This window comes from Balaenoptera musculus, chromosome 7 (genome assembly GCF_009873245.2).
Source record: "Balaenoptera musculus isolate JJ_BM4_2016_0621 chromosome 7, mBalMus1.pri.v3, whole genome shotgun sequence".
Lineage (NCBI taxonomy): Eukaryota > Metazoa > Chordata > Mammalia > Artiodactyla > Balaenopteridae > Balaenoptera > Balaenoptera musculus.
Window position 1 is genome coordinate 102,395,205 of NC_045791.1, and position 288,358 is coordinate 102,683,562.

The 288,358-nt window shown below is 37.2% G+C and overlaps 1 protein-coding gene across 2 annotated transcripts; it reads right to left on the reverse strand.

The window, feature by feature from the left end:
- Window positions 1-18,920: 18,920 nt before the first annotated feature.
- LOC118897683 (SPHK1 interactor, AKAP domain containing) lies at window positions 18,921-170,920 on the reverse strand. Of its 2 annotated transcripts, XM_036856907.1 has the most exons (12): window positions 170,513-170,920; window positions 135,031-135,136; window positions 114,442-114,549; window positions 55,548-55,607; window positions 53,432-53,566; window positions 49,296-49,551; window positions 43,554-47,322; window positions 33,926-34,111; window positions 32,007-32,093; window positions 29,787-29,839; window positions 29,515-29,699; window positions 18,921-20,794 (listed from the first exon to the last, which is right to left on the reverse strand). In XM_036856907.1, the coding sequence occupies exons 1-12, from the start codon at window positions 170,542-170,544 to the stop codon at window positions 20,651-20,653; spliced, it is 5,121 nt and encodes a 1,706-aa protein (XP_036712802.1). In that variant the 5' UTR covers window positions 170,545-170,920; the 3' UTR covers window positions 18,921-20,650. The 2 variants fall into 2 exon arrangements, with proteins under 2 accessions (XP_036712802.1, XP_036712803.1); XM_036856908.1 differs by lacking the exon at window positions 32,007-32,093.
- Between the last annotated feature and the right edge of the window lie 117,438 nt (window positions 170,921-288,358).

Genomic DNA, 288,358 nt, shown 5'->3' on the forward strand with positions numbered 1-288,358 from the left:
TTTGGTTTCCTATCTCTGCCTTGAGCCCAATAACTGGCAAATAGTAAGGACATACTAAATATTCAGAGAGGGACTTCCCTGACGGTCCAGTGGTTAAGACTTCGCCTTCCAATGCAGGGGGTGCAGGTTCGATCCCTGATTGGGGAGGCAAGATCCTATGTGCCTTGCGGCCAAAACAGCACAACATGAAAAACAGAAGCAATATTGTAACAAATTCAACAAAGACTTTAAAAATTGTTTGGAGAACTCACATACCACGTGTTCTTTGTTCTTCGATGTGTGTAGTGGGTCGAATCCTTCTTTCTGGGCAGGTGTTTCTCAGCTCATTAGCTCTGCAGGTCTATAGCTCCACATACTTGTGACTTCTGGGTTGTAGGAGCAGAGCTGGGACACCCACATCTGCAGCCATGAGAGCTTTGTAATTCCAACCACAATGATAGCATCAGTAAAGAGAAGCTCCTCTGACACCACAGAGTACCACTGACCCTCACCTCTTCAGACCCAATAAAAAAGCAAAAGGACCTTTCAGAGAGTACCCAGTTAAAAAGTCAGTTTGCAAATAACCTGGCCAAGTTCTGTGGAGAATCACTAATGCAGTTCCCTAGTCAGATAAATACCACTGGCCAGCGCTCTCCCGAGCAGGTCCCAGATCTGCATAGCTCTGAAGAATGGAGGCTTACCTGGGAAAGGGAAGATAGCCCTGAGGTCAGGGCCTCTCTAGAATCTTACCAGTGACCTGCACGCTTCTGCAGGTCTCAAACCCAGCTGTGTGAGGTGTCATTTAATAGTATGTTTTCACTTCAAGATGAACTCTTTTTCCTTTGAAACTACCCATCCTATATGGAAATGCTGGTGCTGTAGATGTTTGTATACTCAACCGAGTATCTGTTATCAAACACATTTTTCCTAAGCCTACATTAATAATTTCCAATATAAAAAAGCATTCTTCTTTGAGTTCAGAATTTCATTAATTGAGGGCATTTTGAGAGGGTAATTTCAAAATGTATTTTTCAGTATTTAAAGTGTATTCTAATTCTAAATGTAGCGTATTGATGCTGAATTATTATTTCCAGGGATGCTGGATGAGCACCACATGTGGTATTGCGGGGGTAAATTAAAGCACTATTGTTCTAGGAAGATTTGTTTCGTGAATTATGTTTTCACCAGTGATTATTAATAAATATGTCTGAACTGGTTAGAGTGGGAATATAGGAGAAAATTATATTCATATTTTGGCATTTGTGTCCTCTCTAAACAATAAAACTTTTTGATCAATTATGCTTACCACTTTGCATTAAAAAGAATCAGAGAATTACCTACTTTGAAGATATGGAAGGATTATCTTTTCCGTTGGTTATTAAATAAGAAAAAAAATTATTAGTTAATTATCCCAAGTCTGTTTGTGTCAACTTTGGAATGGTGTGACCAAGTAAGTCACTGCTCCCAGCCTGGTGCATCAGTTTTCTAAAAATGGAGTGAAGAGAAGAAAGAGAACTTACATTTCCAATTGCTTTGAATTCTTATGCAATAGTGTTGTTGATTTTCTGAGCAACTCTTGTCCAAATATTCCAGATCGTCTGTCATCACAATCCTAATTGGATAAAGCTGTGATTGGGATTCAGATATATTTTTAAGTTATTCGTAATAAGGGAAGGAAAAAATAAAGATATTTAAATTTGTTATTAAATATCTAATATGTGGCAAGTAATTTGTAAAGGTTGTTGCTTTTAGTCTTCACAGACTCCCTGGAATTTATGAAGCTAAGTAACTGGCCCAAAACGACTCTGCTAGTAATGACAGAACAGGGATTTGAACACAAAAAGGCCTGCTTAAAAATCTTGTACACTTTCCATTATACCATACTATCTCCATTAGTTAAGAATTACCCCTCATTTTGAAATTTTATATATATGGCCTCTAGAAGCTAAAAAAGGATTCAGATAGATAGATATAGATATAGAAATAGAGATATCTCAAAAACCTCAGTGTTAATAGTAATTGCTCAAATTCCACTGCATTTTTTAAAATCTTATATAGAGCTTGCATTTATTATTTATTTATTTATTGGCCACACTGTGCAGCATGCGGGATCTTATCTCCCCAACCAGGGATCGAACCTGCACCCCTGCAGTGGAAGCACGAAGTCTTAACGGCTGGACCGCCCTGGAAGTCCCTCCACTGCATTTTTAATCTTCATTTGAATCCTGAATGACCTCCATTTAAAAGTTATCCTAGGAGTCTTGCGGCAAGATGGGGGAAGAGTAAGACGCGGAGATCACCTTCCTTCCCACAGATACAGTAGAAATACATCTACACGTGGAACTGCTCCTACAGAACACCCACTGAACGCTGGCAGAAGACGTCAGACCTCCCAAAAGGCAAGAAAATCCCCACGTACCTGGGTAGGGCAAAAGAAAAAAGAAATAACAGAGACAAAAGAATAGGGACGGGACCTGCCCCAGTGGGAGGGAGCTGTGAAGGAGGAAAGGTTTCCACACACTAGGAGCCCCTTCGCGGGCGGAGACTGCGGGTGGCAGAGGGGGGAAGCTTCGGAGCCGCGGAGGAGAGCACAGCCACAGGGGTGCGGAGGGCAAAGCGGAGAGATTCCCGCACGGAGGAGCGGTGCCGACCAGCACTCACCAGCCCGAGAGGCTTGTCTGCTCCCCCGCCGGGGCGGGCGGGGCTGGGAGCTGAGGCTCAGCTTCGGTTGGATCCCAGGGAGAGGACTGGGGTTGGCGGCGTGAACACAGCCTGAAGGGGCTAGTGCACCACAGCTAGCCGGGAGGGAGTCCGGGAAAAAGTCTGCAGCTGCCGAACAGGCAAGAGACTTTTTCTTGCCTCTTTGTTTCCTGGTGCGCGAGGAGAGGGGATTCAGAGCGCTGCCTAAACGAGCTCCAGAGACGGGCGCGAGCTGCGGCTAACAGCGCGGACCCCAGAGGCGGGCGTGAGACGCTGGGGCTGCTGCTGCCGCCACCAAGAAGCCTGTGTGCGAGCACAGGTCACTCTCCACACCGCCCCTCCCGGGAGCCTGTGCAGCCCGCCACGGCCAGGGTCCCCTGATCCAGGGACAACTTCCCCGGGAGGACGCACTGCGCGCCTCAGGCTGGTGCAACGTCACGACGCCTCTGACGCCGCAGGCTCGCCCCGCCTCCTCCGTACCGCTCCCTCCCCCGGCCTGGGTGAGCCAGAGCCCCCGAAGCAGCTGCTCCTTTAACCCCGTCCTGTCTGAGCGAAGAACAGACGCCCTCAGGCGACCTACACACAGAGGCGGGGCCAAATCCAAGGCTGAAACCCTGGGAGCTGTGCGAACAAAGAAGAGAAAGGGAAATCTCTCCCAGCAGCCTCAGGAGCAGCGGATTAAAGCTCCACAAACAACTTGATGTGCCTGCATCTGTTGAATACCTGAATAGACAATGAATCATCCCAAATTCAGGAGGTGGACTTTGGGAGCAGGATATATTAATTTTTCCCCTTTTCCTTTTTTTGTGAGTGTATATGTGTATGCTTCTGGGTGAGATTTTGTCTGTATAGCTTTGCTTCCACCATTTGTCCTAGGGTTCGGTCTGTCCGTTTTTTCTTTTTTTTTTTTTTTACTTAAAAAAATTTTTTTTCTTAATAAATTTTTTCTTAATAATTTTTTCCTTATTTTTTATTCTAAAAAATTAAAAAAAATTTTTTTCTTAATAATTTTTTCTTAATTATTATTTTAAAAAATTAAAAAAAATATTTTCTTAATAAATTTTTTCTTAATAATTTTTTTCTTATTTTTTATTATAATAGCTTTATTTTATCCTCTTTCTTTCTCTCTTTCTATTTTTTCTCCCTTTTATTCTGAGCTGTGTGGATGAAAGGCTCTTGGTGCTCCAGCCAGGCATCAGGGCTGTGCCTCTGAGGTGGGAGAGCCAACTTCAGGACACTGGTCCACAAGAGACCTCCTAGCTCCATGTAATACCAAATGGCGAAAATCTCTCAGAGATCTCCATCTCAACATCAAGACCCAGCTTCACTCAATGACCAGCAAGCTACAGTGCTGGACACCCTATGCCAAACAACTAGCAAGACAGGAACACAACCCCATCCATTAGCAGAGAGTCTGCCTAAAATCATAATAAGGCCACAGAAACCCCAAAACACACCACCAGACATGGACCTGCCCACCAGAAAGACAAGATCCAGCCTCATCCACCAGAACACAGGCACTAGTCCCCTCCACCAGGAAGCCTACACAACCCACTGAACCAACCTTAGCCACTGGGGACAGATACCAAAAACAACGGGAACTACGAACCTGCAGCCTGTGAAAAGGAGACCCCAAACACAGTAAGGTAAGCAAAATGAGAAGACAGAAAAACACACAGCAGATGAAGGAGCAGGGTCAAAACACACCAGACCTAACAAATGAAGAGGAAATAGTCTACCTGAAAAAGAATTCAGAATAATGATAGTAAGGATGATCCAAAATCTTGGAAATAGAATAGACAAAATGCAAGAAACATTTAACAAGGAGAAGAACTAAAGAGGAACCAAGCAACGATGAAAAACACAATAAATGAAATTAAAAATACTCTAGATGAGATCAATAGCAGAATAACTGAGGCAGAAGAACGGGTAAGTGCCCTGGAAGATAAAATAGTGGAAATAACTACTGCAGAGCAGATTAAGAAAAAAGAATGAAAAGAACTGAGGACAGTCTCAGAGACCTCTGGGACAACATTAAACGCACCAACATTCGAATTATAGGGGTTCCAGAAGAAGAAGAGAAAAAGAAAGGGACTGAGAAAATATTTGAAGAGATTATAGTTGAAAACTTCCCTAATATGGGAAAGGAACTAGTTAATCAAGTCCTGGAAGCACAGAGAGTCCCATACAGGATAAACCCAAGGAGAAACACGCCAAGGCACATATTAATCAAACTGTCAAAAATTAAATATAAGGAAAACATATTAAAGGCAGCAAGGGAAAAAAAACAAATAACACACAAGGGAATCCCCATAAGGTTAACATCTGATCTTTCAGCAGAAACTCTGCAAGCCAGAAGGGAGTGGCAGGATATACTTAAAGTGATGAAGGAGAAAAACCTACAACCAAGATTACTCTACCCAGCAAGGATCTCATTCAGATGTGATGGAGAAATTAAAACCTTTACAGACAAGCAAAAGCTGAGAGAGTGCAGCACCACCAAACCAGCTTTACAACAAATGCTAAAGGAACTTCTCTAGGCAAGAAACACAAGAGAAGGAAAACACCTACAATAACAAACCCAAAACATTTAAGAAAATGGGAATAGGAACATACATATCGATAATTACCTTGAATGTAAATGGATTAAATGCTCCCACCAAAAGACACAGGCTGGCTGAATGGATACAAAAACAAGACCCATATATATGCTGTCTACAAGAGACCCACTTCAGACCTAGAGACACATACAGACTGAAAGTGAGGGGATGGAAAAAGATATTCCATGCAAATGGAAATCAAAAGAAAGCTGGAGTAGCAATTCTCATATCAGACAAAATAGACTTTAAAATAAAGACTATTACAAGAGACAAAGAAGGACACTATATAATGATCAAGGGATCGATCCAAGAGGAAGGTATAACAATTGTAAATATTTATGCACCCAACATAGGAGCACCTCAATAGATAAGGCAAATACTAACAGCCATAAAAGGGGAAACCGACAGCAACACAATCATAGTAGGGGACTTTAACACCCCACTTTCACCAATGGACAGATCATCCAAAATGAAAATAAATAAGGAAACACAAGCTTTAAATGATACATTAAACAAGATGGACTTAATTGATATTTATAGGACATTCCACCCAAAAACAACAGAATACACATTTTTCTCAAGTGCTCATGGAACATTCTCCAGGATAGATCATATCTTGGGTCACAAATCAAGCCTTGGTAAATTTAAGAAAATTGAAATAGTATCAAGTATCTTTTCCGACAACAACGCTATGAGACTAGATATCAATTACAGGAAAAGATGTGTAAAAAATACAAACACATGGAGGCTACACAATACACTACTTAATAACGAAGTGATCACTGAAGAAATCAAAGGGGACATCAAAAAATACCTAGAAACAAATGACAATGGAGATACGACGTCCCAAAACCTATGGGACGCAGCAAAAGCAGTGCTAAGAGGGAAGTTTATAGCAATACAAGCCTACCTCAAGAAACAGGAAACATCTCGAATAAACAACCTAACCTTGCACCTAAAGCAATTAGAGAAAGAAGAACAAAAAAACCCCAAAGCCAGCAGAAGGAAAGAAATTATAAAGATCAGGTCAGAAATAAATGAAAAAGAAATGAAGGAAACAATAGCAAAAATCAATGAAACTAAAAGCTGGTTCTTTGAGAAGATAAACAAATTGATAAACCATTAGCCAGACTCATCAAGAGAAAAAGGGAGAAGACTCAGATCAATAGAATTAGAAATGAAAAAGGAGAAGTAACCACTGACACTGCAGAAATACAAAAGATCATGAGAGATTACTACAAGCAACTCTATGCCAATAAAATGGACAACCTGGAAGAAATGGACAGATTCTTAGAAATGCACAAACTGCCGAGACTGAACCAGGAAGAAATAGAAAATATGAACAGACCAATCACAAGCACTGAAATTGAAACTGTGATTAAAAACCTTCCAACAAACAAAAGCCCAGGACCAGATGGCTTCACAGGTGAATTCTATCAAACATTTAGAGAAGAGCTAACACCTATCCTTCTCAAACTCTTCCAAAATATTGCAGAGGGAGGAACACTCCCAAACTCATTCTACGAGGCCACCATCACCCTGATACCAAAACCAGACAAGATGTCACAAAGAAAGAAAACTACAGGCCAATATCACTGATGAACATAGATGCAAAAATCCTCAACAAAATACTAGCAAACAGAATCCAACAGCACATTAAAAGGATCATACACCATGATCAAGTGGGGTTTATCCCAGGAATGCAAGGATTCTTCAATATACGCAAATCAATCAATGTGATACACCATATTAACAAATTGAAGGAGAAAAACCATATGATCATCTCAATAGATGCAGAGAAAGCTTTCGACAAAATTCAACACCCATTTATGATAAAAGCCCTGCAGAAAGTAGGCATAAAGGGAACTTTCCTCAACATAATAAAGGCCATATATGACAAACCCACAGCCAACATTGTCCTCAATGGTGAAAAACTGAAACCATTTCCACTAAGATCAGGAACAAGACAAGGTTGCCCAGTCTCACCACTATTATTCAACATAGTTTTGGAAGTGTTAGCCACAGCAATCAGAGAAGACAAAGAAATAAAAGGAATCCAAATCGGAAAAGAAGTAAAGCTGTCACTATTTGCAGATGACATGATACTATACATAGAGAATCCTAAAGATGCTACCAGAAAACTCCTAGAGCTAATCAATGAATTTGGTAAAGTAGCAGGATACAAAATTAATGCACAGAAATCTCTTGCATTTCTATACACTAATGACGAAAAATCTGAAAGTGAAATTAAGAAAACACTCCCGTTTACCATTGCAACAAAAAGAATAAAATATCTAGGAATAAACCTACCTAAGGAGACAAAAGACCTGTATGCAGAAAATTATAAGACACTGATGAAAGAAATTAAAGATGATACAAATAGATGGAGAGATATACCATGTTCCTGGATTGGAAGAATCAACATTGTGAAAATGACTCTACTACCCAAAGCAATCTACAGATTCAATGCAATCCCTATCAAACTACCACTGGCATTTTTCACAGAACTAGAACAAAAAATTTCACAATTTGTATGGAAACACAAAAGACCCCGAATAGCCAAAGCAATCTTGAGAACGAAAAATGGAGCTGGAGGAATCAGGCTCCCTGACTTCAGACTATATTACAAAGCTTCAGTAATCAAGACAGTTTGGTACTGGCACAAAAACAGAAATATAGATCAATGGAACAGGATAGAAAGCCCAGAGATAAACCCACACACATATTGTCACCTTATCTTTGATAAAGGAGGCAAGCATATACAGTGGAGAAAAGACAGCCTCTTCAATAAGTGGTGCTGGGAAAATTGGACAGGTACATGTAAAAGTATGAAATTAGAACACTCCCTAAACCATGCACAAAAATAAACTCAAAATGGATTAAAGACCTAAGTGTAAGGGCAGACACTATCAAACTCTTAGAGGAAAACATAGGCAGAACACTCTATGACATACATCACAGCAAGATTCTTTTTGACCCAGCTCCCAGAGAAATGGAAATAAGAACACAAATAAACAAATGGGACCTAATGAAACTTAAAAGCTTTTGCACAGCAAAGGAAACCATAAACAAGACCAAAAGACAACCATCAGAATGGGAGAAAATGTTTGCAAATGAAGCAACTGACAAAGGATTAATCTCCAAGATTTACAAGCAGCTCATGCAGCTCAATAACAAAAAAACCAACAACCCAATCCAAAAATGGGCAGAAGACCTAAATAGACATTTCTCCAAAGAAGATATACAGATGGCCTACAGACACATGAAAGAATGCTCAACATCATTAATCATTAGAGAAATGCAAATCAAAACTACAATGAGATATCATCTCACACCGGTCAGGACGGCCATCATCAAAAAATCTAGAAACAATAAATGCTGGAGAGGGTGTGGAGGAAAGGGAACACTCTTGCACTGTTGGTGGGAATGTAAATTGATACAGCCACTATGGAGAACAGTATGGAGGTTCCTTAAAAAACTACAAATAGAACTACCATACGACCCAGCAATCCCACTACTGGGCATATACCCTGAGAAAACCATAGGTCAAAAAGAATCATGTACCAAAATGTTCATTGCAGCTCTATTTACAATAGCCAGGACATGGAAGCAACCTAAATGTCCATCGACAGATGAATGGATAAAGAAGATGTGGCACATATATACAATGGAATATTACTCAGCCATAAAAAGAAATGAAATGGAGGTATTTGTAATGAGGTGGATGGAATTAGAGTCTGTCATACAGAGTGAAGTAAGTCAGAAAGAGAAAAACAAATACAGTATGCTAACACATATATACGGAATCTAAGGAAAAAAAAAAAAAGGCCATGAAGAACCTAGTGGCAAGACGGGAATAAAGACACAGACCTACTAGAGAATGGACTTGAGGATATGGGGAGGGGGTGGGGTGAGATGTGACAGGGTGAGAGAGTGGCATGGACATATATACACTACCAAATGTAAAATAGATAGCTAGTGGGAAGCAGCTGCATAGCACAGGGAGATCAGCTTGGTGCTCTGTGACCACCTAGAGGGGTGGGATACGGAGGGTGGGAGGGAGGGAGACGAAGAGGGAAGAGATATGGGAACATATGTATATGTATAACTGATTCACTTTGTTATAAAGCAGAAACTAACACACCATTGTAAAGCAATTATACTCAAATAAAGATGTTAAAAAAAAAAAGTTATCCTAATTATTTCTGGGAGTCCCTGGAAGTGCTTCTTGCCAGCTGAATTTACTCATGGTGTTTTGTTCTGGACTGCCTTGGATATGTCCTTGAACTTGAGGGGAACCATCTACTCTGCAAATCTGCCTACTTGGTACCAATTAGTGAGGACAGGTCACAGGTTGGTTTCCCAGAGCTTCCAAAGCTGCGAGGCCTGATGATGACAAATAGCCTTCTGCTTATATCCCCACGCCTCCCATAGTTCCCTGTGAAAACAGTTCCTTCAACTTTAATCTGCAGACTCGCCCTCCACAGGCTTAGACATCTGATCGTGGGGCTTAGTGTGCGGACAGATATCATACTACTCTCTGTTCTCTTTCTCAGTCCAACTCATAAACCTCTTATTTCTTGCAGATCATCTTTACTGAAATCAGAGTACTGCTGAGAGGACTACTGCATCAGGTACTGTCGAACATGCCCCAATTTCTCCAGTACATGTATATCTAATATATTATAGAGGAAAGGTTCAAACATGTTTGATTTTGGCAGCTTCTTGTTTAAAGAATACATTTGGAATGTTCAATTATGAGTTTTAATCTTCCCAACTCCCACTCAATATTCCTATCCAGCTTTACGCATGTTATGTAACTTTTTTCTGTTAAAATTTTAGCGTCTCCATCATCTGGAAACTTGTTAAAATGTAAAATTCTGGTCCTCACCCTAGGCCTACTGAATCAGAATCTGCATTCCTGTTGAAAATCCCACCATTTAAGAAGGTACCAGATGAGTTGTAGGTGTCTTAAAGTTTGAGAATTCTGACCTCTCTTAGTCTACCATCCCCTGAATTTATGATTTAGGTAATGGTGAGCTGGGTAGTTTGAACAAAACCACCACTGAAATAAATAAAAAGAACTGGATAAGATACAAAGTGAACTTAAGGCAGTCTGGACTGAAAGACTTAGAAGTCTGACAGAGCAAGAAACAAATGCTTAGTGAACAAGCTAGAAAAATGGAAAAATAAAAACAAATAAGCCCATTTATCCTGATACATCTAGAGTAGTTAGACCTTAATAGTCAATCAACCCTTGATTAACTCTCTAGGCTCAGTTGTATTTCAACCCCTAAGTCAACCACTGGTTCCGATGAAATATAAAGCAGTGATTGGTTTAGCCTAGGTCATATGCCAACCCCTGGAGGCTGGGCAGGTATTAGTTTCCCTTTAAACAAGCAGATACAAGGATGGAAATTGGGAGTCAGTGGCATGGGAAAAATAGATGCTAGAAGATCCACTATCAAGAATCCATGATGGGAGAATGTATGTTCCAAACAGAGAAAACAGCTGGTGTAAGGTTCTCTAAGACCATGGATCACTTGTGGAGTAAAGGAAAGGAACTGTTATGGCTGGAGTAAGTAGTGTTTGAAAATCTGTGCCCACAAAACCACAGGAACCAGACCATAGCTGTATCACACTGAAGGATGATTACATAACTGATTCATTATCAACTTTCTTTCAAAATAAAACAGAAACCTGTATTTTCATGGAGCTGAGATATGAGACTTGGAAAATATAGGGAATAGGAGAGTATAAATGCAGAAATATTACATAAAAATTTCATTAAAAAAACACTTATGCTCTCCAAAATCTTAGCAACTGTACTTCAAGCTAAAGTTGACTACCCTCAATTATGGGTTCTATTCATGGACCCATGGACTTGACACTTGAAAGCTTCCCCTGAGAATCACCTGTCAAAGTATAATTTGCCCAGCTGAAAACTAGATTTATAAATACTTTAGCCTGTTTTAACTCTGTCTCAGCAGACTTATATGTCATTTTCAAGCAGGCATCAATTTGTGTGAGCTTTGCGAAACAAAATCAAGGATTCAGGAATTACATTGACACTGTACCTTGGATAGCGCCTTGCTGCTTACAAAGCATGTTTGCGAGTGTTGTCAAATTGAATATTTACAACAACCTTGTAATGAATGTATATTGATGCTCATTTTATAGACAAATAAACTGAGGCTCAGAAAGGTTAGTGATTTTCCCAAATATACACAGATGATCAGTGGCAAATGAGTCTCAAGGCTAGACTCCCTTATTCCAAATCCAGCACTCCGTTGGCTGTTGCCCTTTCCTATCATGAATAAAGCAGGCATTACCAGAAGCTTGTCACTTATTAAAGTATGACTTGAATCACAGAATCCATATCTTGCTTTAAGTAACTGGAATTTCAGCAATAATTTGCCTCTAATCAGAATACTAGGATAATAGAAAATACAAGTAACCTACTTTCAGAACAAATGCACATAAAACACCACCTTGCTTCAATGGATCCTACGTCTTAGTTGTACATTCAAGACCTTCCAAATTTTGGCTCCAACCACTTCCAAATCATAAGTACTCCATTCACCCATCTCTGTGTCCTATATTTTCTTGGCTTTGAGACCGCATCCCATTGCGTACTCTCTTCCTTTTGCTTAAAATTATTTTCCCAACACCACTTCCATTTCTGCTTTTCCAAATCTGATCTGGGATTTAAGGCACAGGCCACATGGAACCTCAAAGTCATTATTCTCCAGCTGAACCCTCAAGCTATCTCACTGTAACTCTATGCCTATCCAATGCTATCTCTCTTTCTCAAAATGTGTGTGTGAGTGTGGTGATAGAAAGGCAGATGGGAGCATCAAAGTTCTCTGAAGTTGTATTAGTCAGCTTGGGCTGTTGTACCAGAATACCATAGCCTGTGGGGCTTAAACAACAAATATTTGTTTCTCACAATTCTGGAGGCTGAAAGTCTGATATCAAGGCACCAGTAGGTCTGATGTCTGGTGAGAGGTGCTCCCTGGTTGGCAGATGGCCATCTTCTTGTTATATCTTCACATGGTTGAGTGCAGAGAGAGAGATTCTCTCTCTCATGTCTCCGTTATAAAGACACTAATCCCATTCATGAAGGATTCATCCTCACGACCCAATTAGCTACCAAAGGCCCTGCTTCCAAGTACCATCACATTGGGGATTTAGGCTTCAACACATGAATTTTGGGAGGACAAATATTCAGTCTGTAGCATTTTGCCTCTAGCGTCCCCAAATTTATGTCCTTTTCTCATGAAAAAGATACCCATTCCATCCCAATAGACTCAGAAGTCTTAACTCATTTCAGCATCAACTTTGAAGTCAAAAGACTAATATCTCATCTAAATATCATCTAAATCAGATATGAATGAGACTTGAGGTAAGATTCATCCTGAGGCATAATTCCTCTCCAGCTGTGAACCTGTGAAACCAGACAAGTTGTATGGTTCTAAAACACAATGTTGGGACCTGTATAGTATAGACCTTTCTGTTCCAAAAGGTAGAAATAAAAAAGAAGGAAGGCGTGATGGGTCCCAAGCAAGGTCAACACCTAACAAGGCAAACTCCATGATATATTAAGGCTCAAGAATGGTCCTCTTTGGCTTGATGCTCTGCCTTCTGGACCCACTGGATCATGTAACCTGGGCAGTCACACAGGCCTCACACTTAGAAAGGACTTGCACTTGGTTTAAGGCTCTGCTCTTGCAATCTTGAAATTTTTAACGATTTTTGAACAAGGGGCCCTACATTTTCATTTTGCACTGAGGCTTGCATATTATGTAGCTCGTCCTGCTTCTTTGGTTTTAATTATCCCAACAAGTTGGTGGAAGGGAGGGAGAAGGAAAGGAACAGTCATCTCCTACTTAACTGGCCAATTTTGAAATCCTGTCTCTAGAGATGAGAAGAATTGTTCTCTAGAAATGAGAAGAACGTGGCTTCAGAGCTGTATTCCTGAAGCCACTTCAGCTACCCCGCTTTGCTCTTGGCTGCATGACTGATGGGTCATCAGCCTGTGCTTTTTACCATGTCCCCCTTGTGGGGAGGGTATTTTTCCTTCCCTTTCCTTGAAATCACGGGAGGGGGCAGCAAGATTAACCAAGATCACCCTGTAAGGAAGGGATTCTGATTTACTTACTTTGGATTGGCTGCCTGTTTGGAAAGCTGACTAGATGATTTTACCCTAAGCACATCTGAGTGAAGAAGAAAATTCCAGAAAAGGCTCAGCTTAGATGAGAGAGGAAAAGGAACAGCCTCAGTGCAGATAAGACTCTTACTGTTCAGCGTGATGAGTTCGCCTAAGTTTATTGCAGACATAGTGGTAGGTGACTGTGCTTGAGCTGTTTTGATGGTGCCCTTCCCATGGGGTTGTCTATTGGGTAAGAGGTATTGGGAACCAGGAGCAAGAGGCTTGGATGGGGGCCGGGAAGAGAGAGAGAGAGAGAGAGAGACCACATGGGGGAAGGCCACTGGCTTCAGGGAGAAAAGGTAAAGCTGAAATTATAGTTGTGTCTTCTATTCAGAGGCATATTCACAGTGACCCCACAGGGCTCTCCAAAACACTCACACATGTATCCCATGGGGACAGGAGATGTTTGCGTTCCTGCCCCAAAAAGGATATTATCAATAGGGTGATATTAACTAGAGAAACAATCATAGTCAACAGAGAGTTGCAGTTGAACTTCCAGACAAAGAGAGAAACATTTACCCTGCTTCCTTTCCATCCCCCAGTGCCCAGCATTGGCAAAGACAGAACCAGAAAAAGTAGGGGAGGAAGAACAAAAAAAATAGCAGACACTGTCCCTTTTCTAAATTCAAGCTCCTCAGGCCAAAGCCTAGCTGGTGCTTAGCAGAAGGGAATAAGAGCTTTAAATCACACACAAGAGCCAGGCTACAAATTGGATTAGAGTGGCTGGAGATTTTAGTAATGAGAGAGAACAGAAACTGTGGGATCTGCCCTAGATTCGTAATAGGATGGCAAAAAGATATTTGACAAAACACAGTTGGCCTAGTTGTTGAAGAAACTTAAAAATGCATCATGTTTTTGTTTGCCTCATGTAATTCAGATTGTTTAATAAACCATTTACATTGGCAAGTTGGCTCCCAGAAGCAGCCAGGGAAATGCTTTCCTGTTCAATTTTTCTTGGGAGCTGGAGAAAGATAGAGAGAGAGAGACAGAGAGAGAGAGAGAGAGAAAGAGAACCCTCTATACAATTGCTTCCCTTCGGTTTGGGCAGTTTAGGTCCCAAATCTAGCCTTGAACTGATAAGGATTCTAATAAGGGAAGGCTGGCCCCAATGGGCTTAGTCCAGCTTGCATTCATCCAAGCCCTGGGATAGAATGTGGAGGAACATGAATTCCTGCGTATAATCAGGTAACAAGGAGAGGGGTGCTGCTGAATAGGCCACCAAAACTCTCCACTACATTGGGGCCACCATATGTGATGATCATCTGCTTCCATTTGGCGATGACCCCGGTTGCCCTGGGCAGTGTGGACCAATTTCCTTTGGGCTGCTCCATGCCAAGGATCTCCTCCATTCCTCACAGTCAGTGGAAGTTGCTCATGCCCAGATAAGGAAAGGACAGGTGTCACTTCCAGCATGTAATTGGTGACCAATAGGACTGTATGCTGCGGTCACTTAGTCATCCTTACCCTTCTCCCCATGGCCTGCCTTAAGAGAGATTCCTCTAACTCCCAGACCCATCATGAGTCAGCCTTGGCATCTGTTTCTTTGAAAACACTCTTATTTATTTTTTTCTTTTTTCTTGCCATCTTCCGGAGTCAAGCTCTAAAAACAGAATTAAAAATTCATCTCCCAGTGTGTCTCTGTGATGTTCATTCTTCCCATGCTGAAAATTTGGCTGGCACACAATTCCTCTGGGCTCCATTGAACAATTCTGCTCTTTAGTTCACTAACTTTTATTTTGAGCAGATGAATGGTATGGCATTATTGGTTGAGAATGTTTAATATAACATTTTAAAAATGCTTCTGAAAGCATTGTGAGAGAAGCCAAATACTTTTTTTTTCTTTTTGGTGATTTAAGAAGAAAATTTTATTGCCATTTTAAACTTTTGGAAAACATCTTATAACCTGGTATTTTTCCAGATTGAGGACATCTTTACATTTTGCGGTTAAATGATGTCTTTACCTGGAGGAAGCTTGTGTGAATGATCTAGAAGTACAGTCTCCTTGCATGGGGTACTCTAAATAGTTAACCCAGATTCTTGAATAGTCATCAACTCCACTTTCCCAGCCTTAACTTCTGTCAATGTCAAGTAAGTAACACGGAGTTTTGTTCATTTGTTCTCTCTTTATTTGGGGGGCATAATGGTAGCTGAGAAAATATATGATTGAACCAGTAAAGGATGACTTGTGGTTTGTGACTCTGCTGCTTTTTCCCTCTACCTTGTCTATCTTTTGACCTTTCTCACTTCTCATGCCTCCAGTTTATGCCAATTTAAAACCTTGCAGCAGAAGTTGAGTGCAGGCTCTGGAGTTAATCTGACTGGGATGAATCCTGCTCTACCCGTTTCTAGTTCTGTGACATTCAACAAGCTACTTCTTCTTGCCATGTTCCAGATTCTTCAATAACGAAATGATAATAACAATACCTACTTCATAGGGCTGTTGAGGAGCTTAAATAAGTTAATATATGTAGAGCACTTAACGTGTGTCTGGCACATGGAGCAAATGCTCAGTAAATTTTAGTTGCTATTTTTCTTATTATCCTTTGCTACCTTGATTAGGTCCCCTCACACCTCTGAATCTCAATTTTCTCACCTGCAAAATTAGGGCCATAATTTTTTTCCATGCTCAAATGATTTACATGGACCTGAACAAGAAACAGAGAGGGAGTAGTCATTAGTAAAATGTTGGAGAATTAACACCGGGGAGCTTAATGCCAAGGCTGCCCTCTGTTTCGAGAATCGTAAGTTGAGGCTCAGACTTCAGTCAGATGCTAGTGGATGTCTATCCTCCAACTCAAGGGCTTACCCAGACCTCCAATGTTGAGTCTGGAAAATTTATTTCCTCCCAAGGATAAATTCATTTATTTTTAAATGTTATTTATTTAGTCAGGGAGTTCTGAGGATGACGGTATTGCCCTTGACATTCTAAAAGACGAGGCTCCATGCCTCAGGCAACGGTGTGCTCAGGAGTCATCCGCCCATGGGCTCCTGAAGGGCAAGTAAATACAACATGTCGGGGGGAGGGGGTTGGGGGGGAGCATCAAGAGTTGGAGACAGGTCAGAAAACGTCAGGGTGGAATGTATTGAGATCTTCGTTGAAAGTGGAAAAATACATAGTCTGAGAAACATGGGGGTGAGAGGAAAAACTGCCCAAAGAATAGGGATATATTGGCTCCCGTCAGACTTCTGCTCTTTTTTAAAAAAAATTTTTATTTAAAAAATTTTTGTTGAAATAGAGTTGATTTACAATGTTGTGTTAGATTCAGGCATACAGCAAAGTGATTCAGTTATACATATATATGTATATATATATATTCTTGTTAATTCTTTTTAATTTTTTAAATTTAATTTTATTTAAAAAAATTTTTTTTGGCTGTGCCGCCCGGCTTGTGAGATTTTAGTTCCCCAACCAGGGATCGAACCCGGACCCTCAGCAGTGAGAACGCAGAGTCCTAACCACTGGACCTCCAGGGAATTCCCTATATATTCTTTTCAGATTCTTTTCCATTATAGGTTATTGCAAGGTAGTTCCCTGTGCTATACAGTAGATCCTTGTTGGTCATCTATTTTATATATGGTAGTGGTATATGTTAATCCCAAACTCCTAATTTATCTCTCCTCCCCTCCCACCACCATGCTATCCCCTTTGGTAACCATAAGTTTGTTTTCTGTGTCTGCGAGTCTATTTCTGTTTTGTAAATAATTCTGCTCTTTGGAGTAAAGTTAACTCTTCAACCCTGTTCTCACCGTCGCCCACTAGAGGCATTTGTCAACGTTGTGATGGTGACAGGCTAGCTGAGTCTCTCTCAGTTGCTGAAGTGTAGACAACAGCTGACTTTGTCACAACCCCCTTACTTAGTACAAAAATTACGTGTTCATATTGATCAGTGAATAAATAAATGGTGAGGGAACATTTCAAGTGATAATATTGAACTTCTTTAAAAACTTGCAAATTTACCTAAAGAGGAACTGGGAACCTCTGGGGTTAGGCATGATCTAAACGGATACTTTCCATCACTCTTTAACTCCCACTCTGCTTTTTAATTATGTTTTCCTGGCACTTTTCACTGATGTTATATGCTCAATTAAATTTATTTTATATACTTTTTAAAAAAAATTTTTTTCTTTTTTTAAAATTTTTGGCTGCTTTGGGTCTTTGTTGCTGTGCGCCGGCTTTCTCTAGTTGCGGCGAGCGGGAGCTACTCTTTGTTGCGGTGCACGGGCTTCTCATTGTGGTGGCTTCTCTTGTTGCAGAGCACTGGCTCTAGGGTGCACGGGCTTCAGTAGCTGTGGTGCGTGGGCTTCAGTAGTTGTGGCATGAGGGCTCAGTAGTTGTGGCTCACAGGCTCTAGAGCACAGGCTCAGTAGTTGTGGTGCACAGGCTTAGTTGCTCCGCAGCATGTGGGATCTTCCCGGACCAGGGATCGAACCCATGTCCCCTGCATTGGCAGGGGGATTCTTAACCACTGTGCCACCAGGGAAGTCCCAATATATACTGTATTTTTATTATGGCTTGTCATCTGTAATCCTTGCTAGAATGGAAATTCTAAAATGCCAAGGAACTAGTCTTTCTCTGTTGCATTTCCTTGTGTCATGTCCAGTCCCAAATAAATGTTTGTGGAATGAACATCTATCAGAATGCTTCCCACTAGCTATCTATTTTACATTTGGTAGTGTATATATGTCCATGCCACTGTCTCACTTCGTGCCAGCTTACCCTTCCCCCTCCCCATGTCCTCAAGTCCATTCTCTGTGTCTGTGTCTTTATTCCTGTCCTGCCCCTAGGTTCTTAAGAACCTTTTTTTTTTTTTTAGATTCCATATATATGTGTTAGCATACGGTATTTGTTTTTCTCCTTCTGACTTACTTCACTCTTTCTGACAGACTCTAGGTCCATCCACCTCAGTACAAATAACTCAATTTAATTTCTTTTTATGGCTGAGTAATATCCCATTGTATATATGTGCCACATCTTCTTTATCCATTCATCTGTCGACGGACACTTAGGTTGCTTCCATGTCCTGGCTATTGTAAATAGTGCTGCAGTGAACATTGTGGTACATGACTCTTTTTGAATTATGGTTTTCTCAAGGTATATGCCCTGTAGTGGGATTTCTGGGTCGTATGGTAGTTCTATTTTTACTTTTTAAAGGAACCTCCATACGGTTCTCCATAGTGGCTGTATCAATTTACATTCTCACCAACAGTGCAAGAGGGTTCCCTTTTCTCCACACCCTCTCCAGCATTTATTGTTTCTAGATTTTTTGATGATGGCCATTCAAAGAATATTTTCTTATTCAAAAATTGAAAGTGGAACTGTAACACTTGTCTAAGGGATAAATCTACCTTCACCCAATTACACTGTGACTATTTTTTTCTATGAGGCGCTTAAGCTCTTGGAGAAAAAATGATCAACCATTTGACAACAAAAATTTATTGATTAGTTTGCAACATTAGGTACAACAAATATAATTTCATCACATGATTACAATTCAGTATTTGTGCTTTGTAGGATAAGTAAACATTCAGTTGAACACAACAAAAATCTACACACAATATTCTGGGGTTGTGTAAAAAATAAACATATCCTTTTCCATTTAGTACCATGAAGAACTTTCAGTTTGAGATGGTGGATAAATGTTAAAATTTGACATTTGTTTAATGTGTCAAATTAAACATACAACCTAAATTTGGACTATTTTTAATAATAAATGCCTAAACAGTCCTGGAAAGGATTCCTGGGGTGGGTGGTATGGAGGAAGTAGAGCTTCCAATGAAGCTTTCTTGACATTTCAAGAAATGTCAATTTCTTGTCAATGTGGATGACACACAAGGCCAGCACTGATGGTGTGGGGTCTTGTTCACATTTAAAATTACTTCACAAGCTTAAAAATAGTGTAAGAGCATAGTATCTCAGGAAATCTTTAATAAACACTTTCTTTGATCAAGAAAATAAAAGCCAGTCTAGCTCATTCAGTTGAAGGGAAAGAAGACTTACTGGGGAGAAGTTAGATACCTTTATTTTTCAAAAGAGTAAATCCCTGTTTTTAAAATACTTAAATGTGATAATATTTTATTTTTCTCAAATTAAATGCTAGTATCCTTAAATCAGGAAGTTTATGATCCTAACTGGTTATGTCAAATCCTGCATCCATCATTATAAATGTCATAAGACTAACAAGTCTGCCATATGGGTACTCTTATAATGAAACCACAGAGCTCAAGAGTCAATATACGACTTAAGACAATAATCTCTTCATATTTTATGAACCTCTAAGGCTAACTCAATATATTATTTAAGATAACAATCTCTTCATAATTTACAATAAAAATAAAATGAAAGTTTATATTTTATATAATTTAATATACAAGCAGATTTTATCTCAAAAGATGCTCTTTTGTAAGAAAGCTTCTTCCTTTTGGGTAAGAGTTCTGTAATCATTTTACTCATGTAATATATAGAAGGAAACAAAACAATCTTTGATCTTTCTCTCTCTCAGCTGAACACCAATAGTTTTCTGATTAGCTAGGAACCCAGATATTGTTGGGAGATGTGGAATATTTATCAGTGGGCTGTAGTGGATAAATGAAATCACCTGGTAGAGGACATTGATATACTCTTGTATTTCTGTTAATAACCACTGATAACGGTCTGAAACTGGAAAGCTTTTATATCAAAGTTTTGGAAATGTCTTGCCCATATCTTAAGTATTTACCTGGGCTGACAGACCCCTTAATCTGCTCAAAAAAGTAAAATAAACATTACAGCAGAGTTTATAAAATGATTTTGACCAGTGACTTTGTTTCCAGTTGATTCACATAATTGGAGACATTACATAACATTTTATATTATTAAAAATATGTAAGTGCAACTTTCCTGGAGTTTGGGCCTAGTTATAAGTTTTTCATTTGGCCCATTAACATTCTGTTTTTTCCAGCCATTCTAATACAAGCTCCTTTGAACTCACCCACCGGTTGTATTGATTTGTATAGACTGATATTTTGCTTTTCCTCAGATTTATTCTATGTGCAGCAGACTTGAACAGCAGATTTTTTCATAGCTCTGCTAATGTGATGTGATGTTTTGAGAAAGTTTAGCGCAAACCACTGTAATCTAAGCTGGAATGAAGGAAAGGGGTACTCTAAAGGCATCGCTGCCTTATCCCAGTTCCAAGAGCCAGTCAAAGAGACTCGGGGTCCCATCCTTCTGTTCCTCATGCATTTTGCAGTACTGAACAACTGCATGAAAGATATCTCCCACTTTCCAGGACTTCTGATGAACCAGCTGCATGACATCTAGAAACTAAAGTAAAGCACAGGGTTAGGCTCACATATCACAGAGGGTCCTCAAAGTTATCTCGTTCAACCACTCTTCCAAAGCCAATGGCTCTCCAGGTTATTTTTTAATATCTCTAGTGACAGCAGACTATATTCTAAGACAGTCTATTTTCTTTTTAGACAGTTCAGATTATTAGCGAGTTCTTTCAATTGAACTGAAATGTTCCTCACAGCAGTTGCCACACTTCGATTTTGGGAGACTACATGGAACTCTTCTTTCAACAGTCTATCTTTTAGATATTTGAAGAGTTTCTTCAGATCTGCTTTTCTCTGGGCTGGACTCTCTCTAACAGGCCTGTATAGCATGGTTCCTGGTCCCTTCTATCTGTGTCACAAATAATTTCTCATTGGATGTGTACATTTATGCCAAATAAATTGTGTTACACTTTTGGGTAGGGTTATTTGCTGGTTCCTCATTCCATCTTGAGAATTTCCCTCCCTCTTCATCAAGTTTTGAGAGACACTGGCTTTCCATTGGAACAGGAAAAGGAAAGATTGAGGAAACATCCTAGTTTCGTCACCTGGTTAATGGTATCAGCTTCAGTTGGCCACAACGTAGAAAGTTTATGACTACAGGTGAATTGTGGGTTGGAGCACTGGAAGGTGGGAAAAGCATTATAGATGGTTCCCTTTGTGAAACCGTGGGATGAAGTCTAGAATGAAGGCTTCTCAAACTCCTTAGTCAGATACGTATAAAGAAAAGTAATGATTATAAGAGCCAAAACCTGCAGGAAGTATTTACTTTAATGCATGTAATCTCATTTAATTCTGTCAACAACCCTGTAAAGCAGGAATTTAAAGATGAAAAATTGTGGGTTTGTGAGATGAAAAGTTGGCAGTAGGATGCATGGTCTTCTAACACTCCAGCCCAAAGCTCTTTCTACTATTGCACCCTATGCATTTTGGTCGTAGGAGAATAAGCCATTGATATTTATTTGGAACACTGGGAGAAAGGATAAGCTGGGAATCTGGTATCGTTTAATGAGGAAGAAAACCCTATTTGTTAAAAAAGATCAGGGCTGTGGTTTAGTTACTATTTCTTTAATGTTTCCTTCTAGAATTTCTTTCCTCTGCTCATTTCGCATTTGTTCAGACTTTCAAGATCAGCCAGAAAATGGAATGCTAATTTTTTTCTGGTCTTTTCCTCCCCCCTCTTCAGTTTGAATTTGCTAATTCATTTCAATTGCTGAGAAGTTGTCTTATAGAGAGCTACTATTAAATTATGTTTCTTCTCCCAGTTGTGATGGCACCAACTACTGCACAGTTACAGAAATCAGTGCTTTATTGTACTCACTCGCCTTGTGTTGTCTTAATCAGAATAAAGCAATTTTCTAGGCTGGAAAATAAAATGCTTAACTTTTAATACATGGAAACATAAACATCATCTAAAAGATGATGTAAAAAGGGAGACCAATGGGAAGCCGATGGCAACAGTATTACAGATAGTAAATCTCCCAGGAAAGGACATCATCTTAGCCACCTCTTTATATCTAGTGCTTGCACCTAATAGGGACTTAATAAATATTTGCAGAATGACAAAAGGAATGAACAACCAAATGTGAGTCAAATGCATCAAATGCATTCAAAATGATCAAGAAGACTATTTGAAATATGGAGTAACATCCAGAATCCTTGAAGATGAACCTTGTCTAAATATTCATTCTTGAGTTTTATATAATGTATTTGCACATATATAGTTAAAAATTAGCATGCACATCTTGGGGCTTCTTACTCAATAATTTTCTACTGATAGGATGCTCCAAAAAAATGATTGGGGTGCCATGGATCTAGGCAAATGCTGGGCAGAGCCTAGACTGGTGCAATGGTAGTGGGCAAGGAGGAGAGTCAAAGCTGTTCATAGGGCAGGTGTCTCATCACACTGTGCCTGGGAGTGGGTATGTATATTGTGGGGGTAAGGTGCCTAGGACCTTTCTTCATTGGTCACTGTAACAGCCATGGAAGGTTACTGCCAATCAGCTCCATCAGTCTCAGTGATAGAATTTCAGAGACTATTAGTTGTCTGGTTTCCCTCATAATTCTGCCTAGCTTTCTGTCTGTTAGATCTGAAATTTTAGAGAGCTTAATCCTTTAGGTTAAGGCTTTGCTCAAAACACAAATACCCTCAGAAAGGGGAACGTTACAGGTGGCTACTAGTAATTTACAGAGATGCGTTAAAAATAATTTTGTGAGCTGTTACTTGTTTCTTGGTGTGTATAAAAGATCCCAGGCATGTTTTCTATTGGACAAAGTGGTAAAAACATAAGGCCTCAGGGAAAGGGGGGAGAAAGGCTAGGATGTCTTTGCATGATTTGGTTAATCAACTTTTCCAGCTCTTACTGGAAGTCTAGAAATTAGGTGCTCCTAGTGGAGAAGACTTGAACATCAAGGTTCTGAGGTCTCACTGAGAGAGGCTCATAATTCATTGACTTCAAGATTTCCCTCCAGGGTCATCAGTGGTCTTAGGCCAGACTCATCCCTTGAAGGTATTTGCTCTTCCTTAACATGTCTTATAAAGAAGCAGTCAATATAAAGTACACAGAAATATAAACTTAGCCTTAGCACTTTTCTTTTTTCTTTCTATACACACTGGTTCACTGGGCCACCATCTTATTCCCAACTTTTATCTCTCAGGTATTGCTCTGAGAAAGAGTCAAAATTCTAGAGCCAATGCCAACATTGGTTAAACCTTTCCCAGAAGGCTGTCTGCTTCAGACCTTTCTGGAAGCCCAAGAGTAGCCACTTTCCATCTATTTGGGGCTTGGTGAAGCAGGGTCTCCCACTGTGGTGATGACCATAAGATGTTGTTGACTGGCCAAAGTTGTCAAAGTGCCCCATCACCTAGGCCACTCTGTCAGTAGTTTGTCGAATGGTCACACGCTAGAATCTGTCTCATGATTTCTAAATCCAGGCCAATATCCCAATAAAGCAACTTTTAAAAATGATCTGGCCCCACTAAATATAGCATGCTTTTAGGCCGTGATGACTTCATCTCAGACATCGAGACCTTGAACCATCTGTGGGGCTGATGAGCAGGGAAGGTCTTACACTTTCTTTTCTTCCTTCATTTAAAAAACATTCTAGACAAAAATGAAGCTAAGATTGTGAAGAAACCAGAAAAGGACATTTCCTCCTTATTACTACAGCCGTGAAAAACTGCATTCTATTTAGCAGCTGGTTCTAGATCTTTCACTGTGTCTGTCCATGTTTTTGACTTGGGAATTTCATAATCAGCTTTAGTGTGTCAGAGATCTGAGTTTTTCTTTCCAATGCACTGACATATAAAAATCAAAAATTTTCATTTCCTGCTATTTCACAATCAATAATTATTAGGTTCCCTTCCTATGCATCATAGTTGGCATTTCCTTGAACAAATGTTTCGCCTTAGGTAACTAGAAGAATTTCTATCCTGTGATGGTATATCATTGGTAGACTCGTTTGAAGAAAAGTATCACATGGTAGATGCCTTGTATATTCTCAGGTGCATTTACTAAATTAGATTAATTGTTTACCAAATCATATGGTGGAATCTATGGGAGTTGTTGCAAGTCGTATGGGTTTTTGAAAACATTCAACTTAGATTTCTGAAAGCAGATACCTTCTTTTGCACCAAGGTGAATTCCATTTCATTATGCACAAGTGAGCTGGTTTTTATATTGCTCCTGCAATTATGGCCTGTAGAGTCGTGATTCTCAGCCTTGGTTGTACCCTAGAACCCCCAGGGACCTCGAGAAAACCCCAAAGCCTGGGTTTCATGCCAAGAGGAGAGTCTGATTTAATTGGCTCATGCACTGGGGTCTAGGAAAGCTCCCCAGGTGATTCTAGCACACACTGAATTTGAGAACAATGACAAAATATTCAGTTCAAGGCAGACAATTTCTTACGTTCACAAATGAAGAGACAATGTCTGTTACAGACTGAATGTTTGTGTCACCCCCTTCCCCACTCCCATTCATACATGGAAGCCCTAAGACAAAAATATGATGGCATTAAGAGGTGGGGCCTTTGGGAAATAATTAGATTTAGATAAGGTCATGGGGATGGGGCTCCCATGGTGGGATTTATGCCGTTATAAGAAGAGGAAGAGATGCCAGAGCTCTCTCTCTGCTACATGAGGACACAGAGAGGAGGAAGCCTGTCACCAGGAAATGCATCTGCTGGCACCTTGATCTCAGACTTCCTAGCCTTCAGAACTGTGAGAAATAAATGTCTGCTGTTCAAGCCACTCTCCATGGTGTTTTGTTAGAGCAGCCTGAACTGACTAAGACAGTATCTAATTCTTCCTTATTTTTCCTTCCTTTGTCATATATTTTTTTCAAAACTGAGACTTAAAGTGTAGTATTTTGGGGAAAGTTAGGTTAACAGTAAATGCCATCAACATTTTCTCTCTCATTCTCTTCCCACTGCTTTGCATGTGGAAAAGAATAAGAAATTAAAGGCGAGACGACTCCTCTTCTGACTCCCACTTTCTTAGGAAGGTAAGTTTACATCTGTTTCCTCTTTGCACATTCTGTTCTATGCACTGCCTTCAAGAAAAGGAAGTAATTCTCAAAATGAGCTTAACGATGAGAAAGGCACCTGATGTATTGCGAAGTCAGTCATCAGCCCATTCTAGCTCACAGAAGCTCATTGAATTTAAACAGAAGTAAAAGAGCTAGAGAAAATAATGCTTTGGCTTCAAAAAAGCAGAACAATTAGCTAATTGATATCTATTTTTAAAAACAATTGCTCTCATGATCCCCCCCCCATCCCTGCTTTGAATTAAGTAGATTAAATTTGATTGATGTCAAGGTCATTGTGAATTAAATTCACAAACTGTTTTAGATTTTCCGGTGTTGGAATTCTCAGCAATCTTTCCTCTGGAATTTAGCATACTTTAAAGCCACCTCAAATTCTGCCACTCCTTCAAGATATTTCTTATGGAAGGGAGTCTCAAATTTTGGATTTCATTAGCATCACTGTACTTGAGCAAAGTTGTTAAAAATGCATATCTCTGGGCCCCACTCTTAGAAAGTGAGTTCCAAGAAGGGGTCTAGGAATATGAATTGTAAATAAGTGTCCCAGGTGATTCTGTGCATTTGGCTCATGGTCACAGGGTGAGAAGTACTGTTTCAGTGTGCTTGTCATTTTCCTCGTCCAGAATAAGCTCCCATCACTTTCACATTTGGTCTTTACAACCTGAGCCTCTTGGTTTACGTTCTCCCTACCTTGGGTCCTTCCTAGACTGGAATGTGAACTCCAAAAGGGTAGGATATTTTGTCTCTTTTGTTCCCTGTGTCCCCAGAGTCTAGAACAGTGGCTGGCATGTTGTACATATTCGATAAACTTTTCATGAATGTTCCGAATGTACGACATTCAAGTGGACTTGGAATTTTAATGATTAGACGGAACACTAAAAAAGAAAGCTTGAAAAGGTGTCATTTATCGGAGAGGAGTGACAGTACATTGGGCACCCAGAATGTTTGGAATTTGCCTTTTGAATAGAAATAAGGCTGGAGGTAGTTAGAAGCTGACATTAGGTGCCCTTCAACTCCAAGGCCAAGTTCACAGGCAGTGGTGGGAAGGATGAGCTGCTTCAGTATTCATTCATGACATCCTTTGCCATTTTAGCTCATGCTTGAGACCACCATCAAGGGAGATGTGTTGGCTAAATTAATTTATCCAAAAAATTCAGAATTTACACAAATAGGGACTCAGGGTATGTATCTGTGAATGGTGTTTCATACTCTAGTGACAGTGGGGGAATGTCATTGCTGAACTTAACAGAGACATTTCTTTAATCTTCTCCAAGCCGATGAGGAGCTAATGAGACACTGCTGCTCTCAAGTGACACAGCCTCCTCGGTAGGAAGCCACAATCTCTCTTCCACACCACTTGAAAATGGCGACTTAACTTCCTGGCTAATTTAAAAACAATCAGAATGAGGTCTTCAAATGCGTTATCGATAAAAGAAAGGATGTCAAAATTTTGCATAAGGGTTTGCTTTATTTCACCAGTTAGATCATAGAACTGGGCACAGGCAGTGCCCTTTTATGGAGAAGCCACTATGTGGAGAGAACCCTAACTGACTCGGAAAAAAACTGTTAGAAGATTCAGTCCATAAAATTACATTACTTGGAAATAACCTCCTTGAACTGATGCTAAATAGGAGTGAAACATCATTAATGTTTATCTTGATAACACTAGTGGAACATTTATATTCTCAGAAAAATAGCTATGAGCAAGGCAGTCATCCTCTATGAGAACTGAAAATCAGTGGGGATAAATAAATATCGTGTCAAAGCATCATGCACATAATTAAGGTGTTAATGACATATTCCTTGTCCTTTCATCTAAGGGGAATTTATGAGACATATATTCACATAGGGTGTTACATTGTTTCTTCAAAATGGTGGATTGTATAAAAATCTACTCCATTAAGAGACCATCTGAAAATGCACCAGGTAATGCTTTTATTCAGGGAGAGGCTCGAGATAAATTTGGAAACCAAACTGCCTTTCATTTTTCCAGGAAACTGAGAATGCACTCTGGCTGAGAATGTTCTTATTCTCCTCCCCATGGCAGGGGGTCTTGGGACTGTGTATGGCAGGAGGGAGGGGTCAAAAGTGAAGTGCTCTTTCACTGCATCCTTTGCACTAGGCAGGCTGGATGGTAAGGTGGAAGGAGAATTTATTAAATAGCAAACCACTCATCACCTTGCAAATAAAGGTATGCCAAGCATAGGATCGTATCTAGATTCAGAGAGTGTAGAACTGTAGGCAGTTCTAGGCCTGAAGAGAAATATGAATTACTGGCTGGAGAGAGAGGCTAAGTGGAAGAGGGCATGGAAAATAAACTAGGTCTCCTCGATTTTTTCAGTAACCAATTCCATTGGCTGGGGATGTAGACATAGATACGCTGTTCTAATTACCATGTGCCTGAGCAAAAGGTAGAGGACCTTTAATTTCAGGCTGTTGGATTCTGGCAGTGAGGGTTAAAATGCAGTTACACATTTTAAAAAGTCTAGATTGTAACTCAGAGGCAATCTAACTTGAGAGAGACACACTACTGACAGGTATCTGTGGAGAAAGTGGGTTTCTACCACTAGGCTCAAATATCACTATCTGAGGACTCTCTCATGGACTAGCCTCTGAGTACTGAGTTGCTCATCAGTAAAAAAGGGACAATAATATCCATTCTGCTCTTTTCACAGCGTTGTTGAGAAACAAGTATAATGAGTATGTGGAAGTGACTATAAGACATTAAAAAATGCACAGTGGCAGTGATAGGCAGTATGCTAAAGCAGCTTCCAAGATTTTCTGCCCTAATCCTCAGTACCATGAATACGATGAGATAGTTATGCCCTTATTATGTTATCTTAAATGGCAAAAGGGATTCTTCAGTTAATTTTAAGTCAATCAAAAGGGAGGCTATCTGGTGAACCTAATCTAATCCAATGAACCCATTAAAAGCAGAGTTTTCTCTGGCTAGTGGCAGAAGAAGTAAGAGAGACTGACAGCATGAGAACATGAAGGGACTGTGTGACAAGAAATTGGGCAGCTTCTAGAAGCTGAGAGTGGACCTCAGCCAATAGTCAGCAAGGAAATGGAGACTTCAGTCCTACAACCACAAGGAACTCAGTTAAGACAACAACCCTAACAAGCTCGGAAGCTCATTTCTTTCTACAGTTTCCAGATAAGTGCCTAGCCAGGCTGACATGTTGATTTCTGCCTTGTAAGTCCCTCAGTAGAGAGCATGGAATTCACCCAAACTTCTGATGACAGAGCTGGGTATTGTTGTTTTAAGTTAGTAAATTTGTGACAGTTTGTTACACAGAAATAGAAAACCAATATAGTAACATTATTATTAATTTGAATTTTTAAAAAAACATACTTTTAAATTATGGAAAATTGAGCTTGAAGACATTGGTAGATGGGTTCTTGCTTTAATCTTAATAACTGAGATTCTACAACAGTAAGTGGTTGGTCTTAGAGAAAGGGAGTTAGAGCGAGAGTTGCTATTAATTTAGATGTTGGCTAGGGATCTATTTCTTAGCTTTATATTTCTAGGTGGAGAATAATAATGAGAAAGCCCATCCAATGCAAATCTGTCCCATAGGGAATTAAAAATGCCTTCTCTTTGATGCCATGCCATAGTTTAATTATCAGGGTGGCCTCACATTGCTGACTATTGGCTGAGGTCCACTCTCAGCTTCTAGAAGCTGCCCAATTTCTTGTCATGCTGTCCCTTCATGCTCTCATGGTGTCAGTCTCTCTTACTTCTGCCACTAGCCAGAGAAAACTCTCTGCTTTTAATGGGTTCATTGGATTAGATTAGGTTCACCAGATAGCCTCCCTTTTGATTGACTCAAAATTAACTGAAGAATCCCTTTTGCCTTTCCTTTTATTTAAATGAATGTTACAAAGAGGTTGGTTCCAGAGTGAGGAAACACACACAAAAATAAGACTCTTAGAAAAATATCCCGTATCCTCAATTTACTTTCTCATCATCAACAACTAGCTAAGACAAACTGATGGTCAAAGAATTATCATGATTATATTTATGCAGGTGGAAGGTTTCAAAGTTCTAATCACAATTTTAAGGTGAAAAGTCAAGGAAAAAATTTAAATGGGTTAACTGGGCATTTACTGAGTTTTAAGCAGGGATAAAACACAAAGCCTTATGATATACAAACAGGGAATACGGTACCTTTTCGATTCTGTTTTCTTGAGATTTCTTAAAGTAGATAGTGGAGATCCCGAGTTCAGAGGCAGCTATCCACTGCAGAGTGGCTCGAAGCTCAGTGTCAGGACATTCTGGCTCCAGGTCAAAGTTGATCACCAGCAGGCTCCCCTGGCGGCTGGCTGTTCCCACTGGCATTCCAGAGGCACGTTCTGAATACAGACACAACTGCCTTACTACACTTTCCATACGAAGATCACAGGCAAATTGTGTCTCAAAATTATGGGAACGTCGCTTACCCTCTATGTTTTCTGACTGTCCTTTAAGAATCTCGTTTTCTTCTACTAATTCACTTTGGGAGAAAACAACAGTATATGGTTGGTAATGTTTAGGAAGAGCAAGCTGTAAATGCTAGATGAGGTGATGGGTCTTATTGATCTAAAAGCTTCTGAAGTTTCATATATTTATTGTTTTTGTGGAATAAACTAAACAAATACCAGGGAAATACCAACGTGGCTATTACGTAGGACTACTGGGTCTGCAATGAATAACACCACCCCTAAAATAAAGGCTAGATAAACTGCATGGTTTTAGTTGGGATAATTGGTGTGGGAGACTCTGAGAGATGCAACCTTTTCTTCTTCTCAACCTCTCTTCCATAAATCTTCACAGGTTTGAACAGTCAAGGAAGGATTTTGTAGGTAACTAGATCAGATTTGAGGACTTATCCTTCTTCTATATTTGCTTGTCATTTACAGGACCATATATTTCCATCTTGAGACAATGATATTTTTCTATACTATGATAGCAACATAAACTTGCATTTTCATTTAGGAAAATATTTTTCTACCTATACTTGGTTCTTTGACCTGAAATAAGGGAAAAGACAATCACAAACTTTAGAACTTAAGAAGGGTGACAAAATATCTCAATTAGTTGAAAATTTTCTTTTTCTTTCTTTTTACTGGGAAGATGTAGTAGGCTGGGGGTGGTTTAGAACTAGATACTCATAATGGAAGTGAGGATTTCATTAAATATAGTCATGTTCAACATCTGAAGCGCTTTCACATAGTGAGTACTTATTAGGGAGACTTGTAAATAGTGAGTGGGAGGACTCAGTTAATGCTTTTAAAATAAGAGTATATGACCCAACAGCTGAAAGGAAGTGACCATCTTGGGAAGCCCATGGTTGTTCTGTATTTTTGTCTTGTCTAGAAATTAAACTGCAGGTGCTCTTAAAAATGTGTCTCTATGCGAGAGGATTCTCCCTTATATTCTCTGTTATTGCTGAGATCTGGCTAATTCCATTGTATTCCTGATGTCGAGAGAAAGTGTAATTGTTCTTTCATGAACACCTAATTATTTGTAGAAGAATGGCCAATTTCCCAAGGGTCTAGATTTTCTGCTAGATCTCTATCCAAGTGACATAAGTGAAATGACATATGGTACATACAATTTCTACTACTATGGAGCTGCAGGACGCTGATATGGGTAGAGGTGGTCTTGGTTTTCTCTATCTGTAGTCTGTGGGGTCCTAGGCTCATACTGGGGAGAAAGATGGACAAAATACCTAAACAAATGTTTCCTGTAGGAGAAAAATAAATTTACCCCAAAGTGTTTTTGTTTGTTTTGCCTCCTTTAAAAAGCAAAACAAACCCAAGATAATGTTTATGTTCATCTCTACCTGTGAATGATGGCTGTGTGGAACAATAAAGAATGCACTGCAACCTTTAATCATTGAGAAATATTCCCGCAGGCAGGATACCTGATTAAATAGTGAAATAAAAATGAATTAGCTATAGATAATAATTGAAAAAATAGATCAGGGGGCAACTTTAGTCCTATACTTCATTTTCATTTTTCTGAAATTTCAGAAATCTCCAAATAATAAGTCATAATGGTCAAAAATAAGTTTCAATTCATTTAATTTTCCAGGACAATCACAAACTCTAGATATAGTCCTGACCTCATGTTGCCCTCGCTTTGTGCACCATATTTTATGACACACATATTGTACTTTTTTCCCTTGGTCTTTTAGAAGGTCCTCATATTGTGGGGAGCAGATATAAAAATGACACCTTCCACCATGGTGCCATTTGGTATTAGACTCATTAGTGGCAATAATCCCAGGTGTCTACAAGTAAAGGAAAAGCCATTCACAATAATCTATTGAACAATAGTCTTTGCTGGTTGGCATAGTACAATTTAAATGGATTTTTGTTTCTCTGTGTCCAACTAGGTAAAATGACATATATGTCTGATTATATGGATAAGCTTTATCCAAAACGATTATATTATAGGGGGCAGATTTGAAATCCAGAAAGCAGGTGGTGGGAAGGGTGAGGCTACGGCAGGCCTGAGTTCTTACTCCAGTGACATGAAACCATGCATGTCTGGGAACCTCAGCAGGACAGACATGATGAAACCAGTGGTCAGGAACAACCTGAATGATCAAAATGGATTGCCAGATGGAATCGGAGTAGTGGTCTCACAATCACTGCATCTCAGTGGCTACTTACTTAATCATGGGAGAAGATGGCATGCTTTCCTGATAAATGTCCAGGTCCATAATGCCAAGACTGCTAGTGGCACTACTGTTGCCATTGCTGACAAAGCAAAAGTTTACATATTAATGCCAGTCTCCACCACCTGGCCACACTGCTGACACTGATGTTCTACCGTTCTAAGAGGTTCTTCCTTTGGTCCCCAGAAGAATACTGCTTAGTGTCTAGGACTCCTAAATTGATGTTTATTTTCGACCAAATCAGGGGAAAACACAACAAAAGACATTTTTGGCTCAAGCCAATCATCATCATCATCGTCATCAATGTTTCATAATTTCTGCAGCGGTCATACCTGGTGGATCACACCTAGTGGGTGACAATCGGCATGACTCCTTTCTTCCCCATCCTAGTGACAGTAAGGATGTTTATCCATCAGCAAGAGACTCCTTGGCTATACCTCCAGAGACTAAGATACTTCTGAGAATGCTGGCTGAGGGGGAAGATATGGGAACGCTTATCTGCCTACTTCTTGGCTTTTGACAGAAACCAGCGATGCATGTTCTCTTTTCCCTTTGCCATTCAGGGGATTTTTGTCAGGGATATTCCATAGGATATGCACTTGTCTCATTTTTTTCCTGAGGGACTACAGAATTTACAAGTACAAAGTTGGGCAATGCCAAAGTTTTATAACTCCTTTATCTTAAAATCTTTGAGAAGGAACAACACCTGATACTTTGTGTGTTGTAGAGAAGGAGGGATCACATATTGCAACATTTTTGTAGGATGCACAATCAACATATGGTCTAGTTACTAGCCTGGAATTTGTTTACTGAAACACAGAAGAGTTGAGCCCATTTTAGGTTCTGTCTGTACTTGCAAAATGGAATGCATCCAATTTCACCAAACTCACTATATTTCCTCATACCTTCTCTATTTTCCAGCGACGTCTCTTCCAAGTAAGGTTTTCAAAGGGTGAGTGCTGGGGTATCGTGTAATGGGACAGTCTTCCCTCAGGATTTCCATGAATAAGCAACTAAATCCCCTCATTTCAAATTCCTGTCTTGGTTTTCGTGTGGGGTACTGAATGTATTCACTGATTGAAATCTGATGACTCAAACATTGCTCTGGAGGTACTTAACTGTATAAACTTATGCTAAGTCCAGAGATTCAAATTCTCTTTGCTTTTTATCTCTATAGGATAACATTTCCCATCAGTTTTTGAAATTTTAGATAAATCATTTAACATGGTGAAATTTTCCTAAGTCTAAACAGACTGAACCGTCAGAAGTAAAATTTTCAAGGAGCCATACAGCCAGATGCATCGGAAGCCCATTTTCCAATTGGCCTTTCTGGAAAGTCTGTGGACTTGTTGGCCCATATCCAATAAGATTTTGGGTAGAAACGTGAAGATTCTTTTCATTCTCACTTCACAAAGGACTAGTTTTTAGTTTATGTCTCCTGATTGGCTCAGGTCCTCCCAAATCTGACCTCTCTTTAGCACCTCTCTAGCTTTTCTAGAGCAACAATATGGAGGGCAGGCAGAGAAAGGGGAGGAACAGTCTGGCCAAACAACACAGCACAGTGTGGAAACGCCTCATGTAAACCCAGCCTGTCTTGCATCTGAAATACAAATGAACCAGAAAGAAAGTATCAAACACACCAGGTGGAATAGCTGCTCTTATTTAAAAACTCACAGTTGTCATCATCGAATGCACTAGCTGGAGCTTGCAGAGAAGGGAACACACATGACTCTCAAGCTTGGCCAAGCTAATTGAAACCATAACTGGATATTAAGATAGCTCTCAGCACAAATTATGACGGGCAGTCTTTCCTTTTTGCGCTATTAGGGACCCTTGGCAGAGAATGACTAAAATGCATTTCTGGAATCTGTGTTGAGACCTGTTTCCCTGGTAAGTCATTTAAAGAGCAGGTACCTCATGGATCGCTCGCTGAGCTGCAGGAAGCTGCTGGTGTCATCTGGGTTGTCTTCCTCATTGACGAGCTGGGACCAGCTGTCTGTGCTCTCTCCACTGCTGCCGGGAGGGTTGGAGAACTCATCGGGGGCTCTGCCTTCTGTTGAGACTTCAGCCTCTGGTACATCTCTGGCATCAATGCTGTCGCTGTAGACCGTAAGATATTACTAAGAGTGCAGGCACAAGACTGACCTTTTCAGGGGAAAAGGTCAAAGTCAGAAGGGCAAAGATGGATAGCTGTTCAGTGGCTGATGAAATTGTTTGCATAATTTAAAAAATCAACTTGGAATTAATGAATACTTTCAATGAAAGCATTCTAGGGATTTTAAACATATAAAAGAAATCGGTAATCTATAAAACGGTTGAATGTGTAGCATGCGTTGATCAGTACACTGCATGCTCTGTTGAGCATGGATCTCCGCCATAGTGAGCAGAATGTCCTAGGACATAGATGGAATCTTCCTTTTAGGCTAATCCTCTGCTGATGCCCTAGGTCCCATTTTGCCTTTTCAGGATTACTCTCTACCAGCTTTCTTATTTCTTCATTTGATCTCTTTCTACTGACTCCCTCCGTTCATTTAAAAAACATGTTGAAGCAACCCGGCCTGCATACATAAGAATTATTGAAGGGCAGTGGTGTTTAAAATAAAGATACCCAGAGCATCCTTCCCCGGAGATTACGATTCAGGGCTTCTGCAGGAAGGCCCAGAAACCTGTATTTTAAACAACCACCCCGGGTGATTCTAAAGCAAGTTGTATGTGGACCATGCGGGGAGAACAACACCCAGCCCAGTTTTGGTGGTTTACCAAACCACTTTGCCATAAATGCCTCTATACATATTTTGCACTTGCAGCCACCTTTTTATTTATTTTTTACCCCATCCTCTCCCTCTGAAACCTCTGATTTATATCAGCATCACTTTTCTGGATGAGCACCTTTTTATATCAAGCATTTAACCCTTGATCTGACAAGCTTTTTTCTTTGAAACCTTTCCTCGTTGGCTTCCCATGAATTTCTGCCTTTCTGGACACTCCATGCCTAGAAACTGATTCTCTCTTTGTCCTTTAAACATAGTATAGCCAGCTCTGATTGATTCACTGCCCTCCTTTCCAGTCTGTCCCTAAGCAGTCTCATCTATTCTGCCTGTGAAAATAGCTTCCAAATCTGAGCTCCAGGCAGGGTCCCTCTTCCTGATTCTGGGGCTCTTTTCCTCAGTTGGTATTCTGAACATCTCCAGTCTGTCTCACTAACATCTCAGGATCAATCTATATAAAACAAATTCTAATTGCCCTCCCATCCTCTTTCTGTATTTCTTATTTCATTGACTTTTCTGAGTGTCTGGGCTTAAAATCTTGCAGAAAATTTCTGATTTCTCCTTGACCTTTACATTCAATCATTTGTTATGTTTTTCAGTTCCATCTCTAAAGTATCTCTCACATACTTATCTCTGTCTCTGTGCTCAGGTAGTTATGTTAATTTAGGTCTTCCTAAATCTCTAGAATTTAGATTTGGAAGGAACCTCACAGATTTCCTGTAGATTAGGATGCCAAAGCCCAGTGAGGTGGAATGATTTACCTTAAGTTACAACAAGAGTTGGTACCAGACATCGGATCTCAAGTTTTGAGACTCCTGGGCACTGAACCTTGACTTCTTGCCTGGACTATATTGTGTCGGCCTCCTAACAGTTCAGCCGCGACTATTCTTCCTCTTTCAAAACCTTCTTCACACATAAGCCAGGTTAATGTTAATTAATGTTCTCCAGGCATATCTTTGGCCTTTCTTGTCAAAAACCTTCAAGAACTTCCTAAAGCTAAACTCTTTCCTTCACGGTCTTCCCTTGCCTCTCCAGTTTTATCTGTCTGACTCTAGTTCATTACTGGGCAAAACCAGACTCTCTGCTGCTCCTCAGATGTGCCGTAAACTTCCTGCCTCTTGATCTTTGCCCCGTTGCTTCCTCTGACCAAATGCTGGAGACCAGGGTGCTTTGAGCACTGTTCCTGCAGTCCAGTGTTGTAGCTTCCACTTCTACCCCGTGTCGTCTGTTCAACTTGGACAAGTTAATAAAACTTTCCAAGAAAAATAAGAACACTAACCTCATAATGGTTTTTGGAAGAAATAAGCTAGAAAATAAAATCATTAATGCATTTATCTTAGTGCTTGCTATGTAAGTATATATTATTCTTTATTAGTAAATTATATAATTCATTAAGAATCATTAGTCTAATAACATTCTTTCCTGATCCTTGTTTCTTACCATTCCTTAGCCAAGATGCTCTCACCTCCCCGAAGTCATCCTTAATCTCCCTCCCTAAGGCCATCTCTCTCTTGAATGATCAAAGCAATTTGACTGTTTTTCTTTCTTTTCGGTAGCACTTGATGCTTCTTAGTTTGCAGTCTAGTGTATATACCATATATTATTAAGAGCTTTTATACTTTTTTATGTATTTGGGGTAGAGCTGTGAACACATTAAATATTTTTTAGATGAATATGTTATTGTTAAAATTGCCTAGCTTCATAAGTAGAACCATATTCAAATTTAGATAGCCCTACCTGTTAAGTCTTATGTGGAAAGATCTGAGAAAGATCTTTCTTGCAAGCTAACGGCATTCTGAATAACTACCGTATTGAGGTGTGGCAGTTTCTATCACACTCTACTGCTAACACTTGGTGAAAGCAGGTTTTTAATAAGCTTGACTTTCCATTTGTTTGCCTGGCACAGTGACACACACACACACACAAACACACACAAGTGCTCTGGATTAGAGATCAGACCATTTCTTTTCTCACAGAGCAGTTTGCATTCATTCTCTGTGCCCCAATTCCCTACTGCACACTGCACCTGTAGTGAGGTTTGCACCACAGGAGAGGAACCTCAAAATTATCATGCCTGGACACATCTGCCTCTCTTTTTCTCCAGGGAGAGAAGGGAGAGAGAGAGAGAGAGACGATGGAGGAGAGAGCACTTTGCTCTAGATTATAAACACATTCAAATCTTTTCTGCGGAGAGGAGGAGATGTCACTACCCTGGAACTTAATTAAATAGCTCCAGGGAAATGAATCACTGTATCTCTTTAGAAGTCTCTATCTTCAGGGTTAGTATTTGATCAACCTTCAGTCCAGGTGCCAGTGCTCTTTGCTCAGGAAGCCAAATGTACAGAAATGTGAACAGATTCATGGAAAATTTTCCCCATAGGCTCATCAAAAACAAATAGCATAAAAAAAAAACCAAAACAAAAAAACTAATAGCATAAAAAGAAGGACATTAATGTTTGCAAACAAAAAGCAAGAGTGTATTTCTCAGTTGACGATGAAAAATATGGTAAGTCGGTGAGTGGAGACTGGAATGCTTTCCTTGGCCCTTGTGCACTGGCTGTAGAGAGTAATGGCAGCTGCCGGTCCGCACTGAGAGCTGTCCTCAGGTTGGGAATTGCCTTGTCAGGGTTATACCCTCTCCCAGTGAGCACCCCAATGACCAGCTGACACAGAGATACAAAAGCCCACCCTTGCCTCAATTTGCACTAAACATGACAGACCATCCCAGCTTCAGGGTTTCCTATAGGATGCGCTGTGCCCTCAGGTGCAAACATATTTGGGGGGGACCATCTCCCTCTGTCCACTCTTGTCTTTCCTTCCTCCTTACCCATGTATGTACACTTTTCTCTGGCGAGCACTCCTTCACAAATTATATATATTTGCCTGAACTCTCCTTCTCGAGGTTTGTTCCCAGGAAATACAACTTAAGACACTTGATCACTTTTATGCAAAACACTTGATTGGTTACAGAAAGATCTACATAATTTTCCTCAATCTTAGAATTAGTACTGTTATCCTTTCTCCAAAATGGTTGTACTTTTTACATATTTGTTAAAATGAGTTCTAGTATAGAGTGTAGAGTTTCAAATGCATAATTTTTGGGGTGTGATTAAATATCCCCCTGATATGTGAATGAATTACATAGGTAATATCACACCAAATCTTGTCCCTAAGATTCCTTCTCAAAGCATCTGTACAGGTGCGGTTTTGACGTGTGGCTGTTTGTAGTGTGATCTGTTGCTAACATTTGGTGAAAAGAGATCTTTAATAAGCTTGATTTTTCTTTCAAAAATGTTGAGATTTTTCTAAATTGAGCAGGTAGAAAGGGGAAGAATGGATGTAGCCAAAGGAACATTCACTGAATTTAACTAAATTCAAATGAAAGATAAGTTAGTTCACTGATGACAAATAGAAACAATATACATATTCCCCAAAGTGGAAATGAGGCAAGTACTCAGCACAAAGGGGAGGGCTCCTAAACCATTTGTTTACTTGGTTAAAAAATAATTTCCTGGACTAATTCCTTACTGAATTAGGACCTTATGTTATTAAAAAAATTCATTATAGGGTATTTCTTACTAAATCAGAAGTTAAATCTCAGTGATTGACGTTAAACATCCAGCTTAAAAATGAATCTGTCAGTATATTTTATTTTATCTCAATTTCCCACTCTATTTACAGTAAATCTCATATCCCATGTCACATAACTAGGGATTCAGAATGAATAGTGATTATATCTAAAACACTAGTTTCCATTTTCTTTTGAGAGAAATTTATAGGTTTGTTCATCTTTCCCACACTGAACCAGGAGGAAACAGAAAATATAAACAGACCAATCACAAGCACTGAATTTGAGACTGTGATTAAAAATCTTCTAACAAACAAAAGCCCAGGACCAGATGGCTTCACAGGCGAATTCTATCAAACATTTAGAGAAGAGCTAACACCTATCCTTCTCAAATTCTTCCAAAATACAGCAGAGGGAGGAACACTCCCAAACTCATTCTACGAGGCCACCATCACCCTGAATCCAAAACCAGACAAAGATGTCACAAAGAAAGAAAACTACAGGCCAATATCACTGATGAACATAGATACAAAAATCCTCACCAAAATCCTAGCAAACAGAATCCAACAGCACATTAAAAGGATCATACACCATGATCAAGTGGGGTTTATCCCAGGAATGCAAGGATTCTTCAATATACGAATATCAGTCAATGTGATAAACCATATTAACAAACTGAAGGATAAAAACCATATGATCATCTCAATAGATGCAGAAAAGCTTTCGACAAAATTCAACACCCATTTATGATAAAAACCCTCCAGAAAGCAGGCATAGAGGGAACTTACCTCAACATAATAAAGGCCATATATGAAAAACCCACAGCCAACATCGTTTTCAGTGGTGAAAAACTGAAACCATTTCCACTAAGATCAGGAACAAGACAAAGTTGTCCACTCTCACCACTATTATTCAACATAGTTTTGGAAGTTTTAGCCACAGCAATCAGAGAAGAAAAAGAAATAAAAGGAATCCAAATCGGAAAAGAAGAAGTAAAGCTGTCCCTATTTGCAGATGACATGATACTATACATAGAGAATCCTAAAGATGCTACCAGAAAAGTACCAGAGCTAATCAATGAACTTGGTAAAGCAGCAGGATACAAAATTAATGCACAGAAATTGCACAGAAAAATCTGTGCATTTTCTGTGCAGAAATGCACAGAAAAATCTGAAAGAGAAATTAAGGAAACACTCCCATTTACCATTGTAACAGAAAGAATAAAATACCTAGGAATAAACCTACCTAAGGAGACAGAAGACCTGTATGCAGAAAACTATAAGACACTGATGAAAGAAATTAAAGCTGATACAAACAGATGGAGAGATATACCATGTTGTTGGATTGGAAGAATTAATATTGTGAAAATGACTATAATACCCAAAGCAATCAACAGATACAATGCAATCCCTATCAAACTACCAATGGCATTTTTCACAGAACTAGAACAAAAAATTTCACAATTTGTATGGAAACACAAAAGACCCCGAATAGCCAAAGCAATCTTGAGAAAGAAAAATGGAGCTGGAGGAATCAGGCTCCCTGACTTCAGACTATACTACAAAGCTGCAGTAATCAAGACAGTAGAGTGCTGGCACAAAAACAGAAATATAGATCAATGGAACAGGATAGAAAGCCCAGAGATAAACCCACGCACATATGGTCACCTTACTTTTGATAAAGGAGGCAAGAATATACAATGGAGAAAAGACAACCTTTTCAATAAGTGGTGCTGGGAAAATTGGACCGCTACATGTAAAAGAATGAAATTAGAACACTCCCTAACACTATACACAAAAATAAACTCAAAATGGATTAAAGACCTAAATGTAAGGCCAGACACTATCAAACTCTTAGAGGAAAACATAGGCAGAACACTCCATGACATAAATCACAGCAAGATCCTTTTGACCCACCTCCTAGAACAATGGATTTTATTGTCTTTCTTTAAAGACTATTGGACTCGTTCTAGGTTAAATTAGCTTCAGTTCAGCCTGATTTTTCAATGCTTCTCTTCAAGTTTTGTTAGGGCAAGTTTAGATCAGTTTTTATTTTTCAGGGATAGTTTAGCCCTAATTCTATCGTATGATTTCTTTCAGGGTCTCTGCTAAATCCTGCATATGTTTAACATGGTTTCTCCACTGTGGCTGGTTGGAACTAAACTTTTCCTAGTCCTGTGTGAGCGTGTGGCATTGTTTAGCTTACAGCTTTCTAGCTTCATGGGGTTTCACCTAACATGCATGGCTTAGGGTTCAGTAACAGACTCGAGGGGATCCCTCTACAGACTTCTGGAGTTCTTTCTCTGAGAGTGCCCTCCAATCTCTGAAGTTTCAACTGAGTGACCATTGAGTTCTGCTCAAATTTGTCCTCTTTGTACTTCTGTCTGAAAAGGGAATCCAGGCAGAAAGTTGGACTATTATAAAGCTCACCATGTTTGTTTTCCTTATCTCAGAATGCTGCTTGTTGTGAAATGTCTGACAACAGTTGTTTCATATATTTTGTCCACTTTTCTAGTTATTTACAGAGGGAGAACAAGTTCAGCTTCAGTTACTCCATCATGGGTGGAAACAGTAGTCCTTTCACATTTATCTTTTATAGTTTTCTCTGCAGGTATGCCATTCAAGTTTTGATTCCAATAATCTAATTTTAAATAATTATGTTTATATCTAGCAATGTTTAATTTCAATGATTATACTTATCTCTTGTAGTAATTAACTGACTTTTAACTCTACCTCATTCTATTTTGATTGCAGTTTTTCCCACTCCTGTTTTGTATACCTTAATTTTTCAAATATTTAAAATATGTTATATTCTGTATCTGAGCATCCCCACGTCTGCAATCTTTGCTAGCGATAACTTTACTTTGATATTTGTGAGTCTTGCTTATAGTGCCTTGATTCCTGTGTATCTTGAAATTTGAAGTTCTGAGCCCATATTTGATAGGCATTATCTATCGAAATCCTTTGAGACTTGGGATTAAATATCAAGAGATTTATTTTTGCCTCTGCTAAGGTCTCACAGTGTTGTTAACCTAAGATTGCTTTAAGGTAATTTACCAGTTTGTGGTTTCCTACATCACACAGATGGTGCAAATTAGAACCCCAAACATGCATTAAGGCAAGCTGTGTTTATAAATTCTCAGGGGAATTTCTCTTCTACGCTGAGCTCTACTCACAAAGATATGTTTTCTTATCATGTCCTTTTTCTGGTGGGTGGACTAGTTTCTAGCTAGAACACCATAATGCTAGAGACACAAGTCCTTCAATTCAATTCTTCATTTCGCCGGCACCCTTTCTCTCTTCCTTTAGGTCTCGTCTCAAATGCCAACATCCTGTCTTAAGTGGCCACTTCCCCCAAAAGGTAACTCTCTACCACATTACTCTTTTTATTCTCCTCTCATCACACTCTACATCACACACGTTTTCCAAAGGGTTTTTCCATGCATCTTGTCTGTCTCTCGCACTGGTGTGTAGGAGCCATGGAAACAGACACTAAATCTCTATTTTCTTCTGTGCTTGCAGCCCCAAGGGCAGTGTGTATCACAGGTGAGCATGCAAATATTTGTTGGATGAATAATTATTTTTCTTGAAGCAAATATAAATGAATACACGACATAAAATATATTTCTAAAAAAATTACGTTAGGTCAGTGAGTGCAACAACATGTGAATGCTCAAAATTCTCAGTTTGGTGTTTATACCTTGTGGTCTCAAATTATCAAAAAGTTAGGTAATTGCTTTTCAAAAATCTCAGAGAAGGTGGCTGAATTAAGAACACATCGCTGCTCACCAGTAGGATAATATTTTCCCCCAAATCAAGAACTGGGTTATCCTAAGTCACCCTTAAGCTCTTTATAATTGATATAATTTGGTACCTGGACAAATGTGCTAGCCTAAAATACAATAGGTATTTCTATTTGGGCCTGCCATGATGAATTCTGAATTCTGTTTCAAATAACAAAAAAATAAAAAAGTAAGAATGTGATTTTTATTTCATCATGTTGACATTTTATGAAGTTTTTAGTAAGAATTATGAAAATGTCCCTCAGAGAATAGCCTAAAAATATCTTCAGGACATGACACCTCCCCACTTCCAAACAATCAAGAGTGCCTGTATCATTTCCCTCCCTCTTGTGTATAAGAGGGTAGGAAGTCTTTCACAGGGAATTGAGCTCCATGTTTAGCTATTTTGACATGTCAAATCCCCTGATAACAACTCTGAGATTAGAAAATGTGATCTAAATGGAACTAATTTCCCCTTTTGCAAATCCTGAGAATTCTCTAGTTTTAATAAAATTCTCACACTGTTCATAACAGGTTTCTCTTGGGAAAAAGATCTCCTGGAATAAAGGCAACCATATACCTTAACCCCCAAACAACAACAACCATAAAGTAAACATTTATTGAGTGTTTGTAATGGCCTAGGCACTGAGGTAAGGGCTTGTGTACATTTCTTTATTTAAACCTTAAGAATCTTCTTATGATGTAATTATTACTATTATTCCCCCTCACAACAGGTGAGTAAACTGAGGCAGAGATAAGTAAAATTGCTTAGAGTGATGGTTTCAAGGTTATTTAGTGGAGATCATGTTCCATAACAATTCTTTATATTGCTCCACAAAGAAAAATATACTCAATACTTAGTCCTTATGTTTTGGAAAAGATTCAGCTCTCAAATTTCTAAGGCTGGTGATGTTGTTTTGCACTTATGCTACCATGGTATACCATGCATCTAAAGGGCCAGCACTGTGGGACATGGTGTCCTTGCAAAAGACCTTTAGAATAAGACGAAAAAGAAAAACTTGAGAGACCCTGGAGAAAAATGATACCAAAATATTTAATGTCAGATTCCAATATTAAAATATATTTACATTTAACTGTTTTCAAATGCACAAGTTGATGTAATTTTCTTCTTTTGCTTGAAAACTGCTATGAATTAATTTCAGAAGTTAGCATTCTATGGGAGATTAATTGTAATGGGGAGAATGATACCTCATTTCTTCTGTTATATATATAAATCGAATTTGTTTTAGAGATTTAAAAAAAAAGTTCCATCTTTCTAAGTGCATAGTAACCCAGGGAGGTCAATCACTATCTCAGAAATTCAGTTCTTGTGTCAGTAAGTCCCTAAGATTTAGAATAAATACTAATTAAGATGCAAACTCCAGTCCCATGCACCCTATCTCGTCTAAAAGGTCATTGACTCACCTAGGGTTTTGGCAGGAACTCACAGTAGTGTCTCCACCCCTCGCCACATGTGGGACCTTTTCTTCTTTCAAGCACTCTTCTGCTTCCTCTAGGGGGCTGCGTTTGGAAAGGACGTGTTCAGGTTCTCCAACACATTCTTCCCTCTGATCTGTTTCGATCTGAATTAAAGGCACTTCCCTTGAGCAAAGTGATTGCCTGGTGTGGCTTAGAAGGACAGCATCCTGGCACGAGGACTTTTCCTTTCTAGAATCTAAACTGTTGTGGTTTGCAAGAGGCGCAGCTTTGCTTGGAGACGACATTGGGGGATGTTTGTTTTCAGTAATGGAGTTTTTCCTTGGGTAATCAACAGACTCCTGAACAAGCCGAGCTGGCCCACTTTGCACTCTGCTCGAAGCCAATCTGCTCGCACTCTCCTCCACCTGCAAGGAAGAGCCACCGGAAGCAGGCTCAGCATCAGCTGCCCGGGCGTCGTCCACTATAATTTTGTTCTTCCGCATGAGGGCTTCGATTGAGTTTGCCCACGTCTCGTGAATTAACATGTTTGTGATCTGGTCGGCCCCACCTCTCCGATACAAGCAAGAGTCAGATTTGCAGAGACCCGACGAGGAAGCGCTACCGACCTGCTGCACGCTGAGGAAATCTTGCTGGCTGTTTTGAGCAAAGCCATCTAAGGAGTTGGCTTTGATGGGCACATTCACCATCAGCCTGGCGCCCAGGGATCTGCTGTTGGGCATGGATGACTGTCTGTAACACACCGGGGATCGCAGAGAAGGCGACAGCAAGCCAGTCGTCCAGTCCTGGCTGCTTCGTCCGGAGGAGGCGCCGTCTTTGCTCTCTCGTTCAATGTCCCTCAACATGTACCTGTAGAACTCCTCGGTGATGCTTTCGGTGCTGGATTGCTTTGAGGAACAGCTTGGCCTCACACTGAGGTGGTCATTTTTCCGGCAGGCCTGTTGCATAGCTGAGTTCAGAATACTGCTGGCATTCTTGCCTGCGTAGTAATCCAGCAGTAACTCAAACCCTCTTCCTTCATTTTCCATCTGGTTCACCATGAACCTGGAAAACTCATCCGTGATGCTCTCACAGCTCGACTGCTTGGACACGGAGCTGGCCCTGCTAGCTGGCTGGCTTAGGGTACTGGCTAAACCCAGGCTATTCACATACGCCCTGGCGTTGGGGTCCTCCTCTGGAATGCTCTCACAGCTGGAGGCCTTCAGCCGGCTCCACCTGTCTCCACTGAGTAACCGACTCCGAGGGTAGCTCTGGGCTTGCCAGACACCGTCCACCATACAGAACTCTGTGAGGTTCATGATCTTGGCCGCCACTTCGTCTGCAAAATTATTTACAGAATCTGGGACGTCCTCAAGGTTCATCGACTCGTCCACAACCCTGTTCATCAGCTTCTCTTTAAGCTCCGGGTGCTCATCTGTTTTCCTCTTGATCTCGCTGAGTCGCGGTGGCTTGTGTTTCCTCACAGGGGCCCCACCGGCCTGGCTCTCTTTCTTCCTCTTCAAGGGTCGGCAGGATACGTTGGGGGTAACCAGAAACTCATTCCCTCTTTTCCATGCACAGAACCAGGGTTGTTTTCCTTTGGAGTTGTCAAGGCAAATCGCTGCTATTTCAGTTGCCATGGAAACAATGGTCTCTGCTAATTCTTCTGCAAAGTCTGCAATGCAGTATATGTCTGGGTGTTTTGCCGGTAGCGTGGATTGAGCAGGAAGCAGCAAATCATTCCCTAACAAAGACAGGTTAGCTTGAACTTCATTGTTTAGAGGTGAGGCACAATTGTACTTTTCTTGAGCATTTGGATTGATGCTGTCCTCAGCGTCCTGGGAACTGATGTACTTGCCAACGGTTGGTGTCATTTCTTCCTCTGAAGGGGCTCTGCATTCACTCTCATTGTGACTGGATTGTTGATGAGGGTTTTTTGTATCCTCTCCCACCATTCCTTTCAGATATATTTCCTTGGGGGCTGTTTTAACAGACACTCTGGGAATACAGGACAATTCAGATTGCAGTGGGGGGTTCTGGGAGAGGCCGGGCTTCTCTGGGCCCTTGCTATCTTGCTTTGCATGCTCATCGTCTACAAGATCATTGATAACAAGGCTGGTGCTATGCAGGTTGCTAAGAGGATGGCTGCTGGAGTAGTCAGTGGCTTTTGTCCATGCTTGACAAGTGGCCTGATTAGTTGGCTGGAAGTCTAGTTCGGTTTCCCTCCATCTGATGGTCTCCTTAGAAAGGATGGTGGGATGTTCACCAAGCTGTACAAGGTGGCTTATCTTCTTGAAAGTGAAGCATATCACACTGAAGAGCAGCTGATTTGTACTTTCCATTAAGGTGTCCAGGGTTTCAGATGAGTGCCTGCCATCGTTGGGGTCGATTATTTTATTTTTCTGGTGAACTTCATCAATGGAATGCTTCAGGATAACATTGGACAGGGTCTGTGCCAGTTCATTCCCAAGGACATTTTCTGAGCACAGGGTCTGAGGCTTTGAAACAGTTTCTACGATTCTCCTATTCATTGATTCCATGAGGTCTCCAATGCTGCTGTAGGCATTAGGTCTCGTTAAGACCAGAGTGGCCTCCTTGAGCAATGCCTCTGCAATGACTTCATTCCCCAGCTCCATGCTCTTCCCGGTCACTGAACCACAAAGTGGGGGCACTGCTGCAGAAACCTCAGCTGCAGACAAGAAGCCACTTGAAGCCACAGGGCACTTCACCTCTCCTGTTTCACCCACGCCACAGACAGCAACAGCACTTGCCACCTGAGTCATGCCACACAGAGCAGATGGAAAGGAATATTTGCTGATGGAGTGTTCCTTGAATACTTGAGATGACTGAGCTTGCACTGCTTCATTTCCTCCCAGTGGATGGTTTGAAACCAGGGATTCTTGCTCCATTTTGAATCTTTCTGTGGCCTGTGGACTGGAAATGGTTCCAATCACAGTGGCTGCACAGGCTAATGCTACTTCTAGAGCACTCTGGGGGTGTTTGCTGGAGTTCTCTCCAGAGAGGATGCCTGAAGTTTCAAGTGAGGCTTCTGTCTTGGGCCACGAGGAGATACCTGGCTCAGGGCCAGCATCGCTGCCTTCTGGACTCTCAACAATGACAATTTGGGGGAGCTCATTCCATGACCGAGGGACCCCGATATCTTCTGTGGAGCAACCACTGGCGAGCAGCGCACTTCCTACAGAAACACTGACTGCAGATTCCTGGGGTAGGGTAGGCTGAGACTGAGATAATCGAATAAATGCATCTTGCAGCACAGATTCTGCTAAATTCGTAGCATACTCGCCGGTTGTGGCTTCTCCATCTTTTATGGGAAGAATGGAGTTTGTGCCATCTTCATGGTCTCCTGGGTCTAAACTGATGTCATGCTCAGAGAAAGTACCACATGCAGAATGTCCATCTCTCTTAACCATCCCTGAGAAATAAGCATTGCCTGGAATACATAGTGCCTGTGATTTTCCCTCTTGACCTTTAAAATTTTCTGAATAATAATAACTTGTGGTTGGCTTATCATTCCCCACAACTTCACCTTTCCACTCTGATGGCTTGGTTGAGGGATCTAGACTCTGCAAACCTGTATCTTCTGCCACTTTTCCCAGAGATCCTTCTGTTTTAATCAACAGTGTATGATATTTGCTAACATATTTATCTTCCAAAGCATAAAGTAACTTTTCCTTTTTGTAATTCCATTCCTCCTGAGTGGCTTCCTTTGGCTTTTTATTTTCCAAAACATTGTCTGAGACATTTATATTTTCATAACCTAGTGAAGAGAAAATGAGGGCCATGATTACTTTTTATTTATTTATTTATTTTCTTTTTTAAGACTTCATTTTTTTAAGAGCAGTTTTAGGTTAAAATTGAGACAATATACAGAGATTTCTCATATATCCCCTGCCTCCACATGTGTATAGATTTCTCTATTATGAACTTCTGCCGTAAGAGTGGTACATTTGTTACAATTGAAAAACCCATAATAACACATCGTAATCACCCAGAGTCCACACTTACCTTAGGGTTCATTCTTGGTGTTGTACATTCTATGGGTTTAGACATGTGTAATGGCATATATCCGTCACTATGGTATTGTACTAGTTTCACTGGCCAAAAAATCCTCTGCGCTCCACCTATTCAGCCCTTCAACTACCATCTGCACCCTTGCCAAACTCCTGGCAACCACCGATCTTTTTTACTGTATCCATAGTTTTGCTTTTTCTGGAATACAGGCTTTTCAGGTTGGCTTATTTCATTTACTAATATGCATTTAATTTTCCTTCCTATCTTTTCATGAATAGCTTGTTTCTTTTAAGTGCTGTATAATATACCCGCTATTACATTTTAGGTAGCAGGTTTCCACGAGTCTAAAATAACATTTAATTCCTAAAGATGCCTTAAAGAATCAGGTATCTTTTTTTTTTTTTAATAGCATTTTGAATGTTTCTTTAAGAAAAATGAATCCGAGAAGTCTTTTGAGTTTCATTGTGGACTGCCGCTCAACAAAATGGCTTTCAATGCGGGGTACGAATGCAAGTGCTAGCTAGAGTGCGGGAGGGCATTTGGGAGCTGAGGGCTGGTCACCATGTTTCAGGGAGAAAGTAACACAGACAATTGTGTCTTGAAGCTTCCCAGTGGGTACAGGAGGAGAAGGGAGGATGTTCAGGTCACCTAAATCATGGCCTTGTTGAAAGAGTTATCCTGAAGTTGGCACAGGATTTGCCCCAAGGACAGTGGTGACAGCATCTGGGGTATCCCTTCCTCTGTGGGGAAGAGTAACCCATTGTTCACTGAGCTACAGACGTAGATGTAGAGAACGGACCTGTGGACACGGAGGGGAAGGGGAGGGTAGGACGAATTGAGAGATTAGGATTGACATATATACACAACCATGTGTAAAATAGATAGCTAGTGGGAACATGCTATAAAGCACAGGAAGCTCAGCTCGGTGCTCTGTGATGAGCTAGATGGGTGGGATGGGGTGGGTGGGATGGGGTGGGTGGAAGGGAGGTCCAAGAGGGAGGGGATATATGTATACATATAGCTGAGTCACTTCATCGTACCGCAGAAACCGACACAACATTGTAAAGCAATTATACTCCAATTAAAAAAAAAAGAATGAATAAATGAAAGCTAAGCACTTTCCTGGGTTATTTCCCTCTGTCCTGACAACAATAATAGTTAAATATAATAAATATGTATGGTTAAATAATATATACAACAAACATATATGGTTAAATATAATAAATATAATAGTGCTAGGAGCACTGCTATACTCCCAAATTGTGGACAAGGAAACTGGGGCTCAAAAAGACTGGATAACTGGCCCCAGGTTTCACAGCCTCAAAGAGGCAGTGCTAGGACTCAGGTCAATCTAACTCAGTTTCAACTAACACATGGCTTTAATGGAAAACTTAGGGACGTTAACTTTCCTCCAAGTGAGAGTCTCCATCTCTTGGCAGGCAGGAGGATTTTATTTTAAAACACATAGATTTCTTTCTGCATCCCTAAGGCATCTTTAGGGAGAATGGGGCCATCTAACCATTAAATCTGTTAAAGTGCCTCCGTCAGCATCCCCACTAGTGTTTTCTTATTCTCTCTCCCTCTTTAAACTCCTTAAGTGAAGATTGTGATGTGTCAGCCAAACTGATGTGGCCTGAAACTTTTCTGAAATTTAACCCAGACATTTTGATAGGGTGACTAATTTCAGGATGCACATTGGTTTTGTTGGAAAGTCCTCACCGTTCCTGCATTCTTCCACCTCACTTTCCTCCTCCAAGTGCTCGGATGCGGTGAGAAAGTCTTCTTCAATTGAAGACAAGGAACAATTTGTGTCATCCTCCACTTTTAAGACGTTTGTTCCCAGGTGGAGCTGCCGCTCCTGCACCAGTTCCAGACCAATCAAAAATTTGTTGATTTCAAAGATGATGCAGTTGGTACTGTTTGGTCTGTTCCCTCTTGCACACTGGACCAAGCAGATATCTGACAACCAAGGACACTAAAAGCAGAGAGACAAAAAGGCATTTGTTAAAAGAGAAAATATAAAACCATTCCCTCTGACCTTTCTTCTTCTATCAATCCCTCCTGTTAGAAGGAATGGGGACCTTTAAAATATTTGGAATATTTTCTGAGCTTTTATTGATGAACTGCTTGAAAACAATTCAAGTGGTGCTTGGGAACACAGGGTACCCAGGAAAAAGTTTGACTTAGTGGAAAATAGACTAATTATATCACATATTTTTGTTCTCTCCTGTTGAAGCAAAAATTGCCCTGGGCAACATTTACCAGGCACTGAAGACCTTATTCAAAGTTATTAAAATAGGAGAGAGAGGCCAGAACTGAGTTGGACCACAACTCCACTGAAACAAAAGGCAATTGGGTTTTTAAGAGCTGGCATGGGAGGATTGACATCCTTCTGTGTTCGGTAAGGAAAAGTAAACTTTCTTGTATCTTCATGGCTGGAAGTAGTCTTGCAAATTGGAGCAAAGTACCTGCAGAAGTTAGGCTCCCACCTTTCCACAGAGACAAGGACACTAGCTTCGCTGATGGTTACATTTCAAAGAGATGGGTCCTAGGTCCTTCAGAAAGACATTCTTGGGTTGTAAAACTGGCAAAAGGCTTTTAAAACAATTTACATCTCAATGGGGCAGAGAAACAATTTATAATGATAAGTTTTCTAAAGTAAATGTTCTGAGAAAAGGGAGGTTTAGGGCCTGGAGTCAGGAGGAAGGCTGTCTAAAGTTTAATCAAGCTGAGGGGAAAGTTAAGGCTGTCTTGGACACCCCTCTTGATTAAGTTGAATCCCACGTTCTCAGATCAATATCTTTTTCTGCCTTGGTGATATTCAGTACAACCTCTGCCAGTATTTCAGACGGATAGCGAGTATTTTCTCAATTACAGTTAAACTTTATAATTTGTATTGTTCATTTGAAGAAGTAGTCAAAATGAGATTTAAAGAAATCCCCTGGAAGTGAACGAATTCTGTCTAAAGGATGGGCATATGGGGACAGCAGTGAAGGAGGTCAAGTCATTGGCTGGTGTCCCACCGAGACCTGTTAATTCTGTTCAGTTCCAGGGTTACAGACCATCTCCCTATTCTCTGCTACACATTTTCACTATTCATAGTATTATTCATTAGAATAGCAGTAAAAAAAAGTTTCAATTGCCCACGCACAGATTACTAGTAAATCACAGACATATCTTGTGCGTTGGGGTTTTCATTTTTGTAAGAGGAACAATATGCTGATTTATAGTAATTTTTAAGAGAAAATTATTTGAATGGAAACAACAGTTAGTGGACAAAGGGAAGAAAAATAAACTTATCTCAAATGGAATTCAAAATGTCTGGGAATACTTTATGTCTAAATGGGATTATTTAAAACATGCTGACTGTGCTTGGAGTTACTGAGGTCTCATCCTAGTTAACTTGACATTTTAGAATCCTTGAGTCTGAATGTATGTGTGTGTGTGAGTGGTGAGGATGTGTAGATGCAGAGGAACACATACACATAGACCTTTATATTGTATCTCTGGACGTAGTATATCTTTTTCTGACATAAATACATTTATCAATCTCTTTGATTGCATATTATAATTAGAGTAATTCTAGGACAGATGATTATAAAATGAAAAATTCAGTAATTCTCTAAGGGTCCAGGGATCCCTAGAGGGCTCAGAAATAGAATTTATCTCTGTGCTTATGTGATTAGGTCTGTTCTCAAGGAAGGTGGTCCATAATCTTGCTTTTCAAAGTGTGGGTTGTGTACTAGCAGCCTCAGCATTACATGGGAGCTTGTTAAAAATGTATAATCTCAGACTCCACCCCAGACCTACTAAATCAGAATCTGCATTTTCAAGGAATCTTTTGGTGATTCCAACATGCATTAACATTTGAGAAGTATTTGTCTATACCTTTTATGAAATTCACAAAGGATCTGTGGTCCCCCAAATGGTGAGGACCCACTGCTATAGAGTCATGAGAGCTGGCTTGATTAATTTTCTTTCCACTGAATTCAAACATAATATACTAAAGTGAAATTTGATAGATACTTTCTGAGTGCCTATTATATGCAAGGTGTGCTGGGAGGTACAAATATGAATCAAATAATTACTCTAGGGGATGGGGCATAACATACTCCCAGTAGATCAGACACGAACAAAAATAAAGTTGGACCCTAAGAAGCTGTCAGATTTGCAGGTCAAAATGATTGCATATTGTCATTTCATATCATTTAGACTAAATATAAATAACGAAGTGAAATGGGGTAGAAATCAAAAGAAATGTTAGCAAAGCAATATGAGCAGTTAAGTAATACTTCAAGACAGACTTAGGGAAAGGTTGTTATTAAACATTCAATGTTACACCGCTGTGGTACCCTTAGGAAGAAAATGTATTTTCTTTACAATCTTCTTGAAAGTAAATAAACATCCTGAGAGTCTTAGGTAAATGATAGCAAACAACAGAGCCTGTAAAATAATGGCAGATATTATTATATAATTTTTATGATAGTCTCCTAGGTGTTTGCATATCTTATTACCTTTAATGCAAACAATTTTCTGTGAAGTGACTGGTGCTACTGCTCTGTTACAGATGAGAAATCAGAAGCACAGAAAGGCTCACCGATTCTTTCAAAGTCACAGAAATATAACGTGGAAGAGCCAGCAATGCAATCCAGGTCTGCTGGACTCCAATTCCTGTGTTCTTTCCAACTCTTCTCATGGAGAGTTTAATTAGAAATCCTTACTAACGGGCCTGGTGCAGAAACCACTCTTAAAACTAAGCTTTGAAAATTGCTTTTGGTCACCATGGTTTTGCCTAGTATAAAGAGAGGGTACTTAGAGATGTTTCTGTATTCTCTTTTCAAACAATTCATTTTCTCACTAAGGAAATGTGTTATTAGATTGACCGGGAAGAATTTTGTTCTAGGCTTGATGAGCAAATTGTTAACAGGCTGTGTGTAGATTTTCATTAAGTATCTGGAGTACAGCAAGAAATAGTGGGTGGACCTCTGAATTTTTTGATATTTTGAAGGATTAAAGAATAAAAGAAGATTTTAAAACATTCCAGCAAAACTAAAACACAAGGAAGAGCAATTTAGAGGAAAACAAATGCTCACTATTTTAAACTGTAGCTATCACTATCAACATATCTTATTTGAGAAAATTCGTGATCTTTTATACAGTATGTCTTTAGAAATCTTTTATGTGTTTTTCTGTAAATTGGTTAAACAATTTAAAATTTTAAAGTTTTCTTCAGTGTTATAATAATATATCTAATAATAATGAACATTAGTAGATTGAATGATAATAATAGTATTTTAAATTCTACTTTATTTTTGGTAATATTCTTTTATTCTGGGAACTTCATTTTTGGGCCTAGGAAACTCCATTTCCATCTTTCAGGCTGCTATCCTATATTTATTAGCTTGGCTGGTTTGATATATCCTAAGAAATAAATAGTATCCAGAAAGAAGAAATTGTGCAATTCTAGGACCACAAGGTATGAATTAGAATTTTGCTATTGTTCCTGAAACAGAAGACAATTCTGTTTTTGATTATCCAGTAGATTTGTAGAAAACCAAGCTAACCAACCAATGCCTAGTGTGTCTGCTTTAGTTTAAGTGCAACTCAGAACCATAAACTTGAGAAGATAACATATGTCAGGAGTTGATGTAAGGGAAACTCTGTCAAGCTATGAGGGGCAATAATTAAGAGAAATACAAGTAAAGCCTATTCTTGAATACAAGGACATTTTTGATTCTTATGCTATGGGAGTCTACGTATAGCATCTATTTGGGCCTTGTACTGATTTGTGTCAAGGGCTGACCACAGACAACTTACTACTAGTGAATAGGTTAGCAAGAGCTTATATTTCTTACCTGTGAAACTTCAAAATCTGCCTGGAGATTTCCAGATGTTAACCCACTTAGGAGGACAATTTCATTTTCTTTTGGCTTTTGGACATTCATGGAGCTTATAAATTTTGGAAGATCTGGTGAGACATTGCCCAATTTCTGTAGAAAAAGAATCTTTATTAGCTTAGATGTTTTTATTTTCACTTCCAAAATACTACCCCAAAATTATTTTACTTGCAAAAATAATATACTCAGTAACAATTCATAATATAGATTACTTAATCTATTAAGATTATTACTAGAAGAGATTGTATAAAATTGAAGCATAAGGTTTAGATGGGAATAGAAAATTTCCTAACATAAAGATTTAAACATTTTTACTTCTAAGTTTTCCAAAGTAAACACTTAATGATTATTGTGACACCACAGTTATACATGATAGTTTGGGAACTTTTTCCTTTTAAATCCTTGAATAAGAAACCCATTAACTAATAACCATGTGTTCTAATAAAGCCAATAATAATATTAATAATAAAATAATTACTAACATTGATTTTTCTGTATGTACTGATTACAAGGCACCATATTAAGGACTGTACATATGTTACATTACTATCTTCAATCACTGCAACACCCCTATATGGATTAGGTACCACTATTACTTTCCTTTCACACATAAGTAGCCTGAGATCCAGAGAAGATGAGATGAGTTCCCTGAACACCTTTATGTAGCTTAATCAGTTTATGTATACCCTTAGGCATAGCAGAAGGTGGTCTCAAATCACACCTAAGATCGTTAAATACAATGTTCTTTTTTTTTCTTTTTGCTTTAGTCTTTTATTGTGGTAGACATATATACTTAATTTTCTTTTACATATCAAACAAAAGAATATCAAAACCTGAGAACACAAGCAGGCAATACTAAGAGATTCATACACAGCACAGATTAATTAGAAATACACATCTACATATGCATTTTATAGATTCTAAAAATGTGATTTTCATAATATTACCACATTTCCATTTCACATATATTTAAAAATTAATATCTGTCATCTATTTGCATATTTATGTACTGTAATAGCTGTCCCAAAGATCACTGCTGAAACAGTTTTGTTTCCATGAAGATCACGTTAATCAGAGAAATGAGTAGGAAAAAAATGCTGTTAAGTTATAATGTGTCTTTTCTATGTCATAAAGTTTGATGGAAACACAGTTCTTAAGATGGCAATTGCTTTGGTCCTTCCTGCTCTCTCTTTGATGTACTCTGCACCATAAGTCCATCAAATGAAATTATATGTACAATTTCTTTTGAAGATCTCTCCAGTACTACACAGATGAGTGATATTTTGGAGCTCAGTGGAAGTCAATAATAAATAATCTGTATGGGCAATTGAGCTGGAGAAGCTTCAGGTGCAGCATCGTCAAGAAAAGAACATTGCGGGAGTAACTGAGTAACTTCAGGTCTACCATACTGTGATAATCAAGCGGCAAATGGTGTGCTATTATGCGTTAAAGAGTGTTACACCAAATAGTGAAATCAAATCATCTTCAACTTTGGGAATGAATCCTTCCCACTGTATCCATAGGCTCTAGTTCCGAAGGATTGAGTGGACCTTCAAGTTTTTGCATGTTGTCAAGGATTTACATCAGGATCTTACAGCCTTGGATGAGCTTGGAATATTTAGCTGCTGCAGAGTGCAAAAAGTTTGAGTCCCAGATGAGTGTAGGGCTAGGAAACTGAGGTTAGATATAAAACATTTGATGAAAGCAGCAGGAAGGAGCAAACCAGAGGGAAGAGCTAGCTGGTATCAAGCGGGTTTTGCAAAAACCTTGGAAAAGTCACCACAGACTGAGTGTTTGAGAGTGGAGAAGGGGAGAGTAGAAAAGCCACTCCTAGGCACTGGCGGGCAGGAGAAAGCGCCTGTCTGCTGGGGAAAGCAAGTTTCACAAATATAAGGAGGGCAAACTGTGTAGGAAAGTGGCAGAAAAGGGCTCAGGGAGATGGGCTGTGATGAAACCACCTAATTAAAGAGTCTCCTACAAAGTGAGCATCATTTACGTGGAGTCACGTTAGTTCTCTCGTCAGTACAGCCAGTCGTTGAAGTGAGTTCCCAGAGAGCCCAGCTCCCAGTGCTACCTGCTGCAGGTGCTCTGTACTGCATGCGTCCTTGTTCACATCCAGGTTCACAAAGCACACCTGGGAAAGAGGGCAAATAGTGTCAATTAAGTGAAAATCATGACAGTCATTTTTGAAGAAAGCAGGAATTAGTTTGGGGCAAATGATTAGAGAGTCGTACATATTTTGTACAGTTGATCTGGCCTAGAAACATCCATCTTACCTTTGGGCGTGCGCACCCAATTCCTACTCGTAGTTCCAACTGATCCCACCAAATGCCCTCCGTCTTTCATGGCCCGACAAACAAAACAAAGCCCCTTTGTATAGAACCAGTGTAACAGTCCCAAGAAAATCTTCAGGTTTATAAAGTGTTGTCAAATCTCATGAAATAGGAAAAAGACTTGTAATACTCTCAACCTCTGTTCATAATTGCAACAAACACTTCTTGCTATTTCCCTCTTTCCTCTTATTTCCTGCTCCCTTTCTCCACCCACTTTTCATATCATGTACAATCAATGGATTTCTCTGTCTCATTGTTTTAGTTAATTTTAAGGTATTTCATCTTGTTGTAGTGTTTGCCTCTTCTGTAGTTATCTTAAACAAGTGTCTGAATAAGTAAGAGTATGAAAACAATAGCTACAAGATTAAATAATAATTCAGAGCAACAGTAAAAGAATTGTACAATTTAAACATATCACATAGATTAAACAAACCACCATGGACATTCAGATGGGAATGGTGAGAAGAAAATTTTAAGAAAACTTGCAAAGAGACAAGATACATTATTGAGAGATGAATAGGATTTTGGTGGGTAAGGAAAGAGGCTGATGTCCCTGGGAGGTCAGTTAGTATGAGTAATATTTGGAAGTAGGAAAGTGCAATGCACTGTAAAGAAGCAGGGAGAGAGTCTGGTTGCAGCAAAGTCCTGGAGAAAGAAAAGTGTTAGAAATAAGGTCTTGGAAGGTTCATGTTAAATGAGGTCATGCAAATGAGGTTTTACAATACTTTACTAAAAATCATTCAAAGGTTTTTATTCCTAACATGCCGATTTGATGATACAAAACTGGATGAGAACATTAATTATCTGGGTATTTAGTCAGACGTTTGGACTTAAGTAGATGCCTGCAAGGATATGGGGACTTCTGATCTCAGTTAGTCGTTTGAGGTCATGGTTTCTTATAGTCCATTCTTTTTCTTTTTGAGGGAAAAAGAACCATAATTGAAAGATTTTGGGAAAGGCCTTAAAAACTAAAATAGTTATTTATTGCTGAAGTGTAAAGATCACTACTGTCTTCATCCCAAGTACTGGGAGATTTCTTCAAGTTTCCTGGGCTCAAAATATCTTTGCAGTGCATCCTACAGTATTTGCTTCTTAAGAGTAACTCGATGGGCATTTGGGGCAAGGAAGGGCATGAAATGCCACCCTCACTCTCATTCAGAGGTTCTCTTCTTTTGGGTTAATAAGATGGGTAAACAGGGAGGATTCAGGCCTGAGTCCTTTTGCAGACAATGCAAATGGAAGCATAAATAGTAGGTGATGCTTGGAAGGGGTTCATGCTCTAGAGGAGTTTGAGAATATTCATATAATGATAGTTACTTTGCCCTTGGAAAATTGGTTCAATATCCGTTAGTACTCAGGGACTTTTCTTTACATGCACTTGGGATGGCAGTTATTGAATTGATTAGACAATTTTCCATTCACCTTAAAGAAAGGTGCATTACCTGCTCCCTGGGCATCACAAAGCTCTATTATCTTATTTCCCAGTGGGAGAGGGCAAAGCAGAGAGACCAAAGAAAAGCATCTATAATAACCATTTATCTGCCCTCCAATATTGTCTTTAGTTTCTGAAGATGAACAATTTTTTCATTAATTTTCTGCTACAATGTGAAACTCTACCTATATTTGGAGGAAACCCTCCATATTTGCTAGCTGGGCCAAGACCAAAACAAAGCAAAACATAAACCAACCACTTGCTTATATTTAGTCCATATATATTTCTGCATCTCGGTGGTAGGGGAGGTTTTTAGGGCCTGATGTAAATCCAATTTTAGGAGATGTTCCTTTTGAAAAAGAATGATGAAATTCAAAATTCTAAATTAGATGTGAAAGTGAATATTTATTTATTTAGAAGGAGAAAAGAAAACACAAAAAAATCTCAAATTTAAAAAGACTGACAATAGAAAGCCCAGAGATAAACCCACATACATATGGTCACCTTATCTTTGATAAAGGAGGCAAGAATATACAATGGAGAAAAGACAGCCCTTCAATAAGTGGTGCTGGGAAAACTGGACAGCTACATGTAAAAGAATGAAATTAGAACACTCCCTAACACCATACACAAAAATAAACTCAAAATGGATTAAAGACCTAAATGTAAGGTCAGACACTATCAAACTCTTAGAGGAAAACATAGGCAGAACACTCTATAACATAAATCACAGCAAGATCCTTTTTGACCCACCTCCTAAAGCAATGGAAATAAAAACAAAAATAAACAAATGGGACCTAATGAAACTTAAAAGCTTCTGCACAGCAAAGGAAACCATAAACAAGATGAAAAGACAACCCTCAGAATGGGAGAAAATATTTGCCAATGAAGCAACTGACAAAGGATTAAACTCCAAAATTTACAAGCAGCTCATGCAGCTCAATATCAAAAAAAAAAAAAAAAAAACCCAATCCAAAAATGGGCAGAAGACCTAAAGAGACATTTCTCCAAAGAAGATATACAGATTGGCAACAAACACATGAAAGAATGCTCAACATCATTAATCATTAGAGAAATGCAAATCAAAACTACAATGTGATATCATCTCACACTGGTCAGAATGGCCATCATCAAAAAATCTACAAACAATAAATGCTGGAGAGGGTGTGGAGAAAAGGGAGCCCTCATACGCTGTTGGTGGGAATGTAAATTGATACAGCCACTATGGAGAACAGGATGCAGGTTCCTTAAAAAACTAAAAATAGAACTACCATACAACCCAGCAATCCCACTACTGGGCATATACCCTGAGAAAACCATAATTCAAAAAGAGTCAGGTACCCAATGTTCATTGCAGCTCCATTTACAATAGCCAGGACATGGAAGCAACCTAAGTGTCCATCGACAGATGAATGGATAAAGAAGATGTGGCACATATATACAATGGAATATTACTCAGCCATAAAAAGGAATGAAATTGAGTTATCTGTAGTTAGGTGGATGGACCTAGAGTCTGTCATAAAGAGTGAAGTAAGTCAGAAAGAGAAAAACAAATACCGTATGCTAACACATATATATGGAATCTAAAAAAAAAAAAAAGAAGAGTGGTCATGAAGAACCTGGGGGCAAGACGGGAATAAAGATGTAGACCTACTAGAAAATGGACTTGAGGACACAGGGAGGGGGAAGGGCAAGCTGGGACAAAGTGAGAGAGTGGTAGTGTATATATGGACCTATATACACTACCAAACGTAGAATAGATAGCTAGTGGGAAGCAGTCGCATAGCACAGGGAGATCAGCTCAGTGCTTTGTGACCACCTAGAGGGGTGGGATAGGGAGGGTGGGAGGGAGGGAGACGCAAGAGCGAAGAGATATGGGGATATATGTATATGTATAACAGATTCACTTCATTATAAAGCAGAAACTAACACACCATTGTAAAGCAATTATACTCCAATAGAAACGTTAAAAAAAATTGTAAAGCTACTATACTCCAATAAAAATTTAATTAAAAAAGAAAAATAAAAAAATAAAAAGACTGACAAATGCCACAAACATGAGAACTTTCAGAAAAATGATATTTTAATTAATAAGCTGCCCGGTGCACCTCCATGATACTTTTTCTCTACATTTTTGGTTCCATACTCTGATCATCTCTTCATATAAAAGCAGTTTTATGACATCATTTTCTCTAAAGAGAATAGAAAGATAATTCAGTCTTTAATACTGTTGATTAAATTTTTTCAACTTCACAAACTTTTATTGATAATATACATTTTCCAGGTGTTGTCAAATTTAGTGAGAAACCACTACATAATTTCTTTCATATATGGCTTGTTATATATTCATTAATTTTAATACCATTACAAGTTTGTGCTCTACAAACATAAAAATTTGGATAAATTCTCTTTTGTTTGATTCCAATTAATAAAGAAAGAAAAAGTTCATGGTTCATTTATAACTTTCAATGCTGTATTATCCAATTTCCCACCAGGAAAGGACTTCTGTGTTTTCTAGGCACCAAAGAGAACCCAATCTTGTATTTATAATTTTACATGTTTGGTGACTGGAAGAGTTCTCCACAGACTAGCTTCTGGCACATAAAACCTTGTTTTCCCTTCACTATTTTATGTTTCTGGTATTGGGGATGGTAGGACAGCTCATATTGTGAAACCGTCTCTGATCTAAAATCTTCATGCCGCAATGTCTGGCTGAGTCCATGATGGGAGCATTCAGGAAGCCATTCCTACATGTGGATGGCTAGCAGTCACTTAACTATACATGAAAGTGATCTCAAGCAACATAAATATGTCTCCTGTAAACACTAATCTACTCAATTCCCCTTAAGCTAGACCGCACACGTCTGTCGTCACTCTTTTGACCCTCCACATGAGAAGAGATAAGATGTAGTGAGAGTCTGAATGGAAAGACACAATTGCAGTTAAAATGTCTTCACTTTGAAAATCACACAAACATACAACCATGTGAGTACCTGGGAGTGGGTTCTATGCAACCAAGGAGCCCTGAATTTTAAGCTTTGATGGTTTTACAGTAAGTGCCCTTCATGGTGAAATGGTCTCTGTGGTGAGAATGCTCTTAGCTTGTGCTCACTCTCTATGACCGTGGGCTGTTTACTCGAGATTTAGCCATCTTCCGTTGCTGAACTCCAAGTGGAGAGTATAAGACAAGACTCTGTCCAGAAGGGCTGGGGAATGGTGGGTATGGGGTAGCGGTTGTGTAGGTTGATGAGGGCACTAAGCGCCCTACATCTCTGAGGTTTATGGCTTGGTGTCAGGTGTTGAGAAGACAAACAGGTATTTTTCTTGCTCTCAGGGAGTTATGGTCTGCTGAAGGCAGAACACATCCCTAAAACGATGAACATGAAGTGCTAGAGAAGTGACAGGCCTGTGTGATGGTGAAGGAAGTTGGGAAAAGGGGACCCATCACAAATGGCATCTCAGAGAAGCTGGATTTGAAGTAAGCTTGGAAGATAGGCAGGACACATTTAAAAGCAGAAGAGGGAAAATGACACAAACAGTGCGTGGATGCTTTTTCCCCGATCAGCACCTGCTGAGTAACGGTAAGAGGCTCTGTTTTAAGCACAAGCTGAGGAGAGGGAGAAGACAGAGGCTGTGGAGTCCAAGGCAAGAGACGCTTCCTTGAGAAACTCCAGGGTGAGATCAAAGTGGGTGGACAAAATGCCTTTCTTTCTGCACAATAAAAGACTCTGGTAATAATAGCAGACTTTTAAAAGAGTCAAATGAAAGAGGAAGTCATAATTTTGTGATACAGTTCCTGTGCAGTAAGAATTGAGGGAGACCTATGGGTTAGAGTTAGGTATTTCCTTTATTACAAATGAGGCCGCCACTTCCATGTTATTACAGGAGGATATAAGGAAACTTGGTAATGGGAAGTTAAAATTTCTAGAGGCTTAGGATGAGTGTTATGTGTGATTAAAATATTAAAGCCTGGGAGACTATTCATTACGGTTTAATGGGCTGAGTATTGAAAGGGGTCCCTCAGGGTCTGGAAAGAGCACTGCGGGCAGGGAGGTTGAGGCTGTATGTCTGAGACATCAGCCAATTAGGAATAAGACGTAATTACTCTGCGTTGACTCTTTGTCTCAATCTGGAGTGATGTTATTGAGTTATCTGTAAAATGCCTGAATGTGCAAATCCAAATACGTCAAATGATACAGGGAAAGATTTTTTTTTTAAAGTAGGCATGTTTGCTTAATTACCTTTGTTTTTAAACACAGTTCATTTCCTTCAGCCTTGACTAGATTATTAGCTCATGAGGGCAGGTCCTGGTCATTACTGTATTCTTAGTGCTTAGCATAGCTTGGCATTTGATAGATGCTCAATAAATCCTTGTTGATAAATGTACATGCATGAATGAAGGGAAAGCACTGTCACAGGTGATAGGTGTAATAATTGTTATTTTAAATAAATATTTTCCTTATTTATTACATAGTTTTCTTCCAACAAGTATGCAAGGGATTAAATAGAGAAGTTATCGGAGAATTGACTGGGCTAATATTAATCCAGCTATTGATATTGTTTAAAGTGCTTAGATTGGCTTCTTTATCCCATGAATAAGGATTTGCTAAAAAAATAGAAATAGGCAAAAAGTTGAGAACCATAATTGGTAATAAATGCACATAAAAGATATTAACGTTTTTCTTGGACTGAAAGCTCCTTTCCCTTCATATAAAATACATTCCACTCTGTGTCTGCACACGCCCTTGTTCAGAGCATCTGCAAACATATTCAGCCGTAGCAGATGAAAACACAACATCATCACTGAGAGAACACAAATATCTCTTTTCCTGCCTAAAGGCTAATTTTGTGGTTGTCCATAACTTTTAAATTCAAAGCCTCTCTTCTGTCATTATTATGGTTTTAAAATGAAATGTTATAGGAATAAGAATCACTGAGAAAATGATGCCACTTTATGATTTTGACTTTTAAATAATCTAATAAAATATTCTTCAAAGGTAACCTTAAATAGTTAACCTTTTAATGTTTGTAGGCAATACATTGTTTTCTCTGTTTAGTTTTTATAGATTCTTTAGTCAAGCAATCTCAATTGTTTATTTTACCTATAAGTCTAGTTTCATAAATGGAGGAACACGTAGACCTGTTTAAAAATAAAATTTTACTATGACGGTTTATTAGATAGTGATATAAGATATATTTTGGTAAAAAACTACTATGAGAAAGAGGTTAACCTTAAACCCTATTAAAATAAGAAAAAATAATTTTAAGTGGATTGTAATTCATAACAACTTTTGTAAGTTAATTGTATTTAATAGTTTTATTTCAATACAAATTAAGTCAAACGAAAACAATACTAATACGTAACGTAAAAAATTCATGTTTGACTCTTTGAATTGACCCACAGAAAAAGAACTGGTGATGATTGTCAGGCTCAAACTTATATTGTATGTGGACAGTTTTATTTTATCATGTGTTCATTTCAGTCAACATTTTGGATTGTTCAGATAGTCAAATGCAACAGTCGAGAAATGCCATTGCATAACGCACTCACTAAAGGCAAATCCTGTGAAAAAGGATATATGACAATGGAGTTTTAGCCCAGGATGTGGGACCTTTGATTTTCTTTCCCGGGTATGTTTTCATCTCTCCTGAATTCAGCTGAAATCTATTAAGGAAATCATTCTTATGGAGATCCTGCTTAGAAAATGTTAAAAAACATGATGTCAAATTGCCTTTGGCATCTAGGCATTTGAATGTTTACAATGACCAAACATATACTTATGCGTTATCTTAGAAGAAACACAATTCCTTATTTCTGCAGCTTCTAACAATGCAGCCATCTGGCCATGTGGCAATGATAAGATTTCTTAATTTGGTGGTATTAAAATGCTGATCCACAAACCTTTCGAAGTAAAAATTGCTTCCTTTCTTCCCCCAACCAAAAGTCTTCAGCTAGATTCAGGATCCAGGACCAAAAGCATCTTTTAAAGAATATGGCTTTTTCCCTATTAGTACTTTAGGCTGACGATAACTAAAATGGCAATTTGTACATCAATGTTGTTATGTCACAGAGCTGTCAGACATTTTGGAACACACGACTATTTGGAATGATACTGCATTGGTATCCAGTTATTATTGCTTTGAAATGATTGAAGCAATCACACAAAATGACATACGAAGTTTTATTTACACTTGAGACAGTCAAACCTTTCTGCTTTTTTCATTGTCAATATTTTTAAAAAATAACTTTGAAATGCTGTTTGGGGGTAGCTATTCAAACAGTTTGTAATAAGAGACACAGGAAAAGGCATAGAGATTTCTGAACAGTGACAGATATTTTAACTAGCCATACATCAAGCCAATTTTATTGCTAACCTAAAAAATAAATTAAAAATAAGGATGCTACTCAAGATTAATTGTTTATTTTCCCACAATTCTTGTTGTTTTAAAAGACATTTCTTTTGGAGCAAGAGGATAAACTTATATGCAATATCTGATATACATTTACCAGGTAAAGAACACATGGTATTTATTTTAAATTTCCATTTTAAAGATACTCTTTATTGAGATATAATTCATATACCATATGACTTACCCATTTAAAGTGTATGCTTCTTTGTTTTTTAAAAAAATTTATTTATTTATTTTTGGCTGTGTTGGGTCTTCGTTGCTGCACACGGGCTTTCTCTAGTTGTGGCGAGCGGGGGCTACTCTTCGTTGCAGTGTGCAGGCTTCTCATTGCAGTGGCTTCTCTTGCTGTGGAGCATGTGCTCTAGGCCCACGGGCTTCAGTAGTTGTGGCACGGGGGCTCCAGTAGTTGTGGCTCATGGGCTCTAGAGCACAGACTCAGTAGTTGTGGCGCACAGGCTTAGTTGCTCCTCGGCATGTGGGATCTTCCCAGACCAGGGATTGAACCTGTGTCCCCTGCATTGGCAGGTGGATTCTTAACCACTGTGCCACCAGGGAAGTCTCACTTCTATAGTTTTTAATATATTCACAGAGTTGTGCAACCATCACCACAAAAAATTTTAGAATATTTTTATCATCCACAAAAGAAAATGTATTATTAGCAGTCAATCTCTATTTCTCCCCAAATACCCTCTCTCTAGCCCTAGACGACCACTCATCTACTTTCTATTTCTATATATTTGCCTATTTTGGACATTTAGTGTAACAAGCATCATGTGTTTTAGAAGCAAAATATATATTTTTTGGTGACTGATCAACATAATGTTTTTAAAGTCCATTCATGTCATAGTATGTAAAAATAGTTTGTTTTTTATTGTTGAATAATATTCCATTGTGTGTATATATACCTATATATACATATATATATTGCATTTTATTTATTAATTTATCAGTTTATGGATATTTGGGTTGTTTCCAAGGAAATATTAATTTTTCACAATCTCCCCTGGTAACTGAGGATTTGGGAATCATAAGATAAGACGATTTTTGACTGTAATTTTTTCATCTCTCATCTTGGCGATGAGAGCTTTCTCCTGTCACGTCTTCCTAATAAAAAGGGGTGATCTTAAGGAAAAATGATGCCCAAAGATGGTGGGGGCAGGGATGAGTCAAATTTCCCTTAGAACAAGGTTTATTTGGAAGTTTTATCTTTTTTGTATGTCAAATTGAAAGGAAAAAGAATACATTAGACTTGGCTCCATCTTACTTACTTCTTCGCTCACAGATTATTAATACATAAAGAGCTGAGATACATTCCTAAACTCTCAAGAGTCATGCCCTGGGATAATGCAGGCAAAGAAGAGTCAAATGCTGATCAACTATCAAGTAGATGAATTATTATAGACATCTCGGTTGATGGTGGGGTATCTTCTACTCATCAGCACACTTCTGTTTTCTTTCTGATCAAGATGATTTCTCAAGTCTTCGCTTTGCCTACTGTAATTAAGCCAAGTTTCAGAGAGTCACACAGCAATCACTAGCATGTTTAATAGGGAAAATCTTTTTTTTCTGGGGTACATGGAGCATGTGTCGGGGAGGGGAGTAGTCAGAGGATTTATGTCTTCTGATAGATGAACAGCACCTCAGGAGGTGGTAGATGAGATATGTTTGCTGATCCTAAAACATGTCTAGAACATGAAATTCTTACCTGTTATCAAGTTAAATATGACGGTTCTACACATCTCACTCTTCAAAATTCGTTGTGCTCAAACAGCTGTTTTTTTGTTTAATAAGTTCTTACCACTCTCTTGGATGCCTTCAGTTCAAAAGGTTAACTCTACTTAATCTGGATAAGCATCCTCTAGCAAAAGAATGATTGAGGGAGCAGGGCAGTCCCTGAATCATGGAAGCCAGGAATAACCCAGATCCTCAAAGTCTATGAACAGCCATAATAAAAGAACTAACAACAAAGAACTGAAGAAATAAGTAAGCTATGCAGCAGAGAGCCACCTAATTTTCAAAGCTTTCAAAATAATCCTGTTTTCATGTAGAGGACACAGTCATTGTTCAGAATATTAAAATTTTATAGGTTTCACCAAATAGCAATGGAGGAAATCCCAGACACAGTAAATGGGACAATATGCTTCCCATATCTGGCTGGACCATTCTCTCATCTTTGAGGCACAGTAGTGCAGAAATGACAGGAGGATGTGCTCTGCCTACAGACAAGCTTAGCTTCAAATCCTGGCTTCACCCCTTACCAGTTTGTAGTCTTAATAAACCATGGAAAAAATGGGGATAATAAAATATATCTGCTTTGCAGAATTTCTGTGAAGATTAGATGAAATACAAAATAAACAATTTTGGAGCAAACTGGATGACACTTTATTGCTTTCTGTGTTATAGTCTGTAAGGGTGAACTATTTGAAATTGTTGCTCTTTAATTTTTTTCATACAAAAAAATTTCATATGGTCTAACCTAAATAACCTAAATAATTTGAGGTAGAATATTTATAAAAAACAGCTATTTATGAGTGTAAAGCAATTAAAATTTTGTTCCTTGCATGTAGCTACTTCCTCTGCTACCCAAATCTTATTTACTTGGTATAAATATTTGTTTTAGTTCAATTATGTAAACATTATTTATTGATGAAAAACATTAAATTATTTTTTCTAAACCTTTATTTCTTATGTTTGGAACCAAATACATACAAGTACAGTGTGTTATCTTATTTTTCAGGGCTATAAAACATTTAATTAAGAAATGCCTTCATTCTTGTTCCCAGAGGTGTTTATGACTTAATTCATCTAAATACCTACAACTGTTATGGATGATGTTGTTATCATGTGTCATAAAACCAGTAGATGATTGCAACAGACATGAAATAGGGAACCATTTCATGAATATGAAAGTAAAAAAAATTATAATTTACAGCAGAAATGTAGACATGTTAAAAACATGAACCACTGCTTAATCATCATCACTTATTTAGTTCCTTAATAAGAATAGTGCCGTTTGGGAGAACTTATAGATCTGGAGAGAAAAAAACAGCCTCTATTCTTAGAAATAAAGATCTTTAATGAGAATGAGTAAACACAAACTTTTACACATACAGATCAACCATTTGAAGCCAATGCATGATTTCAATTTCTCAGTACAGCATATAAAAGGATACATGGGTTAGCTTTATTTTAAAACATTTAAAAAGTCAGTTGAGAATGTGCTTTTCATCAGTATTGAAGCATTAATCAGTTAATTGACAAAAATCTTCCTCCAGGCATGATGAGACAGTTCACCTTTGACTATGGCATTAGGATGAAATGCTATAGATTTGAACTGCATATTGAAATATTGCATGGTTTTAAATTTTGTAGAATTTTATGTTTTAACTCTTCAACTAAACTTCCATAAAATTATTTCTCATTTTTCACCTTTAAAGTAATAAAGTTACCTTTTTCCTCTTCTTAAAGTCATACATATTTGCACAAAGGAAATGTAAAAAGTGTAGAAATTGATGTTTGTAGTCTTAGTAGCTCAATTATTTTAGAGTAGATGAAAGGCAATTTAAACACTTAAAATCACTGGGAATAAATGATAGTGAACCTAATTTTAAAATGCAAATAATTAAACCAAACTAATAAATAACTCCAAACTTTACCTCTCCAAGATATTTCAGGGATACTTGAGCAAACACTTATACCTCTTCAGTAATTGAGATGCTGCAATTCCACTGGCATACGTAAAATGTATGAAAAACAAAAACTCAATAGCAACTGCTAAACTTACATCCTGACTGACGCTACACAGGGAAGTGAAGTGACAATTTAGATAATTTAGTCCTCAAATCAAGCTGCTAATGGGACAATGGTACTTTTTCTTCTTTTGAAAAGAGCTGTCTGGATTGACCATCTACATTGATGAAAGGCATCAGAAAGTGGTTTTCAGTTCTATTTCATTGGGTCTCTAAGAACCACTTTATTTGGCCTGCTCTGTATCTACATATGAAGTCATTAGGTCCAGGCACGTATCTGAATTACCGCTCCCAATAGCTTGGATTCCTGGAGCCCTTCAGAGACTCATTAATGTAAAATGTTCTAACAGACAGGCAAGTGCTTAGATGTAATTTGCTTTTCAAATAAATGACCATTAAAGTCAAGCCTTTGAAAACTGGAATTCTGAAGTCTGTCATTTCCACACAATGAATAATTAGATAGTCAGATAAAGCAATTAGAAACAAACAAAAAATTTGAGAGAGAATACCTATTGTTCTGAAAAAGATAAAAACTAGTCTTTCACATTTGTTTCCTTTGACAATGATTCTGATTAATTACAAAAATATCCATGTTTCAAATAGACTTTCTGCCTGATGAACACTGTTTTTCGTTTGTTTTTGTCTCTTTTGGTAAAACTGACATATATCCTGATTTCTGGCTCAGTTTCCAATTTGCTTCCTAGAACTTTTTTCATTTAAGGCAATGGCTTCTGGAAAAATGGCCTTTGTAATGAGGTGTTCAAGTTAGCTCTGGCTATTAACAAGATTTGGCAAATCTCTGCACTTAAGCTTTGATTATGGGATCAAGTGTTTGAAATAGGTGACTCAGAAGCTCTTCAAACACTTTATATCCTCTAACCACTCCAGAAATCATTGACAGCAACAGAGCAGGAAAGTGTTTTTTGTTTTGTTTTGTTTTGTTTTTAAGCTTCATATTTCAATGTTTCTGACTTCAATCATGGAGAATTAAAAAAAATATATCATTATAGTTTCCTGTCTGAGATCCCAGATGTCAGCTTTCAATTGAAGGATACTATGAATTGCTTACTTTTACCCTTTGGAAAGCCTCAAAAAGAGCCCCCTCTCTGTGCAAGAGGAGCTAGCACCATCTGGGCAAGGACAGCTTGAGCCTTGACTTTTGTTCCTTTGTAATGTGCAAACCTCATCATTATACCATGTCTGTTGCCAGCTAACATTTTCCCACTTGAAAGGAAAGCAGAATAGAGCATAAAAATATTCTTGGGCTTCAAATTGGTCTTGTCAAATGAATTTTTATTTTACTAGGAGTAAATAAATAAAAATTGGAATTCTAAGTTGAAAAATCATTTCACTGAAAAATCTGAAGACATTGTTCTGATGTCTTCTATCAATCGCTTCCAACATTGCTGTTGAACAGTGTTATGATGTTCTGATTCTTTATCCTGCTAGTGTGGCTTATTTATCTTATTAGAAGACATGATAATCCTCTTTGTTCCTGGTATTCTAAAACTTCATGATGTTAAGACTGGGTGTGGATCTTTTTTCCCCCTGGCATTAGCCTATTCTCTGAACTCCCTTAAGCAAAATACTCAAGTCTTTCAGATCTGAGAAACTGTCTTATGTTCTGATTATTCTGTCTCCTCTACTTTCTGTGTTTTCACTCTACCACTTCCATTAGTTGAATACTGGATTTCTTGGATTGATCTTCAGATTTTTTTATTTCCTCTTTTTTTTTTTTTTTGCATTTCTGTTCTCCTTTCTGGAAGATTCCCTTGAATTTATCTTCCAACACTTCTATATTGAATTTTAAAATTTTAACTCTCACAATTTAAATCTCCAATCTTCCTCTCTTTTTATCATTGCTTAAAAGAAAAAGTCTTTTTCTTGTTTTGCCCTGTTTTTCTTATTTGATGATAAACATTCTAGGTGTTTACTTATTTATTTATGGAGGGATTACCTTTGTTCTTACACCTTTGTTTATTTCTTTTGAGTCCTGCTTGTCTATTTTATTGCTCTTTCATGTTAGAAGCTTTTAAAAAACTCTGTCCTCTGTTGTACATTTTATACTTAAGAGTGATGAACTAAAACACTGATTGGAAACCCCTGAGTGCTGCTTGTTAATTAGTGGATTTCTCTGTAGGTTGATTGGATGGGGCCAATCATATCTTTGGAAGACCTGCTTACTATCAGAATGTTTAGGTTTTTGTCTTGCAATCCATCTATTTCTCCAAAGAGGAATTCTTCAATTTATTGCTTGGGGTGTGGGTGTTACAGTTCTGGTTTCCTATATTCTTGCACCTTGGTAGCACAAGGGGTTGGAAGGAGTGTCATATCACCTAATGTATGGACTTTTACTTAAACCCAGTTTTCAATACTGTGATTTTCCCTTGTATTTCTCTGGAGCCTTGTTTATTGTCACTATGGAATAAACATTCAGTTCCATCAATTTATTGAAAGCCTATTGGCTGAGTACCTACTACGTTAGGTACTGAGAGTGTGATGAACAAAATCCTCTTGCTGAGATGGAAGGGATGGTGGTCTCTTGTATAGGACCAGAGAGGGAGTTCAGAGTTCTAACTCTTCTTTACACAGACTGTCAATGAACATTCTTATTTTCAGCCCCTCTGCCTACTTGTCTCTACCATGTTTATTACCTAATTTCTAATAGCTAAATTATTTCCCTGACTTTAAAATGAGAATTGACTTGGTGTTCTCCTCTGAAGTCTTGGTGTTCAGCATTCTTAGTTCTCCTACAGTCAATTTGGTTTTTATTTTCTGAAAACTTGGCATATCTCACCTATCGTTCCATTCTCTGTCCTTTTGGCTTTATACTTCTTTTATTCTACTTTCATTTAAGTGTGGTTTTAGGAGGGAGATAAATCCATGTATTTAATCATCTATGTTTAATGGAAGCATTCCAGACACCTTTTTCCATCAAAGACAAAATTTCTCCAGAACTGAATTTTGGTGCCAGCTATTAAAACTAATAAAATTTTCTTCAATTATTGCATTGAGGTGATTGCTTTGGCAGCAATGGGGAGAAAGAAATACAAAGGAAATCACTGGATACAGGCAGTAAAAGTGGCCAAGGTAACAGAATGGAAGGGAGTAAAGAGGCGTTTCAGAGACAGCCTGGAGAAAATGATGACTACATGGCTGTGAGTGAGGGAGAAGTGGCAAAAAAAGTTCCTATTGACTTTTTGTTTTTACCCTGAGTTATTTGGATAATAATAATGCCTTTCAGATAAAATACATAAGAGGTTAAAGAACAAGGTGTTTTCTTTGGAGGAGAGGTAGATGATAAAGAGGAAAATTCAGGAAAATTGTAAGAGGTGGACATTGCAATGGATTGAGAAGTGGTTAGGAGAAAGTAGTAGCAGGTATAGAATGATATATTGAGAAATTTAGCAATAAATCACTTAATTATAAACTGTTATGATTGGTAAATTTAGAGATTATCTCATTTAGTTGTTGTCAACTGGAAAAGGGAAAGGAGGGGAGGAGAAGGAAGCTCTAGGGAGCTTCATGAAATATGCATGTTTAGTTCCAGGCTGACCTCTTCACTGGGTTTTAGGCATAGTATTTTGAAAAAGGTCCCAGTTGATTTTGATGTGTACTTGGAGTTAAAAGCCATTTATAGATAAGCAAATGGAGGTTCAGAAATGTTAAATATTTCATCCAAAGTTCTTTGAGTATAGTGAGAATTAGATCTGGTAATTAACATATTGGAGTTTCAACTACCCTGTTCCAGGTGGGATAAAAAGTTATTGTACAAAAAAATGACTTGCCAGGATTGTGGAGTAAAGGGAAGGGTAGAAGAGGATTTAATAGAAAGGAAATGGAAACCCAATTTTTTCCTAGAGTGATCAAGTCAATGGGGAGGGTGATATGGAGAAGAAGAGAAGGAGAGGATAAATGGTAGAGTACCTGGAGTAACAGGAAATGACCATACTAAAACTAAATGGTAAACAAGGCAAAAATGATAGTTTGACTATGAAATGTCAAATAATAGCGCTATCTATTGGTTCCTGGGATTTTCTATTTCACACTGGGGAAGGTTCATTCTTTGTCACTATTCTCTTACACCTGGAGGGGAAGCATCAAGGAAATAGGGTGGCTGGTAGGGGAGACTTCAATAACTTACTGTTCTTTCTGATGGCAGCTTGGAGGCTCTTTCTTTCCTTGTATCTACCGTGAGTGTAGAGAAGATTAACAGTGGTGACAGCGGAATCTCAAGTGAGACTTCCAGCTCAGAGGCTGGAACCGGGGCACCTTTCCTCAGCGGGTGCTATATGCATACTGATGACAGTGATGTCGGGACTCCCAGTGGTGGGAGCTGAGGCTGCCGCCTGAAATCTATTGCTCCCTTGCAAGCTCTACTCTATGGCAAACCTCTGTCTCCTGCAAACACCAACAGTACTATTTAAGGGCTTAAGCACAATTCTTGGAGATTCCATGACCTTAAATTGCTACTCCAGTTCTTTTGGGTACATTGCTATGTGTCTTCAACAGCCCAGAGACCCCGGGTGTGAGAAACAGCCAATGCGAGTTTGATGAAATAGTTCTGATGCTGCCCTCTGGATGGAGTCTTATTTGTTTTGCATACTTGATCTCCACATTCAATCTTGAAGGGTAGGATGAAGGTAGGAAATGGGACTACATTTATTTCTTCTTATCTTTTGGACCTCTTAAGAACTACCTCCTCAAAGTGAATTTTCCTGATCATCCTGTTCTTGTCTCTTATGGCACCATGTAATTCTCCTTTATAGAGGTTATCACAATTTGCACAAGCTTTAATTCTTTCCTGTCTTTTTTCCCAACCAGAAGATAGATTCACAAAGAGTGGGACTGCTGTCTGTCAGTGTGTATCCTGCATCTATCAAAGTGCATGGCACAGCAGATGTCCAGTAAACAGCTGCTAAATAAATGAAGAACACCAAGTCCAATTTGACTGGGAACTATGTTATAATGAATCTTGGCATAATCTGGTGGGACCTGCTTTCCTTAGGCACTGAAATAGCAATTCTCATTCTTTCTGACTTAAAAGCTTCTTAAAATGTTTCTTTTTCACTTTAAATATGAACAAGAGAATAAAGTAAATAAGCAAAAAATAATATCTCTAATCTTCAGGAGGTATTATATTGATATATAAGGACGGGCCAGAGGAAATCATATTTCCACAGGGAGTAAACACAGTACATAAAAACTGGCTTATGAAGTATTGGCAAGTATACTTTTTTTTTAAAATTTTATTTATTTTTATTTATTTATTTTTGGCTGTATTGGCTCTTCGTTGTTGCACGAGGGCTTTCTCTAGTTGCGGCGAGCGGGGGCCACTCTTCATCGCGGTGCGCGGGCCTCTCACTATCGCGGCGTCTCTTGTTGCGGAGCACAGGCTCCACACGTGCAGGCTCAGCAGTTGTGGCTCACGGGCCTAGTTGCTCCGCGGCATGTGGGATCTTCCCAGACCAGGGCTCGAACCCGTGTCCCCTGCATTGGCAGGCAGATTCTCAACCACTGCGCCACCAGGGAAGCCCAGCAATATACTTTTAAGTCAATCATCAGGCAACTTTGATGTATGAGTACGCAGAATTACCTTCACACTCCCTGTGGCTTGCACTAGATAAACCTCTTTTACTTTAAATGGCTGCATGTGTGTATGTTCAGGAATATTTTAAGGTGGGTTGTTCTAGCAGTATTCCTGAGAGTATCTTAGATGGTCCCCATGGTTAGGAAAGAAATAAAATTATAAGTAATCAGTGCTCAAAGGCACATCTGACTTGTTCAGTGGACTAAGGAAGTTGCATCAAACATCTGCATTTGACAACGTAAGCATATAGTCTCAAATACCACTGCACAGTTAGGAAGGCAGGCATGACTGAAAGTAGAAATTGACTTGACTTGATGTTCTACCTCTTTCTTTAAAATTATCTTATATACCATACGTGCAGAAAATGTTCTGATGTTCTTTACAAGTATTCTAAATTATCTTTAAAGAGCATTTTATTGAAAAAATGTGTTAAAAATTGTGCCATAGGTAATGAATATTAAAGAAGCCTTCTTATTCATATAACTCCTATTATTCACTCAAAATACCTTGACATGTATCAATGAATGTACAGTACTTTTATTGAGCTAGTAAGCAAAAAATTCTCTAATGCAAAGCAAAATTCAAGCAAGGCTGTCCCATTCAAACTAATTCCTTTCCCAGCGTTCTCCATTTCTACATGCTTATTTGAAGTTCAAACTTATGCGTTGTTTCATTCTTGAGAAAACATTTGAGTGCCTATGAAAGTAATAACTGTGAAATCAAAACTACAAAGAAGAGTCCACGGCTTCAGAGGGTGTGTGTCGGACAATATTGAACAGATAGAGGAGGAAGGGGAAGGCTTCCTGAGGAGGTGAAGTTTGAATGAGGATCTGAAAGCATTAGAGGTGAGGTGAGGGCATAGATGGAGGATGAGGGGAAAGACAGTAAGTTAGGAGAGGATTCTGGGCAGGGAACAAGTAACATACACCAAGGCTTTATAACTAGAGGGAGCATAGTGCATTTAAGAAGTTGTAAGGAGAGTGGTGGGAACGTAGGGAGTGAGCAGATGAATGGTAGACTCTGAAGCCAGAAGAATGAGAACGTTTCAGAGAATGCTGGACTTTGGAGGGAATTTTAAAGACCTTGTCTTTATCTTGAATGCAATGGAACGCTGGTGAAGAGAAAGACCCCCAGATAAGGAGAGACATAATTATGTCTTAGTCAGTTTGGTCAGCTGTAACAAAAACTATAAACTAGATGGCTTATAAACAGTAGAAATTTATTGCAATCTCAGCGGCTGGAAATGTGAGATCAGGGCGCCGTAATGGTCAGATTCCGGTAAGAACCCTCTTCCAGGTGGGAGACAGCTAACTTCTCATTGTAACCTCACAAGGCAGAGAGCAGAGCAGAGGAAGCCAACAAATGCATGAAAAAATCCTCACCAGCACTAATTATTAGAGAAATGCAAATCAAAACTACAATGAGCTATCACCTCACACTGGTCAGAATGGCCATCATCACAAAATCTACAAACAATAAATGCTGGAGAGGGTGTGGAGAAAAGGGAACCCTCTTGCACTGTTGGTGGGAATGTAAATTGATACAGCCACTGTGGAGAACAGTATGGAGGTTCCTTAAAAAACTAAAAATAGAACTACCATGTGATCCAGCAATCCCACTACTGGGCATATACCCGGAGAAAACCATAATTCAAAAGGACACATGCACCCCAGTGTTCATTGCAGCTCTATTTACAATAGCCTGGACAAGGAAACAACCTAAATGTCCATCAACAGATGAATGGATAAAGAAGATGTGGTACATATATACAATGGAATACTACTCAGCCATAAAAAAGAAAGAGATTGGGTCATTTGTAGAGACGTGGATGGACCTAGAGACTGTCATACAGTGAAGTAAGTCAGAAAGAGAAAAACAAATATCGTATATTAACGCATATATGTGGAATCTGAAAAAATTGGTGTAGATGATCATATGTACAAAGCAGAAATAGAAACACAGATATAGAGAATAAATTTATGGATACCAAGGGGGGAAAGGGGAAGGTGGGATGAATTGGGAGATTAGGATTGACGTATAAACACTACTGATGCTATGTATAAAATAGATAACTAATGAGAACCTACTGTATAGCACAGGGAACTCTATTCAATGCTCTGTAGTGACCTAAATGGGAAGGAAATCCACAAAAGAGGGGGTATATGTATACGTATAGCTGATTCACTTTGCCGTACAGTAGAAACTAACACAACTATACTCCAATAAAAATTAAAAAAAAAAAAAGACTCTCATAAGGGCACTAATCCCATTCAGGAAGTCTTCACTCTTATGACCTTATCAAACCCTAATCACCTCCCAAAGGCCCCGTCTCCTGATGCCATCACACTGTGGTGGTAGGATTCCAACATATGAATTTTAGAAGGACACATTTAGTCTATAACATCATGTTTCTGTTTTGGAAAGACCACTATGTGGGCAGTTTCTTCTCCCTGAACTCTATGCCTCTCCCTAATTTTAATCTCAGATTAAAAATTGGTTTCATTTAATCTCGTTCCTTGTATATCTGAAGAGTTGCAGATATAGGTCTACATGTCTGTTTTGTTCCTGCTGCCATTGCTTGATTCAGAACCTCATTCTCTATAACCAGGAGCAAAAGACTTTAATTAACATCCCCAACTCTAGCTCCCTCAATTTTAGCCCACTCTGTGTCCTGCTCCTCCCAGACTAAGAAACTTCCATTTTCCTTAATATCTAGAGAAATCTTAGTAAGTGGTATAAGTCATTATACCATGCCCTAAGTGCTTATACATACATCATTATACATGCATTGTTACATTTTGCATCCTTTAATCTTCACTTATATTATACCATTATACGTGCATTATATCATTATGCCATTTAATCCTCACCTCTCCCAGACAAGGTAGGTACTATCATTTCACTGCACTCTGCTTGTCAACCTTGCTCTCTAAGCTCCAGCCAAATGAGACCAATGGTGTTTGCTGAATATGCCCAGGGTTTTTTTTTTTTCTCTGCACCTATGCTTACACCTTTAGCACTGCTGGGGTGGGGAGCTGTTACCTCTGCTGTGCTCTCTACCCCCTCATCAGAACATCCAGTCAGACTTGAACTAATGTGCTACCTTCTTCAATACCTTTACGTGCAGATTTTCTGAAGTGCTGTGCTCCCCTTAGCATTTGTTCTTAAGAACTGCTATATAGCATTAGAATATTCATGTGAATAAATAAAGGGGTTTCTTTTAATAGTTTATCAATTCCCTATTAGAAGGGTCTGCTTATTTACTTTCTTTTTATAATTCTTAAATTTATGTATGGTAAAATTTACACACAGTAAGGTTCACTTTTTTGGGTGTACATGTCTATGCAGTTTTATACATACATAGAGTCTTGTAACCACTACAAGATATAGAACACTGTAGACACCCCAAAGAATTCCCTTTTCTTTCATAAGCAGACCCTCTCCCCGTCCTTAATCACGGCAATCACTGACCTGTTGTCTGTACCTATAGTTTTGCCTTTTCGAAAATGCCATGTAAGTGGGATTGTATAGTATATAACCATTTAAGACTAGGTTCTTTCACTCAGCTAGCTGCATTTGAGGTTTATCCACGTTGTGTGTATTTATTGTTTGTTCCTCTTTATTGCTATGTAGTATTCCATTGTTTGGATGTATCACAGTGTATCTATTCACCTGTTTAGTCACTGACTACAGGTTTTTGTATGAACATAAGTTTTGATTCCACTTGGGCAAATACCTATGAATGGGATTACTTGGTTGTCTGGTAAGTGTATGTTTAACTTCTAAGAAGAGGCAAAACTGTTTTCCAGAGTGACTATAACAGATTTCAGTCCTTGCTTATTCACTTCTGCAGTTATTTTAATGTGACTGTGAAAAAATGATCTTCTCCAAGCATTTTCTAAACTGATTTATACAAGTGACAAGACTGAACTACCGTCATGGTGTTGCAAAAGAAACTGCACGTGCTGGCTAAATATTCCAGCCAGTGAGTGCAAAGGCTGAGAGAGAAAAGAAAATTTTTTTCTTGTGAAAAATAGAATTTGAAACATGGGTTCATTATTTGCTACTTTATCCTTCAATTCTTGCTGTTAGATGAGATGAAACTTAAAATACAGCAAAGGACATTCATTCAGGTGCTACTATATGGATTGGGTGGTAAATTTTATCTTATAGAAACTGAGCAGGAACCACCCACCCCCTTGTCCCCTGCATCCTGTGTGTAGAAAACCTTTAGCCTTTTAGGACTTCCCAGAGTTCCAAAGAGCAAACTTAATCAGAAAAGTGAGAAAATGCAGCAACAAAGGAAAACAGTCAAGCAAGACAAAATAATAATAGTTTAGTCATAAAACAAAGTCAAGGACCTTTAGTTCCTCCTCAAGGTCTATAGGTAATTTTCTGAGCATATCCTCGAGTTGTTTTGCAGATACTGAAACCCCACCAGGTGGAAGAAGTTAAATGCATGCTGACCACAAGCCTACTGATGTCAATGCTCTATACCACATTAACACACTGAAGAATAAAAATCATATGATCATCTCAAAAGATGTGGAAGAAGCTTTTGACATTATTTAATATCTACTTATGATAAAAACTCTCAACAAAGTGGATATAGAGGGAACATACCTCAACATAATAAAGACCATATATGGCAAACACACAGCCAACATTATATTCATTGATGAAAACATTGATGAAAACAATGATGAAAAAAGCTGAAAGTACTTCCTTTAGGATCGGGAATGAGACAAGGATGTCCACTCTCACCACTTTAATTCAACATAGTGTGAGACACTGGGATAAACTGCTCCCGTCCAAGGTTTCTGTTTTCCTTTTTGATGATAAAAATAGTCCTTAGGAAGAAGGTTAATTAAATTTCTGCAGAGCTTCAAACATTGATACTTAGACATAAATTAATTAGGAAAAGAGTTTTTTAAGCAATTTATACAGGTGTCCAGCTGAGACCTACAGAGCTAATGCGGTAGCAGATACTTTCATTATGCATCTTCTCACACAGACATTTGGTCCTCATAAAAATCCTACAAAGAAGAGGCTATTATGACTCCCACGTGAGGAATCTGAGACCCAGAAAAGTTAAGTAACTTGTACAGAGTCACAGAGCTGCTGAGTGATAGTCGGGATTCATTCCCAAGCAGTCTGTCTCAGAGGTCTGTGCCCTGCTATGCTTTTTAGCACAGTATTTACTGTATGCTATATTATATATTATATAATATAGTATGTTACATATGCTGTGTTACATACTATATTATATATATAATATATATTTTACTATGTTGTTTTTAAAAGATGATGAATTGTATAGACTGTCAGGGGTTCTAATCTGATTAAGAATTGGATACATTTTAAGCACTTCATTCTAGTAGTCTAAGGTGGTCTTTTTTTTTTTAAACCATGGCTTAGTGATTGGAATGTGATATTTACTTCCAGGTCTTTAATATATTTGTGATTGAAGCCATGATGGTTGTTGAGAATTTTTCTCTTCGAGAGGCATCTCATGTCAACCTCAGTTGTGATTTGGTTAAATCCACAAAGAGCTTGAAGTAGGAACCAAGATGGATGGCAGCACTTGGGAAAGGTGTTCCACAGGGAGAGGGTGACAGTTCTCAGGAACTGCTCTGAGTTTGATGGGTGATTGAGGAAGGACCAGGGGAAGAAGAGACATTACCAAGAGCAGCCCATGAGGGGGGAAACAGTGGCCTCATCTCTAAGAGTGGAGCACAGGTTGAAGCTTGTGACAGAGGCTCCATAAACCACGCTGGGTTTGGGACCAACCTTGGACAACCTTTGGGGCATCTTGAAGTTCTCCATTTTCATGGGTGTGCTTCAAATATGATATATGTGGATATTCTTTTCTTAGTGTTAAACTTTCTCCATAACAACATAATAATAGGCGATAATAGCAGCATGCATGACAGACTCTACTGCTTCCAGGGATGTGCACCTAGGGACAGCAAGACCCTGGATAAGAGCTTAAGTCAATTAGCTTTATTATTGTGTTATTATTATTTATTAATATTATTATTTCTAGGTGGAGTCTCAATTTTACGCTTGACCTGGTAAACAGAAGTTTACAATATGTGGTTCAAACAAGGATTTTTGCTTGGCGATAGCTGTGATATTTGGGTCAAGGTATTTACACTCTGAATATCCAAGGCATGAATTTTTTGGAAAAGAGTATTAGCTGTGGCTTCTACAAAAAAGAAAAAGAAAAGAAAAAAAATATTTTCCTTGAAAAACTAATGGATCTCATAGTGACCAAATCTAGACTCTGGCCTTATTAGCCCTGGTATAATGAATGTCACCCAATTCCTTTCACACGTTGCAAACTGGCACTTTCACTCCAGAATTAGACAATATAGCCTGGAAATGTGCTTAGTGTGCATTGGTAATATTTTAAGTGAAATCAAGGTAACATGAAACAATTGAGTGACTTCTCATAAAAACTCTGGATTTTCAAACTCTAGAGAAACTCTGGGACAAAAGCTTTCATTTCCATATGACAGTCTCCCCCAGATCCTTTTAAGTGTGGCAAGTCTTCCATCACTTCCTACTGTATCCTGAACAGTGAGGTAGCATGGTAAACGCCATGTCATTGGTTTTTGCATGGTAATTTTTTTAAGAGTAGAGAAATTTATCTCTGTACCCATGTCTTTATTAAAAGTGGGGAAATAAAAATGCCAAGACTGTGAGTTTTAAGAAAAATGGTAGAGAGCCCATTTCTTTGTGAAAGTTAGTGCTATATCCATGTTTGATATGCAGAGTATATCTGTGTTTAAAAGAAACAAAACAAAATCATAAAATAATGTTATGAAACATCCATCATAAAGAACTACACAGGTATAAAAAAAAGATGCATGATGAAACAATTGGTGATCTGTTAAAACGGACTGAAATTTTAAAAACATGTGTTTTGGATGTGAGTAAAATAACTGATGCTTCTGTGGAATTAGTTATGCATTAGGGAAAATAACTTGTCTGGGCAATTGATTTTTACAGATGACAGGTTTATTAAATAGTCTACTGAGTATAGCAGAAATCATGTGTTCTGAACAGAAACAAGTTTTACAAACAAAAGTCTAGCTGGAAATAATGTTGCTTGGCATGCTGAAGGACTGCTATTTTACTATATAATTTACATGGAAAAAGTTATTTGTGGCATCTGCTCAAAGCACAGGTTGATTTCTATCTATCTATCTATCTGTCTGTCTATCTATCTGTCTATGTAGTACCAACCAGTTAATTCTATTTGTTCTCGGTATTGATAATTTTGATTTTACGGAGGACTTTTGGATATAGTGCTCCTGATGGCATAATACCAGGAAATGAGCTACTTTACTGAGAGAAGTTGAACAGCTTATTGTAGACTAGTCAAAACTGGTGAGACATTAGAAAACTAACATACCGGGTGGTAACCTTTTTCAAGAATGTAGAATTTTAGTTCATGTAGTACATTATGAACTAGTTTTTGTTTGTCTGTTTTGGTTAAAAAGTTAACACTAGACGACGTTATGAACATTGCAATTAACTCCATCAACTCAATAAGCTCCCATTGCTTGAGTCAAGATGAGATTTCTGGATGAACTGGACATGCAGTACTACACGGTTTTGATGGCTTCATATGACAAAGTGCTGAGGAGAAGTTTAACTGTTCAAAACATTGACTTATTCATGGGTTCATGACTGCGTTAAAGATTTGGCCATTTAAGTTGGCAGTACAACTCTTCCAATCACTGGATGGCTATCAAAATGCATGATTTCACTGCTCCAGTAATCCTGAAAGTAGGTATTTGCAGATGCCATTTGGGAAGGAGTAACCTGGCCCACTTTTATATGCTAAAATCAGTTCCCCAAATGAAGCGGAACCACATTCTTCACACCATGGTTTTGAAGGCTGATGTTTAAAAAGATTTCTCTGGTTGATGTTAAACTGCAAGTAAATTTAATTAATTTTGTTCAATTTCTCTTTCTTAATATTTCCAATTGTGAAGGAAGAATTGGATATTACTGAAATACAGAATCATAAAATCATAAGTACTGGAATCTAAAAATGATGACTTTGGGACACAGTAATTCTATCTTTCCAAGATGGAATTACCTAAAATATAGGAAGCACAGGTGTATCCAGCCTTGGCAGTACCTGTGTTTAGGAGCAGTTGTTTTCCATTATGGAAAGCAATAAAAGTAAATATCATACCCAGCTAGAGGAACCATGACTGAACTTGGTCTTGCACATTGTAAACTGAAATGTAAAACCTGCCATTGACATCTTGTGTAGAAGGAAAAGTTTCAGATTTTTAGTTTCAGATCAAGTTCTAGTAACTTAAAATATAAAAATGTAGTAATGGGATGTTTCTATTTTTAGAGTATATAGTTAAAAATTTTTGACTTTAAAGTTATTTTCAGTATCAATCATGTTTGTATTATGTTAAGTATTTTTCTCTCCGTTCAGTAAAAATGAATGGCAGATGATTCTATTTCTGGCAGATGCTGGCTTTCCTCCTGGTGTGTGTCACTCATTTACATCACCTGCCTCACCGCTGTAGGCATGTGAGTTTGTGTTTCCTGATACAGATGTTAATTAAAGCACGAAATCATGAAGAGAAAGAGTATGCAGAACAAGAAGAAAGGAGGGACCAACAGAGAACTCATTAAAGTGCTCACATAGGGGCAGAGTAAGAGAACTGGGTCGCCTGAGAACCAGGAAAATATGGGGCTACAGAGTTTGACAGAAGACACTGTTGGCAGAGGTGATCTGCCATGAGCCCTGAGCATCCTTGTATGCACCTGCTGGCTACACCAAAAATGCAAGGCCCTGAATGCTCTTTCCCAGGGCCATTTCACAGCCTTGTGTTTGTAGAAAGCAATCTCAAAAGATTAAGTAATGTCCCCGTTCCCCACCGACAAAGAGCAAGCTTGCTTGCGGCTCACTATAAAATCAGTGGATTCTCCACGCTCAGCATACCTTGGTTGTGATGCAAACTCACTGTGTGCATGGCATATACCTGGGACCCACCTGTGTCGTCCCTGTGGTTCTTGGGAGACAAGAAAAACTGACACAAACATACTGACTCTGGCTACTGCTGTGCTGTGAGTAATAAAGTACTTTTTCTCTGACCCAGAAATCTCATGTTTTTTCTAAGCATTCATTTAACAGTAACAGTCAGCTTGAAAGTAGGACAAAATCTCAGCTCTTTCACAGTCTTTACAGACACTCATTCAAAAAAGGAGGTACCAGCATTGCCAAGAGTTCAAGAAAGGTAAATACTGAAAAGGGTCTATTGGTCCTTGATAAACTTGGTAAAGAACAGTATCCATGGAGTGCTGAGGGCTGAAGAGATGAGTCTAAACTATTTCAAAAAGTTTGGCTATAAATGGGAGTACAGAGGGTAACTGCCAAAAGAAGAAATAGGATCAAAGGAGAATTCTAATTTCTGGCAGTGATTTTTCAGTTATTTCATTTTGCCCCCCTCCCCTAATTTTGTTTGTGATTCCTGTTAAGACTGTTGATACGGTTGTGCAAGTGTGCCCTGTAGTATAACTCCAAGGAGTACTATTTACTTTCTAGCTACAATGCAATTGTAGGGTTATTATAATAGCTCTCTGGAGAGAGGCAGTATATTGATTTGAAGAAAGAATGCTCTTTGGATCTGTGGCAAAGCTGCCTCAGGGGACACTCAGGAGGAATCTGCCCCTGAGTAAACCAACCCCAGTCTATAGAGATGACTTCCTTACTTGCACTCAAAATTCTCACTGTGAGTCAGCTAAGTACCAGGAATAGTACTGGGTGACGATACATGGGTGTAGAAGGTACAGTTGCAGACCTCAAAGTTCCAGAAGCCTTTCAGGGAGAGATAGATGCTGACTAAGACGAGACATGAATAATGAAGAGCTATTAGCCACCAAAGTAGGGGAGGGAGGGTTTGGAGAAGTGTGAATAGTTTGTGTAAAGACTTTGAGTCAGAATGATACATGTAGGAGGGGCTCAGGAGCGGAGGGGTGAAGCTTCAAATAGCATCCTTTATCCCAGGAGGCCCCTGCTGCTTAGGTTGGAAGGGCGTAATTCACAGCAGAACTTAAATATGCCTTTAGAGGCTAAGAACAAAACAAAAACCTGTAGTAGTAGCAGAAAGAAGGAAAGAAGTATGCTTAACTTTTTTTTTTCTAGTAATTAGGCAATTAAATAAAAGCCAGAGAAGCTCCAAGTAGTTCTTTTTCATTTATCTCATGTTTTCCCTTGCATTTTGTCCCCAATTGATTTTCCAATGAAATATGGTTTATCCTACAGCTGAAATATGCCTGTGTCCAGAAACTTCAAAGACTGTGATTCCAATGCTCACAGCTGACCTTGTCATCATCCAGAGGTCGCATCCTTTTTGCACCTTCCATTCTTGTCTCTCTCCCGTGGGTCTCACCTTGACACAAGCTAATTCATTTTCTAGAAAATGATAACTTGTGTCTCTTGGAAGTTTATCCTCTTTTAAAAAGGTTATCCAATTACCCTCTGTCCCCTTAAAACCACAGTCAACCTGTATGAATCTGCCCATGTAAAGTTCCCCCTCACCTTCCAGAGAAAATGCCTTCCAGGCCAGCTGGTGCCACCCTGAGTCCCACATTGTGTGGAGGCAGTAGACTCAGATCCCAGGGCTGTGATGAGCACACCATTTCTAGTTTCTAGGTTGCACATTGCTCCGACAGAGACAGATCACACTCATTTCTGCACCCTTGCAAAAGAGAGCATGTTCCTCGGCTAGTAGAGCTGTCTGGAGCAACAGGACGATCCATTCTTCCATGATGAATTCTCATTATAACGCAAACCGACCGGAGAAGATAATCTCTTAAAATTCACCCCTTGTTTTTAGCACCCATTTAAACAAAGCCAGGAAATCGAAGGGATAATATTTCAGAGACTGTAAGTGTGTTCTTGATATACTATCCTGCCTATTAAACACCTTTCATTTCTTTATTCATCTGTCCTGCTTCATTGAGCTTACTCCTTATTGTAAACATATCCATGATTGCCCTTCTTCACCTAATTTGAAAATTCAGGTCCATGGATGTGATTTCAAAAGCACAAACCACAGAATGTGTGCTGAAAGACCCCACAACCATGGCCTCAGGGCTGAAGGTTCTTCTGCTTCTCTCTTTCAGCATAGGAGTTAAAAAACTAAGAAATGGGGGGAGCATTTGCCTTTTATATTTGTGCACTACCGAGGCTCAATTATTTGAATCCCGTTGACTCTATGATACCTGCGGAAATATTGATGGACCTTCCCAATCACAGTAAAAATGGATCTGTTCTTAAAATCGCAATGAAATAAACTTGATAGAAGCTAAATATCCAGCTTACAAAGCTAAACGTAGTTTACAAAATATAAAATTCTATACAACTGCACATGTGGAGCTAGAAATCTGGGAAAGGGAAGGTACTTCATTACATATGCTCCAATTAAGTCATCTTGTCTTAGTGTTGATAGGCCTTCCTGGGGACTGAACCAGCCATGAGACAGACAGGAAGACGTCAGAGAGACAGATCATCATTCCGTCATCTGTCATGTAACTAAGGGCCTCTGGTTTAGAGCTGTAAGTGAATTTGATTCCAATCAGGGCTCCAGGCCTTCAAATTAACACTTAGACATTTATTCTTGTCTCTGTTTTGTATACTGGGAGACAGGTAAGATTTCATTTGAAAAAAGGGTTTTGCTGCTTAAAAACTGACACTGAAACAGGGCACATTCAAAGGCTGTATTTGAATTATTTACAAATATACGTGCTTAAGCACTGAAATTGCAGAATGAGTTATTAAATATATAAGGAGACAGAAATCTGCATTTCTCTTTGGGACCAAACAAATTTTAATAGTGTTAACTAAAGCAGGTTAGAATAGACTGGCACTAATATTTTGAGCACCTTAAAATTTTAAGTTCAGAGGTTGTTGAGTTATCTTTAGAAGATGTATGTTATTGTTTAAAGTTTCAAAGATTTTTCTCTCACTTGTGGCATTTTATATTTTATTCCTTTGTATTTTAATAATACTAAGAGTATCATTTTTGATGAAAATCAAATGCCAGATAATTAGGAAGTGATTGAGTTCTGGTTTTAAAATTATGGAACTAATACCTATCCTTCTCAAACTCTTCCAAAATATAGCAGAGGAGGAACACTCCCAAACTCATTCTATGAGGCCACCATCACCCTGATACCAAAACCAGACAAAGATGTCACAAAGAAAGAAAACTACAGGCCAATATCACTGATGAACATAGATGCAAAAATCCTCAACAAAATACTAGCAAACAGAATCCAACAGCACATTAAAAGGGTCATACACCATGATCAAGTGGGGTTTATCCCAGGAATGCAAGGATTCCTCAATATACAAATACCAGTCAATGTGATAAACCATATTAAAAAATTGAAGGAGAAAAACCATATGATCATCTCAATAGATGCAGAAAAAGCTTTCCACAAAATTGAACACCTATTTATGAAAAAAACCCTCTATAAAGTAGGCAAAGAGAGAAATTACCTCAACATAATAAAGGCCATATATACCTCAACATAATAAAGGCCATATATGACAAACCCACAGCCAAACCCACATCATCCTCAATGGTGAAAAATTGAAACCATTTCCTCTAAGATCAGGAGCAAGACAGGGTTGTCCACTCTCACCACTATTATTCAACATAGTTTTGGAAGTGTTAGCCACAGCAATCAGAGAAGAAAAAGAGATAAAAGTAATCCAAATCAGAAAAGAAGAAGTAAAGCTGTCACTGTTTGCAGATGACATGATACTATACATAGAGAATCCTAAAGATGCTACCAGAAAACTACTAGAGCTAATCAATGAATTTGGTAAAGTAGCAGGATACAAAATTAATGCACAGAAATCTCTTGCATTCCTATACACTAATGATGAAAAAACTGAAAGAGAAATTAAGGAAACACTCCCATTTACCATTGCAACAAAAAGAGTAAAATACCTAGTAATAAACCTACCTAAGGAGACAAAAGACCTGTATGCAGAAAACTATAAGACACTGATGAAAGAAATTAAAGATGATACCAACAGATGGAGAGATATACCATGTTCTTGGATTGGAAGAATCAACATTGTGAAAATGACTATACTACCCAAAGCAATCAACAGATTCAATGCAATCCCTATCAAACTACCAATGGCATTTTTCACAGAACTAGAACAAAAAATTTCACAATTTGTATGTAAATACAAAAGACCCTGAGTAGCCAAAGCAATCTTGAGAAAGAAAAACGGAGCTGCAGGAATCAGGCTCCTGGACTTCAGACTATACTACAAAGCTACAGTCAACAAGACTACTGTATGGTACTGGCACAAAAAACAGAAATATAGATCAATGCAACAGGATAGAAAACCCAGAGATAAACCCACGCACATATGGTCACCTGATTTTTGATAAAAGAGGCAAGAATGTATAATGGAGAAACGGCAGTCTCTTCAATAAGTGGTGCTGGGAAAACTGGACAGCTACATGTAAAAGAATGAAATTAGAACACTCCCTAACAGCATACACAAAAATAAACTCAAAATGGATTAAAGACCTAAATGTAAGGTCAGACACTATAAAACTCTTAGAGGAAAACATAGGCAGAACACTCTATGACATACATCACAGCAAGATTCTTTTTGACCCAACACCTAGAGAAATGGAAATAAAAACAAAAATAAACAAATGGGACCTAATGAAACTTAAAAGCTTTTGCACAACACAGGAAACCATAAGCAAGACAAAAAGACAACCTTCAGAATGGGAGAAAATATTTGCCAATGAAGCAACTGACAAAGGATTAATCTCCAAAATTTACAAGCAGCCCATGCAGCTCAATATCAAAAAAAACAAACAACCCAATCCAAAAATGGGCAGAAAACCTAAACAGACATTTCTCCAAAGAAGATATACAGGTTGCCAACAAACACATGAAAGGCTGCTCAACATCACTAATCATTAGAGAAATGCAAATTAGAACTACAATGAGGTATCACCTCACACCAGTCAGAATGGCCATCATCAAAAAATCGACAAACAATAAATGCTGGAGAGGGTGTGGAGAAAAGGGTACCTTCTTCCACTGTTGGTGGGCATGTAAGTTGATACAGCCACTATGGAGAACAGTTTGGAGTTTCCTTAAAAAACTAAAAATAGAACTACCATACGACCCAGCAATCCCACTACTGGGCATATACCCTGAGAAAACCATAATTCAAAAAGAGTCATGGACCCCAATGTTCATTGCAGCACTATTTACAATAGCCAGGACATGGAAGCAACCTAAGTGTCCATCGACAGATGAATAGATAAAGAAGTTGTGGCACATATATACAGTGGAATATTAGCCATGAAAAGAAATGAAATTGAGTTATTTGTCGTGAGGTGGATGGACCTAGAATCTGTCATACAGAGTGAAGTAAGTCAGAAAGAAAAACAAATACAAATATGCTAACACATATATACGGAATCTAAAAAGAAAAAAAAAAAGGTTCTGAAGAACCTAGGGGCAGGACAGGAATAAATGCACAGATGTAGAGAATGGACTTGAGGACACAGGGAGGGAGAAGTGTAAGCTGGGACGAAGTGAGAGAGTGGGAAGGACATATATACGCTGTCAAATGTAAAATAGATAGCTAGTGGGAAGCAGCTGCATAGCACAGGGAGATCAGCTCGGTGCTTTGTGACCACCTAGAGGGGTGGGATAGGGAGGGTGGGAGGGAGGGAGATGCAAGAGGGAGGAGATATGGGGATATATGTATATGTATAGCTGATTCACATTGTCATAAAGCAGAAACTAACACACCATTGTAAAGCAATTATACTCCAATAAAGATGTTTTAAAAAAAAATCATGGGACTCCTATAGTCCTTTCTTTCAAAAATATACTAGGATCTTTCTTTAATATAAATATTAAACCTGGTTTATGATTATATGTATTTACTCTTGGTCATATTTCTGCACTTGACTAGAATTCTCTTTCCTGCCTTCTTTGTTCAGTTAAAGTTTTCTTGTCATGCTATAACTTAAAGACAAAATCACATTTTCTCAGAAATCTACTTTGGGTGTATAGTTATTTCCATCACCTTCTCTGACCAGAAATAACTCTTGCCTATCCTGTGATCCCACCTTCCTTCATCTATATTTTTAGTGCTAAGTTATCACACTGAAGTAGAGTTGAGAAAATCTAAACTTTCCCCCAACTCTGTGGGGTGCCTGGTAGACATGACTTATCTAGCTTTATTTAATTTATTTTTAAAATGTTTTAATTTATTTTCTATAGGTAATATGGTCATTATAATAAATGAAACAAAAAAATAGTAAGAGATATGTAAAGGTAAAACTGATCATTTCTACCGTCTCTCACCTCTTCCTCCAATACCCACCAGTGTGGTAATCAATTTTAATAGCTTAATGTATGTCCTTCTACATTTCTGCAAGCAAATCTATATCTATATATCTACATGTCTAAAGGTTCAGATCTCTCTCCACCTCTATCTCTACATCATCTTTATCTATCAATATGTATATGTATGTACATACAGATATAAGGATTTTGTTTTGCAACAATAGAATTTAACTATAAATAACATGCTTTCTCTCATGGACGCCCATATATCTAACTTTATATATATATTTTCTAGTGTTGCATACACACTCTAGAGTTTTCAATAAATGCGATCATAATACATGTTGGGTTTTCCATCGGCAACATGTAAAGTGTATTTTTGTGGGGAGGTAATATGCTGAGACAAAATGCAATCTCTATTATATTCTTTTCCTTTCTACTGAATTTACCCTACTCCTTTCACTGTCATTTCCGTGTAAAATCCCTATTCTTTGGTCTTAGGATGAGAACTTGGCATATAACATATATTCCTGTGTGTGTGTGTGTGTATTTATATAAGGGGGATTTGGACCTTGCTTTATAAAAATGAGATCATATTATAGACCTTTCTTTGCATTTGACTTTTCTCATTCAACAATACATTTTGGTAATCACTCCCAGTATAGTGATAAAGCCCCAGCTCATTCTTCAGAATGACTGCATTCTAGCCTGTGAGCCTGGGTAGCATAATTTATGCAACCATTTTCTCATTAATTTTCTTCCAGGGAATTTTCTTCCAGGTTTGTTGGTTTGTTTCTTTCTCTTGTTGCCACTATGAAGAAATTCCATATTAAAGATTCTCATTTTCAGTTACTTTTATGGGTTCAATACAAAAAATGGGATTTTTGGGTCGAACAGCACATATGTAATTTAAATTTGAACAAATGTTTTGGTTTACTATTTAAACGGGTTAGAACAATTTAAATATCCATCGGCAATATGTGAGATCATCCCTTTCCTTGCATCCATATCAGTAATATAGGTATATTGCTCTTTTAAACTTTTGCTTTTATCATTAAGTATCATAAATTGGAACATGCTTCCTCAGTGAAGTGCATGGTCTCCCCTGTTCTTTTTTTTTTTTCCTTTACAGTCTGCTTTTTAATGGAAGAATTCAGTTCACATACACTTAGTTTGCCATTTCATCTTTTATTAATCTTTCCAGTCGCTTGGTGAATCATTTCAATCTGTAGATTCAGGTCTTTTTAAAAGTCAGGTAAAGATTTCTCATTTGATTATTTAATTATTGTTTTCCTTTCATGTTCTTTTTTCTCCTTCAGAAGCTTCTGTCATTCTCATGTTAGATTTCCTAGGTCTTTTGTATGCTTTTATCTTCTAAAATTAATGGTTTGAGACATTTCTTTTGCTTTATCTCCTAGACTACAAATTTGAATCTCTATAGTGGCTGTCTTCCATTCAACCTAACTCTTGACTGTTTAGCTATAAAATGATGGTTTTCAATTTTAAGAATTCATTTTTGTGTTGTCAGTAGGTTTCTTTAAGTGCTCTATACCTGAAGCCCAAGCCAGTCTAGAAACCCCAACATCTGCCCCCGTCAAGAGAGGCAGCTCTGTTGGAGTGAGAGTTGGGTGAGAAAGTTACATGGTACTCCTTAAACTACCTCCTTCTAGGAATATTCTGAATTTTATTCATCGTTAGATTGTCAGCCCCTTGCATTATACCTAGTATATAGAAAGTACCTTATTGACATGTATTAAATTTATTTAAAACAATTTCCTAATGTTTAATTACCATAACCATCAGAGTTCTTGTTTATAAACAACTGAAATGGATTTTGGCTAACATGAACAGAAAAATATTTATTGCATGGATATTAGTAACTCATAGAACCAGAAGGAAGAAGTTCTAATGAATCAAGCCCGGAAAACAGACAGGAGCCACAGGAAGCTAAATGGCTGGATCCACTCCATGGGACGACTGATTAGGTGCTACTGCCATTGTCACATCGGTAGCTGTGACTTGTACTATTGCCACTCAATACTGAGTGTCACCAGCACAGAATGAGTTCTGAACTGCCGCCACCTCGTGTCCCAGTTGCGACCAGGAATGTGATTGCCTAAGCTTCAGTCAGATGCCTGTGCATTCGCTGGAGAGTGAGTACCTATCTGTCCTTTTCACCTTCTAAAGGAATTGAACACAATAGATTCCCTAAATATAGGAAGAAATTTCATATGCTAAGCTGCCAAAGACACTCCAATAGCAGTGTGATAGTTAATTTTATGTGTCAGCTTGACTGAACCATGAGAGCTAGTTAAATTTTATTTCTGGATGTGTCTGTGAGGGTGTTTCCGGAAGGGATTAGCAACTTTCAAGTATACGATACAGTATTGTTAACTATGTTCACCATGATGTATATTAGATCTCCAGAATTTATTCATCTTATATCTGGAAGTTGGTACCCTTTGACCATCTTCACCCACCTCCTCCACCTCCCCACCTCTAGGAACTACAAGTCTATTCTCTGTTTCTATAAGTTTTTTTTTTTTTTTTTTTAGATTCTACGAATAAGTGAGATCACACAGTATTTACCCTTTCTGTCTGTCTTATTTCACTGAGCATAATTCCCTCAAGTTTTATCTATGTTGCTGCAGATGGAAGGATTTCCTTGTTTTTGTATGGCTTAATAATGTTCTATTTTATGTACACACACATACACAAACACACAACATACGTTTTCTTTATCGATTTACCTATTGATGGACACGTAGGTTGTTTCCATGTCTTGGTTGTTGTAAATAGTGCTGCAGTGGACCTGGGGGTCACATATTCTTCAAGATACTAATTTCGTTTCCTTTGGATATATATATATGCCATGCGTGGAATTGTTGGACATATGGTAGTTCTATTTTTAATTTTTTTTAGGAAACACCATACTATTTTCATAATGATTGTCCCAATTTACATTCCCACCAATAGTGCACAAGGTTTCCCTTTCTTCACATCCTTGCCAGCCCTTGCTATTTGTTGTCTTTTTGCTGATAGCCATTCTGACAGGTGTGTCGTGGTATCTCATTGTGGTACTGATTTGCATTTCCCCGATGATATGTGATATTGAGCACCATTTTGTGTATCTGATGGCCATTTGTATGTCATCTTTTGAGAACTTTCTATTCAAGTCCTTTGTCCATTTTTAAATCAGATTATTTACTTTTCTGCTGTTGAATTGTATGAGTTCCTCATAAATTTTGCATGTTAACCTCCCATCCGTTACATGATTTGCAAATATTTTCTTCTATTCCATAGAATCCCTCTTCATTTTGTTGATCATTTCTTTTGCTGTGCAGAAGCTTTTATAGTTTGATGTAGTTCTACATATTTATCTTTGCTTTTGTTGCTTGTGTTTCTGGTGTCATATCCAAAAAGTCATTGCCAAGACCAATTGTCAAGGAGCTTTTTCCCTACGTTTTCTCGTAGTAGTTTTACAGTTTCAGGTCTTATGTCTAAACCTTTAATCCACTTGGAGTTAATTTTTGCGAGTAGTGTAAGATAGGAGTTTAATTTCATTTTTTTTGGCATGTGGATATCCAGTTTTCCCAACACCATTTATTAAAGAGATTGTCTTTTTCCCATTGTATATTCTTGACTCCTTTGTCAAATATTAATTGACCATATACATGTGGGTTTATTTCTGGATTTTCCTTTCTGTTTCATTAGTTTATGTGTCTGTTTTTGTGCCAATACCATACTGTTTTGAATACTATAACTTTTTAGTATAGTTTGAAATCAGGAAGTATGACACCTTCAGCTTTGTTTTTTCTCAAGATTGCTTTGGAAATTAGGGGGCTTTTGTGGTTTAATACAGATTTTAGGACTTTTTTTTTCTATTTCTGTGAAAACTTCTATTGAGATTTTGATAAGAACTGCATTGAATCTATAGATGGTTTTGGGTGGTATGAACATTTTAACTATACTAATTCTAATGGCATACAAATACCAATGGCATATCTTTCCATTTATTTGTGTCTTCTTCAATTTTGTTCATTAACATCTTACATTTTTCAGTGTATAGATCTTTGACCTCCTTGGTTAAATTTATTTTTAAGTGTTTTGTTGTTTTTGATGCTATTTTGAATGGGGTTGTTTTCTTTTTCATACAGTTCATTTTTAGTGTATAAAAGTAAAACTAAATTTTGTATGTTGACTTTGTATTCCACAACTTTACTGAATTTGTTTATTAGTTCTAACAGTTTTCTTGGTGGAGTCTTTAGGGTTTTATATATATATAAGTCGTCTGCAAACAGACAAATTTCCTTCTTGCTTTCTGATTTGGATGACTTTTATTTCTTTTCCTTGCCTGATTGTTTTGGCTTGGACTTCCATTACTATGTTGGATAGGAGTAGTACGAGTAGGTGCCCCTGTCTTGTTTCTGATCTTAGAGGAAAATCTTTCACTGTTAAGTGTGATGTTAGTTGTGGGCTTGTCATATATGGCCTTTATTACATTGATTTATGTTTCTTCTATATGCAATTTGTTGAGAATTTTAATCATGAAAAAATGTTGAATGTGCCAAATGCTTTTTCTGCATCTATTGAGATGATCATTTAATTTTTAAAAATGTGATGTATCACAATTATTGATTTGTGTATGTTGACACATCCTTGCATCCCAGGGATGAATTCCACTTGATCATGGTGTATATGTTTTCAGTGTGCTGTTGAATTTTGTTTTCCAGTATTTTTTTTGAGAATTTTTGCATCTATATTCATCAGGGAATTTGTTTGTAGTTTTCTTTCCTTATAGTGTCATTATCTGGCTTATAGTGTCATTATCTGGCTTTCTTATAGTGTCATTATCTGGCTTTCTTTTCTTATAGTGTCATTATCTGGCATTATCATTCAGGAATGATCCCTTTTCTTTGATTTTTTGGTACGGTTTGAGAAGGATTGACATTAATTTTTTAAATATTTAGTAGAATTCACTAGTACAAACATCTGTTCCTGGTCTTTTCTGTGTTGAGAAGTTTTTGATTTCTGATTCAATCTCCTTACTCATTATTGATCAGATTGATCTGTTCAGTCTTGGTAGGTTGTATATTTCTAGGTTGTATGTATGTATCCTTTTTTTCTAGGTTGTCCAATTTGTTGACATATAAATTTTCATAGTGGTCTCGTAATTCTTTGTATTTCTGTGATAACAGTTGTAATGTTTCCTCTTTCATTTCTAATTTTATTTATTTGGGTCCTCTCTTTTTTTTCTTGGTTAGTCTTGCTAAATGTTTGCTAATTTCGTTTATCTTTTCAAAGAAATAACTCTTAGTTTTGTTCATCTTTTTTACTGCTTTCTTATACTCTATCTCATTTGTTTCTGCTCTAATCTTTATTATTTCCTTCCTTCTGCTAACTTTAGGCTTAGTTTGTTTTTCTTTTTCTAATTCCTTGAGGTGTAATGTTAGGTTGTTTATTTGAGATCTTTCTTTTTTCTTGATGTATTCATTTATAGCTATACACTTTCCTCTTAGAATTGCGTCTGCTGTATCCCATAAATTTTGGCATGGTGTTTTTCCATTTTTGTTTGTTTCAATATATTTTTTATTTCTCTTTTGAATTTTTCCTTGATCCATTGGTTGTTCAGGAGTGTGTTATTTAATTTCCATGTATTTGTGATTTTTCCAGTTTTCCTCTTTTATTTATTTCTAGTTTCATACCACTGTGGTCGGAAAAGATACTTGATATAATTTCTATCTTCTTGAACTTGTTGCAGTTTGTTTCATAGCTTAACATATGGTCTATCTTAGAAAATATTTCATGTGCACTTGTGAAGAATGTGTCCTGCTGCTTTTGGATGTAGTGTCCTATATATGTCTCTGTATATGTCTATTAGGTCCATTTGTCCTATGGTGTTGTTCATATCCATTGTTTCTTTATTGATTCTCTGTCTAAATGATCTATTGTATTGCTGTTTATTTCTCCTTTTAATTCTATTAGTATTTGCTTTATATACTTAGGTTCCCTAATGTTGGGTGCATAAATATTTACAATTGTCATATCTTCTTGATGAATTAATTCCTTGATTATTACTAGCTTGTCTCTTGTGACCATTTTTAACTTAAATATTCTTTTGTTTGATATAAGTGTAGCTACCTCTTCTTTCCTTTGTTTATCATTTGTTTGGAATATCTTTTTCCATTCCTTCACTCTCAGTCTATGTGTGTCCTGAAAGCTAAAACAAATCTCTTGTAGGCAGCATGTTATTAGCCATCAGTGTTTTTTAAATACTTGAATTCAAGAAGGTGGAAACCATGGCAGATTAATTCTATGCATACCAGACTAAACTTATCGAGAAGCTACTTTTGCATGATATGATACTGCATTTTCCAGAGGTAGTCACACCAATGTATACACCACATGCTTTTTTATGATGTAACACTAACACTGCTTCATTAATAAGTGGCATTGGTTTTCCTTCCCCTTTTATCTGAGGCCTGTGTCTACAGTACCCATGCTGGAAAGGCCACTTGGGGAGGCCACATAGAAATAAAAAGAGACACACAACAAGGCCCAGCTGTTTGAGATCCCAGTTGTTTGAATTTTTCCAGTTCAGATATCAGACGTGAATGAACAAGCCTTTGGATGATTCCAGCCTCTAGCCTCTGGCTAACTTATCTGATGCTCAGTGGAGCCAGCCTTCCAGTCTTCCAACTGAGACCCAGACAGTATAGGGCAGAAGAAAGCCACTCTCCTTCCCCCACACCGCTCAGTGCCCACAGAATGTATGAAAGGTTGTTTGATGCTACTATGGTTTGGGGTGATTTGTTGTGCATCCATACTAACTAGGACAGATGTTTGGAAAACCATATACTTTCAGAGATGGAAAAGAACTCTGAGAATATCTGGTCAAAGCAGTTTATTTTATAGATGATAAAATTTGCTCAGAGAGTCAGAATAATTGACCCATCATCTAACAGCTCATTAATGGAAGAGCAATGGTCTTTCCCTCCTTGTGATGTGAGGAGAGCAGGGAAAACTTACATGGGTTATTTATTTATTTATTTTATTTTATTTATTTATTTTTTTAAATTAATTATTTATTTTTATTTATTTATTTATGGCTGTGCTGGGTCTTCGTTTCTGTGTGAGGGCTTTCTCTAGTTGCAGCAAGCGGGGGCCACTCCTCATCACGGTGCGCGGGCCTCTCACTATCGCAGCCTCTCTTGTTGCGGAGCACAGGCTCCAGGCGCGCAGGCTCAGCAATTGTGGCTCACGGGCCCAATTGCTCCGCGGCATGTGGGATCCTCCCAGACCAGGGCTCGAACCCGTGTCCCCTGCACTGGCAGGCAGACTCCCAACCACTGTGCCACCAGGGAAACCCTATTTATTTTATTTTTATTGGAGTATAGTTGTTTTACAATGTTCTGTTAATTTCTACTGTACAGCAAGAGTTATTGGATTTGGTAAGCCTTCTCTCTGAATGAATGTTGGTTCATATACAGTAAGTAAGTTCCAGATACAGTAAGTCCCCTATGTACGAACCTTCAAGTTGTGAACTTTCAAAGATGCAAACGTGAGTTCACATGTCCAATCACATAAGGCATGAGTGAAATTGCAGCTTGCCCTCCGTCTCTTATTGCTGATGATCTTCAGCTCTACCATCTCCCACCTCCTCTCCCTCCTCCAGTCAGTAACTCTTCTTGCCTGTTCACGCCATGCCAGCCCCTGTATGCCAGCTGTTGTACTGTACTACAGTCCATTGCAAGGTACTGTACTGTAAGATTAAAATTGTTTCTTTTTTGTGTTTGTTTGTGTTTTTATGTATTATTTGTGTGAAAAGTATTATCAACTTATTACAGTACAGTACTATATAGCCGATTGTGTTAGTTGGGCACCTAGGCTAACTTTGTTGGACTTACCTACAAACAAATTGGACTTATGAATAAACTCTCAGAATGGAACTCATTCATATGTAGGGGACTTACTGTACTCAGGGTGGGTAAGGCAGGACCAATGAGCTCTGAGTTCTCCAAAAGTTAACACATGCCTTATAATATACTAGGCAGAGCCAGTCTAGAAGTGATGATTGCATATGTGTGAGTGAGTGTGTGGTGTTAGGTGGAGGGTAGGGGGATGTAGGAAGTTTTCCAACTCTGATTCAGCCAGATGTATGACTACTGAGAGAGCATATCTAGGAAATTTAGGTGAGTAGTCTTGAAAAACCATATTATTAATGTACTGCTTAACATGCAGAAAGAACATATGCCATAATGCTCTACAAATTAAATCAACTTATCAATAATTACATAATTTCTGGTGCACTGTGAACTCTTAAACTATTGCCACATGGCCACTTCACTTTATCAGTTAAGAGACAAACTTACTGCTCTCAGGACGACATGGACTAAAGGTTTACATGCTTCAGCCACTCTGAGAGTGATTTTGATATATGTTACTTTAGCAGGTACTCCTACCATCATTTAAAATCTTTTTTTTTTTTTTTTGCATAAAATTAATACCTTTGAATCTGAAGTTAACAGTGATGTGGTGTCATGGGAAAGACCAGAGGACCATTTCCAATGACCTATAGTTAATTTAGGAGAGAACAGCTCTATGAAATAGTAGAGACAATGTTAAGAAAACTAAGGAAAAAATCAAGGCAGACGTCTTGTTCAGTTTGCAAAGATGACGATACAGGTGGGCAAAGATAAACTTCTGGAGATTAACCTTAAGGCTGAAATTTCCATAATGTGCCCCTGTGATCTTAAGCCAAGCAACTGTCTGCACTGAGGCAGGTGGTATTTTTTTTTTTTTTTAATTTGAATTTTCCGTGTGTTACAACTATTTACATAGCATTTACACTGTATTTATTTCTTTATTTATTATTTATGGCTGTGTTTGGTCTTCGTTTCTGTGCGAGGGCTTTCTCTAGTTGCGGCGAGTGGGGGCCACTCTTCATCGCGGTGCTCGGGCCTCTCACTATCGCGGCCCCTCCCGTTGAGAACACAGGCTACAGACGCGCAGGCTCAGTAATTGTGGCTCACGGGCCCAGTTGCTCGGCGGCACGTGGGATCCTCCCAGACCAGGGCTCGAACCCGTGTCCCCCACATTGGCAGGCAGACTCTCAACCACTGCGCCACCAGGGAAGCCCCAGGTGGTATTTTTTGACCATTTGAAAAGAGGTGTTAGCAATGCAAAAATTACTGTAAATACATGCTGTGATTAAGAAGTGTATTTAAATGTAAAAAATGTTCTATAATGGGGTAATTGATATAATCTCAGATCCATTATCTATATTCTATGTTAATGCCCATGAGAAGTTAATCTTGAGCTATTGAAGTCTTCAGAAGTACCCCCTATAGTATATGACTTTGCCTTCATTTTATTTGAGCCTGCCTGCCTGCCTTATTTCCTTTCTCCCTCCCTCTCTCCCTCCCTCCCCCCTCCCTTCCTTCCTTCTTTCCAGCCCTCCTTCTTTCCTTCCTTCTCTTTCTCTCTTCCTCTTCCTTTCGACAAGTATTCCTGCCAATCAGTTTCTGTTCAGCATGATATAACAAATGTTATCATAAAAAATGAGACCATTCTATTCCAAAGCCAAGAAAATTTTGGATCCAGGAGGGCAGAGACTATGTCTATCTCAGTCACCACTGTGGTTCCAGGGAGTAGCACAATGCTCATTAAGGTAGGAAGAACATAATTATGGAAGTAAGTTCAAATTACAGAATATTATCACTAAAATGGATCTCAAAGATGAAAAGGTTTCTATAACACCTGCATTTTTTCTCTTATGCCATGGATGTAGTAACCTTTTAGTACATTGTCTTTTGGTATACACAAATATGTCTGGTTTTCAAATTAATAATGACTTAGGTAGGGCTCAGGTGTGTATGTGTATGCCCCTGCTAACTTACTTCATGAAATCTGAGGCCCAGAAATAGGGAAATGTATCCTCTGATCACACCCTCTTTGAATTACCAAGGACTTGTTTTCCTTTTCTAAAGAGCTGACAAGTGTTTGTTCTTTTTCCTGAATTGCCCAGCACACATCAAATATTTCTCAAAGACCATGACCATGGCTTTTGTGACTTCTGGTAGGTTGTGATTAACAGGCTACAGTAAAATGGGATGGCAAATTAATGTTTACAGAACTAAAAATACAATTAGTAATTACAGCTTTGAGAAAAACAAAAGCTAGATTTATGCAGGAAGCAATAGTGCTCTCCTAAAAGATGCCAGATTACTCTTCAGAGGGAAAAGAAAAGGCAATATTTCTGTCTAATTCTCAAATGTCAGTCAGGAGAAAATGCTATGAAACATGTAATTTCTTAGGGCACTTTGAGTAGTTAAATTGGAAGCCACTAAGAGGTAAAGCACAAAAAGGCTATACTAAAGTGAAACAAGAATAAGCGAGTTTGTGGGAAACAGTCATGAAAATGTCATTTTGATAAAAATTTCAAAACATTTCATGGTTTTAAGTACTGGGAAGCAGAGAGCAATGAATTAAAGTCTTGATGGTGAAAAGTAATATCCTTCAAATACTTGACGTATAACAGACCTGAGAGACTCCTCAGATAGAACAGAAATGGTCTTGTTTTTATCCATACTAAACCAATAATGCAAAGAAGCAGTATTTATCTTTCAAAAGTCTTTGCTGCATTTACTCACCTCTTCTGTGGTGGTGGGGAAGCAGCCATAAACAATACATAAAAGAATGGACGTGACTGTGTCCCAATACAATTATTTACAAAAACAGACAGTGGGCCAGATTTGGCTTGAGGACTGTATTTTGTCAATTGCTTCTCTAGAAAATTAAGGATATGAAATCATAAGACTTTACTTTCCCTGTTAATTGTTGCTTGGCAAATGTAATTGGAAGACCTGATTTCAGGCAATAACTCCATCACTTTATGTTCCTGGACAAACATTCAACCTTTCAACGCTCATGCACATCTCTTTACTTATAATACCTACTCTGGCTATTTAATAGGGTTTCTGTAAAAACTCAGTGAAATATTATTATTTGCCCATTTCATCTTGCATGGGCAGCGTGTATTATTAATGGCTTCCTGGCATTGATAATTAGTATTAAAAATAAAAAAAATTTAAACAAGAGATGACGTTAATAATAGTAGGACTACAAATAAGAAGGCAAGTAAATGTCTGCACAGCTGATTTCAAAGGGGCTTAAAGCCTGCATGAATTTTTCCCATAACCATCAACACACTAAGAAAACATCAGTCTTTGACCTACGGGGGTGGGATAGGGAGGATGGGAGGGAGGCTCAAGAGGGAGGGGATATGGGGACATGTGTATGCATATGGCTGATTCGCTTTGTTGTGCAACAGAAACTAACAGTATTGTGAAGCAATTATACTCCAATAAAGGTCTATTAAAAAAATAAATAAATAAAATAAAATAAAATAAAAAAAGAAAACATCAGTCTGTTAGTATCACATTTTAAAAATATTCATACATAAATATTATTTATTATAAGCTACTCATGTATTTTTGGTTTTGTTTTCAAACAAATGATGTGATGTAAATTTTCATGTACCACAGGAATTCATATTTTTGTGTCATCTGAAAGGTCTTGTGGGGCTTCATTTTAGGCAGTTTCTAAAATGTTCACCATTGATTAGTTGTGAAAAGTGCTTTCATAAACTAAAAACCCAAGTGGACTTTGCCTAAGCAAATCAATTCTCCCTTCAGTTTCCAGGCACATGAACAGGGCTCAAGTCCAATTCTTTGCTTTCCCACTTTCGAATAACTTCTCTTTAGATCAAAGAGATCTCTGCCCATATGAAGAGTGAGAAAGGGTTGTGATGGATAGAGGGAAGAGGGCATCTTTAAGACAAACTTACTGAAGGAAAAAAAAAATAGTCAGTAAAATTGAGTTGTCATAAGAATAGCTCAAAGCCTGTGACACTGATTGATGAATTCCCTTTGCAGTTACTAATGTAAACCAAATATACACCCCTAGTTCTTTGCCTCTTAAGAAATTCAGACAGAATGTGCTTTCACAGACTAAAACATTAGAACAACAACACTCTGCTGAGTTAACAGAACACCACACTGAAGGTCAGTGTAAAAAAATAAAGGTAGGAAAATTATGCTGCTTTCACTAATCAAGCAAAATATCACTTTCTTCCAATACTGGACTGTCAAGGACAATGAATAAGCATTTGAAAAGAGGCTTCAAAATTGGAAGGAACCTTTGAGGTCACATAGGCCAAGTCACTTAGAATTTGTTGTGATAACTAAAGTATGGCCCTTAATTTTAATATCAGTTTTTTTAGCCTGCACCAGCCTCATATTATTAATGTTATTAGATGAAAATTGCAGTGACCAGAGAATTTTCTTTGATACAGATATATCTATCCATGAATTTCTGGTTGAAAATACACAAAATTCTGGTGATTTCAAGGATACATGACTAAATTCTCTTGTAGGTTGATAATATAATTTATTGGAACAAATGAGTGACATAAATAGACAATTGGGTTTGTTATGCAGTTAGTACTAGAGAGAATGACTCAGTTTTAGCTATTTGACATTTATCATTCTTTGCCAGACCTCATTTAATGTCTAAGTAGCTTCCAGCCAACAACTATATTGTGAAACAATTCATGCAGTATCAAGGGGAACATTTTGCAGTCTATTTTGTGGGCTGATGATGAAACTATATTCCTTAAAGTTGAAAAATCAATGCTATTTAACAAGTTTTTAATGGCTAGCTTGACATTGAGTGACATCTGTTTAATGTTTTCAGAATAAAATCAACAAAAGCATCTCTTGAAGTTGGACTCCATAGATTATAAAGAAACTCCTATTTCTCCCTGAGGAAAATCTTGGCTCTCTCCCCAAACATTCACTTGTCAACTTTATATAAAAATGAGATGCTCTTCCTTAGGGACATTAGATGCCTGAACTTTTGTGAAGAATGTCAGCTCTACCCTCAACAAGGCTGAATGTTAAAGAATATAAAACAACCTTTAATTGGTGACAGGAAACACCTGACTCTAGTTATAAACCCTGCCTGGGTCACAAATTCAAACACCTCCAAGGGCCAGGCAGGTAACATAGAAATGGTAGTGAGTTCCAGGTCTGGGATAACAGTGTGAAGAGCTCTGTGGACCAACTCCCCAGTGAAGGAAGCAAAGCTGGAAAAAAACCTATAAAAACAAATGTTTTAATTCTCTAGAAACTGTCCTAAGAACATACAGAAAATGAAATATTTTTAAGAAAATCTACTAAAACTCAGAACAGAGAGAGAGTCTGTGGCATTTACACCACACCCCACTTTCTCCTTTCCCCTGTCTCTCCTTCCCCAGTTCAACTTGATAGAGGCTCTGTTTGGGTCTCCTCTCCCCTCAGCTCCCAAACAAGGGTTACTGTATCTCACTGAGAGTCAGAAACTGCCAGCATTTCTCATCCCCTCCAACTCCAAATAGAAGAGGTTAAATTCCCGGTGAGTGAAACCAAGAAGTTGGGGTGCTTATTTCCACTACCTGGGCCCTGCCCAGGTGCTACTCAGATGTAGCAGGCTGAGAACACTAGGTCCATGAACACCCTCACTCTAGCTTCTTGTAGAGTAGAGGTTCTAACTGGGAGAGGAAAGCCAAGAACATCAGAGACTACTGCCTCACCCAGTGCCCTGAGTGGCCACTTAGAGAGTCTGCCCAGGAGGAGGGGTAGTCTATAAGAAAAGAGAGCTCAGAAGCTTTCCCCCAAAGAACTGAGATGATTTAAGACAGTTTCTGGGGAAGTTCAAGCCTAAGGGCATCCTCAAAAAAATAGCTTCTATTAATTAAGAGCAACAAGTTAAACCTTAAGTCAGCTAGTTTACTAGAGAGATATCTAAGAACCCTCATGGGGTCAGAACAAAATTCAGAACTGATTTCAGAAACTATACCTGCTCAAATTTAATTGCATCAGACTGCTGAGCAATTTATACTCCTGGGCATTTTTAGAAGCAATAGAGTAATCAACTGGCAAACAGTGGAGTCTGAAAGGCAAGAAAGTAATGCCAAATTAAACAGGCAGGCAGCTTAAAAGAAAGATCAGAGAAAGACACAGTCAAAGAGAGACCTGCTAGGACGAGTGTCGTCCTAGGTGACTGTGCAGAGGCCCAAGGCTGTGAATCTCTAAGGAGTGACACCAAAGTCTTCACGCTATGAGAAGGAAATAAACTTCACTAAGTCAATCCAGTCAAATAAAAAAATAAAAAAAAATTGAAAAAAATAACAACAAAATAAGCCCAGGAGAGTGGGGGTGGAATCAGTATCCAGAGTTTCTATGACACATTGTTTAAAATGTCCAGTTTTCTGAGCTTTTTAAGATGCAGAGAATTTTTGCGCATATTTTTATATACCTCAGAGATTCTGGTAGGTAGTTTGCACATCATAAGACCCAATAAATGCCAGCTCGAGCAGTTAAGTGTAGGCACTGCCACTTGAGGTGACCAAAGGCTATGTTGCTTTGGTTGATGCTACAGACATACCAAACTTTAATGACATTTATACCTATGAATGATATAACTAGCTATATCTTAGATATAATCTGACAATATCTTATATACAAAATGTGATAAAGCTAAGGATCTTGGAACTTTCCAATAACTTAGTGTCTTCAGCATAGCTTAGTAATAAAAATCTTTTATGCTTCAAATAAAATAATCCTACAATAAAGAAATAGTACATTTTATTCCTTTGTAATAAAATTATTATATTTTCTGTGAGGGTATCTATCAGAATATTGAAAAAGTGCTGTACTCACTGTGCTAGGAGCTGGTGGATTTGGGCTTTAGACCTGGCCTTGCTACTAATTTAATCTGTGGCCTTAAGCAATCTTCCTCCTCATTGCTATTTTGTTTTCTCACCTGAAAAGTGAATGGAGTGAGCAATATATCTTCTCAGGTTTATTCCAGTTCTTGGGTTCTGCAATTTCACCAATGGAACTTTAGTCACTTAGTTTGGCAGAACAGGAGAACTCTAGTACATTCTGTTTGTTTAACCTGTGATGTAAATACACTCACCGAGAGCTATTTTATTTTGTTGCTACCACTAGGCTCTGTCAAATCCACGTTGTGATTGTGTTCACAGTGTCAAACAGTACCAATGTCAAAGTGCTTCTTCATTGGCCTGTCATTTAGCATAGAACTTTAAAAACTGGGATAACAGTGGTGAATCATATTCATATTCCCTTGGAATTCATCTTCAATTCAATTAAAAACTAGAGTCGTGGTCTTGAATTAGATACTGAATTGACTCAGCAGTCCCTGGAGGAATTATACGACGTGGAGGGTGGTAGTAGGGGACTGGTAATGTAATTATTTGTACCACTGGAATCTTAAAGTAAGTCTAGGAATTTGATGCTACAAAGGAATTCAGGAGAAAAAGATACCAAGATATCAGTGGCCTTTTAAGGTTGCTAAGGACTTCTTTGTTTTTTTTGATTTTTGCTTTCTGTGTTTGCTTTAGATTTTTGCACATTAAATATTTAGAAGAAATACGTGGGGCATTAAAAAATAAAATAGTGACAGTGGGGCTGAAAAGGCACAGCCAGAACTGAAAAATAAAAGCAACTTTTGATAACCAATTAGAGATGAAGCGTGAGGGAGAAAAATAAGATGAGTGCGATCCTGAGGATTATAGCTTGGGAAAATGTGTAGATTACAAAACCATCAATAGAAATTTTGGGAGGAGGAACATATCTTTGGATATATACCCAAGTTATGTTGACTATGGGTTATTTTTGAGATTTTCAGGTGGGTGTATCTAACAGGCACTTAGAAATAAGTCTGTGGTCCTGAGATGGTGGCCATTGGTATACAGATGTGGCTGAAGCCGTGAGGTAAGGATGAATGGTCCAGTGAGAGCTGTGAGCAAGACAGGACAGGCTTTTGCAAAGACCTTTGGGAAGAGCCACATTTAAGTGCAAGGTTGTGGGGAGCAGAAGTCCAGGAATAAGACAAAGAAGAAATGATCCTAGAGGTAAGGAAATAATTAAAGAGAGAATGATGTTCTTGAAGCCATGGAAAAAATAGCCAGTCTTCAGAAGCTGGGTGGGGTATATGTTTAGTTAGTTCTTAGCTCAAAGCTAAGGAAGATAAGCAGTGACAACATGTGAGTGGATTTGCTGTCACAGATAAGAGCAATTTCAGCAGAAAGGTAAGATAGCCAGATAGTAGCCAGATAGTAGAGACAATACACTTTTCGTTAGTTTTTAAGTCTGGTGGTCAAGAGAAGGAGGAACATAGGGCGAGTGGTTTCACAGGGAGATAGGGTCAAAGGAAGTGTTTTGCTTGTTTTAATATTTGCTTTTTAAAGAGGATTCGGAGTAACATAAGTATTTATAAGGAAGGAGGAGAAGTATATATGTAAATATATGTGTACATGTAAGAATGCTGTGGTGAAGAGTACTTTCATTAAGAATGATGACATTTGTTCTCTTTTAAGACAAAGCAATTTTGAAGGAATACAATATTGAAGTAATTGACAAACTAGCCGTCAGTTCCAAGTGAAGTCAGTAATGCAGGAAATTACAGTAAGTCCCCCAGGAATTAATCTGAAAGAAATAATGCAATATTTTTTCCCAAATTGTCCTGAATAAGTAATGATTAAAGATTGATAAAAAAGTTAAAATAACTGTTTTGTATAAACACAGATTGACTGACAAGTCTGTAAGAATTTTTGAGGCAGCAGGCTGGTTCCAGGGCAGCCTGGGGTACAGAAACAGAATGGGCAAAAGGACATAGGTGTTTGAAGAATGGCAAGTATTCTAATGAACCCAGGGAAAGGGTGGTGAGGGGAAGTGAGGGCTGACTGAGAGGCAAATTTGGGAAGGGCAGATGGTGGAGGATATTGAACTGGATGTTTGGGTGCAAATGTACTTACAGGATTGATTTTTAACTTTTGGACCATTCTTTCTTTGTTAGGTCTTCATGAAGTCAATTGCTTACTTACCAGAACAACATTTCAACAGAAATATATATATATATATATATATATATATATATATATATATATAATATATATAATGTGTATATAGTGTATATATGTAATGTATATTTATATATATAATATATTTCAATAGAATACACATTATATATTTATATACACATATAAATAAATTGGTATAATTCATGTCCACTGTCCTTTATATTCCAGGTTAGGTAAGACTGTATTTTCTAAATCATCCTCTGAGAATAAGGCCACAGAGGGTGGTATTGTCTACTTGTGGAGAGTGGTAACATTTTGGACAAGCTAATTCAGGTAATGAGAAAGGAAGTTCTAGTAATGTACTTGGTCCTGGACTCATACAATTTTTGAGCTGTAAAGCACTTGAGAGATTGTTTAGTGACAGAGATCCTAACTTCAAATGCAAAAGAAGTTAGCAGGTAACAAGAATGAGGCCAGGTGGACACAAGATGAAATGACAGATGTCAGAAACGAGTCCCACCAGCTGATTCCATCTGATACAGGTGGTCTGTTTTGAAAGAAAATTTTATTGCTGGCCAACATTTAGAATTCAGATTTCATGTAGAAAACTAGATTTCTGACTTATTTTGAAATATTAGAAGATCTTCAACCCAAGACCTGTATTAGCATTTGGAATCAAGGTGAATCGACATGCCTGCTCTTTTTAGCTTGTGGGGAAAAGTGTGGAAGGAAATAACCAGTGTCAAGAGTAGATCCATTAACTAGTAGAGTTAGGGAGCTTTTCTTTCTTATTGCTTTCAAATGTTCTGTTATGAAATGGCATTATATTTGATCAAAGAAAGAAAATAAGTTATAAGTAAAAATAATACATCTCAGTCTAAAAATTGGTCGCCTGGGATGTCCAAGTGGTACTGAATTCTGTTTGGTGGTAGAAGCAAGAGCCATAAATTAATTGATCTTGACCTACAGGCAGGTGTCCTGAACCGGCTTTGACTGTCTCATGAACCTTTCACTTTCAGTCCTTCCTCCGAGTGCACATGGCCTTTGATGAGAGCTACAGGAGGACTGGGATCTTTGGGGGGAAGCAGAGGCTCTTTCCTTTCCATGTCTGTGCAAGAGTGAGGTGGCAGCTCAGTTTGAAACACATGAATAGGAGGTAACTTAGGGGAAACTAGAGATTAAAATTTCAGAAACTTGAGAGTCGCAGTTGCAACTGGGTGTGATACTGCCCATTGCCCACCTTCCCCAGCCAGGGGAAGTTGGTGATACCTGGAGACATTTTTGGTTGTTACAATGGGAGAGTAGGTGCTACTGGCATCTAGTGCGTAGAGGCCAGGGATGTTGTTAAATAGCCTATGATGAACAGAAAAGCCCCTGCAACGAAGAATTATCCATCTTAATACGGTGATGGTGCTGAAGGTTGAGAGACCCTCCCTAGAAGAATTCATCCCTGGGTACTTAGCAAAACTACCCTACTCACTGCTGACTTAGACTGTCTGCTTAACTGATTGTATACTATTAAAGCAAGCCTGAGGCATAACTTAGCAATGAGCAAAGTTTCCTTCACTCGTTTCAGCCAATTCAGATGCTTCTGGCAAGTACATTGAATGACTCCAATTAAATTCCACCAACATCACAGGTGCTATGGACCAGCTGACATGCCATGTACTGTCTGGAATATACAGTGAGGGCTGTCTCTGGCCTTAAAAAGAGTGTAATAGCCAAGGATGCAAGGGCAGGAATTCTGCTTGTAGCACTTTCTCATTTCCTAATAAAGGCCCAGGGTGAGCTTGTCTCATTGTTATAAGAGAGAGAAATAGTACTCCAGAGGCTTGGAACTGAAAACAGACATCCTATGGTGGCCATTAGCCAGGCCCACTTCTGTATTTCTTCCTCTTATTTATTTATTTATTTGTTTTTAAACTTCAGTCTCTAAGTTGTGAAAAAAGAAAATTAACGCTATTACTTCTAACTAGTTTTCCTGGGACTTTGGAAAAATGGATTAAGAAAGACAAGTTAAACCAAACAAATAATTCTGCTAAAAAGATATCTAAATTATGTAGTCAATATCCTTGAAGCTTAAAGGTATTTTAATGAGAAACACTGTTTATTGCTGTTGGTTTTTCTTGACTGATTGGCTTTCAACTCAAAGGAAATTTGCTGTAATTGCAGAAATTGTATGGAAATTGAAACTCAAACCAAATCTGAGCTATTATAATAATGCATTCTTCTGTCAAAACGAATTTTTAAAAATTTAAGAAATGGTCTGAACACCCAGGTTTAAAATTACGCTCAGGTTTATTCATCTGTCTGTATTTTTAGTGGCAAAAATACCACTAAAATACTTTATTATGTACTTGAAACTCGGCTTACACGCTTCACAAATAATCTGTTGCTTCTGGGGGGACCCTGAAAGATAGAGATCCCTGTATGTGCACTTATCAGAACACCCCAGCGCTCAGATATAAGCTCCTTTCTTCATCCACACATTCTTCCTGGTGTGACTGATCTTCTCTACTTTCTGACGGTCACCCTGAAGACCCTCAAATCTCTTCTCTCCCTGATCTTGCCAAAAATTCCCACTTGTAATCCAACTACCAAGCTGGATTTCCACTTGGATGACTAAGAGACACCCAGCACCATCCCCTTCCTCCTACCTCCAACCAGTTCCCCCCTCCGTCAGTCTTCCCCATCACAGTAAATGAAACTTCCATCCACCTAGGAGCTTATGCCAAAATCGTAGGAGTTATCCTTGACTTATCTTTCCTTCATTCAATCCATTAACATGTCCTGTGTTTGTTTTTTTTTAACATCCTTATTGGAGTATAATTGCTTTCCAATGTTGTGTTAGTTTCTGTTGAATAACAAAGTGAATCAGCTATACATATACATATATCCCCATATCCCCACCCTCTTGCGTCTCCCTCCCACCCTCCTTATCCCACCCCTCTAGGTGGTCACAAAGCAAGGAGCTGATCTCCCTGTGCTATGTAGCTGCTTCCCACTAGCTATCTATTTTACATTTGGTGGTGTATATATGTCCATGCCACTCTCTCACTTCATCCCAGCTTACCCTTCCCCCTCCCCATGTCCTCAAGTTCATTCTCTATGTCTGTGTCTTTATTCCTGTCCTGCCCCTAGGTTCATTAGAACCGCTTTTTTTTTTTTTCAGATTCCGTATATATGTGTTAGCATACGGTATTTGTTTTTCTCTTTCTGACTTACTTCACTCTGTATGACAGACTCTAGGTCCATCCACCTCGCTACAAATAACTCTATTTTGTTTCTTTTTATGGCTGAGTAATATTCCATTGTATACATGTGCAACATCTTCTTTATCCATTCATCTATTGATGGACACTTAGGTTGCTTCCATGACCTGGCTATTGTAAATAGAGCTGCAATGAACATTGTGGTACTTGACTTTTTTTGAATTATGGTTTTCTCTGGGTATATGCCCAGTATTGGGATTGCTGGGTCGTATGGTAGTTCTATTTTTAGTTTTTTAAGGAACCTCCATCCTGTTCTCCATAGTGGCTGTATCAATTTACATTCCCACCAACAGTGCAAGAAGGTTCCCTTTTCTCCACACCCTCTCCAGCATTTATGGTTTCTAGATTTTTTGATGATGGCCATTCTGACTGGTGTGAGGTGATACCTCATTGTAGTTTTGATTTGCATTTCTCTGATGATTAGTGATGTTGAGCATCCTTTCATATGCCTCTTGACAATCTGTATATCTTCTTTGGAGAAATGTCTATTTAGGTCTACTGCCCATTTTTGTATTGGGATTTTGTATTTTTGATATTGAGCTGCATGAGCCACTTGTATATTTTGGAGATTAATCCTTTGTCAGTTGCTTTGTTTGCAAATATTTTCTCCCATTCTGAGGGTTGTCTTCGTCTTGTTTATGGTTCCCTTTGCTGTGCAAAAGCTTTTAAATTTCATTAGGTCCCATTTGTTTATTTTTGTTTTTATTTCCATTTTTCTAGGAGGTGGGTCAAAAAGGATCTTGCTGTGATTTATGTCATAGAGTGTTCTGCTTATGTTTTCCTCTAAGAACATGTCCTGTTTAATATACAGTATGTACAGTTTTGAAGCATACTTTAAATTAATAATTACATTGTGAGCTTTTATTTCTATTATGAATTATTGGAAGTCTCAATCCACTTATTTAATGCTTAGATATGCATTGTCATTCCTTGAGGCAGTAAACAAAGTCAATGATCTTAATTTTTATTATGTAACATTTTACCTACAACTAATAAGATAGAATTTGGACTCAATTTTCAATCAAAATAAACTTATAAAAAGTTTCTCTTTAATAGTTTCAGGATCTAAGACATTGATAAATGTTATGGACTAGGTCTAAGTCCTACCTCCAAATTACTACTGTATTATTTGGCCACACACTTTAGGTTCAGCACTCAAATTATTTATCAAAAGCTCCTTCTCAGTTTTATTGATCACTTTTCTAGGTTTTGGTTTCTTACATATGACTTTTGTGGACATAGAGCCACCTAGTTTCTTTGGTGGCAGACTCTTTTCTCTACCATCCCTCTGTGTCATGCTTCCCAATAAAGTGTCCTTTCTAATTTATTGGCTTCTAGAAGCTTGGGAAGGTTCAGTGGAACTCTCATTTGACTGAGACTCAAAAGTTTTCTCTGGGACTCTTGGATTTTTAAAAAGTGTCCGGAGCTACTGCCCAGGGTGAGGTGAGGCCACATGGACCAGCTCTACTGCCCCAGTGCAGACTTGCTTTGTCTGGTTTATCTAGAACTTCTGTTTTGTTCAGTCTGGCTGACTCTGCCACCATTGTTTGATTTTTCACTTTTATGCAGGCAGCATTTAGCTTCTCCTTGAAAATCGTTGAATAAATATTTAAAGAATATTGCTTAGATATACATTGTAATTCCTTGAGGCAGTAAACAAAGTAAATGAACTGAATTAGTAGCCTAAACAAGGGTTTCTGGAACTCTGGGCTCAACCTGAGTTTAAAATATTTACATTTCACACTAAAGTATGTAGGGATAAAGGGGTATCATGTCATTCTCAAAAGTTTTAGAAAAGAATCATATATGTATGTTTACACACAGATGTATCAATAAATGCATGCACAAAGGAGAGGGTAAAGCTAATGCAGTAAAATTTTAGCATTTAGGGAATCTGGGAATTCTTTGCCCTCTTCATGCAATTTTTCTGTAAGTCTAAAGAATTAAAAAATAAGTTCAAAAGTTGATTTTTTTAGAAAAAAAAGACATTAAAAGTTGTTTGAAAACTTGGCAAATATCTGTAATAGACAATGTAAATGTCTTTTCACAGTTCTATAATTATATATTTCCTTAATCATGTAAATCTAGATTTTTCCATAGACCAACTTATCAAGTGGGGTGTTTGTCTCTTCTTTAACTTTTCTATTAAGTTTCAGAATAGACTAGGTCCAGACATATTTGGAGAAATAATATAAAATAAAAAGCAGTCATTCAAGATATTTTGTCATTGTTGCCACTGGGTTGCATTCGCATCAGAGACTCACTGAACAGCTGTCAAGTATCTTCGTAGTTTTACAATATCATGTACGGAATGTTGAAGGCTGCTTGAGAATCTGATTCATTTATTTACAAATTTATGGCAAATGTAACACATTTTCAAATGCCATGATTCATCGATTAAAATGCATTCTAGAGGCTATAATCTACTTGCGGGGTGATGATAGCCAAAAGTCTTAAAATGATCAGTAAGGAAAAAGTGTGACTGTAACTATGAATAGCAACTATACCCCAATTAAAAAGAAAAAAGAAAACTATATGTTCAATTTCTCTTGTAAATATAAGTCTATTCAAATTAAAAAAAAAAAAAAGAAAGAATGTGAATTGTCAAGGTAATTTTAATGAAGCATTAAACCAAAAGATGGTTCTTAAAATATAAAAAATTAAATTCTAGTAAAGAGCAATAGGGCCTTAAAAAGTAATTAAATTAGTTTTTAATTTAAAAAAGTCAAGGGTCCTGAAAAGTCCAAATCCTACCACTCATGTTAAGGACCTCTACTAAGACAATGCTTCTGCTGTTGTGTTTGAACATTGGCTTCCAATTTCATTATCCTCCTCCACATTTCCCTTTTAAATAATTAGGTTAAAAAAAGAACGCGGTGAAGGTTGGTATATGATTTTTTTCTCAGAATGGCAAATCAGAAATAAAATAAAATTGTATAGTTTGATTGGAGAACTCTATTTACAAAAACAAAACCACAGTTTTCATATTTGATATCTTTTGAAAAAAATTTAAGGGTAAATTTCAGGGGCCTTCTGAGTCAGACTTCATGTTTGGCTGGCCTATAGTATTTCTTTTTTAAACATTTTATTATTTTTAAAAAATTTTTATAGGAGTATAGTTGATTAAAAATGTTGTGTTAGTTTCTGCTGTACAGCAAAGTGAATCAGTTCTGCATATACATATATCCACTCTTTTTTTAGATTCTTTTCTCATATAGGTCATTACAGAGTGCCCATTTCTGACAGCTTCAAACTGCTCTTCACTAAGACACCTCATTTTACCTGTGAAATGAAAGCAGTTCTCTATTGAGATAATGACCAAAACTTACTTTGAAGCTTGTTTGATGCTTGAGAACAAACAGCTGTACTGACCCATGCCCGTAACACCCTGAAGGGTTTCTATGCCTGAGATTGTCCCTCAATAAAAATTCTAAATGAACATCTTCAATTCAGAAAACATTGGTCCTCGGAGGCACTTAGTTCTAAGAAACTGCAAATCCAGATACTTGGAGTTCAGTATGATGGATACCAAGCCAATCAAAATTGGATATAAAAAAGTTGGCTACTAAGTTTGATCAGGAAGAAATGAGTTAAAGAAGCAACAATGAACATAGGGTGGGGTACCCCAGAGTTATGAATAGAGTATAAAGCAATAAAATATGGGACAGCTTTGCTACAGGTTCCTCAGAATCTGTTGTGATTATTTGTTAATAGATTCAGATTTGGGATTATTTCATTAGACTGATTTTTTAAATTAAACTTTAATGAAGATATTATTTTAAAATACAGTTCTATTAATTTAAATTACAACTTCATTGTTATCCTTTTGTGGGTAATTTGTTTTGAAAAGGAATTAAGTACTTTTTCCCTGACCATCTTAGTGACTCCTTCCTTGTGTATGGCTGTTTTGATCAAGAGATCCTTGTCCTGTCAAGCATTGCTGTAGATCAACTCTATTTTCCTCTAGATAATAGCTTCCCCTCAGCAATGTCCAGCTCTGGATTCTGTTTCTTCTCCTCACCCCAGAAATCTGTGCCAAGTAAGAAAGAGACAAACGGACTCATAAACTAAGAAAAAGTAACTACAAGATACTTTTTGAGAGATTAGGGTTCATTTTTCATAGGGATTCTGAAATTTTTTTAAAGTTGAGAGTCATGGACAATTTTTAACATTTGTATCAGTTTCATTTATTACAAACTCTTGCAGGAAAACTAACCTTCCAGTATGCCTTTTATTTGTGTTGAGATTTTTCCCCTTTGGGGACGTATAGAAAGAAGCATAAAGGCAGTACGAATCAGCTAGCTCAAGCTCACTGATGTCATCTGAAACTATAAAGGGACAAAGAATTAAGAAAGAAAGTCATACAGTTTTAAGTCCAAATTTGAGTTCATTGGGATTGGTGGGGTTGTGAGTAGAGTTTTCTTATACTTAGGAAGATCCAATGGTAATCTTAAATTTGGCTATAAATTTACCATTTCTAATTGTAGATCTGCAATATAGGTTCCAAAAATATAAAGTTTAGAAAAGGCCTCTTTGCCCTTTATTACACAATTTTTAGTGCCCCAACTTTGGTGCCTTCTCCAAATGGCAGACTCCTTAATACAGGAGCTGCTTGGATGACAACTTTGACTAAAGTGTAGATGCTGATAGCTTTTACTCTCCATTTCTCTTCCTTTTACAATTCAAAGCTGTGTAATTAGAGATCCATATCAGCAAATGCCTGAATTTTCCACCTCATCTCAGAATTGAATTTGCAAAGAAGATATCGCTGTTAAATTACTTGCCACCTAAATCCTTTTTCGTTTTTCGCCAAAGATTTTTAGCCATCAACTGGTTTTCTGGACAAGGGATTAAAAAGTCTCCAAAATAGCAGGATCAAAATCATTTTGCCTAAACAAAGAGATTGAATTAAGTCTGTTGAATGGACTCTGCTTTCCTGTGCTATGAGACTCTGCAGTGTGAAATGTTTTACATCCTGTCCGCCCGTTCTGGTTCTGCTCATTATATATAAAAAGCTCCTCCATCCCATTTTCAGCTTCCTTTTTTTTTCTTTTAACAGAAATGCTGGCCTGCAACTTACCTCCAGGAATAGCTCAGAGCTGATGCTCTCAACTTAGTCATGAGAATTACATTTCTCTCCTCTTTGGAAATATTCTCTCCCAGTCTCTGTAATCATGACTCCATAAGAGCTAGGTGATTGCAGTTAAAATGAAACATATAGTTTTGTAGAACATATAGGAAGCAGACTACTTCATATAGGAAGCAGAAATCACGTTGTTGATTTCTCGTATCAACAATACGCCCTTACATTCTAAGCTACAAGAAATATTTATCTATAAGGACATCTCTTCCCTTGAAAAGGAGGGTTTTATACGTAAAGCTCAGATCCAGTATATAATATTAAAAAGCATGCCTGTATATTTCTTATGTTGAAAATGTTTTCAAATAATGACTATAACTTATAAGAATGGTAGAACATTTTTACACAGTTTTCATGTTGGAAAATACCTACTAGTAGGAGTTATAAAATATATTGAAAAGAATCCAAGAGCACTCTTGAATAGGCTTTTATTTCTCATCATACGATGCTATTTCTGAATCTTTTACACAGTCAATTTTGAAAATGAAACATCGTTTTTCCTTTTCAGAGAAATGATAAGATTAATTTACCTGTTGAAATGAGCAAAGCAGAAGAATCATGAGCTTCTGCCTGTTATTTTGTTAACACTGTATAAACCAGTTATGTATTTTCCAAAGGATGCTTTCCAAATCTTGTACTTAATGATTATGTCCTTGGTATGACTACATATGCCCGACTCCCCACTTTCTCAGCCTGCATCCCCAGAGTTGTGTTTACTTACAGAAGCGCAGTTTTCAGACTTGTCTTCCACAAAACCAATTTGGCAGGGCGTCCTCTGATTCTGCAGCCAGTAGTCTGTAGATTCCAGCAGGCTGTTGCTGCGGAGAACCTGAGGGAACCAAGACAAACTTCTCAGTGTTATTGGCAAGATTTTCTATTTAAACAAGGAACTCTTTTCTGAAGAATCTGTAAGTGTTTTGTTTGCCTCAGAGCATCTGGATATTAGAAAAAACTTCCAGGATAACAGCACCTCTAGAATGTGTAAAATATTCAACCAGGAACCCACTTTAGAGGGATACATTGAAGTGAATACTGTTGTTTCTTCTCTCATCTAATTCAACATCTGGAAACTTCAGTGTACCTGTGACTTTTGCATAATTTGCAATCAAGTGATTTTTTCTGGGTGTGGTTCAATTGGCAATGGGGAATCAAACTTCATTTAAGTGTTGGAACTCTTTTACATTCTACAATATGAAAATTTATGATTAAAAAATGTAGTTTCTCCATTTGGTGCAATACTGTTGTTACCGAAATTATGATTCTTTAGTTCTTCAGCTTTGCTAGTATATCTGTGAAATAGGGCACAGTTCTTCTGGAACACTTAGGATACTATACTAAATTTTAAAATTTTTAGGAATAAGTAAGTGTCTTACAACAACCCTTTCCCTTGTAGAAGCAGTATGGTAAAGCAAAATCAATTTCAGTACATAAATGAACAACACCGACTATGATTTACAAATGCCTTGTTTCTGGGCTTTGATTTTAAAGCAATGAAGAAAAATTGCATTTCTGAGCCAAAACATTTTGGAGATGCAATCTCATAAACAAACAAATGACTCAACTTCTGATGTGTCTTAACTCCATTCAAATATTGCATAGGATTTTTCTCATCTTATATAAGATTTCCAATGCTCTCCTGGTACCCTCTGCTTTATTAGGGTACATGTCTGCTACTATTTGACAACTACCTTCACTTAAGTAATATAACACATTTAATCAGTTTGGTTAATGCCACAAAAATAGAATGACACTTCAATTACATTTCATTTGCACAGTGAAGGAATGTCTTCTTTTGTTCTATAAAGATAAAAGTACATTAATTTTGTCTCTGCATGTTGAGTTAACCAAATATGTCTGACACATTTTTCTATAACATTTTTGTTTCAGCTAAGTGATATTATTACTTTTTAAATATTTTTCCCACTCAATGTTTATTATTCCTGGAGATGACAAATGTTCATCATTTTTTTCCAGAACAGTACAAAGAGACACTTTGATGAGAAGGTAATTGAATGATGAACTTCAGTTATCACTGCAGATTCAAGTTGGCAATGGAACCTCTCAGGTCTCTTCAAGATTTTATCTAAACTGTGGTTCTTAAAGTTTGAGCTGGGACCCTCTAGGGGTCACTGAGATCTTTCAGAGAGTCCAGCAGTCAAACTATGCTTTTTATAATACTAAGATTTTATTCGCCCTTTTCATTCGCATTATCTCATGAGTACTCAGTGGAGTTCTTCAGGGTCCTCACGAGGTGTGATGGTGTAACAGGCTGACTGCAGAAGCAAATAGGAGAGTCTAGCTGTCTTCTTTTAAGTTAGATATTAAGAAGATTTGCTAAAAATGTAAGATGAAATTACTCTTCTCACTAAAATGTTTTGTTTTGGAAAACATAGATATTTTCCATAAAAATATGTATGTTAACATGTAATGTGTTTATTATTATTTTAAAATTATTTTCAAAGAATAAATTATGGTTATTTAAATTGTTACTGTTATTTTAAAATTACACATATTTAGAATTTTCTTAGCTTTTTTTCTATGAATTATAACTTTATTTAGTTTCTTTAAGCTTCAGTATTTTCATTTCTTTCTATGTGGCATCAAAATATGCTGAAAATACAATTTAGTATATAGCAAAAGCTGTTTTTTATAATTTTTATTTTATATTGAAGTATAGTTGATTAACAATGTTGTGTTAGTTTCAGGTGTACAGCAAAGTGATTCAGTTTACATGTATCTATTCTTTTTCAAATTCTTTTCCCATGTATGTTATTACAGAGTATTGATATGTCAACCCCAAACTCTCAATTTATCCTTCCCCCATACCTTTCCCCTTTGGTAACCATAAGTTTGTTCTCTGAGTCTGTGAGTCTGTTTCTGTTTTGCAAATAAGTTTATTTGTATCATTTTTTTTTGATTCTGCAAGTAAGTCAGACAAAGACAAATATCATATGATATCGCTTACGTGTGGAAATTTTCTTAGCTTTAATTTATAATATGGAAAATATCAGTAAGTATACACCCTACAATCAGAAGCTTCATGAAGTCCCCCAACATTTTTAGAGTGCAAAGGAATTTTGATTCCAAGAAAAATAAAATTGAGAACCATTGATCTAGACTAACTTTATTTAAAGAAGAAAAATCTTTTCAGTCCACCTCCTCCACTGCCATTCACTTTTACTTTCAGCATATTTAGAATAGAATTTAAGAGAATGGACATTAGTGATCTAACTGCGTTGAAATCCAAACCTGGTCATTAGTAGCAGGAAGACCTTGGGTGGTTGCCTAAAATCCTGAGTCTAGGTTTCTACACCTGTGAATGGAGAGAGTAACACCCACCTGGTGGGGGGATCATTGGGGTATTCAGTGAGATGACAAGTGTTAAACACTGCAGCACGCAAGATGACAAGTCATCCTCTCAATACATGGTTCTCATTGTTACTATTTGATACGAACTTCAAAGGAAAATAGAAAATTGGATGCCTTTGCCTGAAATTAGTGGATTGAAAGCATTTCAGATGTATGAAGACAAATTTTCTTCAGCAAATATTCTGACCTAAGGTGTAACTTCAGTTCAACATTTTGTAGTATTAATGGTTGCAGCTACTATTTTTTGTGTGCTTAGAATGTGCTGGGAAATGTGCTAAATTTTTCATATATCTATTTATTTATTTATTACTTTTAAATTTAATCCTTAGTGCAATACTGTAAGGTAGGAATTAAAGAGAAGGATCTTCGTGGCAATTGTCATTTTGCAGATGAAGACCTTGAGGTTCAGAGAGATTTCAGTTCCTGCCCCAAGCTGCTCAGAGCTGGACTTTGAATTTGGTTTTGAAGATACCAAGTCTGTGAGTGAAATCATTTAACAATGTTGCCTTTCATAACCCCTACAGATGGGTGTGATTTGGGGTATGTTTCTGAAGCGTTATGTGCCTCTAATTTTTGTAAACATAACTACGTTCACTCTGCATCATAATAATGTTAGAGATTTTAAATGGAAGCATCAAATGAACATACCAGTTAAGAATACTTTGCAATGCAGTTTAATAACTCCTCTGACTAAAAATCCCTTCTTAGCCATTTCAAAACTCACTCCACAGAAATTAGGCCCTGGACCTTTTCTGTATTCTAACGTATTCAAGGCACATGTATGATGGTTGCAACAAACTGTGTGTCAACAGGAGAAAACAACTGCCACTTATCGGAGCTTATGAATTATTCCTGTCTTAAGTCAGCCCTAAGAGGGGGGCAGAGTTCAGACACAATTCACTTAGGTCTTCCAGAAAAGCGGTGGGCTGGACTGGCATATTTTCCAGGTGAAGCACAGAGAGTCAGAGATGGAAATGCCGAAAGACATCAGCCTGACACTTCCACACTGCAAGATTCCCAAGGCCATGAAAAAGACTGTCTCATGATGAGGCTGACTGAGAGAATTGTCAGCTACCTAACAGATTTCTCCTGTGTTGAACTTCTCTAATATAGGGAAATAGCACAGAAAGATTAATTTGTTGAGTCTTCTACTATAAGGGTGTTTTTTGCAACTATTTTAAACATAAATAATAACTAAACATATACAAAGATCTTGTTCTGCCCTATCCTAAGAGGGGAGGAAAAGTCGACAGCTTTATGGACCTGCTTACTCAGTGGAAAATGCTAGAAAGACTTCCCACTTGGCTATTCCATATCCTTTGGATCCTGAGTGTCTTCTCAAAGGTGCATCTTTGCTTTAGAGGAAACAGAAATGTCAGAGCAAGGAAGTGAAATTTAAAGTGCCACCTAAATCTTTCAATTGCTTAAGAACAAATGTTTTGAGGAGAACATCTTTCATGAGAATATTCATTCACGGTGTAATTTTAAAATGTGAATTTTATTCATCATAATTTAAAAAATAGTTTATTTGATCTTATCAATAATTAAAATACATTTCATTGATATTTAGAGATTATTAATTATTTAATACTTATATTCGTTCATTACTGACCAAGAAATAATACATTTAATTGAGAACTCTCTGGGCTTAGGCCCTAATAGATGTTATCTGAATTAAACTTCTAGAGTTATGAGGTAGAATTTGAGAGCTAATATGTGAAATGCGCTTAAAACAGTGCTTGGCATATAGCAAGTGCTCAATAAACATTTGCTATTATAAAAATTATTATTCTGTTTGTCCAGACTTAGAGGGGTCAATAATTTTCTTGTTAGTGGAGAGCTAACATTTGAGCCAGGCTCTCTGGTCCCAAAGCCCCCATTAGCCATGGCTCCATTGCGAGCTGGTAAAATTACATAATTTCTCATCCTTGGATTCTACCAAACATATGTCTACGTATTTACCCATCTCTCCCTCAGGGGCCTGGTCTTGGTGGTCAGGAGCTTTGCGTTCCAGTCCTGACCCTGCTGTCTCTGTGGTCAGGCTACCCACCAGCTCCCAGCCTCAGTTTGTCCTTTGTGTACAATTAAATCATGTGATCTGAAGGGCCATTCTACATGGAACATCAGTAATTCTCTGCGTTCCTCCTCCTTTCATTCCTTCTGCTGTTCCAATTCCCAAATACGTTAAGAGCCAAATAAGCAAAGAAAATAAAAATGCAGGCTTCAATAAACCACTTAGAATCATATGTTAAGCAATTTTAACCCGTGAAAAGCTTTTGGTGTAATGGTTTAGCCAAGCCATTAGAAAAAGAGGAATGCTTGAAAGAAGAATATGTGCTTGAGAATTTAATGATTTTCAAGCTTTATGAATATAATCTCCCTGCTGAGACAGTCACTTTCTGATGCGGCGGAGGGAAAGAGAAAAACTCACCAGGCTCTCAATGGCTCATTCATTTATCTGCTATTTTTAGCTGCAGGTTCAATTATTTCAGATGAAGAGCTAATAATAAACATGCTGTGCATTCACTAGTTTGAAATAACAATGGCACATTTTCTCTTAAAATTTCATGAGTGTCCTAAACAATGAAGAAAGATTGTTCTGCTCTCTTGTACACTGACTTTCCTTTTTTATATAGAGAACCAAGTTGTAGGAATTTAGTATTGATATGGCATGGGGAGGGGAAAATGGACTCCTGGTAACCTGGACACAGCTCTAAACATTGCTGAGCAGAAAAAAAAATAGTAATTAGATCGGAGAAGACAGTAATTTAGGTTAGTCACAGAGGTTTGGAGGCAGAGCTGATATTCTCTCCCATCTCATCACTTACCGAGTGATCTTGGGCAAGTCATTCAGCTTCTGCAGGACTTAGTTTTTGCATTTATTACAGGAAGGTGATTAAAGGCACTTCAAAAAGTTATTCCAAGGCTCAAATAAGAGAAGGTTCATGAAGGACTACCCTCTTACCAGAGTAGGTGATTGATAGGTGATGGCTTTTATTATGAGAATGCAGTAACATTTAGACAACACATTTTCCATCTTAACATTTTCTTGATCTCCGCATAGCACCTGGCAGTTTCTCTTTATTTGTATTTGTGGTGCTCCATTCTTATTTTACCCCTCTTGATTCTCTCATCTCCTCCTTCACTCAATATTCGGTCAACAGAGGTTCATTGAACTCTTTTGATGTTTGACACTGGGAATATTAAGATGAACAAAAATGACTGCTGTGCCTTGGAAATTAAACTCTAAGAGGGGAGAACAAGCACTGACAGGCCCATGATAAGAGAAAGCAGGTGCTTTGATCAGGACGATCCGTGTCAGAGATCACCCAGGATGGAGTAGCCAGTTCAACCTGCGGAAGGTTGAGACTGTGCACTTGACCCTCATGGCAAGTTGAAAGATGCATCTGAGTTGTCTGGGGATGTTGGAGAAGGTTGGGAGAACATGTCTCTCTTTCTAACTAGCTTTCCTCTCTGATGCCCTAAAAGGGAGTAACCCCTCTGCATAGGGCCTCAGCGCGTTGCTCTTCCCACTCCTCAGAATCCTTTTCCTCGGAGATCTTACTAACTCTCAGGGCACTAATTCCCACCTGGGGGGATGACTCACTGGTCTACGACTTCGACTTTGACCTTTCTCTAGGGCTTGGCTTTTCACAGTTCTAGCTGTTAGTTATTTTTCTTGGATCTCCTGCTGTCACCTTGGACTCTTTGTGTCTAAACCCAAACCCTTCCCTCCCCAATTCCGGCCCTTAAAAGAAACCTGACTCCCTGACTTCTGTATTTGCACTTAATGGAAGAACAAGTCTCTCTTACCTTGGCTTGAAATGTCTGTGCCATCTGGAACACCTCTTCATCTGTTTCTAGTCTTATATTCTGCTCTAATTTTTTCTTTAATTCACTTAACATTTGAGTACATGCTATAGACTAGTCTCTGGGTAATACAATAGTGAATAATGTAGAACCAATCTCCACATTTATGGAACTTAAAATCTGGCATGGAAACCCAGCAGTAAATAAAGGAGCACTGAAATACACTTTTAATTATAAATCGTGGTAGGTAATATAAAGAAATTCAACATGGTGCAGTGATAGAGAATAAAAGAGATGGGGTCATACTTGGGAAGGGCAATTAGGGAAGGCTGGACACCCACAGGGTCCTTAACAATTACAATTGTTAACGTTGTAATGGTCTGTCTCTTCTATCTCCTTCACCCCTTACCTCTCAAATCCATCTGGCTTACTGAAACCAGAATCAGAGATAAGTACTAGGCTTTGAAGACAAACCTGGTTTCAAATTCCAGTTTTTCCATTAATTAACTGTGCAGCCAAAGGCAGTCACTTAACCTCTTTGAGACTCAGTTTTTCCACCTACAAAATGAGGTCGGTGTTGCACTCACAATGAGGAATTTTTTAATAGACATTAGAAATACTAAACACACACAGTATCTGACTACTTTAGGTGTTCACAAACAGTGAATAGTGAATAATAAATAGCTATTATTATCACAAATATGATTACTGATGTTATGTAATTCTCTCCCAAGACCTCAATTGATTAATTGACCCAAGACCTCAGTTGATTAATTGACCCAATAAACATTAGCGTTGTACCATCTATTCCTACTGGAAACCGGACCAGGCCCTGGGGAACAAGGAAGGACATATTTGCTATCAGTGAGCCTCAAATTTTATGGGCTTATTGTCAAACTATGGCCTAGTATTCAAGACAGAACCTAATTCAGCTCCCACTTGTTAATCATTTCATGAATATGTATTAAGCTCCAATGTTCAGGATACTGAACTATGCCCAGTTTAGGTGTTTTCCAGGCTTTGTCTCCAATACTTTCCCTGCACACACCCTCTGCTAGAATCTCCCAATTACTAGAAGAGCTCCACTTCCTAGTCTTTATAATGCACATTCTTTTCCTCATATCTTCCACCAGCTCCCTGAACTTTTACCCAGAAGTTCCTTCCCAGCTATCAAGATATAATTGAAATCAACCCCTTTTCCCTATCAAATGTTTCTCTCTTCTTCATGATGAAAACAATTTTTTATCTCAGAATTTTGGAATGTGCATGCATGTCTTGTCCTTCCCATTAGATGATATGAGTATTATTTCTGCAAGGCTTTTGTTTTCCTCAGAGATTTTATGGAAAGTTTGCAAAGAATTTTTATGTTGAGCAAGATTCCCATTTTCTACTTCTGTATTATCAAATATTGTCAAATTTTATTTTCTGATAATTGTTAAGTATAATGATGTTAAGAAGCATCAAAGCCCTTAAAGAGAAAAATTTCAAACACAAAGTGCTACATTTGCCTAATGTATGTATCATGATTAATGATAGAGTGGTGCTTAAAATTAATTGAATAATGTCATCAGAACAATGAACTCATTCTTCAAAAGCAGAGATTTATCGTTCCCCCACCCCCAAACAGGTAGACTCAGAGAAGTTAAGATGTGTTGGGATTTTGAGACATTGACTCTCTCAGTTGTCTGGAGGCTGGAGAGAACCTGGGTTGGCCATTGCAGGGCAAGCACCTCTGGTCATCTGCTTATTCAAGAGTTCCAAACAAATATTATTTTAAAAAATATGTATAATAATGTGGAAAAGATTTGGAAACACCGTCTAAAGAAATCATCCTTTCAAATGTTGCACACAATTTTCATGAATGTGTGTTGGAGATGAGGAAAGAAAAAGCAAGAGGAACAATAAAATGAAGGAAGCCAGATAAGTCCATTAATAGAGTCCTGAGTATCTCTCAGAGAAGAATCTCCAGGCCCCTATTGCTGTTCTAGCCTTTTTCTAGGAAACTCAATTAAATTTTTCATACACAAAGAGATTGTAATGTGAGCAGGGCAATTAGGTTTGCATAGTGAGTGTTAAAGATGGCAGAGAGTTGATAAGAATGATGTTAGGGAAGAATAAAGGCAGCTATTCATCAGATATTATTACCTATTTGCTCTGCAATAAACAGTGACATCTCTACTGCAGGTAACATTTTCTTCATAGAGATATCACATCCTTATAAAATTCACCCTTTTATCAATTACAGGAAAAAATCTGTAAATAATACAAACACACTGAGGCTAAATAATACGCTACTAAATAACAAAGAGATCACTGAAGAAATCAAAGAGGAAATCAGAAAATACCTAGAAACAAATGACAATGAAAACACGACGACCCAAAACCTATGGGATGTAGCAAAAGCAGTTCTGAGAAGGAAGTTTATAGCAATACAATCCTACATCAAGAAACAAGAAATATCTCAAATAAACAACCTAACCTTACACGTAAAGCAATCAGAGAAAGAAGAACAAAAACAACCCCAAAGTTAGCAGAAGGAAAGAAATCATAAAAATCAGATCAGAAATAAATGAAAAAGAAATGAAAGAAACAATAGCAAAGATCAATAAAACTAAAAGCTGGTTCTTTGAGAAGATAAACAAAATTGACAAACCATTAGCCAGACTCATCAAGAAAAAAAAGGAGAAGACTCAAATCAACAGAATTAGAAATGAAAAAGTAACATTTTTCATTTCATTTTCAAAAGTAACAACTGACACTGCAGAAATACAAAGGATCATAAGCAATTACTACCAGCAACTATATGCCAATAAAATGGACAACCTGGAAGAAATCGACAAATTCTTAGAGAAACACAACCTTCTGAGACTGAACCAGGAAGAAATAGAAAATATAAACAGACCAATCACAAGCACTGAAATTGAGACTGGGATTAAAAATCTTCCAGCAAACAAAAGCCCAGGACCAGAGAGCTTCACAGACTAATTCTATCAAACATTTAGAGAAGAGCTACGACCTATCCTTCTCAAACTCTTACAAAATATAGCAGAGGGAGGACCACTCCCAAACTCATTCTACAAGGCTATCATCACCCTGGTACCAAAACCAGACAAAGATGTCACAAAAAAGGAAAACTACAGGCCAATATCACTGATGAACATAGACGTAAAAGTCCTCAACAAAATATTAGCAAACAGAATCCAACAGCACATTAAAAGGATCATACACCATGATCAAGTGGGGTTTATCCAAGGAATGCTAGGATTCTTCAATATATGAAAATCAGTCAATGTGATAAACCATATTAACAAATTGAAGGAGAAAAACCATATGGTCAACTCAATAGATGCAGATAAAGCTTTTGACAAAATTCAACACTGATTTATGATAAAAACTCTTCATAAAGTAGGCATAGAGGGGACCTACTTCAACATAATAAAAGCCATATATGACAAACCCACAGCCAACATCATTCTCAATGGTGAAAAACTGAAACCATTTCCTCTAAGATCAGGAACAAGACAAGGTTGCCCACTTTCACCACTATTATTCAACATAGTTTTGGAAGTTTTAGCCACAGCAATTAGAGAAGAAAAAGAAATAAAAGGAATCCAAATCAGAAAAGAAGAAGTAAAACTGTCACTGTTTGCAGATGACATGATACTATACATAGAGAAAGTTTTAAGTTTTTATTTTGCTTGAGTGAGATTACTAGGTAGTGTGGTAACTCAATAAGAAACTGATAAACTGTCTTCTAAAGTGGATTTGCCATTTTCATTCCCATCAGCAGGGTATGAGAGTTCAAGTTGCTCTACGTCCTTGTGAGTGCCTGGTGTTGTCAGTTTTTGCTTTCAAATTAATTTTAGTCATTCTACTTGGTGCACAGGGGTACTTCATCGAGGCTTATTTTCCTCTTATTTTTTAAAGATTTTTTTTCCTTTTTAAGATTCGTTTATTTAAAATTTAATTGGATTCTATATTGGTACAAATCACATTCCTAAAACCATAAAGCATTAATTAGACTCTATATTTGATGCTAACTTCGGAATACCATTTCCAAGAGAAGGATAACACCGTCCATATTAAGTTTTCATTCCCTCATTCATTCGTTCAGTGGCTGCTTGTTGAGCACCTGCCGTTTGTACTAGGTGTTGCTTATTTACTGTGCGATCAGGGGTGGACAAAACAAAAATAATGACAAAGCAAACAGCTTTGTGCTCATCCTGTTGACGGAGGACAGACCATAATCAAAGAAATTTTCCATATTTATATATGCTCTGATAATGAAGACCACTGTGAAAACTACTGTGACTACTGTGAAGATAAAGCCACAGAAAGGGATAAAAATTAAGAGATGTATTTTGGAAAGTATTTTCTGGCCTCTCTGAGGGTGACGTTGAGCAGAGATCTGAATGAATCAAAGTGCCAGTCACGTCTTACCACTGGGTTCTTCATGATCTTTTTTTTTTTTCCCCTTAGATTCCATATATATGTGTTAGCATACTGTATTTGTTTTTCTCCTTCTGACTTACTTCACTCTGTATGACAGACTCTAACTCCATCCACCTCACTACAAATAACTTGGGAATAAAGACACAGACCTACTAGAGATTGGACTTGAGGATATGGGGAGGGGGAAGGGTAAGCTGTGACAAAGTGAGAGACTGGCATGGACATATATACACTACCAAACGTAAAATAGCTAGCTAGTGGGAAGCAGCCACATAGCACAGGGAGATCAGCTCAGTGCTTTGTGACCACCTAGAGGGGTGGGATAGGGAGGGTGGGAGGGAGGGAGACGCAAGAGGGAAGAGATGTGGGAACATATGTATATGTATAACTGACTCACTTTGTTATAAAGCAGAAACTAACACAGCATTGTAAAGCAATTATACTCCAATAAAGATGTTAAAAAAAAAAAGTGCCAGTCACACAAGCACCCGAGGGAAGAGCATCCCAGGCAGAGATCGCCAGCAAAAACAAAAGCTCAAAGCAGAAATGTGTTTGTTGACTTTGAAGAACAGCAAAGAGCCCATAATGGCTGGTGCAAAGTGAGTGGTAGGGGAAGTGATGAGAAAGAACTTTTTATCTTTCACTGGAAAGAAATCCATGGCTGAGCTGAGCCAGATATTCTTTAATGTCATGAAGCACTCTAAGATTCTACAAAATGTTTAATTATAATTTTTGGATGTTTAGTCACTGGCTTAAATAATGCTTAATTATTAGCTTAAATTTTTATAATAGCTTAAAACCTACCCCCCGCCACACAATGAACTAGAAGTCAAAAGATTTTGTGTAATTTTACACACTTATTTTATGTTGATTTAATCTGTGCCTAAGCGAACTTTTTGGAGAACTCTGTAATCTTTTGTTTTCCACTCTGGGATATGATACCTTTTCATTACCTCACAGGGAAACTCTATTGCTTATTTAAAGCACACTGAACTCCTAAAAAGAGACAAGGAAACAAATTGGAAATGAAATTATTGTGTGGAGGGAAAAAAGTGGCATAGAAACCTCAGTGGTTTCGTCTCAGTTTCTCAGAAGGTTGAATTAAATATTAAGATAACATTTTCCTTTTAATGATGATTCTTCTGGCTGACTGCCTGACGTTTTGTGTATTTAGCCTCCTTTGACAAAAGGGGGAAACTGTTTCCAAAGTATGAATAATCATGTTTGATTATTCATAGGACATATTCTGCAGTATGATCATCTGGTTGGATGTGAAACATTCTTGCATTACACGACTGACACCTAGTACAGTTTGGAAATCTTGTAATTGATTATTACAAAAGTATTGGAAAACAAAGTTCTTTTAAGGCCTTGGAACTAGCAATTCTCCACTGTCAAGGAGCAGATCAAAGGCATAGGTGGTTTGGAAGTTTGGGAAGGAAATGCTTAGCAGCGGATCTGCAATTCTTTCTTTCTTTACTGTGGAGAATGGTGGGAGGGAATACCCCCAGGGAAGAAAGAAGGTGACATTCTCATATCTCGTTATAAACACACTAACCTCTAGATAAACTGTAGTTTTATAGTGAGAGAGTCCTTATCTATGGGATGCTTTTAGCAATCCTGGTCGAACTAAGCTTGCCTCTGGGAAATAAATATGAAATATACTGACTTATAAATATCTCTGACAAATGTCACACATGCAAGTAACTGAGTATAAAATGGAAATGTTTCACGAACAAAAGGGCTCTCTTCTTTGAAATGAACGTCTCCACGTATGTAATCTGGAGACTTTGTATATTAACCGGGCACAGAGTTTATCCTAATGGGGCAAGAAATTAACTAGGTAGACAGTTTCAGATCCCTCCCTGCTTTTCTTGCACCACACAATTACTCTGTCCTGGAAGCTACATTGTATTTCAATGCAATCACAAGAAAGGTATAAGAGCACAGAGGGCAATTCATCAGTGTCAAGCCAGGCTTGTTTACTTCTGCCGCATCACACTTCAGCCAGTCAGCTGGCTGAAGAATGCTTTGAAAGTTGATCAGAGCTTTCTCCACATGAAAATGAAAACCAAGTTTGAGTCTCAAGTATAAAATACAAGAGTTTCAAACACAGATATACTCAGGAAATGCAATTATAGTATAATTTATGAATGGTCTGATTTAGAGTCAAATTAGACATAAATGGAGGACAGCTGATTAATTGCTATTTAATTCTTATTTAGATGCAGTATAATGCTGTCATGTTGATATGACCAGTGATGGAAATGTGATTTTTAATGTTAGGGGAAGCAAAATATAAGAAAAAACGTGCGTGTAGGAAAACACATGATGTGTATCTAGACCTACCATTGACTTCGTATGATTTTTCTGCAAAGTGTAAGTAGCACAGATTTTGCTGTTCATCCAAGGGACAGCGGATTTGGCCACGTATCCCTTAAGTACTGATGTGTGCCTTTGGCCTTTGGCAATTATAAGAAAGTGGCAATTCTTATTTCTTGACTCTTCTCTGGAAGAAGCTGCTGGGAACAACTACCTTCTAAGATGTCAGCACATGGACACATAATTTGCTAAGGTTCAGAGCTGCTCCTCATCCTGGAGAGTGTGAGCCCTCATCTGGATCTTTTAGGGCAGGTCTCCTTCTCAAAATGTAGAGATAAGCCTAGTAAACGTGGGCATGCACATGGCAGGGCTCATTTTCAGAGATTCATGAGCCAGAAGGCCCCTATGGAGGACTCTTCAAGTTTATCTGAGCCAAATCTTTCCATCCCATTCTGGCAGAACTGAAAAGAGGGCACTTTTATCAGAAGGGTGAGCCTGGCCAGATACAGGGAAGGTGGATGCTGTTAGGACTGGGGTGGGGGGGAACATGGTGTTTACTGCAGGCTACAAGGCTGAGAGGGTTGTTTAGATGGGGGACTGAAGGGAAAGAGAGGAGAACCTTAAGGCTAGGGATGGGGAACCCTGGGATGGTAAGATATTTTAAAGGCCCACAGAGAGAGAAAAGAGAGTTTTGAATGCCAGATTAGATATTTAAAAAAATTTAGACCCCTCCCAGTTTTGGATAGAGATATTGAATACCTCATATAAAGGTTTGGTGTAATTGCAACAATTCAGGAAAAAAGATCACTTGCCTAGTTTCAATAGTGCAACACCACTCTCAATTCCACAAAATGTTTTAAGCTATTCTGGGTTTTCAGAGTCCTACTTTTTGGTTAAAAAAAAAAAGAAAGGAAAGAAAAGGCACTGCAAAATCCTTCCAGGAGTTCTTCACACATAGCAAAAAGGACGCTCAAGGAACGGAGCTGTAGAGAACAGAATAAGGCTAGCATATTGGAGTCTCAAGTACTCTATATAGCAATTGTTGGCAGGAAAGAGAGGTGGTGTGGAGGCCTGAATAGAAGTCTTGACTTTTGAAGTAAGAAGCTGAATCATATTCAAACTGCAAAGTGAGCCATAATTGCTGGTTTTCAACAAAGTTTCCCACGTAAGATTACTGAATTGACATTTTCCAAAGAATAAACTCGCCATGTAGCACATATAGCCCCACCTCTCTGAAGTTCAGTGTGGACCAGCCTGCTTTAAAGGCAAGAGAAGACATTTATCATTTTGACCTGCTTTTGTTGAAGGCAGAGGAAATAAGTCCCCACCAGAGCCCGCATCATCTTTGTTCTGGCCTCAGTGCAACCTTGAAGCCTCCTGGATGTCAGTGTGGCTCAGGACATGAGGAAGTTTCCTTAGGTGGTCAGCGAAATGGCCCCCAGAGGGAGTTCTGTGGCTGGCTCTTTAGATGCAGCTTGGCTGAATCTGAACCTGTGAACCCGCTACCTTGTCTCCTAGCTCTTCTTCCTAATGACCTCAATGACACCACCACTCATGGACGTCTTGGTTCAAAAAGAGTTCGTGGTTCTGTTCAACTCTCAATGCCATGGAGACCTATTGACCTTGACTTCCAAATGTGTCTCATCAGAGTTCGTTTTTCCCTCCTCCCACTGCCTGTATACAGGTTCTGCCTCTCTGTTCCCTGCTTCCCTATCCACATCAGCTATGCTTCTCCTGGCATCCCAGACTCCACTCTCCCTTTGCTCTAAGGAATTGTCTTTAGAACTACTATATTAACCATCTTCAAATATCACTTTTAGTAAGATAACTATTTCTTTTTTTTTTTAAAGGTCGTTTTATTGCTGGACAGTGCACACTTTTCTTTTCTAAAAATTTATATATATGTATTATATATACATATTATATAATAGATACATATTTTTTTTCCTCAGCACCACGCGGCATGTGGGATCCTAGTTCCGTGACCAGGGATCGAACCCGTGACCCCTGCATTGGAAGTGCAGAGTCCTAACCACTGGACCGCCAGGTAAGTCCATACTATTTCTTTTCTTAAAAATCTCCCTGTTTCTTCAATGCCTCTGATTACTCCTGCAGGAGGGCAATAAAACAAGACACCTAGCAGTTTAACAAAATTTGGATAGGCCATTCTCTGGTATCAAAATCTGAGCCTGAAAATCACTACCAGTTTGCTTGATCAGAAGAGAGTATTGATAGAGCTCTGAGTGGTTTACACTCCAGAGGGAAAAGCCTTGTGTCTTCCTTCTATAGAAAGGTGGCTATGGCTCAATTATGCTGGCTTTGTTTTAAATTTTACTTATTTAGTTATACATTTTTAAAAGCCCTTCCTTCCTTTAAAGATACAGTTTATACAAATACAGAATATTATAGCTATTTTCCATCATGTAGTTCCTAGAATTAATACTGGGGCTTTTGGCCAAGAGCAGTACAATTCTGACGAATAAGAATGTCTTTAGAGATATGGATCAGATTCTGAAAAAGCCTCTCAGTTTGTATGCCCATGCCTGCAAACATTAATTGAATTGCTTTTGTTAATTACATGTCATCAAAATGATATGGGCTTAGATGAAAATGTGTATTACAGAGTAGGATGAAACATCAAGGGGCATCCATTCTGTTCTTCAAATGTATCTGTGCCGCTGTTGACAGCAAATTTAAGTCAGTTTAAAGGAGGCCAGTCACACCAAAGAACGCTCTTGAAACTTCAGAGAGCTGATCAGATGTCATATTAAGATCAAACTTTGCCTCTGGGAACCTGAAATGTTATCAGCCTGCTGCCTTTGATAAGTCAAAGTTTAAGGTGGATTTAATTAACATGACATTAAAAGAGAAGGATATTTGAGGTATTGATTCTTCTCCAACAATTCTTTCCTCACATGAATCCTATTCAGAGACTTGGTTCCACTATATCCCAAGTTACAAATCTTCAGTCCATCAAGTAAAGCATGCATCGAAAATGTCCAGCTATTGTAGAAATATGGCATTGACTATAATGCTTTCAAACTAGAGGAAAGTCTAACAGATATTCAACACAATGAAGGCACAATGCATGCTACATCCAGATTAGTTTTTAAATTTTTCTTACATAAATTTTGCCCTTGTGTAAAGATTATTTACTTGGAACTAGTAATTACTGAGCACCAACTATGTGCCAAGGGCTTACACAAAACTTTTTGTATATAAACGTCACACCAACCCTAAGACATCTGACTCAGAGAAATTACATCGCTGGCCTAAGATCACACAGTAAAAAGAGAAACCTGGAATTTAACTCAGGACTTTGGATTCCAAGTCCAGCTTTGTTACACAACATTTCATTACCTCCCTTTAGATAACAGATTTTGATTTATTATAGAGACAATATAAGGACCTTTCACTTAGTGTTTAACAGACATAAAAGGATAACATTTATAATAATTTAGCTCATTTAAAAGAAAGTCCCTATGATTCAGTTTCACAAAGGTGGTTGCATTTGTCTTGTAAGGAAGAATTGTCCTATGAGAGGAGGAAACATCAGGGAATGTCTGTGTGAGATACAATTTTAAGAGATACCACGGAGGGCTCCAGTGTTGCCTCTCCACCAGCAGCTCTCTTTCTTTCTCTCAATTTTTTTCTGGCAACATTTGGAATTCTATCATTTAAATGCATTATTTTACATACATTAAAACTTCCCCTGGGTCTTGGTGCTCATTAAATTAGGGTGACATAGGGCTTAGCTTACATCCCAACTTGGATGGATTGATGCTTTGTGATGAATGGAATTCTGAAATCATGTCCAGGCTCAATAAGCTCAGTTGTCAATGTCAGTTAAGGGAGGGGGCAATCGAACTAGTTCAGCAGTAGTAGTAGTTAAGTAAAAACAGATTTTATTTTTGCAGTCACTATTTTATTGTGATTGCAATTTTATTGCTTTATTTTAAGCAATCACTAACACCTCAGTGTGAATTTATCTGATAACTTTCTTAGCAATTAGAGGAAGGGGAGAAGGAAGAGAAAGAATAATTCTGAAGCTAGAGCTGGGATAATCGTATAACATTGTGCATACCAGGGAACTTTTGAGAGCAAAAGGGGAGTCTATCCACAAAATTCCAGGAGAGTATATATAGGCTGTGACTAGATGATATGGTAATCTTAGCTCTGGGGAAAGACTTACTGATAAAAACATATATTAAGGAGTTAATAAGTCCTTCAAATAAGACCACCGAAGTCTTTTTCCTGATGATATGGCTTTCTCACAGCTATGGTGTCCAGTGACCATTTTTCCCTAACAAGAAAATTGCACCTGGGTAGGATTCCCTAAAACCTTAGAGATTCACTGTGAAGCACACAGCACATGAAATACATTCTGTCAATTTGCAATTTTTCAGAGGCTGATTATTCAACTAATGCATTATCTTCTGGACCCTTGTTTTATTTCTTCCACCGATTAATTTAACAATATATCAGCTCTGATAAGAAGGTTTGATGGGGAAGAAGATGAAGCTATTACATGAAATGAGTTTGGGGAATTACCAATAGACTTCAATTATCCATGTTACTCTTACAGAAGGTTGACTGACTGTGAAGAGTGGTGATTCAGCTGGACAGCCTTGCTATTTCTAAGACAATGCTGTCCTTATTCTTTTTGTCACTTTTGTACAGAATATACATTATAGTGCATTTGTGAACATATAGATCCTCACTTCCCCAATCCCATTATCTGTGATTAATGCAATTAAAAATATAATCATGATCACTTAAATCAGCTTGCAGTAATATATAATAATAAAATAAAGGAATAAAGTCTCAATATTCATGCCTTTCACTGAGGGCCCATGTTCCTGACACAAAGAAGAGAAGAAACACCGGTGAGCTACTTTTTTGAAGGCAAGGAAAACAACTATAGCCCACATGGTGTATGACACGTGGCATATATGACTACTAAATTGTCTTAAAATGCAATTAGTATGTGAGCTTAAGAGAATATTTAAAATGAAAGGAATGTGCTATGAATATTAGAAAAATATTGCCAATACTCAAAGGTATTGACTTCTCCTGCATTAATTTGTAACAATCCTTCCTAAATTTAGTTGAATAATGTCTTTACTCATTCAAATCTTAATCATACTTCAAAGTCCAAATTAAGATGCACTTGTCTATCTTGAGATATGCCTGTGTAGTTACCTTACATAATTATTTAACTTATTAATTATTGTTTGACTTTTCACATGAGGAACCAGTATTATCTCCCACACTAGACTGTAAATTCTTCTAGACCAGGGGCCATTTGTGATCTATCCTTGTATCTTTCCTCAGGATGTAACAAAATTTTAAAAGTATTTGGGTTGGACTGTATGGAATTACCCATATTTGATCATTTTTGATCCATAAAAAAGTCAGTTTCATATGGTTCAACCTAATACTAGTTGTTCTAGAAATAACTGTGGAATGAGTAGAATTATATTTAAAACTTTAAATTCATATATATATACATGAAGTCATTTAGAATAGATGACTGAATTTTTATTTTACTTTTTCTAGTAGCTGCCCAGTCCCAAACAGCTCTACTAGTTCATTAGCTTCCAGACATGATTTTTAAAAAATGAATATGACTACCTATTTTCTAGGGAAATAAGCATAATTGAGATAACAGATCATGAAGTACTAACTCTCTCAGCACAGTAATGCTAATATTGAATTTTTTTTCTGGCATTGCTTACTTGTTGATAAAATCATTCTTTAGAATAATATTAGTTGTAGGTAATCATTATTTTGAGTGCTTACGATACGCCAGGCACTGTTCTAAACATTTCACGTCTATAAACTCATTGAATCTGCACCTCAGCCCTGTGAAGTGGGTAATACTTTTTTCAGATGAGCAAATTGAGGCATGAAGAGGTAATTTGCTTGAAATCACACAACTAGTAATTATAGAACTGGGTGTCAAATTCAGGCAGTCTGGCTTCAATCTTTATTTTAAATGCCACTGGAATTCTAATCAATAGAAATAGAGTTATTTAAAAATTAGAATAAATTAAAAATCATTTAGCCTTATGAAAGATATAGCATCCGGTGAAGACTTTATAATTTAGAGTTACAGAGTTGAATAGACCATACCTAGGGCTTGAAAACCTGCTGCTTTAGTTCTTTCATAAGTAATTCAAAATCATTTTGAATTATAGTGCCTCAGTTTTCTACATTAAAAACTGGAATTCATAGCACTGAATCCTCTATAAGAATTTTATGAGGATCATATAACACATGATAATAAGAATCCTTAATTAATCAGGCAGGTATATTTTTATATTTGGTTATGAATATATGCATGAAAATATTTTGTAAAATTATGTTTAATGCTACTTTTTTTATAATCAATATTTGTTTTCTAATGAAGATATTTGTTTTCTTTGGTACTTAAAAACTATATAAAATCACACAAGCAGAGAATACATAAGGCTGCTTAACTGGGTACAGTAATCAATAAATTGAAATATATATACATATATAATGCATATTATGTATACGTAATTATATATACATATACAATATGATTAGTAAAATAATTTATCTTAATTTATAGCTATAAGTACTTTTTATACTTGAACTTTGTTTTAACAATAAATGAACTAATCCAGTGTGATTTCCTCTAAGTTTTCATGAAAAGGAACACACTTTCCTCTGGAATTCAGCATCAAATAGTGATAAAAGCATTAGATGAGGAATTGGGCATTTGGCTTTAAATTTCTGGGCCTGACGTTGGATTGGCTGGAAAAATCGGACAGTTAAATTAGATGATTTTATGTTGTTCAAATGACAACTTTCTGCAAGTGTCTTAAAGCAAGATTTGTTTATCAGTTCTAAAATCTATACTCCAGGAAATGCAATTCTGTTCCTAATAAGATAACCAGGCATACCCTTCCCTTTAAGAAAATAGCAAAAGGAGAAGAGCCATGAATTTTTCTTAGATATAGACTTAGGAGCTTAATACAACAAGTTGGGCCATTCAAAACCTGTTAAGATTTTTCTGCAAGGAGATCCAAGAAGCCGTTATCCATGGCTATGTTTGGAAAGAGTTACTAGAAAAAGTTGGAGGTGTGGTGAAGCACTGGAGGCTTAGAGTTTTTAAATCAGACCTTTCTGAAACGCTTGAGTTTTCTGATCATTTCCATGAATTACATTTTTTAATGTCATCAGGGGGTTGTCCTGGAGAGCAAATTGTGGGTGATTTTGTGGTGTGTTTTTGTTGCTGTTTCTGCTTTAGAAGAAGTGCTTGAAAAGTCAAACTAAACTAGTGTTCAAGTTCGATTGGTGAGAAGAGAGCGGTGTTAGGCAGTGTTACCTTCTTACACGCAGTGATGGAGCTACCCAAGCTACTTCCCAAGCTGCCGCTGGCGCTGCCCTGCTGCAGTTCCGGAACCTCATACATCAGGGGTGACTCCAACTCGCTGTTTGTGCCCCAAAACACAAAAGAAAACACATTCTGGTGAATCATCTCCATATTCAGAAAGAAAGAAGCATGATGTGGTTTTATGGAAAATCATCTTTTCAGATTGTGCTGAACACTGCAAACCCTCCTGCTGACATTGATGTTTGCCTCTTTGTTGGTTTCACTTTTGTAATTGGTGGAACCACTATGACCTATTCCGTTGTGAGTATAAAATTGCGACCCATCACCTTCCAGTATAGGTGGATGGACACATTGCACCTGCATGACTTCTAGCAGGGTTGACTTCTTTTCTTAAGCAAGCAGTTTTAAAACCCAAGTAATATCCTTTCAATTTTCACATTAATTCTGCTCGGCCAAAATGGACACATAAAAAATATTCATTTTATTTTTTAAAATGAGGGAAAAACATAATTTTAACTGGGAGGCAGGGTGGTACCATGAAACAAACATGAGCTTTAGAAAACACAGGTCATCTCTTTATCATCTCTGTGGCTGAAGATGGCATCTTAACTTCTCTGTCTCCATAATTCTAGACTTATATCCTTTTCCCCTATTTCTGTCAAATCTTGGTGGGCTTGACTATATACGGGGCTGTATAAATATTTTAAAAGATTTGAAATTATTTCTGAAGCCTCAAGATGTGATATAAATTGAAATTATTTTTAGAAAATATTTTTAGAATATTTAGAAATATTAAGATTCAGAGGGTTTTTTTGTATTTAAATTAGGATAAATAGTTTTCTTCTGAAAATATGCAAATTTGGGTTTTAAAAAAAATGTACTGATATCTCAAGTCTACACATTTTATTTTCATGGTTGTTTGCCACATAGAACATGTACAATTCATTAAAATACATTTTTTGGAATACTGTCTAATGATTCTTTATGTAATTATCAACCCAAAATATAGAATTTTTTTCTTAAAAGAAGCACAATAGAAAATCAGTTAAATAAACAATGTATTTCTGAATAACATATAACCCTCCTGCTTTAAGTTCTGAATTAGTCAACTTTCACTGCATTGCAATTAACCGTAAGTCAAATATTGCATGTATGTAGTCTGTTTGTATTTCTATTATTAATTACTATGAATCACATTTTTACATGACTGCTGATGGTGCTATGTAACAGATCAGAAATTTGGGTAAAAATTTCAAAGAATAATTCAAGTAAAATCTGCTTTATTTTAAACTTTATGTATTATTTTCTGAGAAATTGCCACATTGAGGAATAGAATGCGTATAATTTAAATGAAAAGATAGCACCCATGTTATTTTTGTTGAACTGGGGAAAGGTTGCAGAAGGAAGGAAGGAAGGAAGGAAAGAAAGGAAGGAAGGGGAGGGGAGGGAGGGAGGGGGAAAGTATGCAAAAGCTAACTGGCTCCAGATACTGGCTGTAACTTCTTAGCCAGGATACTGCCTAGCTTTTCAGGGTCTGTCTATTCTTTTATAAATGACATGTTTGGAGTAAAGTCCGTGGTCCCTGCTAGCTATGGACATCACTTTCAAAATATCATAGAGAGTCTGAGTTTTCAGCCGTATTTTTACAGGCTTCCCACACATGGGGTTATAGCTTTTTATGCTATTAAGTGTGATTCTCCCTCAAACGCAACTGCAGATGTCCCTCTGAATGCTTTCTTGGCTACAGGACAGTTTGGCTTTTTACACAAACACCAAACAGGTGAGGTTCCAAATCATTTCCATGTAGAAGACAGGACCACAGACCAAGCTAACTTTGGGCTGTAATAACTTGGCCCATAAGGCAGAGAAATTGTATATTATTTCTTCTAGGAGCCAAAGCTCCATGTGCAGGAGTTCAGGCTGAAGAGTCTACAAAGCTACATGTCCTGCTTGCTACTGTGTCCCTTAGGCAGCTCTGGTGAGCTGGTGGATCACTTCCGTCCAGACCACGAAAGGACTTATGTTCAGTGTTAGGACACCTCCCATGTCTCTTTGCAGGGTTATCGGTCCTGAGAGTGGGAAGTAGGCAGACTGAGAAGTAAGGTGGAGACAAACCTGATACAAAATGGAGTAGAAACAGAGCTTCAACAGTCTGTGATCGTTCTAAAGGGGGATCACATCTAACTTAGGGACAGTAGGTCCAAAATCAGGGAGTAATGGGAACATCGGGAAAAGTAAAACATCACCCATGGAAGTTCCTTGTTTTCCCATGAAGCACACTGTATATGACAGCAAGTAGCCACGGGTGCTATAGTAATTACTATGCACATAAAAGTTTAACTGCTGAGCTAGTCTAGTGGGAAGAAGAAATGACAAGTCTACGCACATGTATCCTGAAAACCCTTCTGCCTTTAAGATGATTGTGAGATCCTGGTCGGAGATGAAGGTGAAGAAGGGAATTTGAAACTGTTGCTTGCCTGTAGGGCTCACTCCATTTGTTCTAAGGCTAAGCATGTAGAGCATTAAAAATATATATATATATATTTTATTGTTATAAGAATTAAATGAGGCAATAGAGTCACATAGTGGGACTAAAATCTGTGCATTACTTCACAGTAACTGTGAGGCAACTCCTTGCACCAAAGCCAATGCATCTTTTACTCTCCTGAAACACATTATGAATCAATTTATTGACACCTATATCCAAAATATATCTAGAGAGGCATATCTTTTAAATCATGTGACATGGATATAAATTTCCAGTAGGTGGCTACAACACAGCCCAATCTGTTCCCGTGTCTTTGGAATGGAAATGGAATTTTCAGAGTATTTGCAAAAATATTGTCTCTAGAGAAGCAGAATATTTGCTGCTACAGGATGAGACAGAGATGGCAAGAACATGAAACTCATGCATTTATTAAAATGAGTTCAAACTGACATTAAAAGAACTGCTGTCAAGATACAGTACAGACTTATAACTTGCTCCTAATGGGTATGGTTGCAAATACTTTCCTGGGACATTTTCATTTGATTTTGACAAGTGTTGACAGTATTTATTAAGCACATCCTTTCAGACTGGTTTCATGCTGAAACTGCTAAATACATTTCAGTGAGGAGGAAGATGAAGGTAGGAAAGAAGGTACAAAAGCAGAATTTAAAGTAGTGACTATAAAAATATTATAGGAAGAGAAGCAGACTCCTTTGTAGAGCAATGTTATACATGAATTGCCCGAGTCCTGAGCTGTCACCACACTGCAATCATTAATGATTCGTGCAGTGTGAATAAGTAGGTCACCATCAGAAAATAGCTTAAGGAATATTCAGTTATTTCACCAGAGAGTGAAGTGTCCAGTTACTGGAAACTGAGTTGTTTATATGCTGCTACTCAAAGTTTGGTCTATGAACCAGCAGCATTGATATCTCTTGGAAGCTTGTTGGATACCCAGGAGCTCAGGTCCTGCCCTAGAACTACTGAATCAGATCTGTATTTTGACATTAAACTCAGGTGATTCGTATTCCCATTAAAGCTTGAGAAGCATTTATCTAACGTATTAAGTTAAATATACATTCTTTTTTGCCCTTGAGCTGTTGCACATGATGTTACTTCTTTTAGAAACACCCTTCTCAGTCCCCTTTCTTCCTCCTGGATAATTCCTTCTCTATCCTTTGAGTCTCAGTCTACAAATCATTTCTTGCACTTTCTCCCTTCCCTCTTTCTGCCAAGGAGGCCACTACTCCTCTCCAACCTCCATTGTCCAGTGCACAAACACACATATATGCTCTCACCTCTTCCCACCCTCTTCCCAACACTCAACCCAACCCAAGAAATGAGATCGACACTCTTCTTCTGTGTTCCAACAGCACCCTGAACCTTATCCTGCTATAGCATTTGTCAAAATGATATATAATTACGTAATGTTTGTCTGTCTCCCCCTTTAGGCTGTAAATACTGAAAGATTAGGGACCCCTTACAACCTAGGACAGTGCTAGGCAGTGATGGATGCTCAATTAGTATTTATTAATGTTTTTTCTTATCTTTCTGAGCATCCTGTTTGACCTCAAAAGATTATGCGCAAAAGAGTGTTTGTATTCAATGTTTAATTTTCTGCAGTGGTGACATATGGTGAGATAAGCCACATCTGAGAAGACAATCTAAAGAATTTCCCAGGATAATTCTAACAAAAAGGGATCCTGCTGCTATTGTTGTGAGAGTCTAGTAAAACAGTGAAAGTTAGACAATTTTAAGATTCTAAAAGGTAAGATTTCTTATCTTCTTCCCCACTTAAAGAATGCTTTCAGTGAAATATAGTAATCGGTTTGATTGTCTCAGTTCTGTTAAGGATATCCACTCTTGAGCTTTAATACTAAATCCTGTAATCGTGACACTCAGAAAAAAAATAAAAGCTCACCTCTATCAGAAGGAATTTTGAGCAAAGAATCCAGTTACTCTTGCTAAAGCCAGTTTAACAATGTGCCACAACCTAGAATTTAGAGGATTTTAAAATACACATTTGTGTGGTTCAAAATGAAAATTTGCTAAAGTGAATGTCCTTCTTTTACCCTCAGCTAAAGGGATTAACCTGTTAGATGAAGCTCAGGGGTTTAGGTTAGTGTTTCAAAAACTGATTTGTTTTTGGAAACATAAAAAAACTCTGAAAACCCACAACAATCTTGAGAAAGAAGAACAAAGCTCGAGGCATCACACTCCCTGATTTCAAACTATATTACAAACCTATAAAATAGTGCGATCCTGGCATAAAAACAGGCACATGGATGAATGGAGCAGAATAGAGAGCTCAGAAATAAATGCACACATATATGGTCACTTAATTTATCACAAAGGAGCCAAGAATATACAATGAGGAAAAGACAGTCTCTTCAGTAAATGGTGTTGGGAAAATTGAGCAGCCACATGCAAAAGAATGAAACTGGACCACAACCTTACACCATACACAAAAATTAACTCAAAATAGATTAAAGGCTTGAACATAAGACCTGAAACCATAAAACTCCTAGAAGAAAATATAGGCAGTAAGCTCACAGATAACTTTTAAAATCTGACACCAAAAACAAAAGCAAAAAAGCAAAAAAACAAACGAATGGGACTGCGTCAAACTAAAATGATTCTGCACAGCAAAGGAAACCATCAACAGAATGGAAAGGCAAACTACTGAATGCGAGAAAATATTTGCAAATCATGTATCTGATAAGGGGCTAATATCCTAAATATGCAAAGAACTCATACAACTCAATAGTAAGAAACTGAACGACCCAATTAAAAAGTGGGCAGAAGATCTGAATACCGATGGCCAATGAAAAGATGGTACATGAAAAGATGCACTACATCATTAATCATCAGCGAAATGCAAATCAAAACAACAATGAGCTCTAACCTCATGCCTGTTAGAATGACTATTAGTAAAAAGACAAAATAACAAGTGTTGGAGAGGATGTGGAGAGAAGGGAACCCTTGTGCACTGTTGGTGGGATGTAAATTGGTGCAGTCACTATGGAAAACAGTTTGGTGGCTCCTCAAAAATTAAAAATATAACTATCATACAATCCAGCAATTCCACTTCTGGGTATTTCTCCAAAGAAACCAAAACCACTCATTTGAAAAGATATATGCACCCCACGTTCATTGCAGCATTATTTACATAGCTAAGATATAGAAACATCCTAAATGTCCATCAATGGATGGGTGGATACACACACACACTGGAATATTATTCAGCCATAGAAATGAATGAAATCTTGCCATTTGCAACAACATGGCTGGACCTTGAGGGCATTATGCTAAGTGAAATAAGTGAGGCAAAGAAAGACAAATACTGTACAGTCTCTCTTATATGTGGAATCTAAAAACATATACATATGTGTGTGTATATCTATATCTATATATCTATATCTATATTTATATCTATATCTATAAAACAAGAGGGAGAGGTAGGTGGAAGAAATAGGTGAACTGCTTTTTGTTTTGTTTTTTAAATTTTAAATAAATTTACTTAAAAAATGATTTGTATTAAAAATCACATGATATGTTAGTTTCTTTTACCTTCATCTTCTGACCAATCTATTGACAAACACTCCCTCCTTGACCAAAGTTTAGTCAAGTTCCTCTGAACCATCTTTTCAACTAGATTTTGACCTTGGTCTGCTGAGCCCAGTTTTAGCAAAGAATCCTGCTAAGTCAGTTTAGTAAAATTTTCCCACCCTTGATATCTACTCAAATTCCTCATCCTTCACCCTTAATATCTAAGTCCTTGGTCAGCCTCTAGCAAGAATCCTGTCAGGCCATTTTAGCAAGGATCCCCCTCCCCTTGATATCTCCTCTTAGCAATTTTCTATCCACTGAACCCCTCACCCGGCCCAATGGTTATAAATCCCCAACTGTCCCCATTGTATTTGGAGCTGAGCTCAGTTCTATAAAGAGTTATCTCTCTCCCCTACTGCAGTAGCTCAAATAAAATGTCTTGCATTTCTTTCTTTTTTTTTTTTTAAATTTATTTATTTATTTATTTTTGGCTGTGTTGTGTCTTCGTTTCTGTGCAAGGGCTTTCTCTAGTTGCGGCAAGCGGGGGCCACTCTTCATCGCGGTGTGCGGGCCTCTCACTATCGCGGCCTCTCTTGTTGCGGAGCACAGGCTCCAGACGCGCAGGCTCAGTAATTGTGGCTCACGGGCCCAGTTGCTCCGCGGCATGTGGGATCTTCCCAGACCAGGGCTCGAACCCGTGTCCCCTGCATTGGCAGGCAGATTCTCAACCACTGCACCACCAGGGAAGCCCCAGTGTCTTGCATTTCTAAGAAGTGTCTGGTGCAAGATTTTTCTTCTACACTGTGTAATCTTCTGTTCCATCTCTGGTAAGAAATTCACATTTTTTTCCTTCTGTACTCATGTTTTTCTTTTCTGGGTTGGAGACATCAGAGCATGGCTTTCTCATCATGTCATCCATGAGAATTAAATATGTCACCAGCTTACCAGCGACTAGCAGATCTACAAACTCCTCATTAATTTTGTAGGATTTTACTAAAAGTATTACAGGAAATGACTATTCAACCCTGAAAATATTTAAAAACCATCGTTATGCCCTGTTTTAATTTTTAAAGGTGACCAAAGAACTGTAGAATGGTGAATTCCAGACTTTTTGATCTCCTGGACCAGTAAAATAACAATAACAACAACAATAATATTATAAAGCAACCAAGCTTTTATTTTCACAAATAAGGACCTTTAAAGAAAATCCTTTACTACCTCTGTCTCACGTTCATTCTTCAAAGAAGGGACATATAAACAATGTAACGACACTATGATACATTATCTAAGAATGAAGAATATTTCTTTTTAAGAAAAGATGGTTGACAAACTTCACTATAATTTTTTGTCCTCAGATCAGTGAAAATGTTACAGACCTGAGTTTGTGTACTTTTTGTGAGGTACTATTAAAAAATGACAATAAAAAGAGTATAAACAGATCATTTAGTATTAATCATAAAACAAGTGGCTCAACTGAACAATATTCTGTGGGTCAGAATACTGTGCTTTGCAAATTCATATACTATCTCTGAGTAAATAGATGACAACAAATAATGGCCTCAAGAATTTAATCACTACCTTCGGAGTTTATTTTTGTTCCTTAAAAAGTGGTTTCACAATCTCAGCCTTCACCAAGACCCCAAGAAATAATTTTGAAATATAACTCCTTGTTCAGAAAAGAGGATCAAGCAAAAGAACAAGATAGCTTAGCTTTCTTTCCCCCTTCTGTTAATGAGGGCTAGAGGGAGACTTTTGAAAACATATGCCCTACAAATGGTGTGTGCAAAAATATTATTTTAATGTCAGGCAAAAAGTACCCATCACTGTTGCTAAGTTAGTGTTGCATGAACATGCATTTATACATGAAGACCATTAGATGCTTACTATTGATATATTTACCCCAAAGTGCTTTATTTCTAAAAAAAGATTGAGGTGATATTTGTTTGGAGTGTCAAAACACAACATATATGTCACTGCATTCTGCTGCATCTAGATTTTAGTTCAGATACATTAATAATATATGTTACAGTAACCACCTCCACTCCCAGCTAATTTCTGTTCTTCCACCAGACCACCTGGGCAAGTGCCTCATTCTGTTATACAATCTTCTCTATATTACTTCTGAACATATTACCATCATTTAATGCATAGCAGGTGCTTAGTATCTATGGAGTGTTTTACACAGTCTTTTAATTATATCTGTTTTATAGATGGGAAATCAAGGATTAGAGGTAAATGTAATCCAAGTTTATATCACTGGTAAATAAGTGATCTGAGACCTGCCCTTCTTCTCTTATCTCTACATCATGTTATTTTCCATTGTAACTTCTAATTTTCCTTCTAATCCTTTGTTTCTATGACCATGACCTCTAAATGAGTCCCAATGTAGCCAAATCCTAGTGCTTTGGTATTTGAGAAACCTAGGTTCAAGTTTCTATTTTACCACTTGTTAGCTGGATGAAATTAGACATGTGACTTAAACCTCTCTACGCATTCGTTTCCTCATCTGTAAGATGCAGATTATAATACAAGCTGTGTCATGGAACTGTTCTGGTGGTTAAATGGGGTTATTCTTGTAAAGCAGTAGCATAGTGTTGGCATAGGGAAAGCACTCAATATTAAATTGAGAAATGATACCGTGTTAAGCCCTGTAAATTTACTTACTCTAAAGAGTCTCCTTATTAGATTTTAAGTACATTTTGATAGTAAATTAAGCATAATACATGAAGGCCTTTTGAATAAATGCATAAATACTTGTTATAGTGACATTCTTCTGTTCTCAGTTCTGAGTTTCTAAAATATATACATACTTATGCTGACTCTTGACTATTACCATGAGGTTATAAAATAAAGAATGATGAAACTTTTTTAAATCCAAGAGAACATAAAATTCATTCAATTAGTCTAAAGCTGTACAAATATATGGCCTGTTCAGACACACAGTCTTATATTTGTCAACATGGGGAAATATTCAGATCATTGAAGCAAAGCCCCAAAGCTTACAGAGGACTAGTCTGACTTCAGTGAAAATTTGAATTGAAAGTGTTTCTTGAGGAAAGAAGTTGTATTGCTTAAATGCTACTTTAACTGAAAAAATTTAATAAGACTAATAAATACATAAGAATGATTTTTCTAAAGCATTTAATATATATTTTCCTCTGTGTTTCTGTTTGCCCCCTTCATTTGCTTGGCAAACCCTTTCTTCTGAGATACTGGGAGTTAGGATTCTCTGAAGCCTCTGCTTCAGGAATCATCAAAAATCACATTGTGGAACGGATATAAGAAATGTTAGGAGAGGGAGGAAAAGGGATATATCCTGGCTTGAGCCATGCATGTTGGTCATTTACATTCGAAGTCATTATATGAAAGTGGGTTAATGAAGAAAAAAGGGGTGAAAGAAGAAAGATAAGAAATGTAGGCGTGTGCAAAAAATATGGGCCTGTGTCATTCTGATGTGTCTAGTGATTGTTGTACAGTATAGATTTTAAGAAGTCTTTGTTGATAAATAAGTGAGTGAATGAGTTTGGTTGGTCTCAAGTTAGGAAAACTGGCATACTATTCTGTCAATCAAGATAATACGTCATATTTTACATGTTGCTTCTGAGGGTATAAATGTATGTGACTTTTTTGAAAAACAATCTGGACATACATTTCACAACTCTTATTCATACATGTTACTCAGTACCACCCCTTACAAGAATCTATTCTAAAGAACAGACACTGAGATAAAGACTCACGTACCGGTTGTTCAACTCAATGTCATGAGTAGAGAAAAACTGAAAATAAATAATACATTCACTAATAGGTACGTTGATGGAATTAGTATGCAGATATTAAGATGATGCCTCTTCCCCACAAATACAGAATGACTTGGGAAAATGCTCCCCTGTTGAATGAATACAGTTGAACACAGAATGTTATATAATATGACTACTGACATAGGTGGCATCCTTTTAAAATGTAAGATTAATCAGATCATTTCTATGCTTAAAACCTCGCCATAGGTTTGCATTTCACTTCGAGTAAAATTGTAAGTCGTTGCCATGGGCTACAAGGCTCTATATGCTTGAAATCCCGTGACCTCTGAGACCTTGTGTCCTTCACACTCTTCCTGCCTCTCTCCACTCTGGCTACGCTGGCCTTCTTGCTGGTCCTAGGACAGGACAGGCACACTGCTTTCTTAGTGCCTTCCCTAGCTGCCCCCTCTGCTCTTTGTCTGCAAAATCCCTTCATATTACCTCCTTCAGGTCTTTCCCAAATGCCCCTTCTCAATGCGGCTTTTACTGACCATCCTGTTGTCACCCAGGACCCCCATCCCTGGCTTTTCCATCTCTCCTACCCTGCCTTATTTTTCTCATTATCAATATCATCTTCTAACATTCTATAGGATGTATTTATTTACTATGTTTATTATTTATTGTGGGTCTCTCCTCCCTGCGCTCCCCCGCAGGTTTGTTACCTGCTGGTTATAAACTCCAAAAATGTGGGGATCTTTTTCGGTTTTTCATGAGGCATTCTCAGGCCAAACATAATACCTGGCATATAGTAGGAGCTCAGTAAATGTTTGTTAAATCAATGAGCTAATTAAAACAAATGTATACATAGTTTCATGCACATAGAAACATATGAAAATGTTAACAGAACTTATCTTTGGGTAAAGGGATTACTTGTGACATTTTCTTCCTTGTTCTTTTCTACATTTTCTAAATTCTTTACATTCTTTACACGTGTGTGTGTGTGTGTGTGTGTGTGTGTGTGTGTGTGACTCAAAAGAATTCTTTATTTTAAAATGTGTGATCTCTGTAAGCTCTGAAAATCTAGTGCTTATCAAAAAAAATTGGAAATGCAAAATCTATTATACTTACAGTCATAAGGAATTTCCCCGATTATTAAATAATTTTTTTTCCTTCAAAATCTAATGAAATTTGCCATCTTAACATATAGGTTACCATTTTAGTGATGAGTTCTCATGGGTTCCACCAAAGCTACTACAGTGAAAATGGACTAATGTGACTGTTAGAAGTAATAAAACAACAAAACAAGCAAATACTGCCTTTAACCAAAGGTAACCTCCATGGCAAAGCTTTTATGCTGAAGAGTCCTTTATCATGGTCTACTGTATATGAGCCTACATCTGGTTTTCCTTATATCTCTGGGGGATAAGGCTGTCGAACGGCTTCATAGTTGTCTATACAAATAACTGGCCAAATGAAATTAAACTTCGACAGTCCTATGGAGCAAGTGCTGATTCTGGATAATGAGATTTTACGTAGATCAGGAGCAGAAGATCTTGGAAGCTGCTGGATGGCATTACCTGCACAGTTTAAAATAGCATCATCACGCCAAAATACCGAGCACCTCAAAAGGAGTAGCTCCTGCTCTCCTAATGGGTAAGGACAGCCAATGCTAATGCCTTCATTTTTCTGAAACTATCTTAATAGTTTAAAGAATTTTTATTGAGGTCTTTTTTGGGTATATTAGATTATCTTTTAAAATATCCAAAGCCTGTAGGAAGCATCTCATGTGTTAGAATGAGGTTGAATAACATTCCTTTAAAAGGGGCAGGGGGGATAACATTTCCCGGATCATTCTTGCTCTCGGACATGTGGTAAGCATATTAGGATTTATACATCTGAGTCACTATGGAACCCTACAAAATACTTAGCACCATGTCTGCCAATTAGTCAGCACTCAATAAATATGATAGGATCAATAAATGGCACCACAAAAATTTTAGTGATTTATCCCCAATTGTCAGATAAAGGTGAACATGATCTTTTAATTCTATCTCTATGCTTTTGTCTGTGAGAGTCTATAGTCCTGAAATACAAGTGTTAGTAAAACTAACATTTAGCTAGAAATAATGTATATAAACCATAAGTGGAACTGTCATTTTTTTAATCAAGAAAAAATTCATGTAAATTATAATTGTAATATTTGAAACCAATAGAATGAAGAAACATATAACAACATCCACACACTAAACAATATGCCATATGAGAAGATTTGTGATTAATATAAATATATATGTCAAAATAAAAAAAATATTCTTATGACATGTGATGTAGTGAAAATACTACTATGTGCTGGAAGTTGGAAGACTTGAATTTGGGTCTCAACTGTCACTTTACTAGCTTTATCTTGGGAAAGTTACTTAATCTCTCTGAGCCTCAGTTTTCTCATCTGTTAAATGGGACTAATATTATTTACTTTACTGTACAAAGTTTGCTATTAATGAAAGGAAAAAATCTCAGTCAATATTAATAGGTACACTTGGCTGAGCACCCACTCTATCCCAGTTGTTGTGACAGGACCTTTACATTTGTCACTTCATATCTTCGGAGTAGGGGAAGTGCTATTACCCTACTGTATTCGTAAGAAGATTGAGACAAAGAGGTTCGGAGTTTGCTCAGAGTTACACAGTTAAGTGGCTTAATTTGGGATCCAAGCCTAGATGAACCTGACCCCAGTCTGTGCTCTTTCCCCGAGGCCTGATGTCTTCACATGGTGCCACTTGCTTTTGCCACATGCTAACTTTCTTAAGAACTGTGTTTTTTCAGGGTACTCCCATTTCATGGGGACCCTGGGGTCCAGAGAAGAGCAATGCGGACAAGGGTGAGGGTTTGCAGGAGGAGATGTGCTGCTGCACCAGACTGGATGGATGGTCCTGTTGAGGGAAGAGGGGGACTTGAATCATAGAGAAGCATCACCAAACACACTACCAGGCCTAGACCTCCCTGAAAATGAAATAGAAAAACATCTTCCTTTTGTGAGTGGAGGAATGAGGAAAACTGTCTAACTAAAAATATCCACCACCTGTCTAATCTTGATGATGGAATCCCTACTAATGACTTGGAGTCAGTCATTTAAACTAGAAGAGCGTAGCAGGAACCCAAAGGGATGGGGCACAGAAAGGGTAAAATTTGATGTTAAAAAAGAGGTCAGGTGCACAGCACAATTTGCAGCTTGGCACCATGAACCAGGAAGCCTGCAAAGTCACGGTCAGAATCTGAGGGTTGGGAGCCCAGGGGGCGGATGGAATGCTGGCATGAAAGAAGAGGCCCTGGTCATGACTTGGCTGTATGTCCCCCTGGACACCACACCCCACAACCAACCTGGATTCCTGGGAGTGTCTCCTGGCGGACAAGGCAGCAGAGAGGTAGGTGGGTGAGTTTGGTTTAACTATCCACATGGCTGATGGAGAGGACCACACCCACAATAAAGGAGTTACAAACACGAGCAGATTTGGAGAGGAAGCAGGAGAGGAGAAGGGTGGGGGGGAAAAAAGAAGCAAGTTTTAGTATCATTCAAGGAGAAAGACACAGCAGAGCAAGCTGTCTTTAAAAAGAACAAAAATAGCTAGATGATGAAGTTGTAATAATTTTTAGAAACTCAGAAAAGGGTTCAAAGATTGCATGCATATTTTCAGGTAGTGTCTGTCCTGGGTAATACCCTGGATGTGTGTCCGAGATTGGGCTCCACATCTTGGATGCATCAAAAGGTAAATTAATCTTGTAGGTAAGACTTTCAGAGACTTCCAACCTGGTTTTTGGGTATCTATAGGTGAGGGGCTCAGTTTGTGCTACTCAAACTTATTATTTTAATATTAAGATTAATATTAAGAGAATAGTGGGGCAACAGATTTTTATGGACATTTGTTATAGCTTCATTGAAAGCCTTGTAATTAATTTTCTGTACAATGCTTACCTGTAGGCATGCTCTAGCTCTTTGTTTTTCAGTCAAAATGAATAGTATATTACCTCAAATCTCAAAGGCTATAAAGCCATTATAACTGTGGAAAAACCAATAATATCACTATATGTTGGAGCACAAAATAAACCAGAAGGAGTCGGTGAAATTATCGTCACGTCTCCATTGCTGGTAGTTACTGGTACATAATTAGAATTCAAGGAAATTTTACTGTGTGGATGAGGATGCCAGAGAACAAAGGCAGTAAAACATCAGAGATATCAAAGCAGCAGACACCTGATTTGGGGGCATGGGGTAGAGCAAAAGGCGTGAATGAGTGACCATTTGTGGTCACATAATGTCCAATCTACATCATTAGCTAAGGGTGATAATTTTCTCCAGAAATGTCTTGCATGTTTTCTTGAGCTTTAGTCCTAGAAAATTCATATTTATTGATACCATATAAATGATCTCAATAATTATCCAATAATTTATCTGCAGATTCTTTTGGATTTTTTGTGTACACAATCAAAAAACTGCAAATGTGGAGAGTTTTGTTTTCTTCTTTTCCATGCCTTTTACTTTTTGTTTCTCATTATTGCCTTCCTGCATTGGCTAACATCTTCAGTGAAATGTTGAATAAAGTAATGAAAAAAAAAATCCTTAGAGTTACACCATTATGTATTATGTTTGCTGTAGATCTTTATGAAGTAAAATTTTGTATTTTTCTAGTATTTTTTCAATTACTTGTAAAAGGATGTTGTTTCTTTATCAAATGCTTTTTTGCATTTATTAATATAACCATATTTTTCTCCCTTAGATTATTAATTTGAGGGCTTATACTAATTGATTTATAATATTAAATCAGTCTTGAATTCCTGAGATCAACTCAATTTGATAGTAATCTATTATCCTTTTTATATTTTGTGGGACCTAGATTGCTAATATTTTCTTTGGGAATCTTTTCCCTTTGTGATCATGAATGAGATTGAATTTCCTTTCTTCCCTTGTCATGTTGGTATCAAGGTTATGCCAGTTTCATAAAATATATTAAAGCTATTCCTCTTTTTCTGTTTGCTGGACGAGTTTGTGTACTATGGAAATTATCTATTATCAAATGTTTAGCAGAACTCTCTAACAAAGAAAGAGTGGTGATTTTCTGTTGGAAGGGTTTGATGCTTATCATGGTTTCTATTTCTTCTTGAGCTACTTTGGTAAGTTATATTTTTATTCAAAATTGCCCATTTAATCTAAGTTGCATGTTTATGTATTGACATAATGTTTTATAATATTACTATAATTTTTTTAAAGATTTTTTAAAAAATTTTTATTTATTTATTTATGGCTGTGTTGGGTCTTCGTTTCTGTGCGAGGGCTTTCTCTAGTTGCGGCAAGCGGGGTCCACTCCTCATCGCGGTGCGCGGGCCTCTCACTATCGCGGCCTCTCTCGTTGCGGAGCACAAGCTCCAGACGCGCAGGCTCAGCAATTGTGGCTCACGAGCCCGGTTGCTTCGCGGCATGTGGGATCTTCCCAGACCAGGGCTCGAACCCGTGTCCCCTGCATTGGCAGGCAGATTGTCAACCACTGTGCCACCAGGGAAACCGCTATTACTATAATTTTGTCTGTGATATCTGTAGTGATGTTCACTTTTTTTCACTCCTACAATTGTTTTTGTGCTTCACCCCCATTGTGAAATTAAGTATACCAGGGATTTGTCAATTTGATTTGCCTTTTCAAAGAACCGTCTTTTGGTTTCTCTATCCTTTATAGTCTATGTTTAATTTCAATTGTATTAATTTCTGGTCTTATCATTATTTACTTTCCTTGGGGTTATTTTGTTTTTTCTAAAATCTCAGGAGATAAATGTGTACTATCATCTTTAGTATTTTCTTTTTCTTTTTTTAAAATGTATGCTATGTATGCTTTAAGGCTGTAAATTTTTCTCTTATGGTGGCTTTACCTGCACTCCACAAGTTTTGAAATATGTCATGTTCATTATCCTTCGAACCAAAATACTTTCTAATTTTCATTATAATTTTGTTGATTTTACTTCTATTTAATTGGAAAATTTTATTTACCTTTTCATTATTGACTTCCAATTGAATTCCATTTTTCTCAAATAACATAGTCTGCATAACATTAATCTTTGGTATTTGTTAAGAATTGCTGTATAATCTAGTGCATGGCCAATTTCTGTAAATGTTATATGTATTCTGCAAGTTTTGGTTGTATTATTCTATATATGTAAATTAAGGTAAGTTGGATGTGATATTCAGATCCTTTAAGGTCATATTGGTACTTTTGGATATTTAAAAAAATCTTTTTGTCAATTTTTTCTGTTATAGTTCTGAGGCTATTTTATTACGTGAATGCAAATGTAAAATGACATGTGCTGCTTATTCAACCTTTGTCATTGTCAGTGACATACTTAACTTCTGGCAATGCTCTTCTGCTTTAAAGTTCATTTTGACTGATAATGACAAAACTATATCAGTTTTCTTTGGTTAGCTATTACATCATTTATATTTTTCCATCTTTTTTAGGATTTTATGTTTTTTAATTAATTAATTTATTTATTTATTTATTTTTGGCTGCGTTGGGTCTTCGTTGCTGTACACTGGTTTCTCCAGTTGTGGCGAGAGGGGGCTTCTCTTCATTGCGGTGTGCAGGCTTCTCATTGCGGTGGCTTCTGTTGTTGAGGAGCACGGGCACTAGGTGTGCAGGCTTCAGTAATTGTGGCACGTGGGCTCACTAGTTGTGGCTCGTGGGCTCTAGAGTGCAGGCTCAGTAGTTGTGGCACACGGGCTTAGTTGCTCCGTGGCTTGTGGGATCTTCCTGGACCAGGGATCGAACCCGTGTCCCCTGCATCGCCAGGTGGATTCTTAACCACTGCACCACCAGGGAAGTCCCAGGATTTTATGTTTTAAAAATGCCTTACCTTATTTGATTTTTTAAAAATCCAAATGATAACCTTTGCATTTTGATTGAAGCATTCAGTCCATTTACTTTTTTTTTAGTATATCAACTTTTTTTTATTGGAGTATAATTGCTTTACAATGTTGTGTTAGTTTCTGCTGTACAATGAAGTGAATCAGCTATATGTATACCTATATGCCCTCCCTCTTGGACGCCCCCATCCCACTTTTAATGTAACCACTTGATATATTTAAAATGCACTACAATTTTCTTTCTAGTGAGAAACAGCATTACCAGCTTTTGTCTGTAAGAAAATATTTGTATTTATTCTTGCAGGATATTTTCACTGAATATAGAATTCTAAACTGGCAATTATTTTCCTTCATATATCAAAGATATCAGTTCATTATCTTGGGAATCCCAGTTATGCTTTTGTGAAGTCAGCTGTCAATCTAATTGTCTATTTTATTTAAAGGCATTGTATCTTTTTTTCTGGCTGCTTTTAAGATTTTCTGTCTATCTTTGATGGCCTGTTGATATTTAGCTAATAATTTATTAAATGATCTACTTTTCAATTCTTTTAGTAAATTTTAAAGCAATTTTAGTCATTTTAAGCAAGAGGAATGATGAATAATTTTAAAAATATTACTGGAGTTAAAACTGATAGGCCTTGAAAATTATCTTATGGTGTTGGGAAAGACACAGAGAAAGAAAAATATTACCAATAGATTTTAAGGTTGAGAAACATGTGGGTGGGACAAGAGAGATCTAATAATGTTTGTGAGCAGACGAAAAGATCAAATTAGGAAAAACTGACCTATCTCCTGAAAAGCTTTTCATAAAGAATTAGAAGCAGTTGGATGGAGAAGGAAGTAGATAATTAAGTGACCTAAATGTACCTACTTACTCAGTTAAACATTTCACACAATAGCAACAAGCTGTAGCAAAAACAATAACAACAAGGGTAATAATTATTACCATGGATAATTATTATATAATACTATAATTAGGTAATAATAATTATGTGTTCCCCTCAGACATTAAATAAAACCATCTTCATTTTAAAATAAAGTTAAGTGTATAGCTAAAATGACTTCCGTTTTTCAAGATGGACCTGATTTCAAATCATTTGCTGAACTGTACTTCAAAACCACATACTCGGTAGAGTAGGTGTCTTGATTTTTAGTTTGAAAAACATGGTACTTATATATAGTTATGAACAGCACACAATCTCTTTCTTGGAAAGCAAGCATACTTTAGAAATTTACTTCTACACGATATATCAAACTGCTCAGGCAGAGAAAGCACAATATGTGAATTTATTAATAATCTTTTTAAATCTTAGTTTTTGTGTGTTATAAATTCATTATAACAACACTTTGTCATTGTGTTTGTAGATTTCTTTTTGTAGAAAAACCTTAAATAAAGTGACTCACATACAAAATTCAAGTAGCACGCGTGATGCCTCCCTGCCAGATCTGAATTGCTTTCCCCACAAAAACATTTTTACCCTAATGGAAGTTGAGTAGCACAGTCCAGCATATTAGACATGGCTCTTTACTCTAGTTCAGTTTAAAAAAGCAACTTTAAAATGATCAGGTTTTAGAATGAGACGTAAAAATGGAGGAAATAATCAAACATCTATTTTCTCATTTCTCATAGGTTCATTCAACTAAAATAATAGTGAATGAATTAATAAAAACAGATAAATGAAGCTCATCATATTAGGTCCCAAGCTATAAGGCTTAAATACATTGAGCTTTCAAGAGAAAAAATGTATCTACATTTTCCACTTCATGAAAAATAGTATGTGAGCCAAGTGACATGTAAACCATTCTCAACGTGCAAAGAATATTAGGGAGATTTTTATAGTATACCTCTAAGCTTTTATATTTAAGAGGAAATTTTTAGTTAAAGTTTTAATTTGAGCAACACTTCAGAAATTGTAATAACAGGTATTACTGGCTAAATTATACCTTTGCACAATTTATAGATAAAATTTTAAGCCAATTATACCAGCATCTCTGTTTGAAGGTTAGCAGTGAATACTCTTCTCACTCATTCAGCGGTAGCTATTTCTGAGATAAAACTTGATAAGAGTAAAAATTTTTTGCTTTCTAAAAGTAGATGATGAGAATAAAGCAGTTGGAACACAAATTATTAAATAGCTATAATCTATATGCAACTATTATTAATGAGAACCTCAAATATTAGGCCACATATGAATTATAGCAGCATAAAAAGGTTGTTCACTAAAAAGACCTTAAAATATGATATGTATATATAAATATGCATTTCAGATTTTATAACTCTGTAGATGCTCAAATAGCCAAGATTCAAGAAAGTGCGGCTTGTTCTTAGAAATCACATTTCATCCTTTCTAGGGGAAGTGGAGCACAGAATTTTAGTGAGGCTGAACAGGTTTCCTTATTATTAGGACAATATAGCCATTGGCACAGTAGATTTATACTATTGCTTCGTTAGCTACCACTGAGAAAAGTGAGCTGAGAGCAGACAGTGAGCAAATCCAGCTAGAGAGGTTATGTAAAGAGACGTCCAGGCTGCTTAGGGGCTTAAAACAATTAGTCCCTATTTCTAAAGTGTTCAAGAGTGCTATAAACATATTTCTGAGACAAATCCTGTAAATTTAATATTCATAGCAAATTCTAGTTGCACACAGGAAGTAGAACTTCTATGTGGCACACGCAAAGAGGGCAAAGCAAAGCCTCAAAGTTTAGGAGCCCTTGTTAATCGTAGCTCAGGGAGGGAACTCAGCAAGCCATCCAATTCATTAGCCAGTTTCCTGGGAGAGCAGAACTGAGCGTGTCCTATATAGAAGATCACCATGGCGAGGAATGTCTTCCCTTGTGAAAGAATTAAGCTAAGATATGCCAACTAAGAGAATAAGACTCCTTTTACCCCCTCAAGACCTACTTTGAAATAAGATTACTCTCTTTTATCTATCCTGTCATAGCGTCTACAGTATGATTTCCCAAAGAATCTGACATGCATGTCTCAAATGTAGCTACATGTCGATTGCAAGAGAACTACAAATGGGAATTATGAAGAAGCTTTACTTATATTGGTATTCCTGATATATTCTTCTCCACTGCAGATGGACTTAAGCTTATCCCACCAACCAAAATTACAAGTGCAAGAGCTAATTAACATCAATAAACAGTTATAGTTATCTATTCCAGACCTTCTGGTCATTGACTCAGATTTACTTCGGAAGTTCTCATTTTCTAAGGTAAGATCTTCTAGAAACACACAAACATTTAATTTCTTCTGAAATTCAATCAAAATGAGATTTCTTTCTAATGATATGTTAACAGTTCCATTAGCCATTTTGTAAGCAGAAAAAGCAGAAGGAACATATTCATTCTGAGCAATTATAAAACTAAGTAGAAATCTGCATTCACTTGTTTTTATTCTTTCAACAAATAGCTACTGAGCACCAAGAACTGTGTGAAGTGCTCAAGATACTGCAGTGAATAAAACATACAAAACTCCTCACCATCTTGGGGTTTATCCTGTATTGGAGGAGAAAGACAAAAAAAAAAAAAAAGGCAATACATAGAAGTAAAAATATGTAAGAGACTGAAAAAATCACACTTGAATATTACTTTTATATAGTGAATATTTTCACACAGGTTGCCTAGTTTTTTGTTTTTTGGTTTTTTTTCTGCACACGAATAATGAGAAGTGATTCGGGAAACATTAATACACAAGTTCAGGATAGTTAAACAATTTTGCCGAAGTCACACAGTATATCAAAGAATATGCTCTTAACCCCAAGTCTTCCAATTCCACGCCTTGGGATTTTTCTATTATAAAGCATTATCTACACAGCAACAACAACAAAAAAGTAAATTAAATGTTCACAAAGAGTTGTGTACTGAATATCATGGAAAGAAAATAGCCAAATGAACTGAACGATTGAATATATATCTGAATATTTCAGGGCTCTCCACTCACTGTCTCAAAGAAAGCAGAACAATGAGAAAGGAATAAAGCAGCTGGATAACTTGCAATAAAACACCTGTTATCCTCTTTTTACATTTTTTTTTTAATGGAAATTGCTTTCAGAGGATTTCTGAGTTTATTTGCCTCATTGCGTGTGCTTCTATTACATAGGCCTCTTATTAATATGGGGGATAAGGAGGTATTATTTGGGGGAAGGCAGTGGAAGAAAGCTCAGGAACAGTATATGTATGTAAGGACAGGGATAGCCAATGGAGACCCCTGGAATTTGGGTGAGTCTGATTGTTTTACAATTGCTAGGACAGCTTCATTGGATAGATTTGGAAATAAACACATAGCCTGAAATATTTTCACAGACTATTTAGATGGTCACAGATGGGCAGTAGTTGTTTTGTCTAGGCTGAATAATTATGATTCTTGAAAGGAAAGTAAAATTACCCAGAAAAACGAGAAACCAAATTTTAAATAGAGTTGCTTTTTATTAAGCCATAGTTATTAATCTGCTGCAAAATGCACAAGACTGATGTGGAAATGCCAAGGGCACAACAACATGCCAAGCTCACTGAAGCAAATTATGACTGATGTGCTCACAAAAGGTCAGGAATTATGCGGTAGAATGGACAACATACTCATGGATTTGTCTGTGACTGCACAAAGGCAAAGCAACAGGGAGACTGTTAATCAGTGCTAATGTTCAGTGTTGATCATCCAAGCAACTTCCTATTTATTGTCCAAATTGTCCACTAACTACACTCTTCACCTACTTTCTTCTTTTTCAGACCTCAGAAGGCTATGTGGAAATAAAATATGCACAAGTAAGATCATTGTGATTGTATTTTACTTCTTTCTTTTCCAGCATAGTCTGTATTATTTTACCCCTTAAAATAGGGCCAAGAGACCAACCACAGTCAGTTCCAGTCTGGAGGTGGTTAAAATAGCCAGGAGTGGGAAGAACCAGAGGCAAATTTAAGGTATGTCCTAAGGAGCATGAAAAGTCAAAGTCCAAGAGACTGAATTCTATTGTCATTGCTATAGAGTGAAAATGGGGCCCACCAGGAAAATTAAAATATATATATTTAACAAGATATTAAAAATTCAGGAGGATGAGAATTGGGAGTGAGAAAAGGAGAGCTATTCTTACCTAACCAATTCACCCAAGAGATCTCATGCCTCTGATACATTGGTCTAGATTCATTCTCTCACTCCAGACTTCTCCTTGAGCTTCAGATTTGATTACTTAACAGCCTGTGGGATGTCTCCATCGATATGTTCTGCATCTATCTCAAGGTCAACTTATTTCTACCTGATCTGCCTTTCCCCATGAATTTTCAGCTCAGCTTTTTCTGTTACAATCAACCCCAAATTTCCAAGCTAAAACAACTTGGAATTTATCTTTGAATCCTTTTCCTCTCACCCCTAATATCTAATCGATTATCATATCCTTCCAATTTTACTCTCTAAATACATTTTGCATCCTATCCCCTTCTTTCCATTCTTTTTATCTATGAAAGAATTCAATGCTTTCTCGTGTGTCATAGATGAAGAAACAGACTGAGGGGTGAAGTAATTTACAAATGAGCAGTGGAAGAGTCAGAATTCTAGTCTAGGTTGTAGGACCGCCAAGTCGGAGCTCTCCACCACTGTCCTACTAACAACTTAGACATAATCAAGATTCCTAAGCATAATCTCAAAGCAAATTTGTACCAAAGTTAAACAGGTAAGAAAGACTTTATTCAAGGTGATTACAATAGGGGGGAGAGACCAGAATTCAGTCTGAACTCAATTCCATTGAAACAAAGGGTGGAGATTTTTTAAGAACAGGGATGGTGGTGGTTGGTGGGGGGAGCATAGGCCATCGTTTTTGTTAATCGTCCTTACCCAAAGGAAAAAGAAACTCATATCTCCATGATGTGGGATAGTTCTATAACTTGGAGCAAGGTACCCACAGAATTCAGGCTCCTACCCTCCCAAAGAAATTGGAAGATAGACATGTTATGTCCCATGATGTTTATATTTCAAACAGAAGTCTTCCAGGTCCTTAAGAAAGACATTCCTGGGTTGTAAAACTGGCAAGAGGCTTTTGAAAATATTTATATCTCAGAGGGGCAGAGAAAGAATTTAAAAGTATAAGTTATCTAAAAAAAAATAACCTCTAAGAAAAGATAAGTCTGGTCCTGGAGTCAGGAAGATGATGACTAAAGTTTAGTCAAGATGAGGGAAATGTTAAGTCCATCTTGGCCAATGGACTGTGGGTCTTTCATCGTCGAGCCCTTGGCTTCTTCTCCATCCTTATTTCTCATCACAGAAGACCATGCGCCTCACTTCTATGCCATCCTCACTATATCTGAGGAAATAATTTCCATATAAGTGTGCGTTTAAAATCTCTCTCCAGACTGCTGCTGGGAATGTGTTCTGGTGCTAGGAGCCTGAAGCCATTAGAGTCCTGTTCATTAGGAAAGGAAGCAAAGGGAAGTGGCATTCACTACCTTCAGCTGCAAGATAAGGCTTTTAATATAAAACCATCATTTTAGGGAAGACAGAAATGAGTCAAAATATAGATTGGAGAGGAGGAAATTCAGCTTAGTGTGATGTTTTGAATGAATCTGAGAGTTGATACCGTCAGTGGAATCTGTGGGCTTGGAAGTAGGGGAAGTGGAATATTGTATTAATCATGTTAGTCTTCTCCATGATCATGAAATTCAAATGGTCTTTAGCTGGATCTGTGTGAACCTTCTAAATGAAATATTGTAATATACAGGCATACCTCATTTTATTTCACTTTGCAGATATTGCTTTTTATTTTATTTTATTTTTACAAATTGAAGGTTTGTGGCAGTCCTATGTCAAGCAAGTCTATTGGTGTCATTTTTCTAACAGCACTTGCTCGCTTCTTGTCTCTGTAAAATTTCGGTAATTCTTGCAATATTCCAAACTTTTAAATTATTAATATATTTGTTATGGTGATCTATGATCAGTGATCTTTGATTTTACTCTTGCAAAAAGATCATGACTCGATGAAGCCTCAGATGATGGTTAGCATTTTTAGCAATAGTGTTTTTAAATTAAGGTGTGTACATTGTTTTTTTAGACATAATGCTACTGCACACTTAATAGACTAGAGTATAGTGTAAACTGTGATCTTTAGAGGAAGGTTTGAGTTAGTAAAGGGAGCCCAGGGAAAGCTTCACTGAGAATCTGGCTTCCAAAGAATGAATAGGAATTAATCAGGCAAAGAAGAGGAAGGCATCCAGGCAAAGAGACCTGGTGTGTAGGAACGACCAAAAGTAGATCAACCCAGCTGGTGCTTAGACAGTGAGGGAGAATGTAAGCCAAGGAAATGTTGGATAGGAAGGTAAGGGTGAGTCTATGTGAGACATTGTAGGCATTCTCAGTAGATGTAAGTGAGAAGCTACTGAATTGGTCCAATCTAGAAACAATGCTGTTTTGCTTCAGAATGATAGTGTTTGAATTGTCACCTGCTACATGAATTTCAGCCATCAGTGAGAAAAAAAAGGTTTATGAGGTATTTGCTCAGAAGCACAAATCCTCATGACACCTAATCCAATTTTACAAACTTCACCTGATTAGAACCTTTGATTCTTTGTTCTTGCCACCTTTACCTCCAAGCTTTTGTGCCCTTCTATTAAGTATGTGTTAATCAGTTGCAATGTCTTGTTTGTAGGGTAGCCAGTACCATAGGCAGAAATGATTCTGGGTTTGCTATTTACTATGTTGTATTAAATCAGAGCATGGTTCAAACTCATATTCCTTCAGAAGTACAATTCGTAAACAAAAATGGTGACTCAGGGGAAGGAGTCATTAGAAGATGAAAGGTGTTTAAAAATTACTCAGAATTCACTCTGTTTTTATTTTTGATAGACTTTGGTTGTAAACCATTCATATTCTTTCTTTAAGAAATTAATCTTGAGCCATGTAGGGTCAGGCATCAGACTCTTCAGAGCCTGGGATTGGCTGTTTCTATGCACTTTAATTCCAAACAGATGAGGTTAGAGGAAAAAAAGTAGGTCCCCAGAATGAGAAACTCTTTTCATGCTTGCTGCCTTTTAAAAACGGCATTTGAGAATCAGAAGAGTTCAGTTGGAGAATTTAGGTGAATTTCAGTAATTAATTATGACATAGGTACTACTTTATGGAAAAGTCCCTTAGATTTGAATTATACTAATTGTCCAAATCAGTTAGATTCTTCCCCTTGATTATCTATTGGTAAGTTTTATCTTAGTTTAAGCCTGAACAAGACCACGAAATGGGCCATTTTTAATAAATTATATTCATGCATTCACTCAAAAGTTGTCAATATTTAGTGGAAAGAATTCAATAAAATAGTTGTTTACTGTTAATATTGACAACGGGGATTGTGTCGCACACATATATCACGTATTTCTATACTAACTTGACTTTGAGAAGCAACAGGAGTTAGGAAGGGTATAGAGGTTGGTAGAAACCACAGAGAGAGGGAACCCAGCCTTTCTTAGAGTAAATGTCATGAGAAGGTGGTAGAACTCTGAAAGGAATGACTATGTTGAGCTGACAGAAGCTGAGTCATTAAGTATTAGGGCTCTTAGATAAAGCAAAGATCCTGTTGTCCCACTTTTAAAGTGAGCAGAAAGTGATTGCGTGTCAGTGGAAGACAAGATATCATCAGAAACAATGATAGATTGGGGATTACAGACACTACCCAATTTTTTCTGGTAGGTTTGGATTCTTGTGAGATCATAGAGAGGGGAAGAGAGTCCCTTTAATGACTGAGATTGATTATTAAGCCGATTGAGTCATATGGAGACTAGATAGATAGGGATTGATTTTTTAAAAAACAAAGAAAATTATATTTATTGTACACTTAGCACATGTTAGGGGCAAAATATTTTTGATTGAATTCCATCAGCTTTTGTGCCCACCATGTAAGATGCAGCTTAAGGTACCTAAGTGACATATTCTCACCGCCCCTCCCCATTTTTTACATTTGTTTCTTCTCTCTCTCTCCCTCTCATTTTATACCCCTCTCCTTCCTTTATTGAATAAGAGATACTGAAAAGACAACTGTACCTAATTATAATGAGTATAATTGGTCAACATGAGTGTTTTCAAATGCAGGCAGTATTTTTTTCCAGCTTTTCTGAAATATAATTGGTATATAACAATGTGTAAATTTAAGATGTACAATGTAATATGATTTGATATATGCACATGTTGCCAAATAGTTACCACCATAAGGTTAGTTAACACGTCCGTCAGTTTACATAATTACCATTTTTTTGTGTGTGTGGCGAGAACTTTTAAAATCTACTCTTTTAGCAATTTTCAAATATACAATACAGTTGTCTCTCGTTATCCGAGGGGGGAATGGTTCCAAGACCCACTTCAGATACCAAAATACACAGATGCTCAGGTCCCAAGGTTGGTCTTCCTTATCTGTGGGTTCTGCATCTACAGATTCAACAAGCTTTGGATCATAAACATAGTACAGGATGTGCAGTTGGTTGAATTTGAGGATGCAGTACCCACAGATGCAGACAGTGGTCTGTCTGTACTAAATAAATACATTAATGAATGTATTTTGTTTTTAAAGGCTTATATCTGTCTTACATTTGACTCTAATCCTCCACAAAAAAAGCTTGTTTCTGTGGTAGCATTTATTTTGCTCTCCTCAGAGGCATAAAGGGACCCATTATAGGGATTAGTGATTCGGTGACTGTGAGGGATTAGACCTGGATCTGTTTCATCCAGACCTTGGTCACCACAGACACCGTCAGAAGACCTACCACACGGTTTTAATCCAATTGATATACTTGTTGCCTTTTAGACTTTGATCAACACGGTAGTCTTATAGAAAGGGAGAAGAAAAGCATTGACATTATCCTGGAACACTGTTTGGTGTTTTTCATTCATTCAACTCAAATTACTTCCTGTATATTAAAAATGGACTAATAATTGTGAGATATTTTGGAAACAGAAAGACCTCTGTAGTCTTAACTACAGTGGAGAATTTCCCAGCAGATTGTTTGAGGCTTTTGAAATAGTCAATTGTACCTGCATTGCTTCATTAGATAATTCACTCATCTATAAGATAATGTTTGGAAAATGGAAAAGATTTTCAGCAGTGCCTTCAATGGAGAAAATCTGGTAAATTTAAAGTCATTGGAAATTGTCTCCCTGAAGATCAGGTGTCCTTGTTATTCATTTTCCAGTCTTTTCAGTTAAAAGGTTGTGTAAGAAAGCAAAAGTTTCACTAACTAATGGACAGACAGCTCACAATTACTCTCCAGCGAAGATCCCTCCCCGCCTAACTTGAGTGTTTATCTCTGCCCATGGCATCAACACCTTTGGTAGTTGCCTGTTGGTGATTTAAGATGTCGTGAGTTTTATTTAAATAAAACATTAATAAATTGAAATGGCAAATCTTGCATAAAATGCAGGGTTTCAGAAAGGAGAAGAAAATGATGTGGGAGAACTCTTTATCACATATCAAACTGTCAGCAAATGAGAGTCTGTCTGAGCGAGAGCAGTTAAAATCGGAGGAAGAGAAAATCAGTGAGGTTTGTGACATGACAGATATTTCACAGGGGACTGATTTGAGAATCGGACTTAAAAGAACAATTGGCACAACTGATGAGGCTACTGAATATATTTACAGAACTGACATTCTTCATGATATTGTGACAGAAAGTGCCACGTTAACATACAACTTTAAAGGAAAAATTATGATCTTCCAATCCGATCAACACCAGATTCATTATTTGTTTATTTCATAATTCACACTTTCTATTTTTAAAATATTGATAAATTGAACTGATTTTTATAAATTTTATTATTCTTAAAGATAAATTTCTAATCAAACATATTTTTTCACTATTTAATGATGTTTAGTCTTCTCTGTAGGAAATTTATGTGCCCTTTTCCAGGTTCCAATTATCCTCACATGATGAAATGGCATTCAAATCACTAGGTTTCAGTCTTTCCTTTCAAGTAGACAAGTATTTTTTATTTTTATATGATTTTTGGTCTGAATTACCCAGATAAATTATTGAATTTTTTTGTCTGCATAAATTAAGTGGAAGAACTGGCAGATCAAACTGTAATTGAACAGATAAATCTATTCATAGGCACAATGTATCAGAAGTCATTTACTGAATTCTTATTCTGTTCTTTTTATTATGTTCAAAATTATAGATTTTTAGGACAGAAACAACTAAGTATGTTGTTTAACTTACGTTAGTACTGAAGTATGGGAGAAAATGATCAACTCTCCTTGTATCTTTGGAAGCAAAACTAAATATTTTAAAATTCCTATTATTTTATTTAATGCATTTTAATACCTGAGCAAAGTAGTCTGAAATGTAAAATGTACAAACTAAAAATGGCACTTTTAGGTAATAATACCCTTGATACAAATTGATATTCATTACGTATCCACATACATTTAAAATAAATGTGTAACATCATGTTTAATAAGTAATTGAGAATTACATCCCACAAAACTTTCACATTTTATTTTACATTTATTCTAAAACAGCTGGTTTTACTTTAATGTTAATAATCTAATAATCACTTTGAAGAAACTGCTTATGACTTTTCAGATACAGTCAGTCTGTCACCAAAGAAAGTCTAATTAAATATGAATAGACCATTGATCCATATGAGTTCCAATTTGTCACAATCAATTTAATTCTTCTAATACAGAAGAACATTATTCTTTTGCATTGCTTATAAAGAAACTGATTGATTGACTGCATGATTGGTTTAATAATGGATATCCATCTTGTTCCACTAAAAATTTATGACAGCTAACAGAAAATATATATACAATAAAATGGTCGAACATGAGTTAAAACTCCGCTAAGGAAAATAGACATTATGGCAAGAGGTTAGTATCATGGTTAAAAACAGCATAGATATTTAAGTTGTAAACTCCTACACTGTTGTCATAATTAAACTTTTAACTTGTTTCTGGCATTTCTGGCAGCTGAAGTGAAATGGAGACATGAGCAATCATAAAAATATTATTTTTCTTAAGGAAAAATAAGGAAGGTATTTAGACATAGGTGATTGACAAGTTCTGTTGTACCCCAAAATTCCAAGAGCTTCCAACTACTTTTTGGAGCTATTTTTATTATTTTAATAAATCCAATGCAGTGGTAAGTATAGGAATCAGGAGGTCAGGATTTCATTCTTGGCCCCATCTATAAATATTTGTATGATTTGATTAATTCATTTAACTTTTCTTGACTTCAGTTTTTTAATCTGTAAAGGAAAAGGGCTGAGCAAGGTGGCCATTACCAATGTCCTCTGGAGCGCCAACATCCCATGCTCGATGGGTTCCCATTTCCTCAGCACAGAGAGAAAAGGATGTGATATTTCAAATGGCATATCTTGTAGGTAAATTTCTCATTAGGGAAAACTTGTTTTAAGAAGTTAGAGGTCAACTCTCCTTCATGTCAATGCGCTGAGAATCAGAAAGAGGACTGATCCATTTGGTTAGCCTGAGAGAGGTCACTCAGGAAATGAAAAGAGAATCTAGTCGCGGGGTTCTGGGTATCAACTTCCTAGTATGTCTCCTTCCTCACAAAGCCCAACTGCCACCAAGATGATATGCAAGGAGGGCAGGAACTGGGTCTTCCTCTATCCCAGAATCATGAAGGTGTCAGGAGAGAGTGCTGCCTGAGTGACTCTCCAGTCTTCCTCTTCTCATGGAGACATGTTACCAAAATCAGTGTTTTGACAATCACTGTGAAACAGAGAAGCAGCTAATGTGGGATTTCAGGTCTAATGTCATAGCCTATCTTGAAAATTGTGTGGAGTCAAAATAACCTTTGAAAATCCTTTAAGAAGCTTATAAATCATGGCATGTTGGATTTTGCGAAAAAGTCTAATGAAGTTTTGTTTTTTGGTGTGTGCACACTATATAGAAATATACAATATGTGATAGAAATACAAGTTAAACATAAGCTTACCATATTTTTAATAATGAAAGAGAGCCAGAGAAATGGAAGAATAAAAAAGGAAAATGAACGTGTAGTATTGAATTTGCATGAGTTAAATGTGTAGATGATGCCCTACTATGTCCTTAAATAGCAGCAGCTGTGTGAGACTGTGAAATGGGCAGGGTGTGAACTGATATCAGGATGAGTGAGATTCCTAGTTCGCACTCCATGTCCTTAGGAGGAGAGACCTACAGGTCACTGTATTTATTGTTATTGCCTAGAACTGGTCTATATGGCCTTGTTCCTGACTGATTCAACAATTAGGGTGAATTCCATTCCTCCCTTTCTCCAACCCCATCCTTATATCACTACACCAGGAATATACTGTTAGATAGTGATGAGGATATTTTGAAGTTCAGGGCAAGACGAGAATCTGTGAGATCCTTTGGAAACCTTCACAAGCGAGTCAGCAGCCCATCAGACCACCGACCATTTCAACCCTGAAGGTGACAGGGTAAGGCACAGTGGACTAGGTGATGCAGCAGAATCAAACAACTCCAAAATCCCAGGGGATTAAAATGACAAAGGTCTATTTCTTTCTCATCCTATGTGTCCATCATGGATTGGTTGAGGGCTCTGCTCCACGTTTTGCTCATTCTGAAACTCAGGTTGATGGGGATTTAAAAACAAATTAACCCATTCTCTGAACTGGGCTTTCTTTTGGATGGGTGAGTGTTTCTTCGGGTTTTTTTTTTTTTTTAAATGCCTTGATTTTGCCTGTATATTTCAAGAGAATGAGATGCTTATCCATATCATGCCCAGTTGAGAGTCACTGCTACAATAAAGGTCATGGCATTAGAGATGGTTAGAAGTGAAAAGGACCCAGAAGATCAGTATATGTAGGGTATACGTTATTGTAAACAGGAGGAGGCGGAGAATCAACAAGTCAAGCAATTAATTCCACAGTCACAACCGTTAAGTTAAGAACAGCATTAAGCACTACATCTCCCAATAGTCTCCCAATATCAAATACACCATTTTTTCCTCTTCCCCTCCTTACAATTCCTTATAGCCGTAACCTTCAATCACAGAGTAAAACTCCATTCAGATGAATAATACTAGATGAAGGTGCCCTTTGTGAATGAGATGAGTTCTAATAGTTCATTTGCAAATTGATTATCTGGCAGCAGATACATATTTTACTAAAGGAACCACAGGGATGGAGATCAGGGGCCCCTAAAAGTGTCAGGGTGTGAAAAGTAGCATAAATGGTGGGTTTCAAGACTTTTTATAATGTTTCTATGGGAAACTGCCTTCACAGTTTCCGTCTATTCTTCAGATATTTATTACCCCTCAGCAATGTAGGATCTCAGAGTCCTGAGCACCAGGGCTTTCTAATTTCTAATTTCTTTCTCTATAATAAATAGCACCTCCTGGGCAGTGTTTCCCTGAGAATTATAAATTGGGGAATGTGGCCACATCAGCTCTGGTCTTGTAAAGAACATGCATTCCAAGATAGAGAATAATCTCAAGTTTAGATTTAAGACAGAATCTGATATTTGTCCCTGATCCCCAACTTGCTAAGAGTGATAGATTAATTTTTTTCGGAGTTTCTGATAAATAGAAAAATAGAAATGTAAATATGCTCTTGAATTTCTCTTTTTATTTAAATTTGAAAACAGATAATCTTTCAATAAAAATTTGTTGATGGAGGACTTTAGTTTATAGCATTGGGTTGCTTGCCCCATTAAAAAAATAGTTTGTTTGTTTGTTTTCCCATAAAACTAACATTCTTAGAGACAAAATTTTGATTCTGATGGGCTTTAGTTTTATTGCTAGGTTAAACTTAGGCTTGGTTAAAATAAACTGATGGGAAATTTAAATCAAAATACCTATTTTTCAAAAGTCTGTCTTTAATGTTTTTTTCATTCAGAGTGCCATGGAGGGGGGAAATTAGGTGTTTGGGATTAGCATATATACACACTACTATATATAAAATAGATAATCAACAAGGACCTACTGTATAGCACAGGGAATTCTACTCAATATTCTGTAATAACCTAAGTGGGAAACGTATCTGAAAAAGAATGGATATATGTATATGTATAACTGAATCACTTTGCTGTACACCTGAAACTAACACAACATTGTAAATCATCTATACTCCAATAAAAAACCTGACATTATTACTGAAATACAATCCAGTAAGCCAAACAGAATAAAAAGAACAAAACTAAATTATAAAAACTGCAAGTGATTTAGAAAATAAGAGAAGGCTTCTTTCTTAAATTTCAAATTCAAGCTTAAATACGGTCAAGGTGACAAATTATTTCTGTTTGCAAAAGTGGTATTTTCAGCGTTTGCTGGCTTTAAATGAAGATCTGGCTTTTAGTCTGCCCCCATGTGTTCCAATGATATCAGCGTTTGTCCAAACTGTGCACCAGGATCTCTTCCCCTCTACCCCTAGTTAAAATAAAGTGTGGATTTTCAATCAATACAAAAAAGAAAACTGAACTTGAAGTCAGAAGAACTTTGTAGACAACCTAGCTCTGCTACATACTACTGTGTAGATTTTTTAATCTAATTATTTTCTTCATTTAATTTCTTTTTACTCCAATTTTTTCAACAAGGAAGTGGAGACAATTATATCTGTCATAATTAACTCACAGGGATGTGATGATCAAATAATTTAATATATGGGATAACATTTAAAAAATACCACCTTTACTATCCACACACTAGTTACCAATGTGAGACCGACATTCCTTTTGTAAGAGGTAACTATGTATTGTAGTATAATGTACTACAGCAATAGAACACAGTGGGTGAGAATCCTGGATTCTGTTTTATTTTCATAATTCCTAGTTATGTAACCTTAGCAAACCAAATAAACTTTTTGTAAAAGAGATGACTAAAGAATCTTTACCCAAACTTTTAGATCTAAAAAAAAAAAAAGAAAAAGAAAAAATCCCTCTTTTTTTTTTCCTTGAACTAGACTACTAGTCAGAAAACATTTGGGTTCTGGGTCTACAATGCAACTAACACAGGAAAATTTCATCCTTCCACAGCTCAGCTTCCTTCTTTGAGACACCTCCCAGCTTTGACAAACAGTGGTTTAAATAAATCTGTAATGTAATCCACATAACATTGCACATTTAAAGATGAAAATATTCAAAGTAAAACCTCATTGGAGCTTTCACAGAGATAAGGTAATACAGTGGGATAACTTTAAAAAACCATAAATAATTCCTTTTTAAAAAACCATCCTTCAAAATTTCTAAAGTATATGCATCAAATAAAATTATAAGATCAATCTCCACAGAACACTGATTAAAATTTCAGTAATTTCTATCTTTGATTCATTAAAAAATTTAAAGTCTAAAATCCAACACAAAAATATATTCCATAATTAACTTGATATATTACAAAATCATTTTGTCATATCTGCCCAATTGTTAGTGTCAAATTGTTTTATAATTCTTAAGAGAAACAGTGATTTATAATCACCAGCTTAATTTTATTAGATACTGAAAACATTTCAGATTTTGACAACACAGATATTGATTTATAACAATTTGATTTTTCCCCTTGAGTGCCATTTTCTTGAAAAGTTTGTATAAAGTATCGTCATCAATTATCTAAATTTCAAAGTTTTGTGGCCAAGTGGTACAATGAATATAATATTTCTACACATTGTTTTAAAATTCTAGTTCATTTTTGGCATATCAATTAAATATTATAGAAAGAAAATTGGATTTCTTGTAGTCAATGAAATAGGCGATAAAATGAACTGAGTCTTTTTATATGAATAAGGACCCTAATAAAGTAGCTGAATTATTACACTGAGTTGTAGAAATGTGACGTGTCTTGGTGAATAAACAGTAATATTCAAAAGGTTTAATTTGCTGCAGCTGATGTTAATTCTATATTAACATTTTTACAGGCTACTACAAGATACAGAGCAATTTCACTGCAGTTAGTTTGCTCTTTAAAAGGTCACTTTAGAGTACTGCAATAGAAATAATTTTAAGGAGTTATTGGCATAATGTGTTTCTAATATTTTAGAAAATGTCTCAGCATTTGAATAGATATATAATCCCGATTCGAGCACGACAGTATTGGTCAGCAATACTGGATTTAGAGCAAGCACTCTCCTTTCGAAAATGTCTCTCTTGGGATGTTGGAACCACACAGCTCACCATTTCAATTCTAAAGACCTTAGGCTGTAGAACAGACAGGGCAGAAAGTGAACCCCCAGTTTGCTTGACTTTCAAATGCCTCACACTTTAAACTAAAAATAATGACTGTCTATCTATCTATCTATCTATCTATCTATCTATCTATCTATCTATCTATCTATCTATCATCTATCTATCTATCTATCTATCTATCTATCTATCTATCTATCTATCTATCTATCTATCTATCTATCTGAAGTTTTAAAAAGTATTCCTGTGGTTCTTATTAACTTTTTCATACATTAGGATGGAATGGAATGACTTAGTGGTAGTTTGACCGTGTTTGGCTTCACAGAGATTTGAGCAGCTTCAGGCCACGCTTAGAAATCTTTTTAGAGCCCTTTGCTAGCCCGCCGGGGAAGGGATGCTCAAAGAGGAAATGCCTGCGGAGCTGGGAAAGCTCTATTTCCTTACGGAATATAAATACTTCGCGCCTCTAGATGGCAGTCTTTAACAGGGTTGAAGAGCGGTGTCCGTCCTCTACCACTCCCCAGTCCAGGCCCACCCCCATCTCGACTACTCGGCAGTGTAGTACCAGCTCCGTGTGTGCTTTAGCCCGTGGATGTTGGATTGAAGTGCTCTCCAAGAATTCGAGCTTCATATGTTTATCCCAGAGCCTGATACGCGGCGGGAAGCTGCCTAAACGTTCGCTTGGGGAAAAGAGGAAGTAAGGGATGACAGAACGGTCAACACGAAGCCCCTTTTGCCTAGGAAAGGTGGGGCTGTGCCGGCGGCAGCACCCTGCGCTCTCGGCGTGCACGCTCCGCGCGGAGCACAAAGAGAGCAAAAGCCACCTGCCCGGCTGGCGGAACCCAACCAGTGACCGCCTCAATTCACCCCTGAGGTTTACGCGGGTAGAAATATTAAAATCTGTTTCTTCGATTCGCAAAGGACTGGGTTGGAAGGACCGCGGAGCAGAGGCAAAGGGAGCGGAGACAGGACGAAACGCAAATCAGGGAAAACATGTTGCTGCCACCTGGCAGCGTCTAAGGTGGGGGTCCCGACTCCCCCGTGTGCGGACCCCAGGGCTGGTGTGGTCGGGGAACGCTGGAGGCCGGAGATGTTAAGGAGAAACTCGTGGCCTGGCAGGAGGTTGGGGGCAGCTGAGGAGGGTGGGACTGGGGCGGACAGAGGTCTGTTCTATCCAGGGTCTCCGTCGGGGGCAGTCTAGGTCGGTCGGGCGTTAGGGGCAATCGCTCCCATCTCTCTCTCCCCAGCCCAGCAACCGCAGACACTCGCCCGGGTCCAGAGGGACGGCAGGTAGGGGTACTTTACCCTAGCGCTGCTCCCTCCTATTTTCATCCCTGCCTTGGACCCTGTCTCTCTACAAGGCGCGACACCTCTCCAGCCTGGGTCCACAGAAAGTCCAAGCTCCAGGCTTCCCCAGCCCCCCGCCCTAGAGGCTGACACGAGCTCTCTCCCACCCTGAGCTGCTCTGGCTCGCAGGCTCACCCAGCACCGCTCCTGGTGGGCCAGTTGACAGGGACCTCGATCTCCCCAGAGCTCCTCGCACAGCCGCGGCCGGACTTAATTGTAAGTTCAGAGTCCTCGGTTTCCTCGCGAGCCCCGTACAGACCGCGGCGCCCGCAGGGCAAGTTCGTGAGCGCCTCGTAGCAGAGAACGGAGATTGATGGGCATTGGGTTGGGCAGAGGGGGAAGCAGGTCTTACCTTGGCGTGGAGAGCAGGGAGTTGCCATCCATTGTCTATGGGCGCGTTGAGAAGAAAGACGGAAAGGGCGGGCGAGGGATGGGAAGTCTGCGGTGCTAGGACCCGGTTCCCAGAGCGCAGAGACAGACGCGCGCGGGCACAGGGGCGCGCAGGCTGGGACCACCGCGGCAGGGTGCTGTCTGAGCCTCGCTCCGCCCGGGCGGGGAAGCGTTGCACCCTGCGACCGCCAGATAGTCTCCTTCCAGGCGTCCCCTCTGATCTTGCAAGTGCGCTTGGCCAAAGCTCCAACCCTTCTACCCAGCTCCTGCCCTCCTCCAAGGCAACTCCAGTCTTCGTTGCCAGTGGCGCCTTCTGAGTTTTCCCTGCCTCTCCCTGTGCCCAGCAGAGGTGACTCCGACAGAATTTCTCTCTCCCCGCCTCAAAGTCTCGTCCCCTCCTCTCTCTCTCTGTCTCTCTGGGAAAGCAGTCTGAACCCTGAAGTTGTTCACCCACTTTCCCACATTCAGGCTCTACTCCTGGCAATGCCTACATTCCCCTCTGGTCGTGCACCACCCCTTTGGCTGCCTCTCTCAATTTTATCTTTATTTGTCTTGTACCATGTAATGGTTCATCACTCAGAGCAATGCTCTTTGATCTGCCAACTATTTTGCCTTTACTTGGATTAGATTCTATTCTCACAATTCTGCAACGAACTCATTTTGCTTAATTGTGATTCACTCATACCTCATCTGTTAGAAGCCTGTGTGCACATAGAGATTTCAGAACCTATGACAGTGGTCATCCATCAGAGGCCAGCAGCAGGCCCTGGAAGGAAGGGCTGTCACAAAAAAATCTGTATTTTCTGCTTCAGCGTCTCCTTGAGCAAGAATGACAATTGTTTTAAGAAGGAAGACATTGATAATAGCAAATGACTGTTAAGATGAGGGTGCTGTTGATTATGATCTTTTTTTATTAAATAAAAAAAATTTTAAAGAAAACTATGGGACTTCCACAAATGGGAAGATGGAGGACATGCACTTGGCCCTATTCCTCCTGGTAATCACAAATAAAAGCTCTGGAGATTGTAAGACAAGCATAAGAAGACAGAAGGATGGACAGAAGAAGGTGGGCAAGCTAGAGACCTTGGGACCCAAGAATGACAAGATAGTGAGTTCCCGGGGTTTTCTTTTGGCCTCAGATGTCCCAGACTCGGAGCTGAAGGAGCTGACAAAACCAGAAATGTCCATGAATGCAGACAAAAAAGGCCTCTTCTCTTTAGCCAAAGGACCAGGAAAGGGACAGCCCAGAAAGACAGAAACTCTGCAGAAAATAACAGCTTCAGTCCAGCAGAGCATCATATAAAAAAATCCTGTGGCCCCACTCAACCCATGCCATCAAAGACCAAGTGAGGCACCTAGATTCATTCTATGAATACCACTTCTAGGCTCTTAGGAGGTACCCCAAACCCCCAGCCCAGGTGGTATCACTGAAAACTCCTGCAGGAAGTATCAGCCTTCCCTCCCTACCTTGGTGTCACCAAAGCCAACAAAACCAAATGAGATTCACAGTCTCCTAACATAGTACCCTAAATGTGCAGGCTTTACAGAAAATTACTCATCCTACCAGGAACAAGGAAGATTTCAAGCAGAATTTCAAATGGATTATCCAATATGTACAAAGGAGAGAATATATGCTAGAAAAAGAAAAGAAGGAAAGGAAAAGAGCACAGTCCCAAGAACATGTGAAGAAAAATGGCTGAAAAAAAATCCCCAAATTTGGCAAAAGATTTAAAGCTGTAGGTTCAAGAAGCTGAGCAAAATCCCAACATAATAAACCCAAAGAAATCCACACAAAGACATATCATATTCAAACGTCTAGAAATTAAAGACAAAGACAAAATACTGAAAGCAATTGTAGAGAAACATCACCTTACCTCTAAGGGAAAACAGTACAAATAATAGCAGATTTCTCATCAGAAACCATGGAGGCAAGAAGTGACATAACATTTTTACATTGCTGAGGAAAAGAACTATCAACACAGAATCAAGTATCCAGTGAAAATACTGTTCAGAAATGGAGGTGAAATCAAGACATTCTCAGATGAAGGAAAACTAAGAAATTTTGTCGTCTGTAGACTTACCCTAAAAGAATGGCTAAAGGAGGTTCTCCAAACAGAAAAGAAACTATAAGGAAGGAATCTTGGAATATCAGGAAAAAAACAAAACAAAACACGATGAGCAGTAATATGATAAAACAATAGGTTTCCTTTCTCCTCTTGAGTTTTCTAAATCATATTTGACAGTTAAAGTAAAAATTATAACGTTGTCTGATGTACTTCTAAATATATGTAGAGGAAATATTTAAGACAATTGTATTATAAAGGCGAGAAGATACAGGGACATAAGAGACATGAGGTTTCTACACTTTGCTCAAACTGGGAAATTAATACCACTAGAAGACTTTGATAAGTTATGTGTATTTAATGCAATATGTAGAGAAATCACTAAGAAAAGCTATACAAATAGATATGCTCAAAATATTATAGATAAATCAAATTGAAATAAATAATGTTAAGTAACACACAGTAAGGCAGGGAGAAAGGAAATAGAAACAAAAAAGATAAAACAAATAAAAAACAAAAAAAGTCAGTTTTAAGCTCTAATATATCAATGATTACATTAAATTTAAATAGTCTAAATACAACAGATAAAAGACAAAAATTGGCAGAGTGGATTAAAAACATGACTCAATTATATGCTGTATATAAGAAATTCATTTCAAATATAGCTATATAAGAAAGTTAGAAAAAGATATATCATGCTAGTATTATTCAAAAGAAATCATGAGTGGCTATATTAATATCAGATACAGTAGACCTCAGAGCAAAGAAAATTACTAGAGACAGAGAGGGAGTTTACACAGTGATAAAAAGGTCAATGTACCAAGACGACATAGGTACTCTAAATGTGTACATGACAAAAAACAGCTTCAAAACCTGTGAAGAAACAAAATCATAGAACAGACTGGAGAAATAGACAAATCTACAGTTATAGTTGCAGACTTTAACCACTTTTTCTCAACAACTGATAAAACAACTAGAGAGAAAATCACAAAGGATATAGAAGGACTTAAAAACACCATAAGCCAACAGGATCTAATGAACATTTATAGAACACTCCACCTAAGAGCAGCAGAATATATAATTTTTTCAAGTGTTCATTAAACATATACCAAGATAGATCTGAAGCACAAAGCAAACCTCAACAAATGTAAAAGAATTGAAATCATACACAGAGCATTCCCCAACCAAAATGGAAACAAAAATATCAAGAACAGAAAGATGAAAGGAAAATATTCAAACCTTTGAAAACTAAACAGCATACTTTTAAATAAACCATGGCTCAAAGAGGAAGTCTCAAAGAAAGTTAAAAAACACAATGAATTCAATGAAGATGGAAATACAACATATCAATATTTGTGAGAGATAATTAACTAGTCCTGATGGGAAAACTTATCATGATAAATGTATATATTAGAAAAGTGGAAAATTCTCTAATCAATAATCTGAGCTCCCACTTCAAGCACTTAGAAAAAAAATGGCAGAATAAACCTAGAGTAAGAAAAAGGAAGGAAATAATAAAGATAAGAGTACAAATCGACAAAATCGAAACAAAATGTAGAAAAAAATCAGTGAAACGAAGAGTTACATCTTTGAAAAGATCAGTAAAATTGACAAAGTTTTAGCAAGATAGACAGAAAAATGGAGACGGTACAAATTACCAATACCAGTCACAATATGAAATATCACCAGAGATCCTGCAATCATCAAAAGATTAACAAGGAAATACTATGAAAAACTCTGCACACATTTTATTTGACAGCTTAGATGAAATTGACTAATTCCTCCCAAAACTGAAACTACTTATTATGTTTGAATTGCGTCCTCTCCAAAAAGATATGTTGAAGTGCCAACCCCAGTGTTTCACAATGTGAATTTATTAAGGAATAGAGTCTTTGTGGGTTTAAGCAAGTTAAGATAAGGTCGTTGGGGTGGACCCTAATCCAATATAACTGATGTCCCTATAACAATGAGAAATGTGGACACAGACGCACATAGAGCGAAGATGATGTGAAGAGACACAGGAAGAATGCCATGTGATGATGGGAACAGAGACTGGAATTACATGGTCACAAGACAAGGAATGTACGGGACTACCAGAGGCTGAGAAAGTCAAGGATCCTTCTCCTACAGGTTTTAGAAGGAACATGACTTTGCCGACACCTTAATTTTGGACTTCTAGTTGCCAGAACCTGAAGGCAATAAATTTTTGTGATTCTAAGCCACCCATTTCATGGTATTCTTTTATGGGGGGCATAGGAAACTAATACATTACCTAAACTGACCCAATATGAAACAAGTAATTTGAATAGCCCTATAACTGTTAAGGAAATTGAATTTATAATAAAAGAAATCCCTCCCTAAAAAATCTCCAGGCCCAGATGGTTTCACTGAAGAATTCTACAAACAATTAAAGAAAAAAAATTAATACTAATTAAACATAATCTCTCCCAGAAAATAGGAGAGGAGTAAATACGTCTCAATTTATTTTATGAGGTTGGTATGCCTTGATACCCATATCAGAGGGACACAAATAAAACTATGAACTAACATAGCACATGCATATAGATGTGGAAATCCTTAACAAAATATTAGCAAACAGAATTCAACAACAAGTAAACAGAGTTATACACTGATGACCAAGTGGGGATTATTTCAGGGATGCAAGGGTGGTTCGGTATTGGAAAATCAATCAATGTAATCCAGCATATTAACAAGTAAAAAGAAAAAACACATGATTATATCAACTGATGCAGAAAAAGCATTGGACAAAACTGAGCACCCATTTATGATAAAAAATATTGGAGAGAAATAGGAATAGAGGGGGACTTCCTCAACTTGAATAAAAATGCATGCCAAAGCCCTATGTTTAGTTATGTTTAATGACGGGAGATTGAATTCTTTCTCCCTAAGATAAAAAACAAGGCGAAGATGTCACCTCTTGCCATACTTATTTAACATAGCACTGAAAATTCTGGCCAGTGCAATAGACAGGAAAAGGAGATAAAAGGCATACAGATTGGAAAGGAAGAAATAAAACTGATCCTACTTGCAGAATACCTAATTTGTCTATTTAAAATCTCAAGGAATTTATGGTAATAAAATTTGAAAAGCCTAGAGATAAAAACTTGCAAGGTTGCAGGATACACGCAGAAACAAATTATATTTGTATCTACTGGTAATGAGCACATGGACATTGAAATTAAAAATACAATGCCATATTTCTATGGAAATATGTTAATATAAATGTTTCAGACATTACATGAAAAATAAATAAATAACTAAATAATTCCTTCCTCAACCAAAAAAAAAAAAAAAATACAATGCCATTTAAATGTACTCAAAAAAATGGAACACTGAGCTATAAATCTAACAAAACATATAGAGGAATTGTAGCTGAAAAGTCAAAATACAGATGAAAGAAATCAGAAAAACTCTAAATAAATTGAGAGACATACTTTGCTCATGAATTAGAAGACTCAATATAGTAAAAAGGTCAATTCTCCCCAAATTCATATGTAGGCTTAACACAGTTCCTATCAAAATCCCAGCAGGTTTCTTTTTGGAGATATAGACAAAATTATTCTAAATATTTATATAGAAAGGGAAAGGAATTAAACAGCTATAACAATTTAGAGAAAGAAGAATAAAGTGGTAGAAATCAGTCTACTTGATTTCAAAAATTAGCGTGTTACTATGTTAATTAAGACTTTAGTATGGGTGGAAAAATAGATAAATCAATGGAATAGAATAGAGAAATCAGAAATATACCCACACAAATATGCCCAACTGATGTTTAGCAAAGCTGCCAAAGCAATTCAACAGAGGAAAGACTGACTTTTCAACAAATAATGTTGGAGCAATTGGACATTCGTATGTTAAAAAAAAATGGGCCTTGACCAAGTTTCACACAACATGCAAAAATTAACTCATAACAAATCTCAGACTGAAATGTAAAATATAAAACTATAACACTTTTAGTACAAAACATCGGAGAAAATTTTTGGGATCTAGGGCTAGGCAAAAGTTCTTAGACTTTTAAAACTTTTTGTTCTATGAATGACCCTGTTAAGAGGATGCAAAGATCAGCTACACATTGGAAGAAAATATTTTCAAACCAGATATCAGACAAAAGACTAGTGTCTAGAATACATTTTTAAATCTCTCAAAATTCAACTTTAAAAAAATAAACAGTTCAACTAGAACATGGGCAAAAAACAGAAGCAGGCGTTTCACTGAAGAGAATTTACAGATAACAAAGAAGCTCATGAAAAGATGTTCAATCTTACTATCCATTAAAGAAATGCAATTTAAAACCACAATGATATGTCACTATATACCTATCAGAATGACTAAAATAAAAAAGAGTGACAAGACAAAGTGTTGGTGAGGATGCAGACAAAACGAGTCACTCATCACTTATCCGTTACCGGTAGGAATGCAAAATGTAAAAAATCACTGTGGAAGCAGTTTGGCAGCTTCTTAAAAATACTAAACCTGCTAGAGTCACAGGACCCAGCAATTTCAGTCCTGAGCATTCATCTCAGAGAAATGAAGACTTAGGTTCACACAACATCCTTACTTGAATGTTTGTAGCAGCTTTGTTCATAATAATTGAAAACTAGAAACAACACAGACGTCCTTCAGTGGGTAAATGGCTAAACAAACTGGTATATCCATACCATGAAATAATACTTAGAAATTAAAAAAGGACAATCTATCAATATAGGCAATAACCTGGATAAATCTCCAGAGAATTATGCTGTGTGAATAAAGCGATCTCAATGGTTACATTTTTGTATGACTGTATTTATAGAACATACTTGAAGTAACAAAACTATAGAAATGGAGAGTGGGTTAATGGTTGCCAGGGAGGAGATGGGAGCAGGAGGGAAGTGGGTGTGGATATAAAAAGACAATATGAGAGATCCTTGATGTTATGGAAATATTGTATATCTTTACTGTATATATGTCAATATTCTAGTTGTGATATCCAACAATAGTTTTTACAAGGTGTTACCATTGGGGTAAATTGGTGTTGGAGGAGGTTATCAAAAAGATGTGACCTCCGGTTAACCTGAGAACTTGACCTGGGCAATCGAACCCTCCTCACCCTCTCCCCTGTCCTTGGAATGTATACTCTGCCCACTGTTGCCACAGTGAGGGCCTTTGAAGGATGTGGCCTTGAGAGAGAAAGGTATTGTTGAGACCATCTAGACTGAATATGTGAATGAACCCAGGTAAGCCTTCTGTATAAACTTTTAAGATTCTGGAGGTAAGGTGCAGAGATCTAGTCTTGAGCCCACCCAAAACAATTCTCATATGTAAGTTCCCTTGCTTATTAACACTGCCACCTACCAATCTATAATGGTCTGCCTCCTTCCTCTGTCTCTCCTTGCCCTGCGTGTAGGGGCCAGTTTCAGATTTCATCTGGGAAGCTCTGGAGGATGTGAACCAAACATTGGATAAAGAGTATGTGGGATAACTCTCTTTTCTTTCTTACCACTCTATGTGAAGCTACAGTTATATAAACATAAAAGTTTAATTAGGAAAAGAAAATATTGTGTTTTTTTAAAATTAATTTTTATTGGAATATAGTTGCTTTACAATGTTGTGTTTGCTTCTAATGCACAGCAAAATGAATCAGCCATACATATACATGTATCCCCTCCATTTTGGATTTCCCTCCCATTTAGGACACCACAGGGCATTAAGTAGAGTTCCCTGTGCTATACAGTATGTTCCCCTCAGTTGTTTATTTTATACATAGTATCAGTAGTGTATATATGTCAATCCCAATCTCCCAATTCCTCCCACCCCACCCCTTTTCCCCTTGGTATCCATACATTTGTTCTCTACATCTGTGTCTCTATTTCTGCTTTGCAAATAAGGTCATCTATACCGTTTTTCTAGATTCCACATATATGCATTAATATACTATATTTGTTTTTCTCTTTCTGATTTATGTCACTCTGTATGACACTCTCTAGGTCCATCCACATCTCTACAAATGACCCAATTTCATTCCTTTTTATGGCTCAGTAATATTCCATTGTATATATGTACCACATCTTCTTTATCCATTCCTCTGCTGATGGACATTTAGGTTGCTTCCATGTCCTGGCTATTGTAATTAGTGCTGCTATGAACACTGGGGTGCATGTGTCTTTTTGAATTATGGTTTTCTCAGGATATACGCCCAGTAGTGGGATTGCTGGGTCATATGGTAATTCTAGAAAATATTGCTTTAATATTATCAACTGGTACATTACATGGAGTAACTAGTATAGATCCTATAGAGAGATTTAGACTTTTCTTCTAGATTTTACTGTCTCCATTAAAGAAAGAAAAAATTGCCTTCTCAGTGTCCATATTCAGAGGCAATGCAGGAGTAAGAGACAGAAAGAGATAGAGATAGAGAGAGAGAGAGAGAGAGAGAGAGACCCTCTTAACCACAGTGGAATAAAGAGATGTGCTATCATGGCTTTGCTCTTTAAATTCTTTCAATGCTTTAAAATAAAACTTGAATAAAATAATTTTGGCATATTTTGTTGAAGAAGGTCTCTGAAAGATCAACTCCATGTAACTTGAAACACAGATCAAAGGACACATCAGAGGAGTGGATGAGGGGTTAAGTGTCTGCACTCCACCACCACATGCGTACACTTATTTTACTTGCATTTCATTCTGCCATATTTTTCTGATTTAGGGCTGTTGTGATCAGTTTTCTATTGCTGATGTAAAATATCATCACAAAATATCACAAAACAACAAAAAACCTGTTCACAGTTCTGCAGGTTAGAGGTTAGATATTGACCTCATCAGGCTAAAGTCAAAGTGTTGGCAGGCTTTGCTCCTTTCTGGAGATTCTAAGGGAGAATCTAGTTCCTGGTGATTCAGCTTATTTGTAGAATTCAGTTATTCAGTTCCTTATGGTCAGAGGGTCAATGTCCCCATTTTCTTTCTGCTGGAAACTCAAGGGTGTTTCTAATTCTAGAGGTTGCCACATTTCTTGGCTTGTGGCTCTGTCCCTCCATCATAAAAGCCAGTAATGCTGGGTCAAGTGTTTCTTACATGCCATCTCTCTGGCCAACTCTTCTGCACTGCTCTTCCAGTTCTAAGGACGCACACGATTAGATTGGGCCATGTGGATAACCCAGGATAATCTCAACTCAAAAACCTTAACATAATCACATCTCTAAAGTCCTTTTGACCTTGTAAGGTAACACGTTCACAGGTTTTTGGGGATTGGGGCATGAACATCTTTGGAAGGCTGTTATTCTGCCTACCATCATCAGCTGTTTTGGTGGGCTGGAGTGGTGGGTAGGGAAATGCATCTCAAATGCAGTGGCTTGCCAGGTTCTTCCTTTCTGAGACGTGATTTACTATTACAGTGGTCCCCAGGTTGTCTCTGCCCCCGCCCCTCCCTATTATGGAGATTCTAAGGGACTGTACTTATTGACACACTTTCACTCTTTCCTCTGACTATTCATGTTCCCATTAATCAGTAAATACCCACCGTGCATACCCTGTGACCCAGGTTCTATTATAGGTAATGTACATCTTCAGGAGTAACAGGAATAGCAAGGTTCCTGCTTGCTCTTGTGGAGGTTATATTCTGAAGGAGGGAGCAGACTAAATGAGAAACTTTTAGATAATGATACACAGTATAAATTACATCAAGGTAATTTTGGATTGAATGGTTGGAGAACATAATTATAAAAAGAGAACAATTAAGCTCATACAAGACCAGAAGGAGTCAGACGTACAGAGATCTAGGGGGAAGAGCTTGGGCAAGAGGCAGAGGGAACAGTTACTGAAATTGTTCCTGACCCAGTCCCAATGTGACAATGAACTTAGTGGCTTGGGAGTGCAAAGAAAGTTGGAGCACATTTTCTTCATTGTGATGACTTTCCCTCTTCCTTATGCAGGATTTGCCCCGCTAAATCTTTTTTTTTTTTTAACATCTTTATTGGACTATAATTACTTTACAATGGTGTGTTAGTTTCTGCTTTATAACAAAGTGAATCAGCTATACATATACATATGTTCCCATATCTCTTCCCTCTTGCATCTCCCTCCCTCCCACCCTCCCTATCCCACCCCTCCAGGTGGTCACAAAGCACCGAGCTGATCTCCCCGTGCCATGCGGTTGCTTCCCCCGAGCTATCTACCTCATGTTTGGTAGTGTATATATGTCCATGCCACTCTCCCACTTTGTCACAGCTTACAAACCTACTAGCTAATGGACTTGAGGATATGGGGAGGGGGAAGGGTAAGCTGTGCCCCGCTAAATCTTGCACTTCACAATTCATTCCCAGGTTGAGTACAAAGGCAAAGGCAAATCTGAGAAGTGAACGTCATAATAGTCTTTGCTCCTCCTCCCCCCACTCTCGTCTGAGTCTCCTCATGTCTGCATGAATATCTGTAACGATTGTACTGATTACTGACTGACTAACATTGAGGCTTTTCTTCCAAGATATGTGACAGGCATGATATACGTTTCTCCATTTAAAAATAAAGAAAAGAAAAAGTTAAAGTATCAGGAAGGAGATCAATGTTGTAGGGAAGTGGTTCAGTGTGTAATTTGTATGTCCCACATTAGGGTATAACACTTGTTCAGAGACAAAGAAAATATCTATGAGCGTTCAAAGTCCTAAAAATTTCTTGATTACTGAGACTCAGAGTCTTAATTTGTAAAACAAAGGAGAACATTCTCCTGCTTGGCAATTGCAAGTGATCACGGCACCTGTTAAAACAACTAAGCAATGAAGTTCCAAAAGAATTAACTGGGGATATTTGTAACTTTTTGTGCGTCATGTTAAAATAAATAGTTGGGAAGTTTATATTTAAAAAAAATGTAAATGGAAGATATGGCATCATGGAAACCTCAAAAACATTAGTTTGGCTGAAATTTTCCTTTCCAGTTTCTTAGCTTTGCCAGTGTTCTCAATTCTGGTGCCTGAGGCACTGCTCTCCAAAATGCAGGCTTCTACCAATTTTGAGAGCAAGAAAAAGGAGGTGCAATTAGGCATATGATGCTGGATGATGGCTATCAGAATTTGAGCTCCTGAGGGTGTGGGAGGGCGCCAAGCACTGTTCTTTTAATGTGGTCTCAAAACACAGTCAGAAATCAGTTGGTTTGGTTCAGACTTCTGGAACAAGTCTGAGCAACTAATTGTGAAGATTCTGAAGTTTCAGATTCAAGATTCGATCAAGGGTAGTCATAGAACTTGAAAGGATTTTGTACAAGTTCTGCACAGTTCCTAAGAGTGCATGAAAATAACGAACATCCACCTGTGCTGGCATAAGCAAGCAACCTACTTAGCTTTAAGGATATAGGTATAGAAGGGAAGCAAGTGAGATGTGAAGTGTATTTAGCAGCTTAAGGAGTTTGGAGATCAACAGAGTCAATGTACTGAGAGGCAGCAGTAAAATGGGAAGACACCCCCATAGAGCCCAGCTTCAGCCACTCTTGTCTGTGCAGACTCTTAGTATCCCTCCCTGGTGTCTGCAGCAGCAGTGGTGATATTGATCAACTCAGCAAGACACATCTCAATATGATCAACTTAATGTGATCCGCATTTAACTTTAACCTGAACACACTAACCTATCCATGGAAGACTGTGCTTGAACATGGTTGAACCATGAGCTTTGGGTCAGTGGCTTCCAATCCTGGCTGTACGTCTATGCTTAAGCTCCACAGAGATCAATTAAATTAGAACATTTGGAGATGATGCCTTCCCAGGCATCTGCATTTTATAGAAGTTTCTGATATGATTCTAATGTGCTAAGTCTATAAGAATATTTACTAACTCTACAGCAGCTCTTGAAAAGCTTTTTTCCAAACACCTTATTTTATAGAACAGAAAACAGGTCTAGGGAGAAAATGACTTGCTTAAGATTTCATAATGAGTTAGACATAGAGCCAGGTTTAGAATAGAATTGTTCTAAAGCTTGCCATTTGAGAAAGCCATGATAGTGCTAGTGAAAGTGCCAAGTCATGTAGAACAAATATAATTTTGCTTTTAATGGGTCATATTCTTTTTTTTTTAATTTTTATTGGAGTATAGTTGATTTACAATGTTGTGTTAGTTTCTGCTGTACAGCAAAGTGCATCAGTTATACATGTACATATATCCACTCTTTTTAAGATTCTTTTCCCATATAAGTCATTACAGAGTATAATGGGTCATATTCTTTTATACATTCTTAAGAGTTTCCAGTAAGTCTTATAAACTTCCATAGCTTTCAATTATTTATTTGTTCCACAAATATTTATGAAGCTCCTATGAAATGGCAGAATCTTTTTTAGGTACTTAGTTTACGTCAGTAAATAAAAAGTACCCAAACTCTCGCCCTCTTGTTGCTTACATTTTAGTATTAGGATACAGACTATTGACACATAGAAATAAACAGAAATAAATCAATTAGTTTAGAAATAAATTAGTTTAGAAGGAAATAAATTAGTTTAATGGAAGATGATAAGTGCTAGGGGAAAAATCATTGAACAGGGGAATTGCAATTACTGGGTAGGGACAATTTCTAGCATTAAATAAGTGTTCAAATTTGGCCTTATTGAGATGGTGATCATTGAAGAAAGCCTGAATGGGAGTGAATATTTGGGGAGTGAATATTTGGAGGAAATAGGGCAAAGGCCCCATGGCCAGAGAGTGTGTGTGTTGAAGGCGAGTCAATAAGGAAGTCAGTGAAACCCGAGTAGGATAGGACACAGGAGCATCCTAGGAGAGGAAGTGGGGAAGAGCAAATCATAAAAAGTCCCTTGTAGGCCATTTTAAGTACTTTGGTTTTAGTCTGAATGAAATGGGGAGTCTTTGGAGGGTTTTGAGCAGAGGAGTGACATCTGACTTAATGTTTCTGAAAGTTTATTCTGTCTGTGATGTGGGAATAGAGTCTAGAGGGGCAAGAAAGAAAGCAGTTGCCTGATTTATGGTGGTAGCAATGCAATGGTGAGAAATAGGGGGATTCTGACTATATTTTGTGATTTGGTTGCTTTGATTTTAGGTACCTTTCTAAAATTTGTTTTTTAAATGTATATATAGTAAAATTCCCTTTCTTTTGAGGGTGTACAGTTCCATGAGTTTTGACAAATGTATCAAGTCAAGTAACAACCACCTCGATCAGGATACAGAATATTTTCCCACCCCCGCCCCCAAACTTCCTTTATTTCAGACCTTTGTAGTCAAACCTTCCTCCCAAACTGAATGCCTGGCAACCAACGACCTCTTCTCCATCTCCCAAGTTTTTCTTTTTCCAGAATGTCACATAAATGGAAGTGGTATGTTAATCATTTGTCTGACTTCCTTTTCTTAGCATTATGTACTTGAGGTTCATCCATGTGATTGCATGTATCATTAATTCACTCCTTTTTATTGCTGAGTAATATTCCATTGTATGAATGTATCACAGTTTATTTACTCACTTAGGAACATTTAGTCTGTTTCCCTTTTTTTGAAGAATAAGAATAGTGCTGTTATAAAATGGGCACAACACTTTTTCTGTGAATATAAGTTTTCATCTGTCTAGAGTAAATACCTGGGAGGGGGATTTCTGGATCATATAGGTATGCTTATGTTTAACCTTATAAGCAACTGCAAACTGTTTTTCAGACCCATCACACCCTTTTGCATGCCTACCAGAAATGTTTGAGAGTTCTATTTCTCCGCATTCTCATCAATACTTGGTGGGGTCAGTTTTGCTTTATTTTAGCCATTCTAATGAGTGTGTAATGGTATGTCAACACGGTTTTAATTTGCATTTATTTAGTGAAATGGTGTTAAACAGCTTTCCTATGCTTCATTGCCATCCACACCACTTTAATGAAGTGTCTGTTCAAATATTTGGCCCACTTTTGTTTGTTGGTTTGTTTTTTATTGGAATATTGTTGCATTTATATAAACACATACACACATTCTGGATGTAATACTTTGTTAGAGGTATGACTAACGAATATTTTATCCCAGTTTATAGACTGTATTTTGTTCTTTTAACAGAATCTTTTACAGATACAGAGTTTTTTGTTTTCATAAAGTATAATTTATCAATCTTTTAAATTTGATGAACCATGATTTTGGAGTCATATTTAAGAACAGTTTCCCTAACTCAATTAAAAAATTTTTTTTCCTAAAAGTTTCATAATTATATGTTTTACATTTAGGTCTATAACCGTATTTTGAGTTAATTTTTGTATAAAGAATAAGCTATTGGTCAATGTTAAGTTTTTCAGTAATGATATCTAATTGTTCCAACACAATGTGTTTGAAAGATTGTCCTTTCTCCATTGAGTTGCCTTTGTACCTTTGTCAACAGTTGACCATATTTGTGTACATCTATTTTTGTACTTTCTGTTCTGCTCCATTGATCTATGTGTCTATCCTTTTGTCAGTACTATACAGTCTGGATTACTGTAAGTCATAATAAGTCTTAAAATAATAAGTATACTGTGTACCCTTTAACACTGCTTTTCATTATCAAAAGTGCTTCTATTCTAGTTTCTTTGCTTTCCATACAAACTTTTAGAGTCAGCTATTACTCTTGTGTTAGCTCAGGCTGCCGTAACAAAATATCAAAAACTGCATGGTTTAAACAATGGAAATTTATTTATCACAGTTCTGGAGACAAGAAAGTCCAGATCAAGGTGTCGACTCATTTGTGCTCTTATATGGCACGAGAGAGAAAAAGAGAGCGATATCTCTTATCTCTTCTTGTAAGGACACTAGTTCTATTGAATCAAAGTCCAACTCTTATGACCTCATTTAACCTTAATTACCTGCACAAAGACCCATATCTCCAAATAGTCACATTGGGGTTGTTGGCGATTCAACATATACATTTTGAGAAGACGTATGCACTCAGTCCATAACAGATATCTACAAGAAATTTTGCTGGAATTATAATTAGGATTGCACTGAATTTATAAATCAGTTTGGGGAATGTGGTTTTGAATTACTCATTCTCATACGGAAGATGTTGTTTTCTTACATTCTGGAATGCTGTATTTCTTATACCAGAGTTAAATGTACTTTGAATGTTTAATTCTTTATAACTTCCAAGTATTAGAAAAACATATACATGTGGAATAGCTAAGGTGGTTTCTGGCAGTGAGTAACAAAACCCCCATATCTGTGAAGTAATTACCCCATGATATTATGGACCAAGTCAGAAAAAATGTGCAGGCTTGATATTGATATATACAGAAAATATGGTGAAAAATACTTGTGTTTATGAAATTGTATTTTTTATTTATACAGAATAATTAAAACCGTTCTAGTGAAAGTTCAACAATTGGACACTTGTCTTTTATTGTCTCTTTGTTAGATTTAGTACACTATTTTACAGAAGTTTCATATGTCATGTGAAAAATATTGGCCTTTGTTGATTTTTTAAATCTTCCCTTTGAAAAGATCCCTTGAAAGAAAACCATGCATTCTACTTGTATTGAAAATAGATGAGGTGAATTTTGGGAGAGTGAATGGTGTTGTAGAAAAAGTACAGAACAAAAACCAAAAGACCAAAGCTGGGAGATCTTGTCTTTCTCTGTCTAACATGATGAATGATCCTATGTAAGGCCATCTTCCACCCAGGCACACTGCTGACATGTGCTGTACCTGTGACAGTGCACCAATGGAGGTCCCCAGGCCCTGTGTTCCAATAGTAAGTAACTTAAGAAGCTTTAAATAAAACAGGTTTTTATCTCTATATTTGATTAAAGTATTTTCATAATGCCTTGGAGGCCAGGTTCTTATATGCCTCCAAGTTCCATGAGGGAACTTGTCAGGTGAAGAGAGAGCTGGCCCTGCCCTGCAGACCCTATCCCTTCCTCTGCACCCTGCCTGCTGGAGAATCCATCTTCAAATGCCTGTGATGGTGCCTTGTGTTTATAGGGCGAGGGCTGGTTTATCAGATGGCTTTACTTGGTGTCTCTTCCACCTTCACCTTTACATCTTCCCTTTGTTCTGTCTTCTTACTGATCTGCTTCTTTGCTACTACAATTACCCCAGCAGTATTTCACGTTCCTTGGTACTCTACACTTGTTATTCTGGTGGTGAAGGGAGGGGCAGGGGGTGTTCTTTCACTTCTGATTAAGCCTCAGACTCAAGCAAGCATTGTGGCCCTGGGTCTCCTGGCGGTGACTTTGTCATTGCTCCCTCCCCCAGCTGTAGTTCTGAGCCCCATCATGGTATTCCTGTTCCTTCCTCAGGGGTGGAAACTTTTTCTATTCATTTGTCCAGCTGCAACGGGTTACAATAGGGCATAAGGTTATAGTGGGTTTGTCCTCCCTCCTTCCCCCCAGTATTAAGATTTTTGTTCTCTGAGTCAGGTGTGGTGGGTTTCATGCCTTTTCTGCAGACATCTGTTGTTCCTCTTCCCCAGGCCTGTACCACAGGGACAGTTTTCCAGACTCTTATGAAACATTTTTTTGGGATCCATAGAGAATAGCCTGCAAGATGGTGAGAACTCTCAACACAGCTACAATTCTTGGGGCTATACACTCTCTTGCCAGACCTCACTTGGCCTCCACCAATGCCTTAACTATTCCAGCTGGATTTTTCCTACTAGTGTCTGGCAGCTTCTGCCTCAGGGAAACAAATACTTTTTCCCTGTATATTTCTGAGACACCTGTCTCTTCCTAGATTTTAGGCTAGTTGGTTACCCAGTGCTCTAGATCTCTGATGGGTTTAATGAAAGTTATAAACTTGCTATTTCACTGCTTTTGTTGTTGTCTTTAGAGTGGGAACGAGGACATTTTCAGCTTGCTACATCCCAAGGTGAAAAAAAACAAACAAACCTACTATTACTTTCTAAAGAAATAATATGTCTGAAAACTAGAATGATTTATATAAAAAATGCTAACAATGGTTGTTTCTGGGTAGTGGGATTATAGGCAACTTATTTTACTCTGTGTTGATCTGTACATTCTAAATTTTTTTCTAATCAGAAAAGACTAAGAAACATTAATGCGAAAATGAAGAAAATAATAAATAAGAGATTGTGGATTTATTTTATAGGATGAGTCAAATTTTGGCTCCTCAGATGTACTGGCTAGCTAATCATGCAGTCTGGGTGTTTTAAAACTGAGCAGCTGTCTTCTCCCTACCCCAGGGCTAGTGATTGCCATGCCCTGGAAGCATGGGTTGTACCTGGGTCAGTTTCCTCCTGGTTAAGTTGAGTTAAGTCCTGGAGGCCAACTTGGGAGGCAGCAAATTGGGAGATGCTTGATCAACAAGCACAGCAGGCCAAGATGACACAAAATAATACGTGTCTGTCAATTTTTTCTTTTACTTCCATGCCTCTGTGACCCTCCCATCCTCCACCCCTTTTGTTTTTACCAGGCATCACTTCTGTCATTATTCAGGTCTAAGACCCAACATCTCTGGAATACCTTCTCCATGTTCAGACAAATAAAGCCATTACTCAGAGATCCTCATGTACTTAATGTATGCTTAATTTAATTATTATTTATTATTAATTGATAAAATTTAAGATTAACATAATATATCATTAGTATATAATTTGGCTAGCAACTGTTATGTACTGATTTGCAATAAAATAAATTTCAGGAAGCAAATAACTCTTTTAAAAGTTATTCCCTAGTTTATTTTCTTTCTTTCTTTTTTTTTTTTTTTTTTGGTCAAGTCTATTTATAAAGAAAGAAGCTTCATGGTGCTAAAATCTCATATGAGTTCTTACATTCTTCATCTACTACATCCTGTTTACTATCTTTTTATACAACTTTATATATTGGCCTAGTAAATTGAGTTCTCATATCAGCACAAACTCATTTGGGGATGTGGAATCAAAGAACCTCTCAACCCATAAAAAGCTCTTGGTGAAGTATATTCTCATCATTCCTTACCAGCCTTTTGGTACAAGTTGTGCAGATGATAGAAATGAGTGACTAAGGCTTAAAACAGAGGCAGAAATCCATAAACAAAATGAAGATTCATAATCAGTGAAATGATCAATGAACCAATCAAGGCAATGGACACCTGTTTTTATTCTTTTAGATTTTTTCTCTCCATTTTTTAATGAAAGAGGGAAGTATGTTTGGGACATTGTTGTGGAGAAAACAGTGTTGTTCTGAAGGTAGAAGCTCGAGCTTCATTCCTTTACTGCTTCCCAGCTGGGTGACCTTGGACAAATCTCATAATGTTTTTGAGCTTGTTTCTTCACCTAAAAAATAGTAGAAAATATAGCCCTGGTAACAATACTCTGAGGTAGGTATTAAGAGAGATTTTATAGAGAGACAGAGAGAAAAAGAAATTTATATAGCCTTGCTACTTGCTTTTATGAAGTAGTTCTGAAAAAGACTCTGTGTAGTGTTTTTAACCCCCTCTGATTTGGAAAATAATTTGCATGCTGACAAATGAACAATGACTGTAACTTGTGAATAATTTAGTTATTGTTTTTATTGTTGACTAGTTGAAATAATATAGCTTAAAAGATATTGGCTATTAGTATTAACGGATGTGTTTTTCACATTTTCAGAGAAGACTTTATTCAGAAGAGAATTCTTCTAGACTTTTAGTTATAAGTAAAATGTCCCTTTTAGGACTTCAGAATATTTTGTAATCTGACTTTTCCCCCAAACAGATTTTGCTTATACCATGGAATCTACTTTAGATTTTTTACGTCTTTCAAATGCAAATAGTTCTTTCACTGCTTCATCCAGAAGAGTTGCTAGTTCAGAACTCTTAATTTCCCATATGGGACAAAAAAGGACTAGCTTTTCAAAGTTTCTACAACTAAGTAGTGTCAGGATATGACTAAAATTCCAGTAAATATTCTTATCAATTCTGATAGGCAGAATAATGATCCCCTCCTCAGAAAAGATGCCCATGTCTTAATCCCTTGAAACAGTGAATATGTTAGGTTATACAGCAAAGGAGAATTAAGGTTGCAATGGAATTGAGGTTGCTAATAATCTAACTTTGAGATGGATAAATTACCCTGGATTATCCCAGTGGGTCCAGTGTAATCACATGGATCCTTACAAGTGGAAAAGGGAGGCAGAAAAGAAAGAGAGAGACTTGAAGATGCTAAAATGCTGGTTTTGAAGGTGGAGGAAGGGGTCTTGAGCCAAGGAATGAAGGTGCCCTCTAGAATCTGGAAAAGGCAAGCAAATGGATTCTCCCCTAAAGCCTCCAGAAGGAACATAGCCATTCAAGATCTTGATTTTAGCCCAGTGAGACCCATTTTGGGCTTCTGACTCCCAGACTGTAAGATAAATTCATGTTGTTTGTTACAGCAGTCGTAGGAATATAATATACCAATAAATCACAATATTGCTTGAAACACTTCAGATTCAGGAACTTTAATGTTTAAAAGTTATTGTGATCTGGAAAGCTGGGTGTGCTTCTTTCTTAGATATTGTCAGGATAGGTTTTAATTTTCATCCCAATTGTGTGTATAACACAACTGATGAAGAAATAAATACTGTTAGAAAAAGAAATTAGATACTGCTAGAAATTAATGGTAGACTGAGTCAGCAAAGGTCTATTTACAGGACATTCTCAGGAAAAAAGTACCAGGTGAGGGTGGAAAAATTACTCTCTTGGCATTATAGGATATGTGTTTGAAGAAGAGAGAAGTATGGTGAACACCTGAAATACCACTAAGAAGCTGGCAACTTTTCACTGTTGTAGAGCCATTGGTTGAATAAACCCACTTCTCAGCCCAGGATGGCTCACAGATTTTTCAAGAGGTAGAAATAAGTGGTACAAGAACCCAGGAGGTGAGCTAGTGGAGCAAAGAGAGAAAGTAGTTTGGCTTCAAAGATGAGAAGGCAGCTGTCAGGTTTCATTAAATGTTTACAATTTATATTGCAAGTGTATTAGCTTCCTATTGCTGCTGTAACACATGACCACAAATTTAGTGGCTTAAAACAACACACTTTTATTCTTTTATAATTTTCAAAGTCAAAAGTCAGATAAGAATCTCATAAGTCTAAAATCATGGTGCCAGCAGGGCTTGTTATTTCTGGAGGCTCCAGGGAAGAATCTGAATCCATTCCTTGCTTTTTCCAAATACTAGAGGTTGTCAGCTTTCCTTGGCTTGTGGCCACATGATTAATCTCTGCTTCTGTTTGACATTGCCTTCTCCTTCATTTGACCTTCTTGCCTCTCTCATAAGAACCCAGTGGTTACTTTTTGAGCCCACCCAGATAATTTAAGATAACCTTTCCATATCAAGCTCCTTAACTTACTCATATCTGTAAAGTCCCTTTTGCCACATAAAGGAACATATATATATATGTTTCGAGAATTAGGACAAGAACTTCTTGGGGGCCATTATTTAGCCTACCACAGGAGATTATTCATATAGAGTTTTTTTGTAACTTAAAAAATATAACTAAACTTAGGTTAAGAGTATATGTATATATATAATATTTCAGGTATTTTTAGAAGTTCTAGAAATGGGGGCTATGGTGCCTGCAAATAGCCCATACACTATCTGAATGAATTTATAAACTGTTGCATTAATGTATTAAAAGGGCTACGTTTTCTCTAGACATAAGTACTTCATATAAAAACATAGCAATGTTGCTATAGATTTTACAGGTATATATGTGTATAATACAACTATAATATATATGTGTATATAATATAATATATAATATGTATGTGTATAATACAACTATAGAAGAAATAAATACTGTAAGGAAAGGAAATTAGATACTGCTAGAAATTAATGGTAGACTAAGCAAGCAAAGGTCTATTTACAGGACATTCTCAGGAAAAAAGTACCAGGTGAGGGTTGAAAAATTACTTTTGTGGCATTATAGAATATGTGTTTGAAGAAGAGAGAAGTATGGTGAACACCTGGAATACCACTAAGAAGCTGGCAACTTTTCACTGTTGTAGAGCCATTGGTTGAATATATCCACTTCCCAGCCCAGGATGGCTCACAGATTTTTCAAGAGGTAGAAATAAGTAGTACAAACACATATTCTATAATGCCACGAAAGTAATTTTTCAACCCTCACCTGTAAATAGACCTTTGCTCACTCTAGTCACCAAGCAGTTCAGAAGCCTCTCTTAATTTGCATTTTATGTAAGTATAAAGGGAGACATAGAAAAGAATAACTTTTTTCTGAAAAATGGACTTTTTAATTTAAATGTTAATTTCAGCAATAAAAGTGCTTATTAAGGGTCAGATAGTGAGGGTGGGAAGGAGATGCAAGAGGGAAGAGATATGGGGATATATGTATATGTATAACTGATTCACTTTGTTATAAAGCAGAAACTAATACACCATTGTAAAGCAATTATACCCCAATAAATATGTTTAAAAAAATAAAATTTAATTTAAAAAAAAGTGCTTACTGATCTCAATATTAAAATAATCCAGAATCCAATGTATTTTTGACAAATATTTTATATTCATTATAACATTTGATAGCTGAAGTTATTGTTTTAGTCTCATTCAATATAAGTTAACAGGGACTAATACATGCAGATGCATTGCAGTTAGTATTGTGGATACATCAGTAAACGAAGAAATCCTGATTCATTTCTCTATGGAACATATGTCCTAGTTTGGGAGGCAGACAAACAAACAAACAAACCAAAACCAATTATGATCAAATAAGTGTCTGTATGTACAAATAAATATATTGATAAAAGTCATATTATTAAAATTCCTTTGCCATGTTCTCCCTGGTTAAAAAATATTAAGTTGCTAGGATTATTGAAGGCATTAAAATTCCCTTAATTCTTTTTTTTTTTCATCCATTAAGCATGAAATTAAATCTTGCTGTAAGTATTAATTCTTGCAAGATAGCTGTCTTAACTTTTAGCTTCATTTTTGATGTTTCCATTTTAAAGAGAAGGTGCTGGCATTAAGAGATTTCCAACACCCCAGTCACCTTCTCCAAACTTCCACTTCTCAGAAAATAATACTAAAGTTACCCAGTAGTTTGAAATAACAATTTAATCATTATCCTTGATCCCTTTCCCTTTCCCTCTATTTTTTCAGCCTCTATATTCATGGAGAGAGGGCAGTAAGTTGGCAAGGTGGTTCAGGACAGGGAGAGATGCTGAAGAGTTGCTGGTTCCTATGCTATTTTAATCATCTCTTACAGCTCTGCTATGTGTTGTAGGAATATTTAATATGACGATGAAGGCTGTGAAGGTGGAAAAAGTCCTATGTGTTTTCTGTTCTAATGTACTGCAACAAAATGAGTAAGCAAGACATTGAACTAGAACCAGAGGCAGACCAATCAGTGCATGTATCTAGAAAGGATTTTTTAAAAAAAAGTATTGATGGAGAATCTGTGAGAGTTGGAAACAAATAGGGCAGAAAAAGCTGAATGAGGTATAAATGGATATAGTGGGGCTGATTTCATGTCTACTTCAGGGAGGCATCAGAGAAGAGTGGCTGAAGACACACATACCTTCCAGTAATGGGGTATTGCATTCTAAGCCAAAGTTTGGCACTTGGGATTTGCCACTAGTTGCCTCATTTTCCTCATCCTAAAATGAGGATTATAACCCTATGTATCCAAACAATTGTTCTCTTATGTAAAATTATTGGATGAGAGAATGTATGCAAAGCACTTAGCATGTGGTTGACACCAGTCTTCACCAGAGGTGGAATTACTCTGGTGCTAGTAAATCTTAGCCTTCAGGTCTCCTCTAAGTAGTGGTCCTTTTCACATCCTTGTAGAGATTTATGAGGTCATATTTGGGATAAAATAAGTAAAAGTAAAATATTTAACTGCAATTTATTGCCTTCTATTTCTTTCCATTCTAGCTACCTTTCTTTTACATTTCCTTTTGTTTCAGGAGGTCCTTATGAAGCCACAGAAATGCGTCTCAGGGTGTGGGTGCTCCAAGGAGCTCTGGTTTTTTTTTTCTCTGCACAGAAAGAATTCAGCAAGAGGTAAAGTGATAGATAAGAAGTGATTTATTAGAATAGGATGCTGTGAGGCTTACAAGTGGGTGGACAAGGAAGTGTCATCCCAAGAACTTAGTGGGCTACAGTTTTACGATCAAAGGAAAAGTGGGGAGGGGAAGGCTACCTTCGTCCTCATTCTTGAGTAGACATCAAGGCTTACATCATTAGTTCCTCCTCCAAGTTGGGCCAGGGAGTTTTCCTGTCCCTACGTGGTCAAACTGGGACTGTCATGGCACAATGGAAATGAGCAAAAAGGTGGCAACATATACTTAAATATGGTAAATCATCTCAGGTTTCAGTACAATGTCACCTTTTCCTTATATTTTTGTTTTTAGTGCGCACAGAGGAGCATGTCCTGGGAATCATTAACTTACTAAGTTCACTGAGCAGGATGTGGGCCTCAGTCCACCACGTTTTATTGTTCTGGGGCATGTATCATGCTTCTGTTGCATGGTTTTCTTGCTAAGCAAGCCTGCTTGGTGTTGTGGTTAAGCAAACCTGCTTTCTTGAGTGATCATTAGCTTACAGGGGTCTCCCATACTTTTTCCTTTACTTATGATGCCTTAGTGGGATTAACTATTTAATCACCGACTTTGTCCCTTTACTCTGTCCCTATTACTTAGAGTGCCTGTAAGGAATAATTTGAAAAAAGATTAAAAGAAATCAAACTATATCAGAAACATAAGGCTCAAAGAAAAACAGATTCCAAGGAAAATTTAATAAGGTATATCAAAGAAAGATAGAAAAAGAGCCAGGAGAATGAAAATTAAAGACAGAAACAAAAAAGATCAGAGAAAAAGTGGTTAAAATGTAAGCCAGGAAAAGAAGTTCCAACATACATGAAATTGGAATCCTTGAGGAAGAAAAGCAAGCAAATCAATAAAAAATAAATCAGAACTAATATTCAAAACTATAATCCAATAAAACTTGTTTTGGAAATAAGATATTGAAAGAGCTCATTTGAGAAAATTGACTTGGAGAAAATAAACTGTAAGACTTTAATTAGTAAAGCTCATAGTCTTTAAGAACAAAAAATAAAGAATCCTTGGGGCCTAAGACAGAAAGATCAAACTACTCATAAAGGTAAAAAAAAAATTAGGCTGGCATTAGATTTCTCAAGAACTGAATACAAGACAAGGGAACAGTAGAGCAGCATTTTTAAGATACACAGAGAAAAATAGCATGAGCCAAGAATGTAATACCAGTCAAGCTGTATTTGAAATATTGAGGCTATAGAAAGGCAGCTTTAAATATTCAGTAACTCAGGGAATACTAAACACATCAGCCTTTCCCAAGGATTCTACTATATGATGAGTTTCATCCTACCAAGAAATAACTGGAGAAACTTCAGCTAAAAGACAAATGGAAAGGATTTAATATACATAGTTGTAGAATTATGACTACAGTGAGGTTGGTGACGTGGGTGGGAGACAGCCAGGTAAATACGTGTTCTGAAAAAGTGGAATGAATGCAAGTAAAACGTAGGAGGAAAAGGGAAAGTGAAGGGAGAAGTAGAATAAGATCATTGACTGTTTTACTGTTAATAGGTAGGAGTCAAAGCGTGCTAGCTAAAACCAACAAATCAGACAGTAAAAGATTAAGTATGAAAAAGAGACATTAGAGATAGTTAAAGGATTTAAATACAAATGTTTCCACTAGAACAAAAAAAGAAAGCTTCCTAAATGGCAAATGACATTTTGAAACATAGGAAAGATGATATACCACCTAGAGAAAAAAACTTAAGAGATATTACATAGTACACACAGTAATGGTACCATAAAATACTGTGATGGGGGGAGAAGGGTTCCTGGTTCAGATAAAGAAAATTGCAATGCACTGTTGCTACCAGCCTAACAACGAAAACAAGTTGAATAATCTATATAATCATGTGTTTTCCAAATCCCCCAAAGAACTGAGGGCACAAGAAAAGCTAATGAACTAAACTTCAGAAACTAACATAACCTTTTTTTAATTGGTTATTTTAATCAATTATTTATTTATTTAATTTTTATTGGAGATAGTTGATTTACAATGTTGTATTAGTTTCAGGTGTACAAATGAACTTATTTACAAAATATAATCTTAACAGCAGAGAAGAAATAAGAGATTTCTTATGACAGAAAGGGTGAGAAGAAGAGAAATCCACCCTGGCAGAGATAAGATGAAAACCAGCCTAATATGTAACACATTTTTAAAGTTGCGTTGGGGCTGGCCTCACAGGTGTTTCATGCCAGGTCTAAGAATGACTTCTTCAATATCACTAAAAGAGTAACAGACTTCCATGAAGTACCTCTTCTTAGTGGCCTGAAAACAGGATTCCTTGCAACTTTGATCACTGAGAAAAAGCTTATTCTCTTTCTTTCCTTTTCTTTGTCATAATTTTCCATTGTCAACCTCTTGACATGAGTTTTAATTTCCCTGTGGCTGCTTCATAGGAGTGCTGTGAAGACTAAATGAGATAACCAGGGAAAAGAGTTTCCCACAGTGCCTGACATATACCGAGGGCTTAATAAATGCTAACTACAGAAATGATCATTATTAGAGATCTCATCTTTTCCCAGGTAGGAGCAGAGAGGAGCATTCTTCAAGCCCTTACACCACCTCTTCGCAACCTACATTTCATGTTCGTATAATTGGTGTCTCCATGAGGCAGTGGGCTTCCTGGCTGCCATTGGTTGTCCTCAAAATCCCACAGAGCAAGTGGGATTGTGCAACCCCTATTTGTTGTTTCTTTTTCTCCTCAAGGCTCCTGGTGGAGGAGGTGCTTGACCAGGAACAACTGATTTGAATTAGGATAAAATCATTTTGTATCAATAAATGACAGCAGGAAAATCAGGGTTGCTCAGGAGAAATGATTTTGTTGTTGTTTCTCTGCTCAAAGAAAATGTTTTGATGGTTTAACTACTTTATAAAAGTATATAATGTAAGTCATATTATTGCAGTTAACACCTTCCAATCAGTCTAGGGCAAATTGTGGATAAGTCATGTTTGGTTTTCCCATTCTCACCTCTTGTTCTTATTATTTCCTCCACCTTTCTAGCTATTCTGCATTTCTTTTACCTCTACTCTTAGCTGCCTCTATCGCTCCTTCTAAAGAACTAGCTGATAAAATTTTAGAAGTGCTAATCATTTCAGTTATGTTTGAACTCACACATATTTGTGAAATAAAATGAAAAAGAAAATTCTTCGGGTCTGGACTCCAAGAGGACACCATTAACATAGTTGGTTTACATGTAATTTTCTCTCTTTTTCCTCCAGAAAATTAAACACAATGTCTGGGAATTTTGCTATAGATATGTAGTTTGCCATATCTTACAATGCATCTCCATCACATTAGAAATGGTAATTGAATAAAGCTACATGGACTCAAGCAACTCTCTGAACTTCTTAACTTCTTCAAGTTTCATTTTAATCATGTGTAAAAGAAGGTAGTTACACTAAGTGACTTTGAAGGCCCCTCACACCTAACTTTCTCTAACAGGATGGTTCTTAAATATTCATTATCTCTAGATGGCTATTTGGTGATCTGCATACCAGGTAGACATAAGACTTCTAAATCTAAAACTTTTTTTCAAAGATTGTGTGTGTGTTTATGTGTGTGTGTGAGAGAGAGAGAGAGAGGGAAGGAGACGGGGAGAGAGAGAGAGATGATGATGATGATGATGATGGTGATGATGATGATGATGATGATGATGATGATGATGATGATGATGTCTGCTTAGAGTTCCTCTTACTGGTGAAGAATCTTGCCTCTCATGGCCAGGCTTTTGCCAGTTCAGTTTCAGCATCTCTATAGGACATATAATGACAAGTGGAAGGCTTTCTTAAGAAGGACTCAACCCAAATTCTGGAATGAGAATTATGTGCAACTCCAAATGCTACATGATATTATTATCACGTTGCCCTTGATTTCCTCCTTAATTCGGACCTGGTTTGCCTTTAGTTACTGTGGCTAACAGGATAGTCTGGACATTCTCTGGATCCTGTGAAAATGCCAAGGTACTTACACATTTACAACAGGAAGATTATTTCTTGCCTGGGGACCAAGGTGAAAATCATCTTGCTATTCCCTGGAAGTGGCAGTTTGGGACTTTCATAACCATTTCATGCCCATATCCTTGAAGGCTGTGCTTGCTTCAGGGTGTAGAAGGTCCTTAGGTTGTGTCCTAATCCAATCTGACTGGTGTCTTTTAAAGAAGAGGAGAGTAGGGCACACGGGGTGCCAGGGGTGGGCATGCACAGAGGCAAATGATATGTGTGATGGTTAATGTTATGTGTCAACTTGGCTGGACCATGGTGCCCAGATATTTGGTCAAACATTATTCTGTATGTGTCTGTGAGTGTATTTTTGGACAAAATTAACATTTAAATCAGTGGATTTTGAGTGAAGCAGATGGCTCTCCATTATGTAGGTAATTCTCATCCAATCAGTTGATGACCTGAATAGAAAACTGACTAACCTCTTCATAGAAGGAAGGAGTTCTACCAGCAGACAACCTTCGAACTTGAACTGCAACACTGGCTTTTTCTGGTCTCCTTCCTGCTGGTCCACCCTGTAGATATTGGGCTTGCTCCATAATCTTGTGAACCAATCCCTTAAAATCTATCTATCTATCTATCTATCTATCTATCTATCTATCTATCTATCTATCTATCTATCTATCTATCTATCTATCTCTCTATCTCTCTCTCTATCTCTCTCTCTATCTATCTATCATCTATTGGTGCATCCTACTTGTTCTGTTTCTCTGGAGAACTCTGACTAATACAGTGTGGTTACAGGAAGGAGTGGAGAACTGAGATCCTTAAATGCAGTTTTCTTCACTGCCCGTCACAAGCTAAAAGAGTAGAAGTCCTGGAAATAGTTTCATTAACAACCCAATGCTTTAGTCTTCAAAACAGGTTGCACAGGAAGAGTTGCAAGGGGGAAGAAAAGAAATAACACATGCTAAGAAGAAAGAAATTGTGAAGAAAATGGAGAGCAGGCTGAAGTTCTGTTAGAGAGTGAATTAACAACTACGACAATATATATTTTAAATATTGAGCCCATGCCAGTTTGACTTAGAAGTAAAAAATTGGAGTTTTAACAAATAGCTTTAAATGAAGGAGATAGCTTAGGTAAAAGCTCAATGCTTTTCCTTATCTAGGATTTCGATTTTCTTTTCTCTGAAACAATTAGTGAGTGTGCTAGATAGTGAAAGAAGACAGGGTACCATTGGAACGACTTGAGTTTGCTTGCACTAGTGTGTGGATCGGCTAAGTACAAATAAACCTTCTGCTATTAATAGCTGAAGGAGTTTAAGGTGATGCCATGAAAGGACTAGGAAGTTAATGTTTAAAATTCTTGTCTATTTCCAAAACAACTCGTTTGATAAAGCTTGGAAATTTCTCTAACTCAAATCTAATTCCTTAGGGTACAGAAAGTGGTGAGAGAAAAATAGCATTCTAAGACTCTCTCTAGGAAGAATAAAAACTGAATAGACCATGAAACAGAACAAAAACAATGGTGGAAATAGGAAATGCTTGAAGGTGACTTTCAGCGGTGAACTAGAATTTCTAGAATGGATTCAAACTTTAAATATGATTCTAAGGAAGATGCAGCAGATTGACATGAAAGGGAGAATAATTCTTTTTTGTTATCTTTGGAAGACTGATATTAGGAGTTGTTTCTGAAATATGCAAAATAAATAAAAGATTTCAGAATGGTGGGACCTCTGTATATATTCTCTAGTGTTAGAAAACACAGAATGCATTTATGAAGATGAAGAGAGCAAGACATTTCTAACACAGGAACCCATAAGATAAATAACCTCTTGAAACAAAGATTCAAAGTTAAATGGATTAGTATGAAAGAAGTCTTCATTATTGACAGGCATATAAATATAAAGAGGAATATAATATTATATTATGAAAAAAATAAGCCTGAGTCCATCTCTGAAGTTTGTAATAAAAAATAGTTAAGTTTACATTTCCTGGTCCTAAACCTTGGAGTTAAAGAACTGGGACTTTATGTATTCCTGCCAAGTTGCCAATTAGATAAATATCTTGGTAACAAGATTTGTGTCATTTTCTTAACTCTTGAAAGCCCCGCAGTCAGAATTTACTTCATACATCAAACATTTGAGAAAATAGATGAAAGAAAAGAGAGTGATGGTTTAACACACCAAAGAGGGCGATTTTAGCTTTCCTTTGTCATGGAAAACAAGCGGGGTCCTGTCTTTTAACTGGTGGCATTAAATCAGTGATGGTGTTGGTGACATCAAGCAGTTGATGGTGCAAGAGTTTTGCCTGCTGACACCACACATAGCATAAGAGGAATTGCCCACCAGAACCCACAGGTCTACTCAGCACGTGGGCACACCAGATACCTCGGACATTTCAGTACTCTGTTCAGGACATAAAAAAACCAAATTGAATTTTAAGTCAATTTATTAGTGACTAATACAGAAAACAGATTTGCTTCTGTCCATTTTTTTTTTTAACATCCAGAAAGAAAGTTGGATTATACATCTTGGAATTCCTCAAAATGTAGTTGCAGACACCCTGAGATTTGGAATGTGCTGCGAAATACATAAGGTTACTGATTGTCATGAGTAACGAGAGGTGGATTATAGACTGTGCTATGAAGAAGTCTTTTACGTTGGACTTACTGACAAAATACACCGTGATGGCTCTTGAGTCACACCATCTCTGTGCTAATAAGCAAAGCATTATACCTTATTATTTTCCCATTCGTTCCTCTTTTGCATCTTCCTTTTAAAATATTTGGATTCTTTGAATAAAATAACCTAGAAAAATGTTCTGATTGAAATATACAAACCATTCAATTCACACAAATATTATCTAAAATGTAAATTTATTACTCAATAGTGCAAACAGCAGACCTGAATAACTAATAAATGTAAATACAGTTATTTTTCTGGAGCGCTGATTGAAAATTCATTTTATGCTCATTACTGCTGGTTAACTATTCCTTCACAAAGACTTTCTGGATTTTTCCTGATCCTAAAAACAATTGTAGAAAATACGGAACATGCTAAAAACAGTATAGAGCAATATAATAGAAACAATCTATAACCTCAACAATCAGAAAGAACAAATACCTATCCTAGATTAAAAGAGTGAAAATCAGGTTGGATGGAGGAAGAAAACACAGCAGCTCATAAATCAGGCCCCAGGACAGAGGTAGATAAAGCCAGCTGCAAAGTTAACAAGAAACGTGGTTTCTCACAGGTGATGCATCAACTGTGAAATGCCATGATGACCCCCTCTTGGAGTCTATTTTCTTGTCAGTGATACCCCCAGACCTGCTTTGCTTTCCCATAATTACTAGAATACCATTGCTAAACTGCTCTCACATGTCGGTATCCAATTCCTAATTAGTCCCGCTTCTATTGCTGCCTCAGAAATAGTAATCAGCAAAAAGTACAAACTTCCAGTTATAAGGTAAATAAGCCCTGAAGTTGTGACGTCCAGCATGGTGACTATAGCTAGCAATGCTTTATTGTATATTTGAAAGTTGCTAAGAGAGCAGATCTTAAAAGTTCTTATCACAAGAAAAAAAATTTTCTAACTATGTCTGGTGATGGATGGTAACTAGACTTATTGCCATATTGTATATATTGAAATTTCTCAATATATACACATATAAATTCATTATGTTGTACATCTAAAACTAATCCAATGTGATATATAGCAATTATAGTCCCAAAACCCATTAGAAAATTTTAAAAATTATACAATGTGATTGAAATTGCTATCATATTTGAGATGGGACATTATGCAATTGTTGCTCTAACTTTGCCTTTAACAAATTTGTCTCGTCCAATATTAAAGCATGCAGTAGGCACTTAATCAATGTTGGACTTAATGAGTGAAAAAAACAATGAATCAAGAATGGATCCTGCTCCCCTTCTGACTCTTTCAGGGGAACTCAAACTTTACAAAAAACACCTCCTTCTCTCTTTTGTCTTGGTTAACACTGAGGTTCTCCTGGAGTGTCCTCTCTCACTGTATTAAGTCAATAAATCTACTTTTGCATTTTTTTCTATTCAATGGCTTTCAGACTGATCTTTAATGACAAAATACAAAGTACTGAAAGTTAACTGGAAATATAAGGCAGATTCTTAGTGTCAGCATTAACATGGTTTCTAGATAAATGGAAATCATACTTGGCTTTTTAAAACTACAGCAAGGTGAAATCTTATCATTAAGATATCAAAAAGCAATTATGAGGAATGTATATTTTTCTAAATGAAAAAATATGTAATTGTTTTTGTTATAATCAAACTAATTAACAGAAGGGAATAATGAGAAAGGGTATGGCAGAGTGAGAAGGATGTCTGTAGAATTAGTCAAACCTGGGTGCTATGGACTGAATGTTTATGTCTCCCCCCACTCCTGAAAATTCATATGCCGAAGCCCTAATCCCCAACGCGAAATATTTGGAGGTGAGGCCTCTAGGTACGTCATGAGGGTTGAGCCCTCATGAATGGGACTAATGCCTTTATAAGAAGAGACACCACCTTGAGCCCCTCTACCCCTGACCATGTGAGGACATAGTGAGAAGGTGGCCGCTTGCAAACCAGGAAGAGAGTCTTCACCAGGAACTGAATCTGCCAGCGCCTTGATCTTGGACTTCCCAGCTTCTACAACTGTGAGAAATAAGTGTTTGTTGCTTAAGCCACCTGGTCTACGGTATTTCTTATAGCAGCCCTAACTAACTCAGACACTGGATTTAAGTCATAGATATGCAACTCATTACTGTGTGATTCTGGGGGGAGTTCCATTAATTTCTCTTATTCTCAGTTTCCTTCTAGATAATATCTGCCTCTCCAGGTGGTTTGTAAAGTAGAGAAAGAATGTGTGCAAAAAAGCTAACGTAGTGCAGTTAACCATTAGGGAATGGATAAATGGCATGTTTCCTATTGTTATAACCATCAGGTTAGCAATCATTTGTGCACATTTACTTGCAGCTCTGTGTGCATGCACACACACATATCAACACTCAGGCTTTGTTCTTCATGAGATCAATGACTTAGCATGCACGTACACACATTTACATCTTCTTTCCAGCATTTGAAGACATAGTTCTCATTTCTATAAAAGTTAGGCTTTTAAAAAGCAGAGAGATGTGAAATCCAACACCTATTGTATAGCTTTTTGGACTTCATCTATTTAATGATGCAAAATATGTACTATAAGACAAAAGTTCCAGAAGGTTTTAGAATTTCTATCTTTAGATTAGTTTTAGAATCAGGAAACCTGTACTACTTGCATAATTATTTCCCTTCAACTAAGAACTCACCTGGTAATAACAGAAGCATTATCAATGAAAATGTATTAACTAGACAATATTATACAGTAACTATACATTAATTAACTTAAGCGGTCTTTATATTTCATACTATATTGACAGTTTATTTTCTAGTTATTGTAAACACAAGTCTCGAAGTAAGTTTGGTTTTAGTTATAGATGATTAGATATAATTTTCAGGGTGTGTGGGGAAGAATCTTCCTTCCTCTCAGCATTGACAATTCTTTATTCGTTCAATAACTGGTGCCTATATGAGATTTGCTCATTTCTTTTAGAATTTTGGGGTATTTAAAATGGGAATCTCTGTGGGAAGGTAGCTCTATATGTGCTAAAATTCTTTATTTGGTACCTGAGAGTAAGCTTTAATTGGAGAAAAGGAGAACTAGTGTGAAGATACTGGACATCAGAGAATGGTGGACTAGTTCTCTGACTACTGGAAGAAAATTTTTTACCAAATCAGTCAGGTGATGACTCCAGAATGCAATCTTCACTATTTCATAATTTACTGGTGAATTTCTACTTCAAGAGGTATTTTCTGTCCAATGAACAGAGACATTGGGTTTGTCCATAAGACATGATTATTTATGTATAGCTGCCTATGTGTAATGCTGCATACACCACCATAGGTTGATTTTCATCATTTAGAAATTTTACCAACATTATCTTCCTGGTAGGTAATATCTATATAGTACTACGTTCTAGGCATTAGGATAACTATGATGCAGATATTTTCTCAATAACACTACTTGCAAATAACTCAGTGAAGAAGGTATATATCATTCTCATTTTACAGATGTGGACCAGACACACAATATTTACATAACTTGCTATTATTATCACGGATATAAAGTGTGAACACTAACCTAACTGTATATGAATACAAAACTTGTGTGCTTTTTTTTTTTACCACCTTGATATGCTGTTTTATCCCCTCTGATAATTTCCTTCAATCTGATTTCATTTGTTTAAACCTGAAGCTATGTCTCAGAGTTAATGCCTGGGAAATAGGGTTTGGAACTTTACCATTACTATGCCATCTTGCTGGGAAACCCACTTCATTCTTTTCATGATAGAATACTACCAGATTTACAAAATACTTATTTGAATAAGTGTTTTGAATTTTCAGTGAACTGCAGACTACTTGAGACAGACACCAAGTGTTATTCATATGTATCTCACTTTCATCTAGCAAGAAGACTTTAAATTAGATGGTGCTGCAGAAATCCATTTCTATTTATTCATACGTATCCGTGTAAATTCTAAGAATGGATGGATCTAGGTGAGCCTGAAATTTTGCCTAAACTGAGGCTACAAAACCTTACATAATGTGGCTTGATAACATTCATCTTCCTTCAGGAAAAGATCTCTAAATAGGATGGATAGGAGTTGCATATAAGTAGATGTAAAACAATAATTAATTTAAGGCCCTTTTTTGAAATGAAGCCCAGAAACTGACAGTGCGTTAGTTTCAATGGAACTAATCAACCTTTTATAGAATGTATTAACAGTTTATTCTGATAAGACTCAGAGTGATCAGTTGTTCTTATGTATTTCCTAGAAAATTAAAGAACAAAATACCTGGTAACTTTGCCAAGAATGGTCTGTTAGTCTTTGAAAGACACATAGTTCATGAGTGATAAATTAGTGCAAAGAATGTCATGAATATACAATTTTGGCTTAAGATTTTTCCAAAATTTAAAAAATATGATACATGCCTTTTCCCTTCATATAGTCACATATCCTTAAACATGTAATAATTTTATAGGCAATAGATACAATTTAAATCATAGAAATGGAAAGAGACCAGTTAGTATAATCTCTTCATTTTCAGATGGGAAACTGACATCTATAGAGTCCAAAAAACCGGCCCAGGGTTACAGGGCTAATTAGTTACGCAACAACTCACAATTTCTGACCTCTAATTCCCTATGCTTTTGGCTATACCATTCCAAATAGAAAACCTTATTAAAGAAAATGTTTTTACTTGTAGTTTTGCTTTACTTTTTCTGTAATACATTTTACCCCAAACTTGGTCCTGATCCCCTCTTGTATGTTACAGGCCCATAGACCTTCCCTCAATGACACTCATTTTTGCGATCATTTGCTTGGTCTCCCACTGTCCTCACTAAACTTTAAGCTCCAGGAGGGGAGCAAGTATGTATTCCATCATCTATTGCTGTGGAAATATCCTCTGAAAGCTTCGTTGCTTGGATGACCAATTTATTACTATTCCCTGTAGTTTGGGGAATTGATGGACTCCACTGGGAAATTCATGCTTTGGGTCCTTCATATAGTTGAAGTCAAATGTCAGGTGAGACAGACTCATTTGAAGACATCTTCACACAGTATGGTGCTGGTGCTAGAGTAGCCGGAGACTGACCAAGGCTGACCCCTGCCACTCTCATCCCTGCCCTTCTCTGTTTCTCTCTTCCCATGGTTTCTACACATGGCTAGCTTTGGGCTTCCTCAAGAATGGGAACCTCAGGATAGTTGGAATGCTTACATGATGGGCTCAAGATTCCACAAGCCAGTGCTCCAACAGGCAGGAAGTAGAAGTCTTCAGTCTCTTAAAGCCTGGGCCCAGAATCTGTCACCATATCAATTTTATTATATTCTATTGGGCAATTATTTAGAGCCTATCTATATTCAAGGGGAGGGGAAATTGATTCCATCTTGCAATGGAGAAAATGAACATGTGGGGAGGGAAGAAACTGATGATGGCTATCTTGAAGACCAGCTAGCATAATCTGTTTAGGGTAATCATTGTATTGTTAGTATCTAGCACTGTACAGAGCCTGGAGAAGACACTCAATGAATATTTGTTTAATAAGTGAATAAATGAGAATACTGAATACCAGAGCATGTAGGTGAACAGCACAGGGTCTGGCATCTGGTAAATGGTGGGGATAAGAAAATAAGTCTTTTCACCTTAAATCTAATGCTATTTCCATGACACTGTACTGTATAGCTAAGGGGTCAGTGACGTGAGGATGATCTGAAAGAGTTTAGAGACATTCCTGTGAGATAAATGCTTGAGCTGGGATTATTGTTAGACTAGCCAGCACAGGAATAGACTAGAAAGAGGCATGGAGACAACAAGAGTCTCAGGGAACACTTAGCACAATACTCTTTTTCAACTCTTTCTCCCCCTCCAATTAGTACAATAGGCACTACCCACAAATTCCTTTAAATGGTTTCCCCCTCAAAGGAAATTGATGAGATATTATCTATTAAACAGTTCAAGTCTTCAGACTGGAACACTGAGTGAAAGCATTATTCTCAGCCAGTGAAGGTAGCAGGATATGTTGCTCACTCTGAAATTCATATCCTTGTCTATAAACCAACCTGGACTCCACAGGGGAGGAAAGAGTATAATGCACTGTTCTTACATAGGATGCAGAGCTTAAGGGCTGCCTGTGAAGATTTTCCCAATTCATTCAAATCTGGAAATGTGAGAGACCTTTCCAAAAACCTGTCCTTGAAAGATTTCTGGCCTAGTTTGAAAAAATATTTCATTGTGTGAAACTTCCAGCTTCATGAGCTTTTAACCAAACCAAATTTACTCCCAGGAAATTGTCACATGGCCAATAAGCATTCACTTTTGCCATCATGTCTTTTGTTGGGGATTTGGGGGAGATGAAAAGGAGATTTTAAGTGGATAGTGCTTGTAAATCACCACATTTGACACTTTAAAACATCCTCTGACTGATCATGCCAGATTTCTTTACAAAATGCAGGAATTAATCCCCACAAATAGCAGGTTTACATGGAAATAGAGGTCTGTAGATGTTGCTCTACTTCACTCAAGCAGAAACTCTTGTTAGTCTAAGCACTGACTGGGGAGCATTTTAACTGAGCCATTTATGTTCACTGATGATGTGCAGATGCACCCATGGGAAACATAAAGCTCAGTGTCCCAGATTGGAAACTTGAAGGTCAATGTCAGCTCTAGTATATTTGTAAACTACTTTCATTCCCTAATTCACAACCTAGTTTTGCTTCAAAGAACAACCTGTAAAATCCCAGATTTAGATTTTTTTTTTTTTTGGCAAAGCAATACTCACCAGGGCATCAAACTGTCTTCTACGGCTAAAGAACAAGATGACACAGGAGGCTGATTTCCATGAGGCAGGTGGATCCTGCCTAAATGATCCACCCTCATCTTGAATGCAGTTTCAGATTTTTCAATAGCTGTCTGAGATATTCCTAATATCTGTGATGACATGAATAGGATGTCTCAGGAACACAACCTGCTGACCAACATAAAATAGCTTTTAGCACAGATGGTAGTCTGTTGAGTCAACAGTGATAAAACTTCATACCCTGCACTTCTTTGTTGGAAGACCAGCATACAAACATTTGTGCTCCACGTTGAAAGGTTTGCTCATATCACAGCTAAGCTTGGGCACTGCTGCTAGATATTTTCTTGGTAATAAGGATGCATTTTAGTTTATATAGAAAGAAATCAGAGAAATGAAAAACGTTCCCACTGGTTTACAGAAAACATTCTGATTGATTTGCAAACTTTAATAAAAAATTCTATACATTTTCCAAAGGCAGATGTAACTAAGGGGTTCCTTCAAATTGCAGTCTGTGGTAAAAAGACGGGGGGGTCAGTTTCTTTAATTTATTCAGTCAACAAATATTTATTGAGCATCTAGTATATACTCACTGTGTTATTAGAGTTGCTGGAAACTACAATGTGAATAAGATACAGTCCAAGACAAGAAAGGGTTTATAATCTAATTAGATCATTAAATGAGTTACAAATTTAAGGTTAAAAATTTATGAGTCATTTTATAAAGTTGTTTCATACGTATGATTTCTTGTGGTGTTCACTACCTTTTGTGATCTTAGTAAAACAGATATAATTCCTATTTTATGGATGAGGAAAGAAAGAGAAATTAACCTTAATGGTGATACCAGAACTGGAGCCAAGCATTAGTTTTTCTTTTTTTAAAAACAATTCTTAATATTAATTCTTTTAATTACAAAAAGATAATTATATTACTCTAGGTTACATCAGGAATATGGTATTTTTTCAGGCATAGTTATTTTCAGCCACTCTTTTTTATTCTTAAGGTAAAAAAACCCAATAAATTTCATAAAATAACACAAGCATATGCCATAGAATCTGTCATCTTTATAGCTAATAATTTTCTTAACTTTAAAACTTACCTTTATTGAGATCTAACACATAGATAAGATAACACTCCTTTAAAGGGTAAAATTCAATGGATTTTGGCAAATGTATACACACCCATCTAACCACCTCTCAAATCAAGGTGTAAAATATAGGACACATTTTAATCTTTGAGTTTTCCCACTGTCCTCTCTTGGACTTGAACTCAGTGCTTGAATGTAGGTTTCTGAGGACCATATGGAGCAATAACTCTGGTTACCCATTGCTTAAAAGGAGATGAGCTCTCTCATTTTATCTTTTTCTGTTTGGAGACACATATAGCAGACAATTTTAGATAGGGAAGCGATAGGTAATTGAGGTGATATTTCTGCCAAACATAAACGAAAATATACCTGTAGGCAGGAGGTTTAGAATGTAACTGCTGACCTACCATCAGGAAGCTGTTCTGCAAATTATTCCTCCATGAGAATGGGAATTACAGTCTTTTACATGAGATGTCAAATGAAAGTAATGTGCGAGTCATATTAGATGACTCACAAAGGAAAATTCTCCCCACAAACCAAAGGAAGTCAACCAGAAACAAAGAGCATTTCTATAATAGTAGCATTTGTCACTTAAGCAAGCAACATGAAAGTTCTGCCTGTCCTTCCCTATGCGTGAAAATAAGATATTTCTGCTGTTGCAAATGTGCACTGCTGCTTGTTGATGAAAAGCAAATGAGGAAAACTTTGACTATCGATTACATTCATAGCACATGAAGTGGTTGTTATTTACTGTGAAGCTAGGAGTGGGAAACACACATGAAGCATGAAAATAAAAAGCCTTTGTTTTTGCTCCTTTATAAAATATACTAAGCCCACCAAGGGGATCATTTCCAAAGATGTGTCAAGCTGTGGACTGAGCAATTGAAACGAGAATTAGGAGATTAAAAATAGCAGAGGTGATGTTCTGCATTTAAGAAGAGATCATGATGTGTTCTGTAAATAGCAACAATAGAAAGGAAGGTCTGTTTGAAAATTGATTACTTGGACTTGAAAAATTAGAACTTTTCCTTCCAATTATCTACATGAGATATACTTAACCTATGTTTTCAAGAGATGTGATAGGCTCCTTAAACCATAATTGATAGCTTTAGTTTTTAAAAGCAATATAGGAAAACTATATATAAATATAAATAAATATATATGGATATATAAACATATATAAATGCACAAATATATATGAATATATGTGTATATATATATATATACACACACATATATAAAGATGTCTAAGAGGCCATATTATTATCAAAATAAAAAGAACACGTGCATTATTAAATACAAGCAACTATATCTTTATTTTATTGTCCATATCATGTTCTTTTCTACCCTTCTGATTTCAAAAATGAAGTGTCTGGGATAATTTGAGTGAAAAATCTCAGGAATTTCATGTATCTAACTATGAACACTCAGCCCAGCTAAAGTGACATTGTTGGGTAGTTGAGGTTCGTCTTTGTCAGCCCTTCAGCCTGTGCACCTTCCTTCTTTGGGGGTAGTATTTTGTACATAGTAGATGCTCAGCAAGTTGTATTATTAGATGTGTTCTCCCATATAAACTTGCTCTCCCAATCTTTACACATTTTACCAAAAAAAAAAAAAAAAAACTTTTTCAAAACTTCTTCATTCTCCTTAAATCTACCACCCATTCCCATCTCCACTTGTACCCTTCATAGAAAGTCCCATCTTTTACTCCACAGAGAGAACAGAAATCATGAAACTGGAGCTCTCTCCATTCCTGCCTAAACATCCTAAAAGTCTTCCTGAGTTCATACTTGTCTGACAGTCACTGCCACTCTTGTCCCTATGGGACAAGCCTCTCTCCTCCTTTCTATTGAATGCTAAGGTCCCAATGCTAAAAAAGGTGAGAAGTTTTCCTCTGTGCTAATGTGACCATATAAGAGCTCACCCCACGGCATACTACAAGTTGATCATACCAATTCTGAGACTTGCCACCCAACTGGCCTAACCAGTAGACTTAACCAGTAGAGAACAAACAGCCTAACGATGAACCCCCCTAAAAAAATGAAAAAACCCTGAGCAAGACTGAGATTCCAAGCAAGAATAAGAGACCAGTACTGTACTACTGGATAGAAACGTGCTGTAGAAAATCACCCATGCATATTTGGGCCTGCTGTGTGTCAAAGTGCTGTACATGGAACTTGGGGAGAGCCTCATAGGCACATCCTGGAGTTGGGGCATACATGAACACCAAGACAGGTACCTGATACTCTGGAGAATTCTGTAAGCAGGAGAAGAAGAACAAGTAGCATGCAGGCAGCCCATATTCCTGCTATTTGTGATGGCAAGAATTCATGGATTTTCCTTGGTCTTAGTGGACACAAAAATTACAGCTGGTTCCCTACCCAAGAGGGTGGTCTGCCAGCATAAGGAGACTCCAGCTTGGAAGGCCGTGGTATATACTTCCAAATACAAGTCAAGGTGGGAGAGTGATAAAATAATGGTCACAAATCACTTCGGCCACATCAGGAAATTGTCCAGATCAGAGCTCCGGAAGAGCTTCTCAAGGACACTTAGTCCTGGCGCCCATGAAACATCACTGTTTCCCAGAGGATATCAAACATCAAGCACAGACTCCAGCAGGTTGACAGGAAGCAGTGAATTTTGGTCCTTTTCTTTAATCTTGTTTCTCACCCCTTGGAGGTACTAGAAGTAATGAGATGGAAGAAGAAATACAGAACAAGGAGGAATAATTCAAGAAAAAAGAGGCACATTCTTGTCTATGATATAACTGATAGTGACACTTGGACCAGATCCGTTTTTTAACACCATCCTCCATATGAAAAGGTTGTTTTCAGTAATAATACTTTTGAAAAAAATTATATGGCAAGAAAAGACATGCAGAAAGTGAAAATTTTCTTTAATTGAATTTCATATATATGTACATAATCAAGCCAATTAAAAAAATTAAAGAAATTAAAAATTAAAAATTAAATAAATGTTAAGATACAAAAGAGGAAAAAGTAATGGATTGATACATTTAAATTACATTACTGTATTTTTAAAAAGAAAAAACCTACACCAATATATTAGTCTATCACCGTAATGAATATTATAATTTCAGTTTTCTCCAAATTTTCAATGACTGTTAAAGTTATTCTTTGCATAGATATACTCATATCTGATTGATGAATGCATGTTATTCATTTTAATTATGAAATGTTTCTTTCACATGTAACAACAGATCTAAAAATAGTTAACAAAAGTCTTAAACATAAGTATGTTTGGCAGAAATTCATAAAAATTCCAGAAGTTACAACACTATTTAGATCTTTATTTCATCAGAGTCAATTCTAGAAGCAATCAAATATCTCTATAGTTGAAACATTTCCACTAAAATATCTTAGCCAAAAATTCATTTTACACTTCTGTTATATTTGGAAGAAACCTCCACCTGTTCTTTCTTCTGCAAAAGGCAGAATAAATGGCTAAATGACTTTACCTGGTTCATTAATTGAGAACAAGTGTCCAGTTTTAGTGAAAATGATCAAAGCGTTTAAACATTGTCTTTTTGATATCTCTGGCAATGCAAGGCCAGCACCTTTTGTCATTTCTCCTGGCATTTTTGGAAATTATTTTCTGAATATAAATTCTGTTTCCTTACATTTATTGTTACATAGTGACATTCTCCACAAGGAACATTTTTAAAGCCCAATGTATCACTGTACATTGTTCAAGTTTGATTCTGGCTGTTTGCAAATTTGTGTCTGAATAGCCTCGTCTAAAACTTCACATTGGAAGAAAAAATAACTTAGAAAAAAATATAAGCTACCACTTATGGTAGTATACAGCTACCACTATACTGAATCTCCTGCTCACACCCAAGAATACGTAGGGTTTAGGAGACATGAACTGTGCCTAATCAAGCCGGCAAAACTTCCCTAACTTACTCTTGTAACGAATGTGTGTCTCTGAGGCTGTGTGTGTTAGGAGTCGACGCCATAACTGGAAGTTCCCCAAGTTAGCTTCCACGTAGAATACTACGTTTATTAATACCATATGTACTAAAGGAAAGTAAGACACATGTGCTCCTTTGAAGCTTATATGTGTATTATTAAAACTTGTCAGTAACCTTGGCAAGTGTTTACATGTTGGAAGATTTTTGGGGGACAGGAATATTTCATTACTGGTCTTGTTTAAAATTACTTATTGATGGTGATTGAAAAACTGAATTTTCATTGGTTGTATTATTGCCTGCATACTGTTCTCATCTCCTTGATCAAAGTATTCCACTGCCTCAGCTCACTACTTGTCCCCATGCTGGACTGAGCTTGAGCTGCAGGTGGTGGAAGATTTGGACTGGATGTGTAAAGGAAGTTTTGATTTAGATAAATGCACCTTTTATATCTGAGATTTGGCATTAGCACAAAAATGAGACTACTATAACTTAGAGTTATCAAAAAGCTATAACATCTACCTGAGATGTCATCAAGAGATAGAGAAGAAAGTTACAATAGAGCAGCGATGCATGTAGTGAAAGGGAAAACATGAGGACTTTTCCTGTGAATTATTATTATTCAATAAAATGATTACAAAACTATACTATTTTCTAGAGTTGCAAAGTATTTTCTAATCCTATATCAATTATTCTACCCACATGAAGCATAAAATAAATGTCAAAATTAAAACACATCAATAATATTAACTGGAATGTTAGTATTCCCATTCTTAATTCCATACTATTAAATCATCATCGTATGGTTGCCTAATAACAAGATATAAGTAGAGAACTTAAAGAGCTTTCTAGATCTTTAGGGTCAGGATCAAAAGTAAAAGGGGAAAGTACTGCTTAATGTGTGTCATAAACTGAGTATGTATTTTCAAATAATGGACCATAATATTTATGTATGTGCCTGGGAGAAAAAAAAGGAGAGAGGGAGCAAGCTTGATTGACCAATGACTGATTTATGGGTAAACAATATATATTTGTATAATAGTTATCAGATAAAGAATCTCTAACCAAGTTGTCTTCGGCAACTTTTAAAGGTGCCTGTGCTGTTTACTCTCCATTTGTTGTCCCCTCTCCCTGAGATCTATTCTCCACCCTTCTCTGCCCTGGTCAGTGCCCCAAGGAGACTGACCCAAACATATCAACTTATCCAGATCCCATGACCCTGCTTTGACCCTAGGGAGCTTTCTCGGCATCCCACTTTGATTTCTTTGAGCTTTCCCATACCTCTTTTAATACTGCATTCCTTAAGGTTGAGCCACGATCTCAGCTGAAAACATCTTCTGTCTCCTGCTGGGACTCTGATTAATGCAATGCCTTTTGTTCCCTTTCAGCAATCCCTTTGTAAGACCCCTGATCTGACTGCCTAAAGGTCTCTCAGTTATAGCTATTCTGTCTGCCCCTTAGATGTCATCTCTGCTACATTCTGGGCTGGATCCTTAGGCAAAATAAACTCTTTGAATGTCAATTTTCTTGTCTGTCCAATGGAAAAAGTGATATGTATCAAGCAACAAGGATTAAATTGGATAATGCATGTAAATACATCTATCAGTGTGTCTGGTACCTCAGAGGTCCTGGGGGTGGAGGAAAGCTAGCTGGTAATATTACTGTAGAAAATCCCAAAGAGCCATCTTCAATACCTTACGTTGTCCTCAGTTTGAAACACCCTACTCCATTTCTTTGTTTTGAGTCTTAGTTCCCTCAGCCCCTACAAGGATCGTAGTGTTTCTTCTTTGGAATTGAGGTGCACAAGAATTGGGTAATTATAAATTTCATGGTCATGGCACACTGTCTTCATTTGGCCAACGTATGGTCCCCTTGTATTTATTTAGTCAGTTACTTCTAATGGTATAATAAGCACCCTTAAGCTGACCACTCGGAAGTGAAGTTCTTGATGTTAACAGTTGATACATCTAACCTTCCGGTCCATCCTGCTTCCACCCATCTGATATGAACATCATCTTGAGTCTAAAATCCATCATTCCTTTGCTTCCACTTTTGTCTAGATTTAGTACATCTATATATACTTCTGAAAAAGTTAGTACATTTTATTTTAGTTGTTTTTAATTTATAAAAATGGTGTGTGGTATGTAATGTTTTGATCTTTTCAGATTCTTTTTTTCACTCACTTTTATTTTTCTAAGATTCTTCCATGTTGTCGCATGTCGTTACAGTTCATAAATGTTGACCATTATGCAGCATTCCAGAGTATGAACAGTTCATTCATTTACTCTCTTTGGGTGGACACTTGGGTTGTCTCGAAATTTTTATCGTTGTGAACAGTAATGTTATTGATATACTGTTACTGACTCCTCTGGTTCTTGTGCAAGAATTTCTCTTGGGATATTCCCAACAGTGAAATTACTGGGCCTTAGGTGTATGAATATTCAACTTTAGGAGATATTGACATGATATTTTCCAAAGTACTTGCACCGATTATCACTTCTAGTAGCAATGCACAGAAGATTCTGTGATTCAAAATCCCATTCAGTCTTTGGTTTTGTCAGCCTTAAAATTTACCAATTGAATGGTATGTACTTATATCTCATGAAATGATAACAAGTCATTGTGTTTATAATGTACTTTTTCACTAATGATGTTAAACATCTCTTCTTAGAGATGTTTCTTAGCTTAATGGAATTATTTTTTCCTGGAACTGATTTTTTTAGAAATACTTTTCTTTTTGTTGTGTTATTTGTGCTTTTAAAATTGAGTTTTAGTGTTCTTAAAGTTCTTGGAGTTAGCCCTTTTTTGGTTGTGTGTACAGCTTGTAAGTCATGTTTTTTATGTTCTTTAAAGCATTTTTGATGCACAAAATTAATTTTAATGCAAACAATTGATTGCTAGTCCCACTCAGTGAATGTTTTTGTGTCACGTTTAAAAAAATCTTTCTTTACCCGAAATCTAAAAGATATTCATCTATATTTCTGCTAGGGGGTTTAAAATGTTGTTCTTGACATTTAAGCAATGACCATCATTTTAAAAACAAAAATTAGGGGTATCTGAATACACATTTTCATTGCACAGTAAGAAAGCTTGTAAAATGTAGCTTGAATATCCAGATATAATAGTTTTAGACACGTGTTGATTTGAGAATAGAGCTGATTGTTGAAACTATAGTTATCGCTGTTCCTATTTGTGAATGATGATAAACATTTGTCTAATTATTAAGCAAATATTTAAGATTTTAAACATTTGTCCAAATGCAGTCATATTCTTTTGAATTTTCCTATGAGTATTTTTATTTATTATGACCATTAGATTGCTCTCATTTCAGCTCACTTAATGCTATTGAGTACCAATTCTGGGTCATCACAGTTCCATTAAATGCCCATTAAGTCTTGTCTCATGGTTAATGAATAAATACACCTGTATTTGAACTAATCAAAAATTTTGTATGAAAAAAGAAATATATTTCCTTTCATAGATTTTCAAATTTGAAATGCAAGTTTTTTTTAATGCTGCAGCTGAACATATTTGAATATATTTTGGAAGAATCAGAAAATAATTACCTATCTTCCAATAGATTTTCCTTACTGCTTGTTCCTCCTCACTTCCTTTTTAGTTCTTGTCTTTCTTCAACCTATATTCATATGTGCTTTTCTTTTTTTTTTTTTAACATCTTTATTGGAGTATAATTGCTTTACAATGGTGTGTTAGTTTCTGCTTTATAACAAAGTGAATCAGTTATACATATACATATGTTCCCATATCTCTTCCCTCTTGCATCTCCCTCCCTCCCACCCTCCCTATCCCACCCCTCTAGGTGGTCACAAAGCACCGAGCTGATCTCCCTGTGCTATGCGGCTGCTTCCCACTAGCTATCTATTTTATATTTGGTAGTGTATATATGTCCATGCCACTCTCTCAGCCTGTCACATCTTACCCCTCCCCCTCCCCATATCCTCAAGTCCATTCTCTAGTAGGTCTGTGTCTTTATTCCCGTCTTGCCACTAGGTTCTTCATGACCTTTTTTTTTTTTTTTTCTCCTTAGAGTCCATATATATGTGTTAGCCTACTGTATTTGTTTTTCTCTTTCTGACTTACTTCACTCTGTATGACAGACTCTAACTCCATCCACCTCACTACAAATACCTCCATTTCATTTCTTTTTATGGCTGAGTAATATTCCATTGTATATATGTGCCACATCTTCTTTATCCATTCATCCGATGATGGACACTTAGGTTGCTTCCATATCCTGGCTATTGTAAATAGAGCTGCAATGAACATTTTGGTACATGACTCTTTTTGAATTATGGTTTTCTCAGGTTATATGCCCAGTAGTGGGATTGCTGGGTCGTATGGTAGTTCTATTTGTATTTTTTTAAGGAACCTCCATACTCATATGTGCTTTTCTAATTGTAAGTTTGAGATGTACAAAAAAATTCTTTAACGCAAGTACTGCAGTATTTTTTCATTTTGTTGAAGGTGATTATTTTAATCACCTTTTGATTATTTTAATCTACCTGCTACTGAGACTTGATGAATCAACAATTATATACATAAATAGATGCAGGGCATTTGTTTATGAGATTCCTTTTCTAAGACAAAGCATTCTTTTTAACAAGAATTCACTTTATCTAGCTACTGGTCTGAGTTCTGAGATAACTTTGAAATAGAATTAAATGAAAAAACAAATAAAGTTGTATTCCATTATGATATATTTAATGTTTATAAAGTCAAATAGTTTAATTTTCATGTCAAAAAATGGCAAGGATCAGACTATAGTTCGTACCATGTGCTGAACTTCTGAACCTAAACACGCATGCACACACACACACACACACACCACACACACACATTCTCAGAGACTGAGATTGTTCTTGCCAATAATTTATTTAACACAGGTTCACTGAGGGAATTATAATAATTTCACAAGCCAGTAGCATACAGAATGATGCTTCTTAAGCCAATAATGAAATAACATACTCCAAACAAATAATAGATTAATTATGCTATTATTGTTCCAGGCAAAGGAAGATGAAAGGAATACAGCCCAAATTTAATTTGAGGCGTATCTTTATATGAGTTGGGACTAGGGAGAGGCAGCTTAACCAACTAAGAGCTGACGTCCAGCTGTCGGGAAAGGAAAGTGAAAAGCCTTCTGTCGCTAGAGGAAGTTGCTAAGGAACAATGACATGGGCATTGACTGGCAAGATGATCTTCATGGTTTACGGGGCTGCTGCACAGCTTTCACCGCTGCTGGTAAAAGAGTCACTTTTACCACGGTGGGAGCTAATGCAAGGTTTTTAGAGAGCTATTTAGATCAGCAAAGGGTGGCCTTGCCCAGACTGGACACTCTCAGATTGTCCAAACAACTCTGGGTATTTATAGGAAATAACGATGTATACTTATTGTATATACAAATAAAATTATTTATAGCATAATTTAAATAATATTTCTATTATAAATAAATATAAAATATGCTGGGTCTCCTCACCATAGTTGCTTCTTCATGTTCTTATTTTTGGTAAAAATATATATATTTATTTTTTTCTTGAAGTATAGTTGATTTACAATGTTGTGTTAGCTTCAGGTGTACAGCAAAGTGATTCAGTTATATATACGCATATATGATATAGTTCCCTGTGCTATACAGTAAGTCCTTGTTGTTTATCTATTTTACATATAGTAGTATGTGTCTGTTAATCCGAAACACCTAATTTATCCCTCCCCTTTTTCCCCTTTGGTAACCATAAGTTGGTTTTCTATGTCAGTGATTCTATTTCCATTTTATAAATAAGTTCATTTGTATCATTTTTTTTAGATGCCACATATAAGTGATATCATATGGTATTTGTCTTTCTCTTACTGATTTACTTGACTTAGTATGATAATCTCTAGGTCCTTCCATGTTGCTGCAAATGGCATTATTTCATTCTTTTTCATGGCTGAGTAATATTCCACTGTGTATACATACCACATCTTCTTTATCAATTCCTCTGTCGATGATAAGCCCCCACCAGGACCTTCAGCAGCTGAGCCACCACAGATGTGGCTGATGACATCCGGACACACAATACAAAATTAAAGGAATAGAAAAAAGCTTTTTTCTTGTGATGAGAACTCAGGATTTACTCTCGACAACTTTCATATATAACATACAGTAGTGTCAAATATATTATCATGGTGTATATTACATCCCAGTACTTATTTATCTTACAACTGAAAGTCTGTACCCCTTGAATACCTTTATCCAATTTCCCCTCCCACCATGCCCTGCCTCTGGTAACCACAAATCTAATCTCTTTTTCTATGAGTTTGTTTGCTTGATTTTGAAGTACAATTGACCTACAACATTATGTTAGTTCCTGGTGCACAACATAGGGATTCACTATTTCTATAACATTACAAAATGTTCACCACAATAAATCTAGTTACCGTCTGTCAACATACAAAGATATTACATTATTCTTGACTATATTCCCCACACTGTTCATTTCATCCCCGTCACTCATTTATTTTATAACGAAGTTTGCACGTCTTAATCTCCCTCACCTGTTTCTCTTATCCTCCCCACCCCTCCTACCCTCCAGCAACAACCTGTTTTAAATGTTTGTTGAATGAATGAAGTTAGGAGCTTAAGTGCAGAGCTTCTAGGGCAGAGCAAGCATGGCACGTTTGGGGGACCTGAAAAGAGGCCAATATGGTGAGAATGTGAAGAGCCAGTGTGGTGCCAGAAGAGGCTGGGAAGGTAAGCAGGAAGCCCAGTCAGGGTCACAAAGTGGCATGATTGCAAGAAGGACCTTCCACATTATGGTTTATGTAAATGGCACCCCTGGAGCACAACTCAACTGTGAATGGCGCCCTCTGGGCTGTGTAATGCAGCCTACCTGGGACAGGGGATGAAGAAGGGGGAAGAGCACCAGGTTACTTCCAGACCCAAGGAAATGAGGCAGAGACATCTTTGTTGCAAGGGAAATCTCATAGGCTGCTGAGGGCATCTTTTCCATACCCATCATTGTTTGTGGTTGACCCATTTATCCATTCTGAATGCACACATAATCAGCAATTGCTACTGCCAGGAAACATCAACACATGTAATTTACTTTAGCACATACAGAAACATTTATGTATGCAATCCAGTTTTCAGGACTACAAGATGCCAAGTGTCCAGATGCAATGAATTCTCAAAAGTAACTAACTAAATAATTAACTAACTAAATAAAACCATTCTACATGCACTGCTACAAACTAATGGCAAGGCTCCCAGTAATGTTTTGAATGAGTTTTTGTATTTTTTTGTTGAGAATATTTTTTCACACTTCACTTTCAACTCTTTTTGGTCTATTAAAATGAAACCATTTTATTGCCTCTCACCTTCCTTACAAATATTGCCAGAAAATCATAATAAAACCCACATGTGTTTCCTGAATGTTATGTAACTTTCTAGTAAATAAGAAAAGTAAGATACGCAATCTCAACTTTACTCGCTCCTGAAATTATTTGCCTGATGTGTGTTCTTCCATGAAAGAGCTTTTAAGCAATCATATGTGAGATTAGCACACGTGAAAAGAAGAGCAGAAGTTTGCTTTTCCACTAGCTTAACAGAGAGTTGCACTGGTGACTTAAAGAGAAATCCAATTTCTCTTTGTTTTATATAACCAGTGATCTCTCAAAGGACATTCTTCACTCATTGACTCAGAGTAAAGTTAATTCTTTGGCTCATTTGCTGCAGTAGCCAAATATATCTAGGTTCAAATTATGCCTCGGCCATGTTCAACCTCTATCACCTACATTTAATGCTGCTTAATCTCAGGGCCCTCAACTGTAAATGTGGATAACAATGATATTATTGTAGGGTTTTTAACAGATGTGAAAATATAAATACCTAATGTAGTGGTTGGTATAGATGTTATCATTTTATTACTGCATTTAATGGTATTTTATCTATTTGTAACTAAATTGCAAACATATTCCATTTATATGTAGTACACCTGAAACTAACTTAATATTGTAAGTTAACTATATATATTTTAAAATTCCATCTATTATCTAAATCTTGACCCCTTTGGGATATACATGTATTTTAGGATGTCAAATCCTGTCCTCTTGAGTATATTCTCCTTCCCAACTTGATGTGCTTCTTCAAACTGAAGATTTTTAATTTTCTTTCAGGAATCAACAATTCTTAACCATATTGATGCCTGCCTTAACATCTTTTTCTTTTTATTCTGAGATATAGAGCATGTCAAACCTGTCGTCTTATCCTTTGTGTTTCTTAATCTTGCATTCATTTTTTCCTTCTCTCTTTTTGTGCTACATTCTGTTAATTTCCTCAGTTACAGTGTACAGTTCACTAATTTTCTTTTCTACTCTAACATACACAAGGAATTTTAATTAGTCAGTGGCAAGTGTATCATGAAACTATTTAGGGATGGGCAAGGTGGTGGCTTTCAACCCTGACTGCACATAGAACCTCTTTAAAAGTTCTGATTTTAGGGTTTCATCTCAGACAATTAAACAGAATCTCTGGGAATGAGGACCCAGACACCAGTAGTTTTTAAAGCTCTGTGGGTGATTTCAGTGAGAATCCAATTGTGAGGATTCCTGGCAAAGCAAAGAGGAAGGTCTAGGCTCCACATCATAGTTTGCAGGTGACCCAGTGGAGACTAATGACTAACCAAATAAAAGAGCGAAATCCACTTAACTTGAGCTCTTACATTTTTCAAAAGATAATAACTGACTTCAAAAGTATTTATCATGTTTTTCAGCATGTAAAAGGAAAAATGTTCAGGAAACGTTTATTTATAATTTAAATTCCTTTTAGATCTACATTTCCCCAGATGAAAATTCTGTATTGAAACTACTTTATTGTTTTATGATTTTCTTCCTTTAACTCGGTGGATATGATGTTCTGCTATGTTAGAGGAAGTTTTAGGTACATGACTGGAAAGTTTAGGGAGAGTAAAAATAATCGTAGTAATTGTAGTGTTTGCGTATCTCCTGTATGTCTGACACTTTATATGATTTCTTCTAATTTTTACAAGAAATTGAGTGTTATTATTATTGTCTTGTTTTAGAACTGAGGAAACAAACATGCAAAGGTTCAGCTAATTGTTCAAGTTTGCACAGCTCGTGAATGGCAGAGCTCTGATTCCAAACCCAACCTTTATAACTCCAGAGCCACCTCCTACCCCTTCAGTTGGTATTGGCCTTGAAATAAGGCCAGTCTTGGTTTGAATCTACATGCTTATACTCATAAATTCTGTACATGTAAATTGTTTAGCTTTCTGAGCTTGGGCTTCCTAATCTGTAAGTGGGCTTAATAACAATGATCTTTAAGGGTTGTTTTATAGACAAAAAATCAGCATATGTAGACTGCCTAACATAAATAACTTCTCAAAATGTGGTCTCTACGTTCATGGTTCTGTTTTGACCTATGAAGTTAATAAATGTCCATAACCTGCTGACTTTTAAAACTGGAAAGGAAATTGATGTATTTTCTGCAGAGATTTCCATCACAGATTCTGGATGGTCTTTTAGTAGCATTGAGCACAGTGGAACTCTCACTGGAGCTAATTGGTAACATAAAAGATTTAAATTATATATATATATACAGTTAAAAATTAAAATTACTTCTGACTTTTGTTCAGAATTTTGTGCTTTTTTTGAGACTAATAATACTTTTTTATTATGCTTATTTGCCTAATAAAATACCTGCCTGGATTTTCACTAAGTGATTTAAAATAAATATTTTTAGAAAAAAGAATAGTCATGATCCCAGGTCTGGTAGATAAAGGATAATTTCCTATGATTTTCTGAGCAAAAACAGGAGAAAAAACACTGACCCAAATATGAGAGAAATACAAAGAAGATAGTTTAACCAGTGACCCCTAGCAAGTAAATACTTAAGCCCTTGTTCCCTTTCTCCTTCTGCAGTCCAAGTTTTTTAATGTTAATCTTGAACCTGGGAAATGATTTATAGGTTGCTTTAGCAGATTTGCTCATAAAAAGTCTGACATTTCAATTGCATTCTGAGCACATTCCTGTTTAAGGCCACCGAAAGTTTTATTTTATCTTTGGAGGAACTCCATCTTTCCACATTCTATTATTTCAGTGACAGATGTTTCTAGCCAACCCAGTGAATCATCACATGTTTTTTTGTATTTGACTTTCATCACAATGTGCATATTCTAAAGCAATCCTTTATAATGGCAGCCTTGAGCCAGCATACTTCTAGTGGACTAGCTTCCCTTTGAAACCATGTGGCCTTCCATTAAAAAGCCAGCTAAAACACTAGGAAAATACAATCGTTTTAAGTAGGTTTTCTGGGAAGGCAAGTCTTTTTTCCCTGAATTTACTGGCATTTTTATACCGTTACGTCATGTGGTAGAACATGAGGCTAGTCAGATATGTCTGCTTCCAGGGATAATTTCTTATTTTTATAGCATTTAGCTGAGTTTACCAGTATGCCTAATGGAAACCAACCACTAGCTCAATTTTTCTATGTTTAGGGATGGGAATCCAATATGTAGGTTTCTTAAGTGAGAGGGTTTCTTTCCTTGTAATTATATAATTTATCTCCTTGAACAACAACTTTCACCTGTGCATGGGCTCCTCATCTTCTCCCCCTGCCTCTTTCTTAGCTGTAAGCAATATCTTTAATTTTATGTTTATCCGTTCCCAGCTTTTAGAAATAATTTTATCATATATATAATTATGCCTAACAATATAACAATTAATTTTTCTTTTTTTAATGAGTCATATGTAATCTCCCATGATTTGCATTTTTAACTCAGTATATTTCTAAAATTCATCTAAGTCATTTGTACATGAGACCCATTCATTTTTACCACCGTGTAGTACTCCACGGTGATTATACAAAACTTATTTGCTTCTTTTTCCTGTGGATAGGCTTTTGCCACCTAAGCATTTGGAGCATTCTTGTACCCTTCTTATGGCAAACATATGCAGGAGTTTCCTTAGGATAGGAATTTCCTGGGCCATGTATATACATGTCTTCACAGCTACAAAATGGAAAATGAGATGTTTTCCAAAGTGGTCGTACTGATTATAACCTCCACAAGAGTACCTGTGTTTTTGTTGCTCCATGTCCTTATCAGCATTGTCAAGTTTCTAAGTATTTGTCAATCTAATGAACGTAAAACTGCATCTCACTGTGATCTTGACTCACATTTCTTAGTGTACTAATGAGATTGAATGTTGTTTCGTATGTCAGCCATATCTATTTACTCTTCTGTATAAAGCTTTCTTCATGTCCTTTGTGCATTTTTCTGTTGTGCAACCTATTATCTAATTTTCATGTGTTGAATAATTGTTCCATTTCTTAATGATCTTCAATGTTATTTCTATCATATATCATAATTATTGTTTCTGGACTCTGTGTTTGAACTATTTGGGAATTCCTACACCACAATTAACTATATTAATTATTATAGTTTTATAAGCTTTTATTTCTGATAGACAGAGCCACATTTTATTCTTTTTTTCTTAAATTTAGGAATGTTTTGAGTATACTTTTGCCCTTTGCTTTTCCAAATAAATTTTCAAATAATTCTGTCAAATTTCACATAAAATGCTATTGGAATTTTTATTGAAATTATATTGCATATTCAGATCAAATTGTGGAGAATGGAAAAATGATTCTACCTCTCTAATAAAATAAAATATCTATTTGTGAAGGTCTCTCAATATATTTAAATAAAACCATATAACTTTTTTCACATCTTTATTGGAGTATAATTGCTTTACAATGTTGTGTTAGTTTTTGCTGTACAACAAAGTGAATCAGCTGTATGCATACATATATCCCCATACCCCCTCGCTCTTGAGCCTCCCTCCCACCCTCCCTATCCCATCCCTCTAGGTCATCACAAAGCATTGAGTTGATCTCCCTGTGCTATGCAGCAGTTTCTCACTAGCCATCCATTTTACATTTGGTAGTGTATATATATCAATGCTACTTTCTCACTTCATCCCAGCTTCCCCTTCTCCCTCTGTGTTCTCAAGTCCTTTCTCTACGTCTGTGTCTTTATTCCTGTCCTGCCACTAGGTTCATCAGTACCGTATAACTTTCTTGATATAGGTGATGCCTATCTTTTATTAGATGAATTATTTGATATATTTCAATATTTATGTTTATTATAAAGGCTATATATTTTAAAAAATTTCTGTTTGTTGCTGCATTTAGAAATGCAATTGAGTTTTGTATATCCATTCTATGTCCAGCCACGTTTCTAAATTATCTTTACTATTTTACTAATTTGTAGATTTTTGTGGTGTTTTATGTACATAATCATATCATCTGCAGATTAAAAGTTTACTTAGCTTCCAATTGTTTTTTTCCAATGTTTATGCTTTTAGTTTGAGGATTTAATTTATCTTCATGGATGGGTGTTTAGCATATATATATATATATATATATATATATGTCATGTTTTTCATCAGTTTAGAATATTTGCAGTTCTTATATTTTCAAATACTGCCTCTTTTTTCTCTCTTCTCTTCTTAAGAAACCTCAGTTAGATATACATACCCCATTCTAATTCTAGTCTTATATCTCTTAAAGTTTGTTCACATTTGCCATTTTCCCCACTCTGTATGTGATACATTCTGTATAATTTCTGTTTTTTAAAACATTGTTTCAATTAATCCTCCCAAGAATCCTGCTCAGTATTTATTCAATAGTCCATTCTTTAACCCATTGATTTAAAATGCCACCTTTGACATAAACTGAATTTCCATATATACATCAATTCTGTTTTTAACTCTCTATTCTGCTCCACTTATGTGTCAACTATTTCTGCCTCAATACCAAAGCCTTTGTTATGAGTTTTTTTATTGTATATTTTTCTATTTGATGTCATTACACTTTTTTTTTCAAAAACATCTCTTTTTTAAAGTAGATCTTCCCCGTATGAAACCTATATTTTAATTTTATTTAGTTTGTTGTCTAGGGAGCAAATACGCTTGGTGCTATATGCAAAAGACACAGGAAGGTAAACAATGAGTAAATAAGTCTCTCCTATAACCTATCATTCAGTTTTGTCTCAAGAAGTGACTGATGTTACCAGCTTCTTTTCTCCCTTCTAGAAATAGTCCATACATATGAAGTTTAAAATAAGTTTATTAAGAATTCAATTAATAACCAAATAATTCAATAAAAATTTGATTAATATTGAGTTGAATTTATAGATTAATTTGAGGCAAAATTGACAACTATACAGTAACAAACCTTCTCAACAGCTAGAACGTCTTTCCACTTCTTTTGTTCTTCTTTTGTGTCCTTCAATAAACTTTTACAATTTTATTTATATCTTACATATTTCTGATAATATTTATGCCTAAGTATACTATTATTTTTGTATGTGTGGCAATAATGAATAGAATCCTAGTGAATTGATTTTGTATCTTTCTTATAAGTCTAGTAATTTCTGACAATTTTTCATTTGACTTTCTTGCATTTTCAATTCAGATGATCATATTGTTTACAAATAATGACAGTTGAGTCCTTCCTTTCAGTCTCTATACTACTTTATTGATTTAGTAAGACTTTTAGTATACTTTAGAATGACAGCAGAGGTAGAAGATAACGCCCTGTTTTCCCTGTCTTTGTGGAAATACTACTTTTACATCAGTAAATATCATGTTTGCTGTGTGCTGTCAGTAGTTAAGTTTCTATTCCATCTACTAAGGTTTTTTTTTTCTTTTTACCTTTTGACCCTCTTAATCCATTTCTCTCACTCCCACCCCACACTTCTGGCAACCACCAATTTGTTGTCTGTATGCATGAGCTTTTGTTTGTTTAGATTTCATATATAAGAGAGATTATACAATGTTTATCTTTCTCTCTGTAATTTCTGATATATCTTCTGTTCTATATCCTCTATTTCACTAAATGGTTCAACTATTTCTAAACTGATAGTTAGGATATCTACTGAATTTTTTAATTCAAAAATTTATTTTTTGTGTCACTGAATGTTCTATTTTTAAGTAATTCTATCTGTTCTTATGATCTCTTATTGCATGCTCATCTTCGAACCCTTTATTTCTATAATACTTGCACACATAGCTGTTTGATATTCTGGACCTGACAATTCCAATATCTTTGATCCTTGAAGAAATAAGAATATCATTTTATATTGCTGTTGGCTCTCTCATGTATTGGGTCTCATGGTTTTTTTGGTGCTTGTTGATGTTTGCAGACTTATTGCTTGGACCTCATTTGTGGAAGATCATTATGCTTTAATTGGGATAACTTTTCTCTAAAGAGGGTTTGCCCCAGCTTTGTCAATAGCCAAGGAACATCCCCAATTTGGGTCTTTTTCCACCTCCCTCCCCACTGTGACTCAATATGGGATTCTCAGGCTCAGATTTTTTACAACCTGCCTCTCAAGGCTCAGTTTTCATCTTCCTTAACTGAGTTACTGCTGGCCTCTGCCCTAAATATAACCCTTCTTCCCTCACTGTTCACTGCTCAGTCCCAGCTACTTGATCTGATTCCAGATCACATTAGAAAAATAAATCTTGTGTGATAAAATGAGGAGGAAGATTGGGGGTGAAATTCCTTACCTCTTTTGAAACTATGTAGACATGTATTTTCTGCCATAAGACTGTATCTCTATTCAGCCATACTATTGAACACAAAAGATCTACATGAGAATTATTTGAGCAAGTTTCAATGGTTTTTCCACATTTCAGTGAATACAGGTTTGTTTAGAAAATTATATTACTGTATAATAATTAGAATTTATTGAATGCTTCCTGTATGCCAGATGCTATCCTCCACACTTTTCATTATAGTTAATTTCTCCAGCAAACTTATAAAAGAAGTGCAATTACTGTCATTCCAACTTGAACAAAATGTGGAAAATGATACACAATAACATTAAATATCTTGCCCAAAGGACACCTCTAGTAAGTGGGGTGAAGTGAAACCATTGTTTCAACCTGGGTAATCTGACTCCAGAGCCAGCTTTTTTGAAACATTGTTATACATTTCCTAAGAAACAAGTCAAACTAGTCAAACATCTTGGGATTCTCCAGAGAGGGAGGTGCCAGTGCAGAGTTGGTGAGCATCCTCAAACCCAAGGAGGTGTGTATGGGCTTTTCCGAAGGGCTCACACCCAGGGCTCTGTCCATGGTGGCCTCAAGTGGTGGATATGAGTTTCTGGAGCCCTTCAAGATTCCCCCTGGTGGACAAAGGCTCCTCTTCCATGCCCAGTGGTAACCCCAGTCTCTCTCGAGGGTTCACTTGGAGGCCCTCTCACTAGCTTGTGTAAGGTTCACAAAGCAAAATGGTGTGTGCAACCACTTTCCAAACAGTAAAACTGCAGGAGTACAGCAGGGAACGTCTTCCTTTTTTCCCCCATACCTCTACTTCAGAAAATTAAGAATATGGATGGATTTATATATTACTAGTTTTAGAACAGCGTATTAGTTTGCTAGAACTGTCATAACACAGTGCTACAAACTCGATGGCTTAAACTACATAAATTTATTGTCTCACAGTTTTGGAGGCCAAGAGTCTAAGATCAAGATGTTGGCAGGGCTGGTGACACCTAAGGACTGTGGGAGAGAATGTGTTCCATGCCTCTCTCCTGGCTTCTGACGCTTTGCTGGCAATTTTTGGCCTTACTTGGCTTGTAGATCATCACCGAATCTCTGCCTCCACCTTCACATGGCATTCTCCCTGTATGCATATGTGTGTCCAAATTCCTCCTTTTCATGACTCTAGTTACAGTGAATTAGGGGCCGACTCTACTCTAATACGAACTCAATTAATTATATCTGCAGTAATGCTATTACTATATAAGGTCACATTCTTAGCTATGGGGGTTAAGACTTTAATATGAATTTTTAGGCAACAAAATTCAACCCATTACTGTCGATATCCTTCCTTTCTTAAGTGTTTCTCCCCTGCCTCAGACATAATAATAATTAATAATAATAATAACTATAACAATAACTTACATTTAAAATATACCTATTATGGGGCTTCCCTGGTGGCGCAGTGGTTGAGAATCTGCCTGCCAATGCAGGGGACACGGGTTTGAGCCCTGGTCTGGGAAGATCCCACATGCCGCGGAGCAACTGGGCACGTGAGCCACAATTACTGAGCCTGCGCGTCTGGAGCCTGTGCTCCGCAACAAGACAGGCCACGATAGTGAGAGGCCCGCGCAACACGATGAAGAGTAGCCCCCGCTTGCCGCATCTAGAGAAAGCCCTCGCACAGAAAGGAAGACCCAACACAGCCATAAAATACCTATTATGTAGTAAGCACTCTTGTAAGTGTGTTACATATGGCGACCAATGAACTGTTACCACCATTGAGGTAGGCGCTGTTGTTATGCTCAGTTGACAAAGGAGAAAACTAAGGCAGAGAGGTTAAGAAGTTTGATCAAGGTCATAGAGCAACAAAGGCTCTATGACAGGAAGCATACCTGACATTGGCTCCTGGCGCTTGCTCTTCATCACTAGGCAATACCACCTTTGTGCATCTCCCCCTCCATGTATAACACTCAGCTTTCGGAAGAAAAGGAGTTGTGGCTATGGCTGGCATACCATTACTGTCTTTAATTGTGGGCCTTGATAACAATCTCTTTTATGTGCCATAAATGTTGCTGATCTAAATTTTTTTGGAATGCAAGAGTTTTTGAAATTAATCTTATTATGTTTCAATACTATCTATGAAAATTATGTGACTTCGGTAGCTCCTTTTTGACTTTTGTATTTCGATTTAGTGATGCATTTCCCTTTAGGACACAATACTCTTTAATCCTGGTTTAGGATTTTTCTTCCTAGTCTACTTTCCATTTATACTCATGTAAGGAATGCTTAAATTAAAAATCAGGACTCAGTTCTCTACTTGCCCTCCAAATATGCAATTTTCTAAAATAAAAACTGTGTAAATAAACATATTTAAACCGGAAGTCTCATAAAAACATCTTAAGTTATTGATATTGTCCTATGTTTTGAAATACAGTGAAGAAGGAAACCGTGAAATGAATTTGCTTTAGAACAGGTGCAAGTAATTAAAGCTGGAGACTGATGAAAAAAAACTGCTCACTGTAACACTTAGGTGGAAAAATATTCATTTGAAGCAGAACTGTCCTTCTGAATTCTAGCCCAAATGTGATATATATTTCAGTGTGTGACTTTTATTTAATATATTTTCCTATAATTTGATCTTAAGACCACAAGACATATTGAAAACATTTATCATAGAATTGAAGATATTTTGCAAGTCTTAAATTACTATTGAATTTTAAAGATAAAATCTAATCATTTTATGAGAAGAGATTTAAAACTAAGGTATAGCTATTTACTTTACTAGAGTGACTTGACCCAACCATTATTTGTATGGAAACAAAAGTAAATTTTTCTAAGGAAATATTCTAAATACATTTTTTTTTTTTGGCTGCTTTGGGTCTTCGTTGCTGCACTCGGGCTTTCTCTAGTTGCGGCGAGCGGGGGCTACTCTTCATTGTGGTGCACCGGCTTCTCATTGAGGTGGCTTCTCTTGTTTCAGAGCACCGGCTCTAGGCGTGCAGGCTTCAGTAGTTGTGGCTCGTGGGCTCTAGAGCACAGGCTCAGTAGTTGTGGCGCACGGGCTTAGTTGCTCCGCGGCACGTAGGATTTTCCCGGACCAGGGCTCGAACCCGTGTCCCCTGCATTGGCAGGCAGATTCTTAACCACTGCGCCACCAGGGAAGCCCTCTAAATACATTTAAAAAAATTTTGACTAAGTATGTGATTTCAAGTGAGGGAATAATTCAATGTTTAAATAACTATAAACTTCAGCTGCCATTTCATATTTAGCTGTAACATAAATACTCATACCATATTTTCTAGATCAAAAAGTTTATAAATGCTGACATATTTATCCTCAGCATAAATATTAGGGTCAACTAGTGCATCCCTAGAATTATTGTAATTTTGGTTTAACTCTACTTTTTTTTTCTACATAATTAAAGAGACTTAATACATTAAAAAAATTAGTGTATATGTTTTGGACACACAAAGCATAAAGGTGGAATCTTATGACTTTGACAACTGAAAGGGAGTTGGGATAGAGCTGTATAGGAGTAAAGTTCTTTTGTATGTGATTGACATCAAGCTGGTATAAATTCAAATAAAAGTGTTAAAACTCTAGGATGTTAAGTGTCATTCCCATAGCAACCACAAAGAAAATAGCTAGAGAATATACAGAAAAGGGAAATGAGAAGAGAATTCTAAAATTTCATGATAAAAAATCGAATAAACACTAAAAAGACAGTAATGCAAGAAATGAGGGACAAAAAAAGCTGTAAGGCATATAGAAAACAAATAGCAAAATACAGAAGTAATTACTTTCCAAAACAATCTTGAAAAAGGATAAAGTAAGAGGACTCAAACATCCTGATTTCAAAATTTACTACAAAGCTACAGTAGCCACAATGGTGTGGTAATGGCATGAGGATAGATATATAGCACAATAGAATAGAATAGAGAGAACAGAAATAAACCTTTGCATGTGTGGTCAAATGTTTTTTGACAAGGCTGTCAAGACCTATCAGTGAGGAAAGGGCAATCTTTTCAACAAACAGTGTTGAGAAAACTGGATATCCACAAGCAAAAGAATGAAGACCAACAAAATAACAATCCAATTAAAAAATTTACAAAGAATTTAAATAGACATTTTTCCAAAGAAGGTGTATAAATGGCTCTATACACACTTGAAAAGATGCTCAACATCACTAATGGTTAGGAAAGTGAAAATCAAACCCACAATAAAAACACCTCATACCCAATAGAATGGCTACTATTAAAAAAAAAAAAACAGAAAATAACAAGTGTTGATGAGGAAGGATGTGGAAAAATTGGAACCCTTGGCACTACTGGTGGGGATGTAAAATGGTGTGTCTGTTATGGAAAACAGTATGGTGGTTCCGGAAAAAATTAAACATAGAATTACCATATGATCCAGATATTCCACTGCTAAATATATATACTCAAAGGAATTGAAAGCAAGGACGTAAACATATATTTGTATACCCATGTTGATAACATTATTTACAATAGCCAAAGAGGTGGAAGCAACCCAAGTGTCCATTGATGGATGAATTGATAAACAAAATGTGGTGTAGGAATAAAATGGAATATTCAACCTTAAAAAGGAGTGAAATTCTGATACATGCTGCAACATAGATGAATCTTGAAAGTACTATGATAAGAGAAATAAACCAGACACAAAAATAGAAATACAGTACAATTCCACTTATTTATGGTACCTAGAGTGGTCAAAGTCATAGAGACAGAAAGTAGAATAATGGTTCCTAACAGGTGAGGGGAAAGGGGATGAAGTGTTGTTGTTGAATGGGTATAGAGTTTCAGTATGGGGTGATGAAAAAGTTCTGGATGTGGAGAGTAATGATGGTTGCACAACAATGTGAATGTACTTAATGCCAATGAATCATACTATGAAAAATAGTTAAATAATAAATTTTATGTTATGTACATTTTACCCCAGTTAAAAAGATAATATTTTTTAAAATTTCAAAAATAGTAAATGCTTGTTAAAATTTGCCAACAATACAGAGGTGCATAAAGTGAAAAGAGAAAGCCTTACTTCCCTTGCTCTCACTCCTCCAATGATTCTTTACTTTTGAAATGGTAAGATGTAAACCAATTTTATAATATTAGCCTAGATTTCTTAAGTAAAGAATACAGGCAATGTGTAGGAAGTGCTAGTAAAAATTAACAAAAATATGGGACTTATAAAGAGGAAGATAAAAGTATCCATGACAAAAGAGCAATTAGTTACATGGGATCATAAGTGTTTATCCAAATATAGGACTCAGGCAGAACTTGAGTTCTTTCTAAGATGGTTAATAATATCTGGAGCACAGATGGGACTTCTTGGCTCCTAACCCATGTAAAATGTGATGTGTGTTTATAAGACAATCCCTTATGGCACGGAAAAGAATATCTCTATTTTATATAGAACTTATTTTCACATTTAATAGCTCCCTAATTGTGAATTTTAGCCTTAGAAATATACTCTGTGACAACGTTTAGTTGAACAGATTTTCACCATAGGTTTGTTTACTCACATATGTAGTTCACCAGGATAAGCATTGCATTCAAAAGCCAGTGTGCTCTTAATTACTATAATTCTCATCCTCGAGTCAGCCAAACTTCATCCTTATTATCCAGAGAAAGTGGTTTCTTCTTCTTGCATTTTTTTGGGCATATTTTTATGCCTCTCTATTGTCCTAACTCGGTATTTCCTCTCTTGCCCTTAACTCTAAGTATTCTATCCCATCTAAGGCAGAATTTTCCTCTGTGAAGACTTCTCCATCTACTACATGGGATGTGCATACTCTTTATCATAGTACTTGGGCCTATGGCCATTGAAATGTCTATTTCTTGTAACTTTGCTTGTTGCTTAGACACTTCATGTGGGTAAACCTTGTTGCCTCTATAGACTGTCCAGACACACACATAACAGGACATTACTGCCACACTGGATAATACATAATACATAATCAACAAGTACATGATGATAGTCTATGGTATTAATAGACATTCTTTAATAATGTTACCTACCACCTTCATATCTGCCTATTATAATAAAAAACTTATCCAAATCATTATTTGCATATGTTATATAGTCTCTTAGACATGTTCTCTCAATTTCCCTAAACTCTACCCATAAAACTGTATTCACTAAACTGATTTTTCTACTCCTGTAATTGGTTTGAGATTGTTAATCCATGCTAAGATTCTATTTTCCAGGATGTAATGTTTTTAGAAAATGTAAAGCATTATTATCCTTCTCATTTTACATATTCAGGAGTTTGGGAAAATGCAATATTTGATTGCATTTACATTTCTTAAAGTAATTCTTGATTTTTTTGAATGATCTGGGCTGGCCAGCATTTTGAGTTAAAGTTGATGTGTTTTACACAAATAAAGTGTTTGTTACTTTATAATTTGTTTCCCTATACATTTAACATGATGAAACACATCAAAAAATTGATTTTAAAATTATGAAGATTGGCATTGATTCAATGCATGTTTCTACTCTGAATGTGAGGCCAGTATCAACCTTTGTCTACAACTGTAGGTGAGGCCAGTGATAAAACTTGGCTGCATCTACAAATGAGATCAACACTAATGCTTACCTATGACTGTAAATAAGCCAGCAGTCAGACTTGACGTCACCTGGAACGTATGGAGTTTTGTGGTAGAAGCTGATGTTTGTCTTCCTCGGTGGTCCTCAAAGTGTGGTCCCTGGAGCAGCCGCACCAGCATCACCTAGGAAGTAGTTAGAAATGCAGGTTCTCTGGTTCCACATCAGACCTTCTGAAGCAGAAACTCTGGGGATTAAGGCCCAAGATCTGTATTTTAATCAGTACTCCAGATGACTATGATGAACCACATGGTGTCCGAACAACTGACCTGCCCAACATTTACTGCTAATGTAAATCCTACTTCGTTCAGTAGCAACAGGCTCAGGCCTTTCCTCCAGGCATTGAGACAAGTCCTGACTGGTCTAAGCCAGTCTTGTGCATGCTACTTATCTTTGGCAGGATTGTCATAGGGGACTAACTACTTTTAGCCAATGCATTATAAAATTAGCTGACTGTTCTCTTGTAGGAAAGACTCTACTCCCTGATAAAAGTGAGAGTCAGCCCTGTGAAGAAAAAGCTATTTTAACTACCAACACATCACCTACCCCCTGCTTTCTGCATGAATATAGTTGTGTCTGGGATAGCAGCTGCCTAATTGCAGCTAAAAAGGGAAGGCTAAGAGAAATGCAGAAGTACCAACTCAGTGGCCTGATACTGTAGAGCTCCTAAGAAACCTGGAAACCACCTGTCCCAGAGTTCATGGTAGGTAAGATATACTCTCCTTATGGTTTAAGCCACAGAGAGTCAGGTGTTCCTTCATTTTCAGTCAACAAATCTTAACTGATAAAAACTGTGAATGCTGACATTTTGGCAGACATCATACCAATGGCAGCAGTTTATAAAGGGATTGCCAGCTGAATTTAGTTTTAGATCTCTTATGGCTCATAAATAATTATGAAGAAAGCATCCAGATTTGGAGATTAATTTTAATATTCAATGCCCACCTTTTCTAACTGTGCTTCAGATTAAACAAATTTTAGGGATGTGGCAGAGCAGTACATTTGTGAAGGCAATAGGAGAATCGAGGAGAGAAGCAGGCCCATCTGGTGAGTAGATGTAATGCATGACTCCCTTCTGGGATGGAGAATATGGCTGAATTCCAGTGGGCAAGGGAACAAGGGAATTGAGATGAGGTTGGGGAGGGAATAGGTAGGTATTCATGAGGCATTGGAATATTAAGTGCAGTGGGTTGTAAAGGCAGGTTTTTTTTTTTAACATCTTTATTGGAGTATAATTGCTTTACAATGTTCTGTTAGTTTCTGCTGTATAACAAAGTAAATCAGCTATATGTATACATATAACCCAATATCCCCTCCCTCTTGCGTCTCCCTCCCACCCCTCTAGGTGGTCAGAAAGCACCGAGCTGATCTCCCTGTGCTATGAAGCTGCTTCCCACTAGCTGTCTATTTTACATTTGGTAGTGAATATATGTCCATGCCACTCTCTCACTTCGTCCCAGCTTCCCCTTCCCCTTCCCCTTCCCTGTGTCCTCAAGTCCATTCTCTACGTCTGTGTCTTTATTCCTGTCCTGTCCCTAGGTTCATCAGAACTTTTTTTTTTTTTTTTTTTTTAGATTCCATATATATGTGTTAGCATATGGCATTTGTTTTTCTCTTTCTGACTTACTTCACTCTGCATGACAGACTCTAGGTCCATCCATCTCACTACAAATAACTCAACTTCGTTTCTTTTTATGGCTGAGTAATATTCCATTGTATATATGTGCCACATCTTCTTTATCCATTCATCCGATGATGGACACTTAGGTTGCTTCCATGTCCTGGCTATTGTAAATAGAGCTGCAATGAACATTGGGGTACATGACTCTTTTTGAATTATGGTTTTCTCAGGGTATATGCCCAGTAGTGGGACTCCTGGGCCATATGGTAGTTCTATTTTTAGTTTTTTAAGGAACCTCCATACTGTTCTCCATAGTGGCTGTATCAATTTACATTCCCACCAACAGTGCAAGAGGGTTCTCTTTTCTCCACACCCTCTCCAGCATTTACTGTTTCTAGATTTTTTGATGATGGCCATTCTGACTGGTGTGAGGTGATACCTCATTGTAGTTTTGATTTGCATTTCTTTAATGATTAGTGATGTTGAGCATCCTTTCATGTGTTTTTGGCAATCTATATGTCTTCTTTGGAGAAATGTCTATTTAGGTCTTCTGCCCACTTTTGGATTGGGTTGTTTGTTTTTTTTGATACTGAGCTGTATGAGCTGCTTGTATATTTTGGAGATTAATCCTTTATTGGTTAGAAAGCCCAGAGATAAACCCACACATATATGGTCACCTTATCTTTAATAAAGGAGGCAAGAATATGCAATGGAGAAAAGACAGCCTCTTCAATAAGTGGTGCTGGGAAAACTGGACAGCTACATGTAAAAGAATGAAATTAGAACACTCCCTAACACCATTCAAAAAAGTAAACTCAAAATGGATTAAAGACCTAAATGTAAGGCCAGACACTATCAAACTCTTAGAGGAAAACATAGGCAGAACACTCTATGACATACATCACAGCAAGATCCTTTTTGCCCCACCTCCTAGAGAAATGGAAATAAAAACAAAAATAAACAAATGGAACCTAATGAAACTTGAAAGCTTTTGCACAGCAAAGGAAACCATAAACAAGATGAAAAGACAACACTCAGAATAGGAGAAAATATTTGCCAGAGAAGCAACTGAAAAAGGATTAATCTCCAAAATATACAAGCAGCTCATGCAGCTCAATATCAAAAATACAAACAACCCAATCCAAAAATGGGCAGAAGACCTAAATAGACATTTCTCCAAAGAAGACATATAGATTGCCAAAAAAACACTTGAAAGGATGCTCAACATCATTAATCATTAGAGAAATGCAAATCAAAACTACAGTGAGGTATCACCTCACACCAGTCAGAATGGCCATCATCAAAAAATCTAGAAACAGTAAATGCTGGAGAGGGTGTGGAGAAAAGAGAACCCTCTTGCACTGTTGGTGGGAATGTAAATTGATACAGCCACTATGGAGAACAGTATGGAGGTTCCTTAAAAAACTAAAAATAGAATTACCATATGACCCAGCAATCCCACTACTGGGCATATACCCTGAGAAAACCATAATTCAAAAAGAGTCATGTACCCCAATGTTCATTGCAGCTCTATTTACAATAGCCAGGACATGGAAGCAACCTAAGTGTCCATCATCGGATGAATGGATAAAGAAGATGTGGCATATATATACAATGGAATATTACTCAGCCATAAAAAGAAACAAAACTGAGTTATTTGTAGTGAGGTGGTTGGACCTAGAGTGTGTCATACAGAGTGAAACAAGTCAGAAAAAGAAAAACAAATACTGTATACTAACACATATATATGGAGTCTAAAAAAATAAACTAGTTCTGAAGAACCTAGTGGCAGGACAAGAATAAAGACACAGATGTAGAGAATGGACTTGAGGACACGGGGAGGGGGAATTTTAAGCTGGGATGAATGAGAGAGTGGCATGGACATATATACACTACCAAATGTAAAATAGATAGTTAGTGGGAAGCAACCGCATAGCACAGGGAGATCAGCTCAGTGCTTTGTGACCACCTAGAGGGGTGGGATAGGGAGGGTGGGAGAGAGGGAGATGCAAGAGGGAAGAGATATGGGAACATATGTATATGTATAACTGATTCACTTTGTCATAAAGCAGAAACTAACACACTATTGTAAAGCAATTATACTCCAATAAAGATGTTAAAAAAAAATAACCCCCCACAACAAGAACAAAAAAAGACAATGATAAAATTGTAAAAGTGGCCATAGAAAAATTACTTATTTCTAGCGGAAAATAATTTGAATGACAGCAGATTTCTCATCAGAAACCATGGAGGTCAATATTTTTCAAAAACTGAAAGAAAGAACTGTCACCCTAGAACCCTATACCTTTTGAAATTATTCTTCCAGAAGAGGAAATTAAAACATTCTCAGAGGAAAAAGAACTAAGAGGATTTGTCATCTGCAGACTCATTCTAAAAGAACAGCTAAATGAAGTTCTGTAAACAGAAAGGAAATTAGAAAACAAAGAACCTGAAACCTCAGGGAAGAAAAAAGAATATGCAATAATAAAAGTAAATACAACCAGCCCATATTCAATGATGGTGTACTAGGACAAGAGTGTCCATAAAATTCATTTGGTACATATTATATGCTTCCTGAGAGATGCTAAATTTCAGAACTAGCAGGAATTTTGAAAACATCTAGTGTCCCTTCCTTTAAAGAGGAGCAAACTGGGCTGCAGAGTGGTTCAGTAACATTTCTAATTTCACACAATTCAGGGCTCTTAGTTGCATTGGAACATCAGGTTTTTTACTTTCAGTGTATCTTTTCACTATATTATGCTATCTTCCTTGTTCAGTTACTTTTTTGTATAATCTCTCAATTTTTACATCCTTTAATTTCAAGCATCATTCTCCTCACATTTCATTTATATCCTTAAGTAATTAACTTTTAAAGCAAACTTTTACTGAGCACTTTATATGTTCAAAACACTGAGTTAAATGCTTCACATGAATTACTTTCTCATTTAATTCTCTCAATGCTTGTATAGTATAAGTACTGCTAGTATCCCCATTTTAGAGGAAAGGAAATCGAGAATTAGAAAATTCAAGTAACTTGTACAGGGTCACATACTAATATTAAAACAAAAAAAAGAAAATTATAAACTCTGCATTTTAAAGTTCAGTCTTGAACATAAGCCTTTGTATAATTCAAAGCAAAGGAAGATTTTTGATACAGCTGCTTCCAGGAGACAAATGTTCAGCCATCATAGCTTATTTAACCAGATAAGGAAAATGTCAGTGAATATTTACATAAAGTTACCACAGCAATTATTTTAGTCTATATTTGTTTTGTTTAACCACAAATTTCAGTTTCTACCTAAGTTTTCTTTTATAAGAAGAGAGAAGAAATTTTTTGTATAATTAAAGGTTAGTTTTAAAAGTTTAAAAGACTGTTTATTCTATTATTAAAATTCAAAATACTTTTTAAAGAAAACTGCATTTGTTAAAATTTGTTTACTCCAAGTTGTAAACTATATCTTCCAAATAAGGTTGATTTTATCCATAAACCTTCTGAAAATTAACTCATTATGTACTCCATAATCTAGCTCTAATAAAATAAATCCGTATATCTGTGAAGATTGTTTTAAAATTAGAATCATAGAGGTCATATCCTCTTTGAAAACTGTACAAATTAAAGTAACCGTGGAAGATTAACTTAAAATGCCACACAGAATTTCAATATTCTGTGACCCAAATAAATTAGAAATTTGGGATTTGGGCTTAGTCAGTCTGATTACCATAATTTGAGTGGCCTGAAATTTTGTTTAAACTTGTTAGTGGGCAAGGGTCATTTAAAAATGCTTCCCTTCTAGGTCAAAATATTAGACATTTAATATGAACTTCAACATTGTACATTACCATGGCAATGACTAATTGGAAGGTGATAAACATTTTGGGGTAGAACTCTGCCAATGGTGCTATATTTGTAGCTGTTAATTTCACAATTCTGTGTGCAGCTCTACTTGCCCAAAGATGACCTTTGGTGACTACACTTTTACATAATTGATAACAATATATTATTTTTATGAATTTTAGGACATTTGTGATATGTGTCAGCTTTTTAAAATATGCAATTTTGTTGTATTTTCTTTTTTCATTCTTAATAACAACTCACTTTCTAACATAACTTTGTATTTATAATTTTGTATTCTTTTTGTAAAGAGGGCTCTACAATTGTATAAATTTTAAGCCTCACAAAACTGGATATGCCCCAGATATGGACCACTGACTATTTGATAGTATGGTTTATTGTTCTTTTTCTTTTTTCTCTAAGAGGAACCAGGTCCCATTCTCTTGTTAATTGATTGGTGATAATAGCCTCTTAATTCTTTTAACTCTTTCCCCCTCCCTATTAAGTATATGTATATATGCAATACCTTCTCTGAATCACACAATATCTGACATCAAGGAGTGGCATCACTATTCTTAGTAACAGAGGAAAAGATGTCAGAGGGTTTATCATATGTTGCTGATGCCCCTCTTCTATGGCATATAGTATATACTTACAGAGTTTTTATTATTTTGAATTTTTGCTAAACTCAATTATACTTATTCATGGTGCATTAGTTTTTAATGAGATATATATTATTTGGGAAAATAATTTATTCCTGGGATAGTATTCATCACTCAACAGAAAATGTAGTAAACCTCGTTAACAACATAACTAAAAGAAAGTTGTATTGAATAAATGTTATAAAATATTAATGCAGATTAACAAGGTTTAATTTTTGTGTGTGGGATAATAGGATAAAGGCCATTGTCTCTGTCAGGGATGACCTCCTGTTTTGATATATTCATGCACTGATCAACTTCTAGCCTTATACTGATTGTACGTAGGTTGTAAACAGTGTTACTCTCAAGTGTCAGCTCTGATTCATGGGTCAAAACTGCCTGAAACACTGTACTGAGATGAACTAGGCAGCCCAGTGGGAAAGAGTGCTATGACCCATGATGAATACTCTCCATGGCCAGGTTAGGCTGAGTGGCACCCCATGTACTCATCTTGACCAGCTCTGGATTATGACAGTCACAGCCAGGGGCTCTCACTCCTTAGGGGTCAGGATTCTCTCTTGGACACTGCTGAATCCCTTACATCTAACACAGTACCTGACTGAGGATGTGGTCAAAAGGCAGTTATTGTTCATTGGATCCTCTGTAACTCTGTCTTATTTTTTCCATAGTACTTAGCACATTCTCACATAGTGTATTATTTACCTACTTACTATGTTTATTTTCTGTATCCTTATAGTAGCATGTAAGTTTCACAAAAGCAGGCGTTTCTTATTTTCTTGCTTTCTTCACTGATGTAATCTTAGTACTTAGAAAAGGGCTTGGCTCATAGCCAGCCTTCAATGCACGTTCATTGAATTAATGAATTAATTAATACAACTGGTGTTATTTCACCACCTTACACATCAACTTTTATCCAAGAAGTTAGACTGTAGGGGAGAGGAGAGAAAGTTCTATTCAACCACCATAAAACGAAATCTACACAGCCACACAAAAGAGTCACCTCCACTGTCCTCTTTTTACTCTGCTAAACAGAAACTTTTTGAATTTTTCAAGTGCCCTCATAATAAAACACCATGTTTTGTTCCTTATAATTTTCCTGATGGGAAAACTACTCCACATGTACCCTGAGTAAGAAACCCAAAGACAGAAATACCATCATCTGATCATCAATTGACTGTGCCACCCATCTTCTGTACCACACGTAGTACATTCTTTATTTCTTTCTAAGAAGAAACAACTCAGGCAGAGAAATTCTAATCTTAAGGTTCACCTGCTTATTTCAGATGTTGAGTAATCCTTGTGGGCGGGTTAGGAATGGAGGCATCTTGGACAGAAATGGTCCAAGGAAGCTAGAGAGAAGGAAAACTTTAGGAAAGTATCAGCCCCTTCTAGGCAGATTCACTGCCTTAACAGCGAATAGAGATCTATTTAGCATATCTTAAGGCATGTAACTAAGTGTGTCTCTGGCTTTTTAATCTCCAGGAAAGTTAATCCTGCCACCTTACATGATAAGCTCTCCAAGTGTTTTGTTTGTTTGTTTGTTTGTTTTAGTTGGAACAACTCATTTTTATTAAATTATTTGTGTAAATGTAAGGCCAGACACTATAAAACTCAGAGGAAAACATAGGCAGAACACGATATGACATAAATCACAGTAAGATCCTTTTTGACGCACCTCCTAGAGAAATGGAAATAAAAACAAAAGTAAACAACTGGGACCTAATGAATCTTAAAAGCATTTGCACAGCAAAGAAACCATAAACAAGATGAAAGGACAGTCCTCAGAATGGGAGAAAATATTTGCAAATGAAGCAACTGACAAAGGATTAATCTCCAAAATTTACAAGCAGCTCATGCAGCTCAATATCAAAAAAACAAATAACCCAATCCAAAAATGGGCAGAAGACCTAAATAGACATTTCTCCAAAGATATACAGATTGCCAACAAACACATGAAAGGATGTTCAACATCACTAATCATTAGCGAAATGCAAATCGAAACTACAGTGAGGTATCACCTCACACCAGTCAGAATGGCCATCATCAAAAAATCTCCAAGTGTTTACTATGCAAAAACTAATTCATTTCTGATTGACTTCTGAATTACAGAATATTGAAACTCTTAGGGCTTGAGTCCTTGACCTTTGTACTTTGGAGACACCAAGTATTAGAAATGACTTTACAGTACTTTGCATTTTTAAAGATTTTTATACCGAGGTAAGCATTACTACTAATAAGGTAACGTTTGCCACAGGCCAGAGTGGCAGAGTACTGAGAGGGAGAAAGAGTGGAGTTTCAATTCACAGCGGCTGTCTTCAGTGATGCACCCACACACACACACACACACACACCCCGCTTTCCTGTCCCCCCTTCCTAACCCAACCAGCACCTTAGCATCTTTGCCAGCTCTGTCACTGCAGTCAGCAGAGAGAGCTTTTCGGTGCTGAGCACCCGTCACTTGGGTTGGAGCTGATTCCAGTTCTTTGCCTACAATCCAAGGATGTGCCACTATGCTAACCCCCAGGGAAGGCCTTTGTTAAAGTTAACAAAGGGTATGTTTTTCCTCCCGCCTCTCCACCTGTGACTATGATGTTCAAATCTCAGGCTTTTACTATGCTTTTGAGATGTTGAGAATTTGGTCTAGGGACCCATTGCATCAAAATTTTTTGTGGCCTTTGGGGAACACAGATTGCCAGGCACAGCTACAGATCTATTGAGGTAGGATCTCCAGGGGTGGGACAGGTGAGCAGGATTTTTTTATGTGACCTCCCCGATATTTAAAATATATTTCCACGGGCACCAAAACTCTGAGAAATAACAGGAAAAAGAAGAGTTTGGCTTAATGATTAGCAGAAAGAGTCAGATACTGCATTTCTTTCTGTTTCTTTCATCCACACGAACATAAAAAGCTGTGCTGTGGTTTCTGACACTTGTCAGATCTCACTTTTGGTACAAAGAACTAATTTCCTCTGTGAGTCTGTTTATACTGATAGGCTGCCCAGGAGTTTCTACAGAAATACTCAGTAAAAAATCATGTTAAAATTGTCATGCTCTTCTTAGTCAAGAATCCTTTGAGAATTCAAGCTATTTGTAAAGATGTAAATTCAGCAGATTATGACACATTCTCCTCCCTCTTTTTTTTGTGCATTCATGCTGAAAAATAAATCTCAGTTTTTAATACTTATGAATAATTCACATACAGTTAAAAAATGCAAAAAGAAAAGAGTGTGCTGATATTTCCATATGAAATAACCCCGTGAGCTCCTGATTTGAAAGTCTCCCAATATCAGCCTTGGAATTCTACAACATCTGGATAGTCATGTCTTTAACGGCAAATAGAGAAAAGATTACCTTTTTATGTAATAAATCTCTCAAATTCATAATGTAATGAAGTCCATGTTTTTCAATTAAATTTGGCTGTTGAATTTAGGATTCATTTTTGTCTAGGAAAATAGAGATTGCTGCAGTTAGTAACTATCACCTGTTTTTGAAAAGAAAATTATAGCATTAAAACAAAACATAGCTGCCTTTATCCCTTTTAAATTAATCTATTTTTTTCCAGACTGTCTCAAGCTGCAGTTCAAAAGAGAATAGAATGTTCTATTGGGAAAGAAATATTGTTAACTGTTAGGTCTGAGAAAAATTGTGAAGCAGGCAAAATTTGGTGCTGGTGTTGTCAGCAGCTCTTTTATAGTAGCTGTTTCTCCCATCTGAGAAGCCATTACCTGCATGCCAGCCTTCAAGCACTAAATGGTTTCTTACCTGCCTCAACTGTCTTCCAAAAAAAGGGGAGAGGAGAAGGAAGAAGGGAGGGAGGGAGGGAGGGAAAGATGGATTTGGTATCATTCATCCATACTTTCAATCCAATTTCATTCAACACTTTGATTTTTTTCCTCCAAAGATCACTTATATTATACTCATGTTGAATTGTAAAAACAAAGAAAAGAAAAAGAAAAAATACTTAGCAGTCATGCGGCAGGAATCTAAGATAGGAAGTAATATTTTTGTTGGGAGACTCTTCCTGGGGTCATCCTTTGACAATATCTATTTTCATTTATGCCTCTTGTGTCTGAACTGTCCAAACCCCTAATGAAAAGAATATAGTCTAGCTGTCGAGGAAGACAGGGCATGGAAACAGAGATTGTTTATGTAAAATTATTGAAATGGTAGTAGGTCTTTCAGTAATTATCTTCCATCTGATTTCAGAGGCCAGCATTTATGAGGTGATATAATGAAGATTCCCCACAATGATTCTATTAAAGAGTTTTAAAAGGCAAATCCTAAGATGAAGCCTTTTTTTTCCCCTTGGGAAAGCTTGTTTGTTCTTTATTAAAATGAACCAATGGCCTAATGATTTTCTGAGCCTGATATTTAAAGTGCAGTTTTCTTGCTCTTCCTCCTGGCAAATGCAAAAGTGCTGACAGGTATTGTGGCAGGCATTATCACTGCTGGCTAGTTAAATATGCAGTTGTCAGAAATCTCAGCCAACCCTTTTCCATTGGCAGGCCTGTATTTTAATCATGCAGATTTAAATAAAGACTAAGCAAGCGAAAGCAGATAATTGTCAAGATGGGTGGACAGTCACCTCTCTTTTCAGGGCCCCCAGCATCTCCACACTTGCCCTACATACCTTGCCCAGGGCTCTCGACCACAAATTCAGAAGAAACCGGACACACGTTTTCTTTCCTTTTTAAAAAATTTCAGTATTATAGCTAGTTATATAATTATTACATAACAAGGAGATGGGAACTCTCTAGGGTATTGTTCATTTTTAAGTGTATTTTTTCCTCAGCATCAGGGAGATATGATTTCACCATGCGTATGTTTAAAATCTGCATACATTAGTTGTTATGTGAATAGAATTTTCAATTCACCATCAGGTACATTCCCTTTTCTAGCCCTAGATATTTATATAACAGCTCAAAGATAAAACATCAACCTGACATCTTCAACAGGTAAAGATATTGAGCAAATTCATTACTTAGGGTCTATTCATACTTCTTTTATTCTCAACCAAGGGGACTACTAAAATGATTATAATCAACTCTAGGTTAGTTACCAATAAAATATTTTTTGACTTGAAGCAGATTAGTCTAACAGTAAATACATTGGAAGGTGTGAGGTTTTATTTAACAAAAAATCTATTAAACATGTATAGCAGTACACTAGCTGTGTAGTTTTGGAACAAGTCATTTCTGTGTTTTTTTTTCTCATCTGTCAAACAAGATTAGGATAGGTAATCTCTAAGATAACTTTCAAATCTTATTCCCTAATTATGTTAGTGATTATAAACTGGGACTTAGGTATATTTTTTCAATAAATATTTATCAACTATATCTGTACCTGGCTTTTCTATAGTAAAGAGTGAAGCATTTATAGGCAATATTTAGCCTTGACAACAATTCTGTAAATGGGTATTTTATCCTGATATTATCAAGAAGAAAACGGAAGGAAACTGGGTGACTTTCCCAAAATTCCACAACTCTTGATTGGCCCAAGTGAGACTCAAACCCAAATACGTGTGTGTGTGTGTGTGTGTGTGTGTGTGTTTGTGTGTGTGTGTTAAACTTTGAGATCACTTTTTATCAAGTGCTTGTTATGAGCATAATGGTGTCTGGAACTTTATGACAAATATAAATAAGTAAAATACAAGGTCTCTTTTCTCAGGAAATTTGTGTCCTAGTTAATGAGACAAGACCTACAGAATGTTAAATAACATTGACAATAGATAATGCAAGCAGTTTCAAAAGACTGAGAACAAGTGTCAGATGAATGGGAGAGATAATAAATGTCATGGGTTCCTGTGGGTGGGAAGATTAAGGGGAGTTTTGGGGGGACCTAGTCAACCTAAGAGAAGAAAGACTTGCTAAGGGCTTCTAGACTCCTCAGAGAGGATCACAGAGGGATTTCCTCATTCTGGAGGGATGATTCTAGAATAAGAAAAGCCTGTTGGTTGACCATATCATTTCTTTTAAAACAGAGAATGCAAACCTTTTCTCAGAATTTGGAAAATGCCATAAAATACTTCCAATACTTCCAAAGCTGAGGCAATTGGCTTCATCCATTGCAATGCAGGATGCACCACAATTGCTCTCCCTTTAAATACATGTTTTGTGTCTCCTCCTCGGCCTTCCTGAAGTGAAATCCATGGAAAGTCCATGTCTTTATATGTGTATGTGCTTTTGCTTTTAAATCAAGTAGATAGTAGTGCTTACTTCAGAAGGTTGGCATTAAGTTGAATGCTTCTATATAAATTATTAAAGCAATTATTGTTTGAATTGTTAAAATAAGCATGTGTTACTTTTCTAATTCCAACAACTGGCATTTAAAAAATGTTTCACTGCATCCTGTTGAATCTATTGAACTTCACATTTCTGAACGAATATGAATATGTATCAAAGGAGTTCAGCATCCATTCTTATTTCAGAAAGTTCTAGGTGGCACAAAAAGAGTGAGGAGGGACTTGTGTAGAAGATACCCATGGCTGGTTAGCTCAGTTGATTAGAAAACAGAGTTACTACTGGCCAGGGGATCAGCTTAATCCCTTAGTGGCCTTTTACTTATGATCATATCCAAGGCTCAACCTGTCTGCCCAGACAAGCCCCAAACGGCCTCTTGACAAAGGCATGTCGTTGTTCTTAATGGGAATCAAGTGACAAAATCTGGATGGTTCAGTGAAATCTCAATCAACTGTGGAGAAAAGAGCCCCCTGCACATTAGGGATGGGAATCAGTAATTGCTTCATGCATGAAGAGAAGCAATATCTTTCTATGGTACAATTTATCTTTGAAATATTTCTCTGATGCATGAAGTGACAATCTATTTTTATAAATTATTTTGCTTACCCTTTACTATCAGAAGTATTATTTGAGAAGTCTTTGACCAACCTAATTTTCACAGAATGGATTGTCTAAGGTAGATTTTCAGACTCTCATTCCTAAATCCATCCCCAAACATAGTCAAGATTGGACTAGGGTGGGTCCTATTTTGGCTTCAGTCTGATGGCATTTTTATTAAGTTATGAAAGTCACTGGAAAAACATATTTGACCATAGAATGAAAAATTCACTTTTGTAAAGATGAAGTTTTCCCTATGCTGGTCCATAAATTCAAAGCCCTCCAGTTAAAGTGTCTATAGGAATTTGTTCTGTGGGATTTCATAAAGAAAAATTGTAGCTAAAAAGTTTTTGGAAAAATAATCATGCAGAAATATCCAGGATTGTTCTGAAAATGAGAAGTAATAGGAGCAGGACTCTGTTTTGACTAGACATTAGAGTGTATTAAAATTGTATATTAATTAAGACATTTGGAAAGAAGAAAGAGAAACAAGTCAGTGGAACTGAATAGAGACTTCTGACTGTGATACGAAGATTTTACATATAATGATTATGACATTTTAAATAATGAGTGAAACTTAAAACATTAATTTTATGCTTTACACAAGTATATTTATTAAAGCCCTTTAACATAAGCTAGAATGTATACATTCATAAGCATCAGAAGTAAATATGAAAGTGTATGTTGAAATGTGAAGTCAAATATTTGCAAGATGCTGGAAAGGTATTCATCCCAACCCTTTATCTATTCTATCAGTCAGTATTTATTGCAGTCTTAGAATGTGTTGGTCATTATGCTACACAATAAGCCTTTGCAAAAACAAAGGTTAGCTTTTACTTGTCTCAGTAGTTAATATACATACAAGGGGAACACTCAGATATAGATGATTTGACACACTGTAAGAAAAATTATTTTATATATGTTTTATATTAAAATATGAGTCTTTAACCTTCTTAAAGGAAGCTGTTATTCCATCACTAGTGTTGTCAATGGCTATTTATACTCGGGGACTTATTTTTCTGAAAAATTGTAAAGGTATTTCTAATTCTAGGGACACAAATATTACCTGTGTCTTTAGACTAGAAGAGAAGGTTGCTTATTTAGAAATCTATGTGTTGTGTCCTCTCAAGTGTCTCATCTTTCATATATTGATCAGTAATGGGTGTATATAGAACTAAGAAATTGAATTTTTCTGGAAAAGTACGTGATACACAAAGGGAGCTCAAACAGGACCCTTTCCTGGCAGCACTGAACTGCACAAGAAGGGGCCTCAGACCCATGCAGCAGCAGGGTTGTGGTTGGGACTGGGGAGATCAGAAATTATGGAGAAGACCTTGGATGGAGGGGAGAAGCTAGAAGGATGCGAAGTAGGGCTGCCTGGAGAGAGGGCCACCCTGTGCTAAATGATTTGGTCCGCCTCCCGCAATTGGCAAGCCAAATGAGTACATTTATAAGATAACTGAATTTTAGAATTAGGAAGGCATTTAGCCTAACTGTTCCTCATTCTGAACAACCCAGAGAGTTTTATGCCTTGCTCCTACTCTTAGTAGGAAAAACCATTATGAATTGCTTGCATGACTTCAAACAACATCTAGAAATTTCCTGCCTTCTGCAGGTAAATTTTTGTTTTTGTTTTTTGAAATCAAAAAACAGAAAGGTAAATTTATAGCTATAGCCACGGTTGTCTGGATTTTCTGTTTCTGGTTTGCTTGCGTGTTTGGATGATTCCAAGGCATTTGGGTTCTATTGATTTAAAACTCTTCAAGGAAAATGAGAAAATAGAATATGTGAGAGAGGAAAGAGAGTTACTGTTTATCTTTTCACAGTGGTTATTTTCTCACAGTGAGTAGCAGTTATTTGCCAACAATCCTCAATCCATCTAGGTGTTTCAGTCTGGATGGGGACAGGTGAACAAATTCCCAAGTTGAATAATTGTACCCAGAAAGCTTGAGAGCTTTGAAGAGACAAAGAAAGAAAGTGACAATATTAGTTATCATATCATTCTCCTTCCCCCTAATGGGCCCAACACACTTTTTGTAAAGTCCTCATAAATCTATTTTTATCAAATTCCTGTCCACGTACTCTTACTGTTCAGGGACATAGTACTTACCATACAGAATGCCAAATAAGCCTAACATATTGGGTGTTCCATAGAATTAAGAACTATGCAAGGCACTGATATTCCTATTGAGCAGCTAAATTTTATAAGTAAAAAGCAGAAGAACAATGGGTCCCCTAATCAAGGCTTACCTTCCCATTCTGCCTCCCCTAATGAATTGCATGGAAATGAATAAGCTGTGTGGTAGAACTGTACAAACACCTGGGTATTTTCTCCATCACCAACTCATTAAGTTTGTTTTCCAGATGAGAAATTCAAACTTACCTACTCCAATTATATTTAATTTTGTTTATCCTAGTAATTTTTATCATGGATTGTCAAATAATAAAAGCTGAAACTTTACATAGTTTTAAAATACATACATACATACATACATATATACACACATACCAAGTGATCAAAGACTTCACTGAGTAGAAGGGTTTTACTTCCAAGTCTGGAACAAGAGTCCAGACTCTGGGGATGAAGTTCAGGTTAGGAGAAATGAGGGAGGTCTTTTTTTTTTCTTTGAAATATAGTTGACATACTATATTATGTTAGTTTTAGGTGAACTACATAATGATTTCACATTTGCATCCATTATGAAATGATCAGCATGGTAAGTCTAATAACCATCAGTTCCCATACTTTTGTATTATCACAATTTATTGGACATATTACTTAGGCTGCATATTATATCCCTGTGACTTATTATATAACTGGAGGTCTGAACCTTTTAATCCCCCTCACTTATTTTGCTCAACTCCCAACCTCCTCCTTTCTGGCAACACCCCATATGTTCTCTGTTTCTGTGAATCTGTTCTCAATATTTTTTGTTTGTTTTGTCTTTTAGATTCCATATATTAGTGAGATCATGGGATATTTGTCTTTCTCTGTCTCACTTATTTCACTTAGCATAATACCCTCTAGATCCATCCATCTATTTTGTCACAAATGGCAAGATTTCTTTTTTTTTTTTTGGACTAACATTCATATATATATCTTTATCCATTCATCTACTGATGGCCACTTAGGTTGTTTCCAGATCTTAGGTATTGTATACAGTGCTGCAATGAACAAGAGGGTACATATATCTTCTCAAATTAGTGTTTATTCTTTTTTTAGACTAAATACCCAAAGTGAAATTGCTGTATCATATGGCAGTTCTATTTTTAATTTTTTGAAGAAACTTCCTTCTCTTTTCCATATGTTTGCCTTTACCAATGAGGTTTTTCTTTTAGCAATTGTTATGTTTCTAGTTGTTGTCTTTTCTTTTCTGCTTAGAAAAATCCTTGTAACATTTCTTAGAAAGCTGGTTTAGTGGTGTTGAACTCTTTTAGCTTCTGCCTGTCTGTAAAACTTTATCTCTCCTTCAAACCTGAATGATATCCTTGCTAGGTAGAGTATTCTTGGTTGTAGTTTTTTTTTTTTTTCCTTTCATTACTTTGTGTATTTTATGCTATTCCCTTCTGACCCACAGATATCTGCCTAAAATTCAGCTGATTGTCTTAAGGGAGTTATATTGTATGTAATTAGTTGCTTTTCCTTTTGCTTCTTTTAAGTCTCTATCTTAAATTTTTGCAATTTTAATGAATGTGTCCTGGTGTGAAATTTTTGGGTTCATCTTATTTGGGACTCTCTGTGCTTTCTGAACCTGAATATCTGTTTCCTTTCCCAGATTAAGGAGTTTTTCAGCTATTATTTTTTCAAATAAGTTCTCTGTACCTTTAACTTTCTCTCGTCTCCTTCTGGGACCCCTGTAATGCAAATGTTAGTAGACTTGGTGTTGTCACAGAAGTCTCTTAAACTATCCTCATTTTTAACCATTCTTTTTTCTTTTTTCTGCTTACCTTGGGTGATTTCTACTACTCTATCTTCCAGGTTACTGATCCATTCCTCTGTATCATCTAATTTACTGTTGATTCCTTCTAGCATATTTTATTTATCAGTCTTATGTTCTTCAACTCTGTTTAGTTCTTATTTATATTTTTTCTTTGTTAAACTTCTTACTGTGTCCATCCATTCTTCTCCAGAGTTCATTGGGCAGCTTTATGATCATTACTTTGAACACTTTATTGGGTAGATTGCCTGTCTCTACTTTGTTTAGTTCTTTTTCTGAGGTTTTTTCTTGTTCCTTTTTTTGAAACATATTCCTTTGTCTCGTCATTTTGTATACTTTTCTGTATTTATTTCTATGCATTAGTTAGTTCAGTTGCATTTCCCCATCTTTAAGAAGTGACCTATATAGGATATGTCTTATGGACCCAGCAGCACTCTCCTCTTCGGTCACCAAAGCTGTATGCTCTAGAAGTGTGTCTATGTGTACTGCTTGGACTCTTCTCTTGTGGTGGGGTCAACTACTGTGGACATGCTGGTAGGTATGACTGGCTCCTGGCCCATTTGGCTGTCAGGACCTGCCTCATGCCATGGCTGCAAGCCCACTGGTGGACAGGTAAACCCCCAGCACTAAAAGGCTAGAGAGAGGAGTACAAATTGGCACTTGCCAGCACCAACGTCCTCATGGTAAAATGAGCTCCTCAACATAGCTGCCGCCAATTACTATGTCCCCAGGGGGAGTCCCAATTGCCTCCTGTTTCCCTGGGAAGCTCTCCAAGGTCAGTAAGTGGGTGTGACCCAGGCTCCTTTCAAATTACTGCTTCTGTGCTGGGTCTCAGAGCATATGAGATTTTGCATGCATCCTTTAAGAGTGGAGTCACTGTTTCCTACAACCTTCCTGTTCTCCCTGCTGACCTTCGAAGTCAGATATTCTTGGGCTTGTCTTCTTGGTGTAGGACCCCTGAGCTAGGGAGTCTGATGTGGGGCTCAGACCCTTCACTCCTTGGGGAGAATCTCTGCAATTGTGATTATCCTCCCATGTGTGGATTGCCTACCCAACAGTGTGGGTCTTGACTATACTGTGTCTCCATCCCGCCAAGGTAGGTCTTTTAAAGCCAAAATATCACAAACCTCTTGTATTAGGAAAACGGAAATTCTGGGCACTGACAATTAGCTGGCCATCTTTGGGCTGTGGTCAGATAGGCAGTGGCTGGCTGGAGATGATGTGCTGTAGTCTAGGGGAGCCTCCCTGGGGTTGTGGTGACCAGAAGCCACTGCTGCATTCATATCATGTCTCAGTAAGTGTTATGGGGCCCAGGCAGGTCTGCACTGGTGTCAACAGGCTAGATGCCCTGGTCCAGGTTTGTCAGGGATGATCATGTGCCAGGCACTTCTCTGAGAGCTTTACATATATTTATTGATTTGCCCCTCATCAGACAAATGGAATAGCTCTTTTTATTGAGCTTCATCTCACAAGTGAGAAAATTGACACATAGAAGGTTCAGAAATTTGCCCAAGGTCCCGATGCCGGTAGTGGTGGCTGCCAGGATTTAGCCCAGATAATCTGGTTGCAGACTCTGTATTCATATTTACTGTGTTACCTACATATAAGAATAATAAATTAGATTTTTAACATTCATATGACTATTCTTTATTATATAGATGGGAAGAAAAAGAAAAGAATTTTGTAAGGAAAGAAAGCATAGTTTCTTGACACTTGAGTGGGAAATTGTTCTCTCTTTGTCCTCCTTCCCCTCCCCCTCCCCATTCCACTCATCACCTTTTTTTCCCCTAGATTTGTTATCTGGAGAAAATCATGAGAGGTTATTTTAAAATGGTAAACTTTTAGTTCCAGAGAGATAGAACTCTGGTTATATTTTTAATTACTATTTTTTCAGAGATCCTTGTGGGCCATTTAGTCCACTTCCTAGCAAAATGAATGAAGAAAGAAAACAGGTACAATTGCCTGTTAGTGGACAGAGTAGATTTGAATGTACAGACACAGCAGAGACCTGGTGACAGATGGAAGTGCTTCAGGCAGCAATCGCCATACACATTCCTCTATCCGTACCTCCATCTGTCAGCACAAGTGTGTTACTATTTTGGGACTCAATTTATACATTGGGAGAATCATTTTCAGGCTTGTTTTTAAGGTTAAAATGAAACCTGTAACTCACCAAGACTTCCTTTTAGCCACTGAATTCCTTCTCTTTTTCACTAGAAGTAAGAATTATTGGGGTGGGAAGATGAATATACATGGGGGGAAGGGTGTGCTTGGAGGGGATGGTAGGATATTAAAATTTGACATTAATGCAAAATAAAAGTAATTGAAAAGAGGACTGAGTATATCATGCCTTCTGCAAGGAACACACTAATTTGAAAATGTAATCTGAGAATAATCCATGAATAAGAAAGTCCAGACTCAAAACTAAAGGTTTTCACCATATTTATAAAGTCGCTGTGAAGCTAATTCCTGAATCTTAAAAGGAATATTCAAGGAGTGAATTCTTAGCCAAATGACTTTTTTTTTCCCTCACAGCTGAGGAGCCTAGAAGTTAGATCAGCTATGGTTTTGTTTCAGTAAAAAGAGATGAACAAAATAATGTTTTGCCTGCTCCCTATAAGAGTGAAGTGTGTAAGTCTATAAGAGTGAAGACTCATTCTAAGATTATTTAGAAAAGGGGGTTCAAAGAACACTATATTCTGTGCTCCACTCCAGGTAACAGCTAACAAAGGTTGCCTCACTTTTGCCTGAAAAAAAACTCAGGTGTCCGTCCTCTTTTGAATTAACAAAGAAAATAAAAAGCTGCAATAAATACAAAGGAAGTAAATCTTATGTATTTAGACCTTAAGGTGAGCCCATAATGATGCTCTTAGACCAAGATGTCTTGATAGACGTCTCAGACACTGGCATCAGGGTTCACATATCACTTATTATGAAGACTTTTCATTTCTAACTTTCAGCAATGGAACTCCCCAAGGAAGAAGGGTCTATCTCCGGTCCTTCAAGGATACCTTATGTTTGCCCCCACCCTTTCTTGTGTTCCTCTTGCCAAAATTGCCCTGTCTTTTTTCTGCTGCTTATGTAAATCTTACACAGCCTCTGAATACACATCCAACTTCTTTCTCCTTCCATGAAGCTCTACCTAATTTCTCGATTCTACACTTTTCTCTACTCCTAAACCACATAAAGTCCAGTGGTCAATCAGCCACTCCTAGTATACTGTCTTGTGCCAGTTCAACACGAAGACACTGAGATGGGGTTAGGAATAGAGAGGTTTATTGGGGAGGGGATGCCTGGGAAAGATCATGAGGAAGGACTCAAGATGGTGCAGGAAAAGCCTTCAGATTGTGATGTAGATCTGACATCTGTGAAAGGAAAGAAGGAAGAAAGCAGAAGTAGACAAGGTAACTCTCAGCTTTGATGCAGGTCTGACAGTCACACTCAGTGGAAAAGGGAATTGAGAGCAAAGATTGCCTATTAGAAGAGTCTTGTGTTGGGCAGAAATGTCTCTAGAAGCTCTAGTAGCCTTGTTGTGCTCAATCATTGGCTGGAGGTTGTCCAGGAAGAACCTTACATTTGCTCCAAAGCTGTGGTGGCTACAGAAAGTACTGCAACTAAAGGCTGTCAGCAAAGTGCACATCTTGCAAGTTCCTTCTTGAAGGGAAATCCTAATGGTATATATATTCCAGGTTGCCATGCTTATCACTCGCTGATTGTTGTTTTGCACTATTATTTGTGTCTCTTATTCAACTTACCAGGTGCAGTAGGCGGAATAATTCCCTCCCCACCAAACGATAGATGTCCATGTCCAAATCTCCAGAACCAGTAAATGTGTGAATAAGTGAAAGGGACTTTGCAGATGTGAATAAATCAAGGATGTTGAGATGGGGGATTTTCCTGGTTTATCCAGATTGTCTCCATTATAATCACAAGGATCTCTGTAAGAGGAAGGCAGTAGTGTTAGAGGCAGAGTAGGAAATGTCAAGGTAAAAGCAAAATTGGTGTGATGAGTAGAAGCTTTCGTGAGCCAAGGAATGCAGATAACCTCTGTAAGGCCAAGGAATGCAGAAGCTGGAAAAGGCAAGAAAGTGGACTCTCCTCTACAGCCTCCAGAACAAACAGTCCTGCTGACCCTTTGATTTTAGGACTTCCAACCTACAGAACTGTAAGATAGTAAAATTGTGTTTTGTTAAGCCACTAAATTTTGTTGTAATTTTTTATAGTATTAACAGGAAACTAATACACAAGGTACTTATGACTTTTTTCCTTGTGCAATATGACCCTCTTATAATAGCCCAAGGAGATGAATGCCTACTAAATTTCTGAGAGATCATGATTATACAGATTTTATTGGCTCAGACAATAGCTCAATACCAGCTGCAAAGCTAAGGCAACCAGCTTTGCCTCACTGTTGGGTTATAAACGTCAGTTAATTAAACCATATTCATCAAAACGTTTGCAAGAGATTGGAATTATAGCCCCAGGATCCACTAGTGAAACTGTGTGGATCTCAGAGAGAGAGGAAAAGAGGTCTTTTGCCGAGTGGATGCCAGTCACATTAGAAAATAAAATCCACTAAAAGGAGCAGAAATTGCTACCCCAAAATATGCCCCTTGGGCAAAAGAATTATTTTAAAGTTATTTTTTGGAAATGGCAAACACAGGGAAAGCTCTGGAAACCAAGAAGTTACTCTTTTGTAAGAGATATGTGCATTTATAAGGGAAATCTCCGTTTGTAAGGGAGTCCTACTCTCTGTACCTGGAAGGGGAGGGAGACCACATCTCTAGAAACTCTTATTCATGGAGAAAGCTAGGATTTAAATCTGCATAATAACCATGTACTTGCTCATTGTGCTTTTCCTGGTTACCTCCCAAAACTGGCCTCTCCCATGCCCATATTTTGTGTTTTTAGCTGGAGACAGTCTTTAAGATGGTGGTTTGACCCATCTTGGGAGTTACTCAGCTATCAGGTGGTGGCTTGACCCATCTTGGGAGTAACTGAGTGTCTCTGAAACTGAGTCTTTCTAAAACTGAGTTCTCCTGCCAAGTTTATGAATAACCTCTCTATCCAAAACTGTATTCCTTTTCTTGTCCCTCCCCTGTTCCCCTCACGATTGAGGAGTATCAATGAAAAGGAGGGATTGAAACTGAGCAGGACCCTGCAGGGTCCTCCCGGGTACAAAAACCCCTCTGTGTCCCCTGATTCATGTTTATAGAAAAAGCCTTTAGTCTCCTAGGCCCTCCCTGAGTTCCGAAGAGCAAACTCAAGCAGATACTAACTAGAGAAGTGAGGGAATGCAGAAACAAAGGAAAGCAGTCAAGTGAGAAAAGTAATAATAGCTTTAATAATAGTTTAACAGTAAGACAGAGTCTTAGTTCCTCCTCAAGTGATATACATGACAATCTGACACATATCTTTGAGTTTTTCTGTAGAAACTAAGATACCCCTCCCCCGGCCACCCAGGTGAAGGATGGTGACTACATGCTGACCACAAGCACACAGACCCCAGAGTGGCTGGAAGCAGAAAGCTGATGATGAAGATTCCCAAAACATCACCCTATTACCTCATCACCAACCAGTGAGAAGAAAGTCACACACCCTGGAACCCTCACTCTAAATGTTACCTTTAAAAACCCTTCCCTGAAAGCCACTGGGGAGTTCCGGTTTTCAGCATTAGCTACCCATTTTTCTTGCTTGGTGCCCTGCAGTAAATGCTGTACTTTCCTTCAGCACAACTTGGTGTCAGTAGTTTGGCTTTGCTGTGTGTCAGGTGAGCAGACCCAAGTTTGGTTTGGTAACATCTCTCATGTATACAGGAGGTATACATGTTATTAAACTTTTGCTTATTTTTCTTCTGTTAATTTTTCTATTATTACAGGGGTCTCAGTCAAAACACAGAAGGATGGATAGAAAATGATTTTTCCTCCCCTACACCACAAAGGAACACCAGAATCCAGTGGTCCTATCAGCAGATTCGAGCCAGGTCCCTACCCCACTTTACACAAGGAAGTGAACAAGCTCCAAAGCAACCACACTCCTCCATGGGTCAGTATCCAGATTTCTTGCCCTAAAGGAGGCCTCTGAAAACTAATGCAAATGCAAATGTACTCCTTTGTTGTGGCTATTGCTGTTATCGTGTACAACCTGGATAATAAGGTTGCTAGTAGACCTCTCAGGCTTACCCCTGTCCCAGGAGATGTGCTGGAACAAATTCAGCCAGGTGCACAAATGCACCCAGGATAACTGAGCACCAGTTGCTGGCAGGCTGTTTCAGAAGGGTTTCAACTAGAGTGCCACCAGGCTTGGATTCTGAACCAGAGCTCACATCCCTTTACATGAAATGATGCCAATGGAAATGATGCTTAAATGAGTCTCTTTCTCCTTATACTATGCCTCAAATTATATCCCAGGTGGAATGGCTCTCCCAATGTAACCAAATCAGACCCTTCTGGCTGGCAGGTTTGTGTGTAAATAATCTTACTATAATTTTAATGGGACAATCTCAGGATTGTAAAGCTGCCATCCACAAAATGTCCTTAACCAATGTGCCCAGAATTTGTATGCATCATGGATAGAGTCTCCACAAAGCTCAGTCAGGGTACCCAATGCTTCTTTGCAAGGTGAGGCCCTGATGATTCAAAGGAGCTTAATGAGATCGGCTCAAACAGCGGTAAAGCCCATACTTGTAATTCCATCCTGAGCCAGGCTTCTAGCACATATCAGAACTTAACACCAGCCTGCTCCTACCCACTTTTCATGAGCCCCTACGTGGGAAGACAAGCTCCCCACCCCCTCTCCTGGGCTGGCCTCTGACACCTTGAAGTACACAAGTGCTTCAGATGTTGTCACCCCAGCCCACAGAGAACAACAAAGGGAGACAACACGCCACAAACTTTTTAGATATTGTAATTCCTGCCTTCCCTAGATTGCCTTCCCACCAGGAGGGAAATGACCTGGAGGCCAGCTTGCGACAATGCCTCCAACTGATCCACCCTGAGGACCCCATAGAATACTATTTTTCTGAAATTGCTAGCTGCTTATCCTGTGAATCTTTCCTCTATCAAAATGCTTGCAAAACCCTAAGTTCCCTGACAACTGCCTGGCAGCACTAGATCTCATTTCACCTTTATGGCAAGTGAAACAATGTATTCTAAACCATACTTGGTATGATAAGGCACTTCCTTAAAAGACTGCTAGCTTAATCTGCTTAGCCCCATGGTTGGGTACATTTTGCTGCTGTGTTCACTGCTCAGTGTCCTATATTACAGCTTTTGCTTTCCACCTGATGCATCCAAAACAGACTTTACTCCCCTAGATAATGGTTCTTACTTGGAGAGCATTTGGAGTCTCAACTGGCAACCCAGGATGTTCACCCAGGTCTCTCCAGCTAGTTATATCCAAGTTCCTTTACCTCCCCTCCTGCTGAGATCTCTGAAATCTATGTTCATCTCTTCAAGCTCCCAGTGGCTGTTTCCTGCTAAGTCTTCCAAAGCTTTTCGCAGGTGGGATTCATCCAAGGAACTGAAATAATTTTTTTTTTTGGCAGATATTCAGGGCTCATTTTCTGCAGGTCCCTCCTCTGTAGTAATCTGCTCCCAACTGCCTTAGCAACCCAAACTTTAATCTCTATTTTTTTTTTCCCATCCAGAAAGACTTCTGTTCTCTTTCTGTGTTCTATTTCTTTGCACCATGGTTATGAAGAATATTCTTGAATGGGAAAGCCAGATGAATGTGGGTCACCTGTTGTGCATGTCTTCTCTCAAGGACTTTAGTGTTGATTGCTGTCCAACGCTTGGAATATTCAAACAGTATTACAAAGCATACATTCAAATGCATTAGTTATTTGCAGCAGCGTGGTAGGTCAGATATTGGCTATTCTATCATGGCCACAAAGTTTTTTCTCATTTGCATAAGTCTGTGTACCTATGTTCATGATATCATTATAATGTTATATTCTAGCTGTCTTTTTTTTTTAAAGTTTTTTTTGATGTGGACCACTTTTAAAGTCTTTATTGAATTTGTTACAATATTGCTTCTGTTTTATGTTTTGGTTTTTTGGCCGGGAGGCATGTGGGGTCTTAGCTCCCTGACCAAGGATTGAACCCTCACCCCCTGTATTGGAAAGTGAAGTCGTAACCACTGGACCACCAGGGAAGTTCCTCTAGCTGTCTTAACTTTTCTAAAAACCACACAAGCATGGTACAGTTGCTTGTACTACAGTAAATAAAGATACTATGTTTCTTTGTACACAGCCTAGGGCTTCAATTTTTAATGTATCTACATCATCTTCTTCTTGACCTTAGCTAAGTTTTGAGTATCTTTTTTACAAAAGTTGATCTTAAAAAGGATCTTTCCCATTCAGTCCTGTATGATTCACTTTGAATCATCTTATTTTAGGGCTGTATATATACTATTGTTGAATTTTACCTCATTAATTTTGTACCAAGTTTTCCTAGAATAGGATTTTCTTAAAGCTTATTCTGCCATGTGCTGAAAGGAAATTTACCAATATTTAACAAATATGACCATTAATTCATATTTCAAACCAAAATACAGTTTGTCAAACTAACATGTGATTAGTTTAGTCAGTAACGAGAACTGAAATCTAGCTATCCCCAAAGGGCTATGAAACTGTTTTTAGCACTAAGACATGCCATCTACAATTTTAGCAAGTGCTATTTCTGTCTAAATGTAAGGTCAAATACCTGATTGATAATGCTAAGGAATGACAGAAGAACAGAGGTAAGGCAATTAGTGAATGAAAACCATTAAAGTAATTTAGTGGCATACGTGAAATTAACTCTGTTAATTACTAGAAAATACTAGAATGATTTGGATTTAACACTTCTTTTAGCAGCATAATTCTGTCCCTCATTAGGATCAAGTAAATGGTCACTTAAAGAGTACAATTTTGATGATGATGAACATTATTAATATTTAAAAGTTATTAAATTAATAAATATTAATGTAATATCTAATATATACAAACTACTTGCAAGTACTGTTCTACAAAGTATCATGATGTTGGAAAGCAAGAGGATGTATCAAGACATGTTATCTTATAAGTATATTAGCATTAGTTTGAAAAATACATTAATTTACTCTCTACAGTTTTAAATAAACTCCTTAAAAATAGAGGTCTATTCTCTATAGAACCATGAAAATGGTTTCCATAAGGAAACTGCTTTAACAATGTACTTCGAGAGTAGATAAAATGGTGCTCTGTGCATATAACTACTTTCTCACTAAAGATGGTGGAAAACATAATTTTCAAAAACATATTATAATAAAAGTTGTAAACAAGAAACATGATGTCATTTACTGCTTGCCAGGATACATTGAGATAGGTAATACCCACATTTTTCAAAAGGGAAAACTGTCTTGGGGCAGAGCTGGGATTCAAACCCGATTCTGAATGACTGCAAAGCCTGATCCTTAAACATTGTGCCAATTTTTTTTAGTGATTTATCGGCTTTCTCTAAGATGGCAAGACTTTTCCATTCTCTACTCACTGAGTGAGTTGTTCAACCCATGTAACCTCCTGCCTTTTACAGTCATTTCAGGGCTTAGCTTGTTTCAGGGAACATTGCATAGTAAGAAGATCTAAACTAAGAGCTCCTATTGAAATGAAAGCTAATAAACTAGTTTTAAAGGAAACTATAGTTCATTGAATACTTAGCATTTCCTTTTAACTGCAAATTAATTTGAAAATTATTGTGACATATGTCAAAATCCATACTGTAAAAGTATCATAAAATTTGCTTCCTGCATGAAATTAGTTTACTTTAGAATAACTACTATTTGTCACAGATTTTATTGAATTCAATCATTGTTGCTGATTGCATTCACATTTTCAGTGATATAACCTTGCTATTCACTATCAAGAGATGGAGTTTACTTTTCCACCCCCTTGATGTCTGGGCAGACCCAGCAATTCCTTTGAGCAAAAGAATTGAATAAAGTGGCACTCTGCAGTTTCTACACAGCCCTTAGGAAGGCTCCCTGCCTCTTGGAACACTCCCTCTGTGGAACACTCCCCCTTGGAACCGAACTGCCATGCTCTTAGAAGCTCAAGTTACATAAAGAGACAGTGTGTATGGGCTCTGGTCAACAGCTCCAGCTGACCTCCCAAAAGGCATCCAGCAGAAGCTGACAGCCACATGAGTAAGCCTCCTTGGACATTCAGCCTAATCTAGCTTTCAGATGACTGCAGCCCCATCTGTTATCTGACTGCAACTGTCAGCTTCTCATTTCATGAGAACCACCCTGCTGAGACCAGTCAACCCACAGAAACACGACAGATAATAAATTGTCATTTTAAGCCACCAAGTTTTAAGATGGTTTATTATGCAGCAATGCATAACCGGAATAGTCATAAAGACTTTTTAGGTTTTTATTTTTCCCTATAGCCCCAAGGAATATTTGAATGGCTCTACATTCAAGTGCTTTGCATAAGGCTACTTATATAAGAAACCTAATTTTAAAGCAGCAGCATGAAGTGGGTTACTATTTTTATCTTTAGTAGATGTTGAAAATAGATGTAGAAAAGCAATCACTAAACCAAAGTATTGGGCAAATAGTAACTAATTATATGCTAAATTTATATGAGGATTTAAGTAACCTGTAGATTCCTTAGGCTCTGTGACCTCAGGATAGAGCCAAGGTTACCAGGCACTAGACTTTGATTCTTAGAGACTCATTTGAGGAATTCATGCTTCCTAGCCTTGCAATTCTAGTTTCTGAAGGTGTAGTAGTCCTGGTTCTCAGAGCAGTAATGATTTCATTAGGAAACACAGCAAGGGTGTTATCAGTTGTAAGCTATACATGCCACGTGGTTTATGCCACCTCCTGGAGGAGGTGAAGGAAGCAAGTGGATCTGAGTGGTGCAAGTGTTGGACAATAGTGAATGCTGTTCTATTCTATTTAGATTCCCCTTTCAAGTCTGAGTGACTCATTCCCTTAGATGCCAGAAGTGTTGCCTGCTGGTGGCTCATAGCTGAGTCCATCAGCAGAACTTGCACATGGTCTAAAGGAACCTCATCCAAATACATTCTCCCTGAGGACAGTCCAAACACAGAGGCTACTCAATGCAGGTGAGATGAATTTAAAAGGCCTACCTCCTTGATTAAATTCAGTGAATCTCTGAAGGGCCATCTTAGCTTCCAAATTCCCCTTGGGATCAGCCGAAGCCTGTGCTAAAACTGTACTGAAGTGTAACTTCTACTTCTGTGCAATACCGTTTCCCTCACTCCTTCATGGGTGCTGCTCCTGAGAACTGTCATCTATAAACTTCATTCAAGCAAATCTCTGTTTTGAGTCATTTTGTGGAAAATCTGACCTAAAACTTACCCTAACTGGACCCATTTTTTATACATCTCTCACCCTCTCAAAATCCTGTGCAACTTACAGACTGTCATTTGTAACATGTATTTATATCTTTAAATGTTTCTCTGAATATTCCCTTTACCTTATGGCTTTCATTAAAATGTGAGAATTTTTTGAGGACACTGCTTGCTGGGCAGGTCTCTCAAGAAATGGATGTTCCCGGGACTTCCCTGGTGGCACAATGGTTGAGAGTCTGCCTGCCGATGCAGGGGACACGGGTTCGAGCCCTGGTCTGGGAGGATCCCACATGCCGCGGAGGAACTGGGCCCGTGAGCCACAACTACTGAGCCTGCGCGTCTGGAGCCTGTGCTCCGCAACGAGAGACCGCAACAGTGAGAGGCCCGCGCACCGCGATGAAGAGTGGCCCCCGCTCTCCACAACTGGAGAAAGCCCTCGCACAGAAACGAAGACCCAACAAAGCCAAAAATAAATATATAAATTTATTTAAAAAAAAAAAAAAAAGAAATGGATGTTCCCATCTTCCCCTGCCCCCTACCATACAATTTACAGAGATTCTTGAGATTGGGTAGATATCTTCTTCCTCTTCCTACATTAAAAATAAATAAATAAATGCAAAGGTAAAGAAAAATTTTAAAAAACATAATTCCGTTGAAGTAAATGGAATAATACTCTCTACACATTATTCTCACTCATGGTGATTGCCTACCAATACCACAATATCTCTCTCACATCACTGAAGATTGGAACACCTGGTCTCACCATCTTTCTTTTCATTACTAATCTTTTACACTTATATAAGTGAATGAAAAACACCCTACCCTAGATCCAGTTCCAATCTTATATTTGATGTTTTATTGCCATGTCAAAAACCTCTATTTTGACCATCTTACTCTTTTTTACCACATCCAGTCTTTCACTCACTCCATTATCTCTATTTGAACCATCTTTGTTTCACTGTCTCTAATCCACGGACTCTTCAATTCTCCCATTGTCCACAACTCCCCACATATCCTTATTTCATTCCTTAAAAAACTTGGATTCCATTATTCAACATTATTACCAATGTTGTGAAATCACTCTCAACTCCTTTGCCCCTCTCTCTCTTTGTGTTATGAAAGCGGCAAAATCTCCACCCTAAATAACTCAACTCTCACTATTTTGCCTATGTTTAAAAAACAGCAGAACTCTGATATTCTCCACCCTATAGAAGAAGAGGAGCTAGGCACAGAAATGGAGAAGAAACTGCCAGAAATGTAGAAGGAAACCCAAGAGAATGGATGGTTTCAAACAAAGAACTTCCCACAATTTTGTGTATTTAATTGGACATTTCAGGAACCCTATTTTTGGAAAGTTCTTCCTAAACAAAATGGTCAAAGCAAAAGGAGTGATCAATGGTGCCAAATGCTCCTGAAAACTCAAGAAAGATGAGTCATGAAAATTGATCATTTAGTTAGTTCCTTCTCTCTTAGCCAAGTTCTCTATGTTGCAAAAAATTGTGTTTGCCTTGCCAACCCGGGAAGAATGGCTCTGCCCTTAATCTCATGCCTCTCCTTGTATAACACAGGGTCCTCCTGACAGGTCCAAGATCAACCTTTTGCAGAGTGAAGATAAGGGAGGGTGGGGTCGAAGTGAGATGGGAGAGCTGGGGGAGTTGCAGGAGTGAGATGATAAGGAGATCCCAGGACCACTTGTAGACAGGGTGTATGAAATTGGGAAGAGACAAAGACAAGAAAGGCAAGAGGGGTTGGACCAAAAACCAAGAAGGCAAGTGAAACTGGTGACCAATATCTGAAATAATGATACGGCACCAAGAATAACCTTGGTATTTACCTGCTTTAAATTAGCACTGATGCTGCAATACTGGAGAGCTGAATATTGAAGTTCCCTCCATGGTATTGAAGTGAGACCTAGGCACTCTGGATTAATTTATATTGATTGTTTGTTTTATCTAACCAACTTCTCTTTACAGTATCTAAAGCAAAATAGATGTTACTCTCTACTAGCTTATGTCCATAAAGAATCTGAGTTTCACTTTCATTTTCTTCATGTTTTTCTCCTATCCCTGAGTTACATAATTCAGCTAGACTAAGGGGTGCTCTGAGCATTGAAATAAGCTGGTCAGCCTCATTTCCTCTACCATGTGAGTCAAGTCTCATGTGACTGGTTAGCTGAGTAGACAAGAGCTAATGAGTTCATGACATAGGGTTTAATTTCTCTGGGGATCTGTAGTGATGACCAGATTTCTTCTTCAGGGATGACACACCCATTTCTTTCCCCCGTCAACCTTTGGGAATATTAACTCCTGATTATAGCTCCATCCCTCACTGGGAGTTGCCTGCAGCATAAGAAACTTTCTCAATCAGGGTTATAGCCTCTCTCTGGGGTGACTTGCTGCTGATGACTGGCTGATGCAATGATACAAAGATCTAGCCACATTTTCTTAATTTGGGGCAATACCAAAGGTCTTTCCCAGCTCCAGAGCTCTGCATAGAATTGGCTAAAGCTTCAACTATGACAGCAGTGCAGGTCAGTTTGCCCTTTGCCCAGTCCTGCCTTCCTCACTTCCTTATAGGTATCATCCAAGAATAACCCCTAATCCATCTGTACAGGGTACTTGTCTCAGAGTATGTTTCTGGGAAACAGTGTAAGGCAGGTAACAGGACCTGACAATCATTGACATGGTCACAAACTACACCTGTAAAAACTTGGCTATTTTTCATGAGAAAGCTGGGAGAGATGCAAGCCCATCTTCTGCCATGGACATATTCTTCCAAAGTCAGGCAGGATATTCAGCATATTTCTCAGATGAGGAGAACAGAAGATAACTTCCACTTGCACCCAAACAATACAAGGGACATTAACAACTAGGGATATTTTAAATTATTATTACCACATGGCATTGTTTGCCAGCAAAGAAATGTGGAAAAGTAATCCAAATTGTTGGTGCAGCAAATGCAAATGCAGATTCCAACACCTACTGAAAATTTCCAACATAGAAACTGCAGAAAATAAACTGCTATTTTAGATTTCAATCCATATGTTGGGCAAACTAAGGAAGAAGTTGTGAAGTAGTAAGTTTAATGTGTAGTAGAGATAAAAGACTGAGAAACTGGGAAGAGGCTAAATTCAACAATCTTTGCTAGCATTCCAGGACTCCATCTTTTACTGACATATTTATTGTTTTTGTTGTTTTTGTTATTGCCCTTATGAAGTTACTTCTACTTTCTAAAGGTTTGCTTCCCAGGTGAACAGGTTACACAAAAGAGATATCTTCATCTGAGCAAGAATTGCAGGTTCTCAGGCATGAGGTCACTGCTTTGTGGCTTTGAGGTTTAGCAGGGGAGGTGGGTGTGACATGCACATTGTTATACTGATGAATTCCACCTTATCCACAATCCTGCTGGTTTATCATCAGGACATTTGCTCATGATTTGACCTCTGTGCAGGTGAACCAGGAGCCCTCCGAAGCCAGGGAAGGAGATAAGATTCTAGATCTAGTTTATTACTGGCAGTACGGTTCCAAGAACCTGAGATGTGTTACTACTTCACAAATGCTACCTCATTTGAGCCTTATACCACCTCTTCTGAGATAAGCGTTGAGTCCAGTTATAGTTAAGGAGTTTGATATTATGTAGTGTAATTTGATGGGGGTATTCTAATAAATGTGAACCCAGAATTTGAACCCAGGTCTATCAGACTCCAGAGGTTATTTTATTATGCATACCCACAAAATACAAGTTTTTTCCCTCCCTATAGAGTTTAGTCTTTGTTTTATGAGCAATGAAAGTCCTCAAACTTTTAGAGCAGGAGAGTAAACCAATCAGTGAGATGGTACAGGATTACTTCTCTTCCTAGAGTAGATAGTTGGGTGGGGAGCTGGAAAGAAGTATGTGGAAGTTATTCATTGTTCACATGTAAGGTAAAAAGGTTCTGATTGCTATGGTATTCATAATGCAGAAGTGGATACAGACATGAGAGGTATTTCAGAGTGAAAATTAATGTCTTAACTGATTGCATAGTAAGAAAGGCAAGGGTGACAGAGCTATGAGGATGGTATCGAGTGAGACAGAAATAGGGAATATAATAATCAAAACATTTATTATTCTTTACACATTTTGATTTTGAGATGCTTCATGGACTTCAGGTGGAAAATAATACTAACCAGTTGGAAATTCAGAGAGATAGTAACAACTGTGTCTCTAAAAATATACTAGACTTGCCATTTTGATTAAAAGAATTAGCTTTAAAGTATTATAACAACCAATTGACAGTACCTGGTTTAGTTAAATTTAATTACACAGAATATACAAAACCAGATACGGATCTGGTAAACAATTGAGCAATCATCCAGAGAATTAGATGGCATAGATTTGAAAAATATACAGTGTCATCAAAGGTCTCTGAAGTCTAATATGGAAATATGGAAATCTAGAATCTGGAGTACTAGAGACAAAGTGTCATTTTTTTTTCTGACAATGGATAAAGGCCTTAAATAAAATCTATTTTTTTTGAAATAAAAATGTGATATGATATGTACTGTTCTTAGCTCAAAATCTGTATCCAATGTTTAAAAAATTGAACATATTTCCTGTATAAAACTCTACAATTCCCCACTCTTTCCACCCCTTCAAAAAAATGGAAATCTGTCTATACTAAGCAATTTTTTTGTTTTTACTTAGCTGCACCTGAGTAAAGTAGTTTCCTTTAGATGGGCATGGGCTCTCTCTTTTATTACAGTTCTCATCTCTTCCGACCTTCAACATCTGCCTGCTTCATTTTTTTTTTTTTAACTTACTATTACATGCCTATTCCTTGTAGGTGTTTGAATTTAAGATTCCAGATTTAGGATAAAGGTAAAACATTCTGGTTGATTAAAAGCCTATAAACTAGATTTACATGAAGATAGACTAAAAATAATTATTTAAGGTTTTGGCTGGTGGAAATACTTTGTTGTATGAATACATTTGAGTGAAGATAGACACAAATGTACATCTCTGACAACTTAACCAAACGAATTACTATAATTTTGACCATTGAAATATCAAGAAATAAGTAAAGTCTGCAATTATAGTTAGTAGGTCACCAGTGCACAGGAAAAAAAAATGCAATTGTTTTAACATTTACTGCATAAGTTATGAAGAGCTATAGCTCTTGTCTGGCTTGATGACAACATGCCTGGATTTAGTTAGAGATCTCTCCTGCCCAGATATTTTTAAGGTCTTAGCGGTTTGCTTCAAAATGGCCAAAATTTGTTGCTAATTGTAGTGTGCTGAACCTAGAGGTGCTTTGGGCCCCAGTTTCCCTAGAACAGACAGTTCCAAAGGGATGCTTACCATTGATCACTGGTTTCCATTTCCATGATGCTAAAGCTCAGGGCTTCCAAAGAGTAGAGCTGTTACATAGAGTCATCTGCTGTGTGGATAGCTCTGATATTGGGTCATCTTAATCTGTTCAAGCAGTGTTGGTTCCTCTTATCCTCTTGTCTTCAAACTTCTCCAGTCTAGTTTGTTTGTTTGTTTTTCCTTCATGGAGATATAGTTCATATACTGCAAAATTCACGCACTTGTAATGTACAATTCAGTGGTTTTTAGTATATTCACAAAGTTGTGCAACCATCACCACTCTCTAATTCCAGAACATTTTATCACCCCAGAAATATTCTCTGTGCCCATTAGCAGTCACACCCCATTCCCTTTTCCCCAAGTCCCTGGCAATCATGAATTTATTTTCTGTTTCCATGGGTTTCTTTATTTTGTATATTTCATATAAACAGAATCATATAATATATGGCCTTTTGTGTCTGGTTTCTTTCACTGGCATAAAGTTTTCAAGGTTCGTCCATGCTGTAACATGTACCAATACTTCATTTCTTTCTATTGCCAAATACTATTTTATTTTATGGATATACCACATTTTGTTTCTCTATTCATCTGTACATGGACATTTGTGTTGTTTCCACTTTTTTGCTCTTAAGAGAAATTCTGCTATGAACATATGTGTACAAGTTTTTGTGTGGATATATGTTTCCAGTCTCTTGGATATGTATCAATACTTAGGAGTAGAATTGCTGGGTCATTTGGTAACCCTAATGTTTAACTTTTTGAGGAACTGTCAAACTCTTTTCTACAGTAGCTGTACAATTTTATATTCCTACCAGCAATGCACAAAAGTTATGATTTCTCCACATCCTCACCAACACTTATTGTATGTCATTTTGATTAAAGTGGGTATGAGGTGGTATCTCATTGTAGTTTGTATTTTCCTAATGACTAATGATGGTAAGCATCTTTTTCTGTATGTATTAGCCATTTGTATATTTTCTTTGAAGAAATGCCTGTTCATAGGCATTTGAATGTCGCTTTTTAATTGGATTTTTGTCTTTTTATTTTTGAGTTGTAAGTATTCTTTATTTATTCTAGATTCAAGTGCTTTATGACATATATGATTTGCAGATGTTACAAATGTCACCCATTGTGTTGGCTGTCTTTTCACTTTCTTGATAGTATCTTTTGAAGCATAAAAGATTTAAAGTTTGATGAAGTCAACTTTATCTATATTTTTTCCTTTGATTGCTTGTGCTTTTGGTGTTATTTTAAGAAACTATTGCCTAATCCAAGGCCACAGTGTTCATGCTATATTTTTATTTAGGTTGTTGATTTATTTTGAGCTAATTTTTGAATGTTATATGAGGTAGGGGTCCAATTTCTTTATTTTTTTTAACTTTTTATTTTATATTGGAGTAAAATTAATTAACAATGTTGTGTTAGTTTCAGGTGCACAGCAAAGTGATTCAGTTATACATATACATGTATCTATTCTTTTTCAAATTATTTTCCCATTTAGGTTGTTACATAATATTGAGCAGAGTTCCCTGTGCTATACAGTAGGTCCTTGTTGGTTATCCGTTTTAAATACAGCAGTGTGTACATGTCAATTTCAAACTCCCAATTTCATTCTTTTGAATATGATTATCCATTTTTCCTCACACTATTTATTGAAAACACTACTCTACCCATTGAGTGGTTTTGTCACCCTTGTTGAAAATCACTTCACCATAGATTTATGGGTTTATTTCTGGACACTCAATTCTATTTCTTGATGTGTATGTCTGTCTTTATGCCAGCACCACATTTTGGTATGTGCTTAGAGAAAGGATGAAGGAAGTTTTCAATACTTTGAATGGGAGGTCACAGACTTCTGTTTACAAAAGTCAGATAAAAGAATTAGATTATGATGAAAATTAAACAAGAAGGTGAGCTGTTGTAACTCCCTTTGATGGACCTGCATTAAATCCTTTTTTTTTTTTTTTTTTTTTTGTAGCAACTATGGAAACAAGGATCAGTGTGGCCATAAGACTCTCTGGATAAAAACTCTGTATTTTACCCCACTTCCTTTATGAAAATATACGGCTCTTAAGTACATACAGTCAGTGAATTTAAGATGATAACCGTAAATTGTTAGGATGGTGATATCAATTCATTTGAAATGATATCAATGTTCGCTTAGTGGTTGAGTGAATGTCAAACCAAGGGAAGTACTAGAAGTAACTGTAGTGATTAAATTTTTTTAAATCACAGCATTAATAATTCTATACTAAGTTTAGGAACAATTTGCATATATTTGGCATTTAAAATAGGTAAGATAATGTGGTCTTATAAAATATTTAACAGATTAGCTTTATAGTTCCAATGTAAATGCTGACAAATTTTAAATTTTTGACATTTAGTTGAAAGGTGTGTAAGAATTGTACTAAATTTGTAAATTATATTGGAACAATAGAAGAATTTTAATCTTACAGTTGATTTAATTTATGAAACAATGTGATTTTTTTAAAGAGTGAGCAATTTTGCTTGTAGTTAGGTTTGAGGAATTTTTATAAATTTATAAGTAGAAACAATTAATTAAGGGTATTTGGTTTGATTTGGTAAATATTAATCAAGGACACTGTTTAATTGTTAAAATTTACTAGATTTATGAATAGAATACTATTTATATAGTATACTTGAGGCTCAAGGAAAATTAGATTTTTGAATTTGTAACATAAATAAGTTGAGTATTCATTTAAATCCTAACGGGTAACGAGTTTCAGTTATGCTAAACAAATAAGTTCTGGATATCTGCTCTGCAACGTAGTGCCTGTAGTTAACAATACAATAATTTAAAATTTTGTTAAGAGGGTAAATCTCATGTTAAGTATTCTTACAACACACACAAAACACAAAAAAACCAAAGATACATAAGGAAACTCTGGGAAGGATTAGTTATATCTATTACCTTGATTGTGGTGATAGTCTCATGGGTGTTTGCATCTGTCCAGACTCATTAAGTAGTACAGATTACATGTGTGCAGTTCTTTGTGTATCAATTATACCTCAACAGAGCTGTTGAAAAACATCCTAAGTAGCAAACAGATTTTTCTGTATATAAATATCACATGTAAACATAAAAATATAGTTGTAAAATTATCCTATACAACTGCTTTTATTACCGCTACAGCAGATTTAGGATAGAGACTGAAAATAATATATACTGCAACTTTTATTATTAACACTGCAAAATACTTATTTCTCTGCATTACATATTGCATATTTTTAATGACCAGTGTGTTTCTGTCATTTAAAATGTTTGTTTTTAATATTTTTTATTTTTAGAAGTAGAAATATTTCTTTTCAATATTTTTCAATTCATTCACTCAGTAAGCATTTCTCACATACTTGATAGGTGTATGGATTGAAGAAAAAAAATAAGGCAGTCATCCTCAACAGAATCTTGATTTTGACAGAATAGTAACCAGAGAATTTGCTGGGCACCTTCCTCACCTTTGAGGACACTACCATAACCCAAATGTTACAGAGGGATTGGTGTTTCTTTCAAGATTACATCATATTGTTACTTCAGCCTACTTCATTTGTTAACATTATTCTCCATCATGTCCAGTAGGGAAGAAAGATTGCTAATATATAAGGGCCTATCATGTTTTAGGAAGTTTTAGATGCATCTGTGAGAGGCTAGGACAGGAGTCATTATCAAAGTAATTAAACACTGGCTTGGCTTAGGCACTGACCAGTGAGAGCAGACCCAGCCTGGCTGCTGGAGCCGTCCTTAGAGGTTCCTTACTGTGTCACATGTTACCTCTTTAGTTACTGGATTGTGGGGAGGTTCTGGAGAAATGGTGGGGTGACTAGGGTGAAAATGAGGCACTTGCAGAGTTATGAGTAGATGTTATTTGCCAACTGTTACAGAAGTTTTACAGTATTTTGGTAAGAAATTTGATATCATTGCATTCTGGCTGAATAGCAGCTCTGGATTAAGCCATTGCCATGGAGTTCTAACTATCTCCTACATTCTTCTATGAAGTACCATTGTATTACAGGAAGGTAAAATGACGTAAACTCCTGTTTAGGAAGTAATATTTTTCATATTAATTAACAAAGTGATGCCCTTACCTTAGAAATAACTGTGCTATTATGCTGAAGAGTCCTACGTTTTATTACTCCTCTGACCTTGGCTTTACAGGAGAGCCTCACAAGCTTTGCTTTTAATAGCTCCACTCTCAGATATGTAGAGAGAGATACTAGTGTACATCAAAGTCTTCTACTCAGCTTTTCCCACCAAAAGGAGTTAGAGCCATAGAGGCATATAATCAAGTGTGAGGAATGATATATGGTATTGATAGAATGTTAGTGGGTAAAAGCTGTTGACTATTATGAAAGGCTAGTATTTTAATGATTTATTTATTTTTAAAATTTACACACTTGTTAAATTCACATTTTTTGGTGTAGAGGTTTATGAATTTTAACAAAAATAGAGTCAAATAGCCACCAACATAATCAAGATATAAAACAGAACTTTCAAATTATCTAACGCTATTCCTTTGTCATCAGATCTTGCCCCTGGAAACCATTGATCTGTTCTTCATGCTTAGGTTTTACTTTTCCAGAATGTCATATAAATGAAATCATACAGTATGTAACCTTTGTAGTCTTTGAATCCTTATTCCTCTCTATGTAATGTGTCATTTTTTGGTATGATTTAAGATTTTTCTTTATATTTGATTTTCAGTAGTTCAGTTATGATATAACAGAGGTGATTTCTTTGAGTTTAACGTATTTCAGGTTTGTTGAGCTTCTTGTATCTGTCGAATTATGTCTTTCAGCAAATGTGGATGTTTTCAGACATTATTTCATCAAAACTTGTTTCCTTACCAATCTCTTTTTCTTCTCCTTCTCAGATTCTAATGGCAACATGCATGCTTTAATATTGTCCCACAAGTCTCTGAGGCTCTTTCCATTATTTTTCAAACATTTTTTTCTTTCATATTCATTGATTTTTATTGATCTCTAAGTTCACTGACTCCTTCCTCTATCATCATTTTTCTGCTATAGAATCCCCTCAGTGAATTTTAAAATTTCCAGCATTGTATCTTTATCAGTTATAAAATTTCATTTTGTTCTTTTCTATAGTTTCTATTTCTTTCCTGAGAGCTAATATTTTTCCATTTGTATCATGAGTGCTTACCCATACTTCATGGGCCCTGAGTACAATAGCTGCTTTAAAGTCTTTGTTGGATATTTCTAACATCAGGGCCATTTTGAGTATGATGTCCTTCTATTGATTGCCATTTCCTGTGAGAGTTATTCAGTGAAATATTTTCTTGGTTCTTTACATGTCAGGTAACGTTTTATTATATCCTGGACATTTTGAAAATCATGTAATGAAACCCTGGTACCTTTGTAATCCCCTGGATCATGTTGTTTCCTTCTTTGGCATGCACTCAATCTGGTTAGGTTCAGGCTACGAGTCTCAATGCTCATCTGTGCCATTTTAGTTTACAAGGCCCTTTGCCATGCTGTCCTCACCTGATTCATGTGTGTACCTTCAGGGCTTTCCTGGGACCTGGACAGTGCTTTACACCTGTGGTGGTTAATTTTATGTCTCAGCTTGACTGGGCCATGGGGCCCCAGGTACTCATCAAACATTCTTGGTGTTTCTGTGAGGGTGTTTTGGGTGAGATTTACATTTACATTGGTAGACTGAAAAAATGAGATTGCCTTCCATAATGTGAGTGGGCCTCATCCAATCAGTTGAAGGCCTGAATAGAACAAAAAGGCTGACTTCCCCAATGAAGAATTCTTCTTGTCCAAAGGCTTTCAAACTGAGACATTGCTTTTCCTGCCTTTGGACTTGAACTGAAACATGGGCTCTTCCTGTGTCTCGAGTTTTGGACTGGAGCTACACTATTGGATCTCCTGGTTGTTAGGCCTTCAAACTCAGCCTGGAACATAGTTTTAAGAGTTTTAGGAGCCTGTGCAGACACCAATTCCTCCAAACAAGTGCAGTTTCATGCCTGGGTCTTGCCTCAGGACAGATTCAGCAGGGCAAAAATAGAAAAAAGTTAAATAAGGACTTTCTGCACTCTTCTTCCACAGGGGGACCACTCCTTATTCTCTGACCAGAAACAAGAGTTATTTTTTGGAGAACTTTCTGTCCTTCCCACATATGCCGTTCTGGAATTTGGGTTCTTCTAGTCTAGATCAGGAGATAATGGGAAGGGGAAAAAACAAACAAATAGGAAAGTCATTGTCATATCGGCATACTTCGAATTTTGAATTCCCTCCCTAATCTGCTTGTTTTTATTTACTTTTCAGAGTTCTCAGATCCGTCTTATGCAATGTTTCCAGAATTTTTATTTGTAATCAGTGAAACAGATGGGGTTGACTGTGCTTATTCCATTTTAGCAGATCCAGAAGTCAGTGTTGTTTTATTCTGACTCTGTCAGATTTATTTGTAGACTTTGCCTCCACGTATAGATGCAAAATCAAGGAACAGGGTGCATGATATAGCAGTTGTGCCATGGCTGTTTGGTATTAGGGATATCTTAGTGCAGCCCAAAATATATTGTGTCTTATTCTAAAGGAATGTTCACCACATGTATCCTTACCAATTATTAGAAATTAACCTGTTTCTGCATCTACTCCTGCCTCTCTGTAGAGCCTGTTGCTTCCCTGTGTTTTCCCTAAGTCCCTAATTTCAAACCCTATCTGAACCTTACCTTCATGAGTTTCATGTTACCCCTGAATCTCACCCCCTTGCTATCTTAGAAACTAATTCTATTTATGATTCTCACTCTTTTGCTGAAATCACCTAATTTTTGAGTCTTAGCTCTTCCTAAGCTTCATTTCATTTCTTGTCCCATGTGATCATCTCATTTACCCTTGACTCAAGTGCTCATTCTAGGAAGAAAATTTGTTGTACATATTACGTGGTTACTCAAACAAAGTAATGTTTCTACATCTTTATGCACCTGGACCAAAAAAAATGCAATAATTTGAAAATTCCGTTAACATAAGAATAAGAAGTCTGTTTACTTTTATTCATCAATTCTTATGCTATTACCATTGTTGAATTATCAGACTGAATACAGTAATGGTAGCATTTTGTGATTAACTTTTTACTTTTTTTTTTGAGTTGTAACAACAGGATACTATAATTATGTTTATTATAAAAATTTACTTGAGTCTCTTTCCTTTCTTGTAGGTTAAGTGGTTCACTGAGTTGTTGCTTAAAATTGAACTGTTATTTGGGAGTCTGCCAAGGCACTGAATTCAATTTTCTTCAGCAATGTTTCATGATATATTAATTTTGCTTGTTTGCAAAAAAAGTGACTTTCCCAATCATTTATTCTTGGTCCCTGTCTTAGTTGGCTCTAGGCTACTGTAACAAAATACCATAGTTTCACTGGATTAAACAACACACACTTCTCACAGTTTTGGAGGCTGGAAGTCCCAGATTACAGTGCCAGCCTGGTGCAGTTCTGATGAGCGCCTGCTTCCTGGATTGTGGACATTTCCTTCTCGCTGTTTCCCACGTGGCCAAGAGAAGATGCTCTGGTCTTTTTCTCTCATAAGGACACTAATCTCATAGTTGGAGCTCTACTCTCATGACCTCATCTAAACCTAATTAACACCCAAAGGCCTTACCTCCTAATAGCATCCCACTGGGGAGTTAGCATTTCTAACATATGGATTTTGGGGGGTGGGGACAAAAATGTAGTCCAAAACAGTTGCAGTGTCTAGGAAATGAAGTGAAAGGTGAGGTATAAATGTTCTCAACAGCAGACTCAAGATAACATAATCTACAAACTGAAATTTTCGACTTACTGTTTGCATTAGTTTAACTGCTCAGAATGGTGATCACACACTAAAGGAAAGTTTATTTCTGATGAATTATAAAATTTACATATTATTTTTTTCCTTGTTAGGGAACTTTAAAACAATGTAGGATAAGATTTTAATTAGAAGAATAGAAATACTTGATTAGAAATGTGGATTTTCTGAAACAACTCTTTTTATCCTTAGATAAATAGTCAACCTTTACATAAAAAAAAAATCACTTAACAGAAATATTCAATATATATGATCAATTCTATAATTAACTTTTAGAAAAAGCAGTAAGTCTGCCGGATTTTTTAAAAAATTTGTTTTTGGTAATAAATTGTATTGAGAAGGTAACTTGGCATTTATTAGATTAAACATGACAATATACAATGCCAAAACATCAGTAATTGGTGTTTGAGAATGTAATCTTTACAGAAATAATTTTAAAAATTTATGATAATTCCATTTAGTACATGTTGCCAAATCAACAATCTAATTAAATGTGACAGTCATCAAACAAATGATTGAAATATTGTATAGGGACACATTAGTTATCTGTATATTTTGATGGTGTTTTAATTAACTAAATAACATTAAATTCACTTTATTTATTTTGCATATTTTCTTCAAAACAATTAAAGAAGTAAAGCATTACAGATACATTTGAAGTGCACTTTGGTTCCTTTCCAGCATCCACTCCTTCTTCACTAGATGCCACTAATATTATTGATTCGATATTTGTAATTCCAAAAATTTTAAAAATAGTTATTACATAGTAAAATATTTATTCCCCTGCTTTTAAAATTTTTACAAATGGTGCTATTGAAAATGTATCATAGTACATCTAGCTTTATGCACTCTGCATTTTATTTTCAAGATGTCCATATTATATATGTCCATAGGTGTCTAATTTATTCATTTTAACTCTACACAATATACCATTTTGTAAATATGTCATATTTTAATCATTCATTCACCTGCTCAAGCATATTTCAGTTGTTTCCAAATTTTCACTATTGTAACAATGCTGCAGTGAATATACTTTTGTACATATGTAAAAATATCTTGAGTTATTATACTTAGAAGTGGATTCTGGTCTCATTTTGGCAGAATAAATTGTTCTCTCACATGTCTGTGGTTCCTCCTCATTTCCCAGCCTACTTTACAAGTTGTACTGGTCATATAACTGAGTTCTAGCCAAAGGAATATATGTGGAAGTAATATAGGCCACTTTATGATGGCTCCTTAAAATTTTTTTGTCATTTTCTTGCATTCTTTTTACTCATTGGTCAACTGAAGAGAGTTGAGTAGAGGAATTTAAAGAAGCCTAAAATAGGAGGCAAGAGGGTGTTGATCTTTGACTACTTTTATACACACACACAAGCATGCACACACACACACACACACACACACACAGCCCTAAACTAAACACTTTCCCACATCCTCACTGCTGTATGCCCAATACAAGCCATCACTATCACCCACCTGAACTGTGTAACAGCTACTTGTCCTGTACTGCAACCTCCATATAGCAGCCCTGATGAACTTACCCTTTCCAAGATCATTTCCCTCCCAGGATAAATCTTTTTTCATTACTTTCTATTTCAAACAGAAAAAAAAATTCACAACTTCTCATTATAGCACACAAGGCTCTGTGTTTCTCAATAGGAGCAATATTAGTATTTTGCAGTAATCCTTTTATGTAAAGGATCTGTCTCACACATTATAGGATGTTTGATATTTTTGACCTCAGGCACAATGTGCCATTGACATTTCTCTTCCTCCTCATAGTTTATTACATCAATAAAGAAGCCCCTGCCACCATCCTCTCTCTCTCTCTCTCTCTCACACACACACACACACACACGCTTCCAGCTCTTGGATGAAAAATGGTTTGGCTCTGCCTACTTTTCTGACCTCAACGTACCTCTATTCTTCCCCTTGTTCACTAAGCTGGAGATAAAAGAGAGTTCTTTCTACTCATTAAACATGAGGCTTATTCCACGTATTCAGGCCTTTGTACTTGTCTGTCTTTCTTCCTAGAAAGCTCCTTAGAAATTTGCTTGTACTACCTCTTCATTATTCAGATATCAAGTATACAAAATAATACCCTCAATATAAAACCACCCTCTATAAAATGCCAACTCCTAAACCTCTCTTCCTTTTCAGCTCTCTTGTATTGTTTACATTGTCTGCTTCCCATACTAGGGTGCATTGTTTTTATTAAGAATTATTTTTTAGAACAGTTTTAGTTTTACAACAAAATTGTGGAGAAGGTATAGAGATTTCTTGTATATCCACTGCTCCCATAAATGGATAACCTCATCCATTATTAACATCCCCACCAGAATGGTAAATTTGCTACAATTGATGAACCTAATATGACCCATTATAGTCACCCAAAGTCTATAATTTACACTAGGGGTCACTCTTGGCGTTGCACATTCTATAGGTTTGGACAAATCTGTAATGAATGGCATGTATCGATCATTTGATATATATATATATTTTACAGTTAAAAGCATTTAATAATATGCTTATTCTAATGAAGGTAACATTCAGACTTTCAGAAAACCAAAATCTGACTCATAAAAAAGTAGGGAAACAGGAGGTAAAGGATGTGAATGGATGCTGGGGTACATAGGGAACCACAAAGTAAACATACAAAACAGAAAACTGACATCATTTTTGAATTTTTGAGTTTTGTTTTGTTTGTTTTTTTATACAGCAGGTTCTTATTGGTTGTCTATTTTATGCTTATTGGTGTGTATGTGTCAATCCCAATCTCCCAGTGCGTCCCACCACCCCCTCCTCCCGCCACTTTCCCCCCTGGGTGTCCATAGGAGAAAACTGGCATCCTGATGGTTTCAAAGGGTTCCTAGTTTCTGGTATCCTCAGATGTTCCTTGGCTGGTAGGTGCCATTCTCCTTGTGTCTTCACATGGTCTTCCCTCTCTAGGCATCCGTCTCTGTGTGTAAATTTCCTCTTTTTATAAGGACTCAATCATATTAGATTAGGGCCCACCCTAAGGACCTCATCTTAACTTGATCATCTGCAAACACCTTATTTCCAAATAAGATCACACTCACAAGTACTGAGGGTTAGAATGCAACATTTTAGGGGTACATAATTCTTCAGCCCATCTATCCAAGAGAATAGAATGAAGAAGAAGGAGGAAGAGGAGGAGGAAGAGAAGGAGAAGGGGAAGTTGAATACAGGGATAATAGGTATCACCCAGGGAGCTTTGTTTTTCTCCCCCCAAAATCATGGAACCAAGAAACTGCTGTGAAGTTAATTTTTTGGGAGTGGTGCTGATACTCTAAAAATAAAGGGGTTGGAATATAATAATAATAATAATATGGTTATTGTTCTATCCTTAATGTGAATCTTTTTTTTTTTAGCATCTTTATTGGAGTATAATTGCTTTACAATGGTGTGTTAGTTTCTGTGTATAATAAAGTGAATCAGCTATATATATATATATGTATATATCCCCATATCTCCTCCCTCTTGCATATCCCTCCCACCCTCCCTATCCCACCCCTCTGGTGGACACAAAGCACCGAGGTGATTTCCCTGGGCTATGCGTCTGGTTCGCACTAGCTATCTATTTTACATTTGGTAGTGTATATATGTCCATGCCACTCACTCACTTCGTCCCAGCTTACCCTTCCCCCTCCCCATGTCCTCAAGTCCATTCTCTACGTCTGTGTCTTTATTCCTGTCCTGACACTAGGTTCTTCAAAACCATTTTTTTTTTGAGATTCTATATATATGTGTTAGCATACAGTATTAGTTTTTCTCTTTCTGACTTACTTCACTCTGTATGACAGACTCAAGGTTGATCCACCTCACTACAAATAGCTCAATTTTGTTTCTATTTATAGCTGAGTAATATTGCATTGTATATATGTGCCACATCTTCTTTATCCATTCATCAGTTGATGGACACTTAGGTTGCTTCCATGTCCTGCCTGTTGTAAATAGAGCTGCAATGAGCATTGTGGTACATGACTCTTCTTGAATTATGGTCTTCTCAGGGTATATACCCAGTAGTGGGATTGCTGGGTCGTATGGTAGTTCTATTTAAAGTTTTTTAAGGAACCTCCATACAGTTCTCCATAGTAGCTGTATCAATTTACATTCCCACAGCAGTGCAACAGGGTTCCCTTTTCTCTACACCCACTCCAGCATTTATTGTTTGTAGATTTTTTGATGATGGCCATTCTGACTGGTGTGAGGTGATACCTCATTGTAGTTTTGATTTGCATTTCTCTAATGATTAGTGATGTTGAGCATTCCTTCATGTGTTTGTTGACTATCTGTATATCTTCTTTGGAGAAATGTCTATTTTGGTCTTCTGTCCATTTTTGGATTGGGTTATTTGTTTTTTTGATATTGAGTTGCATGAGCTGCTTATAAATTTTGGAGATTAATCCTTTGTCAGTTGGTTCATTTGCAAATATTTTCTTCTATTCTGAGGGTTGTCTTTTCATCTTGTTTATAGTTTCCTTTGCTGTGCAAAAGCTTTTAAGTTTCATTAGGTCCCATTTGTTTATTTTTGTTTTTATTTCCATCTCTCTAGGAGGTGGGTCAAAAAGGATCTTGCTGTGATTTATGTCATAGCATGTTCTGCCTGTGTTTTCCTCTAAGAGTTTTATAGTGTCTGGCCTTACATTTCGGTCTTTAATTCATTTTGAGTTTATTTTTGTGTATGGTGTTAGGGAGTGTTCTAATTTCATTCTTTTACATGTAGCTGTCCAGTTTTCTCAGCACCATTTATTAAAGAGGTTGTCTTTTCTCCATTGTACATTCTTGCCTCCTTTATCAAAAATAAGGTGACCATATGTGCATGGGCTTATCTCTGGGCTTTCTATCCTGTTCCATTGATCTATATGACAGTTTTTCTGCTAGTACCATACTGTGTTGATTACTGTAGCTTTGTAGCATAGTCTGAAGTCAGGGAGCCTGATTCCTCCAGCTCTGTTTTTCTTTCTCAAGGTCCCTTTGGCTATTCGGGGTCTTTTGTGTTTCCATACAAACTGTGCAATTTTTCGTTCTAGTTCCGTGAAAAATGCCATTGGTAGTTTGATAGGGATTGCACTGAATCTGTACATTGCTTTGGGTAGTTTAGTCATTTTCACAATGTTGATTCTTCCAATCCAAGAACATGGTATATCTCTCCATCTGTTTGTATCACCTTTAATTTCTTTCATCAGTATCTTATAGTTTTCTGCATACAGGTCTTTTGTCTCCTTAGGTAAGTTTATTCCTAGGTATTTTATTCTTTTTGTTACAATGGTAAATGGCAGTGTTTCCTTAAATTTTCTTTCAGATTTTTCATCATTAGTGTATAGGAATGCGAGAGATTTTTGTGCACTAATTTTGTATCCTGCTGCTTTACCAAATTCATTGATTAGCTCTAGTAGTTTTCTGGTAGCATCTTTAAGATTCTCTATGTATACTATCATATCTGCAAATGGTGACAGTTTTACTTTCTTTTCCGATTTTGTTTTCTTTTATTTCTTTTTCTTCTCTGATTGCTGTGGCTAAAACTTCCAAAACTATGTTGAATAATAGTGGTGAGAGTGGACAACCTTGTCCTGTTCCTGATCTTAGAGGAAATGGTTTCAGTTTTTCACCACTGAGAACATTGTTGTCTGTGGGTTTGTCATATAAGGCCTTTATTATGTTGAGGTAAGTTCCTTCTATGTCTACTTTTTGGAGAGTTTTTATCATAAATGGGTGTTGAATTTAGTTGAAAGATTTTTCTGCATCTCTTGAGATGATCATATGGTTTTTCTCCTTCAATTTGTTAATACGGTGTATCACATTGTTTCATTTGTGTATATTGAAGAATCCTTGCATTCCTGGGATAAACCCCACTTGATCAGGTTGTAGGATCCTTTTAATGTGCTGTTGGATTCTGTTTGCTAGGATTTTGTTGAGGATTTTTGCATCTATGTTCATCAATGATATTGGCCTGTAATTTTCTTTCTTTGTGACATCTTTGTCTGGTTTTGGTATCAGGGTGATGGTGGCCTTGTAGAATGAGTTTGGGAGTGCTCCTCCCTCTGCTATATTTTGGAAGAGTTTGAGAAGGATGGGTGATAGCTATTCTCTAAATGTTTGATAGAATTCACCTGTGAAGCCATCTGGTCCTGGGATTTTGTTTGTTGGAAGATTTTTAATCCCAGTCTCAATTTCAGTGCTTGTGATTGGTCTGTTTATATTTTCTATTTCTTCCTGGTTCAGTCTCAGAAGGTTGTGCTTTTCTAAGAATGTACCCATTTGTTCCAGGTTGTCCATTTTATTGGCATATATTGCTTGTAGTAATCTCTCATGATCCTTTGTATTTCTGCAGTGTCAGTTGTTACTTCTTTTTCATTTCTAATTCTATTGATTTGTCTTTTCCCTTCTATTCTTGATGAGTCTGGTTAATGGTTTATCAATTTTGTTTATCTTTTCAAAGAAGCAGCTTGTAGTTTCATTGATCTTTGCAGTCGTTTCCTTAATTTCTTTTTCATTTATGTCTGATCTGATTATTTTGATTTCTTTCCTTCTGCTAAATTGGGTTTTTTTTTGTTCTTCTTTCTCTAGTTGCTTTAGGTGTAAGGTTAGGTTTTTTATTTGAGATTTTTCTTGTTTCTTGAAGTAGGATTGTATTGCTATAAAATTCCTTCTTAGAACTGCTTTTGCTGCATCCCATAGGTTTTGGGTCGTCGTGTTTTCATTGTCATTTTTTTCTAGGTATTTTTTGATTTCCACTTTGATTTCTTCAGTGATCTCTTAGTTATTAAGTAATGTATTGTTTAGCCTCCACGTGTTTGGATTTTTTACAGATTTTTTCCTGTAATTGATATCTAGTCTCATAACACTGTGGTTGGAAAAGATACTTGATACAATTTCCGTTTTCTAAATTTACCAAGGCTTGATCTGTGACCCAAGATATGATCTATCCTGGAGAACTTTCCATGAGCACTTGAGAAGAAAGTGTATTCTGTTGTTTTTGGATGGAATGTCCTATAAATATCCATTAAGTCCATCTTGTTTAATATGCCATTTAAAGCTTGTGTTTCCATATTTATTTTCATTTTGGATGATCTGTCCATTGGTGAAAGTGGGGTGTTAATGTCCCCTACTATGATTGTGTTACTGTCGATTTCCCCTTTTATGGCTGTTAGCATTTGCCTTATGTATTGAGGTGCTCCTATGTTGGGTGCATAAATATTTACAATTGTTATATCTTCTTCTTGGATTGATCCCTTGATCAATATGTAGTGTCCTTCTTTGTCTCTTGTAATACTCTATTTTAAAGTCTATTTTATCTGATAGGAGAATTGCTACTCCAGCTTTCTTTTGATTTCCATTTGCATGGAATATCTTTTTCCATCCTCTCACTTTCAGTCTGTATGTGTCCCTACGTCTGAAGTGGATCTCTTGTAACAGCATAGGTACGGGTCCTGTTTTTGTATCCATTCATCCAGTCTATGTCTTTAGGGTGGAGCATTTAATCCATTTACATTTAAGGTAGTTATCGATATGTATGTTCCTATTACCATTTTCTTAATTGTTTTGGGTTTGTTATTATAGGTCTTTTCCTTCTCTTGTGTTTCCTGCCTAGAGAACTTCCTTTAGCATTTGTTGTAAAGCTGGTTTGGTGGTGCTGAATTCTCTTAGCTTCTGCTTTTCTGTAAAGGTTTTAATTTCTCCATGGAATCTGAATGAGATCCTTGCTGTGCAGAGTAATTTTCGTTGTAGGTTTTTCCGTTTCATCACTTTAAATTGTCCTGCCACTTCTTTCTGGCTTGCAGAGTTTCTGCTGAAAGATCAGCTGTTAACCTTATGGGGATTCCCTTGTATGTTATTTGTTGCTTTTCCCTTGCTGCTTTTGATATATTTTCTTTGTATTTAATTTTTGATAGTTTGATTAATCTGTGTCTTGGCGTGTTTCTCCTTGTATTTATCCTATATGGGACTCTCTGTGCTTCCTGGACTTGAATGACTATTTCTTTTCCCATATTAGGGAAGTTTTCGACTATAGTCTCTTCAAATATTTTCCTAGTCCCTTTCTTATTCTCTTCTTCTTCTGGGACCCCTATAATTCGAAAATTGGTGCCTTTAATATTGTCCCAGATGTTGGTCTCTGAGACTGTCCTCAATTCTTTTCATTCTTTTTTCTTTAATCTGCTGTGTGGTAGTTATTTCCACTATTTTATCTTCCAGGTCACTTATCCGTTCTTCTGCCTCAGTTTTTCTGCTATTGATTCCTTCTAGAGAATTTTTACTTTCATTTATTGTGTTGTTCATCATTGTTTGTTTGCTGTTTAGTTCTTCTATGTCCTTGTTATACGTTTCTTGTAATTTCTCCATTCTATTTCCAAGATTTTGGATCATCTTTACTATCATTACTCTGAATTCTCTCTCAGGTAGACTGCCTATTTCCTCCTCATTTGTTTGGTCTGGTGGGTTTATGCCTTTCTCCTTCATCTGCTGCGTATTTCTCTGTCATCTCATTTTGCTTAAATTACTGTGTTTGGGGCCTCCTTTCAGCAAGCTGCAGGTTTGTAGTTCCCATTGTTTTGGGTGTCTGCCTCCAGTGGGTAAGGTTGGTTCAGTGGGTTGTGTAGGCTTCCTGGTGGAGGGGACTGGTGACTGTGTTCTGGTGGGTGGGGCTGGATCTTGTCTTTCTGGTGAGCAGGACCGCATCCAGTGGTATGTTTTGGGGCATCTGTGAACTTATTATTATTTTAGGCAGCCTCTCCTCTAATGGGTGGGGTTGTGTTCCTGTCTTGCTAGTTGTTTGCTATAGGGTGTCCAGCACTGTAGCTTGCTGGTTGTTGAGTGGAGGTATGTCTTAGCACTGAGATGGAGATCTCTGCGAGAGCTTTCGCTGTTTGATGTTACGTGGGGCTGGGACGTCTCTGGTGGAGCAATGTCCTGATCTCAGCTCTCCCACCTTAGAGGCTCAGGACTGACACCCGGCCAGAGCACCAATACCTGTTCTGAACACTAGGAAGTCCAAGTTAAGGTGCTGGCAGATTCAGTGTCTGTTGGGACACTGACAGCACAGGCAGCAGTCACAGACAGCAGTCTTCTCACTGTAGCCTCACATGTCAGTGACTGCAGCATCAGGGTCAGATGTGAAGTGCTTGAAAGTGATCTGTTGCTGATCAGAGTTAAAATACTGAAGTGGTGCTCTATAACCATTTTCACACAGGTGCAGTCTTCCAGAACAGAGTCAGAGCCTCTCCTATACAAGGTTTTGGTTAGCTTAGGGATTCAAGCATTGGCGAACATTTATAAGCAGGAGTGTTTAGGGACTGACAGACTTTCAAGGGTGATCCTGTGGTCACTAGAGTAAGGCTCTTATGGACCCACTGACTTCCAGAAGCGTGGCTCCCCTGACAGAGTATATTTGATATTAGTGTCCTGAAATTTGGTCGTTATTTTCCCAAAAAGGTTTCTTTTTTTGTCTATCTAGAATTTTGTTTGGATCATGTTGGATGTTCCATAAATATTAACTGTATTGTACTGTTGGATATTCCATAAATATTAACTGTATTAAGCATCATGAATGAATCTAAATCTCTACCTCAAAAAAACCATCCCTGATCAAACTAGCTAGAGTAGCTCCCACTCGTTCTTTATCATATAATCCTGCAGCACATATTGGTATCTAATCCACTGTATTTATTAAAAGAATTTTGAGGTCTTTCCCCACTAGAAGGCAAGCTCCTTAGAATAAGGATTAAAGTCTTATAATCACACTAGTTCCAACCCCTAGAAATGTGCATAGATCTTAGAAGATGCTAACAAATATCACTTGACTGAGTAGGCTTTTCCAACTCAATGTTTATTGGTTATAAGCTTGGGTTTTGACATATTATTTATTATTATTTACTTGGAAATATATATCTTTTTTTAAAGAATTGTGAATTGTATACCTATTTTAATAATTACTTAGAGTTGGTTCTATGTTTAAATGATTTCGTTGCTCTCTGATAGCTCTAATATATTACAAACTTCCCATTCTTTAATCCTAAATTTTGGTTCATTTCATGAGTAGTGGAGTAATATTTTAAGTGTTTTATTTTATGTTTTACTTTCTATTAGTCTTCTCTGGAGATCATACAAAATATTATCTGTTCTGTTCCATTCCATAATTGTGAGGGCAAGGTGTGGACCAGGACAATAGCTTGAGCAGTTACTGCATTAAGAGATGCCTGCAGATCCCAGAACAGAAACAGCTGTTTCCTAAAATTACCCAGAAGGCAGCCCTAAGACCACAGAGAGGAAAGCCTGTGGTTAATTTGAACAGAGGAAAGAAACTTAGGTGGTTTTGAAAATTCACCTTGTCTTGGGTGCACCCAGGAACAGCAAAGTGATACTAGACCAAAGCAGACTATGTGCAGAGGGACAATAAACCTGACAGCAGTAACCTGTGAAGACTCATACCCAAGAATTGGGGGACCCCTTACTCAACTGAGCAAGATGACAGAACACAACCAAGACACATCCTCTGGAGATGTAGAGAAGGGGGATGAGGGGAACAAAATGGAGAGGGGAACAAAAAGCCATAGCTTATACAGGTTGTTGGAAGAACTCAGTTCTTTATGGTTGTAGGGCTGAGGCATTTAGATCCTTGACCCACTCCTATTCAGAGGCAGTTCACCACGTGACTGGTTGCTTCTCCTTAAAGCCAGCAAGAAGATCTTGTGGATGCTTTACCCTGTTTGAAAGATTTTACCTGATTAGCTTAAGCCCACTGAGGATAATCTCCCTCTTGATTAACACAAAGTCATCTGATTAGGGACCTTGATTACATCTGCACACTCCTGCCATCTTTGCTGCATAACTTAATCATAGTGGTGACATCTATCACATTCACAATTCCTAGTCACACTCAAGGGGAGAAGATTTTACAAGGGTTTGGGCCTTAGAGAGTCATCTTAGAATTCTGTCTACCACACAGTCTGTTCCTTAACTTATTTCTCTCCTCTTCCAGTTTATAATAAGCAGCAAGAAGAAAAGAGTAACTCCTTCAACATTTTACTTGGAAATCTCCTTGTTTAAATCAACGTTTATTAGTCATAGTTCTGATTTCCACATAAGTGCAGATGATGGTGTCAATAAATTTTCTGACACCATATAACATGGATCTTTCTTCCTCCAGTTTTGCATAACATGTTTCTCACTTCCTTTTAAGCTCGCACTGACAATATCCTTAATGTCTATAATTTTACTAATATTCTGTTAAAGACAATTTGGGCTTTCTTTAATATGCTACTCAAAATCTTTTCAACTTCTGTCCACTGCCTGTCTTTCCAATCTTTGTCCACTTCCTGGTTGCTAAGCCAGTGCCAAATATTTAGGTATTTGTTATGACATTACCCCAGTCCTATAGTGTAACAAAATCTATATTAGTTATCTATTGCTGCACAACAAATTAGCTGCCAAATATAGTGGCTCAAAACAGCAACATTTATTTTCCCTGTTTCTGTAGGTCAAAAATAGGAGCGTGGCTTAGCTTGGTGTTCTGTGTCAGGGTCTCCCACAGGCTGCAATCAAGATATCAGCTGGGGGTGCAGTCATAACAAGTTAATTGGGGAAGGACCCACTTCTAAGCTCACTCGATTATTGGTGGGATTCATTTCCTCATGGGATGTTGGACTGAGAGCCTTGGTTTATTGCTGACTGTTGGCCAGAGGACATACTCTGGTCCTTAACACTTGGGCCCCTCTAAAGGTGAGCTTACCACATGACAATTTGCTTCATCATAGCAAGCAAGAAGAGCCAGAGAGAGAACATATATCAGCAAGATGAAAATCTCAGTCTTCGTAACCAAATTTCAAGAATGACATGCCATCACTTTTGCTGTATTCAATTGTTAGAAGGAAGTCACTAGGTCCAACTCACACCCAAGTGAGTTATAAGGGTGTGAATGCTAAGAAGCTGGATCGTGGGGGCCATTTCAGAAGCTACCTACCACACAGGTAGTAAAGGGCAGATCTAAGATTAGAATTTAGGCAAGTTGACCCTAGAGTTTAGGCCTCAGCCTTTCTAATCCAAATCTGTTCTAAAAAATTAAACTATCAAATACACTCCATTAAACATATAGTAGCAATAAGAATAACACACTTTGACTATTATCAATGCACCCTACATTTTTAACATCAAATTTAAAGGTTATCAAAATGCCTCGTATGTTAGCGATGATAATGTGACAAATACAGTAATATCTCTTTAGAATAGGCATTTTTAATCTCTCTTTTCTATTATATGATGGTGGGTGGGTGTTTCTATCCATTTCTACCACCATGTAACCATTACTCTTAAGTTTTCATCACAGATTTTTGGAAAATCTGATGAAATTATAAACCCTAACTTTTTAAAAAAATTGATGTGTCATGCACACTTCGTTATAAAATGTTATGGGCTTATGAACTTCTTGTTGTCAACCCATACAGACATCTCTGTCTCGAGGACTTCACACTCATGCAAATTTGCTCAAATTTTTAGTGAAATTTCTTCTATGGTTCCAGTTTCACAGCCTTAGACTTTATCCATAAGACCTTACATAATAGTTCTCCGTAACCTCAAATTCCATGCAGTATTAATCACTTTGTTTACATAGCTCTTTAATGTAGCTCAAATGGTAGAGCACACACTATGCTTTGTAATAATTAGCTCTGTAAATATATCTTTTTTCCTGCAGACCGTGGAGATCCCAGAAACTGAGACTTACTGATTATATCCCTAGTTACTGGCACTGATCTTGGCATACCATAGGGGATGGATGATACTAGATGAAAACTAATCAGTGCATGATTAACAAGGAATATTCATGCTTTATGTATATTGAATGGAATATCCTCTTGAGATAATATAAAAGCTGAAGTAAGTTATCACTGACTCATCTCAATTGGTTAGACTGCCTATATGAATAATAAGTAGCATAAATTTAGTGTAGTGGCCCTCATGGACAAATAACTGACTAAGAACCACAGAACAAGGCTTAAGCAACCTCAAATCTTACAGTATGAAGGTATAAGAGGGTGAACTATCAGATGACCACTAAGGTTCCTTTCTGCCTTGAGTTAGATTCATTTATTCAAACTTTTTTTTTCCCTGCAAAGGACCAGATATTAAATATTTTAGCTTCATATGCCAAGAGGACATATATTCTACCTTTGTAATGAGAAAGCATCCATAGACAATAAAGAAAGAAAGAAAGAAGGAAAGAGAGAAAGAAAGGCTTCCCTGGTGGTGCAGTGGTTGAGAATCTGCCTGCCAATGCAGGGGACACGGGTTCGAGCCCTGGTCTGGGAAGATCCCACATGCCGCGGAGCAACTAGGCCCGTGAGGCACAACTACTGAGCCTGCACGTCTGGAGCGTGTGCTCCGCAACAAGAGAGGCTGTGACAGTGAGAGGCCTGCACTCCGCGATGAAGAGTGGCACCCACTCGCCGTAACTAGAGAAAGCCCTCGCACAGAAACGAGGACCCAACACAGCCAAAAATAAATAAATAAATAAATAAATTTTAAAAAAAGAAGGAAGGAAGAAAGAAAGAAGAAAGAAAGTGCCCAGAGAAGCTAGTCCTGAAAACCTGACCCACAGAAACTATGACAATAATATGTTTATTGGTATTTAAATCCACTAAATTTGGGGATGATTTGTTATATAGCGATAGATAACAAATAATTATCCCAAGTATTCTTTAAACTAAAAATACCAAACCTATTTAAATGAGTTTTGTAACTAGAAAAGTTTTGATAGTTTGGAATGGGACAGATAGATACATGTATGCAGTAGTAAAGATTGCAAT

Excerpts from the sequence above, each read along its gene's own strand:
- LOC118897683 (XM_036856907.1), bottom strand. The coding sequence starts at position 170,544 with ATGGATGGCAACTCCCTGCTCTCCACGCCAAG. Across the intron at positions 29,700-29,786 it reads ACAGTCAGAAAACATAGAGG|AACGTGCCTCTGGAATGCCA; the intron begins GTAAGCGACGTT and ends GTCTGTATTCAG. Across the intron at positions 20,795-29,514 it reads AAGAAAACAGAATCGAAAAG|TTTCTAGATGTCATGCAGCT; the intron begins GTACCGTATTCC and ends GCTTTACTTTAG.